The following is a 288,358-nucleotide window of genomic DNA, read 5'->3' as shown; positions in this document are numbered from 1 at the left end:
AATAGGTACCGCTCTGGCGGGAAGGTAAACGGCGTTTCCGTGTGCTGCTCTGGTTCACCAGAAGCAGCTTAGTCATGCTGGCCACATGACCCGGAAGCTGTACGCTGACTCCCTCAGCCAATAAAGCGAGATGGGCGCTGCAACCCCAGCGTCAGTCATGACTGGACCTAATGGTCAGGGGTCCCTTTATCTTTATCTTTACCACTGTAATACCTACACAACACTCCCACCTGTCCCTAGAGATGCTGGGAATTGAAGCTGGGGCCATGCAAAAGAGATGCTCTACCACTGAACTACACCCCCTCGCCGCTCCCTCTGTTCAGTATGAAAGGATATCCTTTGGACAGGGTCTTTGACAGCCCATGTGCCAATAGATCAGTTCTCATGCGTTCTACAGAGTTGCGTGGACAAAGAGAAACAACAGAGCATGTGCTTCTCCAGTGCCTATAGTATAGAGACATTCGTATTAGCCCCATCTCCCCACTACTCCATAAGTATCCAGGGCCCACAGGACAATTCTTTACCTCCCTGCTGCTTTCAGATACCAACCCTGCTACAACTTACAATGTCGCCAGGTTCTGCAGAGCAGTGTTCAAGATTCATCGGATGATGACCTGTGCCACAAACTAGATTGAATAAACACTCGTATCAGAGTGCTTTTGTAAATTTCTGATAGTCAAAGCCTTTATATGCTAACCTTTTACATCCTTTCATATCCATTTAATGGGACGCGGGTGGTGCTGTGGGTTAAACCACTGAGCCTAGGACTTGCCGATCAGAAGGTCGGTGGTTCGAATCCCCACGACGGGGTGAGCGCCCGTTGCTTGGTCCCTGCTCCTGCCAACCTAGCAGTTCGAAAGCACATCAAAGTGCAAGTAGATAAATAGGTATCGATAAATAGGGAAGGTAAACGGCATTTCTGTGCGCTGCTCTGGTTCTCCAGAAGCGGCTTAGTCATGCTGGCCACATTACCCGGAAGCTGTACGCTGGCTCCCTTGGCCAATAAAGCGAGATGAGCGCCGCAACCCCAGAGTTGGCCATGACTAGACCTAATGGTCAGGGGTCCTTTTACCTTTATCTTATATCCATTTAATGCTCCTAACCCTTCTTTTAGATTCTTTTAATTCTTATAGTCTTTTACATACACCTTCAGTTTTAACAACTTCAGATTTCCAAAATGTTCTATAGATTTTAAATGATTGTACCCCACCCTACTTATGCTGGTGTATGACCATAATAAAGATCTGGTTGATTGAGAGTTGTGTCAGAGACATCGCCCACGGTCTTTATGGTGCCAACCAGAATGCTTGCTGGAACGTTGAATGGCGCCCAGGGAGAGCTTCACTTTCCCCAAACCGCGCAACTGGTTCCATCCTCCCAGCCTGAATTTCACAGAGGGGGGTCTGAAACTGGAGCACACAACATGCTTCGACAGTCCAACGTTTGCCGACGAAGGCCAGGGCTGGCAACGACGAGAATGCAAAGCCTAGCATAGCATTCTCCAGGGTTACCGCAAACTGCCTATTTGAAAACAGCAGTGTCCTCTGAGCAGTTATGCTCTCTTGTCATTTTTCATTTCCTCAGGCGCCTGTCAGATATCTGTCAGCCGCAGTGTGTGCTTGGAGAGAGACCCCGCTTCCCAGTCTTCCAGCGCTCGCCTTCACTCTTGACTAAACATCCTGAGGTTGCCTCTGCCGGAATGAGAGGAAGTTAGCACTGCATGAGCAGTTCCACAGCAGCCAACTGAGCAAACACGGAGCGCGGAATCAGTGACTTGGAAGAGAAGTGGAGCATCTATCCCAGATCCGTAAGCTGGATGGATTCCCTGGATCAAAATGAAAGCCTAGAGATGATGGCATCCTTCTTTTTTTAAAAATCCTGGAATGCCATGATTAGGACTAACCTCCCTTCACCAGCATGCGTCGACAACTTGTACCGTTCCCAAATGTTCACTGCTTGCTTGTAAACAATAATTAAATCAGCATTTGCGTCTCCCCACATCTGTAATTCAAATGTATATATATATAAAAAATGACATTGGCTGATATACCCATAGGATTTGCACTCATGACCTAATTACTCATTCCCAATGTCATCTGCTTGGCCACTGTGAGAACAGGAGGTCAGACTAGTTAGGGCAGGCATGTCCAAAGTCCATTTTGGGGGGTCTAATCCAGCCCGCTGGTCGGTTTAATCCGGCCCCCACACACAGGGGTAGTTCTTTACCACGGTTCTAAAAAAAAGGTAATCAACTTTGGGGTAAAATCCTTTAAAAAGCTCAACAACATTGGTCAGCCCTCACACATGTTCAGATCTGGCCCTCTTTGAAAAAAGTTTGGGCACCCCTGAGTTAGGCCTTTGGTGTGACCCAGCAATGCCCTTATTTTGCCCCGGATATGTCCTAATTTATTTATTCATACAGTGGTACCTCAGGTTAAGTACTTGATTCGTTCCGGAGGTCCGTACTTAACCTGAAACTGTTCTTAACCTGAAGCACCACTTTAGCTAATGGCCGCGCCGCCAGAGCCTGATTTCTGTTCTCATCCTGAAGCAAAGTTCTTAACCTGAAGCACTATTTCTAGGTTAGCGGAGTCTGTAACCTGAAGCGTATGTAACCTGAGGTACCACTGTATATACATTTTTTTTATTCGTATCACACTGTTGTGAAGACCTCAAGGCAGCTAACATATAAAACAACAACATTTAAATTTATATGCCACACATCTGACTGGGTTGACCAAGCCACTCTGGGTGGCTCCCAACAAAATATTTAAAACATCTTGGTGAAAGGGCCTTTTCTGAGCCAAGCTATGGAACTCCCTCTCAAGTCACACTCAACAAGTACCTTCATCATTATCTTTTAAACTCCTAATAAAGTGTGTTGTGCATTCTCTTGAAATTTTCATTGTCTCTGACTTCTTTTGTGGTTTGTCTCCCCACCCGCCACCCCCTGAATTAGTATCTCAGTACTTTACTTTGTATTTTATCTGCTTTTCTTAATACAACTTTAATTCTCTATTCTTTTTATATGTGTTAGATATTATATTTTATTCATGATACCTCCACCTGTATCGTTCAGCCCAGATACTGAGGTCCAGCTCCAAGGGCCTTTTGGTGGTTCCCTCACTTCAAGAAGTGAAGTTACATGGAACCAGGCAGAGGGCCTTCTCGGTAGTGGCTCCCGCCTTGTCGAATGCCCTCCCACTAGATGTCAAACAGATAAATAGATCAGTGACTTTTAGAAGGCATTTGAAGGCAGCCCTGTTTGGGGAATCACAGAATTGTAGAGTTGGATGGGACCACAAGGGTCATCAGGAAGGTAAATGGCGTTTCCGTGTGCTGCTCTGGTTCACCAGAAGCGGCTTAGTCCTGCTGTATGCCGGCTCCCTCGGCCAATAAAGCGAGATGAGTGCCGCAACCCCAGAGTCGGGCACAACTGGACCTAATGGTCAGGAGTCCCTTTACCTTTATCTTTACCTTTACCTTTACCTTTACAAGCATCATCAAGTCCAACCCCCTGCAATTCAAGAACCTTTTGCCCAACATGGGGCTCAAACCCATGACCTTGAGATTAAGAGTTTTATGTTCTACTAGCTGAGCTATCCCTGCCCTGGAAGCTTTTAATGTTTGATGTTTTATTGTGTTTTTAATATTCTGTTGGGAGCTGCCCAGAGTGGCTGGGGCTACCTAGTCAGATGGGCAGAATAATAATAATAATAATAATAATAATAATAATAATAATAATAATAATAATAATAATAGAGTGAGGGCATGTGCCCTCAAGCTCATTGGCATCCCTGAAAATGTCAATGCGCCCAAGCAACTATTTGGGACAGCCCCAGGGGCGAGCTGAGTGGTATAGCAATTTGCAAAAGCCAAACATTTTAAGCCAGCTTGAATTGTTTGTCCAATTCCCCCAGTGACGGCTAAAAGCTCTCTTGCTGCGCTTGCACACAGAGAGCAGCGAGACACGAGCTTCAGCCTCCTTCCGTATCACCCTCTAAAATCTAAATGGATCTGCATCTTGGTGCCAATCAGCACTTATTTCTCTTGGACAGGGTCCTGAGTAATTTTCGCTGGAATATGCAGGAGGCAGGGCAGGGCTCAGCTGCCCATTGCCGATGAAATCCGATCAGCTGTCTGCGCTGAGTCTGTGTAACAGCTGCTCTGCTCCTCCCTGCTCTGAGCTCATACACACACACACCCCGCCTCAGTTCCCAAGCGGGTGCCTAAAGAGTGGGCTCAACTTCATTAACACGTCTATGCCAGGGAAACGTTTCCTGGGATCAAAGCTTAAATGCATGTTAACTGGATCAAAAGCTCTTTAGGAGCACGCCTGAGAGCTGAAGTAATGAATGGGGCATCCATTGGTATTAAACACAAAATCTGGCATAAGCCATTAATGTTCCGGGTAATTCTGTTAACTCAGTACCCAATTGCTCTCTAATGGGGAGAGCACCACATTCCTCCTGTACAAATGGCCAGCATTCTTGCTCATCAGCCATGGAAGGTTTTATAAATAGATATCCATCATTCGCTCTGTCTCTCTGCCTATTTTCTGTCTTGGTTCCATTGCATACTTATCTTGATTTTCTCTGCCTGCTAGAAAAACCTAGGAACCATAGCTAGAAGGAAAGATGGTCTAATCCAGGGGTAGGCAACCTAAGGCCCATGGGCTGGATGCGGCCCAATTGGCTTCTCAATCCAGCCCACAGACGGTCTGGGAATCAGTGTGTTTTTACATGAGTAGAATGTGTCCTTTTATTTAAAATGCATCTCTGGGTTATTTGTGGGGCCTGCCTGGTGTTTTTACATGAATAAAATGTGTGCTTTTACAGTGGTACCTCGGGTTACATAGGAATTCGTTCATCCCCCCCCCCCTATATATATATATATATATATATATATATATATATATATATAGTCTGGCCCTCCACATGGTCTGAAAAGTTTGCTGACCCCTGGACTCTAATCTGACCTGTGGAGGAAATCTGCTCAATGTACCAGTCCCTTGCAGATAGGGACATAAGGAGGTACACTTTCTCATTCCAGCCTGTTTTTATCACACGCCCCATTGCTTCCATTCTGCTGCAGTTCGCCTTTCACCAAAATCTACATCAGTCGGCTCACTGTCTACCATGGCAAAATTATGTAACATACATCATTTACTTAATTAATTTACATCATCATCCCACTATTGTGCACCATTTATTTCAATGCAAAGGAAACATAATGCAAACAAGAGAAAACTTAATCAATTACGTCTCGTTCGTGGACTGGAAGCGAGAAGAATAGCTAATACCAATTGGCTTCATAGGATCGATTTCCAGATATGGAATGAATAAGGGAACGTGTTTGTCTTTATAAAAAAAAGTTTAAAAAATTATAAGCTTTTACAATATACAAAATAAAAATAAATTTAATTCACAGACAATCATTTTCTTATTTTGACTCCCCTCCTCCTCTTTCTGTGGTTCCATGTTTATATTTTAATTTACTGCATATCCAAATTATACCAATTTGTTATTTACCCTCAATGTTACTTATATGTTGTTGTTGTTTTTCTTACTGCACGTTGTTAACATTAACTCTGCCAACGTCTTAACTTGCTTACAAAAACTTTGCAAATATACTATAAATGAGTTACATTCTTTCTTAAAAACTTGATCTTCTTGATTTCTTATTCTTCTGGTGAATTTTGCTATTTCTGCATAGTCCATGAAGTTTCTGTAACCATTCTTCTTTTGTTGGGACATTTTCTTCTTTCCATCTTTGGCCATATAACATTCTAGCAGCAGTAGTCACATACATAAATACATTTTTATATTACTTAGGTAACTCTAATCCCATTAATCCCAAACGGAAAGCCTCTGGTTTCTTAATAAAGGTTAACGTAAACATTTTTTTCAGTTCATCATATATCATTTCCCAGTAGGCTTTTGTCTTATTACAAGTCCACCACATATGGAAAAGGGTATCTTCTTTTTCTTTGCATTTCCAACATGTGCCTGATTCAGATTTGTACATCTTTGCTAGCCTGTTAGGTGCTAAGTACCATTTATACATCATTTCCATATAATTTTAAGGGAACATGTTTATCATGCAAACTTATGAACTATGAATAAAGGAACATTGGCAATTTCTGCTCCCATTTCCATTTTTATTGGAATTTTCCAAGATCCCTACTTGCAGATCAGCCTCTGTTATTTGGATCCTGATTTGCCTCAAGCAAGGGAGGAGACACACAGGGAAAAGGTGCCAAGGCACAACAGTGCAACGTGTGCTTTGCAAGAAAGCCAAGCTACACGCATCAGAGGATGGAAACATTCACATACAGGCAGATCAGATCAACTGGAATCGATCACAGATCCCTCAATTCAAATGGCAGTAATGGCAGTTCCTTCTCTAAAAAAGAGCTTGCCCACCTCCAGTGATATTCTGCTGGAGAGAACAGCTGCTTGCGGCAGTGTTGAGCATGTCCTAGGCAGTGCTATTTTTCTAGGAAAAGAGGTGCTGGAACACTTCCCTTGTTCTCCTTTAGTGGCAATGGCATCCACCAGAGAGGTGCCAGAACTGAGCTCCAATGGGGTGGGAGGAAGCCCTGATTCTAGGTCATACTTGTCGGCATGCAGAGGGCCGGGAGGCCAGCTGGCTATCTCCGGCTGGGCCGTCTCCTTCCAGCCATCCTGCCGCGATGACCATCACTCTTCTGCTCCAACGTAAATCAGCGACCCAGGCTTTCTCAGCCAAGGCACGCTATCAGCAGATCGAACTGCACACACAGAATAGGCGTGAGGCTTGTGGAAGCATACTACAACTACAGATTTATTAATCATAAATCAGGACAAAGAAACATGTCGTCTCTCTCTCATGTCATCTCAGAGAGAACAGCTAAAAGCAAAAGCTATACACACAGCGGAGGTTCCCACTATACTGTGCTGGAATGTAAACAGACATGTGACACGTAACAATCCCATGCCTGTTCCTTAAGGTGGAATGGAAATGTCAACACCACTGTCATTTCAAAGGAGGCAAGACAGAGGGCTGGTCCAAAATTTCATGGTTTCAATGGCCTCTCCCAATTTCATGGTTCCAGTCTCCAGCTGTGAAGTTTGGAAGATTTCAGCACCATCTTGGGAAAGGCAGTTTTCAGAGAGAAACTCACTGGAACTCCAAGCAGCTCATGACCACTGTTTTCCCCTCCACCTCAAATGCTTTGCTCCAAGGAGCATTAAGGGCGGGGAATTGGTGACACCACAAAAATGGTGGCTGGGATGAGGCACCACTTTCAGTGGCAGCTGCTGTTTTCACCCACAGAATAATCCTTGGAATGGTGAACTCCGACTAGCCAGGCCGTCAAACAGAGGACTGTCTTCTCCTCTGTAATGTAGGGCAGATGGTAGCCCTACGCAAACAATGACTCCCATGTCTGCAGTCTCAAGCAGGCTGATGTGGCCAGAGCTTTGTTTAATTAAGCATATACTTGTATCTCTCCCAGTGAAATCAACAGGAATTAAAAGGGCTTAACTCTGTCTGAATCATGCCAAAGGTCCTCATTACCTTCTCCCTCCAGCCACAGCTTAAAAAACGCTGTAGATACATGTGTTACAGACTGCAGAGAGAACAATCAATCTTTCCTTTGGCCACGGATGATTCCATGACAGTTTATGAAAGAATAGGATTACACAGTTACAAATGCCAGGTCTGGTAATTACATTCTGTCTCCCGAAATTCTCCCCAGAAGGCTCCATTAAGCCAGGGCCCAAGGTGTTCAGGGTCTGGCCTGGAACTGTTGCATAATGCTGCCCCACACTGTTTTAGCAGCTGTTTTGTTGCCCTGACAGTGGGGTGTGAATTGACCCCAATTCATTCTCTGGCTCCATAGCCCAGCTGAGCAGCTTTCTGAGGAAAGGCAAGTAATCTTCAATTTTTGCAGCCGGGCAAAAGAAGCCTTGTCACTGCACTGCACTGCCTATCACTGTTTGCATTTGTGCTTTGCAGAAAAATTTTAAAAGGATCTAATACTTTTTCAGAAGAGGCTTTGATGAGCAAATTCGTTCCTTGAAAAGTAAAACCCAGCTTTTTGCCAAACAATGATGTGCTGAAGGAGGGGAGAGCAATCAACATAACAGGCATTCTAGGGATGGGCAAATCTTTCCATTTCAGCTTCTCTTGTTTTTCCTTTCCCCCCGATTTTAACTGCAGTTCACATCTCCGAATCATTTGCCATTTTCCTTAGGGAGATTCGTTGCACTTTTGATATGCACATTTTTGCAAGCCATTGTCCATTAGGTAGTCCATCCCAAAACCCTCAACAATTTTTTTTTGTTTTTTCAAAAAAAAATTCATTTTATAACACAAATAAAAAACACAAACAGAAAAGACAAACAATACAAACAAATTCTTGTCATATCCTTTTTTTTTTCTAAACATTGTTAAGTGGGCTTCCCCAAGTCCCACCTATCTGGTTTTCATTTTACTTCATCTTTAGCAGTTTACATATATCATAATTTCTAACCATCTTTTTTAAAAATCACACTTAAAATAACTTCACATTTTATGTCTTACAAATAATACTATTTTAAAATATCCTATCTTCTACTTCTAACCCTACAGCCTATATCAACTTCCAAAGCTATTCTAAGATTTAAATATTAGCATATTTTTCCAAATATTCCTTAAACTTCTTCCAGTCTTCTTCCACTGTCTCTTCTCTCTGATCTCGGAGTCTCCCAGTCAATTCAGCAAGTTCCATATAGTCCATCATCTTCATCTGCCATTGTTCAGTAGTTGGTAAATCTTGTTTCTTCCAATTCTTCGCTAACAATATTCTCGCAGCTGTTGTGGCATACAGAAAAAAGTAACATCCTTTTTGGGGATTTCACACACACCCCCAACTATACCAAGTAAAAAGGCTTCTGGTTTCTTAATAAATGTGTTTTTCAACACTTTTTTCAATTCATTATAAATCCTTTCCCAGAAGTCTTTTACCTTGGGGCAAACCCTCAACAATTTTGAAAAGTGTTATATTCTAAGCTTGGATCCTAGAACAATAGGCAGGTAGGATCCTAGAATGCAACAACAGATTGGCTTGCAGGAGAAGACCAATCAGGCTTCAGGAGGAAGTTAATCAGCCTATTAAGCTGGTAGGATCGTAGAATGTAACAACTGATTGGCTTGCAGGAGAAGACCAGTCAGGCTCCAGGAGGGAAGCAGAATCAGCCAGTCAGACGGGACTCATTGTGTATATAAAGGCCTGAGGTTTTGGGGGAAATTGAATCACTGTTTTACAGGCTGCAATAAAGAGTATGAAATCACTGCAGGACTCTGAGTATATTTCAAAAAGATTCATGGGCCAAAAAATAAAAATGTTTTGGGAACCACTGGCGTATAGGATCCAGCTTTTCTTGGCGCAGAAATTTGGGCTACGAAGGTTCTCAATGTTGATGGTTTTCTTTTTAAAGACAACCAGGACACAGGACATTATCATGAAAGAAATGAATGGTTGTGCCTGTCTGGTAGCACCCTGTCATGGTGGAGGAAAGGGGGGCAGGTCACCCCAGGTGTCACCACTGAGGGGGGTGACAAAATGGCGGACAGCACTCGCCATGGGGCCTGCAGCGTGTCCGGCTACGCATCTTTCCTGGGAGTGACGCAGTGGCTTGGGTGCCCGCAGGCTCAACGCTGCCCCAAACAGTCTGCCCATCGCCTCCCCCTCAAGATGGCTGAGTAAGAGGAGGCAGGCAGACTCCTCAGAGGTCCCACGGAGCGCCCTGCCCCTGTTGGCCCCGCCCCTGCAGGCGGCTGGCCCCACCCCTGAGCGCAGGGCATGCACACCACCCCAGGCCATAGCTGTCAACTTACAGATTTGAAAATAAGGGACCAGGAGCCTCGTAAATAAGGGATCGGCAGCCAAAATAAGGGATTTTAGTCAACCAGCAGCCAAATGAAGCCTCAAGCGGTGGTTCCCACAGCGCAGCAACCCGGCAAAGGGGATGCAGTAAGGAAAATCACCGTCACCTCTCCGCTGGGAAGCGCTGAGCAAAGGCGAGTCCCCAGGCAATGCGACCAATTTGATCGGCACAAGGCATGCAAGCTCCAGCCCCCAGTCGTTCTTAGACTCCTTATTGGGTGAGCAACACAGCCAAGCAACACAGTTGGAGCCTCCCTCCTCCCTGGCCAGCAGGGAGGGAGGGAAAGGAGCTGCTTCCTTTGAAACCCAGGAAATTTAAGGGACATCATCAATAAGGGACAGCAGTGGGATATGGCGCTGGGATAAGGGACTGTCCTGCCAAATAAGGGACGCTTGACAGCTATGCCCCAGGCACCCGATCGGCTTGCTCTGATGCTGAGCCCCATAGGCATATTTTGTTGTTCATCTGAGACCAGGCAAGTTTCTTACTCTCTCCTTCCCCCTCCCTCTTTATCTCACTTTCAGCACTCATCGCTTCCTTCTCACCAAGTGATGCACCTTTGATCTTTCCCCCGAACAATGTTTATAGTGAAAGGCAGATAAGCACCAGAGACTCAGTTCCTTCTTCTGTCAATGAACTAAGTCAAAGACTTGGCAGGGGCAATAGCCAGATGAAAAGGACAAATCTGCCTCTTCAAGGAGGCAGAGAAGTGATTGTCTTCACTCCTTCTATATATAGAATACTACAGCAGAGATGCTGATTTAGAACATGGACACATCACTTACTCTGGCTTCTAGCCATCTTTCCATGTGATTGTCTGTATAAACACATGATACATTTGTTCATCGACTGACTCTCGTGCATTGAATGCTTAACCATGAAAATAACTTTCCTGCGCACAGAGGACTTAGCATGATACAGAGGTGGCTGTGCTGGAGCTGTTCTTGATGCTATTTTTTTTCCTGTGTGCCAGGAGGTTGTTTCTCCCCCCCCCCCGCCCCGCCACCAATCAATTTGTCAAGAGGAGGGCCCAATCATGCAGTCCTCCAAATGCAACTTGGAGTGGTTCAACCCAGGGGGGAAAACAACTCAATTTCATCATAATGACAAGAAAGCTTCTTGGGCAGCCCAGCTCTCAGAGTAATAGTCACCAGTTCCATTTACTTAAGCACTTATCACCAATCCCAGTCTTCTTTTTTACGCTTTTATGAGAACATATTCGTACTTGATTCTTACAGAATAATCCGCCACGAGAGAAGGTACATTTGAAACTGCCATACACTGTCTACCTTCACTGATGGAGCCAGTACAGGTGGCAACCTTTATTTTATTTTATTTTATTTTATTTATTTTCCATTTTAGAATACTAAACATCCTTAAAATATCAATGACTTAAAATATCAATCCTTAAAAGTCCTTTGGCCTGACTGAGCTGGACATTTCTTAGGTTCTTAGGCCGAGTCAGACCTGTCACCCAACTACATTCCTTGTCGTCTATCCACCTCCAGCTCTTCCGAGTCTGAGGTCTTACCTGGCTTGCCCCCCGTTCCACGACGTCTGTGTGATATAACCCCAACAACTTACACCCCCTTTAGGGTTTATATCCTGGGACGCACCTGGATTTCAGAATGTTCAGAGTGTCACTAACAGGAACTCGGACTCAACATAATGCCTTTGAGGCTTGTGAAGTTAATAAGGAAATGGGCAAAAAGGCAGATAGGTTGCCATGACACATCTGTTGCCAGCAGCTCCCCTCCAGGGCTTTTCCAAGATGCCCGATACAAAGTAGGTTCATGCAGTATCCTGAGAGATAAGTCTATAGCCACAGCCACTTTGGGGGAATGGCCTACATACCGCGCTTCAGTCTTTAACTGAAAATTCCCCAAGGTTGCAGTGTTTCCTTGCATGCATGAGGTCTGTTTTCAGAGCGGCTACATGTCACATGAATCTTGTTGCCTCTGTTATTAACTTGGCTGAGAATGCTCAAATCCCTCTGCGTGAAACAATATATACACCAGAGGAAGGAGCTGGGATATGCAAATCTTTGCTTAGGGAATCACACCCCCCCTCATTTTAAGAATCTATCCAAGCAATTTCGTTGCAGGCAATCTGCAAAAAAATAATTTAAAAAATAGAGTTGATTAATAATCTACTGTCTATTTTTCTTCCTCTTAAGAGAGAGAATGGAAGAGTAAGAATACTGGATGAATTCAAAGTGTGTGTGATGGATCCTTGAAGATTTAAAAGGTGCTACATGAGAAATACAGGAAGAGTGAAGTTGTTTGCTCGTGTGTGTGTGTGTGTGTGTGTGTGTGTGTGGTTTGGGGGAAAGTGGATTTGTGGCAGCACATCCTGCTCCTTACCCATGCATGGAAGTTCCTGTGTCCGTGCAAGTGATGTTCATAGGCTTTATGCGCAGGATCAGGAATTCTGAGAAAAGCACCGTGCCTGGCATGGACAAGCCTGTGTGTGCAACTTCTGATGCTCTCCAGATGCTATAAGGCTACAGCTTCCATAATCCCTGACCATGCAGACTGGGGCTGATGGGAGCTGAAGGTTGACAACATCTGGAGGAAACACTGTCTACCCTTTAGCCTTGTGGCGCTGTGGTCTAAACCACTGAGCCTCTTGGGCATGCAGATCAGAAGGTCAGCGGTTGGAATCCCCACGATAGGGTGAGCTCCTGTTGTTCAGTCCCAGCTCCTGTCAACCTAGCAGTTTGAACGGACACCAGCGCAAGTAGATAAATAGGTACGGTGAGAAGGTAAACGGCTTTTCTGTGTGCTCTGACTTCCGTCACGGTGTCTCGTTGCACCAGAAGCAGTTTAGTCCTGCTGGCCACATGACCTGGAAAAGCTGTCCGTGGACAAACGGCGGCTCCCTCGGCCTGAAAGCGAGGTGAGAACTGCAACCCCATAGTCACCTTTGACTGGACTTAACCATCCAGGGGTCCTTTATCTTTTACATTATAAGGAGAGGGTTAGGGCAGTGTCATAACTAGGGGACAGGGCTAGCTGTTGTTGTTTTTTGCCCTGAGTGAAGTCTCCAGAGGGGCACTGCCAAGGCTCCCAGCCTGTGTGTGTATGTGTACACAAATGCACATGGTGTTAAGTTGTGGGTGAACATATCAGACAACACAGTGATTCTTCAAACAGCTCTTATTTATTCACAGGCCAGAACAGAACTGAGCTGAAGGGTTCAGCCAGCCTGCTTATATAGAGCTCCACTACAACGCAACAGTAGCCACTTTCTGTAACTATCCAATCACTGAACGTCACTTTCAATCCCTTATTTGCATATGTGGACCTGAGTGAAAACTATCTACAGCATCCCCCTGCTGGCCCAGGGTGAGAACTTCAGTACACAACACATGGGTTGGTTTGTTTGTTTGTTTGTTTGTTTGTTTGTTTGTTTGTTTGTTTTGTCAAACTGGGTCTTTGACACAGGTGAAATAAAGCCTAGTTTCACCCCTGGGTTCAAGTTCCTGATCATGGAAGGGAGAACCCTCAGAGCACACAGTTGTCTTGACAAAGACTCCTTCCGATTTCCTACTGAACACATCGATGCACAGCTCTTACTGCCCCACTTCAGGCATTCATATTTCTGAAATGAAACACAGCTGTAGGTTGTAGGCTAGGCAGGAAGCCACTTCTGCTGAAATTCTGCTTTCCTCTACCTTTTTGATTCCCGCAGATTTGTCGGGTCGCTTCAAAAATGAGTAGAGTGGGGCTGGATTAAATGTCAGGCTAAGGAAACTGTAGAGCAAAGATCTAGGAAAGCTGTGCCTCCAACTGGTATTCATTTATGGAGTAGGAGCTCTCAGGTATGGCACGCATTTTGTGTTCTGCGATCCTTTAAAATCCCCAGCTGTTTTGATACCTTTGGCTTCTAACCTGGTTAGATTTTTATTTTATTTTCCATCTTACCTGACCATTGACCACACTGACTGGGGCTGATGGGAAGTTGGAGTCCATCTAGTGAAGGAATGGGTTTGGAATGTTGCAGGGAGAGAGAAGAAACAAGAAAGCCCAATAACTGGACTGCACACACCGTAGCTTTTGCAATGCCTTGCTTTTCCTGAATGCTCAACTGCACAACCCGAACACTCTTTTAACCTACTTTCTCTGTAGCAAAGAGCAGTGGGAACGGAACCTCTTCTTGCATGGGAAAACCAAACGCTCCTGATCAGACTGTGCATTCCTCTTTCATGCATCCCCAAAGGGGCTGTGCATCTAGCAGAAACCATGGTTATGACCTGTGCACCTTTAAACCTGCCTTTCAATAAAACAAACCTGATGGCGTTAGTGGAACCACAGAGGCTCCATTCTTTCCCCCCACTTCCTAGTTGGTTCCCTGCCCCCCCCCTCATGCTTTTTATAGACTCCGCAACAAGGGAATACAGTTATATAAGTACAGACTGTATAAGGAGTGGAAATATATCCTCTCCCTACCTGCAGTCCCCTTTCAATGGACCTGGAGCCACAGGTCTGCTTCCTTCCCTCTGGTTGGCCCTGCATCATACCAAACGTTGAAAAACATTTCTTTTTCCCCAACAAGCTAGAACGTGTGCAGAGGAGGGCAAACAAGACCCTAACCCTAACCCCCCCAAAAAAAAACCCCAGGGTATTTACAATTGATTGATTGATTGATTGATTGATTGATTGTTGTTGTTGTTTAGTTGTTTAGTCGTGTCCGACTCTTCGTGACCCCATGGACCAGAGCACGCCAGGAACTCCTGTCTTCCACTGCCTCCCGCAGTTTGGTCAAACTCATGCTGGTAGCTTTGAGAACACTGTCCAACCATCTCGTCCTCTGTCGTCCCCTTTTCCTTATGCCCTCAATCTTTTCCAGCATCAGGGTCTTTTCCAGGGAGTCTTCTCTTCTCATGAGGTGGCCAAAGTATTGGAGCCTCAGCTTCAGGATCTGTCCTTCCAGTGAGCACTCAGGGCTGATTTCCTTCAGAATGGATACGTTTGATCTTCTTGCAGTCCATGGGACTCTCAAGAGTCTCCTTCAGACCATAATTCAAAAGCATCAATTCTTCGGCGATCAGCCTTCTTTATGGTCCAGCTTTCACTTCCATACATCACTACTGGCACAACTGGTTGATAGCTATCACAAAACATTGGTTTCAGGTAGAGCTTCTTTAAGATTGGCAGTACAGTCATACGTCGTGTTGACTTTGCTTCATGTTGAGCACATTCGAGTTGCGCTCCGCAGCAACCCAGAAGTAATGGAGCGCGTTACTTCTGGGTTTCACTTCTTGTGCATGCACAGACTCTCAAAATGATGTCATGCGCATTCGCGGAAGCGGCGAAAAGCAACGTGCGCATGCGCAGATGTGCCGTCGCTAGTTACATTTGCTTCTGGATACGAACGGGGCTTCGCAAAGCATTTGTGGGAGCAGCACAAGCAGCAGCAGCACCACCAATGTGCCCACCTGCAGAGGGGGGGCGGGCCGAGGAGGGTAGGAAGGAAAGATGGTTGGTGGGATGCAGCTGGTGGCGAGCAGGGAAAGGGGAGGCTGCCAGCAAAGCCATGCAGCTCCCCCACTCGCTGGGGCGCCCCTGAGAGGCAGCGCCCTGGTGCAATGAGCCACTAAGCCGTATGGGAAAGACAGCTCTCCTTGTACACCATTAATAGCTGTATGGAAGAGACATTTTCATCAGATGTCACCTTTTGAAGTCTCCTGTTATGCATAGCTATTAAAGGTGCACGAGCGCTGCCTCTTTTTGCATTTAGCCACCCCATAACCTGATCTGGTCTGAAGGGAGTGGACCAATGGTATGGTTTCCTATGTTCCATTTAAAATGCTTAAAAGGGGTGGTGTATTCCATCCTGGACACACTTCTGGATACACTGCAAGCGCTCAATGATGGATACCTGTGCCCTTCCCAAATGATGCAGCCTGTTTGTGTTTTGCACTTGAGTAACTGCACTTCCAGTGCAAGAAACTGCCTTGTTCTGTAGGCTGAAGGTTGGAATCGCCAACCCGTGGCTCACAGCTCCTGAAGCAGGCAGGTTCACCCAGTGGCATAGCGTTGGTGGCCAGTGCCCAGGGCGGCACAGAGGGAGGGAGGGGGTGGAGTACGCATTTGATAATCCACTGCCTAATGGCATCTGCATCACCCCGGAAATCACAGCCACAGAGATTAAAAAAGAAGAGTTTTTCTGTTGTCTGGAGAGGTCACTTCCTGGTTCGTTTTAAACGGAGCGCACAGCTGTATTGAAGCAGCACTGGGTGTTGAAATTTGTGCTCTTAACAATTTTGCACCTGGGGCAACCACCCCTGTGGCCCCTCCATGCTACACCACTGGGTTCACCTTTAAAAGAGAACCGAGTTGAATTTCTCCTCCATTCCTACTCAGTCATGCCTCCCAAACTAGCCACTGTCTCCATCCCCTCGCTGTAATTTAAGGTGAGGACACACATGAATGCGGGTGGCACTGTGGGTTAGACCACAGGGCCTAGGACTTGCCGATCAGAAGGTTGGTGGTTCGAATCCCCAGGATGGGTTGAACTCCCATTGCTCGGTCCCTGCACCTGCCAACCTAGCAGTTCGAAAGCACATCAAAGAGCAAGTAGATAAATAGGTACTGGCGGGAAGGTAAACGGCATTTCCATGCACTCCTCTGGTTCGCCAGAAGTGGCTTAGTCATGCTGGCCACATGACTCAGAAGCCGTACGCTGGCTCCCTCAGCCAATAAAGCGAGATGAGCGCCGCAACCCCAGAGCCGGCCACGACTGGACCTAATGGTCAGGGGTCCCTTTACCTTACACATGAATACCTGGCACTAGATACTCATTTGTAAAACACTTGGGAGTGTTCAATGTTAAATCATCATAGCAGTAAAAACAAGATGTGCAAGCAGGGGAAGGGTATGCAAACAGAGAAGTGTAACTGAGCAAAGCCAAGTCATACAGTAATAAAGATACACAGACTGCCTGCTTATAGGTCTTTACAAGGATCAATTGTTGCCTCTCTGGGCAGTCTCTAAAGAACACTGCTAAATTAAGGCACAGGGGAAGAGTCTAAGGTCTCTCTCTCCTTTGTCCTGCCAGAGACATCTGCTCTTTCCCCGTCGTCTACATTTCTGCCTAACAGTTGCCCTGTTTGCCAACATATTTCTCATTATTTTTAACTAATGCCGTAAGCATGAGTGCTTTTGCCTGAGGAAACGCAATGCGAACCGCTCACCCATGGTTCAACTCTGCAGAAACATTTTGATGACTATTTATATTATCTAGCACAATGAGCGTCGGGTGCGGCGCTCGGAGTGCAGAGGTTTCCTCGCACGGGGACCCTTCTGAACTCAGCCAGGTGTGAGCTGACTGTTTTAAAGAAGAGGTGAAGAAGCTGGCAGAAGTTCTTGATGCAGCCCCTCTGGCTCTGGGGTGCAAGCTGTGCTGCGTTGCATGCTGAAATCTGCCAGATCTTTTGGTACAATTGTCTTCTCTTCAGCTGTTTTTGGCCCCTCATTGTTGTGTATACAGTAGGAAGAGGGCCCACTGAAGATCTCAACAGGTGAAGAGTTTCATGGTTGGGGGGAGAGAGAGTCCTCTTGAAATCCAAACTTCTTCACCAAGCTCTCCCAAATTCTACACCAGGCATCCCCAAACTCGGCCCTCCAGATGTTTTAGAACTACAACTCCCATCATCCCTAACAGAACCGGTGGTCAGGGATGATGGGAATTGTAGTCCCAAAACTTCTGGAGGGCCAAGTTTGGAGATGCCTGTTCTACACCAAGAAAAGTCAACTTCTGTGACCAACTTCACAGACATTTGCTTCACAGACATTTGTCAACTTCAGTGACATTTGCTCGTTAGGGGTAATTTACTTTCTTCCTAACATCCATGAGAAATTGTAAGCGAGGAGAACCTTGCTCAATCTCCCCTTGGCTTTGGAGAGTTGTTCACAAGGCCTTATCCACATATTCCCTCTTCTGAAAGTGAGATTTTGCAGGATAATCAGTTCTGCAGTAGCTATTGCTTTCTGCTGTTCACACAGGACCATATTAGCATAGAGGCAAGCACACCAGTCTCATGCAGGCTGTCTCCTCTATTTGTTGGGCACCTGGAAACATTTTGAGACTCATGCTTTTACTGAACCTCCACCAAGGAAATCTGGGTTCACACTGGGCAAACTGCTGACGCCTGTGCAATGAGTGAAATGCCGACCTTTCATGCATGTTGATAAATGTATCATTGATTCCATACCAGAAGAACCTCGATCATTCTCTGTTTACTTTTCTTTTTGGAGAGGTACAGCGGTACCTCGGGTTAAGAACTTAATTCATTCTGGAGGTCCGTTCTTAACCTGTGTTAGCAGAGAATTGTGCCTGATCCCCTCTCTCTCCCCCCTCACTTTCACAGGAGAACCAAGAGTCCCTGAGCACGGTCGCCAAACTGTTAACGGAGAAATCCAAGGGCTCCCTTGGACAAAAACAAAGACACCAACCAGGATAACCTGGAGCAAAACACCAGCCTGTAGGCTTGGCCTTTATTGAATACTGTCGCAACAGGACCCCCACCTGCAACAAGATGAAGCAAAATGGAAGCCCAGAACAAAAGAAGACCCCAACTTTTATTAGTTACTAATCCCCCAAACTACACCCCTAAGACTACATCACAACTACATCACAAAAAGGAGCGGCTGAGGGAGGAGTTGTGGTGGTAACCTGAGTGTCCTGTCACCTGGCTGGTTCCTCCTTTTCCCCCTCTCCATGAGTACTTTCCAGGTGACAAAGGGGAGCTTGCAGTTTCCTGCCCGCTGAGGGAAGAGCTGATCATTGTCCTTTGTTCCAGTCCGTGCTGAATCCACTCCCATATGCAAGTTCTTTGTGATCTTGATGGTCTTCTGTCTAGGACCATCAGGGTTGGCATAGCAACTGGGCAGGGCCTCCTGTGTATGTGCTGGTATGCTCAAGCGATTATGGCTGGCCTGTATCGAACCTTCCCCATTTGTAGTCCTTCCTTCATGGAGTAAAATAAAAGTGGAACAGTGCAGATCCAATGTATGGTTGATTTTCTATGAATTTATAACAGAAGAGTAGCATATGTAGTGTGTGTGTGTGTGTGTGTGTGTGTGTGTGTGTGTGTGTGAAGTTTGTACAGGGGGTTCCTGCGACAGTTGAAACTGTTCTTAACCTGAAGCACCGCTTTAGCTTATGGGGCCTCCCGCTGCCGCCACGCAATTTCTGTTCTCATCCTGAAGCTAAGTTCTTAACCCGAGGTACTATTGTTGGGTTAGTGGAGTCTGTAACCTGAAGCATCTGTAACCTGAAGTGTCTGTAACCCGAGGTACCACTGTATATGTTATTATCAACTTTATCTCAATACTCTGGATTTCCTTCATTGGGATATCATGTCACTGTTTTCTAAATGATACAGGGAAATATTTTGCCTGTGCTTTTCCATAGGGATAAAGTTAGCTAGGTAAGTCTGTCGATAGTACAACCACTGAGGTCACCCAGAATGAGCCTTTAGGGACACGCTCCAAGCATGCCTATTTTCCAGGGACAGTCCTGGATTTACAGAAGTTATCCCGGTTTCTGATTTGATCCTGGAGAGTCCCACTTTTTGTTAGGATGTCCCTATTTTCATCAGAGAAATGTTGGGAGTATGGTAAGCTATTCCTATTGTCATCAGAGAAATGTTGGAGGAGACGTCCCCAGGGCTTTTTTCAGCTGGAACTCACCAGAACTCAGATCCAGCACCTCTCATGTCAGCGCCATTGCCGTTCTAAGAGAATGAGGGAGGTGTTCATGGTGCGTTTCGGCACCTCATTTTCTAGAAAAATAGCACTGGACATCCCTATTTTCATCGAATAAATGTTGAAGGTTACATGAGCGTAAAGTGCCCTCTTGTCCTTTGAGAACCTCATGCTATCTCTTCTTTGAAGAATGGCAGCCGTTGTTTGTGGCCTTGAAGATTAGTTCTGTATTGAAAGAGTAATCAGTATAAGGGACAGTGAATATAGACTGTGTGTAAATGGCTTTATTATCCTCACAGAAGGTCACACAAAAAATGGAGTCACTTATTTTAGGAAGCTCAGCCTGGCACCCGTACTTAATCCCTCAGGCATACGACTCTGCCTCTGATTTTGTTATGTGAACCATAACTCTTCTGTGCAGTGCTTTTCAAATCAAAATGGATCTCTCTCTCTCTCTCTCTCTCTCTCTCTCTCTCCCTCTCCCTCTCCCTCTCCCTCTCTCTTTGTGGAAGGGCTTAATTTTGTTAACGGAGAAATCTGAGGGCTCCCTTGGACAAAAACAAGGACACCAGCCAGGAATACCAGAGCAAAACAGCAGCCAATAGGCTTGGTCTTTATTGAAGACTGTCGTGACAGGACTCCCACCTGCCACAAGGTGGAACAAAATGGAAGCCCCATACAAAAGAGAACTCAAACTTTTATTAGCTGATAATCCGCATGTTACACCCCCCCCAAAAAAAAACAACACCTACCGTACATAACTCATACATCATGGTTACATCATGAAAGGTGAGTTCTGGTGGCAGTAATCTGAGCATCCAGGACCCTGCCCCTGGTTCTCCTTGCTCTCCACCAAACACCCATCAAGTGTAACAAAAAAGATATTTATATTTCCCTGTTTCCCAGCCAAGTTAATCACACCCTTTTGTCTTCATCTGGGTTTGTTATTTCTGGAATGGCTACCTGTCTGGCACTCAGGTATCAGGATGCCAGGGATTAGCACTCAGGCAGACGGGCAGCTGAGTAGCTGAGCTCACATGTCTATATGAATTTCTGAAGTTTTCCAGTGAGCCAGTACATAGATACATTTATCAGTGAATTCTTACATTTGGTATCGTGCAGCAAAGGCCCTTTGAATAGATAGGAAGAAACTGTGATGAAGTGTTTTGTGGTGTTACAGCAAAAATCTGGGTGCGAGGCTGCTCTGCCACCCAGCTCATCGGACTAAGTCCGTGGGTCCCTGCGGAGGAAAATGAGCTCAGCCGGAGACAGGAGCAAACTGCAGAAGATCCAAGTTTATTGCGCAACAGGTTCAAGGCGAGATTGAACAGTGAGAAAGGGGTGACATGAGTTTTTGAAACTCCCTCCATGTCCCAGAATACAGTGCAAAACACGTCATGAATACATCACAGAAAGGTGGGGTTACACAGATCAGCACTTCAGGAAGGTGGGGGGTTACACAGATCAGCACTTCAGGAAGGTGGGGGGTTACACAGATCAGCACTTCAGGAAGGTGGGGGGTTACACAGATCAGCACTTCAGGAAGGTGGGGGGTTACACAGATCAGCACTTCAGGAAGGTGGGGGGGTTACACAGATTAACATATGGAGGAGGGAGGGGGGAATATGCAGAGCTGGAGATATGCACAGATAAACACTTCCTGGGGATGAGAAAACAATGGTCCCAAATATGCATAGTCTGCCACCTGACATTGTCTGGAGGAAAGGCTGATCAGAGCAATTTGAAAGGATTAGGGTCTTGACACCTTGCTTGAGGGATTATGCTGGACAGGGGAGGTGTGATGGAGTCCTAGAGTAATTGAGCAAACTGGCACGCTGATTTTCTATGAATTTTATAGATTTTAGTCCCTTTTGACATTGACAATTGGAAATAAATTGATATATTGTAGTGAAGAAGAAGGTGAAGAAGACATGCCCCCCCTTCCGTAACAGTCCCCCATTCGGAGATAGATTTGCATTAAAGTTCTGTAAGAACTTGTAAATCTTTTCTCCGCACCCTAAATCTCGGTGAAGGTAGGGGTGCCGTGTGAGTGGGAATAGGCCCTAATGGAAAAGGAGGTGGGTTGAGCAGGGCAACAAAGGAGGGAGCAACACGGACCAATACAATGTATGTTTATGTTATATAGATATGCACTAAATAATAACTTTGTATCTATCGTACTAGATGTGTGGGTTTGTGCAAACCTGAAGGGGACTTGCAAATCATGCCTCTTAAGGCCATTTGCAAGTATAGTAGTGCAGATAGCTGGATATAGGATATCGCATAAAAGGACACCTGTTGTATTTTGTTCAATAGTGGTCTATGCTTTACATTTAGCAGGAAGGTCCACTACTGACTGAAAAAAAAATGCAGTTTGCTTTGTCCCCCGCCATTTTTGTGTTCTCAGGTGTCAAGGTAGCTTTTCTGTGGTCTCACAGTAGTGGCAATCCCTGGTGAATCCACTTAGGGCTTTCATATTAACCATGTTGCCTGGCACTCACCACAGCTGCCACAGGTTTGGACACGTCCTGAGGGAAATGTCCTTGCCTTGGCTTCCTATGGGGTTTTATTATTGGTCTTGCAGTCATGGGAAGTTGCTCACTTGCACTTTAAGGACCAAAAGCTAATTGCAGCCTGGATACACTTGCCCAATTCAAACTGAGTCCAATTTGAATTTATCTTTCCCCATGGTTCTCAACTCTTCAAACCAATTCTGTTAAAAGAAAACTATTCTTAAAAGGGCACTTGTCGAAATAAGTCAATTTAACTGTATAAGGGATCATTCCTGCTAAACCAAAGCATATCCACCTTCATGTATCTTAGAAGCTTCTCCTTGGTAAAGTGGGTTTTAGCACATTTTTAAAAATGGGTAGGGAAGTTGGCAGAGTGCCAGGTGAAACAACGAAATATGGTTATAAATTTATCTAAGTCTAAACATTGGACTACATAATAGCCTGATCTGTTAAAAGGTATAAAATGTATGAGGATCCTCCACTGGGGTGTAAGGAATAAGACATTAGACATAAAACACTTACACACAAAAATAGCCACAAAATAGCCCCCCCATTTGTGGAAATGACACTGTCAGACACATTTCAACATTCCTACGTAATAACACATAATACAAAACAAACTAATTAAATATTAGTTACACACAAAAATAGCCACAAAATAGCCCGCCCATTTGTGGAAATGACACACTGTCAGACACATTTCAACATTCCTATGTAATAACACATAATACAAAACAAACTAATTAAATATCAGTTGCATATCTTAAGACAATTGGGATATTTTATATATGTATCTTGAGGTTCAAAAGTCAGAAAATGTCCTTGTAATTCAACTCCACCCCCCTTTGTCAGCCCCACTCCCCCGGCAGTCTATATCCTTTGAAAGAGATAGCTGTGGCCACTTTGAAAACTTTGGTGTCTTCTGTTGTGGTGGCGAAGCTTTTCATTGGATCTGTAGTAACACACTTGTAGAAGTGATATCCTGTAAGGGCAGGGTGGACTTAAAAGACACAGTTAAATAATAATAAAACACGCACACGCACACGCACACGCACACACACACAATGACCTATGAGGAACCAAAATAAATAAATGCTAAGACACAGAATTTTAAGAAATCTGAAGTAACAATGAAAATAAAAGAATGTTTCTTGATGTGACCATATCGGCTAGAATGTTAATAGCAAAATACTGGGAAATGACTTAATACCAAGAAAATGAATGGCAATTTAAAGTTGTGCAAGTACCTTGAACTAGCCAAAATGACAGAATTAATAAGAAATGCTCAGGCAAAAGGTAAACAAATACCATTCCACAAACAATGTTTGGTTGTGCTTCGATTAACTTCATAGACATCATGGAAAAACGGATTAAATAAATGAAAACAGATTATTTGTAACTTAAAAAGTGTCAAAGAAGCCTGTCAGGAAATGCTGTTCCTAAAATGCACACAAACAAAGTCTGTGATTTTAAAAAAAAAAAATCCCATGGGGGGGGGAGGACTATTCAAGAGTGGAACTCACAGTGGGAGCGCTTTGATATTTACCTGTGAAAAGAATTTGGCATGTTAAGATTTCAAACTTGGGACACATTAAGGGTGATTTCTCTCAATGGTTCCAAGTTTTACATAAACCTCCTCCCCCCCCCAGTTCCCCCTCCTTCCTCTCTCTCTCTCTCTCTTTTCTTTTCCTATCCTTTTTTTTCTCTCTTTTTTTCTGATCTAGTCTCTGTGCATGTGTGGAGTTCATGTCTCAGCAAACCTTTTATACTATTGAAATGTTGCATCTTTTGGCAAAATTAGAATTTGAATAAGGGAAGGGTAAGGAGTAGATTTTAAAAGAGGGTTAGATTTAAAACAAAAAAGAGAAACTCAGCAATTGAAGTATTCACCAACAAAAGCTAGTAATTTCAGCCCAAGCAAAGCGACTGCTTCCTTTATGTACAGGAAAGGGCTAATATCCCTCTGGCCATTCGCGGAACAATGCCACGCCCTTATATATGGGAAAAAAATGGCCAGAGAGTCAGAACTCATAGGATTATATATATATATATATATATATTTGCTTTCGTAGATTTCCAGACCCAAACCCAGACCCTCTCCACAGATGAATTACTGACACCATCCAGTAGCCAATCCATGGTGGCACCTCCGGATGCTGCACCCCCCTGCAATCCCTACACAGATCTGGCTGACACAAGCCACAAAACCACAGCTCGCCCCTATACACGAAGCCAAGCCAAAGCACAACTAAGTGCAATACAGCCATCTTCTCAGGAAAACTCTTCACAAAGTTCAAGAGGTCAAGACACAAAGACTTTAGCAACTAATCCACACCTAATGACCCACCTAAGTGGTACTCAGGATATCACTCAAGAAATCACTCAAGGTATCTCTCAAGTAATTAAGGAACAAAAGAAGAAAAGGCACACTAGCCTGGGAACTTCCTCTCTGCCCAGAACATTGGAGGCTAGACACCACACCCCCTCTACAGTATTTATAGGAACTCAAACATTGAGATCCCGCTCTGTTCCAGTAACAAGAAGCCGAAAGCACCAGCCTGAAGATGACGAGTGAGACCTCGTCGAAACGTCGCCTAGACACCCCAACTTTTACACGGGAAGACACCCGAGGACACCAAAACATATATATATATATATATATATATATATGCTTTCGTAGATTTTCACGGGTACAGGAATGCAGGTTTTGGTGTCCTCGGGTGTCTTCCCGTGTAAAAGTTGGGGTGTCTAGGCGACGTTTCGACGAGGTCTCTTATATATATATAACATTCTAAGTTTTCGGCCTCCACACAGCCACAAATTGGGAGAGCTAAAAGGGACCTTGGGTCATCTAGTCCAACCCTAAATACAGTGTTCATAGCAAGATTTCAAAGCAAGATTTGCACTACCAAAAGGACATATACATTTAAGTACAGATTTTCAACTGGGAAAGGAAACATCTATGCTCCTATCATGTACTAAGGAAGAGGAAAAGAAAAGTAGCCAACTTTACACAGAACCGTTTTAGCAGATCTTGAGATAGTTTGAGTGAGTTTGCTTCCTTCAAGTTCCTAGAGAAATTATCTTTAAAGGAAGATTGAAGTGAACATTTTTCCTAAGAGGGAGAGGATCTCTTATAAAGCATAGTTAAAACAGCCATAGATTTGATTTAAAAGGAATACAAAAGTGACAGTTTTTCCTGAATTTGCAGAGGAATAGTAAGCCTAATCTATGCCCCCCCGTAGTTTCCTTTAAAGGAAGCTTACTTGGGAGTAAATTTACCTGGCACAGAAGTAAGAAGGAGAAGGGAAAAAAAACCTGAAAGAGGCAGAATGAAACAAGGGGGCATTTTCTAAGAAAAGAGGCCAGGAAGTCTTATAGAGACTGGTATCAGGACTGGACTCTATAGATAGACTATCAAAGCTGTTGTCTACCAAAGCTTCTACCTTTTATGTGCTTCATGAAATAAATACACTGCATTTTAGCTTGAGAGCAGTTGTGCTCAACTACGCTTTTGCAGCAGAAACATCTAGTTCACATTAGAAACATTCACATTCCAAAATAGACTGTAGACTCACAATCTGAAAAGTTGCGGCAAAGCAAGAGGTGGGGTAAACATTTGCACCCTTCATTCTCATTTGGTCTTATTTAAGACTGATAAGGTCCAGCATGGCTTCCTTAGATTTAAAATTTTGAAGCAAGCTTGCAGTTTAAACTATGCGCGCTTAAGAAAGGCAGTCTGTCAGAGACAGAAGGAACAGACAACACACATAACAGACAACATGTAAACACACATATTCTCATCCTTTAGTTGGTTATTGCAAGGAGTTGGGCTGCTTCCTTTAGCTTCATTAAGTGAAATTAGTAGGAAGGTCCCACATGGTTTTAAGAGCCTCCTTGCCTCTTCAAACACCACCAGTTAACCAGCCGGCCAACGCAATTCGGGCTTGGCAGAGGCGGTGCTGGCGGGCCAGATTTCAGAACAGAGGTTCTCTAATTTTGCTTCGATAATAATTTGTGGCCAGGAATCGTCTTCCAATACGTGATGACAAATTGGAGAGGAGAGTCAGGGTCCTTCTGGGACTGAGATGGCTTTCTAGAAGCCTTCTTCCCAGAGTGAGCCCGCTCGCGTTTGGAAGCCTGGGTACCCATTTTATGTTTTACGCGTGTCTAGACAGAAAGAGGGAAGAGAAAGGGCGGTAAGGATTGGTATATCTAGGAGATTGATGTACTTAATACGGGATTTATAGTAAAGAGGGGTCTTTAGTCGCTTGGCAACTTCCTTAGAGGGTTTTTAAAGAGCTCTAGCTATCCGGTATTTCCTTCCTATTTCCTTAGTCAATAACCTGGGGTCCTTTTCCACTCTGCCGATCCCGCCCAATTCCTCATGGGCTATCCCTCCTGGCAACCTCCTACCTATCGTCAATCTCAGGAAAAGGGGCCCTACTGAACGCCCGCGCCGTGCGGTGCCAGATCGGGTGATCCCTGGATAGAGTTTCGAACCGAAAATCCCCCTTGCTTTTGGAAGCGGGCTCACGCACGATACACGTGTTACGTGGCACCGACCAGTGCGGCTGGGATTGGATAGAAAGCCAGACCCCTTCCTGCCCCCTCGGTGAAGACGCTCGGGAAGTTCGGAAGAAGAACTCCAACCCCTTGCTTTCAACTGTGACGTTCGTTGCGGAGAGTCGGCTGTTTTTCAAGTCGGGTCTCTCCGTCTTACTTTCGGACTCTCAGTTGGTGCGGCTGACTGGAGGGTTTGAGAGGAGAAAGAGATAGAGCTCAGAACCCCCCTTTTGGGTCGAGCAGCAGTCCACGGTCTCTCTCACCAATTGGACCAAGAGACAGGCGAGAAGGAGCGATAGAGAGGAGGGCAGAGAATTCAGTTGCCAGGAGATTTCCACCCCTTTCCCACCAGTGCACTGGATTTTTCCTTTTCCTTATACTCACGCGTCTTCTATGATGATCCCGGGATTGATGAATAAGCCGGCTGGATCCCTCTTTGCTCCCTGGCTGAACTCCTGGGGCTTTCGATTACCGCCCGGAAGATGGCCGGGGGTCCAAAGGATCTTCCCAGGCAAAATGGCCTGGTGCCGGCTGAAGATTTTGGGGGCCCCGGTCAGCAACGCGGGAGAACCGCATGCCCCACGTTCGGGCGCCAACTGTTACAGCAAAAATCTGGGTGTGAGGCTGTTCTGCCACCCAGCTCATCGGACTAAGTCCGTGGGTCCCTGCGGAGGAAAATGAGCTCAGCTGGAGACAGGAGCAAACTGCAGAAGATCCAAGTTTATTGCGCAACAGGTTCAAGGCGAGATTGAACAGTGAGAAAGGGGTGACATGAGTTTTTGAAACTCCCTCCATGTCCCAGAATACAGTGCAAAACACGTCATGAATACATCACAGAAAGGTGGGGTTACACAGATCAGCACTTCAGGAAGGTGGGGGGTTACACAGATCAGCACTTCAGGAAGGTGGGGGGTTACACAGATCAGCACTTCAGGAAGGTGGGGGGTTACACAGATCAGCACTTCAGGAAGGTGGGGGGGTTACACAGATTAACATATGGAGGAGGGAGGGGGGAATATGCAGAGCTGGAGATATGCACAGATAAACACTTCCTGGGGATGAGAAAACAATGGTCCCAAATATGCATAGTCTGCCACCTGACATTGTCTGGAGGAAAGGCTGATCAGAGCAATTTGAAAGGATTAGGGTCTTGACACCTTGCTTGAGGGATTATGCTGGACAGGGGAGGTGTGATGGAGTCCTAGAGTAATTGAGCAAACTGGCACGCTGATTTTCTATGAATTTTATAGATTTTAGTCCCTTTTGACATTGACAATTGGAAATAAATTGATATATTGTAGCGAAGAAGAAGGTGAAGAAGACATGCCCCCCCCCCCTTCCGTAACAGTGGGGACAAATCACAAAGTCACAAAAGTGATTGTGCTGGTTTTGGTAGTGGGCTGCATGTGCATGATATCTGCTGGAGGGGCAACACCCCCCCCCCGACCTATACATAAATTCCTGCAACAGTTTCCATGTGATTTTCTGTGACTGCTAATTCAGTGAAGATCTGTCTCAGTTGACGACATGGCTCAGAGTTGTGAAATGTGTGGGGCACTTTTTAATACTGATACAAACACTAAAACTAGCAAACTGATATTAAATAGTTGAAACATTCTAAAGATCACATAAAAACAAACAAAATACATTGCTGAACTGTGCATCTTTATTACACACTATGTCAATAAATGCCAAACATATAGGATCAATTTTCAACAGCAGACTTGCGAAGTTAACAGCGGCCTTATTGAAGACAGTGACATGATATCTAAATGAAGAAAATCCAGAGTGTTGTGAGAATTTAAGGCTTCAAATATATAATTTAAATGTTCATAAATTTACAAGGCAAACACATACATAAGTATATAAACCATGTATCTGAAATAGTACAGGAGAACAATCTCTCAGTGACCTCAAATATAACTCTGCAGTAGGGAGGAAAATTGGGAAAACCTCCCCATTGTCTTTTGCTTACAAATCCTGTCTTAAGGGTGTATTTATGTATGAATAGAGTGAGCCTGTGACCTGGATTCAGGAACTAAAAGTATTAACCATCACAAAATAATGGCCAGGCTGCCCAGGTAAAGCAGTCAGTGACCATTATCAGGTATCCTGGCAAACAGGATTTCTGCTGTAGACCGCCTCCTTCTGTGATGTATGTATGATGTTTGGGGGTGGTGGTATTGGGCTACAGGGTGGGCAATTTCAAAAGTCTTTATATGAACTTGTGCATCTTGTTCTGGGTTCTCTCCTCCCTCCTGCGTGTGGTGAGCAGGAGACCCTGTTGCAACAGTTTTCATAAAGATCAGGCTTACTAGCCACTTTACTTCTCAATATACTCTTGTTGGCCTCTGTTATTTTATCCTGCCAATGGGGAAACCACTTAAGGACTCTATACGGGCTCTTGGATACCCCGTAAGGGAAGAGGAGCAGCTTTTTCTTATAACACAGAGTATTGAGATAAAGTTGATAATAACATATACATCTCCAAAAAGTAAAGAAAAGTGAAAGTGATCTAGGTTCTTCTGGTAAGGAATAAATGAAAGAAATGAAGGGAGACCAGTCATCAAAAAATTTTCCTCAGGTAATGTCACCTCTGACTACTTGGCAATGTTGTGTTAGTTTGTCTACTGGCGCAACCTTCCAAACTCAATCAAACCAGCTTTGCACAGTTGACAAACAGTCGTGTGTGGCGTACTTTCTGGTCTTTGGTTGGGTTTCGTTTGCTTTGGTTTAGTGATTTCTCCATTTTTCTTCCCCAACTGACACCAAATGTATGTGGTTTCTGAATGCATTTGTTTACTCACTAGGCTGTTTGGGAGTTCCCCCTGATTGGTGTATAAAAGTTGAGTTGTAAGCCTCAAGGTTTCTCCAAGCATGCTGATGTCAAACATATAAACAGCTATATGACAGCATCTTAAAGAGCAGAGACATCACCTTGCCAACAAAGGTCCGTAGAGTTCAAGCTATGCTTTTCCCAGTAATGATGTATGGAAGTGAGAGCTGGACCATAAAGAAGGCTGATCACTGAAGAATTGATGCTTTTGAATTATTGTGCTGGAGGAGACTCTTGAGAGTCCCATGGACTGCAAGAAGATCAAACATATCCATTTTTAAGGAAATCAGCCCTGAGTGCTCACTGGAAGGACAGATCCTGAAGCTGAGGCTCCTTTGGCCACCTCATGAGAAGAGAAGACTCCCTGGAAAAGACCCTGATGTTGGGAAAGATGGAGGGCACAAGGAGAAGGGGATGACAGAGGACAAGATGGTTGGACAGTGTTCTCGAAGCTACCAGCATGAGTTTGACCAAACTGTGAGAGGCAGTGGAAGACAGGAGTGCTTGGCGTGCTCTGGTCCATGGGGTCTCGAAGAGTCGGACACGACTAAACAACTAAACAACAACAACAATATGACTTTCAGAAGATGTCTGAAGACAGTCCTCTACAGGGAAGGTTTTTAATGTTTGCAGTTTTATTGCATTTTAGATATTTTGTTGGGAGCCGCCCAGACTGGCTGGGGCAACCCAGTCAGATGGGCAACATAAAAATAATAAAATTATTATTATTAAGAACATAAGAATAACACGGCTGGATCATGACCATGGCCCATCGAGTTCAGCATCCTTTTCTCACAGTGAACAACCAGGTGTCTGTGGGCAACCTGTACATATCAGTGGGAACTCAGCTTCCTATCCCTGTTTTCTTCTCTAGTTTCCATAACTAATCTAAGAGGTATCTGAAGAAGTGTGCATGTACACGAAAGCTTATACCAAGAACAAACTTAGTTGGTCTCTCAGGTGCTACTGGACAATTTTCATTTCTTTTTAATATATATTTCTAGGACAATAATGTTGCTAATTAAGGCTGTGGTCCTCTTGATAGAACAAGAGGTGGCTATTACATACGTTTCAGCATTTTTCTGCTGAAAATAGGGGCATCAGTAATAGTAATCGTAATAATAATAATAATAATAATAATAATAATAATAATAATAATAATTTTATTCCTTATATCCAGCTCATCTGACTGGGTTGCCCCAGCCACTCTGGGTAACTTCCAACATATATAAAACATTAAACATTAAAACGAACTTCCCTATACAAGGCCGCCTTCAGATGTCTTCTAAAGACTGTACAGTTATTTATCTCCTTGGCTAGGGGGTTTGCATAACTACATACCCTCCACCTCCTCTGATGAAAATAGGAATGTCCTACCATATGCTACAACATTTACCCGATGAAAACAGTGACGTCCTAAGGAAATGAGGGACGTTCCAAGATCCAATGAGAAACCAGGATGGCTTTTGTAAATCTGAGACTGTCCCTGAAAAATAGGGACTCTTTGAGGTTCTGCTATTACATTTTGTGCTGCCTGCTGTGCATTACCAAGCAATGACAGCTTTAGGGTTATGCTTTCAAATTCCAGAATTTGGACCCATTGCCAGGGGGGCAGTGGCCCTGGGCACAAAATTCTGAGGGGGTGGCAGTCTCCCTGCTGAGCTCCTGCCATCTTCTGGAGCTGCAGGAAGGCAGGCCATGCCTGGCCTGGGTCTTCGCCCTTTGGGGCTGGGGAGGTGCTTCTCCTTGGACGAAGGTGCCACTACCGAGAAGGCCCTGTCTGGTTCCCTGTAGCGACGGAACCGCCAGAAGGCCCTCACAACTGGACCTCAGTGTCCAGGCTGAATGATGGGGGTGGAGATGCTCCTTTGGGTATACAGGGCCGGGACTGTTTAGGGCTTTAAAGGTTAGCACCAAGCAGGAGGTTATACTAAAGTAGCATAGAAAATAAATTATTAAAAATGGGTCCTATGTTCTGAGCTGTAAACGTGGGTCGTGGTTCTGGAAAGCTTGAAGGCTACTGAACTAGCCTTCCAGGCAGAAAGGAAACATAAAGAGTGAATGAAAAGGAATGCAGGAAAAATATGAAGCCAGTTCTCCTCAAAGCTAACCCAAGCTTGGTTCAGGATTTTATTTTTGCATACAGGTCTAGTTGTGTCCTTAACCGGGTGACGTCCCTTCACTCACATCAGTGCAGGAGGCAAAACAGGATGTGGCAATGAATAACCAAGCATGTACTGGGATGGCCCTATTTGGAATGAATCTGGCCTACTAAAATCCAATTATGTTTGTAACTGTAATTTGGCCAGGCATGCACGCTGCATGCCCTGTTCCTGCAGGAGATCATCAAACTGCCTTCAGCAACCTGGAAGTTAAATAGCGAGGGTATTATTCATTTCAGGGTCTTTAATTTTCCATTAATCCCTTCATAAACAATTGAGGAGGGAAATTACTCCGTGGCGAAGGATTATCAAGCGGATACAGTATTTGCACTCCATGTAATTGAATACTTTCTTGCACTTCCAATATTGTCTTAGCGGCAAAACCCAAACTACAGAGCCAGGGTGAGATTTGAAGTCACCCACAATGCAGAATGGAAAGTTAATGGATGCTGATATATCACCGGTAAGATTGACATCAGTTTACCCCCAAATCTTTGGAAGAAAATTGAGTTTGCATAGTTCGAGGAACAGAAGAAGCTAGGATTCTCAGGGACTGGGCAGAGGGTGAATGATGGAGACCTTTTCAGATGGAGGAAGAGGAAGACAGTATAGATTTACAACAGGGGTTTGAGGGTGGTCGCAGCTCAGAGGCAGATGAGGGGAAAAGTTGGGAAATCATGGGACAGAAAGAGCAACAGCTGGCTGACACGTTGTCATTATAGAAAGCATTCCAGACCCTCCATCTCCCAGGACCCGGCGTGCCTTGAAAGTAGGAGAGCAAAGAGCTCAAAGACAGAAGGCACATAGCAGCGCCCATAGAAGTCACAAATACAGTGGTACCTCAGGTTACATATGCTTCAGGTTACATACGCTTCAGGTTACAGACTCCGCTAACCCAGAAATAGTGCTTCAGGTTAAGTACTTTGCTTCAGGATGAGAACAGAAACCGTGCTCCGGCGGCGTGGCAGCAGGAGGAGGCCCCATTAGCTAAAGTGGTGCTTCAGGTTAAGAACAGTTTCAGGTTAAGTACGGACCTCCGGAACAAATTAAGTACTTAACCCGAGGTACCACTGTAAGGTAATGGGAGAGACAGGGTGTGGAATTTCACTTGGGACAACGACATTATGCAAGAGGCTGGGTTCTATAGCCTTCTCTGTGAAGACTGAAATCAAAAAGGACAGTATGAAACCTTTCCTTGTCTTTATAATTTCCTGGGCAACCAGCCGGAAGAGGCTGACAGCATCCTGACAGGGATGGAATGTAGTTCAACAGTCTGCACCAAAGCCATGACTCCAAGCATATTAGGCTGAATGAGGCAGTAGAAGCAGAGAAGTCTACTCACCCTCTTAGGTGGGTGCCGTTGTAGGCTGGCGCTCCTCCCCGCCGTGATCCGGTGAAAGAGGCCCTGCCTCTAGGCTACTTCCTGGGTGGCAAAGGACATCCCTGGACTGGTATTGCAGCCTGCTTGCAGAATTGGCCAGTTTCAAGTGGGCATGGGACAGGCCACTCAGTGGCAAAGGGTTATCAACTGATACAGTATTTGCACTCTGTGTCATTGAGCAGACCTAACTGAGCCTGATGGCTTCACTTGGGTCCATGCCCTAGGTCTTTAAAGAGGCCCATGGCTGACCTTAGCAGTCCCTTCGTTGCTGGATCACCCACCCCAAAAGCTTCCACCCATCTTCCCTCCCTATTAGTCTTATGTCTGCTGCTTTGATCAACTTTGCTATAGACATGGTTGGTCGCCATATTTGGGGCCAGGTTGGAATTAACCATCTGGCAAATTGGCTCTGCCACCTGATCGTCACCATCCTCATAGCAATCGCCACAACTTTGGAGGTTTAGGCATTGGGTACGCTTAGTCTTTGGCAGAAGGGAGGTTGCAGCCTCTCCCTGCCCCTCCAGAAAATGGGGTATTGTCAGGGTACTGCTGGCAGCTACTGGCTGCCTGCCCAGTAAAGCAGAGAGACAGAGAAAAAGCTAGCTTTTCGGTGCTTTTATAATTACAATTGCCGGGGCAAAATTCCATCTGCACCGTTCATTCTCCAGCATTGCCTCGAGTGAAGCTCCACTCCTTCTGTTACTTCCCTGTTCATTAGACTCCTCCTTTTTGCTAGGCGGCTGCTAAGTGCCCTCTGCCTTTGAGCTTGCTGTTCTGCTATTCTCAATGAGCACCTGGTTTTGGGGAAGGGAATGGGTTCTGGGATATTCTCCAGCAACAGCGTGTCCGTCAGCTGCTACTCAGGCTCTGCCAGTTCAATGCTACCTGGTTCCTGCTCCTCACCTCCCATTATTTCTCAACTTCTTCTTCTTCTCCTCCTCCTCCTCCTCCTTCTCCTTCTTCTTCTTCTTCTCCTCCTCCTCCTCCTCCTCCTCCTCCTCATTCTTACTCTACTTCTCCTTCTCCTCCTCCTCCTCCTCCTTCTCATTCTCCTCCTCCTCCGTCGCTGCCTTCTCCTTCTTCTTCTCCTTCTTCTTCCTCCTCCTCTTCCTCCTTCTTCCTCTTCCTCTTCCTGGTTGTGACCTGTGCCAAACCACTCCTGTAGATCTATACTATCTGCCTCTTCTTCCTCTCTGGAAGGCTCCTGGGGAGGCGGCCTCTAACATTCATCTGCTCAGTCCCTGACAGGTATCCTATTAAAGGGATTCAGGGAAGATACGGTATTCCTGTCTGGATGCTTGGGCGGCGGCTAGGACCACAGCACACCCCAAGTGCAATCGGGGGGGGGGGGGAGCTACTCTTTGATGTAGGTCAAGAGCTCCCTCTCTCCCAGTTGACCCCAAATTAAGTACTTCAGGCAGGTATGGTCTTCCCAATGCCCAGGCCAAGTCCAGCTTTGTGTTCTTCAATGTTACCAGGTAAATACCAACAGGAACCCCATAGCTATTTCCTTCCAAATGCTCGTAAAGTAGCTGCAAATGGGTTGCCAGGCAGCAAGGCAGGTGTATGTGCTTAATCCTGCACCGCCCACTGATTCTGCAGGTGCCCTGCAGATCATTGTTCCATCACCAGCCTGCCCCAGCTGCCCGAGCTGGGCTGTGAAACCGGAGATAAACCCAGGAAAGGCAGAGGCCGGTATGGTGTTGGTGAATGTCATCTGAAGGTGAGGCAAGAGTGGTGCTGTGGTCTAAACCACTGAGCCTCTAGGACCTGCCGATCAGAAGGTCGGCGGTTCGAATCGCCACGACAGGGTGAGCTCCTGTTGCTCTGTCCCAGCTCCTGCCAACCTAGCAGCTCGAAAGCACGTCAAAGTGCAAGTAGATAAATAGGTTCCGCTCTGGCGGGAATGTAAACGGCATTTCCATGCACTCTGGCTTCTGTCACGGTCCTCCATGAGCCAGTAGCGGTTTAGTCATGCTGGCCACATGACCCGGAAAACTGCCTGTGGACAAACGCTGGCTCCTTCGGCCTGAAAGCGAGCTAAGCGCCACAACCCCATCGTCACCTTTGACTGGACTTAACCGTCCAGGCGTCCTTTACCTTTACCCCTTTTTTTTGGTAAATGTCACCTGAAGGTAAGAAGTGGCGGAAGGGGTTTAGCACCCTCTCTTCCTCTTGCTTCCCAGGCCTCCCTCACAGTTGTCCCTCCCTGCTTATTCCTCTATCCTGTATTCAGCCGTTCTTCCTGCATTCGCGCTGTTTCCTGTTGGAGTTGTGCTTCTGAGCGATGTTGTCTAGATGCCCTGTTACAACTGCTCAGTGCATGAGGAGAACTGACTGAACGTAGATCTGCAATGCTCAGCGACTATCCTACCCTCCCAGCCACCCCCTACCATCAGCAGCTTGCTTGCTTTATTTCAAGGTCACTAATGGAACCAGATGTCTAACTCTGCGCCGCTCCTGGGGTGACTCACTTGAAGACGGGAGCCAACAACACCGAGAACAGGGCCTCTGAATTATTGACAGCCCCTAACATGCATTATACACAATGTCAAAATGCTCCTCTCCCTTCAGAAAGAAGAGAGGAAAGGAGTCGACATACATGTCAAAAGCCTGAGGTATTTTTCCCCCACCTCTCTTTTTAAAACAAAGGATAGGCAAAGGGTTGGTCTCAGATCCTGACGAATCTGTACAAGGTGAGTGGGATGGGAAAGCACAATTGGGGGTGGGGCAGGGAACACGTGCATAACCAGGGGGCAGCTGCCCCCCTGAGTCAAGTACATAAATAAAAATATTTAACTAAGCATAGAAAGAATCAAAATATTTGAAACTGAAATGCTCATGGGGGTCACTTGGATGTTGTTGTGACTCTACTCTGTGGGATGTAATCCATTGGTGCAGTCAAATGCAACATTCCTTATTTCCCTAGAGTGGATACAGGCAGGGGGACATCCAGTCAATGTAATTTCCCATTCCACTGGTCTGGAGCATCCTCCCCCTGCATGTGACCGGGGAGATGGACTTGGCCCTGGCTGACTCCATAAAAGAGCTGAGTCATGCAGCCATTTTGTCGTTTTTAGAGTTGGAAAACAAGAAAAAAAATATTCTGAATCCAATGTTGTTGAAGAGGCTTCGCGTGACTATCCCTGAAGCCAGAACAGCAAGAGGGATTGCTGCGCAGCAATCCCTCTTGCTGTTCTGGCTTCAGGGATAGCTGTGCAGCCTGCATTCGCTCCATAAGACGCACACACATTTCCCCTTACTTTTTAGGAGGGGAAAAGTGTGTCTTATAGAGCAAAAAATACGGTAATTGCCTTTACACCATGTTTTGCCTTGACTTACGCTTGACTCCAGCTCCTGACATCTGCAAAATTCGCTCTTCCTGAAGAGATTGTATCCACGTTCTCCTTGGGTCATGGAAAAGGTGCAAAATGGCTTGTTGTTGTGCAGATTAGGAGCGCAACTCACATTATATATAATTTAAGCACATTCAGGAGCCCAACTCTATTACTTTTTACACATCTCCCTCAAACCACAACAGCCCCACTAGTCTCAACACTGCTGTAATGAAGCCAAAGCACATTTAACTGAAATAATTGTGTGTTCTTCCCTTATTCATCACTGCCTTCTCTTCCTCCATTGCCTCCCTGGTGTTTATTTCTATCTTGTAAGTCCATTGGGGCAGGGACTGGCCACTCATTCTTTGTAAAGCATTGTGCACATGTATGACCAGCGATCTATGTATCTAGAGAGAGAGAGACTTGTCATCACATATACAAGGAAGTTCATCTTAATATTATGCATGCTGTTCTGGAGGTTATGTGATTGGCAGTGAGGCACCTAATCATAAGCCTGCATTTTTATCAAAGCTTATATATTGCAATCAAGGCTTGTATTTAAAAATGAGCTTAAAAAAGGATTTTCAAATGTTTCATGCCAGGCAGAAAGAACCTTGGCAAGAGGTTTTTCTCCTAAGACAAGGGGGCCCCATTGATTTATAGTAGAAAAACAATTCTCAAAGTCATAAAAAGGGAGAATTACATATGCTGCCCTTGCAGACTGAGAAAACACAATTAAAGGCAAGGGTAAATAGTAAAATAATACCAATGTGCCTCCCAGTAAAATGAGCCAGATCTTCTTTCTAAGGTTGAAAGGCCAAGAGCAGTGAAAAAGGCAACTGGCTTGGCTAGAAGAAAAGAGAGCATTTTTGGGAAATCTTTTAAAGCTGTTTTTTACTGAGTTCCTTTTTACTTTACAAAGGCTTTATTCTTTTAAAAGGCTACCTATGATAAGTGAATGAAATATATTAGCTTAAATATATTGGCTTAAATGTAATTATGCAAAGGATTTAAGGAATGCTAGATTCTTATTTCATATGGTTGTAAGAGTTGTATTTATCCTGAAATTAAGTCAGCCACCAGTCTAGCCCCCCTGCTAGACAGAAGACGCCATCCAAGCACTCTTGATATATAGTTGTCAGGCATTTGTTTAGAAACCTTAAATGAAGGAAATCTTTCAATGTTGATGTGAACTCAAGATCCTTGACATCTGTTGAACATAAAAATGTAAGATTAAACATTTGTTTTAGAAGGCAATAGGGCAAGGAGGGCAAGAGGTGAGCTGGTAATTAAGATTCCATGTAAGATATATTATTACTTATTTGTCACATATATAGCTCTTTGTCTCCCTTATAAGGACAAGAGGATATGGGTGTATCTTTTGTGATTGGTTCTAGCAAACAGCCAATAGGAATATTCAACCAGGCTGATTGGACAGAGGCAGCCACAGGAGGAGCAAAGGGGGCTGGATTAAGGGAATATAAGTGCTGGCCAGGATGGCAAGAGGCCAGGCCAGAGCTTGGTAACCATATACCACTGAGCCTCTCATTTATTTGTCTGACAAATAAATTATTATTTTAATTTCTCTATTGCTGCGTTGAATATTTCATTCCAGCTAAGCGTTAACCACAAGCAGGGTGCTACAGCAGCTTGCACATTAGTGTAATGATGCTGCAATATTGCCATGGAAACTCATGACTGACACATTGCCTGCTATTGTAATGGCTTGTAATGGTGATGCTGGGAGATTGTGCTCATTTTCAGCTGAAAGTGGTGATCAACTCCATAATCATGAATGCTTCTCTTTTTCTCCTGATTGTTTCGCTCGATTGCTGCTTCATCCAATGCATTACTATAACCGCGTACAAATTGCCATTTACCACAGCCCCAGTGCACTCCCCCCACTGGTGTTTGAAGCTGAGTTCACATGATGTTGGCCACAATCCGTAGAACTCCTGTAGTTCATTGAGAAATGCTGCTGCTCTGTTCATTTTCTGTCAGAATAGCTTTCAACCAATTTGAAAATGTAAGTCGTAGTTAAGATGAGGTGTGTACATTTGAGATAGCCATTGCACATGTGCAGATGACAGCTTGACATAACAACAACAACAACAACAACAACAACAACAACAACAACAACAACAACAATATATTTATACCCCACCCATCTGGCTGGGTTTCCCCAGCCATTCTGGGTGGCTCCCAACCGAATAGTAAAAACACAGTACAGCATTAAACATTAAAAACTTCCCTAAACAGGGCTGCCTTCAGGTGGCTTTTAAAAGTAAGATAGTTGCTTATTGACTTGACATCTGATGGGAGGATGTTCCACAGGGCAGGTGCCACTACCAAGAAGGCCCTCTTCCTGGTCCCCTGTAACCTCACTTCTTGCAATGAGGGAACCGCCAGAAGGGCCTCGGCGCTGGACCTCAGTGTCTGGGTTGAACGATGGGGGTGGAGATGCTCCTTCAGGTATACAGGACCGAGGTTGTTTAGGGCTTTAAAGGTCAGCACCAGCACTGTGAATTGTGCTCGGAAATGTACCAGGAGCCAATACAGATCTCTTAGGACCGGTGTTATATGGTCTCGGCAGCCACTCCCAGTCACCATTCTAGCTGCCGCATTCTGGATTAATTGCAGTTTCCGAGTCACCTTCAAAGGTAGCCCCATATAGAGCACATTGCAATAGTTCAAGCGGGAGATAACTAGAGCATGCACCACTCTGGCAAGACATTCTATGGGCAGGTAGGGTCTCAGCCTGCATGCCAGATGGACCAGGATTTTGGCACAGGGGACGTGCATCAGGTGATGACATCCCCACACCCACACCAGGTAAACCAGTCTGAGGGTCCTTTGCGACCAAAAAACGCAGGATGAGAAATGCTACCAACCAACCAATCAATAAAAAGATAATGTGGATCTTAGGCCCTCCTCTGTTTTCTTTCCTTGCTGACAGTTTGCCAAGAAACCCCTGTGTTTTGCTGAGGATTCAGGAAACTGTTCTAGAGTTCACACTTGATTCGTTCAGGATGCTGAACATTCCTTTGGGACAACAATTCCTTGAAGCTGCACATGCTGGAGAAGCTTGGCAACGAAAGAGAAGTAGTCTTTCAAGGAAGGTTGACCACCATTATTGATTTTCTCCCTGAGCATCCTCTCAGATTGCCCCAGAACACCTTTTGAAAACTATTGTATTATATAAATGCTACTCAGTGATGCCATGGGGGAAATAAGTTCAGGGACTCATCCACAAGCTGTCTTAAGTGTCGGATCGCAACTATGCCTGGATGTGGAGGAGTAGGGTGATCTGCTAGCAGAACATACCGGCAAAGTGGAATGATAAGGACTCGCCCGATGTCTAGAAGATGTTGGAGAAAGGATAGTCACATGGTACCCACTGGCTGCCCTCTCTCTCTAGCATCAGACAGCAAAGAGAAAAAGAAAAAAGGACAATAGTCCCACTTCATGGAACACAGTAACACAAACATCCTGTTTCTGTCACTTCCCACCCTGTGGAGTCAAAACATACATCATCATGTGATAGACGACAATCCCATGACTGCAATCATGGAGCAGGAATTCTAACAGACATCTGCCAGAGCCCCGTGAAGATGACTTGCTTGAAACAGGCTGCTGCCAGCAGCCTGAAAAAATAACCTGCCCCTACCAGAGTGTCTGGGATGGATTGGATGGGGCTGGCAGAACCTGTAAGCCTCTGCAGCAGCCGAGGGGAATGAGGAGGCTAGCAAAGATGGCGCTCACCACAAAGATGGCAACCACTGCTCACCAGGAAGGACGGTAAGGGGCCATTGTTAGCCAGTTTAAGCCCAGAAGCTATACACAGCCTTAAAAGACTCCCAACATGGTGCTGAAAGAGTTCCTCCATTACCTAGCCCTTTCCCCCTTGGGCACCCAAGTACAACAGACTCATGCCTCAAGCCAGTTTTGAGTGATATATGTACACATCAAATCCAATGCTTTTCTCAGCAAAATGCATCTCGACATAATGCATGAGCGTTGAGATCAAGGAAAGTCCTTGCCACTGCAATGTGTGATTATTCCTCAGGGGTACCGGGCTCTGATTAACTCATAGGGTTTTTTTGCATACCAAGTCACTATGTCAAATGCACACAACTCCCTTGCTCAAAAAGGGGGGGATGGCTGCCCTGTCATAGATGGGAAGCTTCTGGTAAGTAGAGACCTGTATTTCTTGCTTATAAAAAGTCTATTATACACCATGCACACTATAAATAATAAAGGATGTTTGCAGTGATGATGATGATGAAAACACACACAAATAATACCCCAAAGGTTTAAATTGTCCAGGTTTAAATTGCTTGGGCTTTACATTCCGAATGACTTCAATTCAAGCAGATGGCCCTGTTTCAATCCCTTCTTTCTGCTTTAAGCCTGATCCCTGGTGAATTGTACATCTCGAGTCGGCCTACACAGCAATCTGGCAGTGCACCCAAACTGAGTCACTTTGTATTTCTGCAATTGTTCAGTCAATACGATTTCTTTTTTAGAAAAATATTCCGAATGAATGCCTTTTATTGTTGATCGTATATTGTGACAGAACGTTTTGAGTCACATATGTGCGCCTCTCCCACTTTCCTGTATCTCTTGCTTCTTTGGGAATCCGCTTGTTTGGATAATTCAGTCCTACAGTGAATTTACAACAGGAGTCACAAGCGATATACGGTCAGAATAACACATTCTTCTTTGCTTGGATACGGCAAGCTGGAATCATTCTGACTTTCTAGTTTTGTAAAGCAGAAAGCTAGGCGAAGCATTTGACATCATTAGTTCCCAAATGCCACTGAACACAAAACAACCTTTGGATCTTTCTTTCTTTTTAAAAAGTGATTGCTTTCTCCTTCCTTTACTTACAGTTTGTTTGTTTTTTGAGAAGTCATCACACAATTCTTCTATAGTTGATAATAGCCAGCTGAATGTATGAACTGTCTCCACTGAAAAGTCCAGTGTTTGAGTAAGCAGTTTCAAATGGAAATGGACCCTCCTTGGAAGGGTTTAGGGCAGTGTGTCCCAAACTTGGGTTTCCAGCTGTTTCCGGACTACAATTCCCATCATCCCTGACCACTGGTCTTGCTAGCTAGGGATGATGGGAATTGCAGTCCAAAAACAGCTGGAGACCCAAGTTTGGGAAACACTGGTGTAGGACATTCTGGGAAGTACAAGGAGGTTCAGAGAAGAACAGAATCCTAAGGCAAGCCTAACGTTTCTTCTCATCACCTCAGGTTTGTGGATTGGATAAGCCCTGAAAGGGCCATTTCTGTTAATACACTGGCTCTGTAGAGGTGAGTGCACAATCACTGCAATTCAAAAAAAGGGGGGGTTAGAAAGAACAGCTAGGTAAAGGGACCATTAGGTCCAGTCGTGGCCGACTCTGGGGTTGCAGTGCTCATCTCGCTTTATTGGCCGGGGGAGCCAGCGTACAGCTTCCAGGTCATGTGGCCAGCATGACTAAGCTGCTTCTGGCAAACCAGAGCAGCGCACAGAAATCCCGCTTAGCTTCCCGCTGGAGTGGTCCCCATTTATCTACTTGCACTTTGACGTGCTTTCAAACTGCAAGGTTGGCAGGAGCAGGGACCAAGCAAGGGGAGCTCACTCCATCGCGGGGATTTGAACCGCCGACCTTCTGATTGGCAAGTCCTAGGCTCTCTGGTTTAACCCACAGCGCCACTGCCGTCCCGCGGCACACCCACCACCTGTGGTGTATGGTATGTACACAGCGAATAATGCTATGCCTTAGTTTAGACCAATGTTTCCCTAACTTGGTCTTCAACTGTTTTTGGACTACGACGCTCATCATTCCTTGCTAGCAAGACTAGCAGTCAGGGATGATGGGAATTGTAGTCCAGAAACAGCTGGAGACCCAAGTTTGGGAAACACTGGTTGACACCATGATAAGCTGGCAGCATATAATTATACCACAAAGGTTTAGTTATAGTACAAAGCCCTAAACAATTTGGAAACAGTCATTTCCCTCTAAATGTGCACCTACATATATACATTAATATTTGCAAATTTTTGTCCTTTGTGGGGGGTTGCATGACCCCTTTTTATAGCAGTATACAATATATGACAGTGGAGGGAAATTCTTTATTTTTTAACATCTCACTTGCCAGCCCTTGGTCCCAAATTGGTGGGCACTGGGGAGAGATATGAAATGTGAATCTTGAGACTCTTCCACAAACCTAGGGAACATGCAGCTTCGCAGAAATAACATTCAATTAAATAGTACCGAAGAGAACTACAGAATAGCTTCCAGCAATTCCATACCTGAAAAATGTCTAGAGGGACATGGAATTGCTTAATAAGCAATGGCAATGAAACCCCATAATGCTATTTTAACAGTCACTTTGAACATTAGAACCACACTTTAATATCTGGAAAAGGGGAGGGAAATGGACAGGGAGATATTTATTATTTATTATCCACTTTGCTAATGAATCCAGCTTAAAGACAGAGATGAGCTGGCTAACCACAAATTGGCTGGGTTCCACATGTGGTTTTGAGGTTTTCCCTCCCTTGTGAATAGGCCCGAATATCGAGTTTGGGGAATATATTGATATGGAGTGGCCTATTTGCACGTTTGTATATGAGCTACTTAAGAGACTAGGGCTGTGGGATGTCAATAATCATAAAGATCTCTTGCTTTTCAGGTGCGATGGGAATATCCTTTAGGGAAGGTAGGGCTGTGGAGGCAAAGGCACGGTAGTTTGTTAAGGGTTGCTAAGAATCGTAATTCAGTGAGGGGTAAACCAGACCTTCCCAGTGTCCCTATTTTCCAGGGACATCCCTGGATTTACAGAAGCCATCCCAGTTCCTGATTTGATCCCAGAATGTCCCGTTTTTCCTTAGGACATCCCAATTTTCATCGGAGAAATATTGGAGGGGATGGAGTTATGCAACTCCCCTAGCCTCGTCACTGCTGGCCTCTTCGTGATGCACTGGAACTGGCTTCCTAGCAAGACGCGGGCTGCTGGACTTGCGGATCTCCTGGGCGGAGCGTTCAGCAGCTTCCAAGGCCATGGCCTCCTCAAAGGCTTTCTGCAGCGTGAGGTCTGGCTTGGCGAGGAGATGCCGTTGCAGACGGATGTCCCGGACTCCGCAGACGATTTGATCCATCAGGGCATCATCTAAGCCTCAGAACTCACAGTGCATTGCAGCTTGTCGGAGGGTGGCAGTGCAGTTGTTAATTGACTCCCCTTCTGCTTGGTTCCGGTGGTAGAACGCATGGTGGGCAGCAATCTTGGATGGCTTTGGCGCATAATTGTTGTGGAGCTTCTCTTGAATTGTGTCCCACGGTGCTGCCTGGACTGCTAGAAGCGCAACCAATGCTCAGGCCATCTCAAACACCTTGGGCCCACAGAGGCTGAGGAATAGGCCCGCTTACTCTCCTCTGACACTTCTGTCAGCTCATTGGCTTGGAGGTAGTGAGGCATCTGATCAAAGCCTGTATTTTAAAATGAGCTTAAAGATTTGCAAATGTTTCATGCCAGGCAGAAAACCAGCTGGCTAAGTACTTTTTTTCAGTTGTTTATCTTTCTGCTCTCCTGGACAAGGGCCCCCCTGATTTATAGCAGTAGCAGGAGACAGGTTTCTCAAAGTTGTAAAAGGGAAATACAGGCTGGGAGCAAAGGTTACACTGACCCTACATATTACAGAATACAATCAAGCTGCAAAAACACTAATTAAGAGTTGGTAAATAGTAAGATTTATTGTTTAACAGAAAATAATACCATGAGCCATCTGTTTTAGCCATTTGTTTTGGAATGTAGGGGCAACAGGGGCAAAAGGTGATCTGGTAATTAAGGTGCCTTGTCGAGGCAAATGTAAGATATATGGCTACTTGTCTGCCATTTATGGATAGAAGGAAATATAGCTCTTTGTCTCCCATAAAAGGTAATAGGAAATGGGTGTATCTTTTATTATTGGTTCTAGCAAACAGCCAATAGGAATTTCAACCAGGCTGATTGGACAGAGGCAGCCAAAGGAGGAGCAAGGCGGCTGGGTTGAGGAAATATAAGTGCAGGCCATCAGGGCTGGAGGGCAGGCAGAGCTTTGGTAACCATATACCACTGTGCCTATCATTTATTTGTCTGACAAATAAATTATTATTTTAATTTCTCTATTGCTGCGTTAACCACAAGCAGGGTGCTACAGTAGCAGGTCCTTAGGACAGCCCAATTTTCATCGGAGAAATGTTGGAGGGGATGGAGTTATGCAACCCCCCTAGCCAAGGAGATAACTTCTGGATAAGGAAGTTTTTTTATGTTTAATTTGTTTTATCATGTTTTTATGTGTGTTGGAATCCGCCCAAAGTGACTGGGGAAACCGAGTCAGGTGGGTGGGGTATAAATAATAAAATGATGATGATGAAATAGGATGTCCCTATTTTCATTGGAGAAATGTTGGAGCGTATGGGTAAACTACAGTGCCCAGAATTCTTTGAGGGGGTGTGTGTGCTCTGAATGCTTTTTAAAAGGTATTGTGTGATTATGCAGCCAGAGATTCCAACATGGAGATTATCTCCATGTAGGAAAGAAATGATATATGAAATAGCCCTGGAACTTAACAAACAGAAGGGTGAAATGATTGCAGGACAGTAAGGCACAGAAGATGTGAGGTCATACCCTCCAACATTTCTCTGATGAAAATAGGGATGTCCCATCCCATAATGATAATTTTACTATTTATACCCCACGCATCTGACCGGGTTGCCCCAGCCTCTCTGGGCAGCTTCCAACATATATAAAAACATAATAAACTTTAAACTTTAATAAAACTTCCCTATACAGGATTGCCTTCAGATGGCTTTAGGGTTGGAAAACTCCATACCCTCCAACATTTCACCAGTGAAAATAGGGAGATCCTAAGGAAAAGTGAGACATTCTGGGTTCAAATCATCAGCATGCTTGTGGAGGGTGGCGGTAGGAACACCTTGAGAACTGCAGATACAAAAAACAACAACAACACACCTTTAAAAAACAACAACAAGGGAGCACTCTCCTGCAATTATAGCACTAGCATCTCCAGCTAGTAGTTTCTGTGGCAAGCAGTCATCTGTACTCTTTAGCAATGCAAATAAATACAGTTGCACGTCACCCACAATCTCTGAGTGGTGCAAGGTTCCAGGCGGTTCCAGGCACTTACCCAAGGGCCCTGCTTCCTTTTAGAAAATGAGGCACAGAAGAGACTGTGGTGTCTCTGCGATACGTGGTTTATTTACACACATATAAAACCTGAGCCTGCGGTGGAGGGGTTCACAGCACAGGGTCTTGCTTTTCCCATAGCTGCAGCCCTTTGTAGTCTTAATGGCTCCCCCCACCCCTCCAGACTATCATCTCACAAAGGCTTCATTAGCCAGGCTCAATTAACCTTGTTGATTGCAAAGGATTAGAAGTGTCTAGCACACAGCTCAATACACAACGGCCTTGCTTAATACAAACTGGCGTAATACACACAGATCTGGCAATTTCCCAGAATTAGAAGTCTTTGGTTAAATTCTAACACTTGCTGATTCAAGGAAAAATCATAAAATCATAACAAAACGAAGCAAACCTCGCTAGAGCCTTTAACAAAGAGACCGGCTTCGCTTTCTATAGAATCCCATTTTACAGACGTATAAAACCACAGACTTGTAGGGGACCTAAAGGTGGCATCTAGACCAACCAATCCCTTGCCCCACATCCTATAAGCCTACATTTATTATAGCAAACTGTTCCACGTGCCAAGGTCCAAAGAAAGCAGCATCTCACTTGCTTAGACTTTTTAGAATAAGCTTTATAAATAAAGCCCTTGGAAATCAGATTTGGGTGGGCAAGAGTTGAAACAGAATAGGATTGCTGGAGAGAGGAGGAACATTTCTTGGCTTCAGAATGATTTTCTGTCTTAGGTAACAACAAGGATTCCAGAAAAATCCTGGAAGGCAAAAGTGAATTCATCTGTCTGTCAGATTATTTTTACTAGTGTCCATGCAGCATTTTGTTTTGGTTGTACTGCCACGCCTCAGAGATGTTATAAGAATTTAAGGTCTCAAATATGTAAATTAAATGTTCGTAAATTTACAAGGCAAACACACACACAAGTATATAAACCATGTGTCAATAACAGCAGCAGCAGCAGCAACAACAACAACAACAATTTATTATTTATACCCTGCCCATCTGGTTGGGTTTCCCCTGCCACTCTGGGCAGCTTCCAACAAAATATTAAAATACAGCAGTCCATCAAACATCAAAAGCTTCCCTTAACAGGGCTGCCTTCAGATGTCTTCTAAAAGTCTGGAAGTTGTTTTCCTCTTTGACATCTGGTGGGAGGGGGTTCCACAGGGCGGGTGCCACTACGAGAAGGCCCTCTGCCTGGTTCCCTGTAACTTGGCTTCTCGCAGTGAGGGAACCGCCAGAAGGCCCTTGGTGCTGGACCTCAGTGTCCGGGTAGAATGATGGGGGTGGAGATGCTCCTTCAGGTATACTGGGCCGAGGCCATTTAGGGCTTTAAAGGTCAACACCAACATTTTGTACAGGAGAGCAATGGACCTCAAAATGGGGAAAGCCTCCCCATTGTCTCTTTGCTTACAAATCCTGTCTTAAGGGTGTATTTGTGTATGAATAGGGCAAGCCTGCAATCTGGATTCAGGAACTAAAGTATTTATCATCACAAAAGAATGGCCAGGCTGCCCAGGTAAAGCAATCAGTGACCATTATCATGTTTTCTGCCAGACAGAATTTCTGCTGTAGTTCGCCTCCTGTGATGTATTTCTGCTGTAGACCGCCTCCTTCTGTGGTGTATGTATGATGTTTAGGGGGGTGGTCTTGGGCTACAGGGTGGGCAATTTCAAAAGTCTATATAAGGGCTTGCACTACACCATTGTTCTGGGTTCTCTCCTTTCTCCTGCATGTGGTGAGTGGAGACCCTGTTGAAACAGTTTTAATAAAGATCGGGCTTACTAGCTGCTTTGCTTCTCCATATACTCTGGTTGGCCTCTGTTATTTTCTCCTACCGATAGGGAACCCACTTAAGGACTCTATACGGGCTCTTGGATACCCCATAAAGGAAAAGCAGCAGTTTTTTTCTTATAACAGAGAGGAGGAGCTGCATTATAGATAACACTTTACCATTTCCAGTATTTGCATTTCAATAGTAGATCCTGATTTCAGGCGAACACAAAAAGTTCCCATTAACTTCAGAAGCCCGTTCAATTTTCCTGAAGAATAAAAGACTGGGTAGAGAAAAATTGTCAAGGACAAATTGGTTAGTCCAAAGGCTTGAGGGAGGTTGTATAAATCTTTTAACAGTTTTCCCACAGAACGTTTAAAAATAGAAATATGTTTTAGGTTGGACTGTTTGGGTTTTCTTTGCGGGGGAGGGGGAAGTTGCAGTTGGCACGGGAGTTTTCTTTCAAACGAAGGTTACTGCTTCTCTTGGATAAAATTCTTGCCTTTGGGGTTGTAAATTAGCAAGAACTAGGAGGTGAGTTTTAGATCCATTAATTTTATTCCGAGCTCAAGTCGAAAAGAGGATTTTTTTTTTATCATAGCAACAATTATATTTATAGACAGAACCACACACATTTACAATGAGAGCTGAAAAGCCACTCCACAGGGAAAACCTGCAGGGAACCAGCTTCCCCCTGTTATAAGAATTCTTAGGTCTCAAATATAAATTAAATTTTCATAAATGTACACGGCAAACACATACATAGGTATACAGTGGTACCTCAGGTTACATACATTTCAGGTTACATACGCTTCAGGTTACACACTCCGCTAACCCAGAAATAGTGCTTCAGGTTAAGAAATTTGCTTCAGGATAAGAACAGGAATCGGGCTCCGGCGGCGCGGCGGCAGCAGGAGGCCCCATTAGCTAAAGTGGTGCTTCAGGTTAAGAACAGTTTCAGGTTAAGAACAGACCTCCAGAACGAATTAAATGCTTCACCTGAGGTACCACTGTATAAACCATGTGTCTAAAACAGTACAGGAGAGCAATCCTGAAGTCATTTTGACTCTCCCAAATTGACTTCAAATATTTCTCTGCAAGGAGAAGGGAAATGAGAAAGCCTCCCCGTTGTCTTTTGCTTACAAATCCTGTCTTAGGGGCGTATTTGTGTATGAATAGGGTAAGCCTGTGACCTGGACTCAGGTACCAAAAGTATCGACCATCACAAAAGAATGGCCAGGCTGCCCAGGTAAAGCAATCAGTGACCATTATCAGGTATCCTGGCAGACAGGATTTCTGCTGTAGACGGCCTACTTCTGTGATGTTTGTATGATGTTTCAGAGGGTGGTCTTGAGCTACTGGTTGGGAAACTTCAAAAGTCTCTATAAAGGCTTGTACACCTTTGTTCCGGGTTCTCTCCACCCTCCTGAGTGTGGTGAGTGGTGAGCCTGTTGCAACAGTTAATAAAGATCAGGCTTATTAGCTGCTTTGCTTCTCAATATACTGTATTTTCTGGCGTATAAGACGACTGGGTGCATAAGACGACCCTCCAATTTTTCCAGTTAAAATATAGAGTTTGGGATATACTCGCCGTATAAGACTACCCCTCTTCCAATGCACACCAAATAAAAATTTAAAAAACCAGTCTCCTGTCCAGCTTGGAAATCCGCCCCACTTCCCCATGGCCGGGGACTTCTGGGGCCAATTTTCAAGCGTATTTCTGCTTCATCTAGAGAGCTTGTTGTCCTCTGATTTAATTTGCTGTCGTTTTATCCTTTGGTGGGGTGTTGCTGCAGGAGCTGCTGCTATAGCCGGCATATAAGACAACGCCCGTCTTTTGAGAAGATTTTCCTGGGTTAAAAAGTAGTCTTATACGCCAGAAAATACAGTACTCTGGTTGGCCTCTGTTATTTTCTCCTGCCAATAGGGAACCCATTTAAAGACTCTATACAGGCTCTTGGATCATAGCTGTCAACTTTTCCCTTTTCTTGCGAGGAATCCTAATTGGAATAAGGGAATTTCCCTTTAAAAAAGAGAAACGTTGACAGCTATGTCTTGGATACCCCATAAGGCAAAGGGAGCAGTTTTTTCCTATAACACCCCCATCCATGGATTTAGCTCTTGCAACCTTCCTCCTATGGGGTTAATTTTTCTAAACCCTCAGACTGGCTTGGAAAACCTTTTCTGATTTCTTACCTGTTTTGTTTTGGAGGATCTTGTCTTGAATAATATCCAAGTTAATCTTAAAGGAAGCTTGCCCACCTCTAGTTCTTTCCCCAGGATCCCCAAACCTTAGATCTATGAGCCGGGAATGGACACCTCTTATAAATGCATGGCATTCTATATGCATGTTTCCTTGAAAGTACGCACCATGATATTCAGCGGGGCTTAGCAAGTGTGCTTTGGACAGTAGCCTTGGGCCTCACACAATGCCTAGTCTGTCACCTCTGCTGAAATCAGCAACAGAGGGCTTCACGGCAGGTCACTTTCAGAAAGGTCTCTGCCTCCAGAAATTGCTGATACGGCAAGAGTATTTCTTGAGATCTCTTTTCCCGCCACAGAGAGAGCTTTCACTGAAATGCTGGAGATATATGGCAAAGGCTATTCTTCTGGTCGGTCGTCATTTCTGCTGACTTTCCTGTTACTCTTCTAATTAGATATATAAAAGATAATCGAGATTTCCCCCCCCCCCCTATTGAGCAGCATATTAATGGCAAAGCAGCCCAATGCATTTTGCTACCTAAGGAGGAAAGTCCAAACATTAAGCACTACCTCCTCTCCCGACTCCCATACACACATCTCACTGTAGGTAAAGGTAAAAGGTAAAGGTCTCCTGGACAGTTAAGTCCAGTCAAAGGCGACTATGGGGTTGAGGCGATCATGTCACTTTCAGGCTGAGGGAGCTGGCGTTTGTACACAGACAGCTTTCTGGGTCATGTGGCCAGCAGGAAATAATAATAATAATAATAATAATAATAATAATAATAATTTATACCCTGCCCATCTGGCTGGGTTTCCCCAGCCACTCTTGGCGGCTCCCAACAAAATATTAAAATACAATGGTCTGTTAAACATTAAAAGCTTCCCTAAACAGAGCTGCCTTCAGATGTCTTCTAAAAGTCTGGTAGTTATTCTCTTTGACATCTGGTGGGAGGGCATTCCACAGGGTGGGTGCCACTACCGAGAAGGCCCTCTGCCTGGTTCCCTGTAACTTGGGTTCTCGCAGCGAGGGAACCACCAGAAAGCCCTCGGATCTGTACCTCAGTGTCCGGGCAGAACGATGGGGGTGGAGACGCTCCTTCAGGTATACTGGACCGAGGCCGTTTAGGGCTTTAAAGGTCAGCACCAACACTTTGAATTGTGCTCGGAAACATACTGGGAACCAATGTAGATCTTTCAAGACTGGTGTTATGTGGTCTCAGCGGCCGCTCCCAGTCCCCAGTCTAGCTGCCGCATTCTGGATTAGTTGTAGTTTCTGGGTCGCCTTCAAAGGTAGCCCCACATAGAGCATGTTTCAGTGGTCCAAGTGGGAGATAACCAGAGCATGCACCACTCTGGCAAGACAGTCCGCGGGCAGGTGGGGTCTCAGCCTGCGTACCAGATGGAGTTGGTAGACAGCTGCCCTGGACACAGAATTGACCTGTGCCTCCATGGACAGCTGTGAGTCCAAAATGACTCCCAGGCTGTGCACCTGGTCCTTCAGGGGCACAGTTATCGTAGCCTAAAAATACTATTCACCAGTTTCTGATCACCTGTCCTGTGGGAACGGTTTTGCTGAAATCCAGCCCATCTGGCAAGATGATCAATTACTTCAATTACTTGCCATTAGAAAAAGGGTTTGGCTTTTCCTGCATATCCACTTGCCCTACCGTGTAGATTTCTAGAGTAGGACAAATGTGTGCTTTGGTAGATACAAATCAACACATACATACGAAGAAATCCTGGCTCGTTTTTTCTACAGTTTTAAAACACAGCTCTTGAATGTTTTGACTCGTTATAAGGCAGCTTCCGCTGTTCCTACGCCTCAGAAGTTCTGGTTAAACTAGGAATGTTCCTGGAGTTAATACTGGAATTTGAGCATGCACAGATTGCTAAAGCTTTCACTTCCTTCCATTCGCCTGTGTATTTCCCCCTCTATGTTGTTGATATACATGCGTGACATGATAATCCCCACCCCAAAAAAGGAAATATCCATGCGTATGATTGCATTGAGGTTCTTTTTGCACAGTTTCTATTAATAGTCTTTCACCAAATATAGATTTGCAAGAGTCATGTGCATCAGGTAATGGACTATCTGCGCTGTGATCACTTGGGGCTCATCTACACCAAGTGGTTTCCCCTTTGTCCCCTTCCTTCCCAAGCAAAAACCCACTCTTTAGTGATAGATCAGAACAAATGGCTATCCAATGGGAACCTGGATTGCCATTTGCTCCTATTGAGCTCTAAGGAGCAGTTTTCCCCAGAGGAGAGCAGCAGGACAACAGGATGCATGGATAAGCCCTTGGTCTGCCGCTAACAAATGTATGTTCTATCTATATATGCCCTCCCTGATCCTAGAGGGCAGATTTGCTAAACTCTCCTTCAAGGATAAGTGCTGTCCTTGCAATCTTTTAGAGCTCGAAACAGTCTCTTGTGTGTTTTGCAACTGTGGATTTTACCAAGGGGCTAGAGAACACATAATTTATCCCCTTACAAGGCAATTTCCTAGTAAATCCTTAGAGACCCTGTTAAGTATCTTCCTTAAGGGGTCTAATAAATCTGCTACTGAACATGTGGCAATATATCTGAACATTGAAATATCTTTCTATGGTGGTTAATTCCTAGCTGCTACCTTTGTTCTTCCGAGGCTGTGATTTTGTTTTGTTTTTTACAAAAGCTATTCTGTGCTTCCTTCAATAGCTGACCTTAATAAATATTTGCTTTGTTAATCTTTTATCGATGCCCACCATTCCATGCACATTCATAAAAGAGAAAGGATTCACGAAGCAATCAAATCTTCAGATCCCAGCAAGATTTCTTTCTGAAATGATTCATCAGTGTGCAAATGCAAGAACTAGAAGACATAAATTAGTAAGTGAAGGAACGGCAAGTTGTGGCAAACTGAGACTATGCAGACCTCTGTCCACACTTTTAGAATGGAACAACTAAACAAAAGACAGGCCAAACAACAGTGGATCTCTAATGCATCTGGTCCACGTGAGAAACGAGAACAGGCAATTTGGAACTCTAAAACCCAGGGGTACCTTTACTGTTCATGGTTTAATTGACACTGAAATGAGAATGCCTACAGATGTATTGGTGAAAAGGTTTAACACGGGGAATTTCCATGAGAATATACGTATTGAAAGCAAGAAGAACTCTCTCTGAGCTGTACCTGGTTAATGATTACCTGTTGATTGTTTCTCTACTCTGTGCTTAGAGAGAACCTTTGATCATGTGATGAAGATATTGAGTTGCAAATTCGCCATCTTGAAAGGTATGGTGTTTTCAGTCTCTCTGAACACTACAGGGAGAACAATGCATGCAACAGGCTCTGAAAGATCTGCCTAGCCTAAGGACAATGGAGGCTGGAATGGGAATGGGGGAGAGAAACAGTTTGGATTTTGGGAATCTGTTATTTCTAAGAAGATGCTGAGCCTGTGCTGCTGTCAGGCTTCAGGGACTTGGCTTCGTCTTCCCCTTTGGGAGTAAATAAGCAGAACAAAGGAAAAGGAGTCTTCTTACCAGTTAGAAACTTTAATGATCACAGCGAGAGAACAAAGTATCTCTTTCCTAAGAATGGCGGTGCTCCCAATTAAGGGTTCCACCCACTTCCTCCCTAGTCACTCACGTCACTACCGCATCTTGTAACCCGGTCCCATAACCACTGTGCTTTCTGTGCTGCCACCTTGTCAGCTCTTCTTGACCTTGGGCTGAGTGGATGAATGCTTTCCAGAGACAGTGAATATGTTAACTCTCTCCCAGTGCATCTTCTCCTAGCTGTCCCCCATCCATTATTTCCCAGCTTCTGCCTTCTGAACTATGCCCCTTTGCAAACCACCGTTCCAAATCTATACTGTCCTGCTGCTCCTGGGAAGATTCAGGATCCTGATCAGGATCAGGGGGAGGGGGTGGCTCCCACAAATCCTCCTCAGTGCAGCCTTCCTCAGCACGATCCCTGACATCTGGGCAGCACAAGACATTATACTGATATTTTGGTTGTATCTTCGATGCTTTTGAAGAGCGCTGTCAGTGAAACTTCGAATAATATTTTTATGGACCTGGACAATGATTTCTTCCAAAACGAGTCAGTTCTTAGGCTTCCAGTCATTTCAAACTGTGCAATATTAATACCTGCAACATTTACAAGTTCAGAAGCAGTGCTGGTCAGCTCCTGGTTTCGTGGTGCAAAGGAATCCCTCCTCTGTCAGTGTCAGGAGTGTGTGCAGGAGCCAGGCCCTGTGACCAATAGGACTTTGCAGGACTGGGGCCTTCCTAAGTTTGTTCTGAAGAGGCAAGGTGCAGCCACACAGGTGAGGCCGATTGGTAACTCACAGCACCTGGTGGCAAGAGCCGGGAAGGGGTATAAGGTCAGCATTTCCCTTTGGCTCTTTGGCACAGCAACATATTTCCTGTTTTGCTGCGTTTGGCTCCTTGGTTCCTGATCCTTGGACCCTTGACTTCGTGACTCCTTGCTTCCTGACCCTCGGACCCTTGGCTTCTTGACTCCTGGCTCTCTGACCTTTGGACCCTTGGCTTCTTGACTCCCAGCTCTCTGACCCTCAGACTCTTGGCTTCCTGACTCCTGCCATCTTGCCCCCGGACCCAACATCCTCAGCTGGGACTTCTACCACCCATGAACTGGACCGTGACAGTCAGTGAGCTGGGAGGGATTTCCTGGTTGCGGTGGCCATGCCCCGAACACCACTTGGTGCCTGAGTCAAGCCACCTTTTAAATTCCCCACAGTGCCCCAGAAGGACACTAGAATCAGGGCATCATGGAAAATTAAAGGAGTGGCACTAGATCTAGCTGCCTGGCACTGTTTGAGTGTTTGGGTCAGGTACTTTTTCTTTAACGGGCACCTTGGGCAGGCAACAGCAGTGGTTTGTGCCAGGACTGTGGGACCTGGGCATGTGCTGTCCAATGATATCAAGTGCTGAACCTGACCCAGCTCAGAATTTTAGAAGTATTCCTACTTGTGAACTAGAGCATGTAAATTCCTCCAGTAATACTATCAATCCCATAAGATAACTTCCTTGCATTTCTTCTTCTCTACTATAATGCAACTGCAGCGAACTCTGACAGATCACTGTCAGGTCCCAGAACCGGCTTCCTCCAGATCCTTTAATCAGGGCTTGCTGTGTGTAATTCTTTCAATAAGGATTTTCCTACCCTTTTCTCCTTGCTTAGGCGAGCATCCCTGCTTTGTTCTTGCTAGCACCTATCAAAGCAAACATGGTCAAATTGTTTCACTAACGAGCATGAAGTAGCAAAGCCCAGTATGCTGGTTATTCTCAAAATAAATAAATTCAACATCTGCCAGAGTCTTGCGTTATCACACGAGGCAGACTCACAGCCTTCTCTGAAAGGCTCTAGCTGCGGAAAATACCTTTATTATTTATTTAAGAAAAGGAACCCAAAAATGGAACGGGCAGAAGGGGTAATTTCAGGATGTGCCTGTTCAGCTCAAAGCATTTTGATGGCTCTGAACCAATTAGCAAGCAAGAAAAGCCTATCAGAAAGGGGGAGGGAATTAATACAGAGACTCATAAAATCTGCCAAACTATTGCATAGCAAAACCATAGAGCATCCGAAGAGCAGAGAAAAACTGGGTGAGATGACTCAGACATGCTTTTAAAGAATTAGGATGGGAGATCCTAATATAACTTGGGGTTTCTTGGGGTTACTTCCTGAGCTTCGCCATTATGTTTCCATGCTGCTTCAACAACTGTGACTAGGGATGGACAGTGTACACATCGTCACTTATTTTGGCTCCAGTGCACTGGTTTTCAAAGCCATTTACCCATGGTATTAGCCACAATCTATATCTGGTGTTGTTGTTTAGTCGTTTAATCATGTCCGACTCTTTGTGACCCCATGGACCAGAGCACTCCAGGCACTCCTGTCTTCCACTGCCTCCCGCAGTTTGGTCAGAATCATGTTGGTAGCTTCAAGAACACTGTCCAACCATCTCATCCTCTGTCATCCCCTTCTCCTTGTACCCTCCATCTTTCCCAGCATCAGGGTCTTTTCCAGGGAGTCTTCTCTTCTCATGAGGTGGCCAAAGTATTGGAGCCTCAGCTTCAGGATCTGTCCTTCTAGTGAGCACTCAGGGCTGATTTCCTTCAGAATGGATAGGTTTGATCTTCTTGCTGTCCATGGGACTCTCAAGAGTCTCCTCCAGCACCATAATTCAAAAGCATCAATTCTTCAGTGATCAGCCTTCTTTATGGTCCAGCTCTCACTTCCATACATCACTACTGGGAAAACCATAGCTTTAACTATACAGACCTTTGTGGGCAAGGTCATGTCTCTGCTTCTTAAGATGCTGTCTAGGTTTGTTATCACTTTTCACAGGAGGTACCACAGGAATTAATGATGGGTACAGTGGTGCCCGTGAGCACCACGTTGGCATTCTCTGGTACAGGCTATGCAGAGCTAGAAAGGCCAACCGTCTCACGCAGTAGAAGACCAGGTTTTTGACCGGATCTCTTGCAATTAAGGAAATAGTTAAGGAGCTAGTAAGCATCTTTCTTTTGCGCATTCTGGCTGGAACAAAAAGCAAGACGGCAGAACCCCGCATGCTGTGTTTGGGGAGGAATTCCACTGTGATTCATCCTTCCCCATCCTCTGGCAAGCAATTTGTACCCAGCTGTCACAAGGATTCCCCCAAGGTATGCGATGTTACCTACCGTCTGTGCTAACGGTCCCCGGGCGCAGAAGATTAGGCCTGATTAAGCAAAGGTGAGCTTTCGGGGCAGTGCACTACAATTCACTTATGCAAGCCTCATTGGCGTCCGTGGGAAATACAGGGCCGTGTCTTTGCTCCTCAAAAATGCAGCCATCGGGACCCAATAGCCAAATCGTGAGGCATGCTGGAGTCAGCAGAAGCAACCAGTCACCAGAAATAATGCAAGGATTAAGATAAACGAGCTGAATTCAGTAAATGTGAAGAAAGAGCTCAGCTAACTAAGAGGGGTGATCCCTGTCATTAAAAAAAACCAAATGCACTCAAATCTATTTTTTGAATTAATTATAATGAGAATATTGTTATTCTTGGTCTCTTCTCACCCAGTTGCTTTCCTTTCATTAGACACATTCACCTCCTGATTAACCCCTTTCGAGCCAGGCTTAGTCCTCTCCAATATTGCCTGTAATATATAAAAAGCCAGTTATGAAGTCGCCATTTTTGATATACAGTGGTACCTCAGCTTAAGTACTTAATTCGTTCTGGAGGTCTGTTCTTAACCTGAAACTGTTCTTAACCTGAAGCACCACTTTAGCTAATGGGGCCTCCTGCTGCCGCTGCACCGCTGGAGCCCGATTTCTGTTCTCATCCTGAAGCAAAGTTCTTAACCTGAAGCACTATTTCTGTGTTAGCGGAGTCTGTAACCTGAAGCATATGTATTGGTGAAAAGGATTCGCTGGAGAGGCTCGTGGAATCCCTCTGACCGCTGTCACTGCCTCCACCCCCCTCGGATTCCTCCTCCTCGCTCTCCATCTCCGCCCACTCCTGTGCCTCTGCTCCTGAACCCCTGACAATATGTAACCTGAAGCTTATGTAACCCGAGGTACCACTGTGTGGTGTAGTGGTTAAGAGCGGTAGTCTCATAATCTGGGGAACCGGGTTCGCGTCTCCACTCCTCCACATGCAGCTGCTGGGTGACCTTGGGCTAGTCACACTTCTTTGAAGTCTCTCAGCCCCACTCACCTCACAGAGTGTTTGTTGTGGGGGGGGGGAGGGAAAGGAGAATGTTAGCCACTTTGAGACTCCTGGAGGGGAGTGAAAGGCGGGATATCAAATCCAAACTCTTCTTCTTCCTCTTCTGTATATAATACATTTCTATATTGGACTGATTGGAGAACTACAGTGTGCTCTATTGTAGGGCTTTCCTCAGGGACCAATCTGGAAGTCGCAGCAGGTGCAGAATGCTACCACGAGGTCCTTGAGCAGAGCAACTGAGTGCACACATATTACATATGGGATTGTAGTTATTTTTTAAAAAAAAAACTTGGATTTTCTGCAGTAGTAAAAAACAGGCTTCCTCAACCTTGGCCCTCCAGCTGTTTTGAGACTACAATTCCCATCATCCCTGACCATTGGTCCTGCTAGCTAGGGAATCATGGGAGTTGTAGGCCAAAAACATCTGGTGGGCCGAGGTTGAGGGAGCCTGGTAAAAAAGAACAAAGAATCATTTATACCTACGGGACCGCCTCTCCTGGTATGTCCTACGGAGGACCTTACAGTCTCCAAATAAAAACATCTTGGAGATCCTGGGCCAAAGGGAGGTTAGGCTGGCCTCTACCAGAGCCAGGGCTTTTTCGGCCGTGGCCCCGATCTGGTGGAACGCTCTGTCACAAGAGACTAGGGCCCTGCGGGACTTGACATCTTTCCGCAGGGCCTGCAAGACAGAGCTGTTCCGCCTGGCCTTTGGCCAAGGCACAGTCTGACCCCCCTCTCTCCTTCTGTAATCCTCAAAGAACTCTAGCCCAATGGTTGCCATTAATTTGATTCAGAATTGATTTTAGAATGCATTTTAATTAATTGACTGTGTGATTTTATGTAAACTGTGTTACTTTTATTGTTGTTAGCTGCTCTGAGCCCGGCTTCAGCTGGGGACGGCAGGATATAAATAAATTATTATTATTATTATTATTATTATTATTATTATTATTATTAGCAAACCACAAGATGATTGTGAATGGATGCCACACATCGCCACTGCCACCCTGATTAAAATGTATGTGAACAAAGCATGGCAATTGCACCCTAAGCACCTAGCATGGAAGCAGCCTTGCTGCAAATAATATGTTTCGGCAGGGAGAAAGTATAACATCAGTATAACAGATTGCCTGTTTGATTTAATATGGGGTGGTGTATACTGTAAGGAGTTCTTCTTCAAGCTGTGCCTTCTGCATTTGAATTACCACAGGTAAATCGTTGAACAAACCTAAAGTTTGTTTTCCTAGATGAGAACCACAGACTCACAGAATTCTAGAGTTGGAAGGGACCCCAAGGGTCATCCAATCCAACCCCCTAGAAAGCCAGAATCTCAGCAATGGCCATACATTTCCTGCTTAGAAACATCCAAGGAAGGAGAGTCCACCACTTTCCGAGGGAGACCGTTCCACCGTCAAACGGCTCTAACTGACTGGTGTTTAGTCAGAATCTCCTTTCTTGTAACTTGAAGCCATGGGTTCCAAAATATAGTCCGGCCCACCACATGGTCTGAGGCAGGGGTCAGCAAACTTTTTCAGCAGGGGGCCGGTCCACTGTTCCTCAGACCTTGGGGGGGGGGCAGACTATATTTTGAAGAAAAAAAATCTGAACGAATTACTATGCCCCACAAATAACCCAGAGGTGCATCTTAAATCAAAGCACACATTCTACTCATGTAAAAACCCGCTGATTCCTGGACAGTCCGTGGGCCAGATTTAGAAGGCGATTGGGCCAGATCCAGCCCCCGGGCCTTAGTTTGCCTACCAATGGTCTGAGGGATGTTGGACCAGCCCACAGCTGAAAAAGATTGCTGACCCCTGATCTAAACTATCTTCCTCTTCCCCTTCCCTGGAAGGGTCAGGCTGGGAGAGTCGTCTCCACCATTCCTCCTCTGCCCAGTCCCTGGCAGAGGCGTATTTGGAAATCTGAGAAGCTTCCATCGGTGCCACAAAACATCCCACTTTGCAGAAGAAAAACTATTGATGCACAGAATCACACATTACCAAACACACTGTAATAAATGAAAATCTGCCCTTATTCCCTTATGGGGGACACAAGAGCCCTTTCAGAGTCCTTTGCAGGTTATCCATCAGTCGGAGAAAATAACAGAGGCCAACCAGAGAATATTGAGAAGCAAAGCAGCTAGTAAGCCTGATCTTTATTGATCTGTTGCAACAGGGTGCTCCCTTCACACGAAGGAGAAGGAGGAGGACTCTGAACCAAGGTGTGCCCACCCTTATATAGACATTTTAAATTGCCCGCCTTGGAGTCCAAGACCACCCCCAGAAACATCATACCTACATCACAGAAAGGGGTGTAGCTCAAGAGAAATCTGAGTACGTTGTTTACCTCCTGACTGGCAGGTGACCTGTTAATGCTTACTTGTTGGGTACCCTGGGGAACCTGGCCAGTCTTTTGTAATGATAAATACTTAGTTCCTGAGCCAGGTCACAGGCTCACCCTATTCATACACAGATATACCCTTAAGACAGGTTTTGTGAATGAAAAGACAATGGGGAGGCTTTTTCATTTTCCTTTGACCTTGCAGAGAAAACATTTGGTCAGTCTGGGAGCCAAAATGGTTCCAAGGCTGTTTTCCTGTGCTGCTTCAGACATGTGGTTTATATATTTATGTACGTGTTTGCTTGGTACATTTATGAACATTTATTATACATATAAGACCTTAATTTTTTTTTATTTCAACACAAAACAGGCAAAATGCATACACCACCCCAAAATAAATCAAACACAAACACACAAAGCAGCCCCGAAGGCGAGCAGCCCTTCATCAACGCCATCGAAAGAAAATAAAAATAAAAACTCAATTTAAAAAAAAAAATGCAGGGGGAGGGGGAATGACTGAGGGTGCCCACAAGCATCACCCTGGGGACCCACACAGGTCTAGCTTATGTGCATTGGTAGAATTTGTAGTTACTAAAAATACACTGAATCTTTAAATTAATGTATATGAAGGTACATCTACAAGAGCACACTCTTCTGCTTTGAATTTGTTAATCCCAATAACTCCATGGTTTAATCCTATACCCAGAAGCACGATGTGGATTGACAGTTCAACGAGGAAGATACCACCCCATATAATGGGACTGCAGATGGTTTTCACAATCCCAGGGGTGTCTGAAGGCCAAACAACATCAAAACAGAATGCAGGCCGAAGGGGTGTTCTGCCACCTTGTGGACGATTGTACGGAGAAAACATTTTGAGTGCCTTTTCTCACAGTAGCCAAACAGTCAGTTTCACAAAGTGACAGCTGCTCACTGTTTGTATCTGAAATTGTGTGCAGGTTTCGCCAGGAATTCCTTTCTTTTTAATTGCCTTTAGGATCTATGGCCTTGCTTTCGCAGAAAAGGTGCTCCATATTTGAATTGCTAGTCCAAAAGGCTCTAAATTCTGGTTTGGATGCCTCTCCCAGAAATGAATAAGCCCATTTCACACAAGGTGAGTTTATGATTTGCACATGTCCTTTGGACATGATCTGACCAAATGTGCCCATTTTAATCATGTGCAATGTGTATGAACCTGTTCTTCCTAATCCAACCCAATCTGTCCTGGTTTTTCCTAGGACAGTTGAGGAGTATGTCTTTGTCACAAACCACCATGGCTTCGTGGCTTGGCCAGGATTTTAACCTGAGTGACATACATGGCCAAAAGCACATTTGGTGAATAGAAATTACCTAGGTCAAGGAGTCTGGATAAGTGTGGGGTGTTGTGTGTGTGAATGTATCTCTCTGTATGTGAATGTGTGTCTCTGTGCGTGAGAGAAACAGAGACAGGGTATATGACAGATAATTTTTCAGTTCCAGCTTCAAGGACCCATACAGATAGAAACTGCACATGGCAATAAGTGACTTCTAACCAGCTGTGCTCCTTTATGTCCTGGTATTACACTTGCCCTATTTTTGGGGTTTCAAAGTGATTCCCAGCCTCCGCACTGTGTCCTTTTGCTTCAACTTAACCCTTGGTTTCTTGCTGTTCGCTGGCCTTTCCCCGTTCCCGTCACTGAAGTCTCTACGGTTCATCTTTTCTCTCAGATCTACGGAGCTTGTTATTCTTCTTGGCAAGCCTGTACACGCAGAGAGAGCATTTCAGCTGTTTTACCTTAAGCGTTCCCTCAAGAGATTTCTCCCTTGCCTAGAAAGAGAACACTTTCTACATGCAGCATTAGAAGTGCTAAATAGCACCAGGAGATGCAATTAAGCATCTTCGGCAGCAAAACTTTAAAAGATGAGTTTTAGATGTAGCATGGGCCCAGGGGAATTAAAAATCAAGTTTACCTTTCTCTGTCTTGTATTGCTTTCAAGCTTCCTTTTCTTGACTTCAGAGACTGAAGTCTGAGACTGCCTCCTGCAATTTGGTCAAACTCATGCTGGTAGCTTCAAGAACATTGTCCAACCATCTTGTCCTCCATCATTCCCTTCTCCTTGTGCCCTCCATCTTTCCCAACATCAGGGTGTTTTCCAGGGAGTCTTCTCTTCTCATGAGGTGGCCAAAGTACTGGAGCCTCAGCTTCAGGATCTCTCCTTCCAGTGAGCACTCAGGGCTCATTTCCTTCAGAATGGAGAGGTTTGATCTTCGTGCAGTCCATGGGTCTCTCAAGAGTCTCCTCCAGCACCATAATTCAAAAGCATCAATTCTTCAGTGATCAGCCTTCAGGTTTGTCATTGCTCATGTTGCCCTTAATAAGTGAAAATTCAGCACCCTTTAAGGCAGGGAAAGTGAATTGTACATTTGGCTAATTTATGAATAGAAAGTCACCTATGCCCTTTCAAAATGTGTGGGTTTTTTGAGGGGGGGTTATTAGGAGGTTTTTTTTTATTATGATTCTATATTTTGTGGTTTTTTATTTTTATTTTGTTCTGTGAACCACCCTGAGACCTCTGGGTATAGGCCGGTATATAAATTCAAATAATCGTAATCATTCACCTCAAGGCATCAAAATGTCTTATGCTGGCCATCTTAAGATGCATACTAAAGCGGCTTAAGGAATATTGCACCTGACTCTAGTTCATGTTTGAATTTTCACACACATGCGTTTTTCCTTAATTGGGGACACACACACCTGCAACTTCCTTTATCGGCACTTTCAGACATCTCAGGATATCAATTTCAAGGTACATGTGTGAAAAACATTGTCGAGAAAGTATCCCTGTATGGGCAATTCTGTCCGTCCTGCAGCGATGTTGCTTCTTTTGCCTTTAAAAACCCAGTTTAACACATCCCATATCCAAGCCGCGTCCTCAGTGTTGCTATGGGTCTTGCCTCTTCCCAAATCCCTGCTCCACCTCTCCCCGTTTCAGAATTCGAACTGGCAACCCCAGAACTAGTTGTTTGAGTAACAAGGAGAGAAATAGCAGTGGCGGCAAAGACACACTCTACAACCCTTTAAATGTCAGTTACACAGCTCTTACAACTGAGGCTTGCTAATATATGCAGATAAAATTCATAATCAATGAGAGAATACAAAGAGGTGCTTTTTTAATTAAAAAAAGCAAACAAACAAACCGTCACTTCCATCCTTCACCCATCTCATTAGTTTTATTTTGAAAATTAAATGGAAGCCTGTGTACCCTTCAAAGCAACTTTGCGGAGAACAAAGAATAAAAGGAATAAGCATCAAGAAAACAAAATTGGATTTGGGCAATTAAAAAACATGAGCCTGCTGCATTCATAACCTTTTGGTAAAGACAGGACAGATGCCAATTCAGGCAGTCAGTTATTTCCATCGTTTCCATTAGTGGTTTTCTATTGATTAGGCTAGCCTATCATTGGGCAGAAATATAACTAAATTTATTCATTTTTAATTGCTTGTACCTTTTTCTATAAACATAGTTAATGGGGGTTTTTTAGTGCTAAAGATCAGCCATTGTTAAGATAATACGAGTATTTATAAGACATATTCATATTTCAGTGTTGAAATGCATTTCATATTTATAAAATAATGTTGAACTCCTCACTTCTAGCCATTAGATGACACGTGTGTGTGTGTGTGTGTGTGTGTGTGTGTAAAAGTGTGTCCCAAAATCGATCCAGAGTCAATGCAAAGGAAATGGGAATTTGTTCATGACTACCGTATTTACTCGGATGTAATGCACACCTTTTTTTGTGTCACAGAAATTAGGGAAACCATCCTTCTCTAGCATTTACATTTTGTGATCAAGATGTAAACGATTACTGACCTCTAGTGGAAATAGGAGGCCTTTCAACTAATTTTTGTTTCACTCTGAGCATGGGAAGACCTTTTGAAAAACAATGTACTGTTAACTTTCTTTTATTTAGCAGAACGCCTATACAGTGGTACCTCGGGTTACGGATGCTTCAGGTTACAGACTCCGCTAACCCAGAAATAGTACCTAGGGTTAAGAACTTTGTTTCAGGATGAGAACAGAAATTGTGCGGCGGTGGCAGTGGGAGGTCCCATTAGCTAAAGTGGTACCTCAGGTTAAGAACATTTTCAGGTTAAGAACGGACCTCCAGAACGAATTAACTTCTTAACCCGAGGTACCACTGTACTGTTTGGTTGTAGGAAAACCTCTAAGTAGCTTACAAATGTATATAATGAAACATTGAATTTCTCAGTTGGAAACAATTAAGAAAACATTCCAAAGAGGATTAACAGTAGCTGAAAAGAGAGAAAACACATGTAACGTCTACATGTCTAGATAGGCTTGGACAAACGAAAAATCTCTCAAAAATAATGCAACAAAGGCACCTACTTAATGTCAGCAGGCAAGGAGCTTGAAAGTGCAGGTGCTGCCTCAATAGTATGGAATGAGTATTATGGGACACCTATAACCAGTGCTTTTTTTCCTGGGGGTACGCAGGGGTACACATACCCCTAAACATTTTGTGAATCTTTGTACTTTTGTCCATTTACTGTATTTATTTTCCCTCATTTGAACTATAAAATTGTGGTTTCCTTGAGTCAAAATAAGAGTACCCCTAAACATTTTTTAAAGAAAAAAAGCACTGCCTATAAGTGAATATATATATTTGAGGATATTTGCATTAACAATTTTTTAAGGTGACTGCAGTATCGCTTACAACTAACTTAGGATCTAAGTTGTCAAGAGGAGTATGATGGATTACCCCATAGTGAGATTCATGTGAAACCATGCTTTTAAGAGAGCTAAACAACAACAACAACAACAACAACAATAACAATTTATTTATACCCCACCCATCCAGCTGGATTGTTCAAGCCACTCTGGGCAGCTTCCAAACACAAATTAAAACTCAATAAATCATCAAACATTAAAAACCTCCCAAGATGTCTTCTAAAAGTTGTGTAGTTGTTTATCTCCTTGAGATCTGATGGGGGGGGGGCGTTCCACAGTGTAGGCAGCAGTACCAAGAAGGCCTTTTGCCTGGATTCCTTCTAACAAAAGTTCTACACCTCAAGTTATCCATCCCTAAGGGATCCAGGAGCCGTTATTTATGGATCTCACCCAGTCAATCTAATCCTAACTCATCCGCCATTATGATGTCACGAAGCCATCTCACCGCAGAGTTCCTATTATGACATCACCTACTGGACGCCTGGCAGATAATCTCCACATACTTCAGAAGTGCATTGGAAAGACAGAATGGGTGCCACTTTGATGATGACTTATTAAAAGAGGTCCTCCCTTTGGTCGTGTGTGCAGTTTTGGCGGGTGTCGGTTTTCGGTGTCCATGATACAGTCGGAAGAATCCAACAGATTTGTCTCGGAATACATCCAGTCGTCCCTTCTCAAGAATGAACGGGAAGCGGTCTGTGCGGAGAAGTTTGGAGCAACCAACACAAGGCTTTCAGGATAACCCAAATATTTCCAGTGGGCCAACGGGATCTGGTGGAACGCAGTCAAACAGGTAGAGCAATATTGTGTGTATTTGTATCCTGGTAAAGTATCAGGATAAAAAACATGGGGGGAAAGGACATAAGAGAACGCTTAGGTTTATAACTTTAATACTGCCAGAGGGTACCTTCAGACATGGGTGTAGCTGTGGTCTAAACTACAGAGCCTCTTGAGCTTGCCGATTGGAAGGTCGGCGGTTTGAATCCCCATGACAGGGTGAGCTCCTGTTGCTCTGTCCCAGCTCCTGCCAAACTAGCAGTTCGAAAGCACACCAGTGCAAGTAGATAAATAGGTACCACTGCGTCGGAAAGGTAAATAGCATTTCCGGGCTTTCTGGTTTCCTTCACAGTGTCCCATTGCACTAGAAGCAGTTTAGTCATGCTGGCCACATGACCCATAAAGTTGTCTGTGGACAAATGCTGGCTCCCTCGGCCTGAAAGCAGAGATGAGTGCCGCAACCCCATAGTCGCCTTTGACTGGACTTAACTGTCCAGGAGTCCTTTACCTCATTTACCTTTACCTTTTACCTCAGACTGTCAATATTTTCCAGGTGAGGTTAAAGTGCATACCATGGCATTTCAGTTTGTGCAATTCAAGTAAATTAAAGTGCCCTGTTACTGTACCTCAACAAATTCCCTTGTGTGAGGCATGCCACATATTTAACACTTTGAGCTCATGTGAGACATTTCATGTTCCTGCCCATAATATGCATAATTTCTTTTTTTGTTTGGAGTCACAGTGATTTCTCTAAGGCTCCAATTAGGGTGTCTGGATGTAAAAGTAGACAGAGCTCCTACACCTATAATGAACTAATTAATGAATTACATTTCTATCCCACCTTTCCCCCCAAAGAGCTCAAAGTGGCCCCTGTGGTTTCTGTTGACCGCTTTCTCCTCACGACAATCCTGTGAAGTAAAGTTATGTTTCCTTTTCCGCAAGGGAAGCTCCACAAAGCATTTCCCAAATGGGAAGTTAACGTTTTGCAAGTTATTACAGATATCAAACTAGACTGCGAATTTCTTCATGAAGGATGCCGATGTGGCCTTCCCATCCATTATACCTTTATTTACACGCACTATGGGCATTGCAGGCGGGATTCAACTAAGTTGTTGCGTGTGTGCTATGAGCTCCATTCACGCAATGGGACTTGCCCCTGCAACCCTTCAGTCTGTTCTGACTGCAGCAACCCAGTCAGATGGACAGGGTACAAATAATAAAATAATAATAATTGAAGGAAACCTCCAAACAGGTTTAGGGGACACACAAAGGGGGGAGTTTTATTGCACAAATGGAGCTTGTTCCTCACTTTGTGCTTTGCTGTTGAAATATACTCGGAGTCAAGTGTGGATTTCATGCTCTTTATTCAGTTCATAGTAGTGAGGAGGAATGGAAGTACCCCCAAAATGTCTGTTTTATATACATTCTTTACACAGTGGGCCCCACGTGATTGGCTAATTCCGGGATTCTCCTGTAGGCCAATCAGGTTGCAGATTCACTTCCACCTGGAGTTGGATTGGGTGGCTCCTGCAGACCAATCAGACTGCTGCATTCTGGATCCTATTGTTCTAGGACCAATCAGACTGCTGCATTCTGAATCTTATTCTTCTAGGAGCAATCAGACTGCAGCAATTTGGATCCTATTCAACTCAGTACATAACAGCTGTCTTCTACTTCTGGTATGCAGCACTGACTACTGCAGAGAGAAGACGAGATCCATATCTGGGGAGTTTATCTAATATGGCATCTGTCAAACTTTTCAGCGGCTGTACAGTTGCCAAGACCTGGCTTTTGTTTTGTTTTGTTTTGTTTTTTGTTTTTTTCTAGTCTATGAATTAGGGATGCGGGTAGCGCTGTGGGTTAAACCACAGAGCCTAGGACTTGCCGATCAGAAGGTTGGCGGTTCGAATCCCCGCGATGGGGTGAGCTCCTGCCAACCTAGCACTTCGAAAGCACGTCAAAGTGCAAGTAGATAAATAGGTACTGCTCTGGTGGGAAGGTAAACAGCATTTCCGTGTGCTGTTCTTGTTTGCCAGAAGCGGCTTAGTCATGCTGGCCACATGACCCGGAAGCTGTACGCCGGTTCCCTCGGCCAATAAAGCGAGATGAGTGCCATAACCCCAGAGTCGGCCACGACTGGACCTAATGGTCAGGGGTCCCTTTACCTTTCCTAGTCTATTAATTAGAATAAGAGCATGGGTTACATACACATGGCATTCTCTGTATCTTGCAGAATCTTCTTAAGAGAAACCTTCCCCACACCACTTCTGTTGCAATGTGCAATGTCAGTTTCCAGGCGATTTGTTTTGACTCCCATGTGACCTGTTCCTGGCTACAGTTAAATCATCATCATAATTTTGTTATTTATACCTCGCCCACCTGGCTGGGTTGCCCCAGCCACAATGGGCCACTTCCAACACATATAAAAAACATCAACAAAACATCAACAAACTGTTTAACATTTGATGTGAGGGCACCACTGCTGAGAAGGCCCTCTGCCTGGTTCCCTGTAACTTCACCTTGCAATGAGGGAACTCCCAGAAGGTCCTCAGAGCTGGACCTCAGAGTCCGGGCTGAATGATGGGGGTGGAGATGCTCCTTCGGGTATACTGGGCCAAGGCTATTTGAAGGTCAGCACCAACACTTTGAATGATGCTCGGAAATGTACTGGGAGCCAGTGTAGATCCTTTAGGACCAGCATGACAGCTATCTATATGGATGAAATCCATCTGTTTTTGGAGACAATGGAGGAGGACATCTTTGGGGGTGAAGTCAAACATCTGGAAGGTTACAGTGGCTGCTGTAGTTGTAGAAATACTGGAGAGACATGTTTTGTTGCAGCTGGAGCAGATGAAGGCATCTGGTTGTGCTGTTGCAGATGCACAACAGGTTTTCTTCTCTCTGAGCTCCTTCCCAGCATTCATTTCTCCTCTGGCCACACACAAGATTCCTGGTGTCTACAAACAGTGTGCCACACAACAACCAAAGAATTTTTGGGACATCTTTCCTTTTTTTTCCTGACAGAAGCATGTCCATGAAGGAATCTTAAACACAAATGGTTTTGAAGAACGCTCAGATAATTTACAGCATTTCTTCTTTCAGCTGGTACTTGCGCAATTCCACAGGGAAATGCCCCAGAAACTCTACTACCTCAAGTGGTCAAACAACTTCAACAGCCGATGAGGGAGTAGAAACAGGGGGTAAGTTCCAAAAGGCGTGCATTTATATGTTTTTATTTGGGGAAAATTGCATACCATCAACATTAAGAAATAACACCACAATGCAGCATAAAATCAACAAGAAAACTGCATTTCTAAGACAAATGTATAACATATCAGTACAGTGGTACCTCAGGTTAAGTACTTAATTTGTTCTGGAGGTCCGTTCTTAACCTGAAACTGTTCTTAACCTGAAGCAACACTTTAGCTAATGGGGCCTCCTGCTGCTGCCGCACCACCGGAGCCCGATTTCTGTTCTTATCCTGAAGCAAAGTTCTTAACTTGAAGCACTATTTCTGGGTTAGCAGAGTGTGTAACCTGAAGCGTATGTAACTTGAAGAGTATGTGACCCGAGGTACCACTGTATATCTTATTAATACATCAGCATAGCTGGATCTCCCCTTCGGGAAAGTCTAGGTAAACAGAGGCGTTTTAAGCAAGTACCTAAATGCCAGTACTGTAGGTGCCTGCCTGGTGTTCACAGGGAGAACATCCCAAGGGGCAGGTGCCACCACACTAAAGGCCCTGCCTTTAATGGACATAAGACAAACCTCAGGAGTCCACAGCATGGCTAAGAGTGTCATTCCTGAGGATCCAAGTGCACAGGCAGAAGTATGCAAGATAATGTGGTCCTGGAGATAAACTCGTCTGATTTTGGGCTTTATATAACAGCAGAGTTATTGCAATACCTTCAATGTGGCATGGTAATAATAATAATAATAATAATAATAATAATAATATTTATACCCCGCCCATCTGGCGGTGTTTCCCCAGCCACTCTGGGTGGCTTCCAACAAAGATTAAAAATACATTAAATTGTCACACATTAAAAACTTCCCTAAACAGGGCTGCCTTCAGATGTCTTCTGAATGTCAGGTAGTTGTTTATCTCTTTGACATCTGATGGGAGGGCGTTCCACAGGGCAAGCACCACTACCGAGAAGGCCCTGGTTCCCCATAGCTTTGCTTCTCGCAGTGAGGGAACCGCCAAAAGGCCCTTGGCACTGGACCTCAGCGTCTGGGCAGAACGATGGGGGTGGAGACGCTCCTTCAGGTATAGTGGGCCAAGGCCATTTAGGGCTTTAAAGGTCAACACCAACACTTTGAATTGTGCTCGGAAACGTACTGGGAGCCAATGTAGGTCTTTCAAGACGGGTGTTATGTGGTCTTGGCATATGGGCAGCCAGTTAAACTCTTTCCATACAGTTAATATGGGCTGTTGATAGGCCACTCCATTCAATACCCTTTTTGCCACTTCCTGCTCAAGCTGCAGCTTCTGGAACAACTGTCAGGGAAGCCCCACCCAGAATGCATTGCAGTAAACCAATTGGAAGGTCACCAATCCCTGGAGTACCATAGCTAAGCTATCTTGATCCATTCCGCTTGTCTTCTTCTTCCATCATCTGTCAGAGTGAACAAGGCCATTCAGTCTTGAAACCAGGTCTGAACCCAGACTGGAATGGGTCTGAATAATCAGTATATTTCTGGAATGTCTGCAGTTGCTCCACTGCCACTGTCTCCATCACTCCCCCCACCACAAAAAAACCCCAGGGTATTTGCTGGTTGATAGCTATCACAAAGCATTGGTTTTCGGTAGAGCTTCTTTAAGATTGGCAGTACTGTCTTCACTGTAAGGTTAATCACTTGTGTTGTGAGCGGTGGCTGGAAATAAAATGTTGTCTGAGACCCTCTACGGAACTTGATTAAATCCACTCTTCAAAGATTTATGGGACATGTTGAGCTGAGCTTGCACATTGAACCATTCTTAAGTCTAGCTCAAAATGCGCAAATCACCAGAAAGACTTAACTTCAGTTAATTTCAGTACACACTCAGTCGGTTAGACACTGAGTTATATTACCTACCCAACAACAGTTGTTTTAAGCAATCACAGAAAGAGCACATCAAACAGCAAGATTCTAGGCTGCATCAATAGAAGTCCAGTGTCCAGATCAACACCTTGGTCAGACCACACCTGGAATACTGTGTCCAGTTATGGGCACTGCAATTTAAGAAGGTTGTTGACAAGCTGGAAGGTGTGCAAAGGAGGGCAACCAAGATGATCAAGGGTCTAGAAACCAAGCACTATGATGAACAGTTGAAGGGTATGTTTAGTCTAGAAAAGAGGAGACTGAGAGGAGATATGACAGTCATGTTCAAATACAGTGGTACCTCGGGTTACATACGCTTCAGGTTACATACTCCGCTAACCCAGAAATAGTACCTCGGGTTAAGAACTTTGCTTCAGGATGAGAACAGAAATTGTGCTGCAGCAGCGCGGTGGCAGCAGGAGGCCCCATTAGCTAAAGAACAGTTTCAGGTTAAGAACGGACCTCCGGAACGAATTAAGTACTTAACCCGAGGTACCACTGTATCTCAAGGGCTGTCACATGGAAGGGAGAAAAGGCTTGTTTTCTCCTGCTCTGGAGGGTAGGACTAGAACCAATAACTTCAAGTTACCAGAAAGGAGATTCTCACTAAACATCAGGAAAACCAACTGACAGTAAGAGCTGTTTGACAGTAGAACGGTTTCCCTTGGGAGGTCCTTGGAGGTCCTTTTTAAGCAGAGGTTGGATGGTCATCTGTTATGGATGCTTTAGCTGAGATTCCTACACCCTTGAGGTCCCTTCCAACTCTACAATTCTATGATTCTAAGCTTCCAAGAAACCAATGGGAGCAGAAGAAGCAACTGGTCCATTTTCCAGATGATGCACGTTTCAATTTTAGATGGGAACATGGAATCCTAGGTGTCACTGATGTCTGGCTAATGAGATGGTGTTCTTTTGGCAGGAGAGTCATCCAACAGAGGACAGATGAGGTTCACCAGAGAAGTTATTGGGAGAGAAAATAGCTGTGGCACCTTATCATCTGACTCGTCTTGCGTATCTCAGAAGAGTCTGCTAAGTATGTCTCCAGTTGCATTTGCTTGACACTAAATGTGGGACTTCCCGTACTTGTGTAACAAACCTCTTCCAGACTTTTGCTTCTGTACTGTCAAGAGAGATGTTTTCGTTGTACGCTATTTGTTACTTGTGTCGAAAATGGCAATGAAATATTCGGAAATAATGTTAACTTCCTTTACAGGTTATTGTAAGACTTACAGCTGGGATGAATGCATGTGTAAGGGTATCAGGGGGTTGCTCGAGAGCAATCAGGTAAATGCCTCCCTGGTCGGCTGTAAAGCCTTGTTATCGGTGCCAAAAAAACCTTCGCCATGCAGAGTGCCACTATTCCGTGGCTCGCTCATTCACTGGCAGAATCTGAGAGTGGGCGGTCCTTAAACCTTCCCCAGCAGAGTAGTTTCTTGACGCCCAGTCTGCACCTCCCCTCTCTGCGCGGAAGCCTACTGCACAAGGAGGGCGTGGGTAACGGAGGACCTCTTTCCTCCCCGCTTTGCTCAGGCAAGGTGTCCTGGCACCGCCTTGCATCCTCCGAGCCCTGCATCTCCTCCCCACTAGAGGCGTGGTTTCTTTCCTCCGCTGAGGAGGTGCTGCTTCCCACGATCTTTGGGGGCTCTCTGTAATCCATCCAGCTTTTCCCCTCTCGCCTCTGAGCCGATGGCAGTTCCCTGACAGCATGTGAAGAGCTTTGCATACTAGAAAGTACTATACCAATGTTTAATACTCTCTGCATTACAGTGGTACCTCAGGTTAAGTACCGTATTTTTTGCTCTATAAGACTCATTTTTTCTCTCCTAAAAAGTAAGGGGAAATGTGTGTGCGTCTTATGGAGTGAATGCAGGCTGCACAGCTATCCCAGAAGCCAGAACAGCAAGAGGGATTGCTGCTTTCACTGCGCAGCGATCCCTCTTGCTGTTCTGGCTTCTGAGATTCAAAATATTTTTTTTCTTGTTTTCCTCCTCCAAAAACTAGGTGCGTCTTGTGGTCTGGTGCGTCTTATAGAGCGGAAAATACGGTACTTAATTCGTTCCGGAGGTCCGTACTTAACCTGAAACTGTTCTTAACCTGAAGCACCACTTTAGCTAATGGGGCCTCCTGCTGCTGCTGCGCCGCTGGAGCATGATTTCTGTTCTCATCCTGAAGCAAAGTACTTAACCCGAGGTAATATTTCTGGGTTAGCAGAGTATGTAACCTGAAGCGTATGTAACCTGAGGTACCACTGTATTATGGTTACTGCAAACTGGCCAAAAGTTGCATTTTCAAATGGGAGAATGAGCCCATATTCTCCCCACTGTTCATAGGTAATCAGATAACCAAAGAAAATCAATTCCTTAAATGCTTTGTGATTTTCCCCTCTACCCTGCAGGAGCGATATGTAGCATTCCCAGCAGCATAATAGTTACTGTTATCTGCCTCCCAGAATTCCTCTGTAAAGCCTTTATCTGTTTAAGGTAAGCAGCAGTGCGCCGCTTTTCTTTTCCCCTTTTTAAAATAAAATTTTATTAAAAACCTTTTCATAATACAGTAAGTTATGCAGCGGCCTGAATCATGCTTAAGAACATTTTGGAAGTCTGGTCTGGAACAAGAAATGGTTCTGGCATAAATTCACTCAGTCAATGTTGTTGTTGTTTCATAATCTTCCGCAAGTCTCAAGGTTGTGGACAAGATAAAATAAGCTTAGAAGCAATCAAAAACACAGGAAGGAACAGCAACCAAATATTAAAACATTATAAAGTAGACACCCATGGCAGAGACAGCAGGTAAAGCTGGTCAGAACAAAAACAAAAACAAATGGATTCCTTTTCCCCAAGAAGAGTGCAGAGAACAGCTGCCTGTTGCTAATACCGAGTGAGATTCTTCATTGTTGTAGCTCTAAAGCAGGGGTCAGCAAACTTTTTCAGCAGGGGGCCAGTCCACTGTCCCTCAGACCTTGTGGGGGGCCAGATTATATTTTGAAAAAATAATAATGAATGAATTCCTATGCCCCACAAATAACCCAGAGATGCACTTTAAATAAAAGCACATTCTACTCATGTAAAAACACGCTGATTCCCGGACCGTCCGCGGGTCGGATTTAGAAGGCGATTAGGCCGGATCCGGCCCCCGGGCCTTAGGTTGCCTACCCATGCTCTAAAGTAAGGTTGCCATAAATCTGGAACTTCCTGGACATGTTCGGGATTTAACTGTTGAAAATAAGAACCAGAGGCCTTTCTCCTGGGTATGGTCGGCCAATTGGTGCCAAAGAAGGATAGAAAATTCTTTAGGTATGCTACAACAGCAGCAAGAATACTCATCGCAAAGTATTGGAAGACACAAGATCTACCCACCTTGGAAGAATGGCAGATGAAGGTGATAGACTATATGGGACTGGCAGAAATGACTGGCAGAATCCGAGACCAGGGAAGAGAGACGGCGGAAGAAGATTGGAAGAAATTTAAGGATTATTTTAGGAAACATTGCAAAATTAATGAATGTTAGAATGACGTTGGTTTAGAAATTAAGTGGTTTTCAGCTGTAATGATTAAGTAAAAAGAAAAGAAAGGCTAAAAATCAAATGAAAAATAAGGGAGAGGATTTGCTGAATTAATAATTAGAAACTGGAATACAGAAAGGGGAGGTATGAGGAGGTCGGGGAAGTAAGTTATAAGAAAATAAGGGATTGAAATTATACTTGTTTTTGTTTGTGTTTTGTTTTTATTATTGTTTTGTTTTTATATAATTTTTGAAACTTCAATAAATATCTTTTTAAAAAGAAAAAAGAAAATAAGAGTCCAGGGGGAATTTTGGAAAATTGGCAAAATGTCCAGGATTTTGAGGTTGATTGCCTAAAGAAAGCTCAACAACTTTTGTCTCCCAAATTTTACTTCTGGTGATCCTATCTAAAAGTTGTATCCAATGCTAGCCCTGCTCAGAGGAGACTCATTGAAATGAATAAAGGTAAAGGTAAAGGACCCCTGACCATTAGGTACAGTCGTGGCCAACTCTGGGGTTGCGGCGCTCATCTCGCTTTATTGGTCGAGGGAGCCGGCGTAAAGGTTATATTTCTTAAATATAATAAAGGTACCCCTGACCATTAGGTCCAGTCACGGACGACTCTGGGGTTACGTGCTCATCTCATTCTATAGGCTGAGGGAGCTGGTGTTTGTCCGCAGACAGCTTCCGGGTCATGTGGCCAGCATGACTAAGCCGCTTCTGGCGAACCAGAGCAGTGCACAGAAACACCGTTTACCTTCCTGCTGGAGCGGTACCTATTTATCTGCTTGCACTTTGACGTGCTTTCGAACTGCTAGGTTGGCAGGAGCAGGGACGGAGCAACGGGAGCTCACCCCGTGGCGGGGATTCAAACTGCAGACCTTCTGATCAGCAGGTCCTAGGCTCTGTGGTTTAACCCACAGCGCCACCCGTGCCCCATTCTTTCAATAAGTCTCATCTAAAAACTAAGTCGGATACAAGCAAGAATCTCTTCGTTCCTCCTTCTGTGGAAGATCTTCTTGTACATAACACAACAGGATGTGACATCATTGCACTGTGCACTTCCTTCATCTTACCTACCTGGCAGTGGGGGGGGGGGACACAAGGTGTGGTGATGTCACATCAAGCATTGTCTTTTACTAGACATTATTAGGAAGAGAAACATGAAGTAGCAGCAGCTCCTGCAATGCCTATCAAATGATCAGAGGTGAATTCTCCCTGGTGAGTCCAGCAGCCATTCCTTTAAAGAGGGAGCCAGCAGTGTCACAGGATCCCCATTCCATTTCTGTAGACTTTGCTGGATCTCAAGAGTTGTGTCATCATGACTATCAGCCTTTTGACAACACAGCCTTATTTCCTCTCCAGAGACCAATGCACTATGGCAAACTTCGCGAAGTCTCTGAAGTTCTTGTCTATAACAGTCCCAACCATTTGTGGTGAGTATTTGTAGGGTTCCGTTCTTAATTTTAGGCGAGACAAACCAAGGTTCACTCACCTGCTATTAGAGCTGGGCAATATATCAAATCTATCTCATCCAAAACTGGTTGGAAGTCTGTATCATGATATCTGTTTCAAAGTTTTTGACCTAGCGATATATCACGAATCATGGTGTGTGTTTTATGCAAAAATCACAATGTGTAGAAAACCGTGAAACCAGCCAATGCCTCCATCCTTTTTTCAAACATTGTGATATATCAGTACAGTGCTTATTTTCTTAAAAAAATGTTTAGGGGGTACTCTCATTTTGACTCAAGAAAACCACCATTTTATAGTTCAAATTGGGGAAAATATGTGAATACAGCAAATGGACAAAAGTACAAAGATTCACAAAATGTTTAGGGGTATGCATCCCCCTGTATCCCCCCAGGAAAAAAGCGCTGTATCTGTATACAGTTTTGCTGACGATATATAAGGAAGTTGAAAATCAGATATCATCCATCTCGATAATTTTGAAATTTTTATAATTCCAATGCAGATTGGTTTCCCTTTTGTGAATATATCCAATGTGAATATACACAACCCCTCCTGCCTCTCGTTCTTTGTTATGGCAGGAATATTTAAATACTGGTTTGCTGTTATTTTATTCTGCAACTCTGCGTTACTTTTTTGGTTGCTGTGTGTTTGTATATATTAAAAAATTCATAAATAATAATAAAATAATAATAATAAATTGAAACCCAGCCAGATGGACGGGGTATAACTAATAAATTATTATGATTATGATTATTATCAATAAGTGTTTCTTGCTTATTTCTCTAGCCGCCATTTACTGCTCGTGTCTCTGCATGAGGCTTTCAGATGGCCTGTCATCAAAGGTGAGCATCTTTCTGGGCAGGAACATAAACTGAAGTCAGTCAAAGCGAGAAGCAGCTACTGTAGGTGCTTTCCTGGCAAAGGTATAAAGCTGGCAGGTTATGCATAGGATTGAGACAGGCAGCTTCTAGAGTATCTAGCAATTGGCACAAGGAAAAGTATGTTGAGTGGGTAGGAGGCCTAAACAAGATTTTGTTTAAACTATCGGCATGACTCAAAGTTCATAACATTTTTGAACACCTCTGAGAATGTGCAGAGTTTCTTCTCCCTCCCCCCCCCCCACAAAGGGGAGGATTTAGGTAGGTCGCACTCATCCCATGAAATAATAAGAATAGTTTGTCCTGAAGTAGGGTTGCCATATTTTGAACATCAAAAAAGAGGACGCTATGACAACTCTCATTTTAAATACTCCTACTTAGCCTGTAGAAGCTCTGCTATATTTCTGAGGTGGGCAGGAGAAGAGGAAAGCAATTCTTCAACCACCAGTTATGTCTATGTCTCATCCAGAAAGTACAGCCAGGGACATTGTGGCAAATTTTTAAAAATCCACCTGGACAGAAGTTTTAACTCTGAAAAAGAGGGCGTGTCCTGGGAAAAGAGGACACATGGCAACCCTACAAAGGCTCAAAGATATAATTAAGGTTGAGGTATATCTGTTTGTTTGTTTTCCTTCTTTTTATAGGAGCTTACGCAACTGTATGAAACTGAGCTGAAATCGTTGTGGTAAGAGGGCTTTTCAGATAAGAATCCTCCTTAAATGCACATGTTGCTAAATGGTCATTACTCCTTGTTGGAGCCTTGTGGGTGAATCTCTAGGCAGCTCTGAGGGAACACAGGATAAAATTCTCTCTGTAGGTATTTCTGATTAAAAACAAAAATGGTTGAAATTCTATACCTGCGTGCACCTTGGTGAGCCTAATTTCAGAGCAGCCATAAAAAGGATTGCATACCCTCCAAGCGTCCTGATTTTCCTGGGTCCAGAATTACGAATCCTGTTTCCATGTAAAATAAACCCCCTGCACCCAATGAAGGAAACAGTCAATCCATTTCGAATTCTTTCACTGCGATGCTTCAGCACCCAGCCACTTCTTAGGACAAGCATAGGCAAACTCAGCCCTCCAGATGTTTTGGGACTACAACTCCCATCATCCCCTGACCACTGGTCCTGTTAGCTGGGGATGATGGGAGTTGTAGTCCCAAAACATCTGGAGGGCTGAGTTTGCCTATGCCTGTCTTAGGAAATGTGGGGAGTGTTGACTCCTTTAAATGGAGCCTGACACTTGTCTACTCTGAAGAAAGTCCCACTGTATTCCCTGGAGCTTACTCTCAGGTAACTGGGTCAAGACTGGGCAGCCTTATGCTGAAATCCGAAGCGTTTTTACTCAGAACTAATTCCTACTGAGTTCAATAGGATTTACTCTCTGGCAAGTTCCTGATCATGTTCACAGTTTCTTCTTCTTTATTATTATTATTATTATTATTATTATTATTATTATTATTATTATTACAGTGGTACCTCGGGTTAAGTATTTAATTCGTTCTGGAGGTCCATTCTTAACCTGAAACTGTTCTTAACCTGAAGCACCATTTTAGCTAATGCCGCCAGAGCACGATTTCTGTTCTCATCCTGAAGCAAAGTTCTTAACCTAAAGCACTATTTCTGGGTTAGCGGAGTCTGTAACCTGAAGCGTATGTAACCTGAAGCATATGTAACCTGAGGTACCACTGTATTATTATTCCCCACCTTTTTCACTGACAGGGACTCAAGGCAGCTTACCACTAAAATTTTATTTCATTCCCTTTATCTGTTGAAGGTGTTGCTCACAATCCCTCCCCTCACACTTCCCCCCCCCCTTTACGACAACCCTGCGAGGTAGGTGAGGCGGAGAGGTTGCATTGGCTGAAGGCGACCAATGTCAATGTGTATATGGCGTATATCTATGCAGGAGATCAAACACAATAGAAGCTTCCTGGTGTCCTATTTTCATCAGAGAAATGTTGGAGGGGTTGGAATAGGATATCCCAATCTGAACCTGAGTTGGAATAGGATATCCCAATCTGAACCTGAGAAATGCTGGAGGGGAGGGAATTGCGTTGCAAGACATGCTTAGCAGGAAACTTGGCACCACATGACTTACCTGTATGTTAATTAGCCTTTGACCGATCATCCAGAAAAAGCCCTAATCTGCAGGTACCTGTTGATGGTTTCAATTACTATTGCATCGCAGCCGGTTGGAGAACCTGGTTCCTCCTGCTGGACAAGCAAATGATTCCTGATGTTTACATTGCTCCTATTTTTCATCTCAAGGAAGTCCCAGAATTTGCTCGAGGAACAAATCCATGAAATCCAGGGCCTTAAAAAGGAGACAGATCGCCTGCGTGCCGAAATCAACAGCATCAATGAAGGCATCCTGAAATCTGTGAAGGAAATCCTGGAGGAGAGCGATATCCCGGGAGAGAACAAAGATGTAGGATGCTGGAAAAGGGACCTCTCTGCTTTGCACTTCATCCCCTCATTACAGGCTTGTCTTGCTGTTGTCATAACCTGGCAGCTTTGAAAACAAAACAAAGAGGAAGAGTTAGCCTTATTCCCTATCAAAAGTATATACTGTATTTTTTGTTCTATAAGACTCACTTTTTCCCTTCTAAAAAGTAAGGGGAAATGTGTGTGCGTCTTATGGAGCGAATGCAGGCTGCGCAGCTATCCCAAAAGCCAGAACAGCAAGAGGGATTGCTGCTTTTGCTGCACAGTGATCCCTCTTGCTGTTCTGGCTTCTGGGATTCAGAATTTTTTTTTTCTTGCTTTCCTCCTCCAAAAACTAGGTGTGTCTTATGGTCTGGTGTGTCTTATAGAGTGAAAAATACAGTAACTTTCACACACATACTGCGGTGCTTGGCTGTGTATACATTGTCGCTGTTTGTATGAATGTTAATTTGTTAACGGATTAAGAAATACCAGAAGATGTCTGGATTTTACCTTCAAGGTCTTAAGGTGTGGAAGATTCTTAACCACCCCTGCCCACCCCAGCCAGTTAAAACGCACGCCCCCTCCTGCCAATTCTCACCGGCCAGCGTCATCCCTATGTTCACATTCCCTGCCATTCCAGCAAATCTTAACTTCGGAGTTAGGGCCATGTGTTTGCCAAGATAATATTTTAGGATTGCCATACATCCGGACATAGCCGGAAAACTGCAGTCGGAAACAGTGTCTGGGTGAAAATTGCTTAAATGTCCGTGAAAAACCAGGCAAGTTTGCCCAGAACAAAGCTAAAGAACATTTGTGTCTGGGTTTTCACTTTTTGAAATATGGCAACCCTATCATATCTTGCTTTGTCATATAAGCGCATGATGTGCATTTGTCCATATTAATGCAACTGCTGCACATAGAGCCTGAAGCTGCATTGTTCAAACTCCTTGGATAATTCATGTGTTGCAATGCATGCCTTTGATATCTGCAGTGACTTTGCCCTGAGGTCTCCCTGATCAGTCTTTCCCTCTTTCACAGCAAGTGCTCACAACGATCAACTTGGCTTTTAAGAAGATTTATGAAGATCATGTGCAAATGGCTGACTGGGCTCAGAAAACAATAGGTAACAATAGACTATGCTCTTTTCTTATTACCTGAATAACGAAGCTACTTCCCACTACCTTTTAGGGCTGAGCAAATGAAACCCATTAAGACTGTTGCCCAAAGTACTTAGGTAAAGGGACCCCTGACCATTAGGTCCAGTCGCGGATGACTCTGGGATAGCAGGGCTCATCTCACTTTATTGGCCAAGGGAGCCGGCGTACAGCTTCCGGGTCATGTGGCCAGCATGACTAAGCCGCTTCTGGCGAACCAGAGCAGCGCACGGAAACGCCGTTTACCTTCCCGCTGAAGTGGTACCTATTCATCTACTTGCACTTTGACATGCTTTCGAACTGCTAGGTTGGCAGGAGCAGGGACCGAGCAACTGGAGCTCACCCCGTTGCGGGGATTCAAACTGCCGACCTTCTGATCGGCAAGTCCTAGGCTCTGTGATTTAACCCACAGCGCCACCCGTGTCCCTATTCTGGGGGAGGTTTCCCCAAAAAATCTCAACAAATTGGGTTTGCAGGTGTCAGGAATTTTACTTTTTGATCCACCCAGACTCTCCTTATGTGGCAAAGAGAAACTGTGCTATGGTCAGTGAAGCACAGATCGGATGGAAATTTAGGTCTTGTTGGTCAGTAGAGCTTGCTCTCTCTCTGTTAATTCCAATCTTCTTCTTTTTTTATCTCTATAGGAGCCACAATTGATAAAGAGAGGACATCTAAGAGTTATGTACCTGAGAGTATGCAGAACTGCTGGTTTCAATGGCTTTTTGTGTCTTCAACAAATCCTCCTGATACTGTTCTGCAGGTACAGTAGACTACCTGTATTCTATCACTGGTAGTACAGGTTTGGAGCAGTATTAGGATTCTTCAGTCATCCATTCTCCAAACTCTCATCTTCCTGCCTATCCTCCAGGTGTCCATTTTCCAGGGACAGTCCTGGAATTACAGAAGCCGTCCTGGTTTCTGATTTGATCCCGGCACGTTCCAGTTTTCCTTATTCCTCTACTCGAAGTCTCGGAGACTTATTTGAAACTAATCCCAGATAAATACAGACAACTGTTTTTTGTTTTTGTTTTTTATTAACAATTTCAACATAACAAAATATCAGAACATATCTTCATTATTTCCCCCCTTCCCCCCACCTCCCCAACAAACCCTCCCCCCCAAAAAAAAACTTCCCTCAGCTCATCTCTCTGATTTCCCAACACATTGTTCTCTGCATACTGTAAAATTGTATAAATCCTTATATTATCTATCTACTATATTAACCATCAATAGATTTGTGTATGTTTATGCAAAACTTGCCAAGGAGTCCAGTTCATTTTGTTGTCTTTTTAGATAATTTGTAAAAAGTTCCCATTCTTCTTTGAAGTCACAGTTGTCCTTATCTCGCAGTTTGTATGTCCATTTAGCCAGTTCTGCATAGTCCATCAATTTCTCTTGCCACTGTTCTTTTGTCGGGGTTTCCTCATTCTTCCATCCTTGTGCTTTCAAGACTCTAATACAGACAACTGTGTATCAAGTCGTCATCGTTTCTGTGTAGCTGCCCCATTCTTAAACCAGCCATTCACCTCCTTGCCAAAACTTCCCTGTATCAGGAAGTTTTTAATATTTGACATTATGTTTTTATAGGTGATGATAGCCACCCAAACTGCAACTATGCCTGGGATGGTGGGAGTATCATGTTTTAGTCACTTGAGTTGCTTCCTGTCTCTAGCCAGATGTTTATCCTGGAAACTGCTGGGCTTTCCGGGGTTCTGAGGGCCAAGTAGTAATTAAACTACCGGAGAAAATCCAACCAACGGCCGTTACAGTTCAGCACATCTCTAAAGCCATCTCTCCCTCGGGAGGAGTCAACAGTGCCTTGAAGGACTTCTGGGTTTTTGTGAGTATTAATGTTCAACACAGCATTGCACTCCTCTCAGCCGCAGAGGTGTACTTTCGGGCAACGGGAGGGCTACTCAGCAAGCCCAGGTGCGTGGGCTGCTTCTCACGGACAGGGCATGGGTTACAGAGAACCAACACACATCACCATATCAAGCTCAACCAGGACTGGGGAACACCCTAGGAGGCTGCCTTATGTTGAATGAGAACACCACGTAGCTCAGTAATGTCTACAGACTCCAGTAATGTCTACACACGAGTGGTGGCAGCTCTCCTGTGTTTGAAGGCCAGTTGGTGTAGAATGGGGAGGCCAGGGGACCATGGTCCTGGGTGCAAATTTCTGACAGGGCACAACCAGGCGCCCCCACATCATGCTCCCTCATTGAGGCCTGAGCCACGGGGAGTCAAGCTGCACCCAGGCAAGGCTCGCTGCAAGGACAGGAGGGCGAGGTGACACAGCAGCACTCCTGGCTTTGCGTTTCTCTGTCTTATCTCTGCTCCCAGGTTGGGGCTAGTTGGCAAGGAGAGACTCCCTTGATTAAATGCTGGCCGGCATTGTAGGGGCTGACTACTGTCCAGTCCACCACAGGGTATAACACTTGCCCTGCCCCGGGCAGCAGCAACCCACGCTACGTCCACTTGAGGCAAGAGCCAGGCTCTGGTCTTGTCTGTATGGTTGCCTACGTTCTGTCCATGTGTTTTTGCACGTCTGTCCTCTTAGCCTGCCAGGTTACTGGCCTCTTTATCATCTTGCCCTCCAGTTTGCCTGAATCCTTCCTCCAGCTCCTTTTTGATAGGGCGCCTTCAGCTAGATCAGGCGTGGGGGTTTTTGTAGAGCAAGCGCCACATTCTATCACAGGCCACCCGAGGGCCACATGCCAGAGCAAAAGTAGGCAGAGCAGCAGGTGTGACTCTTAAGCTTTGTCCAGTAAAAGTTGGACGTTTCTACATATTCATATTCTTCCTTGATATACCACTTCAAATTTCAACAGACATCTCTAAGCGGTTTATGTGCCACGCGTTTCATCTTCCCATCCTCCCATCCAGACACGGGAAAGGCACTGTCACAGTTCAATGTCACAAGTCATCCAGGCAAAAGCACCCAAGGAGGCTGCAGTGCGGGGACATTGAGGGGTGGGGCCTGGGGATAGGGGGTGGGACCTGGGAAGAATCCCAGGGACCAGATAAAGAAGGCTAGAGAGACACATGTAACCATCATCCCTGGGCTTGACCCATGGACGTAATTAACTCTGCCTCTGGAGCAGCCTCCTAGGGTGCCACCTTAATAAAGAATTGTTTTCAAGACCGCCCTTTCTGCCACTAATTTCAGCTCCCCATTACTTCTGGCTTTCCATTTTAGGGGCTAGAGGATGAAACACGAGAAGAAACTCTACTGGGGAAATTCATGTATGATATTGAGAAAGAAGCCATTCAGACATTCCAACTGAAGGTACCCTAAATAATAATAATAATAATAATAATAATAATAATAATAATAATAATTTATTTGTACCCTGCCCATCTGACTGGGTCGCCCCAGCCACTCTAGGTGGCTTCCAGCATATATAAAAAACATAGCAAAAGATTAAACCTTAAAAAGCTTCCTGATACAGTCATACCTTGGAAGTCGAACGGAATCCATTCCAGAAGTCCATGCAACTTCCAAAACATTCGGAAACTAAAGACTTCTGACTGGCTGTAGGAGCAATCAGAAGCCACAGAAGCCCCGTCGGACGTTTGGCTTCCAAAAATAGCTCGCAAACTGGAACAGTCACTTCTGGGTTTGTGGTGTTTGGGAGCCAAAATGTTCGAGAACTAAGCTGTTCGAAAACCAAGGTACGACTGTACAGGGCTGCCTTCAGATGTTTCCTAAAAGTTATATAATTACTTATCTCCTTAACATCTGAAGGGTGTTCCACAGGGTGGTTGCCACTACCGAGAAGACCTTCTGCCTGGTTCCCCTGTGACCTCACTTCTCGCAGGGAGGGAACCGCCAGAAGACCCTCGGAGCTGGGCCTCAGTGTCCGGGCTGAACGATGGGGGTGGAGAAGCTCCTTCAGGTATACTAGGTAAAAGGTAAAGGTAAAGGTACCCCTGCCCGTACGGGCCAGTCTTGACAGACTCTGGGGTTGTGCGCCCATCTCACTTAAGAGGCCAGGGGCCAGCGCTGTCCGGAGACACTTCCGGGTCACGTGGCCAGCGTGACATCGCTGCTCTGGCGAGCCAGAGCCGCACACGGAAACGCCGTTTACCTTCCCGCTGATAAGCGGTCCCTATTTATCTACTTGCACCCGGAGGTGCTTTTGAACTGCTAGGTTGGCAGGCGCTGGGACCGAGCAGCAGGAGCGCACCCCGCCGCAGGGATTCGAACCGCCGACCTTTCGATCGGCAAGTCCTAGGCGCTGAGGCTTTAACCCACAGCGCCACCTGCGTCCCCTCAGGTATACTAAGCTGAGGCCATTTAGGGCTTTAAAGGTCAGCACCAACACCTTGAATTATACTTGGAAACATACAGGAAGCCAATGTAGATCTTTCAGGACTAAGCATGAGATCAATGGGGTATCAAAATGGAAGAAGCCCACCTGCAATGGGCTGCCCCAAAAGCAGTGTTACGAGACAGCTCCTTGCGTACAGGACAGTTGCTCCACTGCAGTTATGTACTGAGTTGAATAGGATCCAAAATGCAGCAGTCAGATTGGTCCTAGAACAATAGGTTCCAGAATGCAGCAGTCTAATTGGTCCACAGGAGCCACCCAATCCAGCTCCAGGTGGAAGTGAATCCACAACCTGATTGGCCTACAGGAGAATCCCAGAATTAGCCAATCACATGGGGCCCATTGTGTAAATAATGTATATGAAGCAGACATTCTGGGGGAACTTCCATTCCTCCTCACCACTATGAGCTGAATAAGGAGCATGAAATCCACTCTCGGCTCCAAGTATATTTCAACTGCCTTCTTCTAGGGATTGGGTCTCTGATCTTCACAGCTCTCTACCTGAATGCCCTGTTGGTACTTCATCAGCATGAAAGAACTGACAAATTAGACGGCAGGGACCAAAACAAAAGGCAACTCCTATTAGCATCAATGGGAAGACCAGAGTTGCTTCTCATATACAGATTAATATATGTGTGGGTGCATTACTCCAGTCTAATTTGAATAGAGGGGGAAGTGGATTAGCAGCTAAATAATGCTCAGATGTGGACAAGACTTTGCCTCCCAGTCATCTTACATAAATGGGGTGTGTGGATGGCCGGTACGGCAAAGTACAGTAGAAGGAGAGACTTTGTCTGTGTGGGCAACCTTGCGTAGAGGACCTGTACCACTATTTATTGCAATGCACGCTATATAGAGAACCAAGAGACCGATTTATAAAACCCCTGCTTACGAATGGAACACACTCAAACAAGGTGCAAAGGGTGAAATGGCTGCTGAGTGATACTGATGACTTCGTAACTTATAAAGTAGCACTATATATGCGTTGGCAGCTAAGAAGATCAGGAGAAAAGAACTACATAAAATAGTGGTCAATTGCAAAGGTGATTCAGACATTTATTTATTTTTTTGTCCTGCTGCTCAATAAGGGATCTGCAAATCTCAACTTTCTTTTTTTTAAAAAAAAAATATAGATTTTCCAAAAAATTTAGAGAAACAAACAAACATATATCTTAACTATACTTAATCCAATCTCAGTAACATTGTTAAGTGACTTCCTCAAATCACCCTGGCTGAGTTTCAGTGTATATCATTGTAACAGTTTTCCAAAACCTATTTTCTCATAAAATTAACTTATTCACTTAACATTGTTCTTTCTTTCCATTTTAACTTTAAACATATTATTCTCTAACATTACATATTTAAATCCTAAGCCTATCTGATATTTGCAAGTTTTTCCAATTAAGTTATCTTAACATATTTGACTACATAGTCTTTAAATTTCTTCCATTCCTCCTGGTACTCCTCCTCCTTCTGGTCACGGACTCTTCCAGTCAGGTCGGCTAGCTCTGAAAAGTCCATCATCTTCATCTAGGTGATTTGGACATTTAAGATGGCACATTCTATCTGAGAACCCCCTGCTATTCTCTTTTTGTTTCCTTTGTGAATGATGCCATGGCCTTTGGCTAGTGCAATAAAGTTGATGGTGATGATGATGATGATGATGATGATGAATGGGGTGTGTGTCCTGAACTCTCCCCCTGTGAAGTTGGGCTCTCCTTGGGAGATTAAAAAAATAAATAAATCTGCTAGAACAATTTGAGATGATGACAAAAGTACTGGTGAAGCACAGCAGCGTTTTACACATTTGATTCCGTTTGTTCTTTCTCTTCTCATCCTCTACATTTCAGAACGAGCATTTAAAACAGTTTCTGCATATAAAATTCAAGGTGCTGAGCAACTGGGGCAACTCAGAGTTCACCTGTATTTATCGACTCCGGGTGCATGGGAAGATGGTCCGTTCCTCGCCCGTCGGATGAAGGCAGGGGGTGAAAAATCTTACAAGATGAATAAAAGGAAAGAAAACAGGAGTACCAACGCCCATCGTACTGAGCAAACTGTAAAGAGCACTCATAGCTCACTCTGACTTTTCCTAAGGGAGGGTGGAGAGGGAAGTTAGGAGGGGGAGGAAAGAAAGAATCCTAATTATGCCAAGATATTTAAAGTCTGACAGGTGTTCATGACGGAAAGACCCAATCTGTGGTCTGCCCAAGAAACCAAGACAAGAATGGCAGGGGAAATTTTCAGATGATCAATGCAAAGTCGTGGCACTGGCAAATTGATCTTAAGTCACATGAATATTTTTGATCCTGTCCAGTTTTCTGTGGAAAGGGGGGGGGGGATAGTTACGAAAGTAGGCAATCTCCCAATAAAGATTTCTGTCTAGACTGAAGTGTGTAGAGGCAAGTGAGCTGTTCGTGGAAAGGGTGCCTTTGATTTATGCGATATATTGCTTTGAGTTAAGCTGTTCTAAGAGCTGCTTCCATGGACTGTGTTGTGGCTGTGTTCTAGAATGTTCTTCCTTCTTTTAGGTGGCTTTCTAGAGACTAGGGAATTTGCTTCATGTCAAATACATCCCGAGTCCGATCTGCAAAATGCATGTCACTTACTGTGAAATCCTATACATGTCTACTCAGTACAGTGGTACCTCAGGTTACATATGCTTCAGGTTACATACGCTTCAGGTTACAGACTCCGCTAACCCAGAAATATTACCTCAGAACTTTGCTTCAGGACGAGAACAGAAATCATGCTCTGGTGGCGCAGCGGCAGCAGGAGGCTCCATTAGCTAAGCTGGTGCTTCAGGTTAAGAACAGTTACAGGTTAAGAACAGACCTCCAGAACGAATTAAATACTTAACCTGAGGCACCACTGTAGTAGTAAGTCTCCAACTGGACTTACTGCATGTGCAGAGGAGGGTGAGCAAGATTCTAAAAGATTTGAAAACCAAGCCTTATGAGAAACGGTCAAGGGAGCTTGGTATGTTTAGCATGGATAGGAGGAGACTGAGAGGAGATATGATAAAGGTAAAAGGTAAAGGGACCCCTGACCATTAGGTCCAGTCGCAGACGACTCTAGGGTTGCGGCGCTCATCTTGCTTTACTGGCCAAGGGAGCTGACGTACAGCTTCTGGGTCATGTGGCCAGCATGACTAAGCCGCTTCTGGTGAACCAGAGCAGCACACAGAAATGCCATTTATCTTCCCGCCGGAGCGGTACCTATTTATCTACTTGCACTTTGACGTGCTTTTGAACTGCTAGGTTGGCAGGAGCAGGGACCGAGCAATGGGAGCTCACCCCATTGTGTGGATTCAAACCGCCGACCTTCTGATCCGCAAGTCCTAGGCTCTGTGGTTTAACCCATCCTCAAATATCTCAAGGGCTGTCACATGGAAGATGGAGCAAGCTTGTTTTCTCCTGCTCTGGAAGGGAGGACCAGAACCGATGGCTTCAAAGTACAAGAAGGAGATTCTGATCAAACGTTGGGAAGAACTTTCTGACGGGAGGAGCTGTTCAACAGTGGGATGGACTCCCATAGAAGGTGGTGGACTCATTAGAAGTTTTTGAGCAGAGGTTGGATAGCCATCTGCCAGGGATTCTTTAGCTGTGATTCCTGCATCACAGAGGGTTGGAATGGATGACTCTTGGGTTCCCTTCCAGCTCTACAGTTTTGTTATCCTATACAGCCGCTTGCCGACCTCTGCATCACTGCTGCCGCTGCTACCTTCTGTTAAGCTATGAAACACCTTCCAGGGGCATACTTCCAGTTAACGGTGCATAGGATTGCTGCTTAAGGATGCTGCCTTAATCACCTGCCTTCTAGGGGTGTGACAGGTATACTCTCTGACTATAGAACATTCCCATGAACTCTGGGAGTCCCCCAAAACTCTGCCTTCCCCAATAAATGATACGCCAGGATCTCGTGTACAGTCCAGGAAGCATACTGTGTAGATTCTGGGTAGGCAAAAACCTATACAATTGTAAAAAAAAAAGTAGTTAGGGAAGATGTTGTTTTAAAGTCTTCTTAGGAGGGAAAGCAAGCAGTAGCGATGAGGTGGACCTTGGGTACAGTCTGCTGCTCAACTAGCTGCCCTGCTCTAATCTGAGAGGTGCTCCCAGACATCCCTTGTAATGTTAAAGGACCACAAGGACAGTGTTCCTATTGTGCAGTCCAAAGAGTTGCCCTTCTGCCTTGCCAGCCTCCTCCGTGGCACTGCAATATACCGTTGCACTTCCTGAATGGCGAAACGTTCCAAGCAGCCGCCTGAAGTCCATCGCTTCCACATCAGGTCTCCAAAGAAACACTACAAAATGCCATTCGCTACCAGAGCTCAAATGTGGCTCTCTCTCTTTTCCAAGTTTCTGTCTCTGCTTCTGCACCGAACAGCAGTTTCTATGGATTCACACACACACAAATACACATGCATATGTACATCTATAAATACACATGCACACAGATTACAGTATCTCTAGCCAGTAGAATCTGGGAGCAGGGCAAGTCCTTTTGCCCAAATGGAGCCGTGTTCAGCTGTTTCCTCTTCACTGTGGACTCCCCCACCCCACCCCCAAGAAAATGATTACAGTGGTACCTTGGGTTAAGTACTTAATTCGTTCCGGAGGTCCGTTCCTAACCTGAAACTGTTCTTAACCTGAAGCACCACTTTAGCTAATGGGGCCTCCTGCTGCCGCTGCACCGCCGGAGCACGATTTCTGTTCTCATCCTGAAGCAAAGTTATTAACCTGAAGCACTATTTCTGGGTTAGCAGAGTCTGTAACCTGAAGCATATGTAACCTGAGGTACCACTGTACTTATTTGACTTTCTCCATAGATCAAATAACTAAAGATGTTGACTCGCTCTCTAGTAGAACAATGACTTTCAAACTTTCTGCCTTTAGGGAACTCTTTCCATGTTTATTGGATTGCAAAGGATTCTGATGCATGTTCCAGGACACACACACACGGTAAAGTTTAGTGTGCACTCTAGCCAGACAAATTTAATACCTCTTGACATTGCTATACATTGCAAGCAGGGGAGTGTTCACAGTGGTGGGCAAGCTGTGGTTTAGAAAACCTGCTCCCTGATTTTTCTATTTTATTTTTTTAATACACTTTTATTGGTTTTTTTAAACATATCATTTCCAACAGTCATACAACATAACTTCTTATCTTATACAATGTTTTAGACTTCCGTCAACACCTCTGATGGTTTTTTGTTTATCACTTATTCTGCATTTCTTAATTTCTCTATTACTCTTAATTATCATTAACTAATAGTTCTCCTCATAGTCTTTCTTGCAATATTTCAAATAGTCCTCCTTACAAAACTTCTTGCAGTCCTACTAGCGTAATCTGTTCATTACAATTACTTTTCAGATAGTTCGTATATTTACTCCAATCTTCTAAGAATCTCTGCTCCCGCAGGTTTCGAATCCTTCCTGTTAATTTATCTAATTCTCCCTAGTCCGTTAATTGCATCCGGATTACTGATTTTTCTAAGTGGGGATCCTCTGATAAGCTTCCAAGGAACACCGTCTGGAAAACGCACAGGAGAAACAGATCAAGGAATGTTTTCTACCACAGACACCTTGGTTCCATCAGGATCTGGCATGTTTTGACCCAGATGGAAGAGGAGCAAGGAGCAGGAGCAGGGGGCGTCTGGCAGGCTGGGACCCAGGGATGGTGGTCCTCCCCTTGGGATTCTAGATATTGGGGAGGGGGAATCAGATCTGCCAACTTGCTCCACTGGCCCTCCTGCAGAGCACAATACTGTGGTCAAGAACCAGGCATCACCTCCATCGGTGGGATCAGAAGCATCTGCCTAGATGCATGTGCAGCAGTCCTATAGGGTGAGAGAGTCTCATGACTGAGCCCCATGTCTGTAAAACTTTGTGTCAACTGTTGGGACAGCTTTGTAGCTTCCGTTTGGATCAGAACCTCTTGCATTGTCATGTAACTTGGAATCATGACATCGTTTGCTTCTCACAGAGCCTGTGAAGCCTGTATAAAGATATATATCTTACTCTCAAGTAAGAGCTGCTGTCATCGTGTTTTGCAATCCTAAACATCTGGAGAGCGCCAGGTTGGGAACAGAGAGAGAAATTAACCGATGTGTTTTTAAAAAACTCATCTTTTAAAGCAAAACATGGCCCCTTTACTGGCTTCCCCCAATTAGAAACCATCATGAAAATACTGGTTGCAATTCAACGATATAACAATGTACATAATACAGTCATACCTCGGGTTACAGACGCTGCAGGATGCGCGTTTTCAGGTTGCGCGCCGCGCCGAACCAGGAATTACTTCCGGGTATTACCCGGGTTACTTCCGGGTTTCAGCGCTCATGCATGCACAGAAGCACTAAATCATGCTTTGCGCATGCGCAGAAGAGCTGCATCAAGACTCGCGCAGACGCGGCGCTGCAGGTTGCGAACTTGCCTCTCACACGGATCACATTCGCAACCCGAGCATCCACTGTACAGTGGTACCTCGGGTTAAGAACTTAATTCGTTCAGGAGGTCTGTTCTTAACCTGAAACTCTTCTTAACCTGAGGTACCACTTTAGCTAATGTGGGCCTCCCGCTGCCGCCGCACGATTTCTCTTCTCATTCTGAAGCAAAGTTCTTAACCCGAGGTACTATTTCTGGGTTAGCGGACCGAGGCACCACTGTATGCAAAACTTGATGATCGCAGGTATAGGAGCAAGAAGTGGAATCCTGACTTTACATTGGCTCAGTTAGGGTGCTATTTGCCTGCTGCTTTCTGCAACAACAAAAAACCCCTCATTTCAAGAAGAAAAAAAGAGCCCTGTCCCACTGCATCTTTTAATAACATATCCTTACAGAGGGAAATAGTCTATAGCATTCTGAAGGGTCGCTACAACCTTCGGTTCTAATCGCCAATGTTTTATGGATTCCTTCCCTTTTTTATTTTATTTCTTTCCCTTTTATGATGTTATTGTCTAAATAATGCCAATAAAAGGATGGATGAATGTTCTGATCCATTTATCAACACATCCCGATAGTTCAGCAAATCCAGCTCATTCCCACAGTCTTAACAGCTCAAGCTCAACCATGCCTACTCGGAAGAAAGCCCTACTGAACACCCATCAGTGAGGCTTGGTGATTTGATGCTAAACAGCTAAACCAAAGCAAGTCTGGCTGCGGGTGATGCCATGAATTTGAATGTGGTCAGGGCTCCTTGAAGAAGAAAGGTGGGGTGAAAATAAAATATAAATATAAAATAATAAAATAAAATAAATATAAAATATAAAATAATAATATAAAATAATAAAATAAAAATATAAAATAATAAAATAAAATAATAAAATAATAAAATAATAAAATAAAATAAAAATATAAAATAATAAAATAAAAAGGTGGGACGTAAATAAAATAGAAATTAATATACAATACAGTACGGGAGGAGACCTCAGACATTCAAGTGAGGCTCTTTTAGGTGATAAACGGGAAAGCTCGGCTCTCTGCTCTGTTTGATCCGTTTCTGCCGAATTCAAGATGCGGGCGCCGCGCCCCAGAGCCAGAAAAAGTGTAGAGCCATGCATAGCAGCGGAGCAGCCGCAGATTCCGGGGCAAAATGCGAACTTCCTACGCAAAGCAGGGAGCCGCTCTCCGTCCTGAAAAACCGGATAGAAAGACGTTACCGGGGTTTTCTTTTCACGCTTACTGCGTTCTGCTTGCGGATTCTCCACAAAATCACTTTTTTTAAGAAGCCCCCATTGAAAAGTACTGGGAGGGGGAAAGGTGCCTACGAAGAACCCCACCCGCATCGCCGAAAGTATGAAACCGTGTGTCACTTTACCCTTTTTTCCTTCTTCCTATCTCTATGGGGTCCTGCGGCGGCGGCGGCGGCGCGCGAGGGTGACGCCACTTCCTGTCCCTCGGTCGCCGTGCTGCTGCTGCTGCTGCTGCTGCCCGCTGCCGGGCAAGGTCGCGCAGCGGGGCCGGGAGCGCAAGGCGTGTGGAGATGGCTCCTCCGGGCTCGGAGCTGGGCCGAGGCGGGATCGTCCCTCAGGGGACGACGATGGGCTACACGGCCGACGAGAAGCTTCGCCTGGAGCAGCTGAGGGCGCTGCGGCGCCGCTGGCTGAAGGACCAGGAGCTGAGCCCCAGGGAGCCCGTCCTGCCCCCGAGGAAGCCCGGCCTGGTGGAAGGCTTCTGGGAGGGGTTCCTCAAGCCCGGCGGGCTCTGGAGGCAGCAGGTGAGGCGGGGAGGGAGGGAGGCCCAAGGGAGACTCTCTTTCCTCGCGGGTTTAGGTCAGGCATAGGCAAACTCGGCCTCCAGAAAGGAACTAGGGCAAGTTCAAGATGTCCCAAAAAGGAACTAATTCCCAGTTCACTGTGGAATGGACCACTTCGATTCACCTTCAGTTCACGGTTCAATTGAAGTTCATCCAAATCAGGCATAGGCAAACTCGGCCCTCCAGATGTTTTGGGACTACAACTCCCATCATCCCTAGCTTGTTACATTGATAGACCACCCTGGGGTGTTTTTGTTTCGATTATGTATCTTTGTGTTTTTATATTGTGATTTTATCCTATGATCCGCCCTGAGATGGGGAGCCACCGCAGAGAAGGCTCCGTTCTCGTGTTGCCACCCTCTGGACCTCTTGAGGAGGCGGCACAGGGTCTGGGTAGGTTCATATGGGAAGAGGGGGCCTTTGAGGTATTGTGGTCCTGAGCAGTTTAAGGCTTCATAGGTCAAAACAAGCACTTTGAATTGAGCCCGGAAACTAGCTGGTAGTCATTGCATTCAGAACCAGGATCGGTGTAATGTGCTCAAACTGCCACTGAATTCTGCACTAGCTAAAGTTTCCAAACTCTCTTCAGAGGCAGTCCTACATATAACGCCTTGCAGTAATCTAACCTTGAGGTTACCAGAACATATGTCCAGCCACTTCTGATTGATGGGGTCTGTGTGGAGAGGGTAACAACGTTCAGATTTTTGGGTATTGAATTACAAGAGGATCTGTCCTGGAGTGTCAACACAAGGGGGCTTGTGAAGAAGGCGCAGCAGAGACTGTACTTTTTAAGAATCCTGAGGAAAAACCATCTTCCGCAGAAACTGCTGCTTGCCTTCTATCACTGTGCCATTGAGAGCGTGCTCACTTATGGCTTATGTGTGTGGTACGGAAGCTGTACTACCCAGGACAGGATGGTGTTGTGCAGAGTTGTTAAGGCAGCAGAGAGCATTGTTGGCTGCCCACTCTCCACTTTAGAGCAGATTTATGCCACAAGGTGCCATAGGAAGGCACTGGACATAGTAAAAGATCCATCGCATCCTGGTCACTGTCTCTTCGAGCTCCTGCCGTCGGGACGGAGATACAGGACGATGATGACAAGAACGAGCCGTCTCAAGAACAGCTTATTCTCCAGAGCGATCTCGGCCCTGAATGGGAAACCTGGACTTTGAAAGTCATCGAATCTTCCTTGCTGTATTATATTATATTGTTTTAATTAGTGTTTTTATAGTTGTTCTGATTTTAAGTGGAGTGCCCTATCTGGGTGGATGGAGCAGCCAAGTAATTTCGTTGTCCCTGAGAGGGGGCAATGACAATAAAGATATTATTATTATTATTATTATTATTATTATTATTATTATTATAGACAACAGTAGTTAGGCTATCCCTGTCCAGATAGGGGTGTAGCTGGGCCACCAGCCAGTGAGGCCACCTGAGCCTCCAGCAACAACAAAGGATCCAGGAGGACCCCTAAGCTACGAACCTGCTCCTTCAGAGGAAGTGTAACCCCAGCAAGAGCAGTCGATCTCCCACCCATCCGGTCTAGTGAACGAGCCACTAACAGTGCCTCTGTCTTATCTGGATTGAATTTCGGTTTGTTGGCTCTCATCCAGTCCATTACTGAGACAAGACACTGGTCCAGCACTTCCACTGCCTCAGCTGCAGAAGTAAAGGAGAAATAAAGCTGAGTGTCATTAGTATACTGCTGACAACCCCACCCAGCAGTTTCATGTAGTTACCTATTTGTTTGCTACATTTATAAACCCCTTTGGGTGGTTTTTGTTTTGATTATTTCTCTGTTTTTATATTGTGATTATATTCTGTGAACCACCCTGAGACCAGCGGGTATGGGCTGGTGTACAAATTTAATAAATAATAATAATTTATCTTCCAAGGAGCTCAAGGCAGTTCATATGGGTTTCATCTTCACAACAACCCTGTTTATGTATTCATTTATTTTACTTGCTTATTTGCCAATTCGCTTAGTGTGCAGTTGTTTGTTTATTACATTTATAAGCCGCTTTTACCTTCCAAGGAACTTCTTGCAGCTGTGCTGGACAAGAAGGTGTGAGGTTGCAACCCCAAGCCTTGCTGGAGTTTGTTCCTCTTATGACTAACCATGGTATATTGTGGCACTCGAAGTAGCCCAAAGTCCTGTGTGAATTAATCATAAACTATTTGTTTTAATTTTTATGAATGGAAAAAATATTGTTTATATCAAAGTTCTTAAGATGTCAGGAACTAATAAGAAAAAACTGCTTATTTTTAGGTATTCAAAACCTACAAAGCTTCAAAGTTTCTTGTAGTTCGGCTCCTTATTCCTTTTTGGCTTGCCCACTATTACACCAAGTATCACCTAGCGGTATGTATTTTGTAGCATTTTGGTAATACAGCTTTGGGACCCAGCCATGAGCATAGATTTATGGATATACAATATATATAAGCACCTTTTCTGTGGTGCTTTTCTCCACATCCCCAACCTGCCTTTTGCTGAAAATCATAGGTTGCTGTTTAGAAACAGACGGCCAACTTCTTAAGCCCAGGAGGCTGGACTCCCTGTCTGTGTGACATCATTTTCCTCCAGCAACATCTTGGCTGTAAAGTTTAACTCCGGCCCCCCAGGTTTAAGAAGTTGAAAGGTGCCCTTCCCTTTTGGGGAACAGGAGTTAGAACAACAGAACACTTTGTATCCAGTAGCCAAGGCCAAGTTGCTGCCTGAAACCTTCAAAATTTTTAGCATGATGAGCTTTGACATTTCTAGTTACTGGTTGGCAGATGAAGCGCCATACAGCCTCTTCGCTTTTCTCTTCTGCTCTCCTCCCACCCAGCTTAACAAGATTGTCAAAGCTGACTGCACTAACAGTACATTGAGTAGGTTCTTAGGCACACAGTACAAGGGGGGATTGGTGTATTGGAAAAATATATAGTTAAACTTTTTTGATTCTTTTGCCATTAAAAAAAATACCTTTGACTGGCTAAAATTCCTCATACATACTGTTGCTTTTGAATTAGGCACTGTAGATATACTTGCTATACTTTTAAGCTGCTTTCTGAAGGTGTTTTGCTTACAAAAGTGCAGTGTAAATAGCTAAACAAGTACATGTAATTTTGTGCTAATGCCAAAGATCAGATTGCATCTTCCTGTTCATGGGAGTGAAGCGTTCTATTGGGATGTGTTTTTCTCAGCTGTGGAGGACTTTGGCTCACTTAAGAGGGCACAATGAGGTTCGGCATAGCAAATAGTTGCAAGCTACAAGGGACTGAAAAGCTATTTAGATGGGACAGGGTATAACAAATGCCCAAAGAGCTTCCAGAATGGCGACTTCCCTTGGAATCCTTAAGATTGCTATTTTCATTCACAGCGTCGGCCATACGGAATAGTCGAGACGAAGCCCAAGATATACCCAGTGAGTAAAATTTGCTTTTATTCCTTTGGCAGTCTGCTGTATAAAGAATTAATAAAGCAACTACGTAGAGCAGGAGTGGAGAACCTCAGACAATGGGTCTCCATCCAGTCCTATGATTTATGGCCTCTCAGGCCATCTACATCACTGTTCCTGCTCTGCGGTTTCAAGTGCTTATGCCAGGCTGAAATATGTTCATGAACTGTGATGATCCCTTTTGCTTGCTTTGGCGAAGGATCAGGAGAGGTGTGTGTGTGTATAGAGAAACTTCTGGCTTTTGTGTGACTGAAAGGTATCCTACTGGACAAAGGCAAGTTGCTCTGCCCATTTTTTTACTGGCCAGATCTGATTTTGCCTCTGGCTACCCAACCTCCCACCCCGTCCTGCAGTTTCTGGAGGGCTGCCCATGAGAGATTGGGACCATTGAGCTGAAAATGGTTACCTGCCCTTTGTATGCAGGGTAAGGGAAAGCACAAAACCAGTAGCACATATTAAAACTTTTACCTATGGCTCATAGAATTGTAGAGCTTGAAGAACCATGAATGAGGGTATTCTCATCCATCCCCCTACAACCTTTTGGCCCACGTGTATAGGGCCCCTGAAAGCAGTGTGTTTGTTGTTTCTGTGGGGCTGGTGTAAATACACAAGAGTCCTTCTCTGTTCCTGGTATGAGAAATACAGTTCCAGAGTGAACATTTTCACTCACAGATAACAGGTTTGGAGTATACTCATTTCTCTGCTATAGGAAGACTTTTTTTTATGGTACAGGTAAATTGCAACTTAACGCGCATTTAACTTGTGCACATCCAGCTTTATGCACTTGGCAATTTAAAAAAATTAATAAAGGGAGCAGGTACCCAAGAAAAAAGATTTTGGCAATCCCACCCGCCCTTGAACCCAATGGGTTTTGTCAATGCACAATTTTGGGTTTAGGAGCTATCCCCGGGACACAACCCCATGTAAGTCAAGAGTTGCCTGTACAGTGCTGCCCCGCAAGACGAACGCCTCGCAAGACGGAAAACCCGCTAGACAAAAGGGTTTTCCGTTTTGGAGGCGCTTCACAAAACGAATTTCCCTATGGGCTTGCTTCGCAAGACGAAATGTCTTGCGAGTTCCTGCAGGGTTTTTCCCCTCCCCCCCCCTTCCTAAGCCGCTTATCAGCTGATCCGCTAAAAGCCGCTAATAGCGCTAATCCGCTAAGATGTCAATGGGCTTGCTTCGCAAGACGAAAAAACCGCTATACGAAGAGCCTCACGGAACGGATTAATTTCGTCTTTCGAGGCACCACTGTATAGCAAAGTATACGTGGTTTTGAAAGAGTGAGTTTAGTAAATCAGTTATATAGTTGGAATTTCTGATTTGCAAGAAAATATTTCCAAAATGTACAGAAATAGGAACAAAAGTGGTACTGAAGAAGGATGTGTGCTTCATTCAGTGTCTAAAACAACAGTGTTACAACAAGAATTATGATTTCTTTTAACTTCTTAGGGTGACATAATTATGGAGACGGGGGAAGTAGTTCCCCCATTGGAAATACCCAGCAGCCATCATTAAGAGACTCAAGAACTTGGAAAACTACAGATGCGTGTCTGTCTTCAGGATGTATCAAATTTAACAATAAAGATGACTTCCAGACTACTAGTACGGCTTTTCATTTTTGAAATAAACATATTATTTATCTGACTTGCTGTTCAGAACAGTAATGGAATATCCCTGCACGGCACACAGCAGTGAACAATCTTACGAATTAATAGCATTTTCTGATAGCGTGGACTGCCTACTCCAAAGAAAGGGATGGCATGTGATAATGTGCTCAGGGTCTCTCAGTGCAATTCTTGTAGGTGTTGCTACTGAATTCACTCATTATAATTCTGGATGCAGGCCAAGGAGAGATTGCATCTTGGCTTGTATTGGGGGGTAGAGGGGGGGGTGGAGAGAGCGCAGGCTTCAACCATCAGTTAAAACTATTTCAGGTCATGAAGTGTAATACACAACAGTTTAACCAGCATTTAAAAACATGGCCGAATGAACCCATTTGATACCTGAACAAAGCCAAACAGAAAAGAAACTAAATCTATACTTTATATTTACATGTAAATTATGCTGCCATAAAAAATCAATAACCCTTTAAAATGACCTTATAAAGTATAGGATCTTTTATTACAAGGATTTGATAAGCATATACTTCTGCTTAATTGAGGACAATGTAAACTATTGGGATGGGGAGGAGTAAGAATGTTTCTTCAAAATCATGTACTGTCATTTGAGATTAGTCATTGGAAAATAGAGCTTTGGCTGGAATGCGGGATGTGCTGTTCAGATGTAGAGCGGCCCTTCATTTTGTTACTACTCACCTTTAATCTCTTAATAGATTATTAATATTGCATCGTAAATATTAATGATTATATTGCTTCCAGATATTCCAACACTTCTGTGTCTGGGCTGTTAAAACAACTTCTGTGTATGATCACTGTCTTATTGAAATAAATCCAGCGAAAAAGTTTACAGCTTCATTGTTACCAATTTATTGCTTCAACAGTAGAATTCTATAATCTGTTTTGAACATGGAATTAAGGAGTGACCTCTCCACCTTAAAATAATGAGTTTGTCATTCAACCTACAATCCCTATATACATAAAGTTCGAGGAGTATTCTTAGGTGTGGCAAGTCTCTCTTTGTGCTTGGCTATCAGGCCTATTGCCACACTGACCCAAGTGGAAAGGAGAGATACAATGGTGATCTTGAGGCTATGCACACTCTTCTTACAGAAATTTCTCACAACAGTCAGCAAGACCATGCTGAATGCTATCACTGTCGAACAGAGATTAGTAAACAGTGATCAACTCTAAACTTCAGGTTGAAGATCAGACTGGTTGTGACGGAAAAGGAAGATCAGCTCAGTTTTGGGAGAAGAAGAACTTCTCAAAGGAGGGAGAAAAGATGCGAACTGATTTGGAATTTTATTTATTCTTGCATTTCTTCCAAGTAGCTCAAGGTGGGAGACCGTTCACCTCTTTATTTCATCCTTACAACAGCTCCGGGATATTATTTGTTCCTTTCATTATTCGCACATAAACCATCTTCAAGTGACTTAGAAAATTTATAAGCATAAAGGATGGCATAAAATACGAAAGAAGAGCAATGCATACAAATAAACCTATAAAAGAAATGCAGCAAAACTTCAGCCAACATGTTAGGCTGAGAGGATGGCTAAGTTACACCTTGTGTGCTTCATGACTGGGATTTGAACCTTTGTCTCCCAGATGGTAGTTTGACACTAAGCACTGCACATACTGTTTCTCTTTTTAGATTTCAGAAAGAGTAAAAGACATTAGGAAGCCTGGAAAAAACTACTGGATTTCATTCATTTTCACTATACATGTGATAAATCAGGTTTGCTGATAAAATCTGTTCAAAAGTGATCCAGATATTTAAAACAGGCTCTTTTTGGACGCCGTATCCAAATTGTGAAATGGAAGGGATCTGAACTCTAAAAGTTGTCTTAGTTGATGTTAGCAGAGACAGGCATGTGGAAAGAGAACATTCTTTTTCATTGACTGAGAACAAAAATCCCTTCCAGGTGTTTTCTTGCTCTAATCCTTATTTGAGAAGTTTCAGTATTTTTTTATTATTATTTTTTCTGTAAATCTTGCTAACTTTGAATTCAGATTCTTTTCACAACTCATTCCAGCCGCAATAAAACAACTGTGGATATCTTCACATTGCTGCATGGCCTGTGGGAATGTTTTGCTGCTGAATGTCTCACAGATTCTGTGTTTCTGCGGGGTAGTCTTCCTTCAGCTGCCATTTGGCTGCTATTCGTGTTGCATAAATGACATATCCCCATGAAAGCAATACAATGGTGAGAAGAATCTGTTAAAGGCAGAATAAAATGGTGTTTATAGACATTTACATTTGACATGGGACGCTTGTTTCCAAGCAGAATAAAATGGCTTTTCTTAAGCAGCCCTGTGCCATACATTTAAAGCAGTAAATGCATTAAACCACTTTAAATAGCCATGGCTTCTGCCAAAGGATGCTGGGAACTGTAGTTTGCTAAGGGTGCCAGGAGTCGTTAGACAAAACCCCTATACAGCGCATAGTGCTGCAATTCCCAGAGTTCCCTGGGAAGGGAGACTGTGAAACCACCACATTGTATTTTTGCAAGGGGAACAGGACTCCCCTAAAAACTCTCTGCACCCTTGCACTACAATTCTCAGGATTCACTGGCTGCAGACAAAAAGTGCAGTGCAGCTGGGGCGAGTGCTCCAAATGAAAAACCTACATTATAATTAGAGCCTGGTGCTGATAACGCTATGGTTGCAAGGTTGGATCCCCATATGGGACAGCTGTATATTCATTAATTCCAGTATTTCAGTGGGGTTGGACTAAATGATCCTCGGGGTCCTTTCCAACTCTTCAATTCTGTGAACTGCAGCATATGCGCCCTTGGCCTGCGTACCCAGGAAACGTGCATAGGATTGCAGCCCAGTAATGCAGGATCCTGCGCCTGTCTGCACAGCAAGCGGCCTCATTGAGTTCAGCGGTGGTGGGCACGGGACAGGATCGCAGCCCAAACCGCCGCCTACCAAACTTCCCGTTGCCATGAAGGGCGTCAGGAGCATGACTCCCTGCTTGCTACGGAAGAGGCCAAAAAGAAACAGGGGCGCAACGGGCGCCTTACCAGCGAGTATATCCACTCCAGCGTCCTCCGGCTGACTTGCGCCATTCTCGCGCTCCCTCCGACTCGCAACCCGCAGCGGAGTCTCGGGAAGTTGCGTGAACAGGAAAGGGAACCAGCGGCTGCGTCCCGGGGAGCCATTTTCCTTAAGGGAGCAAAGCTCTCAACCCGTCCTGTTGCTCGAGGGCAACCCTTTCCTCGGACCCCACGCGCGATCGGGACTCTCTCGCGCGCAGGAGAGGCGCCAACGGCTGCAAACCCGCCGAGAGTACCAGTCCCGGGGCTCAGCTCCTACCGAGCACGCCTGGCTCTGGGTTCGAGTTCTCCCTTCCCTGAAGAAGCATTCAGCATGCATATTGCTTTCAGGTCCCGCGCGGCGCTCCTTCCCGGGCTAAACTGTGCATAGGATCGCAGCTTTAAAACGCTTGCGATCCAATTATTTGGGAGCAAGCTTCGTGGAGCTCCGGGGCTTGCTTCCAAGGAGAGATGCTCCCGGATGCTACGGTTCCTGCGCCAAAAGGGAGCCTCGCTTCCCCGCTCGCTTGTGGTACCCGGACCCACGGCGGGCGCCTTTGGGGAAACGGTTTCTATATAGGAAGGCTTTGATTCCCCACTCATCCTTTTTTTAAAAAAAAAATAGTGCCAGGAAGGCTCGCTGATCTATCTAATTCAATATCTGCATGGCTTTAAAACCTGGGTCTCCCGCGGTGATTGAACTACAACTCCCATCATCCCTATGTAACAGACCAGTAGCAAAGGATGATGGGAATTGTAGTCCAAAAAGAGGCGATGTTTGGGAGACACTGGCTTATAAACGATTATTACACGAAAGCTTATATTTAGTTGATCTTTAAGGATTTATTTAAAAATATTTTTCCTCTTTCATCTTGTTATTTATTATGGCTGACAGACAGACAGACAGACAGTAGATAGATAGATAGATAGATAGATAGATAGATAGATAGATATTAGAAGAGAGAGATCTGCAAGGATGGGCTGGGAGTTGGACGGGAAAAAACAAAACTGGCCAGAAACCGACATTATAAGGCTGGGGGAGGGGGGTTTCATTTGATTGACAGCAAACGGCCACGACTGTGGCGTCACTGGGGGGAAAGGGGTCTGGGGGAGGGGGTCTGTGGGTGTGTGAGAGAGTTGAGTGATATAAACCAACGCAGGGGTAATTTTAATAAGTTTTCCTGTTAACCCGGAAAGGGAAGAGGTTGCGTATCCGGGTCGGCCAGGGCCAGAGCCGTCCTGAGGAGCCGCCGCCGCTGTCGCCCAACGGCCGCCTTCGACGCCGATGGGTGACCCGCGGGAGCTTCGCAGCCGAGCCTCCGGGGCCAACGGCCCCCGGCGCCAGAGATCGAAAGCTCAGGTGAGCGTTGGCCTGGGGGGGGGGGGAGAGAGAGAAGGTCGGGTCATCCGGGCACTCCGCTTCCGTTGCCCCCCCCCACACCTCCCTCCGCTGTTAACGGCACACGGCCAGTCAGTCGTCCCGGCGCTCGCTCGCTTTTCTCGTCTCGCGCCTGCGCCTGGATGCTCCTTGGCTCCCCTGGGTCGCCGGTGTCAGTCTAAGGTTCCCCCCCCCCCGCCCTCCCCCTGGGAGTGTGGTAGGTGGTGGGGAGAAAGTGGGGTTTTGGTTAAAATTACTGTATTTTAATGTTTTGGTGGAAGCCGCCCAGCCTGGCTGGAGAAACCCAACCAGTTGGGTGGGGTATAAATAATAAATTGTTGTTATTGTCATTATTATTGCTCGACTCAACACTACTCTCGTTATTATGTACAGGAAATACAATGTACATGCCGCAAGGAAACCAGAAATATATATTACCAATAATATATATAACCAATCACATAATATTATATTAAAGGGGGGGGGGGAGGTTGCTCCAGCCACTCTGGGTGCCTTCCTGAATATATATCAGTACATAATAAAACACTAAACCTTGAAATGCTTCCCTATACAGGGCTGCTTTCTAAACATTATATAGTTACTCACCTGTCATCAATGTCACTATCAACATTATGTACAAGAAACACAATGTGCATACCGCTTGGTTGTAAGGAAACCAATGATATATATAACCAATATATAACCAGTCATATAATATATATTAGAGCGGGGGGGGGGGGGAGTCGCCCCAGCCACTCTGGTTGGCTTTCAACAAATTAAGCACAGTAAAACCGAACATTAGAAGCCTTTCAGATGTCAGTTAGTTGTTTATTTCCTTGACATCTGATGGGAGGGCGTTCCAAAAAAATTAAACAAAATATTAATATTCTCAGCCAAAACCAGCAGCTTAAAAAGTAGCTGAACCTCATAGAGCTTCCATGCATTTGAATTGGTGTTTTAAGGAGGCTCCAGAAGTAGTGCAGGGAAGGCAAAGGCACTGACTAGGCTTTGGGGAAGAAAGTGGGCAAATTGTAGGACCCTGTCAGAGCCCTCAAGCCTCTTTCCCAAAGTCAGGCACATCGTTTACACAGCTTTGGGGAGGCAGCATGATGCCGAGAACTGACTGCCCAAAATGCCTTGAGGGCTGCATGTGTCCCTTAGGCTGTGCGTTGGACCACCTTGTGCTAAGGGCTTTCGTGTTGACCAAAGCACCAAACTTCGAAATGACAGCTGTCAAGGGCCGCTCCTTTAACAGACACATTATTTAGATAATATTGATGCAGTGTTGTAACCTGTGTTGTGATTAGACCCAGCTTCACTGCTGCCTCTCTCTTCTTTGCGCTTTTTCTCCCTCTGTGCTTTGCCATCCTGGTTATGGAGACATGGAATATGTTTCTTCTGCAGTCGGTATAGAAACTGTTTGGACTGGTAAAGCAGGGAGGGCGTTCTCTGCTTCATCAGCCAAAAATAGCTTTCTGCAACTGTGGACTTAACAGAACAGGTATGAGAGAATGGTGCATGGCCTAGGGATAATGATAGGGGACTGTTTCCAGGGCTGCAGGCCAGATTAAGCTCATGGACCAGAGGTTCCCCTTCTCTGTGGTTGGAGGTTCAGTTGGCTGACACTGTGTAATTTCACTTCCAGCTAACTCAACACTGATTTGAATCATTGATTTGGATCACAGATTGCTGAGTGCACGTGGATCATTGCCTTTCTTTTTTCTTATTTGCAGAATGTGGCATCGGTGACAGAAGACTTCACGGTGGATCGCTGTTCACCCAAAGTTGGCACCAATAAGCTGCATCAGACAATGTCTTCAGATTCCTCACCAGACTCCAAGTGTCCGATCTGCCTGGACCAGTTTGAAAATGTGGCCTACTTGGACCATTGTTGGCATAAGTTCTGCTTTCGTTGCGTGCAGGAGTGGTCCAAAAACAAGGCCGAATGCCCGCTCTGCAAACAGCCTTTCCACTCCATTGTGCACAGCATGAGATCGGAAGATGACTTTAAGGTTTATACAGTCCGACCTTCAGACACGGACTATTTCGCTAATCCTGATGGGAGGCGATTCCGTTACCGGACAACTTTAACAAGGGAGCGCCATACGTCAGCTTATCCCCGGAGAAGTTCCTCTTCTCGAACAACAGTGTCCCCTCCAGACAATGGGATTTTGTTTGAAGGGTTATCCAGCCAGACGACGAGGCAGAGAAATGCAGAAATGCAGCAAATGATCAGGCGTCTAGCTTCGAGGCGACAAGCCTGTTTAGAAGGCAGGTCCATGCGTCAGATTCAAGAACAGGAGATAATCAACTTCCGAAGAGCTCTGTACCGCTCTGGCACACGTGTCAGGAGCATTGAGGACGGAGGGCGCTATAGAGACATATCGGCTGAATTTTTCCGCAGGAATCCTGCCTGCCTCCATAGGCTCGTTCCATGGCTAAAGCGTGAGCTCACAGTCCTGTTCGGCGCTCATGGGTCTCTGGTCAACATTGTGCAGCATATCATCATGAGTAATGTGACCAGATACGATCTGGAGAGCCAGGCATTTGCTGATGACTTAAAGCCTTTCTTACTTCATCGCACGGTGCACTTTCTGCACGAATTCATCAGCTTTGCCAGATGCCCCTTTAACATAGAGGCATATGATCAGCATGCAAATTATGATTGCCCTGCTCCATCCTACGAAGAAGGGAGCCGGTCTGATTCCTCCATTATTACAATCTCTCCAGATGAGGCAGATGCTCAAGAACCAGACCATAGTTCCTTTGCAGCTGGTATTGGTCAGGCACCATGGGATGATGAGACGCCTGGTCCATCATACTCCACTTCAGAGCAGGTTCGTGCCACTGTATCTACTGCTTTGGACACTTCGGAAAGCTCTGATGGAGAGCCCTCTGCTAACCCAGTTGAGTTGCAGGCTCAGTTACCAGCTATCGTGGAGATGAATGGTGACAGCTGCGATTCCTCCGACAACTGTGTTATTGTTGGCTACGTGAAGCCGTTAGCAGAGAGAACGCCCGAACTAGTGGAGCTGTCTTCCGACTCTGAGGAATCTGCTGGCGAGAAAAGCGAAGATGTGAAGGCAGTGCAGCCCATCCAGTATCACAGTTTTAGTGACACCGATGCCAGTGGGTCCGCATCACCATTCTCCATTGGGTCTGGAAATGGGAGCACCAGTTATAAAGACAGCGTATCCCTACCCAATAAAAGGAAATCCAAAAGGAGTGAAAAGGAGAGCAGTAGTACAACCAGAGAACCAGCTACCCAATCTTGGCTACAAAGCTCCCCTACAAAAAAAGATGGTGACGATGACTACAGTTTATCCAAAAGGAGGAAATGTGAATCACATTCACGTAGCAGAGAGCATCGTGGCCTGAAAAGCAAGAGGAAGCATCGCAGTATGGAGAAACGGAAAAGGAAAAGAGACAGTAGCAGACATAAGCATAGGAAGGACAAGAAGCGGTCAAGAACCCAAGACAAGAGTCTGTCTCGGAAAAGCCAAGCTCTTTCTGTGAGTAGTGAGAGCATTGAATCTAGAGATCTAAGCCGTTCTAGATCACACAGCAACGACAACAGCAAAAGCAGATCAAAGAGCAAAGACAGTGATTACTACGTAAGAGACAGTTACGTAAGAGACGCCAAGTACAAATGGGAGTGCACCATTTACAGCAGAAATTCAGCCCGAGATGGGTATGAATCATCTTACAGGAGAAGGATTCAGGCCAGAGCTCGGTATTCAAGGCAGTCTGCCAGCCCTGACTACAGAATGCAGTCCTTTTCTGAACGGATGAATACTCGAAACCCAAGAGGTGACAGAGAAAGCAGGTATTACTATTATGAGAGGCGCAGATCAAGAAGTCGCTCCAGCAGCAGGTCGAGGACTCCTCCCAGAGGGCCCGAGAGAGTGCGATCTGAGAAGCCCAGCGGGAAAAGGAAATATAAAACCCGTCACCTGGAGAGTGCCCACGCGGGAAGTGCGGAAGCCTCTTCGGCAAAAGATGCAAGCGCCCTTGAAAAATACAAGGGCTTTGACAAAAAGAAAGAGAGCTTTTCGGACAGACAGCCTGAGGCCGAGAGTCGGCCCAAGAGAAGGATGCAAATATCAAGGAGCCCAAGCGTGGAGATTATTTATGAAGGGAAAGCCACTGAAATGGCAAGGCATCATAAAAAGAAGAGGAAAAGAGAGAGGAAGCCGCGCAAAAACCACATTGACCCTTCCCCGTTTTCTTCTCCAGTGGTAATAACAATTGACAGTGACAGTGATAAGGACACTGAGATCCAGGAGAACACAGAGTATGAAAGTAGCATTTCCTGGAGTCCTACAATCCCACAAAATGAGAGAGAGGCAGAGTCTCCTTCGTCGCTCTTGGAAGCCAGAGACTGTAATTATGACAGAGTTGATGAACTGGAAAGTGTGGACAAGGACAGCATTGTTACTTCAACTACTAGGACGGTGGTAGAAGATGTGACTTCAAATGGGGATGTACAGCCGCAAGGAGCAGCCAACGGACACACCCCTACTTTGACAGACTGTGGTACTTCATCTAGCATAGGAAATCAGCCTAGCAGTGTAGAAGCTGAATCTGCCAGCCTGTTGCCAACCACCAGAGCACCTTTGCTGTTGAGGATCTCAAGGAAACTTATTATTGAACATTCATGTCAATTGGACTTGTCAGAGCAGAACGTATAACTCCTAAGACAGAACTGTTTTTGAACGAGGATGTTTCCCACCCCCCTACCCCCAATCAGACTTTTCTTGAAAGTGACAAACCTTCTTATGGTTTCTCTGCTAAGAATTATGAAATCACTTATGCATAAAGAAGGTCTTGTCCTCCCATTTTTATACATAAGCCCAAGAAAGCAGAACATCACTAATCTCCAACCCCCTTCCCCATTAGATTTTATGTTTCCTGTGTCACAAAATCATACTGTTCCTCTCCCTGCCCCCCCCCCCCCCCGCCGGCCACCCCTGTAATATAAACCCTCTGGTATCTCATAGCTTTTTAATATGTAATGTTAGGAAATAAATTCAGGTTTAATTTTGCCATGTCCTTGATCTGCTTAGATTGACTTTGCTTTGTGCCATTGATTCTCCACTTTAATGGATCACTTGCAGACCATATTTTTTTGCTGCTACTGCCCTCCCCTTCCCAGCTCCTCTCTTCCTGTGCTGCTTCATGCACTCTGGGTGGTACCCAACAAAGTCACACTCAAGAGTAGACCCATTGAAATCAATTAACATTTCAGTAGCTCTATTCTGAATATGATTAACATTGGCTACCACCCTTTTGAAAGCAGTGGGCTGCTGGATCCAGACCTGAGGTACCCTACCCCACCAATAAAGATCCATGGTTGTTAAATAATCTTGATTCAGGCTGCCCTTTGAGCAAATATTTCATAGGAGTTCCAATAAAGACGTTCCTGAAATCTATTATGTTTACCGTCTACACGCTTGTTTGCTTTCCAGTTTGCGAAAGCTGACCACACATTGAATATTGCTAGATATTGGTTATCTTAAAAACAAAACTGCAGAATTTGTAGATCATCTAGCAGTGTCATTCCTCAATGATGGGAGACGAAGAAATAGTGATTTCCTATTATTTAAGTTGACTGCCATCCAAGGATGTAAGGGGAGAAGGCATGGGAAGGTGAGAGCTCTGGTTTGGAACCAGTGAAAGGTCCTAAAAGGTTTCGTTGGCTATTCCCCATGAGCAGATCTTGCAAAGTGATGTTTGTGTCGGCTGCTGATGCTGCACAACAAAAAGCTGTTTAGAATGAATAGTTAACTTCAGATGTGGGAAAATTGGGTTGGTCTATAAAAGAGAAATGAAATAGATATAAAATAGTATAAGATATAAAATAGTATAAAAATACAGAAGAGTGATGTCTTCTTAATTTGCCAGGTTTTTGGGTTTTTTTGACTGCTGAGCATCGCTGCTCATAGAGGTTTTAAGCTTACATCTTCCTATAGACATAAAAATGTACAGTATTTTTCGCTCTATAGGACGCACTTTTTCCCCTCCAAAAATTGAGGGGAAATGTGTGTGAATCCTATGGAGCGAATGCAGGCTCCTTGGCTTCAGCGATAGCAATGCTAAGCCTCCGAAGCGCAGAGGTGGCACTCCCTCCGTGCTCCAAAGGCTTCGCGTTGGTTTCGCTGAAGCCTGGAGAGAGAGAGGCGTCGGTGCGCACCGACCCCTCTCACTCTCCAGGCTTCAGGGATAGCCCCGCGCAGCCCCTCCGGCTGGGAGAGGCTGCATGTGGCTATGGCTTCTTTAGCCCCGTGCAGCCTCTCCCGGCAGGGAGAGATTGCGCGGGGCTAAAGAGGAAGCCAAAACAGCCAGCGGGATCCATCCCACTGGCTGCCTTGGCTTGTGCCATAGCCGCGCACAACCCCTCTGGCAGGGAGAGGCTGCACGGGGCTATGGCTTCTTTAGCCTTTACACTGCTCTTTGGGGCTGGGGGGGAAATAAGATTTTTTTTTCTTGATTTCCCCCCCTAAAAACTAGGTGCGCCCTATGGTGCAGTGCACCATATGGAGTGAAAAATACGGCAAGTCTCATCGTGCAGCTCCCACTGAAGGATTTGTAGTGCCACACCGCAGTCCTGGATTTGCACAAAGTCAAAGCGGAGCCCCGTCAGAGGATTTCAGGCGTTTCATCTTAATCCTGGATTTGCATGAAGTCAGGGTGGCACTAAGACAAGCCACACAACAGTTGAGAATAAGATGGGAGAAACAGTGAGGGGGAAAGTGGTGATTTTAAACAATGGCAGAAGTTTGTGTAGAGTGAGCAGGGGGAGACATGGGGAAGAATGCCAGTTTAAAACAAGGTTTGAGTTCAATTAAGGAGTTTGGAAAGGCTCTCTTGCATTAGCTTTCTGATGTTGGATTCTGTGTAGTACCCATGTCTGCTAATTCTCTTTGTTAATTTTTTTTTTTAAGGAACAACCCCTCATTGTCCCCCCCCATCCTTTCTTTACTCAAACCTCTGTGGTTATTTAAAACCACAGTCCTCCATCTCAGTCCCTTTGCTTGAAAGTAACCCTCTAGGTACAGCAAGGAGGGAGATATGCTGAAAGGGTGGGAAATGGCCTTTAAAAACTCACCTGCCTCTCATGAGACTCAAAAAGGATGAGGAGTCCTTAAGTATTCCATAGTACCTTCTCACATACGTATTTCACTCCTGGTGTTCTGTGTTGCCTTCAGCACGAAGTTCCAGATTCAATGTACTAATTTAGAAGGTTTTTAAAAACACACCAAAAAAAGATGCAAACACTTATATATTGTAGGTACAACATCCTGCAGATGAACTTCACCTTTGCTAACTGAGCAAGTTAACTTACAGGATTCTATTTATCTTAAAGATAAATCAGCAAGGGGCCTGTACACAAAGGGGGCTTCACAATAAAGGCACGGAAATTGCAGTGGGGTTGGGAAGGTGAAAAGCAAGTTTAGTAGTTGCATGGGGTAGGAATAGGAAGTTATTGGGGGGGGGCAGGGGATGGGAGAGTGGAGCAGGCAGGAGCACCACCCCATTTCTTAAATAATGCTTGAAGCTTTCAAGACTGAATATTAAAATGCTCTGAAATTGCAGAAGAAATAGGAGAGCAGTCGTTCAGACCTGCTGTTTATATGGCCTAGTGATTTCATTTCCCACCTCCCCAGGTTCCTTCTGTCTTGCAGATGGTAAAACATTAGGAAGGCCAGTGATTGTTTAGTCCATACAAATGAATACTTTTTGATTTTGGACAAAAAACTATAAAGAGAGAGAGAAAGAGATGAAATTTGGCAGCTTTTCCTATGATGAATGAATGGAATTAAGAGCCAGATTATACTTTGTGCAATAAAATTGTCTAATTTCATCGCTTGCCTATAGGCTTCAAAGACCATGAATCTCTTGCATTTTGGAAATTTTGCAGAGCAGTGTTTTATCATGCCTATCCATACGTGTCTAGGAGACTTCTATTTTTTGCTTGGCACACAGTATTTAGGAGCTGCATTTTTATTTACGGTATTTTTTGTTCCCTTTGGGTAATGTGCAAAGCTAAAAACCTTCCTGTTTAAAACAAATCAGTGAATTCATAGTGGTGTGTCTGCTGCTATTGCAGTTTCTGCATCAGATATTATAACAACACTTGGCTCGGAAAGCTGGAAATGTATGCAGTTTCTGTTTCCATTTCTCAAGATGCAGGGAAGGGAGTGAATTACTGAAGTGGGAACCTGCCTGCTCCTTAAATTTTGTAATAGGGCTGCTTGTTGCGAATTCTTCACGGCGCTTTTAGCAGAGTGCTCAGAGTCCCAGGTTCTTTAGTGCAGTATTATTTATTGTGAGCAAAATATATATACAAATATCTACAGAAGCAGTTCGTATAATCAGACAGAGTACCTGGCTGCACCTTGAGGCAAAAGGAAACTCCACAATCATCTACACCACTCCACCACCACCACTATTGGACAGGCTTTACCTTTAAACCGGTGACAGCCAATCACAGCACTGCTGAGTCATTCCACAGAGAGTATTGCATCAGCGTGTTGCAAACGGAAGCCTGCAGACTTGCTTATTCATCCTGTGAATCCCAACTTGCTGTGTGAGAAATGCAAATCTAAAGCCCCCTTTGGTGGATATGGGTCTTAGCCATAGCTTGGAAATTTTTGGGACACCACAGTAGTGTGCAGATCATGGTACATGGCACATGTTGACGATGTGCTAGATTTTCATAACATTTCCTTTTCGGAGACATTCCTCCTTCCCTCGGTTCTGGCTAAATTTGTGGCTCCAGGTATCTGCTGCTTCTCCAAGGTTGTGGTTGTGGCAATGTCATCTTGGGGGGAGGTGTTGTGCAGGGAAAGACAAGGAGGTAGCAGTAGGGGATTCAAGTGGTGGTGAGACCAGAAGACACAGAGGACTCCTCAGCCCTGCACCCATCCTAATAAACCAGGTTCCTGCAATTATTCAGTTAGTGGGAGGATTCTGCAGTATTGGAATGGTTTAATACAGGGCTGCTACAAAAGATAGGAAGCTTTCTTGTACCAAGGCCAATCCTTAGGAACATGAGAAGGAGAAAGTCCAGCATCCTATTCTGTCTCAAGCTACAGGGAACCAGGCAGAGGGCCTTCTCGGTAATGGCACCCGCCCTGTGGAACCGCCCTCCCATCAGATGTCAAGGAGATAAACAACTATCTGACTTTTAGAAGACCTCTGAAGGCAGCCCAGTTTAGGGAAGTTTTCAATGTTTGATGTTTTATCAATATTATTAATATTCTACTGGGAGCCTCCCAGAGTGGCTGGGTTATAAATAATTATTATTATTATTATTATTATTATTATTATTATTATTATCAAGGGCCAGCCAGATGCCTAAGGGAAGTCTACAAGCAGGACCTGAGGGCAACGATTTTCTTCTCACTAGTGATTTCCAGCAGCTGCTATTCAGAGGTGCATCGCTGGAGGTACAAGATACGATTATTGATCCGTCAAGCTCACTTTTATTTCTACTGCAGGTGTGTGTTCAGTCCTACCTGTCTGTTCGCAACGGGCTGAATACTTCCAGCAGGTAGCTATGAAGGGAACAAGCTTGTTTTCTCCTGCTCCTGAGGCTAGGGCTCAAACCAACGTCTTCAAGTGACAAGCAAGGAGATTCTGACAGTTGTTCAACAGTGCAGACGTTTCCCCCAAATGCTCAAAAATTATTGGAAAGCATTTAAAATACAGTGGTACCTCGGGTTACATACGCTTCAGGTTACAGACTCCACTAACTCAGAAATAGTACCTCGGGTTAAGAACTTTGCTTCAGGATGAGAACAGAAATCGTGCTCCGGCGGCGCAGCGGCAGCAGGAGGCCCCATTAGCTAAAGTGGTGCTTCAGGTTAAGAACAGTTTCAGGTTAAGAACGGACCTCCGGAACGAATTAAGTACTTAACCCGGGGTACCACTGTATTCAATTAACTGAGATTCTGCCCCCCTCTCAACAGCAGCAGTAGCCTGTCTCCCCCCCCCCCCCATGTCCTCTTTGTGTCCCCATGATCACCCCAAAAAATCTCAACAACCTTTTGGGCCGATTTCTCCAAATGTTGCTCACAACAACTTTGGGGATGCCCCCCTAACAAAAATCCTGGATACGCACATGTCCCGCCAGCCCGCCCCCCCAAAAAAAAAATTTGCTGCGGATGAAACTGCTCTTAAAAAGGACATTTGCCAGGTGTGATTGCAATTTGGGGAGGGAAGAACCCCTTTTCGAAACGCAGGGTGCGCCCCCTTCTTGGCTGCCACCTTCCCTGCCCCCGCCGCCGCCGCCCACACGGAGCAACCGCATCCCAACTTTCGGTTTCCAGTTCGTCACTTTCGATTCGTGCTTTTTGCCGGCGGGGCTTCCCTGTTCTTCCTCGGCCCGTCAGCTGACTTCGAGGAAATGCAGGCACGCCCCCCTCTATAAAGCGCGGGGTCGCGGGACTGTGCGCGAGCCAGTGGTGGAAGAAGGGCTCGCGTTCTGCCGCTGGCTCCGGAACTTGCAACCTTACGCAGCCTTTTTTATTTTGCAATATTTAATTTGCGCTAGTCGCGCTGGTGGAGGAGGAAACGCGCTTGCAAAAAGGGCTGGAGAGAGATCGGCATGAGCGAAGAGGAGAAACGGAGCCTGCTCTGCTATCGGCATTATATCGTGGAGACGCTGAAGCCTGCCTATGTCGTGAGCTACATGAAGGATTGGCTCAGCGATGGTGAGTCACTTGCAAGATGCCTTCTTTGCCTGCCTTTCCCGATGCACTTACTGGAGAGCAGGAAGCTGCGATGGTATTATTATTATTATTATTATTATTATTATTATTATTATTATTATTATTATTTTATTATTTATATCCCGCCCATCTGGCTGGGTTTACCCAGCCGCTCTGGGTAGCTTCCAACAAAATTAAAATACAATAGCCTATTAAATATTAAAAGCATGGATGCTGGTCTGTTGGACTTGGGCCAGGAAGATAAGGCATCTTCAAATTAAGTGTGTATTATTATTATTATTATTATTATTATTATTATTATTTTCTCCTGATTTTAAAACCTCTAAGAAGGTTTTAAAAAAGTATCAAGGGAGCACACTAATTGGTTGCTAGAGGAACTCACTGCTGCAGGATTTGTTGGGGGCCACTAGCTAGCTTTTATTTCTTTATTTATTTTAATTAGAGTTTATAAAGATAAATACAAAAATTATTGTCACATATCTTTTTTTCCTTCTTTTTTTTGGTCCAAACTGAAACATTAATCCAGAGGCAGAAAAGGGAAATAAAAGGGAGGGAGAGAGATAAGGAATAATAATAATAAAAAAGAATTAAAAGAGAGAAAGAGAAAAAAGATGATGATAATTTTATTTGTACCCTGCCCATCTGACTTTGTTGTCCCAGCCACTCTGGGCAGCTTCCAACATATTTAAAAACATTACATATTAAAAAGCTTGCCTATAGAGGGCTGCCTTCAAATGTCTTCTATCAATCAATCAAAATCAAAATGTGTATTCGGCTTTACGCCCATCATGAAACACAACACAACAAAACAAATCAATAAAACAGCGGACTCGTACAAACCACAAATAGAATAACACAATTCACAACTCACAAGGACAGATATTAGCCATTCATAAGAAAAGTTTAAGATTAAGATTAAAAATTTTAGGCATTACACTAAAATCAATATCTGATGACAACCCGAATGTCTTCTAAAAGTCAGATACTTATTTATTTCCTTGATATCTGGTGGGAGGGCGATCCACAGGGCGGATGCCACCACCAAGAAGGCCCTCTGGCTGGTTCCCTGTGGCTTCACTTCTCATAGTGAGGGAACCACCAGAAGGCCCTCAGAACTGGATCTTAGCTCACAACCCTCAGATTAAGAGCCTTATCCTCTACCAACTGACCTACCCCTGATTTCATTCTTCCGCTTGCTTTTAGAGATGTGGTAACTCTTCTTCAATCCTTGAGAAGCTTCTGAAATGAAGTAACACTGCCTTTCCTTTCCTTTTCTTCTTCTTCTTCTTGAGATAAGATATTTACTGCAAGAGTCACTGACGCCTGTCTTCTGACTTCATTCCAGAGACTGTGGAGAGAATCCAAAGTCATAAGGAGAAGCCCACCACTGCTGCGGGTTTATTTCTTGACTCGATTGTAAATCTCACGGAAGAGGGATGGTTCCGTGGATTCTTGAACGCGTTGAATACAGCAGGTTTGAGTGTGTTGTAAAAATTTCAAGTTGCTTGATTGTGTGAGCTGCGTCTGTTAAAATTATTAGGTGCTTCCTGCACCCAACATTGGTTTAGCAAAGTGGTAGTTTGTTTCTTTTTTTATATAATAATTCTTATTAGTTTTCAATAGCAACAATCCAATAATAGCCTCGTTATAACAATACCAAACTCTGATAATGAGCTGAAAGGACCCTCTCCTCATGGGATCCTGCCAGTGCCGGATTTATATATAAGCTAAACAAGTTATAGCGTAGGTCCTCACGCTCATGAGGGCCCCCCCCAAAAAAATTTTTAAACGTGATGTACATTTCCAAAATATAAGATAAAAAACAAATAAAATCTACATACAGCAGTGCTTTGTGTTGTGTAGGCTCCTATGATGCAAGCAATGGGCCCCGCCTGCTAGCCTGTTCCCTAAAATATCACTGGTTTGTTCCTTTCTATATATAGGGTGCCTAGTATGCATTTTATGATAAAATGCATATTTTGTTCTGTGCAAATGGCTTTAGGTACCTATTAGGTCCATAAAGTACCATATAGCATATATTCAACACAAAAAACAGCGACAATTTGTTGTTGACAAAGGACAGCTGGACATATAAAGGGCCCCATTACCTTCACTAGCTGAGGGCCTCATCAAACCTAAATCCGGCCCTGGGTCCTGCCTGTGTCTATCTACTATTTTCAAAGAACTTGCTTGCAGCTGCCAAGGGTGATTTCTGCATGAGAGCAGGACAGGCTATCTTCTCCTGGTCAATTGGGCTCCCCTGTGAAATCCCCACTTCTAGCTGACGTTAGCTTCAGTGTACAGTGGTACCTCGGGTTAAGTACTTAATTCGTTCCGGAGGTCCGTTCTTAACCTGAAACTGTTCTTAACCAGAAGCACCACTTGAGCTAATGGGGCCTTCTGCTGCTGCCACGCCACCGGAGCACGATTTCTATTCTCATCCTGAAGCAAAGTTCTTAACCTGAAGCACTATTTCTGGGTTAGCAGAGTCTGTAACCTGAAGCGTATGTAACCTGAGGTACCACTGTAGATGCAGGACTTGGCGGTCAAGCGGTGGCTGCAGTGTGCTTTTGGAGATGGCCTATTTTACAAGCACACGGGCAACATTGTCTCTCCCCTTTTCTTTTCCTTGTTTTGCGGTACATGTGGTAAAATAAAAGGGATCTCTCAAAAGAGAATCTAGCCGTTGCCCAGTGGTTGCGAGCCAGCATGGAACCAAGGCTGAAGCCAGACATATATTTGAAAAACACTGTGAAAATGTTTTTTTTAAAAAAAATTTTAAAATATATATTGAATTTGCCGCTAGCTCACCATCGCCATCTAGTGTCACATTTGTATAATGCACTTAAAACGCACTTAAAATGTTATATTTGCAGCTCAGTCCCAAGTGTCTTGAATGCTTTATTCCTGACAAAGGAAAGAAGTTGTTGCTTCGTCGAACCACACCTTTTCTTGGACGTTTTATCCAAAGCTATACATTTCCTCCCCCTCTTGTTTCTAAAGGTTATACCGGCCTCCGTGAAGCCATTGAAAATTGGGATTTTGAGAAGATTGATAAGCTGGAAGTTCACAGGAAGTTGCTGAATCGAATTCTGCCCTCTTTGAGGGAAATTGATCCGGCTCAGATACTACTCCACCTGAATGATTGCCTCCTACATGAGGAGTTTGAAGAAATTCGACAGGTATTACAGTGGTACCTCTCCTTACACGCACATCTGGTTATGTTTCCTTCAGGATACGCATGCGGCAAACCCGGAAGTATTTTTCCGGGGTTTGCAGCATGCGCAGAATAGTCACCTCTGGTTGTGAAAACCTCAGGATCCAACCAGAGCTCCGGAACAGATCTCGTCTGCAACCGGAGGTATCACTGTATTTCAGAACAGAAAATATTTGGTAGGCAGAATTTATGGACCCCAATAAGCATGCCTTTATGTATAGCAGAATTGTGTCCCTCCAAGAAACACTTAAGGACCCGAGTGGCGCAGTGGGTTAAACCACAGAGCCTAGAACTTGCCGATCAGAAGGTTGGCGGTTCGAATCCCCATGACGGGGTGAGCTCCCGTTGCTCGGTCCCAGCTCCTGCCCACCTAGCAGTTCAAAAGCATGTCAAAGTGCAAATAGATAAATAGGTACCGCTCCGGCGGGAAGGTAAACGGAGTTTCTGTGCACTGCTCTGGTTCGCCAGAAGCGGCTTAGTCATGCTGGCCACATGACCCGGAAGCTGTACGCCGGCTCCCTCGGCCAGTAAAGCGAGATGAGCGCCGCAACCCCAGAGTCGGCCACGACTGGACCTTACAGTCAGGGGTCCCTTTACCCTATACCTTTAAGAAACACTTATTCAGCCTTGAACTGATTTGTTTTTTTTACAAATGAACCAGGGAATTGGGTCCAAGCTTCCAAGAAGGAGGAGTGGCTTTGAGCCACAGAACCTCCCATTTTTGAGCTGCATTGCCACGTGTTTTTTTCCAGGAGCAACCCCGCAGAACATAGTAAGACTTATTTCTGAGTAGGCATGCTTAGGGTCATGCTAGAAATGTTTGAAGTTGCACCTTGAAGTTGTTTGAAAATGCACCTGTGTTGACAAACCCCCACTCCTGAAAACAACCCAGGCTTGTATCTCAGATGAAGCTTTCGTTTTTTGAATAATAAATGTTCAGAGTGGTTTTTACAGTTATATCAAAAATTACCTATTTGGTTATCCTAATTAGGGACGCGGGTGGCGCTGTAGGTAAAACCTCAGCGCCTAGGACTTGCCGATTGCATGGTCGGCGGTTCAAATCCCCACGGCGGGGTGCGCTCCCGTCGTTTGGTCCCAGCGCCTGCCAACCTAGCAGTTCGAAAGCACCCCCGGGTGCAAGTAGATAAATAGGGACCGCTTACCAGCGGGAAGGTAAACGGCGTTCCGTGTGCTGCGCTGGCTCGCCAGATGCAGCTTCGTCACGCTGGCCACGTGACCCGGAAGTGTCTCCAGACAGCGCTGGCCCCTGGCCTATAGAGTGAGATGAGCGCACAACCCTAGAGTCTGTCAAGACTGGCCCATACCGACAGGGGTACCTTTACCTTTATTAGAAATACATAGACAGATAATTATGAAATTATTGTAAGGTTTAATAAGTTAACTGATTATATTTGGACAGCTTTTCTGCTGTACTTTACTGGAAGAAGAAAAATAATCATTTCCTTAGTAACAATTTAAACCATTTATTTAACAAAAACAGTAACATTATAGCATATGTATCCATGTTTGTTAACTGATGTGGTTAAACATGGGGGGGGGGACTTAGACTGAGTTTTAGCACACATGCCAAACTTAAAATAAATCCTTATTTCCTATAGTCTTTGGACTATCATGTAACTTAAATAGAAAACTATCTTTAGGAAGATTTTCCTCCAAAAGCATTTTATTTTAAAAATCCAATTTAAATTTTTAAAAAAATCTGATTTTTAAAAAATTATTTTTTAAATCATTGATTTTTATCCACCCTGTTTAATTGCTACTTGGCCAGTGTAGAGTTATGAAGCAGACCTGAAAAACATTAAAATTGTTGCCGAGCAAGTACACATTCCAGCTAGTTGGAAGCATTCAAAGAAGTTGTGGAACAGAGTCGCCAAGGGGTGTGACCCATTGAGAGTTGCAGGGGCTGGATAGAGAGGTCTAAAGACCTGCCTTTGATACCCCCACCCTTCCCCAGGCCTGATGATCCCACCAATGCTATAGAGGATGTACCGTATTTTTCGCTCTATGGCGAACTTTTTCCCTGCTAAAAAGTAAGGGAAAATGTGTGTGCGCCTTATGGAGCGAATGCAGGCTGCGCATCTATCCCAGAAGCCAGAACAGCAAGAGGGATCGCTGTGCAGCGATCCCTCTTGCTGTTCTGACTCCGCTTTGTTGGAGAAGAAGAAGAAGAGTTTGGATTTGATATCCTGCTTTATCACTACCTGAAGGAGTCTCAATGCGGCTAACAATCTCCTTTCCCTTCCTCCCCCACAACAAACACTCTGTGAGGTGAGTGGGGCTGAGAGACTTCAAAGAAGTGTGACTGGCCCAATGTCACCCAGCAGCTGCATGTGGAGGAGTGGAGACGCGAACCCGGTTCCCCAGATTACGAGTCTACTGCTCTTAACCACTACACCACACTGGCTCTCAGTGCTGGAGAGGCGCTGTGCAGAGAGGGAGAGCTGTGCAGTGCCCCTTCAGCGAAGCAGGAGGAGAAACGGAGCCCCTTCCGTTTCTCCTCTTTGCTGGAGCGGCGCTGCGCAGAGAGGAAGAGAATGTGTTTTTTTTTCTTGTTCTCCTCTAAAACTAGGTGCATCTTATGGTCGGGTGCATCCTATAGAGCAAAAATGTGGTATATTTGTTCTCTTTCTCTCTCATGCTAATAATTTGTCTTGCAGGTTAAAAGGAATGAAGGGAATGCAGCGGGTATGAGGAAGCTTGTGGAATGCCTCTGTAGGTCGGATAAGGAAAACTGGCCCAAGACCTTCCAACTGGCGTTGGAGCAGGCCGAATTTTACGACCAAAGCGAACTGTGGAATTTGAATGAAGGTAACCGGGCAAGTGGTCGTTGGGCCATCTTTAGCCCTTTTCCAGGCCTTCTCAAAATGGGGAGTTGACCCACATGCATGTTGAGGTGAGGATGTCTATGCCAGCTCACCCCACCCCACCCCAGTTCAAGACCAAAACAACCATTGTGTGAATGTTCAATACCTTTTCTTTTACCCCCTGTTCAGGTAGTGTCGACAACACCTGTGTGGAAATGAGAGACGAAGACGAGGGAGCTTGTGCTGTTGATATCAATATACAGTTTTCTGAAGAAGCCGAATCGGACAATATGAGCTCGAGTCCGGGTTCCTCGTCGTTGGGTAAGACCACCAGAAACCGTGTTAGCATCCGTATAAGAATCTGCATCCTATATTTAAATAAATGTAGAAAGGTAAAAACATTCTCATTAAAAGTCTTCGGATAACCCTACTAGTGTTGTTGTTAATCGCTTACCAAAATTTTTTAAATATTGTGTAAATTTACTCCAGTCTTTTGGAAGACTTGATCGTTCTGGTTTCAGATTTTTCCCATCAGCTTTGCCAGTTCCGCAAAGTCCATCATTTTCATCTGCCACTCTTCTTTCGTTGGTACTTCTTTTGATTCCGTTTTTGGGCTAGAAGGGTTCTTGCCGCTGTTACTGCATACATGAACAGTCTTTTATCGTTTTTTGGTCTCTCTTCACCTACTGTACCCAGTAAAAAGGCTTCTGTTTTTTTAACAAAAGTGTTTTTAGACATTTTCTTTAACTCATTATATATCATCTCCCTGTAAGCTTTTACCTCTTTACAAGTCCACCACATATGGTAAAGGATACCTTACTTTTCTTTACATTTCCAACACTTCTTAAATCTTGTCCTATACATTTTAGCAAGTTTGATGGTGTTAAATACCATCTAGACATCATTTTCACCACATTTTCTGCATGCAGTAAAATTAATACCTTCATTCCACAGCCTTTCCCAAGATTCTAACTGAATATTATATCCAAAATCTTTAATCCATTGTATCATCACCCCTATTATTACAGCCTTTAAACAGCTATATATAAACGATTGTATATAAACGTCATATAGACTAAAAAAGTAGAGGCGCAGGCCTGAAAATAATATTGGGATGGAGGGCCATGGCTGAGGGTTGCTTTAGCACTTGTAAGTGCAAGGTTTGTATCGTTACATAAATAGATAACATGTCAGTTTTAAGAAGTGCTTCTCCCTTGCTTCTGTTCCTAGGTCCTCGGCCCCGATCTGTTTATGTTCCAAAGGAGGCCAGGAGTTACCAGACTGAACTTGCCCGACCTGCTCTCAGTGGCAAGCATACCATCATCTGTGCCCCTACTGGTAAGTTTATTAAATGGTAATAGCCAGCATTTGGATTGCAACGCTTTTCACATGTTCAGATTGCTTCACAAATGTCACAGTTGTTGCCAACACACCAGGAAGAAGAGTTGAGACAACCAAATGCAGACGAGTAGGTTATATTTCTTAAATATAATAAAGGTACCCCTGACCATTAGGTCCAGTCACGGACGACTCTGGGGTTACGCGCTCATCTCATTCTATAGGCTGAGGGAGCTCGTGTTTGTCCGCAGACAGCTTCCGAGTCATGTGGCCAGCATGACTAAGCCACTTCTGGCGAACCAGAGCAGTGCACAGAAACACCGTTTACCCTCCCGCCGGAGCAGTACCTATTTATCTACTTGCACTTTGACGTGCTTTTGAACTCGTAGGTGGGCAGGAGCTGGGACCAAACAACGGGAGCTCACCCCTGTTGCGGGGATTCGAACTGCTGACCTTCTGATTGGCAAACCCTAGGCTCTGTGGTTTAGACCACAGCGCCACCTACATCCCATTAAATATAATAATTTGAACCGATAAACTAGTCAGAGTGAATCTGTGTAACTGGATCAACTAAAGTCTGGGCAAGTGTTCATTAATAGATGGGGGTAATTTCACCTGGGGCATAGAAACTCTGGGTGACTAAGGGATGCACACGACCCAATGCTGCCTCAGGTAAGTGTTCCATTATTTCTGATATCTTCTCACCTTCCTGGACCACATGCCCACTAGCCAAATTGAAGGAGCAGCACTCCAACAAACATCACCCTGCAGTATGGAATAGGCGGGGGGAAAGAAGACCCCGGTCCATTAGGGTCTCCCCTTGGAAAACAGATGACTAGCCTGTAGGCCCACACCGCAAAAGGGTGGGGGGAGATGCCAAATAAAGAAGAGGGGAGAGTGTGGGGCAGAGCAAGCTTAAATAACTTGTCACCACCTTTCCCCATTGAGCGAAATCGCCCATTGGGCCATAACATTTCCCCCTGGGGAGATACCACCTCTCCTCTTCTTCCTGGGGAGGAGGGGTGTGGCAAATTTATCCCACCCACCCAAAAATGGTGGAAACAGCACTATTACAATAGCCTTAAAAGGCGTAAACTATCCCCATGTTCCAGCTGGGGAACTGAAGTTGTAAGTTCATGACTGTATTGCTATTTATTTATTTAATGGAGGGAATTTGAGCAGTATACAATCATTAAGATGTGTAAGCACCTTATAGAAAATACCGGTTGGCTGGCATCTGTCTCGGGAGATGATGGATGACTGCACCGTGGGGCCAAAGCCATTTAGAGCTTCAGAGGTCAGCGCCAACACTTTGAATTGTGCTCGGAAATGTACTGGAAATGTACATATCTGGATATGTCTGGGGTAGGAGCTGAAATTAAGAGACTTGCCCTCTCCTAGTCCAAACTCTGAGCCAGGGGATCAGGTCCTCTATTGGTACATACAATACAGTCATCTCCTAGGCAGGTGGTATGGAAGTTGCAGAAAGGTATAAGGCCATTTTGGTTCATTCCAGGAGCAGTGAGATGCTTTTGCTTTGCAAATCTATCCAACTGGCCCTGTCTTCTGCATTCTGTCTTCATAGGTTCTGGGAAGACTTTTGTGTCTATTATGATATGTGACCATCACCTCCGCAACATGCCTCCTGGACGGAAGGGGAAAGTGGTCTTCCTCACGACTAAAGTCCCAGTATATGAACAACAGAAGAAAGTCTTTGAGGAATATTTCAAGGGAAAGTACGACCTTAAGTCCACCTATGTAGTCGTTGAGCCTTCTTGAACCCAAACGATTAAGAAAGAAAAGGTTTTTGTATATAGATGCTATACATAAAGATGCTTCCTAATTTTCTTTCCATTGAAATGGGTGCCCTGTCTCCTCCAACCCCAGATGTCTTCCTACCTTCATTGCAAGGAAGAGATTTATCTCTGTGTCAGATCTGCAATGCCTGGCCATGCAAGGGGGAACCAATCCACAATTTAACTGGGCTCTGCTACCTAGGGTTGACATCGTCATTCAGCTGCTTGGTCCAGCTTCTGTCAAAACATCATATGAAGCCAGGAATCCTCCTCTATAGCAAGGGCTGAAGGCTACTGGTCCCCAAGCCCTGCGGCTGAGAGAGGGGCACAGAGCTTCTTGTTCGGACCATCTGCTGTCACTGCAGATGACCGAGAAGGAGCACAGGCAGTCACCAGCGGCGGAAGCCACCACATAGAACTGCCTGTGATTCCCAGCTTCCTTGCTGGCCCTTCCATGTGGCCTGTCTGTCTGCTCTGTAAAGCTCCTGTGAAGGATCAGGTCCATTTAAATGGTAGGTGTCGAAAGGACAGAATGCACTGGTTTCGGTAAAACACGTGAGAGAAAATCCAGCAAGTGTTTTAATATACGGAGTATCGGACCAAACCAAAAGCTGTTGTTGTTCAGGTGGATTGAATGCTTAAAAAAAATATTTGACCAAAGCCCTTCAGAGCAGTCAAATGCTCAAACTCAAGAGTGGCTTGGGAGTGGTATGTGCTTGGCCTCTTGGCAGTGGCATTGCCACCACTTCCTGGCGCTCTCACTGGCACCAGTGGCATAGCCTCAGTTGCCAGTGCCCGGGGCAAGGCACAAAAGGGACAGGCCACCAAGGCTCATGGGCCCACTTCCTCATTTGACAGCATGCCACCATGCTTGCAGCTACCTGCTCCCATGCAAGGGGCTCTGTGGCAGCCCCAGGGCAGCAGTGACCCAGCACACACCACAGCGGTGCCAGCTGTGGTGCGAGAAGCGTGTGGCGCCAAAGGGGGCGGGCGGTGAGAGGGGGCTCTGCCCCAGCAGGGAAGGGACAGGCCAACTGCTCGCTTTCCACTTGCAGCCCACCCGAGTGCTCAGGAGACATGTGTTGCCACGGGTTGCCGGGCCGGAAAAGGGAGCCACCTCCAGTCTAGAGGCCCAGTTGCTCCCTTCAGAATTTGCACTCGGGGCGGCGATCCCTGATGCCTCCCCCCTCACTCCTGGTGAGCAGCAGCAGTGCCACTGTGAAGAGGCCAAATGTTTACTGCCAGCCCTCCTCACCAGCTGCTCCTGCTCAAGCCTTCGTTCTTCTAGTATTTGCCAATTGTGAATTGTGGCCTGGTGCAGCCGTTCTTTGACCAGAAAGAGTCTCCTTGTGTTGGATGAGCAGGCGCAGACAGTATATATTTACTACTAATACTACTACTAACAACAACAACAATAAAATTTTATTATACCCCACCCTTCCCGGTTCAAAAACCAGGCTCAGGGCGGCTAACAACAAATTTAAAACACTTTAGACTACTTAATTATAAAAGCAGCATAAAGTACAGTATAAAAACATGAATAACAATAAAAGTCAAAAATCAATTAGATAATCCCCAGGGCTAGCTAGCTGAATTGGTCCTACTTGGACCAGTGAGGAGGCCAGGGGAGAATTAGCTGTGGGGTCTCAAAGCGGGTGATCTTCATAAAAGGGGAGGGGGAGGGAAGAGAAGCGAAATAAAAGCTCAGGCTGAATTCAAATTAAAGGCCAGGCGGAATAGCTCTGTCTTACAGGCCCAACGGAAGGAGATTAAATCCTGAAGGGCCCTAGTCATTAATTAATTATTAATTAAACACCTGCCACCTTTTGATTTTCCATACATCTTCCCCCTTGCAAATTTCTCCTGGGGGTGCCAAATTATGAAACGATAAAGCAAAAGGTGGAGTGGGGACTTGGGCACATAGATCTTTCACACGGTGGTATTTTGAACACCTTCTCACGTGCCTTCAGACCTGCTGAGTGCCCAAGGTGAGCTCCTAGTGTTATCAACGGCGTCTGTCTCCCCCTCTCGCTTCCAGATTCAGTGTGGCAGGCCTGTGTGGGGAAAGCGCAGTGGGTGCCCCTTCGGATATGGTTATCGAGGCGAACGATATCACCATCATGACGCCTCAGATTCTCGTGAATTGCCTCAACCACGGAGAGCAAGCTTCCCTCTCGTCATTCACGCTGATGATTTTTGACGAGTGCCACAACACGACTGGGAATCACCCCTACAGCGTGTTGATGTCCAAGTACTTGGACCTTAAATTTGAGCAAGCCGCAACACCGCTACCTCAGGTGAGACGTGGTTTGGTCCTGGAGAAGGTTTGGGAACGCAGGCCAAAACAACCAAAAAAACCTTAGAGCTTTTTCCTGGGTCAACTATTAGAAGCTCAGAAGCATTGCATCCGTCTGCCAGGGAAAGTCAGGATGGGCGAAGTCAAGACTAGGGCTGCATGACAGATAGATGTTTTCAACATCGCGATATATCACCAGCTAAACATTGCGGATATGCTGCTATGTCACGGGGTCTGAAATAAGGATGGAACTATGTCGAGACATTAAGGGACACGGGTGGCGTTGTGGGTTAAATCACAGAGCCTAGGACTTGCCGATCAGAAGGTTGGCAGTTCGAATCCCCGCCACGGGGTGAGCTCCCATTGCTCAGTTCCTGCTCCTGCCCACCTAGCAGTTTGAAAGCACGTCAAAGTGCCGCAACCCCAGAGTTGGCCACCAATGGAACTAATGGTCAGGGGTCCCTTTACCTTTACCTATGTTGAGGTATTACCTAGCTTCACAGTTTTTCCCACATTGTGATGGTTTTAGTGTAGCGCGCGCACACACACACACACACACACACCATGATTTGCAATATATTGCCAGGTCAAAATTCATGAAACCCATATCACGCCAAACTGGTTTTGGACAATATATCACATACAGTATATCACGCAGTAGTCACAACTGCTTTTATAGATCAGGCCCGGGGTCAAACGCTGCCCTTCAGCTTCTCTGTCTGGTCACAGAGACTCTTCTCAGACCATACCTTTCCATAGAATTACCTCACACCTTCCTTGAGTGTTTCTGCTTCCTTGAAATGTCACCTTGAGCTTTGACAATGCCTCTCGCTTGCCTAGATGAAAGGATGGGTGGGTGGGTGTAGAAGCTAGCCTAGTGTGCAAAGGTCAAATCTGCATTAACCACCTCGCCCAGTTTTGTCTCAGATACATAAGCTAGGCGCCAAATGGCTCCTTTAACCAAGGTTGCATGTATGCATAAAGACGTGCAGTTTATAGGGACTAAACTTGCCACAGTTTCCACAGTTGCAGGTGTGCAAATAAATCAATTGCAACGTGTGCTCAGATTGTAGGACTGACGGCCTCCCTTGGAGTTGGCAGTGCCAAGAGCCTGGGTGAGACGGTGGAATACATTTGCAAGATCTGTGCCATGCTGAATGCCGAAGTTATATCGACAGTCAGAGAAAACATAAAGGACCTGGAGGAAGTTGTCTACAAGCCCCAAAAATGTTAGTAGACATCTTAGCTGTTGTCTTTTTGAAGGAATGTAGCTTCCATCCATGCTCATTAGAAGAAGACACCCAGGGAGATCTACTTACACGGTAAAGGAGATTTGACCTGAGCAAGGCTGGAGGGGTTTTTCAAGTTGCGGTATAGACCCTTGCCATCCCACTGCTCTTTTACATTAATGGCACTGGTAGAGGCTCAGTGTTGTGGGCAACACTGTGGAACACAAGGAACAGTGGGATTATGGATCACAGCCTGCAGATCATGCATGGTGCCATCCTAAATGGTACTGCTCTCTTCATACCTTCAGCCAAAGTTGCAATCCTAACCCCACTTACCTGGGAACCCCACTGAATTCAATAGGACCTACTTTGGAGTAGACCTGGGACTCAGCTACAAGAGTTTTTTAAAAAGCGTTTTAAATGCGTTATAACGCTGTGACACCAGATGACGCAGTAGAGGTAGATCCTTCAGCAACATGATTTCCCATTGTGAACTCTCCTGAATTATTATTTTTTTAATGTGTCTAGATCCTGGTTAGGATTGCACTATTATTATTACCCCACCCATTTGTCTGGGTTGCTCCAGCCGCTGTGGCGAGCTTCAAACACACATGAAAACATAATAAAATACCAAACATTAAAAGCTTCCTGATATAGGTCTGCTTTCAGGTGTATTCTAAAAGTTGTGTAGTTCTTTATCTCCTTGACATCTGGTGGGAGGGGGTTCCACAGGGTGGGCACCACTGCTGAGAAGGCCCTCTGCCTGGTTCCCTGTAGTGCCATTGATTTTTTTTGTCAATTTCCCTTAAAAAAGGGGGAAACATATTTTTGGGGGGAGACACAACTTTGCCCCTCCTCCCCAAAAAAAGCTCAATGGAAACTTTTTGAAATATGGCAACTCTAAGCTAAGGCCATTTTTACTTGTGATAACAGGATTGTGGTCTAATCTACCATGTCATCATTGATGCACTTGTGTTGTACTTTCTCCAGTCTGCCAGTTGGACATGGGAAAGTACCTGTGAATTATGGCTTCCCTACATGCATTGCAGGGGCTGGGCCATGCTTTCTAGCAGCAAAGGGAAATTGACATTGCATGTTGGTGTAAGAGAAAGTCCTCCCCGTTTTTGAAAGAACACATTTTCTGTTGGGGTGAGGACCCAAGTAATCATGAACGGATGATCTCAGGTTCCAGGTAATAACATATTGCTAATGTTGGTTCTTCTTTACTGCAGTGACTTGCCTTGTGAAGAAACGTCCCCAAAACCGCTTTGTCACCATTATTGCAAACATGATGTCTGCAACTGAGAGCCTAGCAAGAAAAATCTATGCTATAGGTAAGGGCCTGGAGCAGGATTAGGGATGCCATTCCTCTGCTACATCTATATGTCTTTGGGACACTTACGTAATGTCTTTGAAGTAGTCACTGTTTTCCCAGCTTTATTATAATGATTATGTCACTTCTTGTTGTTGTGTTACCATCACCAAGCAATTCACACATGATGATGATTTTTATTTTTATTTAAATTTTAAATAATTTTTATTAAGTACAAATTAGAAAACATACATATTTACAACGAAAGAAAATACAAAAGAAAAAGAAAATACATATAACCAAGGAAAAAAAATGGAGAATACTTTGTCTCTTTTCATATTTACAGTTATTTATACCTCTATAAAATGCTATTCACAATAAAGGAGTGAAATGAAAGATAAGATATCAGAAAAAAGAACAAAGAACAAAGAAAAAATAAAGAAGTAAAAGAAAAAGATCATAGGTGAAAATTTTAAAAAGTAGATAAGTATTCATTATACATAGCCGTTTCCCATCTATATTTATATTCAATTGTATAATTTCATCTTGTCCTTATCTACCTTAAATAAAGTGGGGTTTTTTAAAAGACTTCCACCATTGATGATGATTATTATTATATTTACATCCTGCCTTTTCCCAAGACCAGGAATTAAGGCAGCATACAAATAACATAGAAAAAGTTAAACTCTTAAAACAGTTAAATACATACATACACACACAGCTATCTATTTGTGCCTCTGGGGTGAAATCACACCGCAATGCTAGAGTGCACCCCCTCAATCTATATCTATATATTATTTATATCTATATATCTTATCTAAAGATTCACACACCGCAAGAGCACTGAGACTTAATGGATTAATTTCACTTTATAAACTATAAATAGTTCCTGTTTAGAAAGTGAATTCCATATCTAGGGTTACAAACACACAACATGCATTTAAAAGCAAATGCGTTCACCCAAAAATCCTGGGAACTGGAGTTTACCACCCACAGAGCCACAATTTCAATCGCCCTTAACAAACTACAGTTCCCAGGATTCTATGGGGAATTCATGCTTTAAAGGTACTGTGTGTATGCTCCCCGTGCCTCATTTACGTGGGTATCTTTTTACTGAGTTTGGCAACTGCATACCTGTTTTTCCCTCCCCTCCCCCCATCAGATGCTTTGTCTCACATTAAAAGTCAGTGTTTTGGAACCCAGAAATATGAGCAATGGATCGTTGATGTGCAGAAGAAATGCAGAGTGTTGCAGCTGCCAGACAAGGAGGAAGAAAGCCGTGTTTGCAAGGCTCTTTTTATTTACACAGAACACCTTCGGGTAAGTAGCCACTCTTTCCTCAGAAAGCCAGCCATTTTCCCTCTGCTCTGCGTCCAGGAATGAACAGAGGGATTTGTGTTTAGCCTGTCTCATTTGGGTTGATGTTACGATAGTCATTGATGGACTTCCACACTTGGTGGTCTTGAACCAAGATCACATATTCGTCTCCTTGAAAGCCATTTTGTCGTTCTGTGGAAGCTCTTTCCACTCAGTGAGCTATTACTCTTCACTGTCTTACCACACATACAGTTCAGGCAGTGTTTTCTGTTTGAAGAAAATTACCAAGTTCATGTGGTGAGTTTGCATCCACAAGCTACTTTAGGTGAGAGAGGTTTAAAGCAGGCCTGGCTTGGCCGCCATTTTGTGTCTTGCCAACCCGAAGAAACCTTACTAGGGGCTTCTGCTTTGTGGTTGAAGGACACAACTAAAATGTTCTTGACTAGCCCAGATGATACATGTTGAAGATTTCTTTTAGCATCCTTGAACTCTAATGAATGTGTCTTGCTTCTCTGGACAGAGGATAGAGAGAGATGTCAAAGTGCGTGTAAAAATGGCTGCTCACCCTTTCCCAGGTGGGCGACAGTTGTGACTCCCCTCGCTCCTAGCCACCATCCCAGGGCGTTCAGAGCTCACGTTGCCGCTTGGGTATCTGGGTTGGTCTACTAGGCAGGATTGCCCACCAATCAGAGACCCACCAGTCAGTGCCTCGCTGGTTGGCCGGACGTTGTCTTTCATGTCCAACTGGGCAGTGATGCATTTAAGCCAGCTGTGCTGGAGACCTCGGTGCAGGACAGATTGGTCAGTGGCGGCCTTGGGATGGTCACCCCTGTAGATCATCATCTCGGGTGGGCCAAAATCCACAAAATGACCCTGAAATGGTTTCTGCCCTCTGGCAGGAGACTGAAACAGACATACACCCAATGCCTGAGCCAAAGTTCCACCTACATCTGTAGTCAATAAAGTTGTGACCATTTTCAACCCAGATTGTTGTTTGCCTGAGTCCATTTTACCACTCCTTATTTTAACTACAGCCTGCGGGTCTGGCACCAAAACTAGCCTAGCAGGCAAAGGCTCCCAGTACATTTCCGAGCACAATTCAAAGTGTTGGTGCTGACCTTCCTTTAAAGCCCTAAACGGCCTTGGCCCAGTATACCTGAAGGAGCGTCTCCACCCCCCCATCGCTCAGCCTCTTCCGAGGGTCTTCTGCTGGTTCCCTCACTGCGAGAAGCAAAGTTACAGGGAACCAGGCAGAGGGCCTTCTCGGTAGTGGCACCCACCCTGTGGAACGCTCTCCCACCAGATGTCAAAGAGAAAAACAACTACCAGACCTTTAGAAGACATCTGAAGGCAGCCCTCTTTAGGGAAGCTTTTAATGTTTAATAGGTTATTGTATTTTAATATTCTGTTGGAAGCCGCCCAGAGCGTCTGGGGAAACCCAGCCAGATGGGCGGGGTATAAATAAATTATTATTATTATTATTATTATTATTATTATTATTATTATTATTATTTACTTTCGTTGCCCTCTGCACCACTGAAAGTTGTGTCGTTGAAGATTGTCCAGAAGGGACCTTGCTGCCCTCAGTCTGAAAAAGCTCCCCCTGCCTCTGTTTTAGCCCCTAAGTTGAATTATTGATTTCAAAAGCATTTGAAATTTCCTTTGCATCCAGAAATACAACGATGCCCTCATTATCAATGAAGATGCACGTACTCAAGATGCACTCGCTTACCTGAAGGAGTTCTTTAAGAATATCCGAAGTGGAGGATTTGATGAAATAGAGGAGAAGCTGACATTGGATTTTGAAGGTACTTCAAAGGAATACCCAGGGCTTTTATTTCATCCAGCACCTCTCTGTTGGGTGCCATTGCCAGTCTAAGAGAACGAGGCAGGCGTTCGTGAGGTGAGTACCGGCACCTCTTTTTCTAGAAAAATGGCGCTGGCAATACCTCCTTTCCTGGTGGAGATGTAGTAGCCAATTGTGTAAGCAAGGAAAGGTAAGGTAAAGGTAAAGGACCCCTGGACAGTTAAGTCCATTTAAAGGTGACTATGGGGTGCAGCGCTCATCTCGCTTCAGGCCGAGGGAGCCGGCGTTTGTCCACGGACAGCTTTCCGGGTCATGTGGCCAGCAGGACTAAACTGCTTCTGGTGCAACGGAATACCATGATGGAAACCAGAGCGCACGGAAACACCATTTACCTTCCCACTGCAGTGGTACCTATTTATCTACTTGCACTGGTGTGCTTTCGAACTGCTAGGTTGGCAGGAGCTAGGACAGAGCAATGGCTGCTCACCACCACAGATTTGAACCGCTGACCTTCTGATCAGCAAGCCCAAGAGGCTCAGTGGTTGAGACCACAGCACCACGAGGAGTGAAAAAGAAGCAGGGAGTAGCCAAGCTGCCTTAATCCTTTGCTGATGAAACTCTTAGAAGGTTGCTGAGATAATAAAACAAGATCACCTCATGGGTCCTGCCTGAAGTTTTTGGGTGAAATACAGAAAAAAATATTTGTAAGTTGCTTCAGCTCAGGGCAGGATTTAGGTTTGATGAGGCCCTAAGCTACTGAAGGTAATGGGGCCCTTTATATGTCCAGCTGCCCTTTGTCAACAACAAATTGTCCCTGTTTTTTTGTGTTGAATATATGCTATATGGTAATTTATGAACCTAATAGGTATCTAAAGCCATTTGCACATAACAAAATATGTATTTTATCAAAGTATATCCAGTTTTTTCCCCTTTCAATTTTTTGGGGGCCCCCAAGAGAGTGGGGCCCTAAGCTATAGCTTGTTTAGCTTATACATAAATCTGGCACTGCTTCAGCTAGTCTGGTTTTTTTTTTTTAAAGAGAAGTAACTAAGCAAGTATTATAGAGAAGTAAAAGAAACTAGCAATGGTCTTGTGTACTAGATTCTGCCTTTTTCTTCAGGGGCGGGGGGTATGATCTCTCATATATCACACACATGGAGATAAAACTTTTTTCTCTGCAGCTAAATTGCCAGAGCTGTGTAAAGATGCTCAGGATGAATCCAATGAAAATCCCAAATTGGAAAGGGTCACTTTTATTCTGGAAGAAGAATACCGCCTCAACCCACAGACACGGACTATTCTCTTTGTGAAGACAAGGGCACTAGTAGCTGTAAGAGAACCTGTCTTAATAGCCCTAACGGGGCAATTGAAAATATCTTGTCTATTTATTCTGTTGTGCTTGGGCTTAAATATGAAACAATACCTTTGGCTTCATAGCCAGTAAGTTGTTTTTATGCAGCTTACAAAAATAAATTAGCTATGTAGTAAAATAATCGCGACATGTCAACATAAAACACACCATCCAAAAATAATTTTGTTCTGCTGTCTCTTTTCATCAAGAGTAAAATGGCGAGGTTAGGAGTGAAGTATTAGCTTCTCTCTGTTTGAAAGGATGGATGAGTGCCAATTCAATGTGACATGAATGAGCAGGACTAGAAGCTCTGCCCTTCCTGTGTGTCTGGGAGGAGCAGTTTGGAAACTTGGAAGTTTAGATTACCAATAGCTTTCTATGCTGCCTGTAGGGCTGGTTAAACAACCCATCTTAAGAAATTATGGTTTGTAGGTGGGTTATTTGAAACAAACAACAGCTGACATGTTTGTTTGTTTGGATGGCATAGCAAACCATGGTTAGCAAACCATGGTTTGCTGTGTCATCCACACAAACAAACCATGGTGAGCAAACCACGGTTAGCCAAAAGTTGAAACAGAAGCTTCTGGACTCCTGCCTGTGCCACAGGAGGGGAGAGGGAAGAATATGACCTTAGCTAGGCTCTATCCCGTTTGTGAACATCACACTGAATTGTGGTTCAGCATGATGTGGCCTGAGTGTGTCAGTGACACTGGGCTTTCATGCAGTGTCACCGAAAAAGGACCTGTTGGAGAGGACCTTCTCAAACTGCCCGGAAGGTATATGCTTCATTTCAATCCTAGGACAGTTTTTCCTGCCCTACGTATTCAGTGCTCTGAATTATTTTAAGATAGTGACTGGTTAGTGAGTTGAAAAGAACGCTGTGGATTCCTTACAGAATATCTGCCCCAAAATGTTGAGCATCTGTTTGTGTAGATATATGTGGGAGTGTGGCCTAAAGCTCAGTTGAATCAAAGATTGGGTGGAAAGAAATTCTGAGACCAATAAATTTTACAGGCATTGAAGAACTGGATAGAAGAGAACCCCCAACTTCAACACCTAAAGCCAGATGTATTGATGGGCCGTGGAAAAAGAAATCAGCAAACAGGTAAGGGAACTTTGCCTTTTACTAACTTTGTTGAGGCAATGCCAATTCAGAACACCACACTATTTAGAACGGTGAATAGCAATGCCCTTGTTAAGGGCAGTGCCTGTGTTAATAGCTTTCATTCTGTGGATAATTTTTATTTTTCTTGGTCAACTTTTTTTTTTAAAGGTATGACACTCCCAAATCAAAAAGGTGTCTTGGACTCCTTCAAAACTGATGGGGACAGCAAGATGCTCATAGCTACATCTGTTGCCGATGAAGGGATAGATATTGCTCAGTGCAACCTTGTTCTTCTGTATGAATACACGGGCAACGTCATCAAAATGATACAAGTCCGAGGTAGGTGGTGTAATTATTCCATGGCCCATAAGGCGGGATGGTGTCCCAACCGAGGGAGAGCTTATATTGCCAATTGTGCGGCTGCACAATACGTAGCAGGTTGTGCAAGCCTGGAAAGCAGGTGTTTCAAGAGTCTGTTTGTAGACATTGCCTCCGTCATGGAACAAAAAATGAGCTTATTGATCCTGGTATTGGTTTTGTTTCTGGTTTGCTTAATAGTTATTACGTTCTTAAAGTGTTTAGAGCAGAGGTAGTCAATGCAGGGGACGTGGGTGGCACTGTGGTCTAAACCACTGAGCCTAGGGATTGCCAATTGGAAGGTCGGCAGTTCGAATCCCCGCAACGGGGTGAGCTCCTGTTGTTCGGTCTCAGCTCCTGCCCACCTAGCAGTTCAAAAGCACACCAGTGCAAGTAGATAAATAGGTGCCGCTCTGGCAGGAAGGTAAACGGAGTTTCCGTGCGATGCTCTGGTTCGCCAGAAGCAGCTTAGTCATGCTGGCCACACGACCCGGAAGCTGTCTGTGGACAAATGCCGGCTCCCTCGGCCTATAGAGCGAGATGAACACCGCAACCCCAGAGTTGTCCACAACTGGACCTAATGGTCAGGGGTACCTTTATCTTTACCTTTTAGTCAACGCGGTGCCCTCTGGAAAGTGCTGGACCCCAACTCCCAGGAATCACCAACATCTGGTACTACAGAATTCCAGCAGAATTAAGTCTCTGCTTGGGCTGGGTTTCAATATCTGGTTTTCAGCATCATTATATATCACCAGCTAAACATCACAATATACCGATATATCATGGTGTCTGCAATAAGGATGGAGCTATGTGAAGCTTCAGGTTTTTCCCCACATCGTGATTTGTGCCTTCATAGCATAGCAGACACACACACACACACATCATAATTTGTGATATATTGCCAGGTCAAAAATAATGAAACATATCACGATATGGACATCAAACTAGTTGTGGACGATATATTGCCCAGCCCTAGTCTCTGCCAAATTAGATTACAGTCTTAATAGGCATGATGCTAAGGAAGAGGTGGGAAGAAAGAGAAGCAAGTTCAGAGTACAATGTGATCATTTGTAGATACAAGTATCTGGTAATCTAGCAAGTTAAACATTTTGGGCCCATAAAATGTTTGGGAATGTTTGTTGGAGGCAACCTGGAGGGTGGGGGATAGTGGGGCACTTGGAGAGATCAGAGCTCACCCTGCTCTACCAACTGAGCTGTCCCAGGGCATGTCATGTTCACTCTCATGCCTGGGCTTTCCTGCCCTTCTTCCCCCTCAAAGTGAGACTGGCAGCTGGTGTCCCTCCACCTTTCCTCGCTCTGTGCTTTCTAAACCTGTTTGTTCTGTGCCGCCTTCAGGACGCGGAAGAGCCAAAGACAGCAAGTGCATCCTTGTGACGAGCAAAAAAGAACAGGAGGAGAATGAGAAATATAACATCTTAAAGGAAGAGATGATGAACCAAGCCATCGAGAAAGTGCAGAAGTGGAATGAGGAGACATTTGCACAGAAGGTGCCTCCATTTTCATACTTTGCTTTCAAACAACAAGAAATAACCCTCCTATTGTTGGCCCCGTGAGGGAGTTCTGGAGCTCAGAGGCAGAGTACCTGAGAGAAGGGCAATAGCTGTCAACGTTTTCCTTTTTTTAAGGAAAATTCCCTTATTCTGAATAGGATTCCTTGCAATAGAATGGAAAAGTTGACAGCTATGGAGGCTCGGCGCAAAGGCTCAGCAGTGGAGCAAGCCATTCGGGCGCCTGGGGCGGAGCGTATGCCCTGTGCCCAGGGGCAGGGCCAGCCCCAGCCGCCCATGGGGAGGGGTGAGCCGGGGCAGGACGCTCCGTGGGGCCTCCAAGGAGTCTGCCTGCCTCCTCCCACTCAGCCGCCCTACAGCTTGTGGGGAGGCGGTGAGCAGACTGTTTGGGCAGTATGAAGCTTACGCGCGCCCAAGCCACTGTGTTTCTCCCAGGAGAGACGCGTGGCTCGGGCACACTGCAGGCCCCGCAGTGAGTGCCGCCTGGCGTTTTGTCACCCCCCTGAGTGGTGACACCTGGGGTGGCCCACCCCCACCACACACCCCTTCCTCTGCCACTGCAAAGGCCTGCCTAAATTTTGAATGTCTTTAAAAAGCTTCCATATGCCGAGTCAGAGCCATTGGCCCATTTAGCACAGATCTGGCCACACTGACGGGCAGTGTCTCTCCAGTAGGCATAGGCGATAATCTGGTTTTCAACATCCCAATATATCACACGAGATTGGGCGACTATATTGATATATTACCCAGCCCTACTCTCCTAGGTTTTAGGCAGGAGACATTTCCAACTCAGCCTGGAGATCCACCCTGGGAGATTCAGGATGTACCTTACTTTTCTATGTGTAAGATGAGGTTTTCGTATGTTAAAAGAATGTATAAAAACTGGGGTTGTCTTATACATGGATTGTGCATAGGGGGAACGGGGATTGGTTGCTGCCATGAGCAGGAGATTGTAAGCGGCTACCCGCTATCCATGGCTGCGTCAAGGGCTTTTGTTGATTGGCTGCTGCTGCAGCAATTGGGCGGGCTGCTGGAGGCAGGCAGTCAGACGATTGGTGGCTTCTGTGTCACGTGTGATAGGAAACATTGTTCAGTCGTGTGAGTGATTTTTGGCAATCCTCCCCACAAAAAAGCTCAACAACAAAGCCATTTCCGAGATCAGGAGGAGAGGGGGTTGCGGGCAGAACCCCCTCCCAGCCTCGCGGGGGCTGGCCCCTTGCCCCCGCGAGACCCAGGGAATTCCCGGGGCGGGCCTTCAAATCGGCCCGCCAATCTGCGGGCCGAGGAGGTGTGGCCAATTCATACTTAAGGCCGGGCACGCCCCGGGATCTCCCTCTTTGCCCCTCCTTCACCAACTGAGAAGTTTTCCCGTCCCACCCACCCTTAGGCTTAGTTAGGCATGGCCTTGCTATGGACTCCGGTTGGTCGCCGCATGGGGCCTGGTAGGAATTTTTCCAAGTTGGCACACTTGCAGCCTTTTGGTTTTTTCGCCTACCTCGTAGCAATCGTCACAACTTCCTGGTATTGGCGGTTAGGCATTGGCAGGGGTTAATTGTTATCCAAATGGACGGGAGGGGAAGGAACTGCCATCACCTTCCCCCAATGGAAGGGGTAGTCCGTTAGAGGACTCTGGGGGGCGTGGCCTTGTCCGCAACCTGGAAGGTAGGGCCTCGGGCACGCCCCCGAGCGGTGACACCCGTGGGATCCTAGTTGGCGTACTTCAACAGGACCCCCACGGCTTGTGTGCAACCCTTCCCGGTCACCATGCCGGGTAGTCAATAGGAGCCAATGCCTAAGGCCAATACCTTCAATTCTTTAATCAATAAAGTTGTGGCCTTTTACGCCCATTAACCTTAATTAAAGTGTCCGTGTCTTTATTTCACTTGGGGGGAGGGGACTTGCCACGCAATGGGCAATTCTCCCCCAAAAAAGCTCAACAACTATTTTCTTAATTCCAGGTCCCCAAAATTAGGGGGCGTCTTATACACAGAAAAATAGGGTAAATTGTGCTCTGCCCCATGGCCCTTTGTTGCATCATTCCCTACATTGAAGTGTTCTGCCCTCCGCAATAATCAGCAGTCTCCAGGAGTATTCCGGCTCCCCAGAGAAGTGGTTATCTCTCGCCCTCTGTTCTAACCACTCCTTTCCCCTTAGATAAGCGACTTGCAGAAGATACAGAAGAAAATTCAAGATTCCAAGAAGAAAGAGCCTCAGCCCAAGCTGGAGACGGGCAAGCGGAAATTGTTGTGCGGGAAGTGTAAAGCACATGCCTGTGATGTGGAAGACATCCGGGTGCTTGAGGTAAACTTACAGTGGGAATTCTTATGCATTATGCCTCACGGAGTGGGTTGTGTGTTGTTGTTGTTTTAACTAATTTTGTCATTTACAGATGAGGGCATGGGTGGTTAATTTTGCGTCACTTGTGCTTCTTCGTCTCAAACTGTGCAGAATGCACAAAAAAGCACACATTTCCTACAAAAAAGACAGAAAATGTTTGATTCCCGAATATGCTAAAGCTATCCAATATTAGAAGCACCTTCAGCGACCTGCTGCCCTCCTACATTTTGGACTCCCAGGTCCCCATCAGCCTTGGCCAATAGGCAGGGATGTTGGGAGTTGTAGCCTAGCCTTGGTTGGGTAGCACCCATTTTGGCTTCCGGTTGTAGAGGGATGCAAGTGAAATTCTGTGCACCAAATAAATGATACAGTCTTTGTGTGTTTTTGCCCGGGTCCCTTGCTGTGAAAAGCAGGCTCTATCTCATGTGCCCAAATGCTTTGAGGGGAGAACAAAAGGGATCCTATGCCTTTGTAAAAATGGATGACCATTTTAGTCAAATGACAAATGTAACCACAGCGGCTCTGTGGCTCATCTATATTGCTAAATTGCGAGTGAGGTGTTGCTTCTGCATATTTGTGATCAGATGGAGACATGGAGTAAGATTCTCAAGCAGGGCAAACGTGGTGAATAGAATACACTGAGGTCCAGTGCCGAGGGCCTTCTGGCGGTTCCCTCTCTGCGAGAAGTCAAGTTACAGGGAACCAGGCAGAGGGCCTACTTGGTAGTGGCACCCATCCTGTGGAACGCCCTCCCACCAGATGTCAAAGAGAAAAATAGCTACCAAATAAAAATTATTATTATTATTATTATTATTTATTTATTTATACATACCCCTCCCATCTGACTGGATTTCCCCAGCCACTCTGGGTGGCTTCCAACAAAACACTAAAATACACTAACCTATTAAACATTAAAAGCTTCCCTAAACAGGGCTGCCTTTAGATGTCCTCTAAAAGTTTGGTAGTTATTTTTCTCTTTGACATCTGTTGGGAGGGCGTTCCACAGGGCGGGCGCTACTACCGAGAAGGCCCTCAGAAGTGGCCTTGGCAGCCTGCTTGGGAGAACAGAGTGGTGTGTTTGTATGTGCACACACACATACACACAAGCCTATTGTGCAAAGGTACTATTGGTTGCTGTGCCCACTTTTGTCTCTAGCCTTGCCAACCTAAGCAGCCTGGCCTGTGGACCTCAAGGTGTTGCCCAGAAGGGAATGTGGCTCTTTGGGTGAAAACATTTCCCCACCTTTGTGCAAAGGCAAACCCCGTAAAAATATGGTTGCCATGTTTCAAGAAGTAAAATTCAGTTGGTGAGCTTCTTTTCCCCCCTCTCTTTTTTGGGGGGACATTACGAAAACGTTTTTGCTGCTTTTCACTCAAGGTGCAGACTATGCCTGTGTAGAACTAGTCCTAAATCTGGGCCGAATGTTGATGTAACTTGTATGATTTTCTTCTAGGTAGCTCACCACACTGTCATAGATAAGAACTTTAGGAACCGGTATACAACAAGGCCTCACAGCAAACCCGTCCACTGGGGTCACTTTGAGAAAAAAAGCAAGATATACTGCAGTGATGCCAAATGCCAGCATGACTGGGGCATCGCAGTGAAGTACAAGGCATTTGAGGACATACCCATAATAAAAATCGAGAGCTTTTCGGTACACGACGTGGTCAAGGGGAAGCAGGATTATTTCCGGAAATGGAAAGACGTTAATTTTGCGCTGAAAGAATTTGATATTGAAGAAATGTCCGATTAAAATGCAGAACGGGCCAAGCTACTTGTGGAACCTTTGTTCTGAACGAACAAACAGGCACCTTGCATTTTTACAGCTTTTAAAGGGGAAGGCTAACACTGAGTGCATCTGCTGTTAATAGCATTAAACTCTGCATTTTATCATTGCAATTACTGTAGAAGCTTCCTTTGACGTATTTTGTACTTTAGCGCTCTTAGGTGTTAGTCAGCATTGCTTGATCAAATGCCATTCTGTAAAACCTTTTTTAAAAAAAGGAAAGAAAAGGAAAGAAAGAAAGAAAGAAAGAAAGAAAGAAAGAAAGAAAACAAACAAAAGTTTGGTGGGTTGATTAGAATCTTAACAGTATTTACCACATGCACATTGAAGTTCTTAAGTAGATTAAACCTCTCTCCCAATCACATCTGCCGTGTGTTGCACTCTCTGTGATGGGTTGACAACTTCATGCACGTCTGGGAAACTGTAGCTGTTGCCTTACAAAGTTCACACAGAAGCATAATATTGCTTACTTTAATTCGCCTGTGGAAACAACTCGGAGGCTATTAAGAAGAAAAAGGATAACAAGAAGATTGAAAGATGGGACTGGTGAACACTAAAAGCAGCAGAAATATGAGATGATTGGACCCTACTGAACTCGAAGCATGGGAACTCCCAACAAAAAATTATAATTTGGCAAAATATTTGGACTTTATTATATGTATTGGTATAATTTGGAATAATTAATGTGATATGATTGGATTGTTAAATGGAAAACTTAATAAAACATTATTATTTAAAAAAAGGAAACTGTAGCTGCTGCAGCTGTTAGGAAGATAATGTTGTAATTATATCTGCATTTTCTTCTTCCAATAAGGGCAAGGAGGCATAAATGATGGTACAGCCTTTGTTTGTAACTAGTCCATAATAAGGTAGGTTGGATTCCTACGCAGCGAACAACCTTGGGCAAAAAACATTAACTCATGCATGCAAAAACGGGTTTCGAGTTCTCTACACTCCTTGTTCCAAATGCCGTCCTCGAGCTATTGTCAAGTCTTTCAAATAAAAGGAATTCTTAAAAATTAGTTAATTAAAGCCACTTTAAACCCATTCAGTCTGCGGCATGATTATTGCTCTAGGAATGTTAAGCTCTTTGCAGGTAAATGTGCTATCTAGGAAGGATCAGATTAGTTTTAGTCATTGGTAGGCAAACTAAGGCCCGGTGGCCAGATCTGGCCCAATTGCCTTCTCAATCTGGCCCGCAGACAGTCCAGGAATCAGCATGTTTTTACATGAATAGAATGTGTCCTTTTATTTAAAATGCATCTCTGGGTTATTTGTGGGGCCTGCCTGGTGTTTTTACATGAGTAGAATGTGTGCTTTTATTTAAAATGCATTTCTGGGTTATTTGTGGGGCATAGGAATTTTTTTTTTTTTCCTTTTCAAAATATAGTCCGGCCTCCCACATGGTCTGAGGGACAGTGGACCGGCCTCCTGCTGAAAACATTTGCTGGCCCCTGGTAGCATTTGGCCATTTTGACTTAATGGATCATTCAGAATGCTACTCCTAACCAAAACATGATTCACTGTACCTTAGGGTCTTCTATTTCAACCAAATACAAATATACGTTATGACAGGAAGTCTCAAATCCGAAGTAAAACTATTTTCTGTCAGGAAATGAATACAGATTTGAGTTGCATTTTGCAATGGAATTTAGCTTTTGTTAATTGCTCCCACGTCTCCAACTTTTATTCACCTTTGACGTGTCTCAGCTGATGTTGACTGTATCAACATCCAACATGAATGCATTGCTCATCGTATCAAGAAGTTGTCCATGCTCCGGTGACCTTCTGTCTGTGCCATAGTGAGGCCGCCCTTAAAAATGGTTGGAGATAAGCAGTGTCCAGTGCACAGCGGAATGATGAAAAGTACGTGCCAACATGCTCTATATTAACTTTATTTACACTTCAAAGCTGGTAATTTACAGAAAAACATCTTCCTTCTGCCGGAGCAGAGAAAGGCATCCTCTCTCCTCTAAAGCACGGAGAGAAACACACTGAACTGCAAAGAACAGTGAAAAACAGGAAACCAGTGTACGTCACATCCAGTCTCCTTTCCCGTGAGAAAACCCAACAGCACTTGACTGTGGAATGTAAACATTGTCTTGTGACAAGCACTTCGCTGCTCAGTGAAGGAAGCAGAAACCAACATCCTCCCCCTTTCTGTGAACATCACTGGGCAGCGTGTTCGTACAATATCAGCACAAACCCAACTTCTGCACATAGGTACAGTGTTGATCCCTTGATACAATCTTGGACAATACATCAGCAGGAATTTCATTACCTGGCATATAGGACACCGTTACGAGTCCCTTTTGAATACGTTCCCTAGCATGTTGCAACTTTAATTGCAAGTGCTTCGTGCTTTGCTTACAACCTTCAGAATTCAGCAAAGCCAAACATGCTTTGTTGTCCTGGTAAACCTGGATTGGACATTTGACAGGAATTTTCATGTCTTTGCACAATTGTAACAACCATTCACAATCCTTTAGTGAATAAGACAGTGCATTCAGTTCAGCTTCACAAGTACTTAAGCTAACTGTTGTTTGCTTCTTGCATGACCAATCAAATAGACCCTGATTGTACTTATAGCAAACTCCAGACGTACTTTTCCTGTCTGTAGTGTCACTTCCAAAACTTGCATCTGCAAATATCTCAAGACCACCAGACTTTTGATTGTTAAATCTCAGTCTGTAATGCATAGTGCCTTTCAAATACCGCGCTATGCGTTTCAGAGCTTTCCAATCCTTAACAATAGGATTGTTGACTTGTCTGCTTAGCAAATTACAGCTAACAGCAATGTCAGGTCTTGAACATCTGGCAATGAAGTTTAGCTTGCCTAGCACACTTCTGTACAGTGTAGTATCAGAAAATGCTTCTCCAGTGTCATCTACCTGATAACCTGTTGTCATCGGTGTGTCTACAGGGTTAGCATCCATCAGGTTTAGTTTGCTTAACACATCAGCAATTTTACGTGACTGGTGTACTAGAATGTTACCATCTTGATCTCTCTCTATTTCCAGAGATAGGTAGTTGTTTACCTCACCAAGATCTTTCATGTCAAAGTGCTCTTTCAGTTGAGCTAGGGCGTTATTGTACATTGTGACATCTTCCCAAAAGAATAAAAGATCATCAACATAAAACAAACAATACAGTTTCTTTTGCCCCTCCTCTTTGACAAATACACATGGATCAGCTTTCCCTTGCTTAAAACCTAGAGAAAACAATACTTCAGTGAGTTTTGTGTGCCAACACCGTGCACTTTGTTTGAGACCATAAAGGGACTTCTTCAGAGCACAAACAAATCCCTGTTTTACCTGTACGCCATCAGGTGGAAGCATATAAAGTGATTCATCTAGAGATCCGTACAGAAAAGCTGTATTCACATCATGGTGACTAATGTGTAGATTCTCTTCTGCAGCTAGCTTGAGCATAAGCCTAATGCTCTCATACCTCACGGTGGGTGAGTAGGTCTCGTGATAGTCTTCACCTGGTACCTGTGCAAAACCTCTGGCTACCAATCTGGCTTTGTGTCTGACTATCTTGCCATTTTGATCTGTCTTCGCTTTGAAGACCCATTTGCTTCCAAGCAGTTTCATTCCTGGAACTACTGGAACAAGGTCCCATGTTTTGTTCCTTTCCAAGGAATCAAGCTCAGCCTTCATGGCATTTAACCATGGCTCAGCTTCCTTTGAATCCAAATCCTGGATTTCTTGGAAACTTGAAGGTTCAAACACCTTCTTGGAGCTTTTAACAGCTGTTACTGCTATCTTAGCAAACTCATCAGCAAATCTCTTTGGAGGTCTGCCTTTTGTGGCTCTCTGTGACCTGCGAATTAGCCTTAAGTCTTCAACACTCTCCTCTTCCTTCTTAGGAGAAAAGTGACCTATTGTGAACAATGGTTCCTCCAATTCTTGATCAGAGCTTTCAGAGGGTCGCATAGAGGCTTTCGCACTCTTGAAATCCTCTGAATCACCCGATTCAGTTTCAGACTCAGAATCAGAACCTTCATCAGTGGGTGTGGGTTGTTGCGGTTGCTTTTGACTATCCTCAGTCTCATCACTGTCATCAGGATAACATTGGAAAATTCCCACATTCTCCCCCCACTTGGCATTGTACTCAACACTTCTTGTGAGCTTAATTTCCTTAGAGTCAGTCATCATTATTCTGTAAGACCCTTTCTGATAACCTAGAAAGATACCATGCAATCCACGCTTGTCTAACTTGGAGTTTTGTGGTGAGTGAACCCACATGTCAGAACCAAAAATTTTCATGTGTTTGATGTATGGCTTCTTGCCAAACATCTTCTCATAGGGGGTACAACCAATCGCTGAAGATAACCTGCGATTATAACTGTAAGTGAAACATGAGAGAGCTTCGGCCCAATAACTCTCTGGAAGATTGGCATCATGCAGCAAGGTTTTTAACCCTTGAAGCAATGTCTGATTTGCTCGTTCCGCAAGTCCATTCTGCCATGGCGAGCGAGGACTAGACAAATCGTGTTGAATTCCTTTCTCAGTCAGAAAAGCTTCAAACTGCTGAGAAGTGAATTCTCCCCCGCGATCACTGAAAAGAGTCTTTATCTTCTTACCATGCACATTTTCCAACCAAGCACAGAATTCCTTGAACCTTGGAAAAGCCTCTGATTTCTGCTTGAGATTGTACACATAAATATACCTGGAAAATGCATCAATGAGAACCATGAAGTACCTGTTTCCACCCAAAGAGGGCGCTAGTGGTCCAACCAAATCAGCATGAACAACCTGGTATGGTTCTGTAGCTTGCCTACTAGACACCTTACCTTTCGCAGCCATTTTTACCTTGTTTGCTGCGCATGCCTTGCACTTCATGTGGTACCTGCAGGGTTTAATAGTCATACCTTCAACCAAGGCAGGCATTTTAGATACTGCCTCAAAATGCAAATGACCAAATTTTCGATGAAAATCGTGAATACATTCTGCATGCAAACTTTTGTTAGAACCTGCAATGCAACAAGTGTCATCCTGCACAACATCATCAAAATACAAAACATACAAACGATCAACATATTCAGCATGCAATACATAATCATTTTTCTTTGTGATGATGCACCTTTTGTTCTTAAAGGAAACGTCAATTTTCCGCTCATTCAGCTGTCCAACGCTGAGCAGATTATGCTTAGCATCTGGCACATAAAGCACATCCTGTATCGATAAGTCCAAACTGTGAAGAACAACAGTTCCGTAGCCTTTACTGGGAATTGTGTGGTCATCCGCCTGGTGAATCGCACCTTCCTGCGGTGTAAAAGACACGAACAGTCGCTTATCGTTGCACATGTGGTGCGTTGCAGCCGAATCAACAACGAAGAAAGATCTAGACGTCTTCTGGACCTCTGCAACCTTTGGAGTGAAGCGTGAGACCATTGCCTTGTGCTGCGTTGTCCTGGACACCGGACCTTTGCCTTTGCCTCGGCCTTTTCCACGCGATGAGCTTTCGCTGCGCTGCTCTGTCTTGGCCCTGGGATATCTGCATTCCCTCTTCATATGGCCTAGACGTCCACACGTGTAGCATTTCACTGCCTTCAAAGCTTTGGCGCCATCTGGTGGTTCCACTGCACTATGGGATGACGTCTGTGAAGACTCCCCCTTGCCCATGCAGCTATCACCCTGGCGGTCTGCTTCATTCTGAATCATGGCAGTATCACAGGCTACTCTGAGCTGAGCATTTGGCTGATTGGCATCAAATTCCCCACTTGCCTCATCCAGCCTTCTGCAGCTAGCCATCATGACTTTGGCATTAGCCTTCTGCGTCATCTCTGCTGCTTTAAATCAGGCTGCTTCATACAAGCTGTGTCTGTTTACAGCTGCTTCAATCCAAAAGCAAATTCAAAAACAGCCTCTGCTTTGTGAACCTGTGCCTTTCTGCTTAACTGCTTTGCTTATCTGCAGCTGCTTCAAACCGCATTCCAAAGGCAAGTTCAAAAGTGAAAGTTCTCTCTGCTGTCTTAAATTCATGCTGCGACACTGCTGCAGCTGCTTTACTTTCGATTTCCCCCAGCATAGGAAAAATTTATCCTTCTAGCCTTTTGCCTGTGCCACGGCAAAACCGGCTATAAAAGTTCAAAAGTCCAGCCATAAAGCCATTAATTAGAAGCTGGCAGGCTGCCCGGAGCTGTAGCACATACCTCATCAAATCATCTTGACGCGCAGAGATATCGTCCGATCCGGCCCTCTGCATTCCGATCCTTTGCCGGCACTCCAATTCTTTGCTCCTTTGTTCCTTTGCCAGGAGCCCGACTTCTGGAGTCCATTCTCAAAACACTGCGTTTTTCTGGGCCCGGAACCAAAAGTTGGAGATAAGCAGTGTCCAGTGCACAGCGGAATGATGAAAAGTACGTGCCAACATGCTCTATATTAACTTTATTTACACTTCAAAGCTGGTAATTTACAGAAAAACATCTTCCTTCTGCCGGAGCAGAGAAAGGCATCCTCTCTCCTCTAAAGCACGGAGAGAAACACACTGAACTGCAAAGAACAGTGAAAAACAGGAAACCAGTGTACGTCACATCCAGTCTCCTTTCCCGTGAGAAAACCCAACAGCACTTGACTGTGGAATGTAAACATTGTCTTGTGACAAGCACTTCGCTGCTCAGTGAAGGAAGCAGAAACCAACAATTTGTGGGGCCTGCCTGGTGTTTTTACATGAGTAGAATGTGTGCTTTTATTTAAAATGCATTTCTGGGTTATTTGTGGGGCATAGGAATTTTTTTTTTTTCCTTTTCAAAATATAGTCCGGCCCCCCACATGGTCTGAGGGACAGTGGACCGGCCTCCTGCTGAAAACATTTGCTGGCCCCTGGTAGCATTTGGCCATTTTGACTTAATGGATCATTCAGAATGCTACTCCTAACCAAAACATGATTCACTGTACCTTAGGGTCTTCTATTTCAACCAAATACAAATATACGTTATGACAGGAAGTCTCAAATCCGAAGTAAAACTATTTTCTGTCAGGAAATGAATACAGATTTGAGTTGCATTTTGCAATGGAATTTAGCTTTTGTTAATTGCTCCCACGTCTCCAACTTTTATTCACCTTTGACGTGTCTCAGCTGATGTTGACTGTATCAACATCCAACATGAATGCATTGCTCATCGTATCAAGAAGTTGTCCATGCTCCGGTGACCTTCTGTCTGTGCCATAGTGAGGCCGCCCTTAAAAATGGTCTGGAGGCTGTGGCTAGTGCAGAATTGGGCCTGCTCCACTTACCAACCCATCAGCCAAAGAAGACTGCGGGGGGTTAGACTAGATGACTCGTGGGTTCCCTCCCAACTCTACAATTCTACGATTCTACGACTGTGTGTCACTGATTTACATCACTACATTGGTTGCCAGTGAGCTATTGGGTCCAATTTCAGGAATAATAATAATAATAATAATAATAATAATAATAATAATAATAATTTATTTATTATTTGTACCCCGCCCATCTGGGTTTCCCCAGCCACTCAGGGCAGCTTCCAACAAAGATTAAAAATACATCAAAATGTCACACATTAAAAACTTCCCTGAACAGGGCTGCCTTCAGATGTCTTCTAAATGTCAGGTAGTTGTTTATCTCTTTGACATCTAATGGGAGGGCATTCCACAGGGTGGGTGCCACTACCGAGAAGGCCCTCTGCCTGGTTCCCTGGAACTTGGCTTCTCACAGTGAGGGAACCACCAGAAGGCCCTCGGAGCTGGACCTCAGTGTCCGGGCAGAACGATGGGGGTGGAGACGCTCCTTCAGGTATACTGGACTGAGGCTGTTTAGGACTTTAAAGGTCAACACCAACACTTTGAATTGTGCTCGGAAACGTACTGGGAGCCAATGTAGGTCTTTCAATGTAGGTCTTTCACCAGTCTAGCTGCCACATATCAGTACTAGGGTACCAAGCTTAGGACCAAAGTACTTAAAAGATTAACTTCCGCTGTATCAACCACCTCGGGCCCCATGATTAGCACAGGCCCTGTTTGTGCTGCTGCCAGGGCCTTTTGGGTGGTTTCCCCACCCAGTTTGTGGAATGCCGTTTCTAATGAAGTACCATCAGCAAGTTTTAGGAGGAATTTAAAAACATTCCGGTCTACCCAGGCATTTGATGGTTGAAAGTCCTGTCCTTGGCACCCCTGAAATTACTAATTTTAAGAGGAGGTGAATGTTTTTGGAAGGTTTAATAGCATTGCTTTAGTATCAACATGGTTGCTGCATTAGATTCCTTTGGAGGAAGTTGTGAGATAGATATTTAATAACTATTGCAGCTGCAACATGGATATAAATCCAATTTTCATTGGCACAAAATTGGAAGGTTTTTTTTGTGTGTGTGTGGAAACACTACTCATTCAGTATCATGCCACTGAAAAACTCTGTTTATATTTTGAACCGGCCTATACACACTGCTTAGTAAACTTAAGCTCAGAAACCAAAATCCACAATATATAAAAACAGGCTTTTAAAAAAGAGAGAGGTGAAAACAGGTTTTTTTTTAAATAGATTAAATTTTATTATAAATGGTCTTTCATTCTCCCTGCACCTCACACATGATCACAGAAGGAGAGAGCACACACCCTCTCAGATATAAGAGCTAAGCCATTTAATAATTTTAGCAGTATTAGATTTTCAAGGGAAATGATTAACTCTTTCAACAGATATGAGACCATCATACTTGATAATTTCATCTCTCAGGCACATGGAACAAAAAACAACTGTCTGTTACTATGTGAAATATTGAAGAAGCTAAGGGTAAGCCCTGTGTTAATCAGAATTTCTTCTTCTACTCACCCACACAAAATAAGGTACTGGAGGCAGGATGAGGTCAATGGTGGTCGGGTGGTCAAGGCATCTAGGCTCCCATTCTAATGTTTGTAAAAATACCACCTTGAAACACAACCAACACAGGTTTTAGACAATATTTGTGTAGCTTCCCCACAATTACTGTAAATTTCTCATCACGAAAAGGCAGATTTCATGATAACTGGACAGTGGCACGGTTGCATTTTGAGACTAGGCGGCCATTTTGCGAATCATATAGTTCAAGATGCCGCCATTACGGAAATAGGTGAGCTCCACATCCGTGTCAAACCTCATGGTGGCTTGGAAGATTTTCCCTGTGTCCAGCTGTTGAAAGGAGAGAGAGAGACATATAAAGCATCAGCAAACAGTGCTCAATATCTGCCTCTCAAAAGAAAAAAAGGTACGTGGGCCACACCACAATTTCAAAGCCTTGCCTCTTGCAGCCCAGTTGAGATGTAGCAATCCTAGTTCAGACTGGGAGCAAGTCTTGGTTGAGGGCAAAGCAATCCTTTTTCCTTAAGCCTGTTTCCATGTTCCAGCTGATTAAAGCTCTCCCCAACCCAGACCCTCCAGTCTCAACCATGATGCCCAACGATGAAGCAGCTGCCCAACACATGTGATCTAGCTCAGTCGGTAGAGCATGAGACTCTTAATTCCAAGGTCATGGGTTTGAGTCCCACGTTAGACAAAAAGATTCCCCCCGGGGTCCCTTCCAACTCTACAATTCCATGATTCTACCCATTCGTACTAGGTAAAGGTAAAGGGACCCCTGACCGTTAGCTCCAGTCATGGACGACTCTGGGGTTGTGGCCCTCATCTCGCTTTACTGGCCGAGGGAGCCGGTGTACAGCTTCCGGGTCATGTGGCCAGCATGACTAAGCCACTTCTGGCGAACCAGAGCAGCGCACAGAAATGCTGTTTATCTTCCCACCACAGTGGTACCTATTTATCTACTTGCACTTTGACAAGCTTTCGAACTGCTAGGTTGGCAGGAGCAGGGACCAAGCAATGGGAGCTCACCCCATTCGGGGATTCAAGCCGCCAACCTTCTGATTGGCAAGTCCTAGGCTCTGTGGTTTAACCCACAGCGCCACCCGCATACTACACCTCCCCATAATAAATAGTAACAATTTTAAGGCTCCGATTCCATCTTTCCGCTCTAGCCTCCATGGTATGAAGAAGCTGTGACTTTTCTGATCAAATAAGGTTAAAGGTAAAGGACTCTTGGACTGTTAAGTCCAGTCAAAGGCGACTATGGGGTTGCAGTGCTCATCTCACTTTCAAGTGGAGGTAGCCAGCCTTTGTCTGCAGGCAGCTTTCCGGGTCATGTGGCCAGCATGACTAAACCGCTTCTGGCGCAATGGGACACCATGACGGAAAACAGAGCACATGGAAACGCTGTTTACCATCTCACCATAGTGGTACCTATTTATCTACTTGGACTGGTGTGTTTTTGAACTGTTAGGTTGGCAGGAACTGAGACAGAGCAATGGGAGCTCACCCCATCTTGCAGATTCGAACCGCCAACCTTCCGATCGGCAAGCCCAAGAGGCTCAGTGGTTTAGACCACAGTGCCACCCGCATCCCTTGATCAAATAAACACAGCACTGTTCATGTGTGATGCAGAAGTGGCAATCAAACTTGTGGGACTTGGGACCCCACTTGGTATACTTTAAGGCGACACGATATCAATGGGCTTGTTGCTTATTGCCTACACCACATCGTCGCCCATGGAATCTCTTACTTTGATCTGGACGTTCATTCTGGGCACTATTGACTCGGGAATGATGATTGTGTAGCGTTCCCGCCCCGTCAGCCCAAGACTATCGGCATCTTCGCCAGGCAAATACTGCAGAGGAATCACTCCCATTCCCACGAGATTACTGCGGTGGATCCGCTCGTAGCTCTCTGCGAGGACAGCTTTGATGCCCTGAAAAACACAGAGAGAGAGAGAGAAAGCACATGGGTAACAACCACTTATGTGTTAGATGACTGGCGGATGTAGCCGCTGGGTCTGACGGTGGCCTCTGATAGCTGAGACACTAGTTGGGGACTGGCCCTGAATCCATCAGATAATAATAATAATAATAATAATAATAATAATAATAATAATAATAATAATAATAATTTATTATTTATACCCCGCCCATCTGGCTGGGTCAACAAAACACCAAAATACAATAACCTATTAAACATCTTTGAATTGTGCTCGGAAACGTACTGGGAGCCAGTGTAGGTCTTTCAGGACTGGTTTTATATGGTCTCAGCGGCCACTCCCAGTCCCCAGTTTAGCTGCCGCATTTTGGATTAGTTGTAGTTTCTGGGTCACCTTCAAAGGTAGCCCCAGATAGAGCGCATTGCAGTAGTCCAAGCGAGAGGTAACCAGAGCATGCACTACTCTGGCGAGACAGAACCCAGGCTGATTCAGCTCTGTCCTCTCCCTGCCCTTGGAACACCCCATTTTGAAGTCTGCTGCATGTTTGAAGGAAGAAGAGAGATTGGTTGCACCCAGCAGGTGCTTAGCTGGCAGGAGACTCACTCAGTGCCACCACCACCCCAAAACTTGCATAAGGGTTTTCATCTTTGTCTTGCTTGGTTAACCTAAAGCAGGCATGTCCAACTCCCAAGAGACTGCAATCTACTCCCACTATAAAAAAACTGGCAGTCATCTACCCACTGAATTGACCTTTGGGGCGGGGGAAGGTTTTACCAAAGTTGTTGAACTTCACCCAGGGGCAGGGTGTCCTAAAGCATGACTGACCTAAAGCATTTGCAAATATATCTTTTATTTCCAGTTTGTTCATTGTGGCTGACTGCAAAGTTCTCTTGGGTAAAGTTCTCAACAGGCATTTATTACCAGTTTCCAAAATGCCACTAACTGCCGTTATATATTCATTTAACACACACACACACACACACACACACACAGAGAGAGAATTTAAGATCAAATTTAAATCCAGCCTTGCATTTGCAGAGTTCAAAAAGTTAGTAATTGTGTGGAGAAATGCAACTCTCTTTGGATACTGCAGTTCAAACACAACTTTTTGTTCCTTATCTTCTCTTTGGCAGCAAGCATTTCAGAACCACGGATAGCAATGAGGTACAGTGGACGCTCGTGTTGCGAACGTGATCTGTGCGGGAGGCAGATTCGCAACCTGCAGCTTTCACAACCCACAGTGCAGAGTCTGCGCACGCGTAGGTTGTGATTCAGCACTTCTGCGCATGTGGAAGGCGCGATTTAGTGCTTCTGCGCATGTGTGACCGCCAAAACCTGGAAGTAACCCGTTCCGGTACTTCCGGGTTTCGGCGGGTCCGCAACCCCAAAAAAACACAACCTGAAGCGTCTTTAACCTGAGGTATGACTGTACTGTTATGTGAAGGTTTCAAGGCTGCCATTTTTCAAAATGCCAAGATCGGATATGGCCAAACTTTGGTGTCATATTTAGCTGTGGGGCATTGCTTGCAGCAGACAGCTGAACACAGGATACCCCCCTTCGCCATCCCAAACGCAGACCACTCACCAGCAGAAAAGGCCCTTTCGCAGCCCAGTCTCGGGAGCTCCCGGAGCCATACTCCTTGCCAGCCAGCACGATAAGTGGGAGGCCTGCTTGCTGATACCTCTCGGAAGCATCAAACACGTCGAGCTGTAAGCACAGAGGGCAATTGATGTGCATGGGAAGAGCAATGAAACACTGCCCAACACTTTCACGCCTAGAGCAAACTGAGCCTCAAAAATCACCCAATGATTTGGAGGTAAAAAATAACACTGTTCACTGCAGAATTAAGTTAAAAACAAACAGCAGGGTTAAGTCGCATCACGAAAATCCAAGAAAGCAAAAGTTATTTGAGATGCTTAGTTGGCTGCGTGGAACCCTGAACACATAGGCTTTCCCTTCAAAGAAGAGGCATACCGTATTTTTTGCTCCATAAGACACACTTTTCCCCTCCTAAAAAGTAAGGGGAAATGTGTGTGTGTCTTATGGAGCGAATGCAGGGGGGAGGCAGGCAGGAAAAGCCCCCAAGAGCCGCACACAAGCTCTGTGCGGCTCTTGCGGGCTTTTCCCCAGGAGGGAGAAGGGACTGACGCGGCTAGTCAGTCCCTTCTCCCTCCTCGTAGAAAAGCCCGCAGGAGCTGCGAGCTCCTTAAAGGATGTGCGGCTCCTGTGGGCTTTTGTGGGAGGTGGGGGAATTGCCATAGCCGCGTGCAGCCTCTCCGGCTGGAGAGGTTGCGCGCGGCTAAAGAAGCCAAGACAGAGAGCGGGATCCATCCATCCGGCCGGAGAGGCTGCGCACAGTGATGGCACAAGTCAAGACAACCAGCGGGATGGATCCCACTTGCTGTCTTGGCTTCTTTGCTCTTTGGGGCTGGGGGGGGGGGACCTGGGCTTCCCCCGGCAGCCCTGAGAAGCTCTGGGAGAAGCGGACAGGTTTTTCCCCCTTAATTTCCCCCTCTAAAAACTAGGTGCACCTTATGGTCCAGTGTGCCTTATGGAGTGAAAAATATGGTGATTCGAGTCTCCCTTCAATTACCATTCCTGTACTTGGAGGGCTAAAAGTGAGAAAGCTTTAAAGCACTGGTGAGCAACCATGAAGCCCCCCCCCCTTTCAAAGCTGTTGCATTCTTCGATCGCATCATTTCCTATACATTCCTTCCCCTGCCTTGACCCTCTTGATTGTGTGTTTAGAATAGCAACACACTAAAGCCAGAAAGGAATCGCTCTCACTTGATTTCCATAACATTAGCTATACTGATCAGCTGTAGTACCCGCCCCCCAAGAAAACACACACCTCTGTATACTTATTTGAATGCAACTCCATCAAACCCAGTGGGGATTATTTCTGAGTTAGCCCGTACAGGATTGGGAACATTAATGTGATGCAGCTAAAGTGAAAATTAAAGCACAGTGGCCTTTAATCCACACTGGTTAATCCAGAACACATTTTGCATCTGGCTCCACCTACTCCTGTCCTCCCCACAACAGATTACTCCCCAGGGGAAGTGGCATCCAAGAGATAAAAAGCTTGCCCACGCCCAGCGCTTTTTTTCACCTCTCAGGTGGCAGTCCTTGCCATTTTAAGAGAACGAGACAAGTTTGCGGTGAGTTCCAGCACCCCTTTTTCTAGAAAAATAGCACTGGCTGCCCCTGTGTTTCAAATGGGGGGTCATCCTGTTTCAGACAGCCCCGAGGTGGATGCAGACAAGAATACTCACCGTTTCATCAGACGGGAAGTGGATAGTTTGCGGGGCCTGCTTGTTGAGAAATTTGTTCAGCAGGCGTATGTTTGCAAACGTTCCCCTAGCCATGACGGCATCGTTGCCCCGGCGTGAACCGTACGAGTTGAACTCTCTGGGAGTTAGGCTAGCAAGACAAAAAGAAGGCAATCCTCAGATGTATGAACTGGAAGGCTGCACAGTTAACTAAAAGGAACCTGAAACGTTCACTTCTGCAACTTGTGGCCAGGGTGACTCAGTTTTTTTATTTCTGGCTTTCAAAAATACCTCCCCCAGCAGCCTGTGCAGACAGTTCAAGCCAAAATAAAATAAAATAAAATAAAATAAAATAAAATAAAATAAAATAAAATAAAAAAATAAAATAAAATAAAATAAAATAAAATAAAATAAAATAAAATAAAATAAAATAAAATAAAATAAAATAAAATAAAATAAAATAAAATAAAATAAAATAAAATAAAATAAAATATTATTATTAATTGTTTACACCCCGCCCATCTGACTGGGTTTCCCCAGCCACTCTGGGCGGCTTCCAACAAAGTATTAAAATACAGTAGTATGTTAAACGTTAAAAGCTTCCCTAAAGAGGGCTGCTTTCAGATGTGGATCAGGGTGCCCCCCCCCCGGATTTTTGAACCCCGATTTGAACCCGGATCAGCCGATGGCCAGTGTGAAGGGAGGATGGGAGCTGAAGTCCAAAAAAACCTGGAGTGTCGCAGGTTATTATGGAACAGAGAAGTCAGTTAAGTGGAATGGGAGGGAAGTGAGGGGGGAATCATCGAACTGTCAAGTTGTAAAGGCCACGGGGAAGTCATCTAATCCAAACCCTTGTAATGCAGGAATCTTTTGCCCAAAGTGGGACTTGAACCCACAACCCTGCGATCAAGAGCCTCATGCTCTACCAACTAAGCTAGGAAAATAATAACACTAGGCCTTTGAACCTCCTGGTGTTGAAATACAACTCCTATCATCCTTGCCCATTGGCCATTCTTGCTGGAGCAGATGGATGTTGATTTAAGGACATCTGATCTAAGGACACACAGAGAGAAAAGCTTTTATGCTTGACTCACCCTCTGCTGGTTAAATAACGAGCAGCTGGGCTGTTTCTTGCTATGTTCCCAGCAGGAGAGATATGATCCGTGGTCACAGAGTCACCAAGGTTGAGCAGGACGTAGGCGTCAACTATGGATTTCAGTGGCGGGAGCTCCAAAGTCTGAGAACACCACACAAAAGTAGTTATTTAAAAACAAACACATGGGTGTGTTTTTTAAGCATCAGCTGTACAAATTTGCAACTGCTAAATTCATCCAAACTATAAAAAAAAAACCCTTGATAGGCTTGATCAAATCTGGAAAACCAAACTAGGTGTGACGACTCACTTTTCTGCTCAAGGTATTTTTCAGAATTTTATTTGTGCAGAAAGTGGACAGATGCACTGCCTCTGTTTCAGATGATTAGGGTGCAAGTGCCATTGCTTATGTAGCCTTTATGGCATTGTTCATAGACAACAGGAAGGTATCAGCAGGAACCACAAGGTTTGCAGAAAAACAAACATCTCTTAATTAGGGTGCGGAGGGCAGAATGCTATGGGTGGCTCAATGCGGACTGAGCATGTTGAAAATGCTGACTTGACTGTTGGGGGTTAACAACAGAACATAGTGTCTGGAATCTAGAGCAGTAAGGTAAAGGTAAAGGGACCCCTGACTGTTAGGTCCAGTCGTGACCGACTCTGGGGTTGTGGCGCTCATCTCGCTTTACTGGCCGAGGGAGCTTCCGGGTCATGTGGCCAGCATGACTAAGCCACTTCTGGAGAACCAGAGCAGCACACGGAAACACTGTTTTACCTTCCTGCCGGAGTGGTACCTATTTATCTATTTGCACTTTGACGTGCTTTTGAACTGCTAGGTGGGCAGGAGCAGGGACCAAGCAATGGGAGCTCACCCCGTCGTGGGGATTCGAACTGCCAACCTTCTGATTGGCAAGTCCTAGGCTCTATGGTTTAACCCACTGCGTCACCCGGGTCCTTAAGTGTTTCTTGGAGGGACACAATTCTGCTATACATAAAGGCATGCTTATTGCGGTCCATAAGTTCTGCCTACCAAGTATTTTCTGTTCTGAAATACACTGCATCCCAGAATCTGGAATCTAGAGCAGTAGGACCCCACAAAACAACATTTTGTTGCAGCACTCACTGGAAAGACTGCATTTTTATATTGTTGTAACCTGCCCTGTGAGCTTATGAAGGGCAGGGAAGAAGTAAAATGAAATGTGCGACCTCAGAATGGGGCTACTCAACACAGCCTGACTCATGTGCTGTTCTTAAGCATGAGCATAACTACAGAATAGGGCTCTCTTGAGGCATGAGATTTGTTCTTAAAAGTGCATTTCAAGGTGCATTTCAGAGCATTCTTGGAGAAAGACAGTCTGCAAGGCTTCTATCATTGTTAAAACTAGCCGACAGGGGGGAAAGGTCCTTCTCAATCTGGCCAGTAAAATCTACCCAAATAAACAAGGGGAAGTGAGACACACTTACCAGATTTTCAAAAAATGGAGGTGATTTAATATATGTGGATTTGGGGTCCCAAGCATATAGCTTGTCTGCTGGAACATCTAATGCATTCCAAGCTTTGTTTACTGTCTGCAAGAAAGGAGGGAAAAAAGAATAGAAAACAAACCTTTATAGGGTGCAACATTTTAAATATATACCTTCCAGTATGTAAAAAGTGGGATAAAGAGGCTATCTAATACAGGTTGGGAAACCTGAACCACAGTTGCCTGGAAATCTGCTTGATAACCCTCAGCAAATATAGCAGAGAGCTAAAATCTTAGGATCACCAAAGCCATTTTGCCATGAGCTCTGCTTCTGAGGAGCAACTGCCTCTTTTTTCATGTGAATTGCAACAGTACAAACTAAGTTCCTTGGATTCACAGACTGTCACTATTTTTTTCTGGAGGGACTGGAGTGCATACTGAAAACTGAGCTTTGCACAATTGAAGGAGTGCAAAGCGCTCTGTCGCCCCAGTGCAACAAATCCATTTTATGAAAGGCGAAACACTACCAGCCTTTTTGCAGGTAGGAAAGTGATGGGGAAATCCACTGAAAAGTGTGGGGTGAACAAATGATTAATGGGAAGATGCATGCACAACACTCAAGCAAATCAGGATGAATGTTCATTGTTGTAAAACTGTGCCGTAAGCAAATCAGAACAGATACTTAATAAAGATTGGACATAGGTCTATTCTTTGCATAAGCTTTGTGCAAGCAAATCAGAGTGAATGCTCAATGAACAGATTGTCTGGAGAAGCCTAAAATCCTTTCTCCTATTCAGAATCAGCCCAGCCGTTTCTCCCCAGAGATGCCCTCGCCCAAGTAATTAGCAGTAAAAAACGCCATCTGGCTGTGTTGGGCTTCCAGAGGGCAAGGATGGTGTTAACAGTTTGCAAGGATGGGCAAAAAATGCCCTACTCAGCAGGAAAACATTAGCTCAATATTGCTCCATGTTTTTCGTTTTTGTTCCTTGAGGCAACCTTGAAGTAAATTAGGGCTGGGGATACTCCCTACTAATAAAGTAAAATAAAAGGAACTGGAAAATCCAAATCCCTCACCATGAACAATTTATTCCTGCGGCTTGCAGAAATCACACACTTTTAGACAATTCTGCCATTTTAACTATTTGGGAACATTTATTCTGGGGTTGCTAATGATAGGGAGGAAGAAGGAAACCCTGTAATACTATAATATTAATGAAAGTCAAAGGAATTTGAAGCTGGAACCCAATCTTGCATTCTGCACCAGCCTAATATTTGTTAACAATACTTTATTGTAGTCCTGGGCAGACATTAACCCGAGGAACCACTCTTCCTACAATTAAAAATTGGGATTACATTAAACATCTATACAAAACATTTATGCAAAGCATGTATTTATAACGTATTTAGAACATCTGCTGAGATCGAAAGCCGTAAATAATGCAAATGCTCTATGTATTAACACCACATGTTACCTCTATTTTCTGGTAAACCTCTTTAAACATCCCTGGAATGACATACTGGCGCTCAACAGCTTGGATCTCATCCCTCATGGGCCAAATGTCTCTTAAAAAGATCTTCTTCCCTTGTGCGTTTACACCTGTAAGAAAGTAAAGTACGCAGGCGATAAACTAGGGAGAAAGCATTCCAAAAATGCTGTGTGTACACAGCACACGGCCACTTCAATAAACACCTACATTTCTTGGAAGGTTGATATGGATTTGGCATATGGAAGGTAAACAAGACCCATTAAAACACAGGCACTCTTATGGATCCTGACCTTTAAAGTAAATTACATAAAAAGTGCTTCACAGACTGGAGCCAGAGGACTTGACATATCATCTCTTCCTCTATGTACTTGCCTGTGCCCTGAGATAATAAACAGAGACCTTTCTCTGGGTGCCCCACCAGCTGGGAAACCACAGGTAGTGATGAAGAAAGGGTCTCCTCGGCACTTGGTACCTGGGTTTTGCTCTCTGATAATATTATTTTGCTGCCTGTTTTTACATTTCTTTACGTAATTGTTCTGAGTGCTGTTTTTGTATTGTATTTATTGATTTTGTGGTTTCGACTTTTGCTATTTCTTTGCATAGCACCCGGAGAACAGCAGCCACTGAGCAACTAATCAAAGCTGGTTGTTGTTGTTTAGTCATTTAGTCTTGTCCAACTCTTCGAGGCCCCATGGATCAGAGCACGCCAGGCACTCCTGTCTTCCACTGCCTCCTGCAGTTTGGTCAAACTCATGCTGGTAGCTTCGAGAACACTGTCTAACCATCTCGTCCTCTGTCGTCCCCTTCTCCTTGTGCCCTCCATCTTTCCCAGCATCAGGGTCTTTTCCAGGGAGTCTTCTCTTCTCATGAGGTGGCCAAAGTATTGGAGTCTCAGCTTCAGGATCCGTCCTGCCAGTAAGCACTGAGGGCTGATTTCCTTAAGAATGGAGAGGTTTGATCTTCTTGCAGTCCATGGGACTCTCAAGAGTCTCCTCCAGCACCAGAATTCAAAAGCATCAATTTTTTGGCGATCAGCCTTCTTACTTCCATACTTCACTACTGGGAAAGCCATAGCTTTAACTATACGGACCTTTGTTGGCAAAGGTCCCTGCTTTTTAAAATGCTGTCTAGGTTTGTAATTGCTTTTCTCTCAAGAAGCAGGCGTCTTTTAATTTGGTGGCTGTTGTCACCATCTGCAATGATCACAGAGCCCAAGAAAGTAAAATCTCTCACTGCCTCCATTTCTTCCCCTTCTATTTGCCAGGAGGTGATGGGACCAGTGGCCATGATCTTCATTTTTTTGATGTTGAGCTTCAGACCCTATTTTGCACTCTCCTCTTTCACCCTCATTAAAAGGTTCTTTAATTCCTCCTCACTTTCTGCCATCAAGGTTGTGTCATCTGCATATCTGAGGTTGTTGATATTTCTTCCGACAATCTTAATTCTGGCTAGGGATTCATCCAGCCCAGCCTTTCACATGATCAAAGCTGGTAGATACACAAAATTAAAAGGGTTCATTATTCCCCAAGCGATGCCTTACCTAGAGGTTCCTTCTCAAAGTCAATCCTTATGGTTCCTGCAATGGCATATGCTATTACCAATGGTGGGGAGGCCAGGTAGTTGGCACGAGTATTGGGGTGGACACGGCCCTCAAAGTTTCTGTTTCCAGAGAGGACGCCCACAGCTACAAGGTCTCCCTGTGCAGAGGGGAAGAAGGGTACAGGATAACACATTTACAAATGCTACAGCTTCCACTTTCTCACATCTAGAAGACCTGGGAATGGGGAGAGAGAGAGGATATCACGGAGCTGTGCACACAGTTCTAGGAAATACCCAACAAGGGCTTTCAGGAGCTCTGGATCTGAAGCCAAGTTAGTGGGGTCACAAATACTCAACTTCCATCAGAGTGAGATTGAAAAATTCCTAAACTAATTGGTCTAAAAGTCGGATAAATGTAAAATGTAGTAAAACAGACGCTTTCTGAGAACACACACAATGTCCACTGCAAAAACCTTCTATTCTGTTTGCTGCAAGCCACCAGCAATGCATTTTTTTTAAAAAAAATACAAGTTCCACTGCTATTTCACTTGCACCTAAATCCTACAGACACAAAACCTGGACGTGTGTCAATTAATTTTTATTTCGGTGAAAAGACCGGACAACAAAAATAACAACAACAATTTGCTTGCTTGTAGCCAAGCAGGTGGTGTGGTGGTGTAAATCACAGAGCCTAGGGCTTGCCAATCAGAAGGTTAGCGGTTCGAATCCCTGTGACGGGGTGAGCTCCCGTTGTTCAGTCCCTGCTCCTGCCAACCTAGCAGTTCGAAAGCACGTCAAAGTGCACGTAGATAAATAGGTACCGCTCCGGCAGGAAGGTAAACAGAGTTTCATGCACTGCTCTGGTTCGCCAGAAGTGGCTTAGTCATGCTGGCCACATGACCCGGAAGCTGTACGCCGGCTCCCTCGGCTAGTAAAGCGAGATGAGCGCCACAACCCCAGAGTCGTCCGTGACTGGACTTAGCCGTCCCTTTACCTTTTAGCCATTTGTAACCAAAATGAAAGTCTGTATGTGACATCTCTAACAGCAGGATATGGGGCACGAGACTTGGCTTACCTGAGTAATGGCTTCGACAACTGGTTCTGGCAGAGGCCCACTGTTGCCAATGCATGTCATACACCCATAACCTACCACATCAAACCTGCAGACAGCATGAAACAGGTTCTGTATTTGATGGATATATACACATCTGCATATTAACTATAAAGCATACTGTTTGTCCCCCCACACACACACACAAAAAAGAAGAGCACAGTAGGATATGCTTGAGCAAGCAGAACACCTGCAATAGTGCAATGTTGAATTCCACCCTCTGTGGTCAATGTTTCTGCTGGAAAAATCATAACCACTCTATGTATCCATCTCAGGCCTAGTTTGCATGAATGGAAAATCAGATGGGTCACCATGGGGGGGAAAAATCTCGCCTAGACTCCCTTCACATTGTAGGTGGGAGTCGAACGTTCAAGGAGTTTGCTAGCCTGCTCTCCTCTTTGATATGCACAAGAAAGAGAAGGAGGGTTTCATGTTGTTTGTTTGTTTAATGAATATTAATCATGAGACACTTCACCAGATTCGCCACCTCACCTGCCATTTTTATTTTTTTTTTTAATAAATTTTTATTAGGGGTTTTTACAAAATAAAGTACAAAGATAAACAACCTTTCTTTTATCTCAACAGAGTTTCATGACTTCTTTGGACTTCCTCACATCTCCCGCTGCCATTTTCATCATCATAAATTTTTCCCAGCAATTTATCATCTAATTTGCAAATTTTATAACCACTTATTTAAATATAATCCTCTGTAAATTAATTTCTCTTAATCTCACTTTACATCCCATTTCGATCCGATTTTGTGGTGGCCAATTATTTATGATCAAACATCCTACTTAACTTTCCACCAAATCACAATATTTTTGTAAATAAGTCTTAAATTTCCTCCAATCTTCTTCAACCCTCTCTTCTCCCAGGTCTCGAATTCTGCCAGTCATCTCAGCCAGTTGCATATAGTCCATCAGCTGCATCTGCCATTCTTCCAGAGTGGGTAGATCTTGAGTTTTCCACTTCTTGGCGATAAGTATCCTTGCTGCTGCTGTTGCGTACAAAAAGAATGTTCGGTCCTTCTTTGGCACCATCTGGCCGACAATGCCCAGGAGGAAGGCCTCTGGTTTCTTAAGGAAGGTATACTTAAATACCTTTTTCAGCTCATTATATATCATTTCCCAGAAGACCTTCACCCTGGGACAAGTCCACCAGAGGTGAAAGAATGTTCCTTCATTTTCCTTACATTTCCAACATTTGTTGTCTGGCACATGGCATATTTTGGCTAGTTTAACTGGGGTCATGTACCACCTATATATCATTTTCATTACATTTTCCTTCAGAGCATTACATGCCGTGAAGTTCATCCCCGTGGTCCACAACCTTTCCCAATCCTCAAACATAATATTATGCCCAATATCCTGTGCCCACTTTATCATGGCCGACTTAACCATTTCATCTTGTGTATTCCATTTCAACAGCAAGTTATACATTCTTGAGAGTACTTTAGTCTTAGGTTCTAACAATTCTGTTTCCAACTTCGATTTCTCCACCTGGAATCCTAACTTTTTATCCTTTTTAAAAATTTCTTGAATCTGAGCGTAATGTAACCAGTCTCGCACTTTGTCTTTCATTTTTTCCAAACTCTGCAATTTCCAATTGTTGCCCTCTTTCTCTATTATTTCCCAATATTTCGGCCATTTGGCCTCCATATTGGGTCTTTTTCGGGCCTTAGCCTCCAGAGGTGATAGCCATCTTGGAGTTTTATTTTCCAATAGGTCTTTGTATTTTGTCCAGACATTAAACACTGCTTTCCTGACAATATGGTTCTTAAAGGCCTTATTGATCTTAACTTTGTCATACCATAAGTATGCATGCCAGCCAAATGCATTGTTAAAACCTTCTAAATCTAACACATCAGTGTCCTCTAGAAGTAGCCAGTCTTTTAGCCAGCAGAAAGCTGCGGCTTCGTAGTACAACCTTAAGTCTGGCAGGGCAAAGCCCCCTCTTTCTTTCGCATCAGTTAATATCTTAAACTTAATTCTGGGCTTTTTGCCCTGCCAGACAAATTTAGAAATATCTCTCTGCCACTTCCTGAAGCACTCCGTCTTATCCACAATTTGCAATGTTTGAAACAAAAACAACATCTTAGGCAATACATTCATCTTAATAGCAGCAATTCGGCCTAACAGAGAAAGCTTCAATTTTGACCAACTGTCCAAGTCTCTCTTAATTTCAGACCAACATTTTTCATAATTATCCTTAAATAGACTCAGATTTTTTGCTGTTATGTTTACCCCTAGGTACTTTACTTTTTTAACCACAGTTAGTTCTGTTTCTCTCTGAAACCGTTCTGACTCTGCATCTGTCAAGTTTTTTCCCAACACCTTAGTTTTCTGTTTGTTTAGTTTAAAGCCCGCTACCCGACCAAAGTCCTGAATCAATTGTAACACTCTTTTTGTACTAGATTCTGGCTCTTGCAATGTCAAAACAAGGTCATCTGCAAAAGCTTTAAGTTTATATTGTTTCACTCCGATCTGAATCCCTTGCACCAACCGGTCCCCTCTAATCAAGTTCAAGAGCACCTCCAGGACAGAAATAAACAGCAAGGGGGAAATCGGGCAGCCTTGTCGTGTCCCTTTTTCAATCTTAAACTCTTCTGTAACCACATTGTTGACTATCAGTTTTGCCTTTTGTTCTGAATAAATCGCGTCAATCCCATTTTCAAAACCCCGCCCCACTCCCATTTCTTTTAAATTCCCCTTCATAAATTTCCAAGAAATATTATCGAAGGCCTTCTCCGCGTCTATAAAAATTAGAACTGCTTTAGTGTTAATATTTGTTTGCAAAAGTTCCAAAATGTCAATAATGTGCCTTGTATTAGCAAATAAATGTCTTCCTGGGAGAAAGCCTGCCTGGTCTTTATGAATTATCTCATTTAAAACTCTTTTGAGTCTTCCTGCCAAAACATCAGCAAATATTTTGTAATCCACATTTAAAAGGGAAATGGGACGGTAGTTCTTAAGTTGTGTCTTTTCAGTTTCTGATTTTGGTATCAATGTGATGAAAGCTTCCTTCCACGATTCAGGCGCCTTCTTTCCCTCCATAATTTCATTGCTGACCTCCATCAGTGGTTGAATCAAATAGTCACTTAATGTCTTATAGTACTTGGAGGTCAAGCCATCTGGCCCTGGAGACTTGCCCAACTTCATATTCTGAATGGCCTGTTCTATCTCTAGTCGTGTTATTTTACTATTCAGGAGTAATCTATTTTCTTGTGATAGTTTTTTAAGTCCATTTTTCTCCAAAAATTTTGCAATCTCTTCCTCCTTTTGTGGCCCTTGAGTGTATAATTTCTTAAAATATTTCTGGAAACATTTTCTAATTTCCACCGGGTTCTGAATATTCCTTCCTTCTATTTCCAAATTTGTTACTATGTTCAGCTTTTGTCTCTTCTTCAACTGCCAAGCCAGCAGTTTCCCACATTTATTAGCCGATTCAAATGTTTTTTGTTTCATTGATTTAATCTTCCATTCTATTTCCTGATTTATCAGTTTGGAATATTGTGCCTGATGAAGTTTAATTTCTCTCAAAATCGGCTGTGACTTCGGGTTTACTCTTAGTTTCTTCTCTAACTCTTTAATTTTCCCCAAAATCTTGTCCTTTTTCTCATTTTGTAGTCTTTTCTTTATGGCGTTCTGTTGTATCAAGAACCCTCTCATCACAGCTTTGCTTGCGTCCCAGATTGTTCTTTTTTCCACAGCAGTGTTCAAATTTATCTCAAAATAGTCCTTTATTGTTTTTTTGGCCTTCTTGATAATCTCCTGATCTCTAAACAAGTTGTCATTCATCTTCCATCTAAAGGAGCCGGTTGGTAATAATGTCATGTCCATTTTCAACGCGTTATGATCGGAGCAGGTCTTTGGGCAGATTTCCACTTTCTTCACCTTAGGAGCCAGACCTCTAGAAATCCATATTTGGTCAATTCTTGTCCAAGTCAGTTGGGCTTCAGAGAAAAATGTTCCTTCTTTCCCTAAGGGGTTCTTTGTCCTCCATATATCAATCCAGTCCATGTTGTCTGTCATTTCAAAAAAGGTCTTTGGTAGTCTGCCTTCTTTAGTAACCTTTTGGCTTTGTGACCTATCCATGTTCGTAGAAACGATCCCATTCATATCTCCCATCATAATGATGTTATCATAGTCCAGATAATCCAGCATAATCTCATGCAACTTCTTGTAGAATTCTGATTTCCCTTCATTTGGAGCGTAAATTCCTAATATCAAAATTTTCTCTCCTTGGTGCTGTATTTCAATTGCCAAAATTCTTCCATGTTCATCTTTAAATAGAAATTTTGGTGAGAGGCTCTCCTTTGCATATATCACCACTCCTCTCTTCTTAACTAAGTCCGAAGATATAAATTCTTGGCCTAACCTTTTATTTACCAATATTTTTCTGTGGAGCCTAGTCACATGTGTTTCTTGTAAACAAGTAATGTCTAGTTGCTCCTTTTTTAATATATGAAAGATTTTCTTCCTTTTTTCCGGACTGTTGCAGCCATTTATATTCCAACTTAAAAGTTGCAGAGACATCCTGGATAGATCTGTTTAGTTTCCTTGGGATGGTATTTTGTTCTGTGAGTCTTCAGGGTTCTGAGGTACAGGCACCTGTGGTGGTTCAGGCCCTGAGGGTAGTTCAAGTCCTTTATGAAGGTCCTCTCCGTAGGCAGTCAAAAACTTATCCCTATCTTCCAAAGTTCTAATTTTAATCTTCTTCCCTCTAAAGGTAAAAGATAGTCCTTGGGGAAAGTCCCACCTAAAGATGATTGAGTTGCTTCTCAGCAGTTTTACTAAGTCCAAATATTCAGATCTAAGATCCAACAGCTGTTTAGGAATGTCCTTAAAAATCTCAATTCTTTTGTCCGAAATGTTCAAAGAGCTTCCGTAGTGCAGGCCCAAAATCTTGTCCCTTTCCTCCTTTGATCTCAACGTAATCAAACAGTCTCTGGGCCTTTCTCTCTTTGTGAGTCTTCCAAGTCTGAAGGCTGACACAATTTTAAAGTCTTCCTCCTCTAGACCCCAGAACTTGGAGAATTCTTTGGTCAGAAACTCAGCTAGATTACCTTCTTCCACTTCTGGTATCGATCTTATCCTTAAATTAATCTCCCTGTTCCGAAGTTCCAACATGGAGAGATAGGTCTGGTGTTCCCCAACCTGCTTACTGAGCGGCCTTACTTCTTTTTCCAACTCTCCCACTCTTTGGCTGGTCTCTTCGGCCAGTTTCTGATTTTCACCTGCAGCCTCCTTCAGTTGTCCGATTGCTTGTGCATTCTGTGCAACTTGCCCAGATAATTTGTTTAAAGTTTCTGTATTAAGGTCAATTTTCGCAGTTTGTTGGTCAACTTTCCTCTCCAAAGACTCCAATTTCTCAAGAATTCTCTCTAATACAGAACCAGATCCTCCTGAGGCCATCTCTTCTAGTTGTAAATCCTCAGTTTCTTCCTCCCCTGCCTGTGACAGGGAGGTAGCTTTTTCCTCCGAGGGCAAAGTGGGCACAGATGATCTGCGTGCTTGTGAGGCTGCAGTTACAGTTGTCAGAGTTGTTTGTCTGGTTCTTAATCCCTTTCTTTTTGCGCCACTCATTCCAAAGTTATCTAGCAGTCAAGGTCAAGCTGAGTTGTTCCCATGGGAAAGCTACGGCCCAGGTGGTAGCAATCAAACAGAGGGCCGGGAAATAGAAAGTAAAACAATGTTTTTGTTGTAAATCCTCAATCCTCTAGGGGGAGCATAAAATGTCCTAGGAAGAAGAGTCCATTCCACATACGAAATCTGAACCAATACTTAGGGATCTTCACAAAAGTAGTTTTAGCAGAGTTGGTTTTAGGTTTGCCACAATATTTCAAGTTGTGCTTACTGGAGTTCCAAAATGCAAGAACGTAACCATTCTGAACTCCCTCAGACTGTCTCAAAGTTTAAATAGAATGTATCCAAATTTGCAGTCTGACAGTTCTACTGCTCAGGCAGTTCTGACACCTGGGCTTCTTAAACAGAATTGTAATCCACAAAGAAGGGAGTATATAAGTCCTAATAAAAGTCCAAAAATCAATTGCTTACAGTCATTAAAGGGAAAAGTAATTTCTGCGGGTGCTCAATCTGAGCTGTCAAAAGTTCTCTCTATGCCTCCACTCCTCCTGCTCTTTGCTTTAAAAGTCAATGGCTGCGGAGGACGGACTTCCTTTTCCTCGTCTCTCCGCTTTCAGCTTATTTTCAATATTTTTAGTCCCGAAATTTAGTAAAGTCCTCAATTACTCACGGGTTGTTGCGTTTTAGAATCTTGTGTTGAAGGAAGAAAGGTCGGCGCTCACCGGCAACGGCAGCGCGGCTTCGCTCCGCTGAATGCGCATAGACCCACAGCGCCGCTACCCCCTCTGCGATCCGGAGCCCCTTACGGGGTTCCCTCAACGTTTCGGGGGTAGCTCCTGGCGCCCGCCGGGTCCCGAGACCGCAGGCTTCCGCTGCCTGCGGTTTTCCAGAATGGGTCTCCGCTTCGCCGTAGCGGACGACCCTTTTCCAGCGTAGCATCCCTCTCCCGGTTAGGAAAGGGCAGCCATTACCGTTCGCGCCGCCTCCGGAAGTCCTCACCTGCCATTTTTATATGGTAGGGCTTAACTATGAATACATCTCAACTACAGTGAAGATGGTATATATATTGGAAAATGAGCGGCCTTGTCTTTCTTCCCTTTTTAAAACTAATTTCTAAGGAACCAAAACAATAACAAATCTTCAGCTGGTGCAGAATTTGGCGGCCAGGTTGCTCACTTGGGCAAGATGGTTTGTGCACATGACTCCACTTCTGGCCTGACTGCACTGGCTGCTAATTCATTTCTGGGCCTGATTCAAAGTGCTGGTTTTGACCTTTAAAACCTTAACTTGCCCAGGACTGCAATACTTCAAGGACTGCCTCTTGCCATAGGAACCGATCCAGACTCTGCATTCATCATCTGAAGCCCTTCTTCATGTGCCTCTTCTGCAAAAGGTCCTGAGGGTGGCAATACAAACCTTTGGGGGGGTTTTGTTTTGGTTTGTTGTTATGGTCATAGCTGTCAACTTTTCCCTTTTCTTGTGAGGAATCCTATTCGGCATAAGGGAATTTCCCTTTAAAAAAGGGAAACGTTGACAGCTATGGTTATGTGGTTTTGTGTTTTTATGCTGCAAACCACCCTGTGAGCTTCAGATGAAGGGAAGTATATAAATTTAATAATTAATAATAATAATATTACAGTGGTACCTCGGTTGACAGACTTAATCCGTTCCGCAAGTCCATTCTTAAACCGAAACCATTCTTAAACTGAGGTGGGCTTTCCCTAATGAGGCCTCCTGCCGCCAGTACCCTTCCACCGTTCGGATCCCATTCTTAGACTGAGGTAAAGTTCTCAAACCGGTACCACTGTACTTTCAACTCTCATGCAGACCTCAACCTGAATGTTGGCAACTGAATGACCCTTGAACATTCCAACAACCTTTGTAAGCAGGAAAGGAGAACCTGTGGCTTTTCCAGGTGATTGAACTACACCTCCCATCATCCCCAACCACTGTCCAATTCTGATTGGGGCTGATGGGATTTGGAGTTCAACAACATGTGGTTTCCCCCATGTATTCCAGGCTGCTTTGCTTTTCGCAACCCAGTGTTTTTAGCTGCGATTTTGTTTATTTTCTAGTCACAGCCAACAGTTAAAGTGAATACTTAACACAAGCTTTTTCACCCGAGGAGCAAGTATCCAACATTAATTATGAGAGCCTCGACTGAGCTCTCCAACAAAAAAGTGAATATAATCTAACCTCTTACCCTAGTTGAACAAGGTAAGGCAAGACTCCACTCTCTCTCAGATAGTAGGTAACAACCCCACTTCCAGGAGACAGGCTAGTTTTAATGTATGGCTTCACAGTCAGCCCGGCTTCTACAGCTTTCTTTGCAAGCAATCCTGAAAAAATATCCAAAGTCAATGGATGCCTCAGACCACTTGTTCCAGCTGAGTATTATGGGGTGGGGAATCCCCTCTAGACACTGATGGGCTCCAACTCCCATCAGCACTAACTTGCGTGGCCAATGGCTGGGAATGATGGGAGTGGTGGACATTTATTTATACATACCATCTATGTAATACAGTTGTACCTTGGAAGTCAAATGGAATCCGTTCTGAAAGTCCATTCAACTTCCAAAACATTTGGAAACCAAGTCCAGGTTATGATTGGCTGCAGGAAGCTTCTGCAGCCAATCGGAAGCCCCATCGGACGATCGGCTTCCAAAAATAGTTCGCAAACCAGAACAGTCACTTCTGGGTTTGCGGTGTTTGGGAGCCAAAACGTTCGAGAACTAAGCTGTTTGAAAAGCAAGGTACGACTGTATGTTGCCTTACAAAATTGTATAGGCACAGGCACGTCTGGCTCAGTGCTGCATTTAAACCAAAGTATATTATTTAATCCTGCCAACCTAGCAGTTTGAAAGCACGTCAAAGTGCAAGTAGATAAATAGGTACCGCTCTGGCGGGAAGGTAAATGGCGTTTCCGTGCGCTGCTCTGGTTCACCAGAAGTGGCTTAGTCATGCTGGTCACATGACCCGGAAGCTGTACGTCGGCTCCCTCGGCCAGTAAAGCAAGATGAGTGCCGCAACCCCAGAGTCGGCCACGACTGGACCTAATGGTCAGGGGTCCCTTTACCTTTACCTTTACCTTTATATTATTTAAAGCTATCACTAGAAGAGGATGGTGTTGATTAAATTTGGTACCAGCCTGGCCCAACCCACAGGGTTGTAACAACTTGAAATTCAGAATTCAGAACATTTACAGTTTCAGTAATAAGGTGGGCTCTGAAAACACACATCTCAGGTGTCAAATCCCTTGGTAACAATTTGCATCTGCCTAAAGTGCTATAGTAAAATCTAGGAACAAGCTCCCCTGGAGTCATCGCACTGGACTTCAACCATATTTAAGCTTGCTTTTATAATTGCACTTTCCTATACCTAGTTTCATAGAATCATAGAATTGTAGTGTTGGAAGGGACCACAAGGGTCATCTAGTCCAAGCCCCTGCAATGCAGGATTTATTTATTTTTTGCCCAGTGTGGGGCTAGAACCCACAGCCTTGAGGCTAAGAGTCTTATGCTCTACCGACTGAGCTATTTTGTAGGGTGCTGTTATACCCTCACTCTCTCAACAGGAGACAATGTGGGGAAAGGCTCATACACAATTGAAGTGTGGCTGTGCCTATCTGCTTGGACACAATTGCTATTTACACCAAGGTAGCCAAATAATTGACAAATTCCGCCACGAACCTCCCTCTAGCTCCAGAGGCCTAAATGAAAACAGAGACAAGACAGTGTTGCTAATCAGTTATGCCAGCTTATGTAAGAAGGCTTTGAGGGTCCCTTCCCTCTTGAAAAGCACATAAATGCATGTGTAATTTAATGACACACAAAAGGATGAGACACACTTACCAGCTCCTAGCATAACCGAAGGATTACTTGTGTTGGTGCAGCTAGTAATGGCGGCAATCACCACCGAGCCATGTGTAAGTTCGAACTCCTTATCATTGTAAACAAATTTCACTTGGCTGTTATGCTGGTCAGGGGCAATTTGGAAACCTTTAAACCCTTGCTACAAGGAAGAAGGGACAAGGAAAGAGAAGTATTATTTTGAATCACGGTAGCAAAGGAAAGGCCCAAGGAGAGCAAAAGAGACAGTTCTACAGCAGCCATTTTGGTCAGGGGAAAGATGCCCAAGGCAGATTTGCCTTTTCAAAGTTTAGAAAGAAAACAAGTGAGACCTGCCACAAAGCAGTGGAATGCTGGTGTGATTAGCATTCCATCAAACATCCATGCCTTCTTCCAGGGTATTCCATTCTATTCCCTGTCAGTTTTCCATCCCACAGCCAAGAGACAAGTCTGCATCCTGTGCCCATTTACCGTATTTGTCGCTCTATAGGACGCAATTTTTCCCCTCCCAAAATTAAGGGGAAATGTGTGTGCGTCCTATAGAGCGAATGCAGGCTCCTTGGCTTCAGCAATAGCAACGCAAAGCCTCCGAAGCGCAGAGGGAGCGCTCCCTCCGCGCTCCAGAGGCTACGCGTTGCTTTCGCTGAAGCCTGGAGAGCAAGAGGGGTCAGTGCGCAAGACTCTCCTGGCTTCAGCAGAGAGGGAGAGCTGCGCAGCGCCCCTTCAGCGAAGCAGGAGGAGAAATGGAAGGGGCTCCATTTCTCCTGCCGCTTCGCTGAAGGGGCACTGAGCAGAGAGGGGCAGATTTTTTTTGTTCTTGTTCTCCCCCTCTAAAACAAGGTGCGTCCTATGGTCAGGTGCATCCTATAGAGCGAAAAATACGGTAAGTTCTACAAACCTCAAGATTCCCCCCAAGCCCATTGATCCCTCCTTCTTGTTCGTTGATGGCTGGTGATGCTATTTTGTGTACGGAAGGAGGGGCGACTCATTATTGGAACATATGATGCTTTGAATGGCAGAAAAACCACATGCATTCACTGCAGCACGTGTATCAAAACACTCTGCATGTTAACTTGAAAAGGGAACTGTGCCGTTGAAATCCATTTGTCCAGCTGTACAGTAGGGTTACTCTATTAGGGTGCTGCTAGACAATATTTCACCAAGCATTCAGGAAAGTTTCTTTGCATTCTGACTATAGTGAAGCACTCTGCTGACTTCAGAATGGTTCAGGCTTTGGCAGATGAAAAGATGCTGCAATTAATCAGCTGGTAAAGCCAGGTGTATTTCCTTAGACAGAAAAAAAGTCTAGTATTTCGCGCAAATGCTGATGAATTGTCCCTCTGAAATTTCTGCCTATCTCCTATATAGTCAGAAACAAAATAATTCTAACCAAAATTCTATGTGGGGTTGGAGAGAAAAAGGAATGAGTTTCTCATTATCAGCAGCCAATTCCAAAAAGTTTGTGCACAAAAGAAAAATTGGGAAGGCCTAGACTAGGCAAAGGAAGGTCTTTGTGACCACAAATGAACAGCGGAAGCAGCACTTGAATGAAATCTGTTTCACTGGCACGAGAGGGGCCAAACTCTTTACTTATTTGCATATTCATAAAAAAGCAGACAACCTAACTACAATGGACAAAATAGGCATGTTGTCCAAAAACAAACAACAACTAGGGGACTCATTGGGCAGGTTCTGCAAGTGGAATTGGTAAGGGGCTGCTAGGCCAAAGAGTATAGAAATTCTGAGCTCTAAAACCAAGTCTAAAGTACCATAATTAAAGTTTCTGAATGAAAGAGGAAGAAAGAAAATGAATCTCAGCTGGAGAAGGGGGGGAAAGCCATTACTTTAGCTCCCAGGCAGTTCTCAAAATCCTTCTTCATTTCAGAGACCACGACCTTGTCCTGTGGTCTTTTAGGGCCACTGCAACATGGAGCAACTGTTTGCAGATCCAACTCCACAATCTATTTAAGAAGAGAGAGAGAGAGAGAGAGAGAGAGAGAGAGAGAGAGAGAGAGATTAGGTAAACAAGATGAAATGTTCCAAACTGCCTGTGAGTTCCCCCCACATAGGACTGAATTGCAGCCATTAACTTATATGAGAAAGAGTAAAATGGTGGTCTCCCAGGGAACGCTGCAACATTGCTGGCATTATTCTCTGCTCTGGATTACCCCAGTCATTCAGAATCAAGCCAGGGGTCTAGTTCCTGGTCATCCTAAAATCGTAAATTTGCAGTCTCATATACAGGTATAGATATAGATATGTCATTAACCATGTCAATATCAGTTCTTAACATGATAAAAACTTTAAAGAGTTCCATTCAGGTGGTCTGTGGAGGGGCTGAGGAATATTCAAGAATATCTTTGCTTTGTCCTGCACTGGATTTATTTATTTTTTCTGACAGGAGAGATCAAGGCCATTTTGAAAAGGGCCAGATTACCCAAAAGGCTAACAGTGACCTAGTCTAGGGAATATGACATTCCTAATAGAGAGCTGGGGCTTGTCAGGAGTTCATCCTACTCTTGAGTAGGACCCTGGCAGAGACACATGCCCGACTGGCATGTTCTCTCTATCCTGGTCTTTCATTCGGGAGCTTCAAAAGCTTTCTTCTGCCCGAAAATCACAGCGACCAATGCAAAAAGAGATCGGCACACTTAGGGATCCACAGAGTTTGCGCAGTTGCGTAACAGACCTCAGCAGCTCAGCATTTTGGCTAATCTACTTTATTTAAATATAAACACACATGGAGCACTGCAACATGGCTCCCTCATTCTCTAGCATCAGACAGCAAAGAGAAAGAACAAAGGACAATAGTCCCACTTCATGGAACACAGTAACACAAACATCCTGTCTTCGTCACTTCCCACTCTGTGAAGTCAAAACATACACCATCATGTGAAAGACAACAATCCCATGACTGCAATCATGGAGCAGGAATTCTAACAGGGCTTTGTATTAATTTTCCCCTAAATATTTGCTAGTTAAAGGGGTCCTTATCAGCAGTCTGACTTAGGGTCTGGTGGCTTTCACCACCACAGAATACAGTGATTTGGGGTGGGAGGACAGGAGAGATCTATTTCTGGTTGGGGGCAATGCAGATTTTCCAGATGCTGCCGACAGGCTTCTAGAGGCACCAGGTTGCCTGCATGGGTATCTCCATACAGCAAAGGATAGTTCTTACAGAGACAGGATCTGCAATTCTGAATCCCCTGGAGGCTTCAGACAAGGTTTGGGGAAGCCTGTGGCCCTCCTAGACTACAACTCCCATCATCCCTGATCATTAGTCATGCTAGCTGTGGCTGATGGGAACTGGAGTGCGCCACAGCTTCTCAATGCCTGCTTTAGACAGGAAGTCACGATACACCTATGAAGCAAAAGGAAGCCAGGCTGCATTTCACAGGAACTGACTGTTTGTAACAAGCAGGAGAAGCCCTGCAGGCTTAACAGCACAATGCCAAGGATTTATTCCGGTGCAGGCCTGCCCCAACCTGAACTCGGCCCACCAGCCTCGCTTTGGGGTTTGTCAGGTGCTCAACAACCCTCCCTCTGTTTGAGGTCCTCGGTAGGCAACACAAACAGGAGGTTTAATCTAACCCTTGGTGGTCTGCCATGCATGCCCGGTGGGCTACACAGTTGGCTTGGAGGAACTCCCAGTTCAGCTAGCCTGTGCCAACATGCTCCAAAGTCTTCAGAGGGAAGAGAAGGAATGAAAAAGCCACTTCCGAGCTAGGGAGGAGGTGGGGTTGCGGACTTCACGCCCCTCCCCACACTCACGGGGGGCTGGCTGATAGCCCCCGTGATACTAGGGGAATCCTCGGACGCGTCACCCCCCTGGCCAGCCAATCTGCTGGCCCAGGAGGCATGGCCGGCCCTATTTAGGGCCGGCGTGGCTGAGGATCTCCCTCTTTCCACGCCTCAGCTCTTCAGGTTTTCCCTCCCCTCCCACCCGTTAGGCTAGTCTCTCCAACTTTGCTATGGACTCTGGTTGGTCACCGTCGAGGGGCCTGGTAGGAATTTTTCCAATTGGCAGATTGGCACCAGCCACTTGGTTTTCGCCTACCTCGTAGCAAACCGTCACAGCTCCTCGGTATTGGCGGTTATTATTATGCAGATGAAGGGGGGGAGGAAGCGCCATCACCTTCCCCCAAATCAAAGCGTAGTCCGGTAAAGGATTCCAGGGGGTGTGGCCTTGTCTTATGGAGCTTATGGAGGTGTGGGCCCACGGCACGCCCCTGAACGGTGGCCCCAGGGGAGCTCCTAGTTGATGTGCATCAGCGGGAATCCCCCTACTGGTGGTTAACCCAGCAAGCAGGCTGAAGCCGGTTAGATGATAGGACCAATATCTAAGCCAATACTGCTCAATTCCTGTAATCAATAAAGTTGTGGCCTAATTTGACCCATTAACTCTAATTCTTGTGTCTCGTGTCTTTATTTCCGAGGGGGGAGGCGGGAACTCGCCATGCAACACAGAAGGTCTTCTGCATATTATCAAGAGTTTGGGACTCTTGAAAGAGATGTTTCTCCTAGACCAGGGGTGAGGAACCACCTCCAGATGTGGCTGAACTACAACTCTCATCCGCACCAGGAAGTATGGCCAATAGCCAGGGGTGATGTGGGTTGCAGTTCGGCAACATCTACGGGTTTAAAATTTCCCCACCCCCGCTCTACAAAAGGATCTCCACTCGTACCAGGAATGGAGAGTCTGTGGTCCTTGAGATGTTGTTGGATTCCAGCTTCCACCAATACCAGCTGTTGAGGGCAAACACTCCTGGGGGGGACGGCAGACTCCCAGTACCTCCGAGCATCTCCCAGTAGGCACATCTCTGGAATGGCATGTCCCTTCACTCCAGAGTGTCGCCCCTCTGCGACACTTCTCATATGAAAAGTGCACACAAGTCTTCTGGCATCACACAGCAAGAAGATAGAGACATCCGTAAATCTAAACTACGTTTTATTCACAATATACACAGAGAATCCATAATCACGTCTGTGTTCTCCAAACTCTGGCAGAAACAGAAAGCATACAGCAAAAGCGAAAGTACAGTCCAATAACACTCTCAGACAGGAGAGATAAGACAGTCTTCTGTTCCCACACTCTTCTCAGACATCTCATGTGATTTATACTAATCACACTAGCCAGCATCAGCTTACATAAAATCCTAACATCCTAACATGACCAATGGTCAGGGATGATTGAGTGGATGGTTCCCTAGTCCAAATGGCTGAGAGGTTGCCTGCTCTTGATGGAGTTACACTTCCTCTGACGGAGCGGGTATACAGCTTAGGGGTATTCCCGGATCCTGTGCTGTCACTTGACACTCAGGTGGCCTTGATGGCATGTAGTAGTGCTCAGCAATATCTAGTTTTCAACATCATGACATATCACCAAGGGAGGGGGGCTATTGGGTTGTTGTTTTTATGAACTTCCTGCAGCCAATCAGAAGCCACACTCTGAAAGTCAAACGGACTTCCAGAACGGATTCTGTTTGACTTCTGAGGTACGACCATATATAAATTCAATAAATAAATAATAAAAAACATCACGATATACTGGTTGATCATGATGACTGAAATAAGGATGGAGCTATGTAGAACTATGTAGAAGGGATGTGGGTGGCACTGTAGGCTAAACCACAGAGCCTAGGACTTGCCGATCAGAAGGTCAGTGGTTCGAATCCCTGCAATGGGGTGAGCTCCCATTTCTCGGTCCCTGCTCCTGCCAACCTAGCAGTTCGAAATCATGTCAAAGTGCAAGTAGATAAAAAGGCAGGAAGATAAATGGCATTTCTGTGTGCTGCTCTGGTTCGCCAGAAACGGCTTAGTCATGCTGGCCACATGACCCGGAAGCTGTACACCAGCTCCCTCGGCCAGTAAAGCGAGATGAGCGCCGCAACCCCAGAGTCAGTCACGACTGGACCTAATGGTCAGGGGTCCCTTTACCTTTTATGTAGAGGCATTTGCTGGCTTCAACGGGTTCCCCACATCATGATCTTTGCATAACAAGCAAACTCATACACATCATGATTCATGATATATTGCCAGGTCAAAAATTATGAAAACGATATCACGATATGGACTTCAAACCGGTTTTGGATGATATATTGATATATCATCGCCCAGCCCTAGTACAGAGTGCCTTCCATCAGCTTTGGCTGGTGTCCCAGCTGCGCCCCTGTCTGGACAGGGAGAGCCTAACTTCTGTTGTCTGTGCTTTGGTAACCTCTAGGTTAGATTACTGCAACACATTGTATGCCTCTGAAGACAGTTTGGAAACTTCAGCCGGTGCAGAATTCAGAGGACAGGTTGCTCTTTGGGGCAAGACAGTTTGAGCATATAACGCCAATCCTGGCTCAACTTCACTGCCTACCTAATAGTTTCTGGGCTAAATTCAAAGTGCCTTTGTGAGGTCTCACAAGTGGTAGGTAGGACCTTATTAAGACTAAGAGGCAAAAGGCCTGAATGCTCATTTGAGGAAGGTGTCAAGTCAAGCAAACCCACCTGTGTAAAATCGGGATCCTGCGATGAGTTACTGAAATCTCTAAACATTCCTGCAGCCTCAAGGTATTTTCTTATGTGCCTAATCTTATCTTCATCACGGCCTAAAGCAGATGGAAAGAGCCAATCAAGTTGCAGCATTTCAAACAAGCACAAAGACAACAACTTAGAATTCCACAATCGAATGTTTAGGTCGCCATGTAGGATTTGAATAGAAGATTATTAATATTGTTACTTATTAAATTTGTATGCTCCCCGTCATCTGAGGATTGCAGGGTGGTTCACAAAAAGATGTCCGCTTCTGAGCCGAGTTCATAATGCCAGGGAACGCACAGTATTGGGAATTATAAATAAAACATTTCATTGTCTATATCAGCATTTCATTTTGTATGCAAAATTCTTGCCATGACTAAAAATGGAAGTGGATGGTTGTGACGGAGGATCTTGCCTGTTGTTTACTCTGCTCTTTATATGCAGAGATGTCCTTAATATTCCCAAATCTATGATTTAATAGGATTATTGATGCCGGCTCCCTTGACCAATAAAGCGACTGGACCTAAAGGAGTCCCTTTAACTTTACCTTTATTGATGCCTCAGTGTCACATATTAGGGCTATGGATTCTTTAGAGGCTCTTATTTAAATAACACATATGTTTATTTTTTTAAGGTGACTTCAAAATAGATCAATCAGGGTTAGGTTACAAGACAGGTTATATTATTTGCCTCATCAAACAAAGAAATCCCTTTTTTAAAAATAGTGGAAACGGTATGATCTGAACACATATCCCTATTTTGTTTTTTTGATGACATAATTTTATGCTGTGAACCACCCTGAGATCTACAGATGAAGGGCGGTGTACAAATTATAATTATAATAATAATAATGATGGTGATAATACAGTTGTATCTTGGATCCTGAATGCCTTGGTACTCTGAAGTTTTGGCTCCCGAACCCGAAAGTGAGTGTTCCGGTTTGCGAACGTTCTTTGGAACCCGAATGTCTGACAGGGCTTCCGCCACTTCTGATTGGCTGCAGGAACTTCCTGCAGCCAATCAGAAGCAGCACTTTGGTTTCCAAACGTTTTGGAAGTCGAACGGACTTCTGGAACAGATTCTGTTCAACTTCCAAGGTACGACTGTAACTGCATTTCGTATTTCTCTGAATGTGTGTAAATTTGAGGTTTCAAAGTGATGAATTAAACCACTTTCAATCACCTAATCAGATCATAAACAATACTAAAGGACAAACCCCTCCATTATTTCATTTTCTTCTAAGGCACAAAAAGCAGTAAATATTGACCCAGTTCAGATGTATCAACAAGCCATAGTTTTTCTGTTACTGGAAGAAGGAAGTATCATATACTGTCTGCTCCCCTTCTTTGTGCATGAAGAGGAAACAAGATATTTTTTCAATTAGCTTTTCTAACAAACCTCATTTGAAAGATGGCAAACTGTAGCTTGTGCAATCTATAGTTTGTTCACGAATCAGGATAACCAACAAACTATGGCCACAGTTTGCCTTATACGGGTGCCAACAGGAAACTGCAGTTTTATTGCAAACCTCAGCTGGAGGTTTTTCATCTCACTTCCTCCTGTAATATGCAAGGGGGGGAAGCATCGTTGCCTGCTCCTTCTCAAAATGGCAAACAATGGCTTGTCATTATATGCAGAATGGGCCACACAGATATTGACACTAGTTTATATATGCTGGGGTTAAAAGCACTCAGTCCAACTTATCGTAAACCCAGCAGATCCATTTTCTCTATTTCAAGCGTCCAAGTGTCCCCCTGAATTTTGTCACCTGTTTGACACTCACCTGTTTGAAGCAGGTACTTGATGCTAACTTCATCAACTGGGAAGAAGGCAGCAGTTGCTCCATATTCTGGGCACATGTTGGCAATGGTGGCTCGATCAGCGATGGACAACTGAGTCACCCCAGGCCCAAAGAACTCAACAAATTTACCCACAACCCCAACCTGGCGAAGGTGCTGTAACAGATTAAAAACTGCACTTAGAACCGTCTGATATAAATTGTATTCTAATAAAAGAGGACAAACTCAAAAGCTGCCAGCATCCCAATCCTAGCCAGCTTTCCACTGGCTACAGCTTAAAAATTTTCAAGCGATCGTTATGTTAGTTTATCTCAGTAATCCCTACAACGGCTCCATAATGTAGATCAATTATCATCAACTCAGTACTGCAGACTGAGGGTTGGAAGAGGCTGAGTCACGAATTTGTGAATAAGGGGAGATACGAAGGGAGAGTTTCTAGGCTCATAGCTCATGCTCTTAGGTCAGTTTGTCCATCTGATGAAGGACAGCGGTACATAGACATCAGGCTTGCAGGATCTATTTTGATTTTTAGTAGGAAACATGAGATCTATCAACCAGACCCTGATGTGAAAGACTTAAAATCAAATCATTCTCAGCCCAGAAATTAGCTCTGAGCATCAGAACTTAATATAGCTCATAACCCTTCCACACAAATATTCACTCCTGGTTATCTCAGTATAATTGAGGGAAGCGTAATTTTCATGCTGCCATTGTTAAACACAAATGGGGGTCAGAAATCAGCCAGAGATCTAATGGTAGATCCAGATCTATTTTCTGCCCACTACGGAAGTAATGGCACCCTCTCTGCTCCCCTGCCCCGCATCTATGATAGACATGTTTCTGGAATTAAGGGAAGATCAAATCCCTAGAAAATGGACAACAGTGATTTTGGCCATCGTGGTGTCGCACCATGTGATTACCTTGGTAACGGTGAGCACAATGTCAGTGGATGTGACAAGTGGTTGAGGGCTACCTATCAATTTGTAGCCGATCACCTCAGGAAGCACCATGCTGATTGGCTGGCCCAGCATCACCGCTTCTGCTTCAATTCCCCCCACGCCTGCCAACGAGGACAAAGACAGCATTAAACACAACTGTCTCACTGCCTGATGACAAACAAGAAGGATATACCGTATTTTTCACTCTATAAGACGCACCAGACCACAAGACTAGATTTTGGAGGAGGAAAACAAGAAAAAAAATATTCTGAATCTTAGAAGCCAGAACAGCAAGAGGGATTGCTATGCAGTGAAAGCAGCAATCCCTCTTGCTGTTCTGGCTTCTGGGATAGCTGCGCAGCCTGCATTCGCTCCATAAGACGCACACACATTTCCCCTTACTTTTTAGGAGGGAAAAAGTGAGTCTTATAGAGCAAAAAATACGGTAAAGCTTCAAGGCAGAGAGAAAGAAAATTCCAATGGAACAGAGAAGATAGGGCTGTCTAGGATTGCTGCCAACATTGCCATACGAGCAGGATGGATGAAGTGCTTGTGGATATACTTATTATATTCCACAGCAAACAGCTCCCGCTTTGCACTGAATTTATCTAAAGCAAAACTGCAAAGTCTTAAAAAGGTTTATCCCATTGCATCGTCTGCATGTAGACAATTTATTAGCTGATCAGGCAATCCTTTCACACCTTCAGGGGAAACACAACACCGCAAACCCCCATCTGGAACTGGAAAGAGAGTCAAACCTTTGGCCAGCACCAAGTCTGAACATTCCTCAGAAACATTAACTTCACTGTTTGGGTTCTCCTTAAATGGTAGGGATTAGACTGGCATTAGGTGGGTTTTCAATTGGATTTTAATCTTCCGTGGATTTAATCTTTGGGGAGGTCTCTGCCGCTAATGTTGTGCATAGATTTGTACGGAGGGAACATGTAATTGCTTTAAATGTAGTTAAGAGAAATGCGGTTCGGTGTTTTTAAATGCAAAGGTTGGTCCAAATGTCCCCATCTCCACCTGGGCATTTTTGCAGCAGTCCTTTTCAAACGTTTTTAAAACAAGAGCACCACGTTTTCAACTAGTTCTAATGATTATCTATTTGGGGCAGGGAGGAGAGAGAGAAACAGAACTTTGTTTACCTGCAACTCAACATAAACCCAAACCACTGAATAGGTCAATCAAGTTCAAGGGCACTTACCCCAGCCAAGGACGCCTAAGCCATTAATCATCGTGGTATGTGAATCGGTGCCCACCACGCTGTCTGGATAATAGTATCCACTCTGATCAAAGACAACTCTTGCCAAATACTCCAGATTCACTTGATGGACAATCCCAGAGCCCGGGGGAATAATCCTCATGTTCTGGAAGGCTTGGGAGCCCCACTGGAAACACAAAACGGAAGAGCCACTCTCTCTTAGACATAGTCAAAGAATGCTCTTGGCAGCATTGTGTGTGTCCGAGCATAAAAAAACCTGTTATCTGGTACTGGGGGTGGGGGGTTTGGAAGATCACTAAGCAGAAGATTCTGTCCCAGGCCCCACCTCACAAGCTGCTAGGGCCCCACCCACTATTTTTGAAAGCAGCATGTGAAAACTGTAAAATCAAGGCAGCAAAATCAAAGCTACCCAAGTCAGCCTTGTTGTGGATGGATGGTGGACTCAAAAGCCAGCCCCAGAAACTGCAAAGTCAAAAATCTGATCCCTTGGTGTTATGTACTGAAGTTCTCATCCTGGGCCAGCAGGGGGACACTGTAGATAGTTATGCAAATGAAGGATCGAAAGTGATTGGATAGTTTTAGAAAGTTGTTACAGTAACGTGGTACTGAGCTCTATATAAGCAGGCTGACTGAGCCCTTCAGTTCAGTTCTGTTCTGGCCTGTGAATAAACAAGAGCTGTTTGAAGAATTGCCTGATATGTTCATCCACAACTTAACACTTGTGTTTCCACACATGTTTAGAAGATAAACTTGACAACATCGGTCAAGGCAAAAACAACAACAACAACAACAACAACTCTAAATTGGTGGTCAAGGAACACTTGCTCGTTTCTCCCCCAACCCCAGTTGTCAGTTCCCTTCTTCTATGGGGCCAAGGTCTTTACAGGACTTAGGCTTCTTCCCTGGCCAGTTGCATCTTCCAAGACAGAAGTGTAGCCATTTTCACTTCCTAAACTGCACAGACTGTCAGCAGTCAGCCCAGCCTGTGACATGCTCTTTTCCCTGGTGACTACTAAGGAAGGGGAAGGGAACCTGTGACTCTCAAGAAGTTGCTGGACTTCAACTCCCACCACCCTGACCACTGGCCATGCTGGCTGAGGCTAATGGGAGTTGGAGTCTAGCAGGATGTGGAGACCACAGGGCTCCCCAATCCCTGTACCAGAGCCAACCTCTGCTTTGCCCCATCCATGCACAAATGGGGGATCTTTTGCTGTACCTTCAAGAACTCAAATCTTTCTTTGTTCCTTTCAAACTCCAGATCTTGATTCTTCTGCAAACTGTCTGGCCTGCAAACAAAATATGTGGGTTATCAGAGTGGTACACCTTTAAGAGGATGCTTCGCAAGGTCCAACGTGTGTGGGCAAAAAACTGTGAGGGAGAGCAAGAAACAAAGGAAGGTTTGTTATTTATCGAGCTCAGCTGTTTTATGCTCTTTAATTACCTTGCACCAGGGAGCTAGAAACAAGCGGTGACGAGAGCTTAAATAGCTTTTGCAGTAATTCCTACTGTCTGGCTCAAGTGCTAATTCCATGCTGAATGTAGGCACATTTGGCAGGGTCTAGCTTGAATGTAAGAGGGGTGGGAAGTGTTCTAAAAAATTAATTATATCAGCAGCAGGGGACGCAGGGATGGGGATAACATATCTTCTTCTTATGTTGAGCTGTCAAAATTGGTTCAGTGCTTTGAAAATGTCCTGTGCCTAACTCTCTGTTGGGTTTCTGCATCTGTTTCTTGTTTTCCCCACCCCCTACCCCTTTTTTTAAAAAAAAAATCCTGCTGGACATAAACTCCATTGCCACACCTTACCTTTTATTAAAGTCAACCTGGATGGAATGATCAATTACTAAATCAGCAGGGCAGATGGGGTTGATTTTTTCCGGGTCTCCATCCAGAGCCTTCACAGCATCACGCATAGCAGCAAAATCCACCACTGCTGGGACACCGCTGCAATGGAAGAATGAAGGGAAAGGAAGAAAGTGTATATAAATTAGCAGCCCAGGTGCTGTGCTGTTTTGCAAATGAGACCTTAAAGCCAAGCACACAAAAAGAAAGAAAGAATATTAAAAGGCAACAACATACAGAGGTCCAGAGCTGGAAAACAACAACAGCAACAGCAGCAACAACAACTGGGATTTCTGAGCTGAGATTCCTAAATGACCTTTAGGGGGTCCCTTCCAATCCTACAGTTCTCTGATTCTATGAAAAAGACACTTGAATTAAACTGGAGATTCAGCTATAAAGCTGCAAATATAATGTTTTAGGTGCATTATACAAATGTGACATTAGATGGTGCTGGTGAGCTAATGGTAAATTCCATATATATTTTTAAACGTGTTGGTTTTTTTAAGGATTTTCACAGTGCTTTTTATATAAGTGTGGATTCAGCCTGACTCACTATGGATAATTTACCAAACAAATAAGCTATGTGCTCACATTCTCTCTCCTTCCTCCTCCCTTTCAGTTTCACTTTCAGTTCGAAGGTTACTGCTAAGCAAAATTTACTGTGATACCTAAATTGGCAAACTATGGTTGGCACCAGACCTCTGAACTCTGCTCTAAAATGCACATACTGATTATATGTGGTTTCCTAATGGTTGGGGCAAGGCAACTTATCTGCTCAAGAATGCAGGTTTAAATGTATAACTTGGGCGGGGGGGGGGGTGCTGTTCAGCAGATTCATTGCCAGCACTCAACATGGTAGCACTGTAACCACCACCTAAAATTACTGGTGGTGGTTGCAGTAAACATCACTTTCTGGGGGAATTGGAAACAAGAAACTGGTACAGCGCCCTGATCTCGAATGGGAGGAGGTTCTGGATCAGGTCCCCAATGTTGTTGTTGCTTTTCTTCAAAACGAAGGACACATGTTTAAAAATGTGACCCGAAATTTCAGCCTGTGGCCTTAACAATGTATTTTCCATGTTACATAAAAATGCAAGCGCGCCATCACGCTGTTGTCAGGGCTTCAGGAAATCCTATCCCTCCCACGGTGGGATGCCAAAAAGCAGAAAACCAAGAAGAGTTCTTACCAAGTAGTTTATTCAATATCCACACACAGAGAGACGAAGGAATGCATTCTCTCTTAGATAATGGTGTTGCTCCAAGTCCCACCCTCTCAGTCCCTCCTATTCTATGTTACCCCTGCGCCGGCTGATCTGTGCTTTCTGCCTCTGAGTTTTCTGTTCTGCTACTCTCAAGGCATGCCTGGATCTGGAAGAGGGGGGCCAGGGATGCTAAGAAGAAGAAGAAGAAGAAGAAGAAGAAGAAGAAGAAGAAGAAGAAGAAGAAGAAGAGGAGGAGTTTGGATTTGATATCCTGCTTTATCACTCAAGGAGTCTCAAAGTGGCTAACATTCTCCTTTCCCTTCCTCCCCCACAACAAACACTCTGTGAGGTGAGTGGGGCTGAGAGACTTCAGAGAAGTGTGACTGGCCCGAGGTCACCCAGCAGCTGCATGTGGAGGAGTTGGGAAGCAAACCCGGTTCACCAGATTACAAGTCTACCACTCTTAACCACTACAGCACACGGGCTCTCTTTCAAGAGACACCGAGTCTGTTACCTGTCTCTCCCCAAGTGCTTCTTCTTCCTGCTGCTCTCCCCTCCCCCCCCAGCTTCTTGCCTCTGAACTATGCCCTTCTGCAAACCGCTGTTCTAAATCTATACTGTCCTCCTCTTCTTGAGAAGCTACAAAGAGAGGAGAGGCTGTTCCCACCATTCCTCCTCAGTCCAGCCCCTAACAGCTGTGCTGGGCCACAAAGAGGTGGCACTTCAAACTACTGAGCAACAAGAGGTGATGGATAGGCAGTCCAGTCAAGCAGTGGAGGACAGAAAGCTCCCTGTCTCTGTAATCTAGATCCCCAGGTTGGCTGACACTGTCACCAATCATCTTCCTCCTACCCAACCAGCTTGGGAATCCATTGCTTATGCCTTGTTGGTACTAAAGGGTTAAGAGGTAACAAGTCGCTCTAATCACTGAGCAGCTGGAAGTCATTAAGCATCCAGGAATGTGAGTAAGTTTGTATAAAGAGTCAGTTCACCCGTGTTTCTCCCCTCTCTTCCCCCTCTTGACCTGACTCGCAGACTCAGTTTGTGGCCATGGGCGTGTTTGCTGATATGAGTTAAGTTTAGAGTAAAGTTCTCTTTATGCCGGAGATAAAAGCATGTGTGCTTTATCGCCAGGGTTTTTGCTTTTGTAAATAAAGCTTTTTCCTGAGTTCCAAAGTGCTTACTCCAGGATTCTTCATTGAAAGGTACTGACTCTCCTGCCTCCTTCAGCCGCTGCACGAAATTCTCTGCTGAGATAAGACTTATGGCGTTGGAAGCGCACTGGACGTTTACTTAACATTAAACTAATCAAAGTTTAATGGACATGCCTCCGCTGCTTATGCCCCAAAATGCTCTGCCAATTAGGATGAAGAGTCAGTCTGGTAGGAGGAGGAGAACAGGAATGAGGAAGCTGGTCAGAAGAGGCAACCAGAGAGCCTCAAGATCCATTTCTATAGCTGCCACTGATTCCCAAGCTGGCTCCACGCAAGCTCCTGGCCACTTTCTTCATTCCCATACTCTCCCTCATGCCAGACCGAGTCTTCATCCCAATCAACCAGGCAGTAGTACAAAAAGATCTAAGCCCTTTTGTGATTCTTCTGAAGGATACTTCGTTTTGGACTTTGCATCTCTTAGCAGGCTTGTGGTGGTGAAATTCTGGAGACGCAGATCACAAAACGAGTCCATGGTAAAAAGGTGAAACTAGGGTGAAGAAAAGTTCTAGTCTGGTATGGAAAATATTTCCCCCCCCCCAATAATATTTATTGAGTTTCATAGAAAGACATAACTATAACATAATAAAAAAAGAAAGAACAGTAGTAAAAAAGAAGAAAAAGAAAAAAGGAAGCAGAAATTAAAAAAGTAAAATGTTACAAACCCCACATAGATCTCCACATAGATAAAAAAGACTTAATTAGTTAGTTAAACTCCAGTTTCATTAACATATTACTTGACTTCCTCAAACCTCTTCCAACTGAATTTCCTTGTAATAGAATGTAGCAGTTTCCAATATCATTATTTCATATAACAATATTCCAGTTATAATCAAATTCCCTGACTTTTCTTAGTCTGGTATTGAAAATAAACCAGATAGTACCAGAGATCTATTTCCTCAGGAAGCTGTTTTATGACAGCGTATCAGAAAGTCACTCCAACAGATCACAGGTTTTGAGTTCTACCACGGCCAGTTATGCACATGCACCCTTTCCTTGAGTAAAGTTAGGAGAGAGTATTATATACTCACCCAAACCCCACAAAAACAGTTTCTGCCATTTATTTTAGAAGATCACAGTGCCATTATTACAGCTTCTAAAAGAAGCTGCTAACAATTCCGTTGTTTGATGAGTTAATCCTACATTCGTTGTTAGAGGGGTACAAGCAACAATTAAGCAAAACCTTGTGCATGGGATGTTCGGCATGTCTACCAAACATCTATTTCGGATTAGATAAAGCAGCCCTGGAATCATTTCAAAAAGCTCATTATGAGTTTCCTTGAGACCACACAACAAGCTAAGTCAGACTTGGAACACAAACCAGTAGTTCTGCTAGTCTACTCTACCTATATTCTAGCAATGCAATACATTCCCCAACCCAACCCACCCTTTTTTTTTACCCAGGACAGACCTACTCAGAAGGTCTTTGGTGGAAAACAAACAGGGACCACTGTTTTGGGAAGCCTTCATCATGGCGAACCATGCTTGGGAATGTGTGTGGTTCCAGGGGGCTCAGTAGGCTGCAGCTCTATTTGAGCCATTTTTACATGGTTAAGATCATGTGAGCAGGACATGGGAGTCTGCATGTGTAGCACAAATATCTGAAAGGAAGGAATTTCTATGCATACTGCGTCACACGTATTCTGGAACTCCATATGGAAATAATGCACAATCTACAATAACACAAACTCACCGTTGTAGGTATACATGCAAACTGCAGCATATATATATGAAAATGCAAAACAAAGAAACCTCCAGCCCTGATTTTAAGCATTGCTTTGGAAATACAGGTTGAATCTGAAATGGACGCCTTGACCACAGTGACACTGGCAACCTTCCCTGCAATCTTTGAACCTCTGGTTCCAAGAACAAACACACTCTCAATTCAGATGACGTATCTGTACGTCTGTTTATCTTTCTAACTCAATACAGTCTGTTGCAAACCCAGTTTGGGAGAGAACAGATTGCCATACCGAGGAATAGATTGGCTAACTTCAGGTTTGAATTTATATATATAATATCTCTCTCTCTGTGTGTATACAAAATAATTTTTTATGAAATTTTCAGTTTTACAATTTCAAATAAACATTTTACAAACTTTAAAATATCCAATGACTTCCCTTCTTCTCTTTCCATGGTTCATTTTAAATATCATACATCTCTGCATATTTTAGTGTAACCATTCAAATCAGTTTCCCACTCTTACATCCACACAAAAAAAATATTCTGTTGAATTTATCTTATCTTAATGCTGCCAGCACTTTCAGCTGTACGTATACAGTTATTTTCCATATACAACAAACAGATTCTGCACAAAATGTAATCTCTCTCTGTCTTTTCCTTCTCTCTCTTCATAATCCCAGTCTGCAGTATGTATCTCAATACAAAGGTCACTAAGGAATACAACGAATGTTAATCATTGAAAGAGACCTGAAACACAGGTGGGAAAGGAAAGATGTGTGTCTAAAGGAAAGTTTGCTGAAATTCAGCGGTCTGTAATTTTCGACTAGGCTTGGTCACCATGCCAAAACTTGCAGCTGTCAGGACTTTGAACTTCCTCTTATCTCTGCCTTCCACATTGTGCCTCTGCACAAGGTCAGAGACAATTCCCTTCCCAGCCACAATTTTGATGCACAAAAGGATGGCAGGAGGCTCGCTGGAGACTCTTGCACAGTCATGGTGCTGGTGGAACAACACCTTAGTCTGAGATCAGGATTAAGCTTGGATTCCAACTCCCCACTTAAGAGAACACTGCTCTACAAGTAAGGAGAAATGTAGCACTTTTCCCTGGTTGCTTCTTTTGAAAAAAGCTTTCCTAGGGCCAGGTCAGATGACAGCCATCAGTGAACAGCTGCTGCCTGAACAACATTCAAGTCCATTTGCACAGAGCTCCTGCTCTGACAGGCATAAGCGGTGCCTTGCTAGGAGGCCACATGGCTGTTGTCAGCCTTGATATGTGCATTGATATGTGCACTGGTCGACACAACTTTTCTTATTACAGTGGTACCTCTAGATACGAACGGGATCCGTTCCGGAGCCCCGTTTGCATCTAGAGGTAAACGTAACTAGCAACGGCACGTCTGCGCACACACGCGTCACTTTTCGCCGCTTCTGCGCATGCACGTGATGTCATTTTTGGCATCTGCACAAGTGGCGAAACCCGGAAGTAACGCGCTCCGTTACTTCCAGGTTGCCGCGGAGCGCAACTCAAACGTGCTCAACTTGAAGGGTATTCAACCCGAGGTATGTCTGTACATCCGTTTGGCACAGCTTGCTGAAAATCAAATCTGCGCACACCAATAGCAGTTGCACAACATTCTCGTTATGTGCTGCTGGAGTACCGCTCATGTGCTGAGCAGAACATTGTTCCAGGGACAGCCTAGGGTTGCATCCAATGAAGTTGTCCTGTTAGCACAAGGCTTCTGCCTAGACAACAGGGCTTCCTCTCCCTCTCCTCACATGCCCCAAATCCGCTCCAGAAGGATGGGGGGGAACCCCTAGAACAGATCTGGGGGGGGCAGGGAGAAGAATTCCTATTGCACAGGTAGACCTCCTTCTGCTAATGGGACAATTTCATTGGCTATACCCCCTAATGCTAAGAGGATTAGAGAACTGGGCCAAAACAAACAAGATGAATTTTAACAGGGAGAAATGTAAAGTATTGCACTTGGGCAAAAAAAATGAGAGGCACAAGTACAAGATGGGTGACACCTGGCTTGAGAGCAGTACATGTGAAAAGGATCTAGGAGTCTTGGTTGACCACAAACTTGACATGAGCCAACAGTAAAAAAGCCAATGCAATTCGGGGCTGCATCAATGGGAGTATAGCATCTAGAGCAAGGGAAGTAATAGTGCCACTGTATTCTGCTCTGGCCAGACCTCACCTGGAGTACTGTGTCCAGTTCTAGGCACCACAGTTCAAGACGGACAATGACAAACTGGAACGTGTCCAGAGGAGGGCAACCAAAATGGTCAAAGGCCTGGAAACGATGCCTTATGAGGAACCCCTAAGGGAGCTGGGCATGTTTAGCCTGGAGAAGAGGAGGTTAAGGGGTGATATGATAGCCATGTTCAAATATATAAAAGGATGTCACATAGAGGAGGGAGAAAGGTTGTTTTCTGCTGCTCCAGAGAAATGGACACGGAGCAATGGATCCAAACTACAAGAAAGAAGATTCCACCTAAACATTAGGAAGAACTTCCTGACAGTAAGAGCTGTTCGACAGTGGAATTTGCTACCAAGGACTGTGGTGGAGTCTCCTTCTTTGGAGGTCTTTAAGCAGAGGCTTGACAACCATATGTCAGGAGTGCTCTGATGGTGTTTCCTGCTTGGCAGGGGGTTGGACTCGATGGCCCTTGTGGTCTCTTCCAACTCTATGATTCTATGATTCTAGGGTTGCGAAACTCACTCTAATTTGCTGTACTAAAATTCTCTCAGATGTACTTCTCCAAAATGACCCTTGTCTCTCTAGAAAATGACTCTGCTCCTAAACTGTGACAACACCTTAGATTAAAACAAAAATGGGGGCGGGGGGAACACAATACAACTCACGTGAAGTCTTGTAGAATAACTCGGGCGGGCTTAAATGGCACTTCAATGTTCTTGTGTTGCATCACGTTCCAGTTTAGGATGTTTTCAACATCTCCCTTCTTTACTAGGAACTCGTCACAGTTGCGGACTGAGGCCTCCAGCAACACTCTGATAGAGAACGGCAAACGTTCTGGGAAGGAAAGCATGTGGAGACTAAAGCTATATGGTACAAACGTAAGGAGATTAAATTGTAATATAGTGAAAAGAAGATTCCATTCCATTGGTGGGGAGAAGTTGTAGCTCGAAACTTCTAAGTCACAACTAACCCCAGTTCCTTGGTGCATGGTAGCTACACATTCAGAGACACATTTTCCCTTTAATACTACATAGATCACCATTATGGAGATTCTTTCTTTCTTTCTTTCTTTCTTTCTTTCTTTCTTTCTTTCTTTCTTTCTTCATAAGCCACTTTGAGATTCTGGATGAAAAGCTATGTAGAATTATTTTTAACTATAAATACAAACAAATGCACATTTACAGTCATAACTTGGAAGCCGAATGCCTTGGGAGTCGAACATTTTGGCTCCCGAACACCACAAACCCGGAAGTGAATGTTCCTGTTTGTGAACGTTCTTTGGAAGCCGAACGTCTGACGTGGTTTCTGCGGCTTCCAATTGCATGCAGGAAGCTCCTGCAGCCAATCGGAAGCCATGCCTTCATTGTCGAACATTTTTGGAAGTTGAACGGACTTCCGGAACGGATTCCGTTCGACAGTGAAGGTACGACTGTACTTTAAAAAAAAATACCCATGCAGCCACATTATATGCAACTTCTGCACACATGTGAAGAACATAGGAAGCTACTTTGCGCTAAGTTAGACCACTGGATCCACCTAACCCAATCAGATTAGCAGCGCTCCAGGATTTCAGACAGGGGTCTCTCCCAGTCCTACGTGGAGATGCCTGGGATTGAATCTGGAACCTTCTCCATGCAAAGCAGGTGCTCCACAACCGAGCTAGAGGGTGGCAGCTCTCCAAGCCTAGTCCCCAGAGCCGTCTTTCCCATAGGGCTTAGTGGTGCATCGCGCCATGGCGCTGGCCTCTTAGGGTACCCCAGCAAGTGGGGGAGCTGGACGGCTTTGCCGGCAGCCTCCCCTTCCTCTGCATGCCCGCCAGCTGCGCCCCACCAACCATATGGCTGGCAGACACACAGCTTCCCTTCCAAGCCTCTGCAGGGATTGCTCTCCCGCAGCGGCATGGAGGAGAGTTGCGCCCCCCCTCAACACTATTCGTGGTAATTTGGGGGTGCTAGGTGGATATTTGCACCCCGGCGCCTCAGCTGCTAAAGACGGCCCTGTCAAGCTGTAATGTTTTAAGAGAATGTGGAAAAAAAAGGTTTAGAAGCAGGTTAAAACTTATTATAAGGATTTGCTGAATTAACAATTTGAATTGGAATACAAAAAAGGGAGGTATGAGGAGGTCTGGGAAATAAGTTGATGGAAAATAAGTTATGGAAACTTTGTGTGTTTTTAATTATTTTTATTTTTGTATTTTTGTTCTTTTTTCTTTTTGATTTTTTTATTGTATTAATATTGAAAACTTTAATAAATATCTTTAAAAAATAAATAAATAAAGACGGCCCTGCCAGTCCCACTACCAGACAGCCTCCTAACCAGAGATACCAGGGACTGGAACCAGAAACCTTTTGTTTGCAAAGCACATGATATGTCTCGTCCAAAGCATAAGTGCAAGCAATCAAGTGATGTTTGTGCATATGTGAACTGCCTCAAAAGCTGCAGGGAGCAACTCCCTCTGAATGTAACCAACGTACCATATCTTGGGTCTCCGAGTCGGTTCAAATTGAAGAATTTTTTTGTCGCTTGGCTTGGGTCCAGCGGTTCTCCGAGATGCGCAAAAGGGTTGCTCATGGCTGAAATATCTTGGAAGTCACTGCAAATACAAGATGGGGCCACGCCAAGTTAAAAATTGGAGCAAGTTTAACTTTTAGTGTTATTTATTCGATGTATTAGTCCCTTCACCATCAGGTCCTGTGTAAGTTTAAATTTCAGTATTAAAAACATTTTAAAACAAATTACAGTCACAGGAATAGGACGGGTCCTAAAAACATGCATCTCAGGTGCCAAAGACCAAGGCCTTATTTGTACAAATCTGGAATAACCTGCATATAGTCAGATTACACATTCACTATGTTTTCTAAAAATTACAGTTCTTACATAAATTGTAAACCAGTTCATCAGTTTTAAAAGACAGTTCTCTCAAAAATCCCTTTGGAAATATAAAAACGGAAGTATAGAAACAGCAGGGCATCTTTCCACACACACACCTCCAAACATTTCCAGTACACCTTAGAAGGTGTTCCCGCTCTTTATTCCCTGCCTTATTTCTTGCCTACCACTGAGCCTTGGGCTTGCCAATCAGAAGGTCAGCGGTTCAAATCCGAAAGCACGTCAAAGTGCAAGTAGATAAATAGGTACCACTCTGGCGGGAAGGTAAACGGCGTTTCCGTGTGCTGCTCTGGTTCGCCAGAAGCGGCTTAGTCATGCTGGCCACATGTCCCAGAAGCTGTACACTCAGTGGCGTAGGGTGGGTTGTCAGCACCCAGGGCAAGGCAAGTAATTTGCGCCCCCTAACCCATGGATTTGCACCCCTAACCCCATATGTTGCGCCCGGTGCGGCCGGGCCCCCCCTGTACCCCCCACGCCACGCCACTGTGTACACCAGCTCCCTCAGCCAATAAAACGAGATGAGCATCGCAACCCCAGAGTCAGCCACGACTCGACCTAACGGTCAGGGGTACCTTTACCTTTTTTTTTAACTTGCAAAGTGCCTCTGCAGTCTTTACGTAAGACAATCTTCAAAACTGTTTCAGTGTCAGCCTGAACACCTCTGCCAAGCGCAATTATACATTTACTTAAATCTCCAAATTAGAAGGTTCCATTAGGAACACAGGGAAGCTATAATAATAATAAAAACTAGAGTAGCATAGCAAGAGAATTATGAGTTTGGTGCATCTTGGTGGGGGGCATATTTTGGAAAGGAAACCCTCACGGGGGGGGGCTGGTTAAGCATGAGTTTTTCTCAGGATTCCAGACCACTGCAAACTAACAGAGGAAACATCCCAGACCCTCCAAGAATGTCCTGTTTTTACTTAAAGGTAAAGGGACCCCTGACCATTAGGTCCAGTCGTGACCGACTCTGGGGTTTCGGTACTCATCTCGCTTTATTGGCCGAGAGAGCTGGCATACAGTCACCATGTGGCCAGCATGACTAAGCCACTTCTGGCAAACCAGAGCAGTGCACGGAAACGCCGTTTACCTTCCCGCCGGAGCAGTACCTATTTATCTACTTGCACTTTGACATGCTTTCGAACTGCTAGGTTGGCAGGAGCAGGGACTGAACAACGGGAGCTCACCCCGTCGCGGGGATTCAAACCTCCAACCTTCTGATCGGCAAGCCCTAGGCTCTGTGGTTTAACCCGCGTCCCTGTTTTTACTTCGGATGTCACTATTTTCATTGGAGAAATGTTGGAGGGTGTGGAGTTATTCAACTCCCGAAACAATCCTGTATAGGGAAGGGTTTTTTTAATGTTTAATATTTTATTATGTTTTTATATCTATGTTGGACCCTGCCCAGAGTGGCTGGGGCAACCCAGTAAGATGTGTGGGGTATAAATAGTAATATTATCATACTATGCAGAACTGGCGAAACTGACATACAAATTGCGAGACAAGGACAACTGTGACTTCAAAGAAAAATGGGAACTTTTTTACAAACTACTTAAGAAGGCAACAAAATGAGTTTGGACTGCTTGGCAGGTTTTGAATAAACATACACAAATTTATTGATTGTTAACATAATAGACACATAATTTTAGGATTTATATAATTTTACAATATGCAGAGAATAACATATATTGAGAAATCAGAGAGAGGAACTGAGGGAAGTCTCAGGGGGGGAGGAGGGTTTTTGGGGAGGGGCGGAGGGAGGAAAAAAGGGGAGAAAAATAACGGAGATGATTTGTTTTGATAATTTGTTATGTTGAAACTCTTAATAAAACCTAATAAAAACTTTTTAAAAAGCAATATTATCATTATGGAATGGGATGTCCCTGTTTTCATTGGAGAATTGTTGGAATATGTATGATATTCCTGATTTTCACTAAAAGACTGGAGAAGGGCATGGTCCCATAAATGCACAGATTCTGCTAGTTCATTTAACTTAATGGTTATCTGCTGTCATTCATGTTGCTGCTTCTCCAAACAGGAGCTGGCAGAAACCAAGTCATCCATCAGGAAAGAAGAGAGAAACTAAGCGGTTGTGCAAGCTCCCACAAATCTGTGCTGACTTGAGGCTGCCAGCAGCCAGTCACAGAAACCAAGTTGCATTAGAATAAACAAGAACTCCACCTACATACACTTGCAAAATTCGGTGGGAAGGGGAGAGAATTAAACGCAGCAGACATGTCACTTCATGTCAGATCATTTATACTGCTGCTGAACTACAACTCCCATCATGCCCTGGCCATTGGATATGCTGGGCTGGGGCTGATAGGAGTTGGAGTCTAGCGACATTGGGAGGGTCACGGGTTTTGCAACCCTGATTTAAGCCAGCAGCCAGGTGGGGTGGGGTGGGTGTCTATTTACAACCAGGTTATAGATTGCTAAATATCCCTTGAAAAGTAGAACCCAGGATAAACCTGAGCTCTGCTGGTAAATTGTGGATTATTTTGCTTGGCTTTACACATGGAATTAACCGCCACTTTAATAAGAACTTCCTGAAATAACATTATAACGTGGTTATGCTGTGAGCGTGAGAGGAGATTTAAGTTACGTCCCCGTTCCAAGGTATTATTTGCATAACAAGAGACAAGTTATATTCCGCAAAGTATAAACACCAGGGCACCAGGATAAAGGTATGTGGAGCAAAGTTCATTTGTTGCAAAAACTGTTTCACAAGTTCCCTTGTATTTTACAGTGGCTGCAAATCCAGCTCTAGAGAGACAAGTTGGGATTCTGCCCCCAGCCTCAAAAAGCAGCACAAGACCTACGCAGTTTGTCTTGACATCTGGATCTGAAACAGAAATGAATTCTATACATTTCCCAATTTTCAACCGCAGAGGAGCAACGGCACCATTATAGCCCAGGCAGAATGATGCCTTTGATTACTTGTTCTTCTGATTATACAGTCCCAGTGCTGAAACAAGCAGACCATTTACACGGCAGACACCATGCTACTTACAAACTTGCTCTGCTGTGAATAGATGCCATTCAGTGCAGAAGCTTCTTCCAAAGCCAAGCCAACAGCCAGAGAAATAGAAGCTTTAAGGGTGTTTATGATCTAATGAAGAAACAGGAGGAAGCGTCTGGGATATTTGGGCAAATGGTTAAACCTCTTGCCTAGTAAAAATACAGTGGTACCTCGGGTTACATATGCTTCAGGTTACATACGCTTCAGGTTACAGACTCCGCTAACCCAGAAATAGTACCTCGGGTTAAAAACTTTGCTTCAGGATGAGAACAAGCTACAAACATGAGTTTGACCAAACTGTGGGAGGCAGTGGAAGACAGGAGTGCCTGGCGTGCTCTGGTCCATGGGGTCACGAAGAGTCGGACACAACTAAACAACAACGGTGTCAAAGTGCTATTATTCTACATATGAGGGAGGCCTCGGGGTCTTGACACGCAACAAGAGGATCTAGCCAAATCTTCCCCAACCTGATGCCCTCCAGATATTTTAGTGAGTGTTAGAAACTCAGATATATAAGCTAGGTGCCAAAAGGCTCCTTAAAAAACAAGGTTGCCATCGCCTAAACAGAATGTCTCGTTGCCATTTGGGGGCAAGATGGCTCTACATATGGCACTATGCTCAAATTCCCTCTTGGCATTTTAGCAAAGAGCTAGTTTAATACGCATATGATTTCCAAAGGTTGCATCCTGCTACCTGATCATTCCTTTAAGGATATTTGGCAAGGAGGGCAAACCTAATGTAGTACAAGGGGTTTGCGCAACATTGGGTGAGATTTTGCAAGCCTACTAATTCGAGAAATTTCAACAGCCAAGAGGAGCTGAAGTAATTCACAAACTGATTTAATCTACACAGCAAAGTCTTTAATCTTGATTACCACTGTATTTAAATCACTTTATCTCCATTAGAGACACTACCCTTAATTGGCATATATCTGCAGTTGCTTCATGATAATGGGAACCTAACGTTTAAAAATGAGATCTTAATAAAGTAAGGTTTAAACCTTAATTCCATGCCCCATGTCTGTTTATTCACTTTGTACTCCCCACCTCCTGTCCTGCTACTTGCAGTGAAGTCAGGGATACATTTTGCAGTTCCTTCCCCATTTTTTTCTCTATGAGTAGGAATGGGCAGCCTGTGCTCCTAATGAACACAGAATCTCCCCAGCCCAGTTGTTCATTTCTGTTAACAGCAATGGGAACTAGGACTGGATAAGGTTCTTTCCCAGTCTCATCACAGGGCGAGTAAAATCCTGCAGTACAGTGGTACCTCAGGTTAAGTACTTAATTCGTTCCGGAGGTCTGTTCTTAACCTGAAACTGTTCTTAACCTGAAGCACCACTTTAGCTAATGGGGCCTCCTGCTGCCCAATTTCTGTTCTTATCCTGAAGCAAAGTTCTTAACCTGAAGCACTATTTCTGGGTTAGCGGAGTCTGTAACCTGAAGCGTATGTAACCTGAAGTGTATGTAACCTGAAGCGTATGTAACCTGCATGTACACTGTACAAGTAACCAACAGACAGGCACTTACTTGAAATAATATGAAATATTCATTCTATTTCCAACATTCAGGACAGACCGCCGTTACTTGTAGGGCCATGATGGCACCACGCATGCACAAGAAGTAGACACCAGCAGACCTGGGGGGTGAGGGGGTAGGTTTGCAGAAAAATATATGTAGGGGGGGAATCCTTAAGAGGAGTGGGGAACCCTCAAAGCAGCCCAGCGGAGATTAAGTGTGCTTAGAGGCAATGGGATGCTGGTGTGAGGGAGAATGGAATGGAGTACAGTGGTACCTTGGGTTACAGACGCTTCAGGCTACAGACACTTCAGGTTACAGACTCCGCTAACCCAGAAATAGTATCTCGGGTTAAGAACTTTGCTTCAGGATGAGAACAGAAATTGTGCGGCGGCGGCAGCAGGAGGCCCCATTAGCTAAAGTGGTACCTCAGGTTAAGAACAGTTTCAGGTTAAGAATGGACCTCCAGAATGAATTAAGTTCTTAACCCGAGGTATCATGAAGAGGACATGGCTGGGGCAGGCACAGTGAACACGTTTGTTACAAATTTCACTCTTCAGAAATATGATCCCTTGAAATAAAAGGAAGTCCTCCCCTCCTGTACATGGCTATGATGGGATACCAGATGAACCACGACTGAACTTCTAAATTGCACTGCCTGTATGTTTCCTCCAAAGCCTTGACAACCAGGCAGAAACTGAAGAAAGAAAAACGAAAAACCCCACCCTTATGTAACTTTGTAAATTTCAGCATGTAAATGTTTCTCAGTTTCCAGGGGAAAGCATTCACAAAGAGATTAGAGATTTGACTGCAGCCAATTTATGCATTTAATCCAGATCACAGTAGCTCTGAACGTTGCCCTAAATACAGCCTTTTCTGATGTCACAAAGCACAGATGTGTTGCTTTTCGACTGAAAAACCGAGGTACCCGTGTGCTCTTTTTCCGCCTTCACGTCCACCCCTGAACTTGTCACATCCGAACCATGTGTTTAAAGCACAACGATTCCCCCCAAAGAATTGTGGGAGCTGCAGTTTGCCTCTCACAGAGCTACAATTCCCGCAGTTCCAAGGATTCTTTGCAGGGTGGGGAAAGCTTTAAATGTATGGTGGAGATGTACTGAAGAAGGTTCTTACAAGGCTTTTTTGTTGGCCACAAGGCAAAAGGGTAGTGCTCACACTTCTCTTTGGCAACAGCACCTGAGAAATACCAAGCGACAGTTGGTGAATGGAAGCTAACATTCACAAAAAAATTACATCGTTCCAGATGTCATTTTATTTGCCTACCAGACCTTCGTTCTGGGAACACCTGAGGAACAGATTTGTTCCAGATTGTTTTCCCAGCTGCAACCTGGTACTCAACAGATGTTTTTGACTGCAGCTTTCATCAGCCTCAGCTACCCAAAAGTCAGGAATGATGAGCGTTGGAATCCTAAATATTTGGCTGTCGCTAAGTTAGGGATGGCTGTTTTAGGAGATGGGATAGCTTCTTTCTAGGTAAGCCATAATAGTGTTTATTTATGGACAAAGGGAACTCCCCCCCCAAAAAAACACACTTTGGTTTTCATAGCAAATGTCCTCTCCAACCCCACTTTAAGTTTCAGAGGATCATAGCCAGTTTCCAGGATTACCGTATTTTTCGCTCTATAAGACGCACTTTCCCCTCCTAAAAAGTAAGGGGAAATATGTGTGCATCTTATGGAGAGAATGCAGGCGGGAGGCTCTGCTCAGCGCTCCCTTTAAAAAGCTGTGTGGAGCGTGTGTGTGGCTCTTGGGGGCTTTTCCCTGAGGAGGGAGAAGCGCTGCCCTTCTCCCCCTTCGGAGAAAAGCCCCCAAGAGCCTCACACACACACCATGTGGCTCTTTAAATGGAGCACGTCTCTTGGGGGAGCCTTCATCCAGCTTCGCACGGCTATCCCAGAAGCCAGAAAAGCAAGAGGCTATCCCAGAAGCCAGATCCCTCTTGCTGTTCTGGCTTCTGGGATTCAGAATATTTTTTTTCTTGTTTTCCTCCTCCAAAAACTAGGTGCGTCTTATGGTCTGGTGCGTCTTATAGAGCAAAAAATACGGTATGCACCTTAACTAAGAGGGAAGGTGTCCAGAATCACACTTCTGAAAAAAATGGGGGGGGGCATGTGAAAGGTGGAAGGGAGCAGAACATTTTAACATTCCAGAAACATAATGCTGGTATAAGCAACAACTCCGGGGATACCACTAAATATGGTATTTATAGAAGGGGCCTGTAGTCAGAGCTTAGGGTGAATAGCTGAACTTGTTTGCATGAAGACAGCAGTGTTTAAATACTGAATTCAAAACTGCAACTCTGTTTTTGGTAGATCAGCATATCTCAATCTTCCGAGAGTTTAGGCACACTTCCTTTTCTTAATAAAAACTGGAGGTGCTTTGAACACACACACACATACACCCAGTGTCAGAAAAGCTAGGAGCCAAATGGCTCCTAAGACCTGGGTTGTGGGCGGCAAAACAGAATATCTAGTCGCCATAGTGGGGGGGGGGGGCGACAACACTTGTTATTTATTATTTTGATAAGCGTAAATTAATACACAATTCACATAAGTGACAAATTGTTAATATCACATTTTTAGCAGAAATTATTAATACATGTTTAATTTGGTGTTGGGACGCAGGAGGCGCTGTGGGTTAAACCACAGAGCCTAGGGCTTGCTGATCAGAAGGTCAGTGGTTCGAATCCCTGTGTCGGGGTGAGCTCCCATTGCTCGGTCCCAGCTCCTGCCCACCTAGCAGTTCAAAGTGCAAGTAGATAAATAGGTACCACTCTGGCGGGAAGGTAAACGGCGTTTCCGTGCACTGCTCTGGTTCACCAGAAGCAGCTTAGTCATGCTGGCCACATGACCCGGAAGCTGTACGCCAGCTCCCTCGGCCAATAAAGCGAGATGAGTGTCACAACGCCAGAGTCAGCCACGACTGGACCTAATGGTCAGGGGTCCCTTTACCTTTACCTTTAATTTGGTGTTGACAATGAAAATATTGGTACCATACTTCAGTTTTCAAAACACTCTACTCTTTATTGTTAAACCCCTTAACATATACTTTGAGGCTTCAAAGCACATACATTTCAGTCATCCTGGAGGGTCAGCCAGGTGCAAAAAAATGGCACCCAGACTTTTTGAGGTGCTCGCAAATGGAGAATCTTTTGGCGCAAAATGCATCTGGCACCCTGCTAATTTCAAACCCCGCTTGAGGGGTTACCTATGCTCATTCTTGCCGAATCCTCATGCATCTGCATGCATCACTGTTCTGGGCATACATCTTGAATGGAGGAATGACAGTCCAGAGCAGTGGTTCATATAGGTAAACATGGCAGCTTCTTCAAGGCGAATGGGCCTAACACAACCATTGCAAACACATGGTAGAATTACCTGCCCTCAGAAGAGGCTTGTTGGGAAAAGACGCGGCCAGAGCAGTGAATCACACAGAGACACAGTAGGCAGACTCCTCTGTGGATGGGCACTCTGGCCTCACAGGAGTCATTTTATAACTCAGGACACACCAGCGTGATCTGGTACACTGGGAAAATACAAGGGTAGCCTTGCACATGAGAGTTTTGATCTGAGTACATTATTACCGTATTTTTTGCACCATAACACTCACTTTTTTCCTCCTAGAAAGTAAGGGGAAATGTCTGTGCGTGTTATGGAGGGAATGCCTATGGGTGACATGCCTACGGATTTTCCTCCTCTAAAAACTACATGCGTGTTATGGTCGGGTGCGTGTTATAGAGCGAAAAATACGGTAATCTTTTATTATCAAATCTTGCAGATAAGCCAGGTTGCAACAACAAGCTGGCTGCAAGACCCTGGCACCACATTGTACGGAGTTTGATGGATTGTATCACCACGTTGCAAAAGCTTGAATTATGTTGCACTCCTCAAACACTGCAAACATTATTCCAGGTTATTGACAATGGCCAGCAGCAGCAGCGGGAGGGTGGGTGGGGAGCAAATTGTTACAGCTCTCCTCACCTAAAAGGAAGAGGCAAAACGAATGTGTGATTATGTGTAATCTGGGAAGGTACTGTGTCTGCTGCTAGATTACAAGAAACCTAGTATTTCTAGCAAAATTCTAGAATAAGGGTAAAAGTGCTCCCCTGTCACTGCCAGGACTGTTAACTTCTTTTGTATGGTTTTTTTTAATGCAATAAATAAATAACATTTCCTGCAGTATCTACTGTGCAGGTGCAGTATCCCTGACAGATAACCAGCCAACCTCTCTTTAAATGCTTCCAGTTGGGCACAGCCCGCCACCTCCTGAAGCAATCTGCTTCACTTTCGAACAAAATGGCAATGGCGCTCAGAAAGTTGCTGGATCTGAGTTCTGGTGACCTCCAGCTGGAAAAACAATTCCCGATGCTACTGCATATACAACAGGGGTAAGGAACCTTTGGCCCTTCAGATGCTACAACTCCCATCAGCCCGGACCAGTATGGCCAACGGCCAGGGATGATGGGAGTTCCGTGTCTGAAATTAGCCAGGCGCCAGGGTCCAGACTGACCTGGGTCCAATTGCGGCCATGTGGAGATCTCTGGATGCCAGGTGTGTGACTGGGGACAGCAGACTGGTTTGGACTCAGTCTGACCCTCATGTTTCCCTCCCCTTATGGTTTTGACTTTTAAAATGAGGCTGCATTTTAAACTGTATTTTAAATTGTTTTCTTTTTCTTTTACTTTTTTCATATTATGTTTTTACTGAAATTTTATTGGTGTTAGCCGCCCTGAGCCCGGCTCTGGCTGGGGAGGGCAGGGTATAAATAAAATTTATTATTATTATTATTATTATTATTATTATTATTATTATTATTATTATTAAAATGCCCTTTGCAATAGGATCTGAAATATTTCCCTTGAAATCTGAATTTGTTTCATGTTGTAAATCGCGTTGAGACATTCTATTGTGGCGACTGTAACATAGCTTTAAGGTGCCATTCGGCGATTAGCTTACACATCGGAGTTTCTGACACTGTGAGTTCTAGTTCCGCAACATCTGGAGGGCCAAAAGATACTCAAGCACAACACAGGCTGGAATCAGTTCAACATTACCTGTGATGCTCTACCTGTCTTTTAAATCAGAACCAGTGAAGGCAGTGAAGGTCCTGTTTGAGTGTCTGGAGGCAGTTGGAGGATGGATGGAGGCTAACAGATTGAGATTGAATCCTGACAAGACAGAAGTATTGTTTTTGGGGGACAGGAGGCGGGCTAGTGTGGAGGATTCCCTGGTCCTGAATGGGGTAACTGTGCCCCTGAAGGACCAGGTGTGCAGCCTGGGACTCACAGCTGTCCATGGAGGCGCAGGTCAATTCTGTGTCCAGGACAGCTGTATATCAGCTCCATCTGATATCCAGGCTGAGACCCTACCTGCCCGCAGACTGCCTTGCCAGAGTGGTGCATGCTCTGGTTATCTCCCGCTTGGACTACTGCAATGCACTCTACGTGGGGCTACCTTTGAAGGTGACCTGGAAACTACAACTAATCCAGAACACGGCCGCTAGACTGGTCACTGGGAGCGGCCACCGAGACCACATAACACCGGTCTTGAAAGACCTACATTGGCTCCCAGTACGTTTCTGAGCAAAATTCAAAGTGTTGGTGCTGACCTTTAAAGCTCTAAACAGCCTCAGTCCAGCACAGAGGCCCTTCTGGCAGTTCCCTCACTGCGAGAAGCCAAGTTACAGGGAACCAGGCAGAGGGCCTTCTCGGTAGTGGCACCCGCCCCGTGGAACACGCTCCCACCAGATGCCAAAGAGAAAAACAACTACCAGACTTTTAGAAGACATCTGAAGGCAGCCCTGTTTAGGAAAGCTTTTAATGTTTGATGTATTACAGTATTTTAATGATTTTTTGGAAGCCGCCCAGAGTGGCTGGGGAAGCCCAGCCAGATAGGCGGAGTATAAATAAATTATTATTATTATTATTATTATTATTATTATTATTATTATTATGCTACCTGCTCTCTCCTCCTCACCAAGCCCCTGCATACTGGCCCTCCCAGGACAACACACTTCTCACCCCATACTGTGTTGTTAGGAGAAAATGGTCTGCAAGGTCCTAGAAACTTAAAATGCTCAGCAAGGCTGAATCTGTAAGCACCTTGATCTCCCTTTCAATACGCACAGAAGCCCACCAGAGAGAGGACCTCCAAACCAAAAATGGTCCTCTGCAGTTGTGAAATAAGCCTCTGTCTTTGGAAAACCAACCCTGAACTTTGCCCCTGCTTGACAAGCAGGCCAAGCAGAGGAGGGGAGGGAAAGAAAGGCAGACGATCTGAACAGAGAAGACAGGAGAAGACAACAGGCAGAGAAACGTGTTGTTTTTTAAAGACCGCCAAGAATAAATTGAAAGTGCAATCCGACACACTGTCTACTCAGAAGTCAGTCCCACGGAGTCCAGCAGTGACTACTTGCTAGGTAAGGACTGCAGCCTTTGAAATAAATCTTTAAGCAAATCAAGTGCCATTAAGCTCAATGCTGGTCTTTTTATTTTTATTTTAATCGCCAGCAAACTTGCAATCTCAAACTGAAGTGTTGCCACATCCATGGATGAGTAAGCATGCAATCCTAAGCAAAAATTCACCAGAAGTCAAGGCGGTTTCCTTCTTTTGAAACGTGGCGAGGAAGGGAACTGCGAGGCCCTTTTTACGAGGGACACATCCCAGCACCCTTTCCTTATTATTTATAAAAAGAGAGAGAGAGAGAAATTAAAAGTTGGGCGGGAATCCTTTCCCCCAAACCTGACCCTTTCACGAGCTCCAAAAGTGACCTGGCCCGCACCTGCCAGCCCGCTTTGAAGCAAGAAACAGGGAGAGAGAGAGAGAGAGAGAGAGAGAGAGAGAGAGAGAGAGAGAGAGAGAGACGTCGCTTAGGATCGCGCGCAGCTAGAAGCCAAGGCCCCGGGCAGTAACAGCAGGGCGACCCTCGCCATATTTTACTCGTCCTGACTGCAGCGGGGGCTTCTACTCCCAGGAAAGCGAGGTTAGGCCCGCCGCCGCCCGGGGCTTCTGGCCAGACAGCATGGGCTGCGCGCCCAGGATCGGGCTGCGCGCCTCACAGGATCGGGCTGCGCGCCCAGGCAGCCTCGACCTTCGGCCCGCTCCGCCCGCCTTGCAGAAGAAAGCCCTCCCTGCTTCCTCCCGAGCAAGCGCGGCCTCCTGGCCGGGCTTCCTCTCGAGTAAGGAAGCGGCGTCTGCGGCTCCTCGCGCGGGGAAAGGCGGAGAGAATCCGCGGACGCGGCGCTTACCTGCGCGGCAGGAGGGTCGCGAAGCGGGGAAGGGCGCGCGCAGGTTAGGCGCCCCGAGACCGGCGCCTGCGAAGCACCAGCAGCAGCAGCAGCAGCAGCAGCGGGGGCCGCGCCACTCTCGCTCCGCCCACCGCCCAGCTGGCCGTTCCCACGGCCCACCCACCTCGGGTCGCAGCAGGAGGCGGACGCGTCCCTTCCTCCCGCCCTCCCGCCGCCTCGGGGGAGACTTGCCTCCGCCTCCGCGGCTCGGCTTCTCCCGCGCCCTCTGCTGGGCTGCTGCGGAGAAGCGGGGGAAGCAGAGAGCAAGCCGGGGGGGGGGAGCGGGGTCGTCTAATCTAAAGGGGGCCCACTTGAATGAAATACTGATTTTATTGAACAATTAAATCAATAAATCAATAAAGATCAATGGCAATACATAGCAATCTGAGGTTCTGACCCCGCCCTAACAAAAATCCTGGCTACGCCCATTCCCCTCCCAAGGGTCATCTAGTCCAAGGGAGCCCACTTGAATGAAATATTGATTTTTATCGATCAATAAATCAATAAAGGTCAATAGCAATACATAGCGATCTGAGGTTCTGACCCCGTCCTAACAAAAATCCTGGCTACACCCATGCCCCCCAGGGTCATCTAGTTCGGGGCGGGGGGGCACTTGAATGAAATACTGATTTTATAGATCAATAAATCAATAAAGATCAATGGCAATACATAGCAATCCGAGGTTCTGCCCCCGCCCGAACAAAAATCCTGCCTCGCCCATGACCTCCCCAGGGTCATCTAGTCCAAGGAGGCCCACTTGAATGAAATACTGATTTTATTGATCAATAAAATCAATAAAAATCAATGGCAATACATAGCAATCTGTGGTTCTACCCCTGCCCTGACAAAAATCCTGCCTATGGTGCCCATGCACCCCCCCGCCCCAGGAGTCCAATGGGGCCCATTTGAATGAAATATTGATTTTATCGATCATTAAAATCAATTGAAATTAATATTATTGCTTCCCCAAGGGGGTCCTAGCCTCGGAAGGAGGACCGGACCCTCGGAAGGAGCACGGTTGTGGGAATGCCAGAGATCACACCAGGATCAGCGAAAAAGCAAAGTCTGATCTTTATTTTCAATGAACAGAAGAAGTTGGACGGAGTGAGAACCTTGAACAATGGAACCACCTCTACTTAAATACCTTTTCATTTCCATACTGATCAATGATACAGAAAAAATGACAGAAACGGCACGAAGAGAAGGATTAACATAAGGTAAGTGGGATCTTGGGTGGTGTTAGTGAAGATATTGTCCGCTTTGAGGTTGGGAACAAAAGGTGTTGAGTGTTTTTTCCTTTTCAGCAGGTCTTGACTAACAGTTCTGTTTTTTGCTTCGTTTTCAGAAGGAATCCCGGAGGTTTTGGGGTGATCGGTATGCAGATTAAATGGCTGGATATTTGGGAAACGGTTATCAGTGTTGGTGTGAAGTTCCGCTCTGCATACTTTTATTAATTAAACTGATTTTATGTTGCATTTTGTGTGTACTGTATTCACGATGTCATTTATAGACCCAGTAGGTGGCGCTGTGGTGCTTGAAGGTATTTTGACAGTTCGTGAACGGCAGAATATTGACAGATCAAGTATACAGCAATGGAAAGTCACATAGAATATAAAATCTTTGGCTACATTCTTCCAGTTACATTTTTCTATTCAAGCTACATTTTCTAGTGTAATAAAACACTTTTGTAAGATACAGAAAGGCGATACATTTGATAAGAAAAACACTTTTTAGAAAGATACAAAAGGCGATACATTTGATAGAGTCAACAGTTGCATTCCTCAGCTACATTCTTTAGTGGTATTACAGCGATACAGCAGGAAAAGACACAAGTAAAAAGATACATTCTTTCGTTAGCATAGAAATACGTAACACTGAGAGGTTCATTTATTAACTCCCTCTCTGATCATGGCTTCTCTTATGACACAATAAATCAATAAAGATGAATAGCAATACATAGCAATCTGAGGTTCTTCTCCCCCCCCCCCCGCCCTAACAAAAATCCTCGCTACGTCCATGCCGCCCCCCCCCCCCGTCATCTAGTCCAGGGGGCCCACTTGAATGAAATATTATCGATCAATAAAATCAATAAATCAATAAAGATCAATGGCAATACATAGCAATCTGAGGTTCTCCCCCCCACAACAAAAAACCTGGCTACGCCCATGCCCCCCCCAGGTTTCATCTAGTCCAAGGGGGCCCACTTGAATGAAATATTGATTTTATCGATCAATAAAATCAATAAATCAATAAAGATCAATAGCAATACATAGCAATATGAGGTTCTTCCGCCCCAACAAAAATCCTGGCTACGCTCATGCCCCCCACCTCCAGGGTCATCTAGTCCAAGGGGGCTCACTTGAATGAAATATTGATTTTATCAATCAATAAAATCAATAAATCAATAAAGATCAATGTCAATACATAGCAATCTGTTCTGCTCCCATCCTAACAAAAATCCTGGCTACGCCCATGCCCCCCCCCATTTTTGATATACCACCCCAAAAACTCCAACACCCAAAAGGAGGAGAGGGTTACAGTGGGCTTTAAGGGACTTAGAGATGTGGCAAATTGAGGGCTGAAAAAGAAGTCATGGCTTCAGACTCAACACAGCCACTTGTCACACAGGTCTGTCTGCCTGGCTGAGGAGACGAGGAAAAGGGCACCCTTGGAGCCAGGAGGACGGAAACCAAGGCAGCAAGCTGAGGACAGTGAGGCCAGCAGCTGTCAGGGCGGCATGGGGAGCAAAATTTGCCCCACAAGAAACTGGGCCCGGGGCCACAGCTATCCCTCACCTCACCCACACAATACCACTGAAGGAACTACGGCATAAATCTCTAAATATAGTGGTACCTCAGGTTGTAGAGGCTTCAGGTTACAGACGCTTCCGGTTACAGACTCCGCTAACCCAGAAATAGTACCTCGGGTTAAGAACTTTGCTTCAGGATGAGAACAGAAATCGTGCGCAGCAGCAGCAAGAGGCCTCATTAGGTAAAGTGGTGCTTCAGGTTAAGAACGGACCTCCAGAACGAATTACCGTATTTTTCACTCTATAAGACGCACCAGACCACAAGACACACCTAGTTTTTGGAGGAGGAAAACAAGGGGGAAAAAATATTCTGAATCTCAGAAGCCAAAACAGCAAGAGGGATCGCTGTGCAGTGAAAGCAGCAATCCCTCTTGCTGTTCTGGCTTCTGGGATAACTGCGCAGCCTGCATTTGCTCCATAAGACACACACACATTTCCCCTTACTTTTTAGGAGGGGGAAAATGAGTCTTATAGAGAAAAAAATATGGTAAGCTCTTAACCCGAGGTACCACTGTAATAGAAATGCAGAGTTGGAAAGGAATATGCCGCTGTCCCAAATGGGGATCAAATCTGCAACCTTGGCATTATTAGCACCATGTTCTAACCAATAATTCAGATATACAGTGGTACCTCTGGTTGCGAACGGGATCTGTTCCGGAGGCCTGTTTGCAACTTGAGCAGAACGCAACCCGCATCTGCGCATGTGCGGGTCATGATTAGCCACTTCTGCGCATGCGCATGACATCATTTTGCACGTCTCCTCATGTATGAGCGGCGAAACCCAAAAGTAACCCTTTCTGGTACTTCCAGGTCACTGTGGGACGCAACCTGAAAACGCTTATGACTGTATCTTCTCAGAGCAGTTAGGCTAACCTGCCACAAGGTGTCACCAGACACAATAAAAGGGAACTGAAGTAGCTAGAAACAATTCCTTAAAAGCAAATTATAGACGTTGTGCTGCCCCGATAGTGTCCTCTACTAGTGAACTTTTTCACCATGCAAGTCAAGGGCAAACATTTACACAGTCTTAGTTGTAAATTGATAGTGTTGTTATCTGTTTGATGGTTGTTGTTGTTTAAAAATATTCCTACAAATATAAAAGCTTCAGTGATTAACCTGGAAAACCATTAAATCATCAAGTAAATGTTTTATTTATTGAAATACTGCCACCTCACCAACTACCAGTGGCCAAGTATCTTGTCTTTTTAAAGCCAGGCAAGCAACTTTTTGCTTATCCTCTCATACTTAAATATTTTGAAACCCTTCCAATTACAGTGGTACCTCTGGTTGCAAACGGGATCCATTCCGGAGGCCCGTTGGCAACATGAAAAGAATGCAACCCGCAGCAGCGCATCTGCGCACACACAGGTTGCGATTCGCCGCTTCTGGGCATGCGCTTGACATCATTTTGCACTTCTGCGCATGCACAAGCGGTGAAACCCGGAAGTAATCCTTTCCGGTACTTCCGGTTCACCACAGGACGTAACCTGAAAGAACGTAACATGAAGCAGACGTAACATGAGGTATGACTGTAAAGGCCAAAAGTGGAGATGCTGAGCTTGGTGCCTAAAAATAGATTAAAACGGTGCCAGGTGAACCTTCCTGGGAGGAGTCACAACTGAAAAGGCCCGTTCTCATCTTTCCACCCTCTGGACCTCCTATGGAGGCCACTCTTGGAGAAGGACGTGGCATGATGACCGCAGAATCTGGGTTGGTTTGTGTGGGAAGAAGTGTCCCAGGAGATATTGGGGTCCTGCGCCATGTAAATTTGTGTAGATCAAAATTAGCACTTCAAACTGAGCCTGGAAACCAATTGACCACTAGTGCAGTTGTGCCAGAATTGGTGTTATACTTTTGGACCATCCTGTCCTAGTCAACAATCTGGCTGTCAAGTGTCCTAATAATAATACAGTGGACGCTTGGGTTGCGAACGTGATCCGTGCGGGAGGCGCATTCGCCACCCGCAGCGTCCGCAGTCTGCAGCGCCGCATCTTAACCTGATTTGGCGCTTCTGCCCATGCGCAAAGTGTGATTTAGTGCTTCTGCGCATGCGCAAGTGCCGAAACCTGGAAGTAACCTGTTCCAGTACTTCTGGGTTTTGGCACGTCTGTAACCCGAAAATGCACAACCTGAAGTGTCTGTAACCCAAGGTATGACTGTAATAATAACAATAATACATTTATTTATACCCCACCCATCTGGGCGGCTCCCAACAGAATATTAAAAACACAATAAAACATCGAACCTTAAAAACTTCCCTAAACAGAGTTGCCTTTAGGTGTCTTCTAAAAGTCAGGTGGTTGTTTATTTCCTTGGCATCTGATGGGAGGGCATTCCACAGGGCGGGCGCCATTACCAAGAAGGCCCTCTTCCTGGTTCCCTGTAACCTTACTTCTCACCCTGAGGGAACCGCCAGAAGGCCCTCGGCGCTGGACCTCAGTGTCCGGGCAGAACGATGGGGGTGGAGATGCTCCATTTGCAAAGGGAGCCTCATGTATAACTCATTGCACTTATCCAGCCTAGAAGTTAGGCTGTCCAGCTGATTCACCCATCAAAACTGATGGGAGGCACTCCATGTCACCAAGGCTACTGGAGCCTCAAGGGTCAGTAATGATCTCCAAGCTACAAACCTGTTCCTTCAGAGAACGTTTAACCCCATCCAAAGCAAGCCACAACCCACCCATTCAGTCTAGAGAATCACCCACAAGCAGTACCTCAGTCTTGTCTGGATTAAGCCGAAGTGCATTGGTTCTCATCCAACCCTTGACTGAGACAAGGCATCAGTCTAGCACATCCCAAAACTGCAATAACTGCAGGTATAGAGGAGAAGCAGAACTCTGTGTCACCAGACAACATGCTCCAAAACTTCAATTGACCCCACTCTGTGGTTTCACACAGATAATTAAACAGCTCGGGGATTACAGGTCTGTATCTCCTTTGGCTTGTTGGTGAAACTGCATGAATATGAAACACGTAAAGAAAAAAAGAGCCTCTTATCTCATCCTCTGGTTCCATTCCAGCACAGAATTAGTCATACTTTAACTTGCCGACAAAGGTCCATATAGTTAAAGCTATGGTTTTCCCAGTAGTGACGTATGGAGGTGAGAGCTGGGCCATAAAGATGGATGATCGCCGAAGAATTGATGCTTTTGAATTATGGTGCTGGAGGAGACTCTTGAGAGTCCCATGGACTGCAAGAAGATCAAACCTCTCCATTCTGAAGGAAATCAGCCCTGAGTGCTCACTGGAAGGACAGATCCTGAAGCTGAGGCTCTAGTACTTTGGCCACCTCATGAGAAGAGAAGACTCCCTGGAAAAGACCCTGATGTTGGGAAAGATGGAGGGCACAAGGAGAAGGGGACGACAGAGGATGAGATGGTTGGACAGTGTTCTTGAAGCTACGAACATGAGTTTGGCCAAACTGCGGGAGGCAGTGGAAGACAGGAGTGCCTGGCGTGCTCTGGTCCATGGGGTCACAAAGAGTCAGACACAACTAAACAACAACAAAGTCCATTATTTAACTCTCCATTAGATGGGGGCTGTTCGCTATTGTGGTAAAATGTCATTTCCAGAAGTGCAGTCTGGGGTCAGCTGAAAAAAACACCAAGGGGGAAATTACAAAAATATTCAATTACCTTAGCCCCACCCCCCCACCCCCCAGAGTACAATGTGCTTTTTCAGAAACTTCTAAGCAGCTGTATTTCTCTTAAGGATTAGCTATGGGGCAGTCTCCAAAGTACTTAACTCATCAAAAGTTGAGTAAATTGTAAATGTTACAATTTAAACGCAGAAGGAGAAACAGCACCTTCTGGGCAATTATAAATGAAGCTTGTTAATGTGTCGTGGTGACAGCAAGAAAGGTATCCAACTGTGAAAACTGTTTGTTTTGACACAGGTTGTAAAAGTCACACATTTTAGGAAACCGTGGCAATGCAGTTATCAAGAAGGAGCGTTTTGCACGCTTTGAACATAAATCTCCAAGGTTTCTAATTAACAAATGTGCCATCTTTTTTCCCCTAACCTCCCAGTTCTTCTATTCTAGCATTTTCAAATGCCCTCCTGTCCCAATTCAGGTTTAAGGTGCTGGTTTTAACCTTCAAAGCCCTATATGGCCTAGGACCCTCGTACCTACGGGACCGCCTCTCCTGGTATGTCCCACAGAGGAACTTACAGTCTTCAAATAAAAACATCTTGAAGGTCCCAGGCCACAAAGCGATTAGGATGGCCTCAACCAGAGCCAGGGCTTTTTTGGTTGTAGCTCCAATCTGGTCAAACGCTCTGTCACAAGAGACTAGGGCCCTGCGGGATTTGACATCTTTCCGCAGGGCCTGTAAGACAGAGCTGTCCCACCAGGCCTTTGGCCAGGGCACAGCTTGACTCCCTCTTTTGGCAATCCTCACAGAACTTCTATCCCAATGGATGCCATTAATTTGATTGGAATTAATTTTAGAATGAAATGATTTTAGAATGTTTTATCGTTTTACTGTTGTTAGCCGCTCTGGCTAACTTCCCGGCTTGACTGCTCTTGATGGGGCTGCCCTTGAGGAGAAGCTGAAAGTTCAGCTGGTGCCAAATGCTATTGCACATTTTCTGTTAGACAACTGGAAACCAAGAACATGTACAGCCAATAATTATATCCTGCATATTTATGTTGTGAACTGCCCTGAGATCTTCAGATGAAGGGCTATATAAAATTATTATTATTATTATTATTATTATTATTATTATTATTATTATTATTATTATTATTTTCTGACTGAGGGTAGTTCTTTTAGGGTGGTTCAAAGTGCTTTAAAGCCTGAGATCATCTTCGGAGGCCCCCTTTGTGTGCTGTCTCCTCGAGAGGTCTGGTGGGTGGCAACACAAGAACAGGGCCTTCTCTGCTGTGGCTCCCTGTCTGTGGAATGCTCTCCCCAGGGAAGTTCACCTGGCGCCTTTATTATACACCTTTAGGTGCCAGGGAAACGTTCCTTTTTAACCAGGCCTTTGGTTGATCTGATGGACATTCTGTGCCCTTTTAAAATGTGTATTTGGCGGGGGGGGAGAGCTATTGGCTTGTTGTTTTTATTATGTGGTTTTATATCTTGATTTTATTCTGTGAACCACCCTGAGAATCTGGATATAGGGCAGTGTATAAATTGAATAAATAAATAAAGCCCCTCATAGCCTGGGCTCCACATATCTGGCTGGGAGATTACTTGCCCTCAATGGGGTCATATTCCCCTTAAAGGAATAATAATAATTTTTATTGAGTTTTCCACATTTATCATAATCACATTCTATTACACAATTCTATAACCTAAAACATTGCTCAAACTCAGCATCGACCTCCTTCCCTCCCTCTTTCTGACTTCCAAACATCTTTACTAAATTCTTAGCATTTCTATAGCCACTTTTTTTACCTCCTATCTTCTTTTTATATTTCACCTCATTCTGTGTAAATCAGTTCCTTATATTCACATTACAAAACATTTCAACTCAAGCCTACAAATGCTTTCAGGTGTTTAAAATGTTCTTCCATAGAAAATACAAATTTGCTCCAGTAGTTTTGAAACAGTTTATCACGTTGATTACAGATCTTCCCTGTCAACTTTGCCAACTATACGTATTCCACCACCTTGCTCTGCCATTCTTCCAATGTTGGAAGAAGAAGAAGAAGAGTTTGGATTGGATATTCCGCTTTATCACTACCCGAAGGAGTCTCAAAGCTGCTAACATTTTCCTCTCCCTTCCTCCCCCACAACAAACACTCTGTGAGGTGAGTGAGGCTGAGAGACTTCAGAGAAGTGTGACTGGCCCAAGGTCACCCAGCAGCTGAATGTGGAGGAGCGGAGACGCGAACCCGGTTCACCAGATTACGAGTCCACTGCTCTTAACCACTACACCACACAGAAAGTTCCTGTTGCTTCCATTTCTGAGCCAGAACTATCCTTGCAGCCGTTGGGGTACTCCTGGGCCCTTTGCTGACACTTGAGGCTCAGGTGGCCTCAGTGGCATGGAGCTCCTTCCATCAGCTTGGACCAGTGGCCCACCTGCGCCCCAATCTGGACAGGGATAGCCTAACTTCCATTAGATTGCTGCAATACAAACTGTAGCTCTGGGAAGAGGTCCCCAGAATTATTGTGGGGAGAGGTGTTTTAAAGGTATCCTTCCCATGCAGCCACAAAGTGATGTTTCACCGCACTTTCCTGAGCTGGTTCCTGGTTGCTTGTCGCAGAGATCATGGGGAAACGTGTTATTTTCAAGATGTTGCTGCTCTCATCCAATTTTGCCAGAGGAAGAGGGGCATTGTGTTGTGTCAATCATGCTTTCAAAGGTCAACCTGACGTGACCTCGGGGGTCCAAAGTCCACTTATCTCTTGAAATTAGCCGCAATCACAGCAGGGATGGCACAGCGCCTCCTGTTAGCTCTTTATCCTGCTGCGCTCTAATGAAAGGCCACTTATCGATGGTCTCTGTGGCAGCAGGGAACAGTGACAGTGCGGCTGCGCATTGCCAGGTGAGAGGGATTCCCAGCAGCTTTCAAAACGAGCATTAGCAAAACATGTTATGGTGATGCTTGTTGGTTTCGAATGCAGGCGCAGGGGAGAGAAAGCCATGGCAATTAGGAGTCTACCCTGAACGTTCCCAATCTGAGCAGGAGAGATGCTTTGAAATTAGAGAAAATGGAGGCAGAACACAACCCACCAGTGAAATTCTAAAGATTTCTCATCTCTTTTCAGGGCAAAGGGGCACATCCCTGAGTAGCCTTTAAAAATGGGCCAAACCACAGTGCTGAATGTGTGCTACCCAGTGCTTTTTTTTCTTTAAAAGAAAATGTTTAGGGGTACAGTGGTACCTCGGGTTAAGAATTTAATTCGTTCCGGAGGTCCGTTCTTAACCTGAAACTGTTCTTAACCTGAGGTACCACTTTAGCTAATGGGGCCTCCAGCTGCTGCCACCACCGCACGATTTCTGTTCTCATCCTGAAACAAAGTTCTTAACCCGAGGTACTATTTCTAGGTTAGCAGAGTCTGTAACTTGAAGCATCTGTAACCTGAAGCGTCTGTAACCCGAGGTACCACTGTACTCTCATTTTGACTCAAGAAAATCACCATTTTATAGTTCAAACCGGGGGAAATAAATTCAGTAAATGGACAAAAGTACAAAGATTCACAGCATGTTTAGGGGTATGTGTACCCCTGCGTATCCCCAGAAAAAAGCACTGGTGCTACCCAAGATCTAACTTCTAATTTGGTTATTTACAGTGTTATCCTATGCATGTTTACTGAGAAGTAATCCACATGTATTTCAATGGGCCCTATAGCTCTAGGTCCCATTTTAATCTACATCAACAGGAAAAACAGCAGCCATATATACAGTATGTTGGAAGCTGACCAGAGTGGCTGGGGCAACCCAATCAGATGGGCAGGATATGATGACAATGATGATGAGGAGGAGGATGATGATGATGATGGAACAGAACGTCGCTATTTTCATCAGAGAAATGTTGGAGGGCATGGGAAAAAAGCACTCTGAGGGACAGGGAAGAACTTGGGGGGGGGGGAAGCATTGAACAATGGAAGGAGAAGGGAAAGGTTCCCAGAATGCAATGGGTCCAGGAGCCAGACAAGAACAGTCCACTCCCTTTGCTGGCAGACTGTAAGGTGGGGAGAGGGAAAGGGAGAGCAGGTGTGGCAGAAATTGAGAAAGGGTGTGGCCTTGACTGCCACAGGCACATAGCCCCCAAGGGAATGCAGAATAGAAAAATCCTGTCCCCAAGTTTAAAATATTTCTCAAAGCAAACATAACTAAGCAAAGTGACCAACGGCAACAGAACACAGAAAAGACAAAGGTCCTATAAAAACAGCTGAGCATCTTCCAGTAACAGAGACAATTCAACACAGCAAACTAAAAATTTGATCAGTACAAGAGGTATGATGATGCAAGGTTTTAGCCATCTGGTGGAAAGTTGTAAAGGAATCCTTTGGACAGGCATTTCAGAGTCTGGGTACAAACATCTACTGAAAAGAGATCACATTTCTTAACGGGTTCTAGCATAAAGCCCATGGCAAGCTTTTGTACACAGTAACCACACCACTTCAGAAAATATTCACCGGTTCCGCCCCAGTTTTCCAGTTCTTGGATAAGGGGGGGGGGAGAGAACTGAAATCATTTGTCATGCTTTTGAGCAGGTCACAGTCAAGATGAAGGAGGATTTGATGGCTGTGCAGCTGATCTCTGCGTTCCCTGCACTAATCCATCAAATGTGATCCACTGACTTGGGCATAATAAACAAGGGGAAAGAAGCTGTGGAGGAACAATTTGAACTGAGCTGAAATATACTCGGAGTCGCAAAGTGATTTCATGCTCTTTATTCAGCTCATAGTGGTGAGGAGGAATGAAAAGAAAGTCCCCTCAAAGTATCTGCCTTATATACATTATTTACACAATGGGCTGCACATGATTGGCTAATTCCGGAATTGTACTGTAAACCAATCAGGTTGTGGATTCACTTCAATCTGGAGCATGATTGGGTGGTTCCTGCCAACCAATCATACTGCTGCATTGTTCTAGGACCAATCAGACTGCTGCATTCTGAATCCTATTGTTCTAGGACCAATCAGACTGCTGCAGTTTGGATCCTATTCGACTCAGTACATAACATGAGCCATAGCAGATATGCATATAGTCATTGGCACGGACACAAGTTTAATCAACAGAAGCACTTTGAAGGCTCATCCAATGGCAAGTGTTATTTCATTGTTGGGTTTCCAAAGAGCGGATTACCATACGGCAAAGAAACAACTGCAGGCTTCCCCTGGCCCACCCCACCCCCCATCCCCTGCCTTCCTTACATGAGATTAAACTTTACTCTTAAGGTTCAACTTTCTGGCTCTTAGTTAATAACACACTTCAGGTGATTATGGAATTTTCCAACGCTTGAAGACAGATTTAGGAGTGACAGTAGCTGGTAGCGTTCAAGACCAATGGTTTTGAAACAGTGTTCCAGGCAACCGCGAAAACCAAGGACAGGTTCCTGGTATGAATATGAAAGAAAAAACATCACAAGAACCAAGTACAGAATCATGGAATATGCGCAGCTTGCAGACTTAACATATAGAATGAGAGAACAAGAAGAACATACGTTTAGAGAAGATTGGAAAACGTTTATTGAATACGGGGGGCGGGAATTGTGTACACTTGAAAACGTTGGCAGCATTAAGATAAACTCAATGGTGTAAATAAGTTTTGATGGATGTAATAATGGAATACTGATTAGTTTGGGTTTTGTAAAATATGCAGGGATTTATGATATGCAAAATGAACCATGGAAAGAGAAGAAGGGAAGTCATTGATATTTTAAGGATGCTTCAATAAGTATTCTAAATCGTAAAGCAGAAAATTTAATAATAATAAAAATTATACACAGAATCATAGAATTGTTGAGTTGGGAGGGTCGGTTAGTACAAACCCCTCCAAGCACTATATTATCTGAATAAAAAAATTAAGAAAACAACAACAACTTATTATATCATGGACACTAGATAATAACAAACAGGTTTATCATGTATGAAACACCCAAAACATGCAAACAGTACACCACAAAGAATCTTTAGGAGATGATATATATGAATAGTGCCTAAAGACCCCTCATTGTCTAAATTTTCTGATGCTTTAATGGTCTATTGTTCCAGGGCGCCATGTCTGCTGTTCCTTAAAAGCATTACTTATGAAAGGGAAGAGATATTGAGTGTGTCCTAAGAGATGGGCTCAGCGGAGGCATAATGGGGGGGGGGGACATGGCCCCGGGAGCACATTTCTGAGGGGTCTCAACTAGGTGCCCCCATGACAGGCTCCCTCCTCAAGGAGGTGTATCTGAAGAAGTGTGCATGCACACGAAAGCTCATACCAAGAACACACTTAGTTGGTCTTTAAGGTGCTACTGGAAGGAATTTTTTTTGTTTTCCCTCCTCAAGGTCAGAGCTGAGGGGAGGCAAGACAAGCCATGCTCAGGCCTGGCCTTCAGGGCTGGGGTAACTCCCCCTTCTCCTCATGGCCTGCAAAGGGACACCTACATGAACACCCTACTCCTGAGCTGGCCGAGAGGGGGAGGGCTGGGCGCTGCTGCTGAAGCCCACCAAGAAGAGGTGAGAGGCTCCATCAGGACAGGGAGGGGGAGAGGCAGGCCAGAGAAGGGCAGCCGCGTTCTCCAGGGCTGTGGCTCCAGCATAGAGCAGCGGCAGGTGGGTTGGTCTAGTGGGCAGGTGGATGGAGGCCAAGGGCGAAACGTCTGTTGGAGGGTGGGCTCCATTCAGCCTCCACACAGGTGACCCTCTCAAACTAATTAGTCTTTGGATGAAATGAAGAAGCACATGGATATGAAGTCTGCTTAAAGCAGAGAGAAAATGAGTAGGGAAAATAGAAGGCATTTCTTTTAAAAGGTACCTAGAGAAGTCATTTCATGAAGAGAAAGTTGGGTTTTTTTGTTGCTGAAGCTACAAATGTGCATGTGGGGAGGAAAGAAAGAAGACAAGAAGAGGACAAAACCATTCCTTCTAATTTCATGTTGGCTCAGGTTGCCTTGGAAGGAGAGAAAAACCAGTAAGTTAAAAACTTTCTGAAAAGGCGAATAAAACATTTTGAGGATGAACCTGCTGATGGCGACTGGAGAGTGACTGCTCAGGGACAGGGTAAGTCCAGGATCCTGTAGGAAACTGCTTTCTCTGAGGGAAGTCCCTGAGAGAGTGGAGTGGCTGGAGTGGTGGATTAGGAACTGGGAGACTAAGACTAGAGTTCAAATCCTCACTCTGCCATGAAACACTCTATCTCTCAGCCTAACCTACCTCACAGGGTTGTTGTGAGGATCAAATGAGGAAGCAGACTAGAACATCAACTCCACTAAGCCTTTCCAGCAGAACCTGCAAGATTACGAAAAGACATGGGAAATGAAGCTCAAAAGGTAATTATGGAACAGGCCAGGTAAAACTACGCCTGATGCGTAACGTGGCTCTCTGGGGGTAATAACCAAGGTTTTTGGATTCTATTTTATTTTTGATAAGCATCTTCTAGGAACAGCTATTTAGCACATAGCTCAGACAACACAAAGCGTTGACTTTATACAAAAAAAAGCATACAAATTTCTCACTTTGAAGCGACCATAGCAGCTGAAGGAAGGTAACTATCAAATACTCTTGTATTTTCAAAGGCAATGGCAGGCTCAGATACCTCACAAGTAAACCCTAAACGCTACATCACAATGATAGCAGCAATATAGTTGTATACATTATGCCTGAAGGACATCTAGAAGAAGAAGAGTTTGGATTTGATATCCCGCCTTTCACTCCCCTTCAGGAGTCTCAAAGCGGCTAACATTCTCCTTTCCCTTCCTCCCCCACAACAAACACTCTGTGAGGTGAGTGGGGCTGAGAGACTTCAGAGAAGTGTGACTGGCCCAAGGTCACCCAGCAGCTGCATGTGGAGGAGCGGAGACGCGAACTTGGTTCCCCAGATTACATGACTACTGCTCTTAACCACTACACCACACTGGCTCTAGGTGAGTATCCCTTGCTTGCCTGGGAAGGAAATCTATACTGTGTTCCGTCTGCAACTATTTGTGCTAAGACTCTTTCAGATCGCGGTGACTGAGTTGTCAGAAGAGGCCCTATTCTGTGTCACCAAAATGAGGCTCACCTGCAGGTAGGAGAAGACTTCTTCTTTTGTTCCAGCTCTTTTTCCCTTCAGGCTTCCCAGAGTTCACTGCACCTGAGGTGAGAGACACCTGCATTTGGACTGTGCTGCTTTAAGTAAGTTCACATTTCACCACCCAGTGGTCTTTTTTTTCCAAGACAATATTTTTTGTATTGGTATCTCCTTTTTCCCATTTTCTTTTCTGGTGGTCTTTGCACAGGTCTCTCCAAAGAACTCCCAACCCTCAAATGAAGCCAGCTTTTCCAGCAGAGTCCCAGAAGTCATAGTAGTAAGAAAAGCTGTTTGGTTTTTTTGTTATTTTTAAAAAAATCATTTCCTGTACAATTGGTGGAAGGTGGCTGGGGACAAACTAGTGACTCTAGATCGCAAATCCAAAAATTGAACCACAAGACACACTGTCACCCTCAGATAGACAAACACAAGGGTGAACAATCTTCCTTCTTTGCACACCAAGCTTAATGGCAGAGGTTTAAGTCTGAATCTCATCTCTCTGTTGTGCCCCTGTAGATCAATGGCTTCGGTGACTGAGTTGTCAGAAGAGGCCCTATTCTGCGTCACCACAATGAGGCTCACCTGCAAGTAGGAGAAGACTTCTTCTTTTGTTCCAGCTCTTCTTTCCTTCAGTCTTCCTAGAGTTCACTGCACCTGAGGTGAGAGGCACCTACATTTGGACTGTGATAGATTGATAATTTATTACGGTCAAAGACCAGCTTGCATAACACAATAAAAACAGTGTTCATAAAGATAAAATACACAATTAGAGCAGATTGCAGCAATAGCTCATGAGTTAAAATTGAGATATATACATACACCCATACAACTGAGATTTGGGCTACCATAAAAATTGACCCTGAGGCTCCCCAAAGGGTGACTTCAGCTTTTCCCTAGTAAGCTATTTTATTCTAGAGGATGATCTGTGCCTACAAATCTAGGCACAGAATCTGGCTATCAGCCAGGTCCTCTTATGATCTTTGCCTAAGAGGAGAGAATTAAGTTTAGACTTGTCTGGAAGATCAGCGAGCCTCTTCAGCAAAGGATCAGTAGAGTCTCTACGAATCTCTGCATAAAAAGGACATCTAAAAATATATGTTTGGGGCTTCCTATTTCCTCTAGTGGGCAGGTGCAAAGTCTCTGTGCATACGGGACTCTTCTATAGGAGCCTTCCAGATCTAGTGAGGGCCAGGCTGAGCTTCTAGCAAGAGTGAAAGCCCTTCTTGCATTTCTGGATGTGAGGAAATAGAGATATGTTGCTGGAGCGGCTACATATCTCCCATTTTCTATGATTTTATAATTGGGGACCCTTGTACAGTCCTGTTGTCTCTCTATGTCCATGATCCTTTGCCTAACCATGGATCTAGCGTGGCCCAGGCCCAAAGTTATGAGGGTTTGGGGAGCAAGGCCCAGTTTCTGAAGTGTTTAAGATTGCTGTCTGCCAGCCAGACTGAAACTGGTTGCTCAGAATCAATGGGGCTATTCCTCAGGGGAGCAGTTTCAGAGTTGGCCACTTATATATTGATGTTAGACTAATATGAGCTTTGACTTTCATCATCCCTGTTTCTAGTCTGACCCATGCATTTGAAACGCATCTAGGAACTTGTAGAAGGGCTCTGAGGAGTTTGGATTGCACTCTTTCAAGGGGAATGAACGAGGAGGGAGGCGGGCCCAGAAAGGATCCATAAAGGAGCTGTGCTAACATTTTGGCTTTATATAATTTTAGTTCTCCCAACCCTCAAATGAAGCCAGCTCTTCCAGCAGAGCCCCAGTAGTCATGGTGGTAAGAAAAGCTATCTCTCCACAGAGAGTGTTTTCCCTCCCTTAGAGAACATTCACAGGTTTTGCTTTTCACCTTGTTGCATTGCTCAAAAGAAACGCCAAAGGCACTAGTGGCTGGCACTCCTGGTTCCCAGGATGGGGTTCAAGTCCCTGTGGTGCCCTTACTAACTTCCAATGCAACCATCATGCTCCTCTATTTACCCCTATATCCCTCACTTCCCAAAGTATTAACATGGGTAGTGATTTCAGTGGATAAGCTTGGTTCTGAGCTCTGCTGTGCTGCTTTTGGTTTCACTGATAGAAGCCTCCTCAGTAGGAACATCTTCACTGATAGATGGATGACAGCATTCGTGAACTCTGTTGGTTTTTTTGCAATAGATATTCTTTCTAATTAACCATGCTTGTTTGTTTCCAAGACTCCCTGACAAATAAAATTGAACACATAATTCTCAAACAAAATTTAGATGTAATTTGTCTTCAAGAAGCACATATAGCAAGCAAACATAATGGGCCGGTTCTAATCTGCCTTCATTACATATCTCTAGGTGCCAGGCAAAAACATTCCTCTCCTCCCAGGCCTTTGGCTCATTAAATAATCTATGGCCTTTTAAGATGAGGAGGTTACTGCTACTCTGGTATTCATTTTTGTGTTTGTATATTGTCAACCTCACTGTGATCTTCGAATGAAGGGAAGAAGAAGAAGAAGAAGAAGAAGAAGAAGAAGAAGAAGAAGAAGAAGAAGAAGAAGAAGAATGATGCTCTGGTTTGGATTCACTCTCATTTTAGACAATGGTTGTCAGGGTTGGGAAGTATGTGAGCAGACATTGGGATGGGTCCCAAAGACTTGCAATGAATAGTGTTGCCCTCACGCCAAATACCAGTGGAGGAAGTAGGAAGATTATTTTCAATTATTCCTCCTTCCCCATGTATCCCCTGATGTTGTGACAGGGCTGTCTTTACCTGGGAGTGCTAGGGATGCATTGCACCCAGGCGCCAAATTCTGGGCAGCCAGGAGCCAGTGTGGTGTAGTGGTTAAGAGTGGTAGACTCATAATCTGGTGAACTGGGTTTGCATCTCCGCTCCTCCACATGCAGCTGCTGGGTGACCTTGGGCTAGTCACACTTCTCTGAAGTCTCTCAGCCCCACTCACCTCACAGAGTGTTTGTTGTGGGGGAGGAAGGGAAAGGAGAATGTTAGCTGCTTTGAGACTCCTTAGGGTAGTGATAAAGCGGGATATCAAATTCAAACTCCTCCTCCTCCTCCTCCTCCTCCTCCTCCTCCTCTTCTTCTTCTTCTTCTTCTTCTTCTTCTTCTTCTTCTGTGGGGCGCCCACTGCTGAAGCCGCCTAAGCTGTTAACCATGACCCCAGGTGATTGCGTTTGATGGGTCATTTCTGTTCTCTATTGCGAAATAGCTGCAAAATCAATGTATCTGTCACCGTCGTTCATTTCAGCATGATCGCAAAAATGGAAAGACGGAGGTATCGCAGCTGCTTTTTACTTTTTCATGTTAGCAGGTTTTGCTGTCCCCCTCCTTAAAAGCTCAAGAACTCTGAGCTGCCACCCCCCAAAAAATTGGGGGCGCTGGGCAAATTTGTGCACCCCGGTGCCGCAGACAATAATGCCCCTTGGTCCTGATGCTTTTCTGCATAGATTTTATATTACCTCATACGCTCTAGCTTACATTAATTAGGTCAGAAGATTCAAGAAAAACAACGGCTTGAACTGTTAAATAAAAAACCCTTATCTTCTTTTCCCTAATAGCAGTGCTTCGATACTTCCCTTTCCCCAGCACGCATTGATATTTCCTATTATTGCTAATGCAGAATTGATGCAAAAAGATCCCTTGCTATATATACTCTCATTAAAAGTGTAACAAGGAAACTTGTCGAGCGTCAGTGATTTACATTTGCGCACAAAAGGAATTGCAGAGCAATGGAAGGTTTTCATTAGACAGCTTAATCGCAAAGCTGAGCAACAAAAAGATACCATCTGCAATTAATATTCACTCTGCTACTAATGGTTGTGTTAAAAATTCTGGCACACAACATTCCTAGACTTTTACACCAATGCACCACGTTCTTCCTTGACTATTAAAGGGGGAAAGTGAGGAAATTTATTATGTGAAATTAACATTTCTACTTTCTTAATGGCACTGCTTTCATTCACAGTCTGCACACAATAAAAACGAGGCAAGGATGTGCATAAATTAAAACAATGGCCCAAATTTCAACGGAGTGAAAATATAAATCTGGAAACAAAAGGCTTGCTCGTCCCAGATGGAATAATATGTCTGAAGTGCTTCTGCTAAGTGGATTGTCCACAGTTTAATGTTGTCATATATTTTGCTCTGCTTTGTTTTGCTTTGCCAAGTAATAGGGGAAAGCACATCATAGGCATGTGTGTGTTTTCGCCTCCTTTAACTCTTCAGTTTTGTTTCCCAAATCTGCAACCCCATATTCCTCATGAAAAGATATAGCCTCTCTACAGCATTTGATCCAAGTCAATAAAGTTACAGGGAACCAGGCATAGGGCCTTCTCGGTAGTGGTGCCCTCCCTGTGGAGCTCCCTCCCACCAGGTGTCAAAGAGAACAACAACTACCAGACTTTTAGAAGACATCTGAAGGCAGCCCTGTTTAGGGAAGCTTTTAATGTTTGATGTATCACAGTATTTTAATATTTTTTTGGAAGCCTCCCAGAGTGGCTGGGGAAGCCCAGCCAGGTGGGCGGGGTATAAATAAATTATTATTATTATTATTATTATTATTATTATTATTATTATTATTCCTATTCCATTTTTCTTTTGGTAACCTGTCAGGGAAACAAATTAATATGATTGGCATTTGTACAGCTGTTGGCTTGCTGTTGTCTCTTGTTGCTGGTACAAAGCGACCACTCCTCTCCAAAGAGAATAATGGGGTGCTGCTATTTGCTGGATTCTTATAGGCAAGGCATCATCAGAAAGAAGGTCAACAATAAATAATTGTAGAATTGTAGAGACTGAAGGGTCCTTGAGAGTCATCTAGTCCAATGCCCTGTTAACTCCCACTGAGTCTTGCGGAGTGGCTTTTACCATTTGAAGGAAAGATTCAGCGGTTTTATTCCGAAGGAGAAATGCAACCTTGTATAGGGCGATTTCAGGGACATATGACAAGCCTTGCTCCTGTTAACTGAAGGCAGGCCAGGCAATCTATGGCCAGCAATGTATGGTGAGAGCTCTGAGCACATCTCTCTTTGGGCCAGAGTTGAATCATGAATCCCTCCCTGACACCTTTATGTCTTCCAGTTCAAGACAGGAAAATCCTGGAAAGTCTGTACTGACCGAACAGATATCAGAAAGCAAATTTGTCTTCTGATTGTCAGGCTTTGTTTGGATTTGCTGTTTTCTGAAACAATAAAAATATAAAAATATACCGTATTTTTCCATCTATAAGACGCCCATATTTTGGGGGACTCAAGATTTAAGAAAATGAGGGAGATGGCCCCATGTACAAGACACCCCCTAATTTTTGACATTATTTTTAAGGGGGGAAACATAGTCTTATACACGGAAAAATATGGTATGTTTAGGATATCAATAACATTGAGTGGTGGCAACCAGGCATTTCAATATCCATTGCTACATGACTGCTTTCTCTTTTCTAAGGGAGATTCTGCCTTCTTGTCAAAATCAAGAGAGAAATGCATATAGAATCACAGATATATAAGCAGCTGTCTTTACACGTCTACAGTTACTTCGAGACAGTTGGCATTTGCCTTTGTGGATGGCATCAAGGGTGCTCAAAATTCACTCGTGCTGCCAGAGCTGATTCACACAATCACTCACGGTTGATGTTTTCATTTTAATGCAACTTATGGATTTCTTAGAATTAATAGCATTCATTCATTATTTAGTTAGTTAGACAAATGTATAAACTGTAACTTACGATTTTTCCAAAAAAAAAAGTCAAAATATGCAAAATGCCTTATACCAGTGATTCTCAACCTGTGGGTCCCCAGATGTTGTTGGACTACAACTCCCATCATCCCTGACCACTTGTCATGCTGGCTAGGAATGATGGGAGTTGTAGTCCAACAACATCTGGGGACCCACAGGTTGAGAACCACTGCCTTATACAAAGACCTAATAATCCACATAGCAGCAGCAGCAAGCCTGCAGTTAGCTCCCCCACTGGTGGTATCATTCCCATTTTACTCTAAAGCAGTCAACCTGGTCCCTCCCACCCACGCGCGGGTGTTTCAGGGTTCTAGACGGGCGGTAGGGGGTTCTACGGCACAAGCTGAATCCTCCTTCCATCAAGCACTTCTTTACCATCAAGAAAGATGCATTAGTGGGTGGTGGGTATAAAAAGGTTGCCTACCCCTGCTCTAAAGGGATGGTGGAATAAGTGATGGCACTTGGTGGTGGTAGAAAAAGACATAGAGCCTAACAGAGAACTTAGAGAGGTTAAATGCAAAATATCATTCTCTCATTCTCAGTTACTTGGTTTCCGTTTATTTATTATTATTACTATTATTATTATTATTATTATTATTATTATTATTATTATTATTAACAGCAAGGAATGGCCCTTCTCCCAGATCTTCATTGTCTGTTATGGACTGGAATTATACTTCAACACTTTTGGTGCTTTAAAATTTATAGCTTGCCTCTTTTGATTTTCCAGATTGCTGTTTCAACATCTTACCTATTTTTTAGTCCTCTGGTTGCTCCATTTTCTGGTCCCAGCCCCATGCATCAAGAAGTAGTACCGGGACTAAGTTCACAGTCAAGTTTTTATGTATGTTTTGTTTGCTATTATGCATTTAGTATTTGTCTGAAAAAAATTCAAAATCTATCATCTATCTATCTATCTATATCTATCTATCTATCTATCTGTCATCTATCTATCTATCTATCATCTATCTATATCTATCTATCTATCTATCTATCATCTATCTATCTATATCTATATCTATCTATCTATCTATCTATCTATCTATCTATCTATCTATCTATCTATATCATCTATTCCAAGAGGTATATAAATTGAATTTTGGATAAAACATTGCTGAAATCCACAAACCAATTAAATTTGGATGAAAGTCTCACCATGGGCACAGATCACAGCCAGGTGCACCTTCCTTGTAGCTAATGTAGGAAGTTTTACAGCGAAGCACCCATAAGCTGTTCCCATGCTGGAGTTTGCAATGACCTGTACATAATAATCATCAGTCTGCAGTCCAAGGCGAAGAACTCTTCTCTCAACAGCCATTTTGTGACTCTGATCTTAAATATTGAGTATAAAAGCTTAGCAAATGACATTTTCCCAGAGCCCTTATCACTCACGAACAAAGAGCTTTTCTAAATGATTTGTTATTCTGTCAGAAGCAAATGTTTCATGCCATTCTTTCAAACGGTTGTACAATAATCTTGGTCCAAACACAAGTTCCACATAAGGCGATTTTTTTTTCTGCCTTTCCTACCTGTGAACTGGATGCTCCTCTTCATAAACAGAGGTCATTGTTGTACAACCTCATTAGAGCATGCCGCTCATATTGGGAACATTGTGTCCTGCTCTTTTAACAATGCTAGGAGGTTTAGCCAACAGAGCACCTTATCTAAATCTACTGCAAGCTAAAATTTATGTCATACATAGGAAGGATAAGGTGAAATAGTGAAACCAGTAGAGTTGAAATAAACCTCATAATGTGAAATACAAAGAAAATTTCTGGATAAAGAAAACAATAAAAAGTAAAATGTACAAGGTGACTAATGTAACCAATGGTAGTTGTAAATGAATATAGACAGACAATAAGAATTGTATATACAGGAGGATTTATTTGACTATAGACACTCTATGGACAAATATGAAAGAAGAACAATAATATACAAAACAGAGGAAGACAATGTGAAAAAGTTAGATGTGATAAAAAGAGGGAAGGAGGGAAGTCGACTCTTGGGAACAGGTGTAAATGTGAAATGTAATACAATATGTGTATGTGGAGTGCACAAATGAAAATCAATAAAGAATATCATGGGGGGGGGAATCTACTGCAAGCTTTCTATCTTCAAAACTTCAATTTCAGACCTTCAACACTGTGTCTCTCACACAGTGAAGCCCGAGGCATTAGTCCTGGTAAGACTGCCTTCCTATGTCTCCATCCATCTCCTTTTGCTGTTGCTCAGGGCTTTTTTTTAAGCCGGAACTCACCTGAGCTCTGTTCCGGCACCTCTCCAGTGAGTGCCATTGGCATTATAAGAGAATAAGGGCTCCTGTTGCTGAATACCTTTGTAACTTGGTTGTCCTCAAGGTGGTCTTTGCGGCGGTGTCAAATACTGCTAACAAATAGACAGTGGTACCTCGGGTTAAGTACTGAATACGTTCCGGAGGTCTGTTCTTAACCTGAAACTGTTCTTAACCTGAAGCACCACTTTAGCTAATGGGGCCTCCTGCTTATCCTGAAGCAAAGTTCTTAACCTGAAGCACTATTTGTGGGTTAGTGGAGTCTGTAACCTAAAGCGTATGTAACCTGAAGCGTATGTAACCCGAGGTACCACTGTATCTTATTTTTATGGTCCAATGCAAAAGCCGCAACATAACTGCAGCTCAGGCATAGTTCAGCATTGAGAGAGGACCCCATCCCATACAACTCTGGCATGGAATAACGTCCATGGAAGTGGGGGGTGGGTAGACTGGGAATTTGGGAGATCCACCAGGATCCCTCATTCCTTGCAATGGCTCCTCATGTTGCCAGTGTGTAGGAATGATCGCTGGGTGTGGAGCACACTTCCGCCAGCGGGCAGCCAGTCTGCCCACGTGACCTTGGGGTGCGGAGCACACTCCCCCCCACAGATAAAGCCACAGCTGTCTGAACATCTTACCTCCTATCTAACCTTTGCTCTCTTAGTGGTCTGCCGTGGTCTCTCTTAGTGGTCTGTGGCCTTTGTCTCCATCATACATTGTGCAAGGGGGAAATGAGGTGGTGGAAACAGGTGCCAAAATAACTTTGTACCACCCCACAATTTCGGGACTGGAAGGTGTGTAAAGGTCACTGCCCAAAATGTATCTGCCTGGGTTTGCATATTGTGTCAATAAAAGGAGCCTCCACGGAGCTAGCTGGCAGCTTGCCTGTGCACAGCTCACCTGCATTACCAACTCCTGCCTCATGTCCTTCACTTCACCAGTGCACACACCACACATTGATAAGGGGAGCAGGGAGTGGAGAAAGCAGGCTTCTGGGGATCTTCTGCATATTGGCAGTGTGACTTTACTGGGACTATATTTGTTAGGTAAGTACAGTGGTACCTTGGTTCTCAAACTTAATCCATTCTGGACTTCCGTTCCAAAACCAAAACATTCCAAAACCAAGGCACACTTTCCCATAGAAAATAATGCAAAGCGGATTAATGTTCCAGACTTTTAAAAACAACCCCTAAAACAGCCATTTAACATGAATTTTAATATCTAACGAGACCATTGATGCATAAAATGAAAGTAATAAACAATTTACTGCACTATAAAATAAGTAAGACAGTTTTGTAGATGATAAAAATGCTCCCCCCCCTTACCTGCACTGATGATAGTCATTGTTTGGATGGGGGGCTTTTATCCATTTCCATTTCCACAATCACAAGCAATCAATCTGTAGCTGAACTGCGTTCCACACAGTTACAAAAACAAATTAACCGAAAAAGCCTCAAAAACAAGAACGCAAAATAAATAGCAAAAACAAAAGCACCAAACCTAATCCATTCTGGGAGTCCGTTTGACTCCCAAAATGTTCGAAAACCAAGGTGCAGCTTCTGAGTGTGCAGGCACCCCAGAAATAATAGCCGACAGCCGCATCAGATGTTTGGCTTCCGAAAAACGGAACACTTACTTCCGGGTTTTCGGCGTTTGGGAACCAAAGCGTTTGATAACCAAGGTATCACTGTAATACCACCTGAGAGGTGTGAAATTGGTTGGGTAGTTGCATCTCACACTAGTTCACAAACATGTTCTAGCTGCAGTCAAGGGACAAGGGAACTAAAAAGCAAACTCTCACTTTTGCACATACAGCGGTACCTCTGGTTACGAACGCTTCTGGTTACAAATGCTTCAGGTTACTAACTCCGCTAACCCGGAAGTAGCTGCTCCTGGTTGCGAACTTTGCCCCAGGATGCGAACGGAAATCACGCGTCAGAGGCGCGCACGCAGTGGGAAGCCCCATTAGCGAAAGCACACCTCAGAATAAGAATGGTTTCAGCTTAAGAACGGACCTCCAGAACCAATTAAGTTCATAACCAGAGGTACCACTGTACAGGATTACAGACATCCCTGGAAACACTTCAGCCCATGGAGCTGCCTAGAACAGAGACTCTGTCCCATATTCTGCTAGGGATGAACGAATCTGTCAGTTTCAATTGCTCTCAGTTTCTCGTTTTTCCAGGCTTGAGTTCGTTCTCCACATTTCTACATCAGCCTGCAATTTTTATTATTAAAAAGAAAAAGGTCCTCTTGAAAATTCACCAATATTTTAATGAAAATTTATCCTAATATACATATTTTTTGTATTGCAATTTTGACTAATTTTTTCAAAGCAATTTCCCTTTTGTGTGCTATTTTAACCAATATATGCATTGCCATGCACAGTTGGCCTTAGAGATGTGGGACATAATATAGAACTGTGTTCATGGGAAACATTGTGGAAGGGTAATTAAGATTTACTGCTTGTTATACTTTAAAAGAAAATTATATGAAGATGATTTATAGATGGTATTTAACTCCAAACAAGCTAGTATAAAACTAAGTCAAGTACAGTGGTACCTCAGGTACAGTGGTACCTCAGACGCTTCAGGTTACAGACTCCACTAACCCAGAAATAGTACCTCAGGTTAAGAACTTTGCTTCAGGATGAGAACAGAAATTGCATGGTGGCGGTGCAACGGCAGCGGGAGGCCCCATTAGCTAAAGTGGTACCTTTCAGGTTTCAGGTTAAGAATGGACCTCCAGAACAAATTAAGTTCTTAACCTGAGGTAGCACTGTATGTGTTGAAAGGATAGAAGGAACATGTTTTCATATGTGGTGGACTTGCAAAAAAGATAAGTGCTATTGGGAAACGATATATAATGAAATTTAAAAGATGTTCAAGTTGATGATTCCCAAGAAACCTGAAGCTCTTTTTATAGGAATTATAGACAATGAGCTGGTTAACTTATTTATGTATGTAATGACAGCAGCACGAATATTGTATGCCCAAAGGTGGAAGAAAGGAGATGTTCCAATGATGGGGTATGCAGAACTGGCAAGATTAACAGCAAAGATTGGTGACCGTCATGAAAAATTCCTTGAGGACTAGAGACCTTTTATTGAGTATTTAAAGAATTACACAAGCAGGACTTTAGATATGAGCAACACCATGAATTATTAAGATAAATAGGTTAAACGGAATGTATTGAATAGTATAGGCAACATATTTTATGTTTGTTGATGGTATTGTTTTCTGGAATAGAGTTTGGATTTGATATTCCGCCTTTCACTCCCCTTCAGGAGTCTCAAAGCGGCTAACATTCTCCTTTCCCTTCCTCCCCCACAACAAACACTCTGTGAGGTGAGTGGGGCTGAGAGACTTCACAGAAGTGTGACTGGCCCAAGGTCACCCAGCAGCTGCATGTGGAGGAGCGGAGACATGAACCCGGTTCCCCAGATTACGAGACTACCGCTCTTAACCATTACACCACACTGGAATGAGGCCATCATCCAGACTTGCCACACAGCCAAGGCTGGATGAAAGTTACAATTCAAGGAGATGGGACAGTGTTATGGACTAAGCTTGGATCCTAGAACAATAGGCAAGTAGGATCCTAGAATGCAACAACTGATTGGCTTGCAGGAAAAGACCAATCAGGCTCCAGGAGGAAGTTAATCAGCCTATTAGTCTGGTAGGATCATAGAATGCAACAACTGATTGGCCTGCAGGAAAAGACCAATCAGGCTCCAGGAGGGAATCAGAATTAGCCAATCAGATGGGACTCATTGTGTAAATAATGTATAAAAGCCTGAGGTTTGGAGGGCAATTCATTCACTGTTTTACAAGCTGCAATAAAGAGCATGAAATCACTACAGGGCTCCGAGTATATTTCAGACAAAGTAGAGCTGATCACTACTGCTGCTATGACAATGGTGTTTCAGCTTCACCCAACACTGCGGGGCATCAGAGGGGCACTGGCCTCGATGCTAAGGGGTGGAAATGCCTTCTCTGGTCTTGCAACATATGACATCTTCAAAGGGTTTGGGGAGTTAAAAGGAAATGGATGAGCTCAGGATGAAGTAGGAAGTGAGTATTAGCTTGGACACTGCGTTTAAGGGCTAGAGGTGCAACCAGACAAAGGAGAATTCCTCCAGAGTTTGCCAGGATGCCTAGGAGCTGCTTCAAGAAAGATTAGAAGGAACATCTTGCACTATTTAACCCCCTTCCCTCAGACACTGAAGCCTGGAGTACCAAGAAGCCTTTCCACACTCTACTGTAGTAACACTGAAATTGAAAAGAGGAATTATGTCTTGAGAGGAGAATTGCTGTTTCCTTAGATCTCCCCTCAATACATCATTCCTCTCTTATCAAATATGTAGGGCACAGTGCCCTGAATAAATGTTCTGCAAGAAACAACAGAGGCAAAGAATGGCAGGTTTTCCTTTAAAACTGGAACAAACACAGATGTGGGAGGTTGAAATACAGGGCAAGGCCCTTTATTGCACCGCGGAGGAAAGGAATTGTGATGGATGTCCATTTCAGCTTCTTTCAGTTTCCCATATTATGATGACGATGACTTGTTAGTTGCTTGTCACCCAAAGGTCTCCAAGAGACTTGCAACACATTTACCGGTAAAAGCGTAAATATAAATGCATTGTACCACTAAAACAAAGCTACCCTCATAACAGCCACATGATATTTTTTGGCACTAACAACACTGTGTCAGCTTATCAAAAGGCCTGAGGGGAGAAGGTAACAGAAACAGCAGATAAACACTGGTTTCCACTAAAACCTGCTTAAGCCTGACCAATAAGAAATCTGGTGGAACAGCAACAACTTTGCAAGGGTAGTCAAAGGTATTTAACGGCACTGTTTTGGCCGATGAACTAGCCCTATTTCTAATTTTGACCCTTTGGAAACTTATTTAATAAAACCTCTGTTCAGCTCAAACAAATGAATCTCCACATCACACTTTTTTATATATTAATATTTTATTAGAAGAATTTCATTTATAAAAAGATAGCGTTACAAAAAAGAAAGGGGGGGAGGGAAAGTGTGTGAGAATTAAAAAGAGAGAAATAGTTACTTTCCCATACATGCATATAGATGTGTATAATTTTATTCTCTTAATACACATAAAGTTATCAATAACATAATACAGTGGTACCTCAAGTTAAGTACTTAATTTGTTCCAGAGGTCCATACTTAACCTGAAACTGTTCTTAACCTGAAGCACCACTTTAGCTAATGGGGCCTCCTACTGCTGCCGTGCCGCCGGAGCCCGATTTCTGTACTTATCCTGAAGCAAAGTTCTTAACCTGAAGCACTATTTCTGGATTAGCGGAGTCTGTAACCTGAAGCGTATGTAACCCGAGGTACCACTGTATGTTATGTGGAAACACATTCCAAAAATCATTGTATTTATCTAAAGAAAGTCTGTGTCTATAAGCACTCTATTCATATGTTGCCAGTATGCTCATGTTGTCAAGCATTAAGAGGAATCATGTATCTATTCTTCCAGTTCATCAGTATCAGTCTCTTGGCCACCATTAAGGCTTGCAGAATCCGTTTTCACTGTCCCAGTGTCAATTTCCATACAATGGGTATATGGTCCACCTCTGAAAATCTTAGGTTCTTCCATAGCATCTTATGTATTTAGTCCAGCACTCTCTCCCCTAACTTATCTGGTATCTGAAGAATATTTGGTATCTGAAGAGGTGTGCATGCACACAAAAGCTTATACCCAGAACAAACTTAGTTGGTCTCTAAGGTGCTACTGGACAATTTTTAAAAAAATTATTTTGACTGCGTCAGACCAACACGGCTACCTACCTGAATCCCAAAACTTAGTAAGTGTGGGACACGGTGAAAATATATTGTCCATATTACATCTCCAGCAAAAAACTACTCTGGATAGACCTTTCTTATACCAGCATAAGAGAGTTCAACAGATTCTAAATAACATTTTCTGTTGTATAAGTCTTAGTTTAAGATCCATCAACATGTTTGATACTGAAGCTTAGACACTTTTCCACTGTCTAGAGAACACCGAAACTTCCAATTCTTTATTCCAATCCTTTCTTAAAACCTGCATATCAAACTTATTTATGGATAGTAAATATCTAGAAAAATAAATTGCTGGTTTTTACTGTGCTCTAGTTTAAAGGTTTCAAGGCTATATAGTCAAAACTGCTTCTCTTTTGCTTTACGTACATTATATATGCTTCATCAAACAACTGTTTTTTCCCTTATTTTTCATCCCTGAGGATTATATAATCAGAGCCAGGAGTCATGAGTAAATAATCTTGTTATACCAAATCTTGTTTGCAAGGAATCCCATCTGTATGGCCAGCTTTTTTAATGGTCTTCTCTAAGAGGATTTGTAAATTCATCTGTTCCTGACTGGGTCTTAATTAAGTGCTAAATATTATATACTGTACATAGTACTACTTCCTCAGGATATAGGTCACAGAAATGTCATTTTTAAAAAGCATATGCTATTTACAACAAAATGTTACGAACACAAACCTGTTCACTCCATTATTAATTTGCTTGCAGGTGGTCAAGAGGAGATTTAGTATATACAGTGCTGGATTTATGTATAGGCTAAACAAGCTATAGCTTAGGGCCCCACTCTCTTGGGGAGCCCCCCCCCAAAAAAAAAATAAAGGAAAAAACTGGATGTGCATTTCCAAAATATAAGATAAAAGACACATTTCGTTATGTGCAAATGGCTTTAGATACCTATTAGGTCCATAAATTACCATATAGCATATATTCGACACAAAAAAACAGGGACAATTTGGTGTTGACAAAGGACAGCTGGACATATAAAGGGCCCCATTACCTTCAGTAGCTTAGGGCCTCATCAAACCTAAATCCAGCCCTGAGTGTGTGTGTGTGTGTGTGTGTGTGTGTGTGTGTGTGTTTGCATAGAAATGAAAACTAAAAATAAGACAGTTTTCTTCTAACCCATTATATTGTATGACACATTACAAGAGAATACTATAATCGCACATGTTTCTGGGAGATCTACAAAGGTCTGGACATTTTGGAGCAATCATCTTGCTTCACAATTTAACATATTTTCTCTGAAGAGTTCAGAAATTATACTTCCAGACATATTCAGGGCAATCCACCAACAGCAGGGGCTGGTCTTGAGTTTAGACAAACACTTAATCTCAAACACAATCCAGAGCTATAATCTTACTTGAAAACCAGCATTTTCCAATGAAGAGCCTTTGAGGGTATTCGCACACAAACACACTGCAACTGCTTTTAAGTAAAGAATAAATTGTGGGGAGATTTGATAATAGATTTCCCATGACATGTCCAGTACAACCATCTATAAAAACACTGTTAGATATAGGAGTTCTAAGACACTCCCTCTCTTAAACACAAACATTATATAATAACTTGAGCTCTGTCTACTATATCTTGTTACCAAAAATAAAAAATAATAAAATCCAGGCAAGAAACCAGTCTTGAGGTTCCTCCTAAGCTTTTCTCAAGTGATATGAACACAGCTTAGGCTTTCAACGTCTCTGTAGATTCCTCAAGGCGGAAGTTTTCTTTCTTTCTAATCTTACTTGGCTAGCTCTGTGAAGTTAACTTCATTGCAGAGGTAATCCTTGTCAAATGTACAGAATTACATTGCACAATACTGAGAAGGGGGTATTACATGGTTCATATGAAGCGCCGCTTCCAAGTTGTATCTTGACATTCTCTACCTATGAATCATAATCTTCTTGGGCACATTCTGCCTCTGTTGTCCAAAGTCCTATTTGGCAGGTATTGTCTGTAGCTAATTGCATGACCACTGGACCACTCCTTTCCAAAATGCTTTGGCTTCTGGCAGTTGCGAGAGAGGCATTTAAAAAATGTGTCCTTCTGGAAATGCACCAGGAAAAATCTGTGCAATGGATTAAAAGGTAGTTCGGTATATATTGTAAGGAAACGCAGCCCTGCTCCAAATGAACATGACCTCACTGTATTTTGTTCTTCCTTTCATTCCTCTCCACACCCTCCATCACCACGTATCGTGAATTTACATTCTTTTTCACTCCACCATTACTCAGCAGTTGTTACCTGGACTTTCAGCTTTACACAATTAATACCATGAATTTTCAGCCAGTTGGTGCAACCATTTCCTTCTGCCGAAGGCTGTGCTCATCTGCATTGGGGCTGGTGCTTTTTCACATGTTCATAAATGACCTGAGTTTGCTGAGGACAGCACATTTTCTTAGGGTGGTTGAAACAAAAAGGGATAGTGAAGAGCTCTGAAAGCACCACTCCAAACTGAAGGAATAGGCATTGAAATGGCAAATGCAGTTCATTATGAGCTTCATGACTGAGTGTCAATTTGAATGCAGATCTCCCAGATCCTAGTCCAATACTCTAACCACAACACCACACTGGCTTCTTAGAGTTCTTCTTCTGTGGGGCAACACTATAAACCAAGTAATAATAATAATAATTTATTATTTGTACCCCGCCCATCTGGCTGGGTTTCCCCAGCCACTCTGGGCGGCTTCCAGCAAAGATTTAAAATACATTAAAATGTCACACATTAGAAACTCCCTGAACAGGACTGCCTTCAAATGTATTCTAAATGTTAGGTAGTTGTTTATCTCTTTGACATCTGATGGGAGGGCGTTCCACAGGGCGGTCACCACTACCGAGAAGGCACTCTGCCTGGTTCCCAGTGGATTTGCTTCTCGCATTGAGGGAACCGCCAGAAGACCCTCTGCGCTGGACCTCAGCATCCGGGCAGAAGGATGGGGGTGGAGACGCTCCTTCAGGTATACTGGGCCAAGGCCGTTTAGGGCTTTAAAGGTCAACACCAACACTTTGAATTGTGCTCGGAAATGTACTTACGTAGTTACCGGTACTTATCTCCTTGGCTTGAGGGTCCCATAACTCCATACCCTCCAACATTTCTCCAATGAAAATAGGGATGTCCTAAGGAAAACCAAGACATTCTGGGATCCGATCAGAAACCGGGACAGCTCCTGTAAATCTGGGATTGTCCTGGATAATAGGGGCACGTGGAGGGTCTTCATACAACCTAGCTCCCCTCAGGTATTTTTTACTTCTAAGAATGTCTGTGGGGTGTGTTGCTTATTTCAGATATTAAGGTACAATAGAAAACAGAAGGGAAATCAAAATGTATATTTAAGCAAATGTATATTCAATACACTGTAGGTTCCTCATGTTCCTGCTTTTGTCACAGGACGTGCTAAAACTGATGTAGGCATCAGCATGTGACAATGTCCTCAGGCTTAGTCAGGGCAGAGGGGAAATCATTTTAACACTCATCTTACCTGGAGAGCTGGGCCGTTAACCAGAGGATGGCAAAACCATACGTTTTGGAAAACACTGCAGATTCCTTTGCCATATTATAGGCTGGTCAACGCTTGTACCGTCTGAAGTCCAAGCCAGGCCTAGAGATAGCAGGTGCCATGCCACAGATGAGGTTAGATCTGGACAAGGAAACAGTGCTGGCCTTCAGTGTGGAAATTCCACGACCAGACCAAGCTTTCAGTGTGACTTGCAAAGAACTCTGAAGAAACATGGGTGTGAAGCAATCTCAGCAAGTGGGAGTACATAACAGGATGGATAAGAAACACACCTAGTTAAGCAACTACCAGAAAAACCAGAGTCGGTTGCAATGATGCCAACAGATGAAACATCACAGGCAGGGGTGAGGAGTGTTCTGTGGGTTTTCTGGGTGGCATCGCAAAGCAATAAAGAAGTGTCTCCAGAGGTTCATTACTCACATTCCTAAATAACATTGCCAGTAACTGACCTACAAGATCTGCACTGAAAACATATTGGGATGGAGGAAACAAGGTATCTGAGTTAACACCACACCTTGGTATCATGTGTGCTGAGCTAGCCTGTCCCTAGTAGTGACTTTGTGCTGTCCTAATCTTTTGACCCCCTTCATGGATCACTGCCTTGTCATGGCGAAGGGGCTTCAATAACCCCAAGAAGCCGTGAGCTATGCCGTGCAGGGCCACCCAAGACGGACAGGTCATAGTGGAGAGTTTAGACTAAATGTGATCCACCTGGAGAAGGAATTGGCAAACCACTCCTGTATTTTGCCAAGAAAACTCCATGGACATAAAAAAGGAGAAGCTTTGAGAAGAAAGTGAGAGTTTCCAAGGCATGCTCTGGTTCATGGGGTCACGGAGAGTTGAACACGACTAAGACGACGAAACAACAACAACAAATCTTTTGACACATCAAGTCCAGCATTGAATCTCTTTCACTTTAGTTGTACTTACATGAGCAGGTGTTGTTGTTGTTGTTTAGTCGTTTAGTCATGTCCAACTCTTCGTGACCCCATGGACCAAAGCACGCCAGGCACGCCTGTCTTCCACTGCCTCCCGCAGTTTAGTCAAACTCATGTTGGTAGCTTCGAGAACACTATCCAACCATCTCGTCCTCTGTCGTCCCCTTCTCCTTGTGCCCTCCATCTTTCCCAACATCAGGGTCTTTTCCAGGGAGTCTTCTCTTCTCATGAGGTGGCCAAAGTATTGGAGCCTCAGCTTCAGGATCTGTCCTTCCAGTGAGCACTCAGGGCTGATTTCCTTCAGAATGGAGAGGTTTGATCTTCTTGCAGTCCATGGTACTCTCAAGAGTCTCCTCCAGCACCATAATTCAAAAGCATCAATTCTTCGGTGATCAGCCTTCTTTATGGCCCAGCTCTCACTTCCATACATGAGCAGGTAGGCAAATGCAAAAGTGCCACTGAGAGCCTTTGAATGGATACACCACAGTCTGCTCTACCTCATTCTGAAGGAAACATGAACCCCGGGGTAAGAGCCAGGAACCCCTGGAATCTCGCAGCACTCAGAGATTGTGGGGTTTGTGTAACTATACTTTTGCCTGCCACTTGAGGTTCCATGTCTAGCCAAACAGTGGTGGAGAAGCCGATTGGGCACCTGGGATGGCGTGCCCAGTGGCGGGGCAAACCGCCCATAGGGGCAGGGTGATGGCAAGGTGAGCCGCCCATAGGGGCAGGGCACACCACGGGGCCTCCGAAGACTGCCTGCCTCCTCGCACTCAGACACCCTACAGCTGGGGGGAGGCAGTGGACAGACCATCTGGGCAGCGCGGAGCCTGCGTGTGCCCAAGCCACTGTGTTTCTCCCAGAAGAGACGTGTGGCTCGGGTGTGCTGCAGGCCTTGTGGTGAGTTCCACCCAGCATTTTGTCACCCCCCTCGGTGGTGACACCCGGGGTGAACCGCCCCCTTCCTCCGCCCCTGTATCCAAATCTCTGGTGTGAAACAGAATATCACTCTTTCCCCTAACTGGGTTCTTATGATTCATCTGGCCCAGTGACTGTAATTTTCTAGGACTTGTTTCACAATCCAGTATTTCCCCATTTTCTCCTGAGCATCTTGAGTGCATGGGGGAATGTTTTCTGAAATTTGCTCAAGGTGCAAATGTCCATCAAAATCATTGTCAGTTTCCTGGTGATTCCAGGAAATGTTATCTTTTCAAATTCCATTTATTGCTTTATCTTTTACAGGAAAAGTTTAAAGCTTCAATTATACAGCCTTTATTATTGTGCTTCAAGTATACAGCCCTTCTTAAACCTTATGAATGAACAAAGTTATTCATCACAGTACTACTTGCAAAGAGAAGCTAAGAGCCCATTGCCTACAGGAGTCATTAATTGTATAAATATTCACATAACTACATGTAGGACCCACAATATTATTTTATTATTTTGTTATTTATAATAGTACAGAAGTACAGAAAGGCAATAGACAATTAGTGTCCAATTATGATATGTGAATACACATAGCATAATTTAAAAGAAGTAAAGACAAACTCTTGCCAACTTGCCATTATTATTATTATTATTATTATTATTATTATTATTAATGCCACCCATCTGACTAGGTTGCCCCAGCCACTATGGGCAGCTTCCAGCAAATTAAAACATCAAACATTCCCTGTACAAGGCTGCCTTCAGATGTCCTCTAAAAGTCAGATAGATGTTTATTTCATTGATATCAGATGGGAGGAGTGTTCGACTATTGAGGCACGACTATTGAGAAGACCCTCTTCCTGGTTCCCTGTAACCTGACTTCTCGCAATGAGGGAACCACCAGAAGACCCTGGGAGCTGGACCTCAGTGTCTGGGCTGAATGATGGGGTTGGAGACGCTTCTTCAGATATACAGGTATACAACTTCATACTGCCTACTGAATGTATTCCCTCCTCACTAAACAATGAAGGTTTAACTCACATTTATGGAAACGGTTCCATGAGATTATAACCAAATGTTCTTGTTCCTAAAGCTCATACATCAACGTTGATGTGAATGTATGAAATACTACCATGATCTTTAAGAGCTTTGCAAGTATTTACAAGAATCTGAGAATACCCGTCCAGGTGGATCTTACAGCAAGGTCAACTGTCATTGTAATTATATTTGTAGAACAAATTAAGAAAGTGTGTCTTGTTCCAATTACTTCAAGACAGATTGGAGGGTGCTGGTTACACCTACAATGAGCGCCAGTTTTACCTTCGCACTCTGAATTATTGGCATGTAGCCTCTCAGATACCCTTGGTATCTGATTATTGGTCTTTCTGAAGAACTCAGATTTTCATAACAACCATGTAGAACCTCCTTCCTATCCTGCTTGATAAGACGATGCATCATCTGAGTCCATCTGTTTACCATTGCCACTCTACCTTTCCTTCTGCTAAACTCTCTTTCTGTCCTCAGATGCTGAAGCAGATGGATTGGGGATTAAGTAGCTGGCAAGCAGCAGAAAGGCGGTGGCAATTCTACATACTGTCTCCCATATGGTGCTGCTTTAGGCATCTGTCCTAGTGATAAGGCTAGCTCTGATTGGTTGGTTATAGCTGAATATAGGCAGAATGGATGGAGAGTTGGTTAAGGTTCTGCAATCCAGCATCGGAGGCCATTTTACACATGGCGGAATGGTCTTGAGTTCAAGACCTATGGTGCTCTGCTGTTTTTACATGTGATACATACCCTCCAACATTTATTTGAGTAAAATAGGGATGTCCCACTCCATAATGATCATGTTACTAGTTATACCGCACACTTGGTTGCCCCAGACACTCTGGGCAGCTTCCAACACATATAAAACATAATAAAACATTAAACATTTTTTAAAAACAACAACTTCCCTATACAGGATTGCCTTCAAATGGCTGGGGGGGGGGGTCGGATAACTTCATACCTCCAATGTTTTTCCAGTAAAAATAGGGACATCCTAAGGGAAAGTATGGAAGTAAGAGCTGGACCATAAAGAAGGCTGATCGCCGAAGAATTTATGCTTTTGAATTATGGTGCTAGAAGAGACTCTTGAGAGTCCCATGAACTGCAAGAAGATCAAACCTATCCATTCTTAAGGAAATCAGCCCTGAGTGCTCACTAGAAGGACAGATCCAGCAACTGAGGCTCCAAGACTTTGACCACCTCATGAGAAGAGAAGACTCCCTGGAAAAGCCCCTGATGTTGGGAAGATGGAGGGCACAAGGAGAAGGGGACGACAGAGGATGAGATGGTTGGACAGTGTTCTCGAAGCTACGAACATGAGTTTGACCAAGCTGCAGGAGGCAGTGGAAGACAGGAGTGGCTGGCGTGCTCTGGTCCATGGGGTCACCAAGAGTCGGACACGACTAAACAACTAAACAACAACAAATGTAGGATATAATTGTAACACTAAAGTAAACAAACTGGCTTCAAAAGGAATTTATCTGCTTGCAATATTTATACTGATTTAATTTCTTCAAGAAAAATCGCACTGCTGTTTGTCTTTTTATGACACCATGACTTACTTGTGGAATACTGAGGGCTATAATTCAGGTTGTGGGAAACCAGTATTTAGAGAAATGGAGAGAGAAGAGGCATGTTTGTCTCTAGTATTAATTTGCCCACATCGTTATGAAATACACTGAACGGATGGCATTTAACAAATATTAATATTGCATGAGAATGATGCTGGTTGGATAAGCGTGATTTACATGGTCCATGGGGTCACGAAGAGTCGGACACGACTAAACAACAACAAGGAAAAGTGGGACATTCCGGGATCAAGTCAGAAACCCGGATGGCTTCTCTAAATCAGGGACGTCCCTGGAAAATAGGGACACTTGGAGGGTCTGCGTGAGCTCTACACCTGACTGAATAGGGACAGTGCAAGGCATGCACTGAAAGCAGAAAGCAATCAGGGATAGAAAGCAACTCACAGTTAGGGATGAGGAGGAAATTTGGTTCAGAATACATTGTAATGCAAACATACCAGTTTCCGAAAACAATATGTGCAATGCAATTGTCCAAAAAGGGGTGGTGGGGTTCAGAAATGCATGTCTTAGGAATGTGTGCCTAATAATGCAGATATTAGGGGAAACAGCATAGACATGTATTGGGCAAATTTCATACAAATTGTATATAATAGGAGAAATGTGTACTAAAATGCTGATTAATTTTGATTAGTTTTTAAAAAGTAAACAGATGTGGCAAAATGCCAAACTGAACTTAAGATGCGGGAAATGAGAACCTGAGAGAAAATGAAATCAACATTATTGTATCTGCCTCATTTATTTCCTCTGCTCATTGCTCATTGCTAATCACAGTCTTATTCCTAGCAGTTTCCAGCCAGCACATAGTGTTCTCTTCCAGTTCATAGCATCTTCAAGATGTTCCCAGGACAAGAACTCGGAGAACAACGCATAGCAGGCCTGTTTTCACTTTCTCACTTATAAATATCACATTTCCAAAACTCAAGGTGTACTTTGTAGTTACCTTGTAATACATTTCCCCTTAAATGTTTGCACCCAGCAAGTCTTGGCCATGTCACATTGAACTAAGAAATTTAAAATGTCTGCAAAATTATCACGACTGGAAATTCTTTCAATTGCGTGGACAGGCGGAGTCCCCAGATCCCGCGTGGTCCCCCCATCATGTGGAATAACGACTCAAGAGAACGTGCTATGGGATTAAATTGGCCACAACTTTATTAAATTTCACATGTGGGTAGACCTTGGCTCAGGCATTGGGCGTTCTCCCTCCCCAGTCCCCAGCCGGGGACCTGGGGAGCATCAGGGTTATCCAGTGTGGGGGGGGATGGGCCGGCTCTGGAGAACATATGTTCAAGCAGAGATAGCCGCCCCCGTAACGCCGCTGCCGCAGGGGAGAGCAATGACGATCTTTCGGCGTACGGTCAAAGCCTCCCTTCAGAAAACCCCTTTAACGGGGAACCCTGGTATCGCCGCCGCAAAGAGGAAGATGGACAAAAGGATTCCACCCAAGGCCTGATACCGCCAAAGTTGTGACGTTTTGCTACGGGAAAGGTGAAACCTGCCAATGCAGGGAAATTCCTTTCCGGCCCTTTAACAGCGACCTTAACGTAGCAGCGCCCGCATACCTGTGAAGAAAAGTTAACCTGCAAAACCTGTGAGGAAAAATTAACCTGCAAAATAAGACATTGACTGAGGGTGGGTAGGGTGGGAGAAGCTCTGGAGCCAAGTGAGAATTCCCAGGTAAGATCCTCCCTCCTTTGTGTGGGCAGGTAATCCCTCCCCTACCTGGCCTGGTCTCCTTGGCAACTCTTCCCCCAGGTGGGATTGGACAACTGACTGAGGTAGGCAGAGACCTCCAGGTATCCCACCTGACGGAAGGCAAAGCCAAGCCTATGCTGTTGGAGCCGCTCCAGATCTAGGGGCTGCACGCGTCCACGCAAAGGGCACCCCCCGTTTTAAGCGGGGAGCGGTCATTATTATACAGCTGGAGACCCTTAGGAACATTGGTAGTTTTCTTATACCAAGTCAGACCATCAGTTTCTCTAGCTCATTACTGTCTATACGGAATGGAAGCAGCTGTCTCAGAAGGGACTCTTTCTCAATCCAAGCAGGAGATGCCACAGGCTTAAAGTGGAACCTTCTGCATGCAATGTATTATTGATTGTTCCAGGTAGATTTTTTTAAATTTTTCAGATATGGGTTCTGGAAATTCTGCTGCCAGGGCATGACAATTTATAATTCCAAGGCTGCAGGTTCAATCCCTGTAAGGGACAGCTGCGTATCCTTACATTGCGTGGAATTGAACTAGATGTTCCTCGGGGTCCCTTCCAACTCTACAATTCTATGATTCTATTAAGAATGGCCAGAATCAGACCTTTCCCTCCCAAGGATTAAGGCTTTCTGGGAGATGATCTATAATGAAATGAAAAAGGTATTTAAATATACCTTCCTGAAGAAACCAGAGGCCTTTCTCCTGGGCATGGTCGGCCAATTGGTGTCAAAGAAGGATAGAACTTTCTTTATGTATGCAACAACAGCAGCAAGAATACTCATTGCAAAGTATTGGAAGACACAAGATCTACCCACCCTGGAAGAATGACAGATGAAGGTGATGGACTATATGGAACTGGCGGAAATGACTGGCAGAATCTGAGACCAGGGAGAAGAGTCGGTGGAAGAAGATTGGAAAAAAATTAAAGACTATTTACAGAAATATTGCAAAATTAATGAATGTTAGAATGATGTTGGAATGAAGCTAAGTGGTTTTAGCAGTAATGTTACAAAGGAGTATGTAAAAAATGGATTGCTAACAGGTGAAAATGTAAAGTTATAATATATTAAGATAAAGGATTAAGATAAAAACAAAGAGGGAAAGGATTTGCTGAATTAACTAATTGAACTGGAATACAAAAAAGGGAGGTGTGAGGAGGTCAGGGAAACAAGTAAATGAAAGATAAGACATGGAAAAATTGATTTGTTTTTAATTGTTTTTATTTTTCTGTATTTTGTATCTTTTGTTTCTTTTTTCTCTCTTTTTCTTATTTTTGTAATCTTTTTTGAAACTTTAATAAATATAATTTTAAAAAAACAAAAAACAGAATCAGACCTTTCCCTGTTTACCTTCCGCTACAAAGAAAAGTTTGTTTTACTAATCCTCTGTTGCACTTTTGTAATTAAAATGTTATGTTTTGAAATCTTTACTATTGGATAATTCCTGCAATCCTATCAGATTTTCCATATCCTATCTTAGATTCTATAATACAAAAACAATGGCACCAGAGGCCTCCTGGACAACAAGTTCAAACTTATCCTAGATGAAGTGTGGGAACCCATCAGATATCAAGCAACGCCAGATTTAGGGCACTGCAGCCAGTTGCCCTGCACACCAAGCCAAAGGGACACAAAACAACAACAACTTCTGTTTTTGCAATAATGTGATGTTTCAGTGAGTCTATTGAGAAGATCCATAAAAAAGCAACAGTACAAAAATGAATTATGTGGAACTAAGAAACATTTAGAGGAGGGTGCCATTTAGAGGGTGGTATAGCTCAGTTGGCAGTGCCAAGGTTGGGGGGGAGAGAGAAAGGTCACAGGTCAAGCACTACATCTCAGGTTATCAAGTGATCTTATCATTTTGATATTCTTGAGAGCAGAATACTATTCTTCCTGTGGCTCAGAGAATTTTCCCCCCTGACAGTGGTAATTCCAATGTAATGCTTTTTCTTTTCATGTGTATTCCTTTGGGGATTAATTGGTTGGAAGTGAACTCTTGCAGAATAAGTACAAAGATCAAAAAGGGATTTAAAGGAAAAAAGCACCAAATAATAAAATATTGCTTTTTGTTTGCTGACCAAGTAGGTTCATTACGGACATGATATAGATAGTTGCAAACCTTTCCAAAATAGAATCTCTTACCATAATTTTCCATTATTGTGTTCATCTTTTAAATAACTTCAGCAGTTCTAGGAGTGATCCATCAGCCTAGGGTACCTTTAATTCTTTTTCATTTTATTGAGACATTTTTATTACAGATTTGTGTTTGGTTACCCGTACAAAACCTACCAAACTGAATCTTCATCCAGGATGGGAGCCAATATCTGTCAACCTTTCATAATAATAATAATAAAATCAGTGTAACGTCATTCAAATTAAACCATAAGAGCTGATAACTGACCAAAAACGTTTATATTTTGCATTGCATTGTTTTTATTTCTTGTGTTTTGCCCGTTTCTAATATAGCTATTTGTTAATTTCATTTTTTAAAGTTATTACTACTTCCAAAGAGGCCAAGGTAGTGTCCATGAGGTTATCCCATTTTATCATCATAACAGCCTAATAATAATAATAATAATAATAATAATAATAATAATAATAAACTAATAATAATAATAAACTAATAATAATAATAATAATAATAAACTACTGAGAAGTGACTTCACAGCTAAACATTAACTTGAACCCAGCCCACTACCCTCTGCAACACACTCTCTTTCTAAGATTTCCTTTCTCAGTCCCACCTGCAATATATATTTAGAATAGTATCATATCCCTTAAAACAAAGTCTAGAATTTCCAGCATGTTTTAAGAATCAATCAGTCCTCCCTGGGAACTCTGGGAACCGTAGGTCTGTGTGGACAATAGAGGGTCTTCTCACAATTCTCAGCACCCATAACAAACTACAGTTCCCAGGGTGCTTTGGGAGAAACCATGCCTGATGGAATTGATATGACAACTTGTGGACCTGGTGCCAATTGAAAGTTTGATTAGAAAAGAAATGAAATCATTAGTCTCCAATTACACAAACATAATGTTTATCCATCTGCGTCTTCGTTCACCGCCAAATTGTTTGCTTCACAAGTTGGAAAGGTGTATGCTGTTATTTTTCTTCATTTGTTTTTGTTTTCTTCCTTGTTTCTGCAGCGAGGGGGATGTGATACGAAGCAGGTAAACATTTTGTACACTGCTGCAAGAGCTTGGCTCATTCGCCTTTTTAAAATTGAAATTTGTAAATCATAACAAGAGAGGGAATTTTTGCATAGAAACAAAAGTAACAAAAAGAACCGAATCATATATAACATAAAATCCAGCAAGAGAAGACAAACAATATTTTCAATGCAAGTAGGCACTTCCTTAATCTTAGGAATTCTCATACAGATTTGCAAAATGAAAAAATAAAAAATAAAAAATGAAGGAAGGAATGAAGACTTAACAACATCGTTTCCCTTGCTCCAAAATTACTAGTAATTCAGCAGAAATATAAAGAACATAGGTCTGCCTAAACAAAAAAATTCCTTCCAGTAGCACCTTAAAGACCAACTAAGTCAGTTCTTGGTATGAGCTTTCGTGTGCATGCACACTTCTTCAGGTCTGCCTAAACATAGACTCAGAATCCTTGAATTGTAGAGGTGAAAGGGACCCAAGAGTCATCCGCAATGTAGGGTTATCGACACCAGTCCCCATCCAATTTTAAACCACACCAGACCCTCCTTAGCTTTGAAAATAAGTTAGCAGTTGTACACTTTCACAAAATCCAGAACTTGTAATAAACAAGAGGGACCATATGGCCAGGGCTTCATCATTTGTAAATAACATAGAATCATGCCACTTTGCGAAAAAAACAATCTCTTGCAGTATGCCCCCTGGCTACAGTAGTACCTCGGGTTAAGTACTTAATTCGTTCCGGAGGTCCGTACTTAACCTGAAACTGTTCTTAACCTGAAGCACCATTTTAGCTAATGGGGCCTCCAGCTGCTGCCACGCGATTTCTGTTCTCATCCTGAAGCAAAGTTCTTAACCGGAGGTAATATTTCTCGGTTAGCGGAGTGTGTAACCTGAAGCATAGGTAACCTGAAGCGTCTGTAACCCGAGGTACCACTGTACTTTCAACTTGTTGGAAACATTTTCCAGAAGAGCAATTCTAGAAGGGCCAGACTTTTTGAATACCAGTAATTTGCCTAAATATAAACGTCCTTCAGAATCTTGCCACAGTTTGCTCTCGCCGCTGTTAATTGGTGTGAAATGAGTTATTTGAGTTTTTTTAGATCTACTGTATATCCACATCTCTATCTTCGAAGCGCGCTTAGCGCAGAGCAGCAGCCGCGCCTTTCCGCGCCCCAGGCGGGTGGTCCGAGCGTCTCACGAAAGGGCGCCGAAGCCCCCACACCCCACCCCACCCCCGAGTCCCCGGCTCTTGAGCCACAGCCCTGTGGGCAGGAGGATCTGCTTGGCCCCGCCACCCTGTACCCGGCGCCCCTTTCATGGAGCATTTTTGTGGGTGCTGCTCGGGCACCCCGGGGAGCGCAGGAAGCTGGCACCTGTGGGCACGAGGAGGAAGCGCAAGCGCCGCTCGCTGAGGGAGGGCACCCTAAGGTGCCCCCTCCTCCGGTTATGCAAAGTGACTCAGAGAGAGAGAGAGAGGGCTCCGTGCGCGCAGCGTCTTGTGCCAAGTGTTTTGGATGCGCCTGACAGAGACAGAGCGCGCCCTGCTCTCCAGCCAGACACGCGCAGAGGCACCGCCACCACCACACCTCTCCTCCTCCTCCTCCTTCTCCTCCTCCTCTCCGCCTGGCTATCTCGGAGCCGCAGAGCCAGGCAGACTCCGCCAGTAGCAGCACCAGCAGCGGCGGCGAGAGGAGGAGGAGGAGGAGACGCGAGAGACCCCGCAGCGTGACGAAGGCGCACGGTCCCCGTCCTCTCTCTATCCATACGCGCGCGCGTTCCAGCCAAACCAGCAGCCGGCCGAACGCGAGCGAGCGAGAGCCGTTCTGCCGTTGAGGGAGAGACCTGCCGGCTCCTCTCTCTGCCTCCGTCTCTTGCGCGCGTGTCTCTTGTCTCTCGCGGCGCGGCGCGCATCCCTCCCGACCTCCATCTCCTTCCCGTGCCTCTTTTCTCCCACCACCATCACCACGAGCCACCATGGCGAAGGAGCTCGCCCGGAAAAGGGGCTTCAACTGCAGGCGCTTCCTGAAGAACAACTGGCTCCTCCTGGCCACCATCCTCGCCGTGGTGCTGGGTGAGTTGGTGGGCTGGGGAAGAAGAGGGGGAAGGAAGGAGGGAGGGAGGGAGGCAGGCGAAGGAAGCTGGAGCGTCGCGGGGGCGCGTGGAAACCTCTTTCATCATTGGGGGGGGGAGGCAACCCTTCCCTTTGGAGGGAATCCTTGGCGGCTGCTCTGGGTCGTCTGCCTCCTTGTCTTCCTTAAGGTGGGGTTGTAAGCAGGAAAATAGAAAATATGACAAGAAATAGTTCCACTTGCTTAACATTGAAGATGTATATGCGAATACAGAGAGACGTATATATATGTGAACAAAGAAAATTAGATGATAGATAGATAGATGATAGATAGATAGATAGATAGATAGAGATAAATAGATAGACACACACACACACACACACACACACCAGGGGCGAAACAAGGCTTTATATCACCCTGGTCAAAGACCCAGCTTGGCACACACACACACCCATGCGCATTTGCGTACACACAGGTTGGGAGCATCAATGGTTTCCCCCTGGAGGCTTCACACAGGGCAAAAATAAACCTGGCTACCCCCTCCCCATAGTTACGGCTCTACATACACACATGCAGAGAGAGAAAGAGACACATGCTAAACAAATGTTCAGCCACCATGGGAGAAATGTAGCGTTGTATTATGAGCATCCTAGAAAGGTAACCCAGCTGGGACTGGTTCCGGGACTTATAAAGGACCCCTGCTATCATTTGGGCAGGATTGCAGTCTATCTCTTCTAAGCTCTTTGCCAACCCCCCAGCTGAGCTTAATAATACCTAGTACACACACACACACACACACACACACACACCTCTAATATCACATGATGAAGGTGGATAGGTGTTTTCCTCGAGGAGAGCCCTTTCCAAAAGAATGGATATCTCCCTGGAAGCAGATGCAGATTTGTTCTTTGTGGGGTGGATGGAGGTTTCCTCAGCCCTGTTGCAATAAAGGAAAGAGCTGGCAGTGAGCAAATCTTTGCCACTGTGATGAAATGGTACTAATGTTTAAGAGCTGATCTGGCATTCGTTGAGCCTCTATAGAATGATGATAAAATTAAAACACTGTGGCTCCTGAGTCGAAATACGTTTACTCAGGTGTAAGTCGCACTAAGTTCAACCAGACTTGGCAAGTATTTTAAGAAAAGAGGAAACCTTAAGGAGAGCTGTTTGCCCAGGTCTAGCCCCATTGCAGATCATTAAATCGTTCTTCATCTCAGCAATCATTGACTTGCCCTATGCTATTACCTGGCCCCGCATGATCCTAGTAATCTTGGAAAGGAGGCTCATTTCAGAAATGTTTACTTCCAAGTAAAGCTTATTAGGATCATAACTGAAGTAAGGGAAAGATGACCATTCTGTGAATGCCGCATAGGAGCTGTGTAGCTTGATTTACATTATATTTACTTGCAAATAAACCCTGCTGAGTTCAAAGGAACTTGCTACTTGTCAAGTAGGTTTAGGATTGCAGGAGAGCCTAACCACGTGTACTCAGATGTAGGTGGCTCTGTATTTATTTGTTTGTTTGTTTGATAAAAGTTAAATACTGCTTGGGTGTAGAAAAAAACCCTCAAAGCAGTGTTAAATGGAACTCACTCCCAAATAAATGCGAAAAGCACTGCAGCCTCAGTTTCCCTTCCTTCCAGGAAGAATGATCCCCATTCTCTTTCTTAAATCTCCCAAGACACCTCTAGTATGTGAAGTTATTTCTGTGTATTTTTTAAAAACTAGAAACAGACAAGTATTTTTGTATATATGCTGTACACTCTCACTCCAGCGCGAATTTCCTCGCTGTCAAAAAATATAAAGCACCCTTGGTGATCCAGCCAGGATTTGTTAAATAATTCATTTCAGTAATCTCATTTACTTGCCTGCATTCAGTTATTGGTATTACTCTGGCTGTTAGAAGTTTAAATCATGCTTATCCAACCAGCATCATTCTCATGCAATATTAATATTTGTTAAATGCCATCCGTTCAGTGTATTTCATAATGATGTCGGCAAATTAATACTAGAGACAAACATGCCTCTTCCCTCTCCATTTCTCTCAATACTGGTTTCCCACAACCTAAATTATAGCCCTCAGTATTCCGCAAGTAAGTCATGGTGCCATAAAAAGACAAACAGCAGTGCTATTTTTCTTGAAGAAATTAAATCAATATAAATATTGCGAGCATATAAATTCCTTTTGAAGTAAGTTTGTTTACTTTAGTGTTACAATTATATCCCACATTTCTTGTTGTTTAGTTGTTTAGTTGCATCCGACTCTTTGTAACCCCATGGACCAGAGCACGCCAGGCACTCCTGTCTTCCACTGCCTCCTGCAGTTCAGTCAAACTCATGCTGGTAGCTTCGAGAACACTGTCCAGCCATCTCGTCCTCTGTCGTCCCCTTCTCCTTGTGCCCTCCATCTTTCCCAACATCAGGGTCTTTTCCAGGGAGTCTTCTCTTCTCATGAGGTGGCCAAAGTATTGGAGCCTCAGCTTCACGATCTGTCCTTCCAGTGAGCACTCAGGGCTGATTTCCTTCAGAATGGGTAGATTTGATCTTCTTGCAGTCCATGGGACTCTCAAGAGTCTCCTCCAGCACCATAATTCAAAAGCATCAATTCTTCGGCGATCAGCCTTCTTTATGGTCCAGCTCTCACTTCCATATCCCACATTTATTTCCTCCAAATAATAGTTCAGTGGGTTACATTTCATCCTCACAGCAACCGTGTGTCGTAGGTTAGGCTGAGAGAGGGCAACTGGCCCAAGGTCATTCAGGGAGATTCATGGCTGACTGAGGATTTGAACCCTGGTCTCCTACGTCCTAGTCTGATTGGGGATTTAGGGTCCAACCTTAAACCAAGATCCACCAGTGAGTTCGGCTGCAGTAGATCTCTGGCTCAGTCAGCTGAGGCTGCAGTGGTTTAAGTCCCCCAACCCTAGCTTAGCTGGAGATGCACTGGTGCAAAATGCTCCTCTTGGCTCAGACGGCGCTCAGCCAGCCAACCCAAAGCTGACTGGATCAAGGCTGGTGTTAAGTCCCTAGGAAAGCATGTTGGGGACAGGGACAGGCAGGGAAGAGACTTCATAGGGACCCTAACTCTGTTCATCTCAATCATGTGGCCTAGCAGCCCAGCAGAACCTATGCCAGCAAAAAAAGGGGTGTTGTAAGTCACACTCTTAATTTACGGCTTTTTTAAGGCTATTACAGTGGTACCTCGGGTTAAGTACTTAATTGGTTCTGGAGGTCCGTTCTTAACATGAAACTGTTCGTAACCTGAGGTACCACTTTAACTAATGGGGCCTCCTGCTGCCACCTCATCCCCGGAGCACAATTTCTGTTCTCATCCTGAAGCAAAGTTCTTAACCCGAGGTACTATTTCTGGGTTAGCGGAGTCTGTAACCTGAAGCGTATGTAACCCAAGGTACCACTGTATTTTAAGGCTTCCCTCAAAACAGGGTTGGGCTCTTTCGGTTGGCAGTAGCCTTGCTCCCAAATGGGGTTTGGATCTGGCTTACCTTAAAGGTAAAGGGACCCCTGACCATTAGGTCCAGTTGTGGCCAACTCTGGGGTTGCGGCTTTATTGGCCAAGGGAGCCGGTGTACAGCTTCCGGGTCATGTGGCCAGCATGACTAAGCCACTTCTGGTGAACCAGAGCAGCTCACGGAAACGCCATTAACCTTCCTGCCGGAGCGGTACCTATTTATCTACTTGCACTTTGACGTGCTTTCGAACTGCTAGGTTGGCAGGAGCAGGGACCGAGCAACGGGAGTTTACCCCGTCGTGGGGATTCGAACTGCTGACCTTCTGATCGGCAAGTCCTAGGCTCTGTGGTTTAACCCACAGTGCCACCCACGTCCCTCCTGGCTTACCTTAGGCTGACTTAAATTAAGACAGGGCCATTAAGCTGGCTTCCCATAGTTAGAATTGCTCCTTTAACCATCAGAAATAGCAAAAGATGGGCCTTACAGTTCAGTGTACACTTGCTTAGAAATATGGAACTACTTTTGAATGTGTCTAGGCTCTAGTTTCGCGTATTCTCAGAACTGATCTAGAAAGGCAAAAGAGCATGCATCTGAACTGTGTATACATATTTAAAAGGTAAAGGTAAAGGACCCCTGACAGTTAAGTCCAGTCACGAATGACTCAGGGGTTGCAGCGCTCATCTCGCTTTACTGGCTGAGGGAGCCGGCGTTTGTCAGCAGGCAGTTTTTCCTGGTCATGTGGCCAGCATGACTAAGCTGCTTCTGGCAAACCAGAGCAGTGCACAGAAACGCTGTTTACCTCCCTGCCAGAGTGGTACCTGTTTATCTACTTGCACTTTGACATGCTTTCGAACTGCTACATTGGCAGGAGCAGGGACCGAGCAACAGGAGCTCACCCCGTCGCAGGGATTCGAACTGCCGACCTTCTGATCGGCAAGTCCTAGGCTCTGTGGTTTACACCAAATGTGTTGAATATATGCTATATGGTAATTTATGGACCTAATAGGTATCTAAAGCCATTTGCACGTAACAAAATATGTATTTACTCAAAGTAATTGTTGAACTGAAATACAATTAAGAAGAAGTGATATTTTAGGGAGCAGGCTAGCAGGCGGCGCCCATTATTTACATCATAGGAGCCTACACAACACAAACCACTGTTGCTGTATGTAGATTTTATTTTATTTGTTTTTAATCTTATATTTTGGAAATGTACATCCAGGGTTTTTTTCCTTTAATTTTTTTGGGGGCCCCCAAGAGAGTAGGGCCCTAAACTATAGTTTGTTTAGCTTATACATAAATCCGGCACTGACCTCAGGACACTTGTTGTGGGGAGAATTTGACTGGACTTAATCGTCCAGGGGTCCTTTACTCTTTGGGGGGGGGGAGAGGAGTGTCTCTGGAATAATTTTTATATCATTTGACAAAGCAAGTCATCCATTGGACTCTGCATACATAGCTCTGAGCACGAGGGGTTTGAATACATCCTTTGTAAATTCTTATTCATTTTCCTTTGAACAACTCATCCCTGTGCCATAGGACATACTCCTTCAGAATCTTATCAGGTGACCTTGGAGGTTGCCGTTCTTTGCATGTGGGGGTACACCTTGGGATGTTGGGATGAGTTTCATAATTATTTGGATCTTGGCTACAGTTCAGTTACTTTTCTGAGTTTTGTACATTCAGGATTTGATTCAGAAGGCAAATTCACACATGCAATGCTCATATTTTGATCTCCCCCACTGCTTTCCTGCAGGGAGAAATTTAGAGATTTTGATCCTTCTCCACTGATTTAAAATAATACATACAAACAGAATCTACTGGCAAATTTGTTGTTTCTTCACTGTTTGTTTGCAAGTTACTTTGTTTCTAAAGCAGCTATATATTTCACATGGAAGTCATTTTAGTTTTATGTTTTCCTAAAGAAATCTACTTTAGATAAGTAATGGTTGTGAAAAGATAACATTATTTAAAAAAAACATGTTGGTAAATTTTCCAGAAACTCATAGCATCAAATTTTAATGTATATAAACAATTTTATGTCCATACATTTGAATTCTAATAGATTTTTTTGAAGAAAGCAAGAAGATCTATTAGAATTGAAATGTATGGACATCATAAGATTGTCTCAATTTAGCAAAGAATTGGGCAATTAAAGGCCAAAATTGTGGGTATGGGTTAATGAAGAATAGTCTGGGTATGAAAATAGCTTTTCCATATAGCATTATATTAAGTTCAGTATGTACTGCTATACTTCAGTACTTCAGAACATTGTTAAGGATAACTGCTATGCTTAGTGTATTTTTGGTATTTGGGATGATAAAGCGTGTCATACTTCAAAGAAACCAGTTAAATTGCTTTTTTGGTACAAGGACATGCCCTTGTGTGCAATTTTAATTTTTTTTGGGGGGATGGGGGGAAATAGATGACAACATTTCAATTAGAAATCTTTTCATAGCTGAAAGTGTAATCACACTTTTTTCAAGGTAAATTACAAAATACAGTTCCATCCTTCCTTAGTTCAATCAAACGCTATTTGATGTTTGGGCACTTAATTTGCTTGAGGTTATTTTTAAGAATTAAATTATTAAGTAAAAAAGAAAAAGAAAAGAGTGCTTCTGTGGAAGCTTTCAAAACTTTTGCAACCAAGCTTTGAGTAAGCAGTAGTGGAGTAGCTGAACTGTATACAACTAATATACCGGTACGTCATCTACTGCAGGCTTCCTCAGCCTCGGCCCTCCAGGTGTTTTTGGCCTACAACTCTCATGATCCCTAGCTAGCAGGACCAGTGGTCAGGGATGATGGGAACTGTGGTCTCAAAACATCTGGAGGGCCAAGGTTGAGGAAGCCTGAACTACTGTGAACTGTATAACTATAATTCAGCTTCTTCTTTGACTTGACAGAATGTTTCCCCATTAAGAGTCAGGGGCAAAGCTTAACTTTTGTCTACACCAAGCTAGCAGTGTTGGTCAGTGGAATGGAAGAAAGGAAGTAAACATCTGCTCTGGGAAATCCAAACTTCCATTAGTCTTGACTCAGCCCTGCAGATGGTTTGGGACTACAATTCCTATCACCCTGACCACTGGTCCTATTGGCTAGGGATGATGGGAGTTGTAGTCCCAAAACATCTGGGAGGCCGAGTTTGCCTATGCCTAGTCTTGACATTAAGTACTGTGTCAATGTGAAGATTTCACATTGGTTGAAACCAAGAAATTGCAACTCCATTGCAAATTCTATTTCCATGTGAGCCCTCTCTTTGCAGACTGAGCAATTGCATTATGTTCATGACTTGGTGCAGGTGTTGTAAGAACTACCACACTCATCGGTGGTAGAGTCATAAGTAGAGGTAGGGAAGGAATTCAATTCAGTTTGCAATTAAAGTTGAACCTACCTAACTTGGATTTAGGTTGGCAGTTCGAATCCCCATGACGGGGTGAGCTCCTGTTGTTCAGTCCCTTCTCCTGCCCACCTAGCAGTTCAAAAACACGTCAAAGTGCAAGTAGATAAATAGGTACCACTCCAGCGGGAAGGTAAACGGCATTTTAGTGCGCTGCTCTGGTTCACCAGAAGCAGCGTAGTCATGCTGGCAACATGACCTGGAAGCTGTCTGCGGACAAACACCAGCTCCCTTGGCCAGTAAAGTGAGATGAGCGCCGCAACCCCAGAGTCATCCGCGACTGGACTTAACTGCCAGGGGTCCCTGTACCTTTAAGCTACTGAAGGTAATGGGACCCTTTATATGTCCAGACGTCCTTTGTCTACAGCAAATTGTCACTGTTTTTTGTGTTGAATATATGCTATATGGTAAATTATGGGCCTAATGTATCTAAAGCCATTTGCACATAACAAAATATGTACTTTATCAAAGTAATTGTTGAAAAGTCCATGCAGAATGCAAAGTCCACGCAGAATGTAGGCACGCTATCTATAGAAAAGAGCAAACCGGTGATATTTTAGGGAGCGGGCTAGCAGGTAGGGCCCATTGCTTACGTCATAGGAGCCTACACAACACAAAACACTTTTGCTGTATGTAGGTTTTATTTTATTTGTTTTTTATCTTATATTTTGGAAATGTACATCCAGGGTTTTTTCCTTTAAGTTTTTTGGGGGGCCCAAGAGAGTGGAGGCCTAAGTTATAGCTTGTTTAGCTTATACATAAATCCAGCACTGCCCTTACACATTTGTGGAGGCATGTATGAACCTTTCAACAGGCATTATCCAGTGAGTTTCTATATCATTTGAGCAACCACACTCCACAGAGTATTCTGAATAGCAACAGCCCTACAGTGGTACTTGGAAGATGCAACATCCCTGAAACTCCAGTGCTTCTTTGCAAGATGTCTTGACAGCTGTGCATTAGTTTTGCTATGAACTGCTAATATAGAAAAAGCCCCCCCCCCCATGGCTGCAATGGCATTTGAAAACGGATCAGTAAATAGTGGTGCAAGTGCAGGGTTTATTTATTTTTTGAAAAGAATCTGGTATAGAAAGGTTTTAGATTAAAAAAAACAAATTCTCATCCGGAATTGTGGGGTGGGGATTTAATTCACAAACAAACTGAGCTCTAATTTTATTTGTGCATCTATGGGTAATATATATTCATTACTGGCCAAGGGCAGTAATTTGCCAGAACAGGAAGCCCTTAACGCCAGAATTCCCAGATGGGCTCCCTCCATACATTTATAAATCTGATGGTCGCCATAAGAACCATTTTGACAGAGAAAACACACCACAGGGAAGCCGCCTCCAGCTCAAGAATCACAGGCACATGGTGTCAGTGTGCTGAAAAACAGAGATGACTGGGGTGTAAAGCACAGAAGGACTGCTTTGCTTTAGAGACAAATTTACAGATACAGGGACAGAAATCATGGGATTCCATAGTAAAGTCCTAATCATTTCATATGCTGTGCAATGCCCAGAACATTTTAAATGGTTGATGATATTAATAGTGGGTAATATCATCAACCATTACCATCAACCATCAAAAGAGAGTCACTTTTGACTATAGTATGCTGCAGGCAGTGATGATGATGATAAATTTGAATAATAAAACAAAGCGGGGGGGATCTCTCCAATGTAAGTTTCATTCACCAGCCTTCCAACCTACCACAAGGAGCCAGGAAATTCCAAAGCAGCAATAAATCTTGCAAGCGGCTTGCCATGACTGCCAGCAATTAGCGCTCGCTGAACTCAGAGCCACATACCTCATCAGTCAATGAGGCAGTCCTCCGATATGCACACAGCCATCTCTGGATCTCTGGGCCCATAACCATTGTCGGAACACATGGGGGGGGCATCACACAGCCCCTCACTGAGACAGACCTCTCTGGGCATCTTCCTCTGGAGCGCAACCCATGACGCTCATAACTCTGCAGTCCTAGTGCGCAGCAGCGACACGTATCCAAAGATATATGCACACTCAAACAGCAGAGTAAAGCTGGAAGCTCAGGCTATGAGGTGTGACATCTAAGTAATTTATTAAGCAATATATACAGAACAAAGCAGGGACGCGAGTGGCGCTGTGGGTTAAACTACAGAGCCTAGGACTTGCCGATCAGAAGGTTGGTGGTTCAAATCCCCGTGACGGGGTGAGTTCCCGTTGCTCAGTCCCTGCTCCTGCCAACCTAGCAGTTCGAAAGCACGTTAAAGTGCAAGTAGATAAATAGGTACCACTCCGGCGGAAAGGTAAACGGCATTTCTGTGTGCTGCTCTGGTTCGCCAGAAGCGGCTTAGTCATGCTGGCCACATGACCCAAAAGCTGTATGCAGGCTCCCTCGGCCAATAAAGCGAGATGAGCGCCGCAACCCTAGTGTCGGTCACAACTGGACCTAATGGTCAGGGGTCCCTTTACCTTTACAAGACAAAGCAACCATGGTGTCCTCTCACATCTTCTCCAAGAGAGAGAGAAAAAGTACAAAAATACAATCCAGCGGAAGAGATAGAACTGGCTTCCATTTCCCTCACTTTCCAAGCACGGAATGTAAACACAGACATGTGATGTAATAATCACACGTCCAGTAACGGGAGAGAATGAAAATGCTGACAGTTATTGCGACTTCTGGGCTAACGGGTCAGTTGTTTACCGGCAGCTGTATTCCCTGGGGTCAGCGGTGGAGGAAGCCGCTTGGGCTCCTGGGGCGGTGCACCCAGGTGCTGGGCGAGCCTCCCATAGGGGCGGGGTGCACTGCGGGGCCTCTGGAGTCTGCCTGCCTCCTCCCACTCAGCCGCCCTACAGCTGGGAGGGAGGCAGCGGGCGGACCATTTGGGCAGCATGGAGCCTGCGCCGCCCAAGTTACTGTGTCACTCCCAGAAGAGACGTGTGGCTCGGGCGCATTGCAGGCCCCGCAGTGAGTGCCGCCCGGCATTTTGTCACCCCCCCCTCAGTGGTGACACCCAGGGTGGCCCGCACCCACCACCCACCCCTTCCTCCACCCCTGCCTGGGGTGTCTTCACTACAGATTTAAAGGAGCTTAAATATCCCCTCTCCAGTGTGGTGTAGTGGTTAAGAACGGTAGACTTGTAATCTGGTGAACCGGGTTCGCTTCCCTGCTCCTCCAGATGCAGCTGCTGGGTGACCTTGGGCTAGTCACACTTCTCTGATGTCTCTCAGCCCCACTCACCTCACAGAGTGTTTGTTGTGGAGGAGGAAGGGAAAGGAGAATGTTAGCCACTTTGACTCCTTCGGGTAGTGATAAAGCAGGATATCAAATCCAAACTCTTCTTCTTCTTCTTCTTCTTCTTCTTCTTCTTCTTCTTCTTCTTCTTCTTCTTCTCCTTCTCCTCCTCCTCCTCCTTCTCCTCCTCCTCCTCCTCCAGCTACAGGAGAGCTTTGCATTTGCTGCACATCACATTCTCCATTTAAACAAAGCTTATACTCCCAAGAGATTAGGTCTATACTCCACAAAACCTAATATAATAAAAAGTTCTAAGAAGTTTACATAACAACCATTAAAAAACAATGATTTTCAGTTTTTAAAAATTCTAAAGACTAGAACAAACTGTGTACCACAAATGAAACTGAGCAATGTAAATAATTTGGTTAAAAGTGTTTTCAACAAGGTAGCATGTTTGAAAACTACCATGCTATGCCATTTGTGAGATAATGTGCCTATAACTATGCTAAGAGCAGTAATCAGAAAACAAAATCCACTCTAGAATAATAAGAGAAACTCCTTGTGTGAAAGTTATTTTCACTCAACATATCATTAAGTGTTTTCAGTTATATTTTTGACATTGCTTTCCTTTCCCTGGACTGACTGCAAGTGCTTATAAAATAGGGTGACTCAACTTTAGGAATGAATTTGTACGTAGAAAACCTGGTGACATATGGCCAGCTATTCCAAAAGGTTTATTATGAAACTACCATACAACATGTATTCATATACATTTGTTTCCTTTAGCTATATATACAAATACAATAATAATAATTTGAAATTTACTATGTGCAGACCAGACATTCTGAGTAAAGTATGATAGTCTGGGAATGTAAGGAGAGGATTCAGTTTATTCCTGCTGTGATACTGAGCAAGATAAATCACACAGAATGTCACAGCATGCTAGACCACTTCCTTAAACCACTGAGATGCTTTGTGTTGCTTCCTTTTCATCATGTAGCACAACGTACTTCATTAAAACAAAATAAATTTAGCATGTCAATGAGGAAAGAGCACTGAAAGAAAGAATGTGTCTTTCTTTATCCAAGGCAGATGACAGATGGCTTCATCTGAAAGCTTCACATTTGGGCTGAAACATTCTTGAGAAAATGTCTCTCCAGAACAAAAGCACAGAGAATTGAAGCCCAACTCATTTCCTTTTCTTTATATTTTTGTGTATATAAGCAGACCGCTCAGTTTCAAAACTTTATGTTGCATAGACACAAGCAGAAAACGTATTTGATGGGTTGGAATAATGGGGCAGTTTCAGGAGACGCTGGTTGTTTCAAACCATGTGATTGGTGACTAGGTGTAACTTTTGAGCATGCTCCAAGGTGAGGCATGAGCCAGTGAGAACAACAACAGGAAGAATGCTTCCATCGTTGAGTTGCCTCACAGGTCCGTACACCTGAAGGAACCTTCTGACATCTTTGAATAACATACAGTGGTACCTTGGGTTATGTACTTAATTCGTTCCGGAGGTCCATTCTTAACCCAAAACCATTCTTAATCTGAGGTACCACTTTAGTTAATGGGCCTCCTGCTGCCGCTGCGCCGCCACCACACGATTTCCGGTCTCATCCTGGGGCAAAGTTCTTAACCTGAGGTATTATTTCTGGGTTAGTGGAGTTAGTAACCCAAAGCATTTGTAACCCGAAGCGTTTATAACCCAAGGTACCACTGTACTTTTGAAGAACAAACATTTCCAGCACTGTCATAATTTGCTTTATGTTGATTAAAATTATATTCAAACATGATTTCATTCCTCCCCCCGCCTCCCAAATACTAAATCTGGTTTTATATTTCACTGTTACTTCTTAGGCATTGGATTAGGTGTCGCTGTTAGGGAATATGGAAATCTCTCCAATCTGGATAAATTTTACTTCGCCTTTCCAGGAGAAGTTCTGATGAGGATGCTGAAGCTAATCATATTGCCATTAATTATATCAAGTATGATAACAGGTAAGACCAAATATATATATATATATTCTTATTTCTGTAAATAAAATCTGTTTGCTTAAGAAATAGCATTAAGCATTTAAAACTTTACTTCCACGACTTTCAAATGTAACATTTCTCAAGTCTTACACTGATGCTATTTTAAGAATATAATGTAATAATTATTTATTATTTATTATTTATCCCTCGCCCATCTGGCTGGGTTTCCCCAACCACCCTGGGCGGCTCCCAACAGAATATTAAAAACACAATAAAACATCAAACATTAAAAACTTCCCTAAACAGGGTTGCCTTCAGATGTCTTCTAAAAGTCAGATAGTTGTTTATCTCCTTGACATCTGATAGGAGGCCGTTCCACAAGGTGGGTGCCACCACCGAGAAGGCCCTCTGCCTGGTTCCCTGTAATATCAAAGCATTTCCTTCACCTCCTATTTCTAGATTATTGTTCCATAACAGGTTTTGGGAAGCTCAAACTTTGAAATTTACGCAACTGTAGAGCAGGTTCTCAGCTCAGGGTTTCTCCTGAGGGCTCTTGTCTTTTGCCAGTTACATGCAGCTGCTTCACCAACTGCAACGAGTTCTCAACAGGAATAGCCTAACCATGCTCTAATAACCTCCCAAATTGAGTTGCCAGGGGTGAGGGGAGGAGTCCCTAATCCCCTATCAATTTGCCCATCCTCTAAAATCATCTTATGAGATCCTCCTTGACGTAAACTCCCTGCCGGAGGTTGGGTGGTCAGAGAGAGGACCTTGTCAGACATGGGTCCCCAGTTATAAAATACCCTCCAAAGAAGACACACCTGGCCACCAGTGCTGTTACCTTGTATGTACCAAGCAAAACTCTGGTTTTGCTTCTGGAAGGAAGAGCTGGGAGTGTTGTTCCTTCGAAGTGGAAATCAGATGTCTTGTGCTGTTTCAGAGTAACAACAAACCTTTGAGAAGTGAATACATTTTAGAGCTCCGGGATGCAGGTGGCGCTGTGGGTTAAACCACAGAGCCTAGGACTTGCCAATCAGAAGGTCGGCGGCTTAAATCCCCATGACGGGGTGGGCTCCCGTTGCTCGGTTGCTGCTCCTGCCAACCTAGCAGTACGAAAGGAAGTCAAAGTGCAAGTACCTTCCAGCGGGAAGGTAAACGGCATTTCTGTGCGCTGCTCTGGTTCGCCAGAAGCAGCTTCGTCATGCTGGCCACATGACCCGGAAGCTGTACGCCAGCTCCCTCAGCCAATAAAGTGAGATGAGCGCCACAACCCCAGAGTCGGTCACGACAGGACCTAATGGTCAGGGGTCCCTTTACCTTTAGTCAGAAGGCATAAATTGAAAATAAATCATCCAGTAAGCTTAAAGAACCATCCTGTTAAGGCACAAGACAGCATATCCTAAATGCTAGCGCCTTGTGATGACAAGCACACACCCCAAACTGTACCCTAGCATGTCCCCTTTTTGTCCCTAATGACGCTGAAGTTCTGCATTAGGCCTGCATTAGATTAGAGGAAACCTAATACAGTCATACCTTGGTTTTTGAACAGCTTAGTTCTCAAATGTTTTGGCTCCCAAACGCTGCAAACCTGGAAGTGACAAAACCCGGTTTGCGAACTATTTTTGGAAACTGAACATCCGACAGGGCTTCCACGGCTTCCGATTGGCTGCAGGAGCTTCCTGCAGCCAATCAGAAGCCGCGCTTTGGTTTCCGAACGTTTTGGAAGTTGAATGGACTTCCGGAACGGATTCCATTCGATTTCCAAGGTATGACTGTACTGGATCTCACTCTCTGAAGCTGGAAGGGGATATCCAATATATCCTATGGGCCCAACACTCCTTCCCAGGGACCATCGAATTACATGCTCAGAAAGCAAAAACAAAAATGTATGCCATATTAATTATACATGAAGTGAACATCCAAAAGTCTTTAAACTTTTTTTTTATGGAGGAGGTACCTAATAAAGGTGCACTTAACATGATTTAAATGTTTTATTCACAGAAATCCCAAGTTATGCTTCATTTTTTAAAAAAACAAAAAATGGATACTTTTAAATATTTTTAAATGTGACACCTCAGTAATGTACACTTCTGGTTTACTATTTAGGCTTCAGGTGGGGAAATTAAGAAGCTGGAAATTGCCGACATGTTAATTTTTGCTTATCTGGAGAGCTGTATACATGAATAAGTGCGCTTCTTACAGATAGTCATCTGATAATGTTACTTACAAATTTGATGTTCGAACCGACTAGTATTGTATCCATTTCCAGTTGTCCAGTCCGGCAACATCTGCAGGGCACCCTGCTAGATACCTCTGCAAGAAAGTAGCTGTGGCTTTGCAGTGTGATATATTTGAGACGTCTTAGTAGGGATGTGTAAATAGGCAGAAGTTTGCATATTCTGAATTATTAAAAATGTCACAAGGAAAGGAAGAAAAGTGTTCTGAGCATTGGCGTGAAGTGGAAGGAAATGACTGTGATGAAGGGCATTGTTTGCCAAGCAGGACAAAGACTGGAGCTAAATGGAGTACTCATCTTTTCAAGCTAATTAGGACAGCTGAAAGGTAAAAGGACCCCTGGACGGTTAAGTCCAATCAAAGGTGACTGTGAGGTTGCGGCGCTCATCTCGCTTTCAGGCTGAGGGAGCCGCCGTTTGTCCGCAGACAGCATTCTGGGTCATGTGGCCAGCATGACTAAACCGCTACTGGTGCACGGAGGACTGTGACGAGTGCCAGAGCGCACGGAAACACCATTTACCTTCCTGCCACAGCTGTACCTATTTATCTACTTGCACTGGCATGCTTTCGAACTGCTAGGTTGGCAGGAGCTGGGACAGAGCAACAGGAGCTCATCCCGTCGCGCAGATTCGAACCGCCGACCTTCTGATCAGCAAGCCCAAGAGGCTCAGTGGTTTAGACCACAGCACCACCTGCGTCCCTCAAATTCAGAACTTAACAATCATAGAATCATAGAGTTGGGTGAAGTGAAGGGCATGAGGCAGGAGTTGGTAATGCAGGTGCAAAGTTATTTTGGCACCTGTTTCTACCGCTTCATTTTCCCCTTGAACAATGTATAATGAAGGAGACAAAGGTCACAGACAGAGCACGGCAGACCACTGAGAAAGCCAAAGGTTAGATAGAGGGCATGATGTTCAGACAGCTGTGGCTTGTCTGCGGATGGAAGTGTGCTCCACATCCGGCGGTCATTCCTTCAGTTTTTTAGTTTTGGTGGCCCTTGATCTGGACACTAGACTTCTCTTGATGCAGTCTAGAATTGCATTAGCTTTTCTTTTCTTTTGTTGTTGTTGTTGTTGCTGCATCACACTGTTTACTCATGTTAAGCTTGTGGTCCACTAAGACCTCTAGATCCTTTCATATGCACTACTATCAAGCCAGGTGCCCTCACAAATCCTTCAGTAAGTCAAGATTCCGTCTTGTTCTGATAGTCATCAGATGAAAGTTAAAGGAGGAAATGGGTCGTGATTCATAGAAGACATTTGTAAATCCTCACAATCTTCTGGGAAGACAATGATTGTCTTAGTCTGAAATTTGCAAGGTTGTTGTGATGCAGTTTTCAAAGAGATGGTAATGTGATTGTAGGTAAACTAGAATTTCCCCCTCATATTAGGTTATGTGAGTTGATCAGTTACACATCACGTGCAACCTAGTTTGTGTGCAGGTTGCTTTTGAATTCCAGATCATCCACATCATTCTGCTGAAACGTTCACAAAGCACAACCACATTATACATAGCAACCTGCTTTGCCGAACTGTACACCAAAGTGGTTGTGTGAATCAGTTCTTAATGCACGTGCTCTTTGAGCAGAGCTCATTTTAATGTTTGATTGCACTTGGTTAAGTAGTAACCACACTCTTCAATAGTGTGGCATGTGTGCTTGAGGTCATGTATTTTGTCTCCGCAGTCTATATCTCGTGCAAGCACAACAAGCACCTATTGTCTGCCTCGGGAACTGGCCAAGTATGCAGTATGAAATCAATCTCTGTAGAGAGAGGATTTATGGTTTGATCATCAAATAGAGCAGTGTTGGCACAGGCAGTTAAAACAGGCCAGGCTTTTTTGCTGATCCTCTTTAATGACCAATTTATTGTGTGGGCTAAATGGAATGGAGGAAGAAATAGATTCTGTCAGTTTCCCTCTAATAGCTAGGTGACTTGTTCGAGCCTAGCTAGAAGCTCTGAGAAAGGGAGGAGGAGTACTGCTGATTCACACTCAGTGATGACTTTCAGATTTCATCAGTGGCTAATTTCTGAAAGAGAGTTGCTTTGAGTTCAAGCCTGCCTGAAAGGCACATCCTTTGATCTTCTTCCTAATATCAGGTGTTTTGAGGGACTAACGCTGGTCACTCTGAGCAGAGAATGAACTCTGCACATGTGCAGCGGCACACATATCTTATTATCTCACAACATCATTCAGAATGGAACCCTTGCTCAATTGAAATCTGGTTCTGGGTCTCCATCTTAGTAATTTAGTGGAACCTTTAAAACACTGAAGGGAAGTGGGTGGCGCTTTGGGTTAAACCACAGAGCCTAGGGCTTGCCAATCAGAAGGTAGCGGTTCAAATCCCCATGACAGGGTGAGCTCCCATTGCTCGGTCCCTGCTCCTGCCAACCTAGCAGTTCGAAAGCACGTCAAAGTGCAAGTAGATAAATAGGTACTGCTCCGGCGGGAAGGTAAACGGCGTTTCTGTGCACTACTCTGGTTCGCCAGAAGCGGCTCAGTCATGCTGGCCACATGATCCGGAAGCTGTACGCCAGCTCCCTCGGCCAATAAAGCGAGATGAGCGCCGCAACCCCAGAGTTGGCCACCACTGGACCTAATGGTCAGGGGTCCCTTTACCTTTAAAACACTGAAATGCTGACACATGGCAGTAGAAGTCAATGTGCCGAGGCACCACCCCATAAAGAACATAGAACAGAGCTCTATAGCTTTGTACTGGGACATAATCACAATTCTGGCAACAGTACAGGATAAGCCATTAACACACTATACTGGCAGCTGCCACATGGCTGCACCAGGGCAATTATGTTGATCTCGGGGTGCAAGGAAATGACAGAATTCTCTCCACAGCGGCGGAGCAAGCACATGCCCTGCGCTATGGGGTGGGGCCACCCGCCCACGAGGTGGGGCAGGATGCTCCATGGGGCCTCTGGAGTCTCCCTGCCTCCTCCCCCTCAGCTGCTCCTCCCCTTCAGCTGCCCTATGGGTGGGCGGTTTAGGGTAGCATGGAGCCTGTGGGCACTCAAGCCACCGTGTCACTCCCAGGAGAGATACATGGCTCGGGCTCTGCAGGCCCCACGGTGAGTGCCGCCTGGCATTTTGTCACCCCCCCCTTCAGTGATGACACCCGGGGCAACCCACCCCCACCGCACTCCCCTTCCTCCACCACTGCCTCTCCAATCCCCTTGTGTAATACTTGGGTCCCTTTGTCCCTTAAAGGAACTATTGAGAGTGATACAGGGACTGGAAGGTGTTTAAAGGATACTTGCAAAACCATATTGAAAAATCAGACCTCCTATTAGAATAAACAAGTTCCGTTTTAAATACTGAAATACTAAATAGGATGGATAACAATGTGTAATAGAAAAAGAAGCATAAAATTAGGTTAAAGGTGTGTGAAAGAGAGTAATACAAGTGGAAAGAAATTGCAATGGAGTAGACTGGAAATCTAACACAAAGGTCGGGTGAGGGGTGGTGGATGGTGATGGGAAAAGGAATTATCTGTGGGATTGAGTGTAGGTATGTCTGAACATTTTTAAGAATTGTATGAAATGTACGTTTGTACGCTTGTATATTCACAAAATGAGTGTGTATTAATGCTGAATTATTTTAATAATAAAAACTTTTTAATTTATTTATTTTTTTAAAAAAAGAGAGTGATACAAATTTATACTGGTTATAGCTAAGGGGATGTAGGGCCAAACCAGCCAGGACACTGAAGAAAGGAGGTAGAGGAGCTCCTACCATAACTGCATATTTGTCCTTTTGCATAGAAGAAGGGCTGTGAGGAAAGCACTGGCCCAGCAATTCAAACACAGCTTCTCTGCCAGAGTGCCTAGCATTAACATGATCAAGTGATAAGATCTCCTTGCAATGGAGCTAGGAAAGAGATTGATCCTCTGTCCTTCAGTTATTTGTCCATAGGAATAGGTCTTCAGAGTCTTACCTCTCTGAAAACCACTGAAATGCTGGGAAATTTTTTAGCAAAAGATCTTAACTATGTGATTGGTATGTAATGCAGACCTTGCTTATTAAATTGAGCTTGTTGCAGCTTTTCCCTAACTGGAAAACCTTGTGAAATTTGAACACTGTCCCAAGGTTTTGTTGATTGTGGGTTTTTTTAAAGAAGTTTTATCTGTGTTGCTGAGCAATGAAATTTCTTAGCATTGACAAATAGACAGAAATACTTCCTTCTTGACTTCTGTTCCAGGAACATTTCTTAACAGAATTATTATTAAGTGGACGAGGGAGGCTGCGGGAGGTAGTGGAAGACAGAAGTGCCTGGCGTGCTCTGGTCCATGGGGTCACAAAGAGTCGGACACGACTAAACGACTAAACAACAACAATGCAAGTTAAAAGGGTGGCATGTACAACATGGAATAAAATGGCACAAACAGATACATTATCAGGATAGGATGCTGACTATGAGCCACAATGACCCAATGAGACCTGTATGTTCAGGGTAATACCATATATACTTGAATCTAATGCTCACCTTTTTTAGCCAAATTATGTTGCAAAAATTAAGGTGTGCATTAGATTTGATGGCACATTTACATCTGCCAGCAAATACATTTTTTGGTTTCCAGGTTCTGAAAACTGAGGTGTGCATTAGATTCGATGGCGCATTAGACTCGAGTAAATATGGTATATCTTTGATTAACCAATCTGAAGGTGGGGCAACAGATGAGAACCAACACCTTGATGCCATGCTTGTGAGATTCCAGAGATCTGGTTGATAGCTGTTGCAAACAGAGGGTAATGCTGCCATTCTGGTTGATTGAACAGAAGTGTCTACTAACAAATGGTTTCAACCAATTTCCCCTTCCTTCTGCACCCCCCTGCGCCCCTTCCACACTGTCTTGAAGGTTCCCTTAACTCTACTATGTTAGTAGGCATTTCATATGAACAACACAGGAAGCCATCTTATACCAAATCAAACCATCATTAGTGCATTTAGCTCACTATTGTCTCCATTGGCGGTCAGCATCTCCCCAGGGTTTCAGGCAGGGCACATTCCCAGTCGTACCTTGAGATGCCCGGGATTGGGACCCTCCGCATGTGAAATGATTGTTTTGCCACTGAACTACCCCTTCGTGTGTATCAAAAGCTTTTTCTGCAAGTGAAAAAGCTTAATTGGAAGTTACCCACAATGCAAGGAGAATAGGTAAAGCAAATATCAGAAATGTAGACATGAACTGGCCGTGTGGAGATGGCAGTATTGAGTCGGTGGCTCATGTGCTTCTGGCTTGCACTCCTTATAAAAAGATTTGAGGAGTGATGTTGTCCATGCCAGGTCACTCAACCCTTGCTACTGTGCCCTTTCTTCTAGCAGATCAAGATGATCAGGTGGCAGCAAAAAACTGCAAGGTTTCTAGCAGGGGCAATTAGAATGAGATCCATTATTTTACTATTGATGTAAACCTCCAAAATGTATTTTGTATAGTTAAGTTTTCACCTTTGTCTTCAGCACATTTTATTTTATTTTATTTTGTTGCTATGGCTAGTGACTGATGCAAATAAAGATTCTTCTGATCTGATCTAGACATGAACTGCATTTATTTACCAATGTTTATGAACTAGAATCTCCTTATTTTCCAAATATCCCCAGGTGTTGCTGCTTTGGACTCCGGCATTTCTGGAAAGATTGGCTTGCGGGCAGTTGTTTACTACTTCTTCACTACAGCTTTAGCCGTAATCCTAGGTAATCCTAGAATCTTTATAATCCTTAAATTTATTTGCATTGTACAATGATGTTTTGTGTTTATTTTAAATGCACATCAGAAGTAAACAGTCATTTTTCACCTCACCCAGATTTTTTAGAAGGATAAACGGTTACATCTAGAGTCATTCTCATGGAGTAGGATGTTTTCCTTCATGCCACATTCCCGATATGTGATTTCATAGGCATACAGGATTGTCTTAACAACAATTATAATGCTTAACCATGGGATTACTTGTACCTGTACCGTTACCTGTACTATTTAGGGAAGCTTTTAATATTTGATGAATTCTTGTATTTTAATATTTTGCTGGAAGCTGTCCAGAATTGGCTAGGGAAACCCAGCCAGATGGGCAGGGTATAAATATATTATTATTATTATTATTATTATTATTATTATTATTATTACTGAGCAAACATGGACCAGGCAGGAGCAAAGCAGCTGCAATCTCCTCCTTAGGATCCAGCACATTCACATAAACCATCATTTCGCTTATTGTGAATGTGCAACTTTGGCCCCTGTGTCCATGTGCTGCCTTGGTTCATCAATAGGCTTGGTGGGTTGTGTGTTTATCCTTTCACCTTCTATAAAGCTTACTCTCTGCTGTGTGTGGCACAGAAGCTCAGAAATGAGTCAGCTGTTTCCTCACTAGAGGAATTAACCCATTAAACTGCATTCCTTAACACGATCTTGTGGCGACTTTGTATCCTGTAACAGTGAACTCAGTTTTCCACCAAAGTTGAAAGGAAAAATCACTGATTCTACAGCTGACATAATCCTGGCCTGTCATTTGCTGTGCTCTGGAAACAGCCATTGTACACCTTGTTTTCTTTTTTAAAAAAATGTTGTGTGCAAGATTTCCATCTGTTCAGAATGTTATTTTTCTCCATTACAGGGGTTGTGTTGGTTGTGGCTATCAAACCAGGAGTGTCCCAGAATGCTGCGGAGATTGACAGAATGGGAAGTACACCTGAGGTCTCCACAGTGGATGCTATGTTAGACTTGGTTAGGTGAGCTTTCAAATTCTGTTCTCTTGCTAAATCGATTGCACCATAAATGCCACTGTCTCAAGCTTTAAGCTATCAAACCATATGTATCTGAGAGATGGAAAAGCTTGTACAGTCATACCTCGGGTTACAACCGCTTCAGGTTGTATGTTTTTGGGGTTGCGCACCGCGCCGAACCTGGAAGTACCAGAATGGGTTACTTCCAGGTTTTGGCACTCGCTCATGTGCAGAAGCACTAAATTGCGCTTTGCACATGTCCAGAAGCGCCAAATCGCGACCTGCGTGTGCGCAGACCCGGCGCTGCGGGTTGCGAACGTGCCTCCTGCATGGATCACATTCGTAACCCGTGCTTTCACTGTAGTGTAGAACTTTTAAGCAATAGATTGTATTCAGTGCTGTCTGCAGACCTTGAGCAAGCAGAATAAACCTCTGCTTTTACAACGAGACTTCACATTCCTCTTCTTCCCGCGGAGCCCTCTGCGTGCTTTCAGTCACCTGCCCCAGGTGTTGTGGTTTCTCTGGAGCATATTTTGTGGGGAGAAGCAGAGATGTTGAAGTCCAGATGCCCAAGTGGAAATCTGTTCCTGCAATGCTGGATTCTGACCAATATAAAGGACTTGTTCATAATGATGCAGTTCCTTTTCTTGATAAAGCACAGAGGGTAGCGTATGCAATTCATATTAGCTTTTTTTTTCTTTGCTCAGCTAGTAGGTGTCCCCTGCCCAATGCAGTATTTGGAACCATTTGTCTGACAAAACAAAATGATATAATCACGAAACATAACAAGGAGGAAAGTGTTACAAAGTCTGGGTGGGACATTTTTATCCTACTCTGTCAATCCAGTAAGGTTGTATATCTGTATCCTATCCACTGCATCCCAACTGAATGACAAATATAGCATGAAAGAAAGATCCCAGTCTGCTGTGAACCCATTTGTTAAAACGTTGACTCTTTAAGGCCTTACATAAGTGTTTCACCTTGAACAGATCTTCCTAGAACTTTGAGCCTTGATATAATATATCCTGGGATATGTGGAGAGAGAGAGAAAGAGAAACATTATCACCAGCATTCCCTATTGCTTCTTGAATATACTTTGTATTGTTACATTGCAATATCATTAAAGCATTTTAAAATCCTTCTGCAGGAATATGTTCCCAGAAAACCTTGTGCAGGCCTGTTTCCAACAGGTAAGTTCAATCTTGGTATTTACTAACCCCTATTCTGGTATTTACTAACCCCTTCTCTGGGTGGCACAGTGGGTTAAACCACAGAGCCTAGGACTTGCCGATGAGAAGGTCAGCAGTTCGAATCCCCGCGACAGAGTGAGCTCCTGTTGCTCTGTCCCAGCTCCTGCCAACCTAGCAGTTTGAAAGCACCTCAAAGTGCCAGTAGATAAATAGGTACCGCTCTGGCGGGAAGGTAAACGGCGTTTCCGTGCGCTGCTCTGGTTCGCCAGAAGTGGCTTAGTCATGCTGGCCACACGACCCGGAAGCTGTACACCAGCTCCCTCAGCCAGTAAAGCGAGATGAGCGCCGCAACCCCAGAGTCAGCCACAACTGGACCTAATTGTCAGGGGTCTCTTTACCTTTACCTTTACCTTACTCTGCATTTATTTCTCCACCTCCATAAAACAACATTGTGGTGCTTATACTGTAGGATACTGTGATATTTTGGGTGCAAAAAAACACAACCCTAATGAAAACATCAAGGAAAAATTAGGGTCTCCAAAAATTCACTTTCCTTTCCAATTACTAGCGCTTTAGGCAACAATTTTCAGGACCAAAGCAACATATAAAGCATGCATTCCAGGGCGACATTAAGATACAAAACCAAAGCCCTTCATAGATCAAGTGGTTCCCTTTTTCTAGTGGTGCAGAAATATTTCGTGGCTGCAACTTCCTCAGCACTGGGATTGGCCCGCAAGGCGTCATCTTTCCAGCTCACAAAAAGAAAGCGAGGAATCAGAGGGAATTTTATGGTTCTCTGATTGCTTGCAGTTCTAGGTTCTGAGGAGAAACGTTAGGTAGAAGGAATAAGGAATGTAGAAATAAACCAACACAAGGACATGACCCTGGCTCAGGTGTGGCTGTTCGGAGAGGATGTTGTGTTCTATTAACTGCCCCTCTCCCAACACTCTTAATTCCCTTGGCAAAGTTTTCTGGAACAGTCTCACACTTGTCGTCTTACACAACAGCAGTTGGCAGGGCAGGGCAGGCAGGGCCTCCCAACAGCAAGCATTGAGGTGGATGGGGAGGAGCAACGAGCGAGGAGCTCAGCACAGGAGCATCAGATTGGCTTTGCCGAGCTTCCTGCACCTTGCCCTTCTGCCTCTCTCTCTTGGTAAGCAGCAGGGATACTCAGGGTCGGGGAGCCAGGTGAGCAACACCACCCTGCCAACCAGTGCTCCTTCATCGTTATTTACACAGGCAACTCCCCATTTGCTCGCAGTCAGCATGCTCGCAACCACTGCTGGTTTTTTGGCGTGCGGTGCCTCAGAACACAACCCCTGTGTAAATGGGGAGTTGCCTGTGCTCTGTTTCACACAGGCAGCTAGCCTTGTGAAATACAATGAACCCCAAAAGGGAAACATGAAACCAGAGTTTCCCAAACTTTGGCGTCCAGCTGTTTTAGGACTACAACTCCCATCTTCCCTAGCTGGCAGGACCAGTGGTCAGGGATGATGGGAACTGTAGTCCAAAAAAAAGAGGTGGAGACCCAAGTTCGGAAACCCTGCATTAAACAAATACTTCATCAAACAAAATTATTATTATTATTATTATTATTATTATTATTATTATTATATTTTATTGGGAAAAAATCAGATATAATGCAGTAGATATAAAAAGTAGGAGAAAGGAAAAAGAACAAAACACAGAACTGTGTAAAGGCAGAAAAACTATATGCAGATATACAAAAAATACCCTAACCCATACATGCTTTTATAAATTTGATATTGTTATCCTAATACTAATAGAAATATTAATAGTCTGCTGCATTTTGTATAAATTCATTCCAAATATTGCCGTATTTATCCAAGCAGAGTCTATGTTTATAAGCAGTTCGTTCGCCGGTTGCAAGTGTTATCGTATTATCAATCCACTGGTTAAAGGAGATCATATCTTTATTCTTCCAGTTCATCAATATCAGCCTCTTGGCTACCATTAGAGAGCGTAAAATCCATTTTCGTTGTCCTTTTGCTAACTTCCATACAGTAGGTATAAAGAAAACCAAATCATTTATTCCATACAACGTTGGCTCTTGTTCTAACATAACCCTTCATGATGATTTCCTAATATCATATTAGGTATTTCTATCTATGTACAAATTAAAATGCATCTGCATGTCAGCCGTTGTTGACATGTTGAAACCATAAATCGTATGTATCAGCATTCTAGGCCTCACTAAACACCTTCTACCCTGAAAAGAAGTTTAAAAAATAGTTTCCTTGTCAATCCATGATATCCTAAGAATGTAATGTATGTTTTCTTAACTTTCAGTATAAGACCAAGCGTGTAGAAATAACGATCACAACGGAAGTAGACAAAAATGCTACTATTCCTACACCAGACCCACTCTCGACTGTACTGCCAACAGAGATTTCAAAGGTATGATTACTACTGGTTATTGTATTACTTCAACTATTGAAATTATGAAGAACGGGTGAGGGTAGTGAAATTCTGCTTGTAAATGTGATAATTAATAACAGGAATTGAAAAGGACCTACTGGACCACAATGTTAAAAGACCCAAGCTTGTGGTTGAATCCCAGTGGTCAGGGATGATGGGAATTGTAGTCCAAAACATCCGGAGGGCCGAAGGTTGCCTATGCCTGCTATAACCCAAGGGGGAAAGTAGCAAAGTAATCAATAAATGGGACGCAGGTGGCGCTGTGGGTTAAGCCACAGAGCCTAGGACTTGCAGATCAGAAGGTCGGCAGTTCGAATCCCCGCGACGGGGTGAGCTCCCATTGTTCGGTCCCTGCTCCTGCCAACCTAGCAGTTCAAAAGCATGTCAAAGTGCAAGTAGATAAATAGGCACCACTCCGGAAGGAAGGTAAATGGCATTTCTGTGTGCTGCTCTGGTTCGCCAGAAGCGGCTTAGTCATGCTGGCCACATGACCCAGAGCAGTATCCCAGCTCCCTTAGCCAATAAAGCGAGATGAGCACCACAACCCCAGAGTCAGCCATGACTCTGGTGGTCAGAGTCCCTTTACCTTTACTAACCAATAATACCAAACAGGCTTAGGTTTCTAGAGTTTCCAGAACGAGGAAACTGCTTAAGTTTCACATAAACAAAATGCGTTGTTGGTATTAATATTTTATTGAAAAGATTTCAGTTTAAAGAAATAAAGCGATGCAAAGAAAAAGAGAAATAAAAAGGCCAAAAATATGTAGGGGGGAAACCCACAATATATGAATATATATGAAAAATACCCGAACCCATACATTCTTATATAAATCTGATATTATTATCCTAATACATATGGGAATATTAATAGCTCACTACATTTTGTCTAGACTGATTCCAAATACAGCCGTGCCTTGCAAGTCGAATAGAATCCGTTCCGGAAGTCCGTTCGACTTCCAAAATGTTCGAAAACCAAAGCGCAGCTTCTGATTGGTTGCAGGAAGCTCCTGCAGCCAATTGGAAGCCCTGTCGGACGTTTGGCTTCCAAAAATAGTTCATAAATCAGAACAGTCACTTCCAGGTTTGCGATGTTCAGAGCCAAAACGTTCAAGAACTAGGCTGTTCGACTTCCAAGGTACAACTGTATTGTCATATTCATCCAACCAAAGTCTACATCTGTAAGGTGTCCATCAATTGCAAGTGTTATCATATTGTCGATCCATTTATTAAAGGGAATTGTATCTTTATTCTCCCAGTTCATCAATACCAGCCTCTTGGCATTGTTGCTGATTGGTAACTTTTCTCCTTCACTCTCAATCTGCAGAATATAACCAAGGAATACAAAATAGTGGGTTTGTATTCCGATGGTATTAACGTTCTTGGCCTGATAGTCTTTTGCCTTGTCTTCGGAATTGTTATTGGGAAAATGGGAGAAAAGGGGAAGGTGCTGATGGACTTCTTCAATGCACTGAACGATGCCACAATGTATATAGTTCAGATAATAATGTGGTAAGTAGAATGATATCTTGCCCGTAAGTTTTGTTACTGAATTCAGGATGATAATAAAAAAGTAATTTACGTAAAATTTCTTTCAGAAACTCGACGTGATTAACAGGTTTATTCCTTGAGTTTTAAAATATTATGCATTTGGCTGTGAAAGCTCTTTCTCCCTCCCCACCTCTCTTGCTTTTCCTCTTCCCCCTCCCCCAAAAGAGACTATTTATTCAGCTATCAAAGTTACGGTATCGCTGACTGTTGGGGACGGCATTTTTGGTATTCATATAATTGAACCCTTGTTGCCAAAACTATGACACAGCATGGTTTCTGCTCCTAACTTTCAAAAATATAGCTCTTCAGAGCTTCTAAGGTTACCAGACGCCCCTGTTTCCCGGGGACAGTCCCCAGATTTACAAATCAGTCCCCATACAAAATCCATTGAAGTTGACACATGTCCCCGGATTTATTGAAATAAATCTGGTAACCTTATCATGGTAACCTTACCAATGATGGTTTTTGGATGGGCTATAATAGTAAATAGCTGCTTTACTTATTGCTTACCTGATTTCAGTGTTTACCACTTCTTTCCAATCCTATACTGTAACAACGACACATGTGAAACCTGTAACTGTTTCTTCTGTTATTTTTGTTCTGCATTCTATTGCAATTTGCAAAATTAAAAATTATTATTTTTCAAAAAAGCAATGGAGTACAGTTGAGAAAATGCACTCCCTTAGGAGTGCATCTAGAAGCAGTCTAGAATTAAATTTCTGAAAGAAAGAAAGAAAGAAAGAAAGAAAGAAAGAAAGAAAGAAAGAAAGAAAGAACACTTCTATAAAGGGGCTTTTATTTTGTTTTGCAAAGGTATTCCAACTACACAATGCAGTACTGCCTTTCTTAGCTGTCCAGTGTTGATTGACTCGTGGATAATTTAGCTGAGATTCCTGCAATGCAGAGGGTTGGACTAGATGACCTTTGGGTCCCTTCCAACTCTATGTTTCTATGTCTTCATGTTTTGCATAGAAGCTCAAATTATGAAGGTGTTCATAAAATGTACCAGTCATGCTAATGTCTTTTTTTACAACACTGAAAACTATGTAATGGTTCATAAATACAACTTGAGAAGCAAATAATTTCAGCCACTTGCTTTCTGTTCATTGTCAAATGCATGAAAAAAAAGTTGAACAAATTTGTTGTTTAGCGTGTTTTTATAGCAAGCTCAATGAAATAACAGTGATCATAGAATACTTTTTATGACGTTTTGTGCATTCCAGGTATATGCCGTTGGGTATTATTTTTTTGATTGCTGGAAAGATAATAGAAGTTGAAGACTGGGAGATTTTTCGCAAACTGGGTCTTTACATGGCTACTGTTCTAAGTGGGTATGTTATTCCTTGAACCCTAATAAAAATGTATTTATTTACTTTTCATTTTTAATTTATATACAATAGATCGGTTTCTTATGTAACTGGGTATGAGAGGACATTCGTTTTATAGACATTCTAATTTCACTGTGCTTCAGAACGACATTGAATTAGAAATGCACTATTTTTATTTCAATTGTCAGCTCCCAGGCAATATAATGGGGGGGGGCACATGAGGCGGGGGAGGGGAGGCATAGGGTTCCAAGCTGAGTTATGTGCATATAAATGGAACTCATTTATGTGGTCACCTAAGGAGTATGGTGGCCAGTGTGAGATTTGAATTCTCCCCTCCCCCCATAATTTTTATAAAATTTTCTGTTTTACATTTTTGAATATTCATTTAAACAACCTTAAAATATCAGTGACTTCCATTTTCTCTTTCCTTGGGTTCATTTTGCATAACATAAATCCCTGCATATTTTACATAAATTAAACCATGGATAGGCAAACTAAGGCCCGGGGGCCGGATCCGGCCCAATTGCCCTCTAAATCTGGCCCGTGGATGGTCCCAGAGTCAGCATGTTTTTACATGAGTAGAATGTGTGCTTTTATTTAAAATGCATCTCTGGGTTATTTGTGGGGCATAGGAATTCATCATTCCTCCCCCAAAAAATATAGTCTGGCCCCCCACAAGGTCTGAGGGACAGCAAACTGGCCCCCTGCTGAAAAAGTTTGCTGACCCCTGAACTAAACCATTCAGTATTCCATTATTACACCCATCAAAACTTATTTACACTGTTGAATTTACCTTAATGCTGCCAGCGTTTTCAAGTGTACACAATTTCCCAATATGTCGCACCTTGATGCATATGAGTAGATCATACATCAAATATATAACAATATCAAACAAAGTATACAAGTGTGTCACATATATGAGATATTGTTGGGGCAATTTTCCAAGTCAAAAACTGCAATAGCTAGGCTAGCTTGCTATGCTTCTGGTAGGTTTTGGAACCTGTTGACAGCACTTCCCTAATGCTTTATTGTCAGGTAATATCTGAAAGGTAAAAAAGGGGGGTATCAGGAGGAAGTATGCATGCATGTTAGGAAGCAGCACCTTGGGATCAGGGCCATAGTGGGCGCCGTTTTGCATGCACCTCTGGGTGTGTGTGGAAAGAGAGAGTCACCTGTTGCCTGAACATCTAGAGATCTATTGCCAATATGGACAGAAAAGATTGATGGGCCACAATGAAGGACGATAACTCAGTGGGACTCTCCTCCCGCTGTGCAAGTGGAGGGGCCGTGAGAGCCCGCAACCCCACCTCCTCCTTAAGGCGGAAGTGGCTTTCATATTAATTTGAACAGTTTTAAAAACAGAACTAAATTTCAAAAATGGAGCTGCGATTTCTGCATTGCAAGTGGGCTGGACTAGGTGGGATCCTTCCAACTTTACAGTTCTGTGATTCTGTGATTTCCCCTCCCCCTTTTTTCCCCCCAGGCTTGCAATTCATAGTATTGTGATTCTGCCGCTTATGTACTTAATAATAGTCCGGAAAAACCCGTATAAATTTGCCATGGGGATGGCTCAAGCACTTTTGACAGCACTCATGATTTCCTCAAGGTAAGGATAATTTTGAAGAAGAAAAAAATCTTCTCTTCATATCGAATCCTCTTGGAATTAATAGAAATGAATTTAGAAATGATTAAAGCTGCCCTCTGTTAAAGTCTACATCTTAATTTCCAGTAGCCCCATAAGTTGTTCTCATGCCAGGTTAATAGCCATGCACATTGGCATTTTACTACTATGCTTCTTAAAGTCTTTTCTGTATTTTCTCCCCTCCCCAAATGTGTGTGATGCAGTTCAGCCACTTTACCTGTCACCTTTCGCTGTGCAGAAGAAAAAAACCATGTTGACAAGAGAATTACCCGATTTGTTTTACCGGTAGGCGCTACAATCAACATGGATGGTACCGCCCTTTATGAAGCAGTGGCTGCTGTTTTTATTTCACAACTTAATGACTTAGAACTAGATATTGGCCAAATAGTGACCATTAGGTAAGAATTGTACTCTTGCATGCTTTTCAGTTCTTCTTTCCCAAGCAATGTAACTGCTGACTTCGTTGTGATTTTCAGTTTAGCCCTCCAAGCATGGATTAATTCTAACTTTTAGAACCAAGAATTTAGAGGAGATTTAGAGCACACACACACACCCCAAAAAACCCCACCTCATAGCAGTATAAAATGCACGGTTTTAAAACCATTTAATCTTAATATATCAAACAGCAGACCTTGTTGTGAATGTTGTCCCACCTCCTCCAAGACAGCTAAAATACAGTGGTACCTCGCAAGACGAATGCCTCGCAAGACGAAAAACACGCAAGACGAAAGGGTTTTCCGGTTTTTGAGTCGTTCCGCAAGACGAATTTCCCTATGGGCTTGCGAGTTCTTGCGAGTTTGTTTCCTTTTTCTTAAAGCCGCTAAGCAGTTAATAGCCGCTAAGCCGCTAATAGCCGCTAAGCCACTAATAGTCGTGCTTCGCAAGACGAAAAAACCGCAAGACGAAGAGACTCGCGGAACGGATTTATTTCGTCTTGCGAGGCACCACTGTATCTTCCCTCTTGACACCACTGCTACTAAAACCTAAAATGGCTGCAGTGTTCTATGATGCAAGAAAAGACACAGATCAATTTTTTAAAAAACACCCACCTGGTATATCCCTTAGAAATCCCTTTAGATTATTTCTTCAATTTACAATCATCCAGCAGTTGGAGCTTCCCATAAAGTCAACTTTTTTAGAACGGTAGGGAATATTTTTTTTAATAACAACTCTGGTTTAAAAACTTCAATAAGTGTTTCCATAACTGCACAAGACTGAATGAAGCAGAAACATATCTGATGGCCTTTTCTTTGTTTGGGATGTAGTGTCACAGCAACAGCAGCCAGCATCGGAGCTGCAGGTGTGCCCCAGGCTGGACTAGTTACCATGGTGATTGTCCTGAGTGCCGTCGGACTGCCTGCTGAAGATGTTACCCTCATAATAGCAGTGGACTGGCTTCTGTAAGTGTCTAACCATGAATGTCTCTCGATCCTGTGTCCTCAGTAATGCAGGTACAGTGGGTTTAGAACTTAATTCGTTCTGGAGGTCTGTTCTTAACCTGAAACTGTTCTTAACCGGAAGCACCACTTTAGCTAATGGGGCCTCCTACTGCCGCTGCGCCGTCACCGCGCAATTTCTGTTCTCATCCTGAAGCAAAGTTCTTAATACGAGGTACTATTTCTGGGTTAGCGGAGTCTGTAACATGAAGCGTCTGTAACCTGAGGTACCACTGTATCCATAATAAAACATAGGGTAACCTGACAGCGTAGTATGTGCTAGACCATTAACTTGAGAGCAGATCTGCTGTACATCTTATTATTTGTATCAAAACATGTGACATACAGATCGCAGCCCTGCTGGGGGGGATTACTCATCCGTCCACCCAGTGTGTGGTTTAAAGGTAAAGGTAAAGGTACCCCTGCCCGTACGGGCCAGTCTTGACAGACTCTGGGGTTGTGCGCCCATCTCACTCAAGAGGCCAGGGGCCAGCGCTGTCCGGAGACACTTCCGGGTCACGTGGCCAGCATGACATCGCTGCTCTGGCGAGCCAGAGCTGCACACGGAAACGCCGTTTACCTTCCCGCTGGTAAGCGGTCCCTATTTATCTACTTGCACCCGGAGGTGCTTTCGAACTGCTAGGTTGGCAGGCGCTGGGACCGAGCAGCGGGAGCGCACCCCGCCGCAGGGATTCGAACCGCCGACTTTTCAATCGGCAAGTCCTAGGCACTGAGGCTTTAACCCACAGCACCACCGTTGAACAAATTTGAAAACGTACAGAAAGGGTGAGGAACCTGTGGTGGATCCACAACTTCCACCATCCCTGATCTTGGGCCATGTCAATGATGGCCAAAGTTGGCCCTCCAGCTGCTTTGGGACTACAATTCCCATCATCCCTGACCACTGGTCCTGTTAGCTAGGGATGATGGGAGTTGTCGTCCAAAATCAGCTGGAGGGCCAACTTTGGCCATCACTGGGCTAATTTGACAGGGGCTGATGATGGGAATCAGAGTTCAGCAGTCTCTGGAGTTCAGCAGTCTCTGGTTTCAGGTTTTCCATTCCTGGTCTAGGTATATCACTAATAAATGTGAAAATGAACACATTCTTGACAGTAGGAAGAGAATTCAGCCACTCTTGTGGTTTTTGTATCATATATATGCTGCTAATGATTGAAAACCCACTGCCCCAATTCGGTCCACAAGTAATAGCTTTGAACCTCTTGGCGAATACAGTAGCTTCCCATTGCAGTTTCTGTTTGAAGTTCTTTTATTCAAGTTTGGGTACCATAAGGTCAGTAACAAAGTGTCCCAAGATGATAAGAAGTTTCCCCAGTGGGTATATATATATATATATATATATATATATATATATATGCAGGTTTTGGTGTCCTCGGGTGTCTTCCCGTGTAAAAGTTGGGGTGTCTAGGCGACGTTTCGACGAGGTCTCACTCGTCATCTTCAGGCTGGTGCTTTCGGCTTCTTGTTACTGGAACAGAGCGGGATCTCAATGTTTGAGTTCCTATAAATACTGTAGAGGGGGTGTGGTGTCTAGCCTCCAATGTTCTGGGCAGAGAGGAAGTTCCCAGGCTAGTGTGCCTTTTCTTCTTTTGTTCCTTAATTACTTGAGAGATACCTTGAGTGATTTCTTGAGTGATATCCTGAGTACCACTTAGGTGGGTCATTAGGTGTGGATTAGTTGCTAAAGTCTTTGTGTCTTGACCTCTTGAACTTTGTGAAGAGTTTTCCTGAGAAGATGGCTGTATTGCACTTAGTTGTGCTTTGGCTTGGCTTCGTGTATAGGGGCGAGCCGTGGTTTTGTGGCTTGTGTCAGCCAGATCTGTGTAGGGATTGCAGGGGGGTGCAGCATCCGGAGGTGCCACCATGGATTGGCTACTGGATGGTGTCAGTAATTCATCTGTGGAGAGGGTCTGGGTTTGGGTCTGGTGTGGTTGATTGGTGTTGGCGTTCTGTGTGCCTCTGGATCTGGTGTCAGTTTTTGTGGGGAGGGCTAATTTCCAGATGTCTGGCAAGCGGGATGTGTCGTCACGCTTGTTCATGTTGTGAGGGTGTTTCTCTATCTCGATGGCTTCCATGATTATTCTCTTGTGGTGATGTTCCGTGTTAAAGAGCAATTTGGAATCTGCAAAATTAATTTCGTGTCCTGTTTCTTTCATGTGTTGGAAAAGAGAGGAAGTTTTTTCTTCTTTTTTGACGTCGCCTAGACACCCCAACTTTTACACGGGAAGACACCCGAGGACACCAAAACCTGCATTCCTGTACCCGTGAAAATCTACGAAAGCAAATATATATATATATATATATATATATATATATATATATATATCTGTTTCTGACATCACATATGCATTCATTTAGTATTTGGCATGGAGAATGACCTGTTTTGTTATATGTAGCATGCAAAAGGCCATCGCTGGAAGGTGCTGGCATATATCACATTGAAAGATTAGAAGACGAATAACCCCCTGATGTTGTGGATGGGTCACAAAAAGTTAATTAGGTTCTGCAATAGGGTTGCTGGAGTAGATATGGGCACAGAGTTGGCATCTGGGTCTGCTGCAGGGTGGGGTCCATGTCCATATATGTCATACATCCATACATTTAACACATCTGTTGAAGTGGCCCCTGAAAGCTTTGTTAGTCCTTAAGGTCCAGACAACAGACTAGCATGTTAACCCCTCTGCAAACTATCCTAAAATCAGAACAGCATCTACCCACAGGTATTCTCCACCCAAATCAATATTATTTTCTTAGTTTGACGGTTTGCTACTGAATTCCTGTAGCATTCATTTATTGTTGTTTAGTCGTTTAGTCGAGTCCGACTCTTTGTGACCCCATGGACCAGAGCATTCATTTATATGTCACATTAAAATCTTTACTGAGCCAACTTAGAGTTCATTTCTGATCATTATGAAAATACACAGTTCAGGAACATCGGGAATTTATTTGGAGTATGTCTGTACTACTATTTGATTTGTGAGAGCTTTAGAGTGCGAACTAGAAAATGAGATAGCAAATGGGTCAGTTTCGGGTAAAATATATATTTTCAAGTATTTCTTTATAGTTGAATCATGTTCCCATTTTGTTTCATTGTGTTAATCAGTTTATTTCTGAATGATTGGTCTTTTTGTTGGCACAAGTTTCGATATTTCACAGTCAAGATTTCCTTGACACTCAGTTAACAATATTAACAAGAACCCAGCTAATCATTTGGTTTCAAAGCCCCAAGGCAGCCAATTGTATACCTTTTCTTTGCTACGACAGACACTTACCGTGTACTAGTAAATGAATCAATTGCCATGACAATTGCCTTCTGGCATACACTTGCAATCTTATCTGTTGCATTTATTTTTATAACACCGAATTCTTTTTGCAGGAAGCACATTGCACCAGACTATGTGCCAGGCCACTTAGCACTTCTGCAGATTGGCCCCAGGGTGCCACATTGATTATCAGTCTTTCACTTATTACCTCAGATGTATGATCTTTGTCCTTCCAGGAAGTAACTCATTAGCAGTCATTTAGATTATATGCAAGGTTGTGTGTCCATGGTTGCCAGAGGGAATTTTGCTCCTAACTGCCTAATATGATTTTGGACCCAAAAAAGCACTTTAAAAAAAAAAAGGAACTCCCAATAATGTTCCAGGGCTGAATCCTTGGAGAAGCAAATTAACACTAACAGTACATTTTTGCCTACTCAGAGATTGGTTTTACAGCGTTCAATGGGCTGTTTAACCAGTTGTAGAATGTGGTGTTTGTAAGTAAGTAAATTGTGCACTACCGTTCCAATGTAACCCCTGTCTCAAGTGCCTCAAGGCGATTTTGTCTGTTGTCTTCAGAACCAGGCTATGCTGAAGAAGCAGTCAGAGCATAGACTTGATTCTAAGCCATAGCCAAGCCCATTGGCCCCCTGTTTCTGTCTAAGTGTGGCACACAATCAGTTACATAGCATGGGTTGCTAGCACCTAGAGCTGCGTGGAGTGGGTGGGAGGGAGGGAAACGGCAGAGTACACATGCGCATTCAACTGTGCAACAGTGTCCATGTGACCCAGGAGATTGCAGCCACAGAGATAAGAAAGGAAAAGCCATTCCCTTGTCTGGAGAGGTCACTTCCTGGTTCACATGGAGCCCAGTGACAGAAGTTCGCAGCTGTATGGAGGTAGCACTGGGTGTTGAAATTTTGCACCCCCTAGCAATTTTGCGCCCCTGCCCTGGTGCCCACCCACCCCGCTATGCCACTGCACACAATCTCCCACTGCCTCTGCCATGTATCTCATTTTTGATGCAGGTTGGCAACAGCAGCATTATCTAGTTGATAGAGGGTATATGAAATCAAGACACTCATTAAGCATGCCAGTCTGCAGTCCCCAAAAAGGCTAGTGGAGTTACAGAATTTGCTTAGAGCAGAGATCAAATTTGTATAGAACCCTGGGCAGTATTCAACACTAGGACCTTCAGCTGTGCAACGAAACTTGCCCTCCCTCTCCTTTCCCTATGCATTCCTTGAGCATAGAGGGATTTCCTTCAGAGCAGATTTTGGGGTGTGTGGAATGCAGACAGAGGAAGTTGGAAGTTCCATTGGACAAACAAGTCCTTCTGCTAGCAGAACAAGTGCCCTCTTAATTTGATTTTTAAAAGGGGGGGGGACTTAGTTTCAGGATCCAGTTTGCATCTATACATGAAAGCATAAATACAAGCAAAAATTTCCAATTGCTGGGGTCCACTTGAAAACTCAGTTCACTCTGAATTTAAAGTTCACGTTGAATTTTTGAAACACAAATGTTAAAATTCATTCCATAGAGCTTAAAGTTCATATTTTTTTTTAAACTGAGCTTTCGAATGTGATCTTTCCCACATTTTGTTTGAGTTCTGGTTCTGTGCCATTCATGACAATATCAGCCTTGTGGACTGAAACACTTTGCAGAAGCAGTATAGCTTTTGCCTTTGTAAAAATAGATTGGACCTAGTCAACTTGCCCGGACTGACCCAAAATGTTTATTCCATAGGGATAGATTCAGAACAATGGTGAATGTCCTCGGCGATGCCTTTGGCGCTGGAATTGTGGAGAAGCTCTCGCAAAAGGAGCTGGAACTTATGGACGTTGGTGCTGAAGTCAACATAGTGAACCCTTTTGCCCTGGACAAAGCAACAAAGGATGACAGTGAGGAAACAGAGGCCAAGAAATCTTATGTGAATGGAGCTTTTGCTATTGATAAATCAGACACCATATCATTCACCCAGACATCACAGTTCTGAATGAAATTGACTGACAAGGGAGCCACACTGGATTAAAGGACATGGGAAGGCCCTATGTTGAGCCATATTCTGGGCCCCTCTCACTTCAGACCCCACATGCTGTATTTTTTCTTCTTTGCCTATATTCATACAGGCAAACAGGAAGACACACATCCTGTCTCACAAAACTCCCCTTCTCAGATCTGCCACAACACAGAGAGCACAGTTTTTCTGCTCCTTTTCTTGTGCACGCTATAAAGAGATTTAAATTTGGCCCACAGCTGAGAACGTGGCCATTTCACAACGGGATGGCCAACATGTTGTGTTGATTTCTTCAGGAGCCTCAGTGATAGGTATATTCTCAGCATAGAGATGTTCCCTGACAAATACACAACGTCGGGGAACCCTACACAGCTGAGGCCCTACACTGAAACAGGCCACGGTCTTACCTGTGTCGGCACTCTGAAGAACATCACCATGCATGAAATCATTTAGCAAACCGAAAGGATAAGTGTGTTGCTTTGAAACAGAGGCTCCAGATTTTCCTCAGCTCTTTGTTTTTGAAACATCTGATCATTGTGGGCAGATTGATCCCGGTTGCACAAATACGTATTTTCTTTTAAAGAGCCATCTCTTGAGAATTCTAGGTATCTGCTTGCAACGATCATGCTGATAAGTTGGGATAATAAACCAAAGGATATGGTTTATATCTGAAGCATAGTGCGGCGTTCCCATTCCTCTACTCTGCACATGAAATTCCTTTTTGTTTTTCAAAAAAGGAAGCCTCTTCTTTTAAAAATAACTTTAAAAGGAATTCTTATTTGAAATTCCATTTCTGACATATCTCTGCAAATCAGCACTGTGCCAAATGTACATTCTGGTAGCTAATTAACTGTTAGAGAAAAGAGATGAGACTGGTCCTTCAGTACATGTGAACTTTTAAAAAGTATGTGTATATTTTTTTTAAATAAACTATATAGTATGGAAATTGGAAATTACTACAAAAGAGCTTTCATTTTCAAGTTTTCTTTTACACCATAATTTATAGCAAGAGCATATCTGGACTTCAAATGCTAAGTCAATCATAACAGCTTTGCTGTAATTTGAAACTCTCATAATTTAGCTGTCATCATTTATTAGTCCTCTTTTGGAAATGGCAAGAAGTAACTTCAGAGCTACCAGTATTTATCAGCTCCAGGGAAAACAGATAGAAATAAACCGCATAGCTATTCATGACATAGCTTGTCGACATTTTATGCTTTCAAGAATATACCCACTGTGTAATTGCTAGTGGTTAGCTGAGTATCAGTTTCCTGCTTCTTACTTTCATTTTATAATTTAATCTGAAAGCTTGCAGTGGCCAATATGATAGGCCTCACGACAATAAAAACCCAAACTTTAAAGCAGCCCTTGAATGGTGAAGAACAAATATTAGCATTTTACAAGTGTTCGTAGCATAACGGAGACATATTTTCATATCGGCTACATGGGCGTGGCTTTTTTATCAAACCATTCCATAATGTTAAACATTTTATCTAATACTTATACCAGGTATTTTAATGGTGCACTTTTTCCTGCAATGAAAAATTATTGCAAAGTATAAACTATTTTGAGCACACATCCCTTGTTGGCTACCTGACTTGAAACACAGACTAAAATTAAGAGAGAATACCTTTTCTTTTTTTGTAAATAAGCTTGTGTTAAACCGAAAAATATGCACTTAATTGCTATCAAGAAAAATAAAAATTTCTGTAGCATTAGACAAACTTGGTCTTACACTTTTGTATTCAGTAAATAAGCCAGGATATGTGCCAAAGACAACTGAAACAAACCAACAAAATCACATCTAGCATACATTTTGATAAATTGCACCTTAACTGAGAGGCATAATACTGTATGTATTTAAATATTATAAGCTAAAAATGCAGTGCGCATACAAAGTGAAAGTGTTGATATGTTTATACAAAATGAAGGCGTGTACAGTGTAAATTTGTTCTTTATCTTGTGCACAATTATTTTTTAAAATATATTTGTACAGCTTTGCTACTGCTAGAGACAGAAAAACACCCAGAGCCAGTGGTACTTATTTCTTTGCAGCTTTCTTTTTGTAACGCGTCCTTCCACCTCTGTACATGTTGCCTTTCTTTCATCTGAATAAACAGTCATCCTGCCTACAAACTATCCCTGTATGCAGACTTCTCCCTGGGAACAAATACATCACGTGGGCTTCTGCTCATCTGTTCTAGCTGTTAAACTAGAATGGAAGAAAAACAATGCCTGGTTTTTCTGAAGCTGGTTTTGCCAGAGTAGCCCTAAGAAATATCACACAGCTATTCCAGAGTGAGTTGTGGCTCGGACCCGTGTTTCCTTGCGACCAGTAAACGTGGTTTATTATTAAGTCACCTATATTATAGCAGGTGCTTATAAATCAAAAGAAACAGTGATGTATCAGTCCTCAGGCTCACGACCAAGACCTAAAGATAAGAGCTTTGGAAACTGGAAGCTCAGGACTAGTATCCAAAATGTGCTTTGGCTGTAGCAAACCCAAGCAATCTGACAATAAACAATAGCGTTAGTCACATAATATGCATATTTAAATCAGGTTGACTGTTTTGATTGTACTTACGTTTCTGTGAACTGCTTTGGGGGGTGTTCCTTTGGGGATGAGACGGAAATTAAATAATACTGCTATATCTGTTAATCTTCTAGATTTCTCATGGTTATGCCCATGTGGAATAAATCGTGTGCAGCATCATGAACTATGATCACTGTGTACTTTCATTCTTCCTACTTGTCGAGGTACAGCAAAAGCACATCTAATGGGTTACACATAAGCACATTGGGGCTTTTCTAAAAGATGTATGCAGCAAGATCCATGTGCACAACAGAGCCATTTGCAGTATTTTCCTCAAATTCAAATTCAAATTCAAAATCCTTTATTAGGCATAACACACCACACATAAATAACATAATACAATATAATATAAAATAATAATACAACGCAACATCATCACCTACCATTAACAACCACTAAGTCCCCTTATCATGGCCCATCCTTTCTTCATGGACAGCTCTTAAAAATTCGGCCGCTATTAAAGTAATTTGATCATCGCTGTCCGCCAGCATGTCCTGAACAGTTGGTTGAGTAAAAGTCTGTTTATTGAATTTTAGGGCCTCAGTATTTTCCTCAACAGCAGTTTCCTGTGTGTGTAACGGGCGTGGCTTATCTTGTGAAGCAGAAAGTTCAAGTTGTGAACAGTGGTACCTCTGGTTGCAAACAGGATCCGTTCCGGAGGCCCGTTCACAACATGAAAAGAGCGCAACCTGAAGCCCCGTATCTGTGCAGGTGTGCGGTGCGATTTGGCACTTGTGTGCATGCGCGAAGCACGATTTAGCGCTCGTGCGCATGCGCGAGCGGCGAAACCCGGAAGTAACCCTTTCCGGTACTTCCGGGTCACTGCAGGGCGTAACCTGAAAGAACGTAACATGAAGCAGACGTAACATGAGGTATGACTGTATAAAGCTGATGCACAAAAACACGTTCATGTACAAGTGCGACATTACTTGCTGGAGAAGGACCACTAACTCCCTAGCATCACTGGAAAAACTCTTTCAGTTTGTTGATTATTAATGACTTGGCCAGGAATCAATACATGGCATCGTATCATGAGTCTTGAGAGGAATGTGTGCCTGCTTAGGTGCGCAACTATAATTAATTTTCATTGAAGCCACTGGACATTACCACATGATAACTGAGTATTTTAAGTTGCAATCAAGCAGTCATATGGTATTAACCATTCATGCAGAAAAGTGTGTTGAGGGCAGCCAGCAATTTTTCCACAGGTGGAAGATCACAGTTTTGGTTTAGTTATCCCCTTTATAACCAAAATGTGTCAAGAGTACATTTAAAATATTAAAAAGCTTGTGTCCTTTGTGTACACAGGGCCTGATTTATTCCCAACGTAAGCCAATTTAATTTAAACAGTGTTTGGCACAAACTACTAGGGCAGATTCCAAAACTGCTTGGAATAGTTGAGTATGCATTTGTTTTAGTGCTATATTGACAATTTGTTTTCTAACTTGACAAATTCGATAAAACTACATTGAAGTTTTCGGGATGTCACCCAATGAATTAAACCCAGTGACCATGACTTCTGACGTGTGGTCGTGAAGTTCATAGTCTGACACTCAACACTGTGACCTGGTTCAGATGTAACACTCTCCTCTACAAGAGTTTGAACACATCTGCATGCCAGAGTGGTGCATGCACTAGTTATCTCCCACTTGGACTACTGCAACGTGCTCTACGTGGGGCTACCTTTGAAGGTGACCCGGAAACTGCAATTAATCCAGAATGCAGCGGCTAGACTGGTGATCTGGGAGCGGCCGCCGGGACCACATAACACCGGTTCTGATAGATCTGCACTGGCTCCCAGTATGTTTCTGAGCACAATTCAAAGTGTTGGTGCTAACCTTTAAAGCTCTAAACAGCCTCGGTCCTGTATACCTGAAGGAACATCTCCACCCACATCGTTCAGCCCGGACACTGAGATCCAGTGCCGAGGGCCTTCTGGCGGTTCCCTCATTGCGAGAAGTGAGGTTACAGGGAACCAGGCAGAGGGCCTTCTCGGTAGTGGCGCCCACCCGGTGGAACACCCTCCTGTCAGATGTCAAGGAAATAAACAACTATCTGACTTTTAGAAGACATCTGAAGGCAGCCCTGTTTAGGGAAGTTTTTAATATTTAATGCTGTACTGTTTTTAACACTTTATTGGGAGCCGCCCAGAGTGGCTGGGGAAACTCAGCTAGATGGGCGGGGTATAAATAATAAAATTATTATTATTATTATTATTATTATTATTATTATTATTATTATTATTATCTTGCATTTTCAACTAGGTATTGGCATTTTGTACTTTCATTGAAACCAGGAACGGCCATTAAAACTAACTATGCTTCCAATTTTGTAGTGGCCATTCTGGGAGAGGGGGTGGGGAAAGAAAAAGTACATGAGGCCAAAGTTCATCCACACAGCAGCAAACTATGATCTGGTGTGATCCCCAAACATAGCCAGTACGCTGCTACAAAGGTCTGTCTAAAGTCACTTTTGAAATAGCATTTTGTGCTCATGGATTACCATTGTAAATGTATCGTGTGAGGGGAAATGTTCCATAGGATTTAAAATCCACATATGCTTCACAAAGAAGAATCTATGGAAGGGACCAGACAGAAAACCAGGGATCTGTCTAGAAAGAGTTATCATCCCATATAATACGTCCCATTATCCTTTCAAAATCCCAGTCCATTGGCCCAAAATGTTTCACCAGGAGCTCTGCTATAGACATCATAAGCCAGTGATAAAACTATCCTCCATTAATTTGTCTAATCCATGTGTAGGCAAACTAAGACCTGGCGGCCGGATCTGGCGCAATTGCCTTCTAAATCTGACCCATGGACGATCTGGGAATCAGCGTGTTTTTACATGAGTAAAATGTGCCCTTTTATTTAAAATGCATCTCTGGGTTATTTGTGGGGGCGTAGGAATTTGTTCATTTCCCCCGCCAAAAAATATAGTCTGGCCCCCCACAAGGTCTGAGGGACAGCGGACTGGCCCTCTGCTGAAAAAGTTTGCTGACCCCTGGTCTAATCCCCCTTTTAAAGCTCACTTAGTGGCTATGACTACATTGTAATGGCAGCGAATCACAAACACCTGGTTGGAGCCAGACTGTTGGAGCACTCCACACACATCTTTGCACCGGGCTGGGGGGGTCATGGGTTGTGATGGGCAGAGGTGTTCCCCCCCCCCCAGCATACACAGAGCTTTGCCAACTAAGTCGGCTGGCTGCTGAACTTGTAGGCAGGCAAAAGTGCTGCTGGCACGTAGCCCCACAATGGGGTATTCAAAGGGCAGGGAGAGGGAGGGGCAGAGTTGATCCTACAGCCATCAGGTGATGGGACCTGGATCAGTCCAGGCCCAAACGCTGCATCTCCCACCCCATCCACTGTGCCCCCACCACTCCATTCAGTCTCATTGGGCAATGGCCAAGGTTACGAGTGCACCCCAGTCAGTTGAATTTCAGTCCGATTAAAATAAATGGAACAGGTTAGTAATAATTTAACTAATGTCCTATTGATTGCAGTGGGAACGGACTTCAGCTAAATTAATCGAGATTCAGCCACTAACTGTACCGATTTTGTGAAGAAGTACCTGTTAGTTTCAGTTGTATGTTAATTGCTTAAAAGGAATGGCCTACAAATTTTTAAATTATTTATTATATAACACACGGCCACAGATACACATAAAACTTATTATATTTTGATAAGTTTATAATGTAATTGATTGCATATTTAAACTTCATTGAATTTAAAAAATACAATAATTTATTTTTTAAACGTATGGATTTATTGAAATATAGATTTAACATTATAGCAGTGGAAAGCCTTAAATAACTCTATTTTTGCACTCTCATTTCATATGCTTGATAAAAAGGAACCAAAGATTCTCAAACTGTTACTTTTTCTTTCTTAATTATTTCAGTGAATGTTGATGCTGTTGTAACATACCATCTTATCTTATTAAGCCACTGTTCCGTCAAAACTCAGGACTGTGCCGTTTGACTAATATCACTCTGGGCAGTTGACAACAAAGTATTAAAACACAAAAAAAACTCAAACATTAAAAACCTCCTCGTACAGGGCTGCCTTCAGATGTCTTCTACAAGTTATAGATAGATGTTTATTTCCTATTACAAACTGGCTTCAATAATAAAAGTAGATGTGTGATTGATGGCTTCTATATATTCCTTGACATTGCTGTTTGCAATCGATAAGCTATAAAACCATAATGTTCCATGAAGTGCTTTTTTTTTCTTGGAGGGTACGCATACCCCTAAAGATTTTGTGAATCTAAGTTTGGCCTCATTGAGGTGCAGTATTTCAATATGAGTAGGAAAATGAGAGTACCCATAAACATTTTAAAGAAAAAAAGCACTGGTCCTGTTAAGTTGTGGGCGAACATATCAGACAACACAGCGATTCTTCCAAAGCAGCTCTTTATTTGTAAGCTGGAACAGAACTGAACTGAGGAGCTCAGTCAGCCTGCTTATATAGAGCTCCACTAGAATGCAACAGTAACCATTTTCTGTAACTAGCCAATCACTGCACGTCACTTTCAATCCTTCATTTGCATACAAACTATCCAATCACTGAACGTCACTTTCGATCCTTCATTTGCATAACTATCTACAGTATCCCCCTGCTGGCCCAGGGTGAGAACTTCAGTGCACAACAGGTCCCATGCCACAATGTTCAGAATCATGGGGAGTGAAGACAGCAGCCTGATCAGAAACAACTTTCACTCCACACCACACCTGTTTTCACAAATGATGTTTTATAAAGCAAAGACACAAGCTTCCTTGAAAACCTGTACCTTTCAGGATGGTTTTAAGTTTTAAAAAAAGAACGCTTCCTGTATATTTGATTCAAAGGGGATTCAAAAATAAATAAATCTGAAAGCATCTTGATCTTGATTCTGAGCAGTCATGTGCTAAAAACCCCACTTACCACAGAAGCAACAAGGTAACCAGGGTTTGTTATGGGGATTAGCTGAATCGGGACCAG

The 288,358-nt window shown here is 44.1% G+C and overlaps 6 protein-coding genes and 3 long non-coding RNA genes across 12 annotated transcripts; 7 read left to right on the top strand and 2 right to left on the bottom strand.

Moving 5' to 3' along the window:
• The first annotated feature begins 64,833 nt into the window (after positions 1-64,833).
• Positions 64,834-86,406, top strand: LOC310834885 (SUN domain-containing protein 3-like). The gene is made up of 13 exons (XM_083719373.1): positions 64,834-65,175; positions 68,262-68,359; positions 71,165-71,278; positions 72,641-72,725; positions 75,112-75,182; positions 76,006-76,061; positions 76,742-76,782; positions 78,368-78,527; positions 79,565-79,649; positions 80,325-80,440; positions 81,353-81,520; positions 82,880-82,969; positions 85,865-86,406. The coding sequence occupies exons 1-13, from the start codon at positions 65,063-65,065 to the stop codon at positions 85,991-85,993; spliced, it is 1,326 nt and encodes a 441-aa protein (XP_083575499.1). The 5' UTR covers positions 64,834-65,062; the 3' UTR covers positions 85,994-86,406.
• Positions 77,909-78,201, bottom strand: LOC310835352. Its single transcript, XR_014559588.1, has 2 exons — positions 78,124-78,201; positions 77,909-78,092 (listed from the first exon to the last, which is right to left on the bottom strand). It is a non-coding gene; the product is annotated as an uncharacterized lncRNA (long non-coding RNA).
• A 5,496-nt stretch (positions 86,407-91,902) lies between the features above and the next one.
• NDUFB6 (NADH:ubiquinone oxidoreductase subunit B6) lies at positions 91,903-97,312 on the top strand. The gene is made up of 4 exons (XM_083717970.1): positions 91,903-92,231; positions 94,540-94,632; positions 95,633-95,677; positions 97,163-97,312. Exons 1-4 carry the CDS (start codon positions 91,998-92,000, stop codon positions 97,226-97,228), a joined length of 438 nt encoding a protein of 145 aa, XP_083574096.1. The 5' UTR covers positions 91,903-91,997; the 3' UTR covers positions 97,229-97,312.
• A 3,191-nt stretch (positions 97,313-100,503) lies between these two features.
• Positions 100,504-107,180, top strand: TOPORS (TOP1 binding arginine/serine rich protein, E3 ubiquitin ligase). Of its 2 annotated transcripts, none has more exons than XM_083717968.1 (2): positions 100,504-101,730; positions 103,482-107,180. In XM_083717968.1, the coding sequence occupies exons 1-2, from the start codon at positions 101,656-101,658 to the stop codon at positions 106,437-106,439; spliced, it is 3,033 nt and encodes a 1,010-aa protein (XP_083574094.1). In that variant the 5' UTR covers positions 100,504-101,655; the 3' UTR covers positions 106,440-107,180. The 2 variants fall into 2 exon arrangements, with proteins under 2 accessions (XP_083574094.1, XP_083574095.1); XM_083717969.1 differs by lacking the exon at positions 100,504-101,730 and adding an exon at positions 101,838-101,965.
• A 4,982-nt stretch (positions 107,181-112,162) lies between these two features.
• RIGI (RNA sensor RIG-I) lies at positions 112,163-139,134 on the top strand. The gene is made up of 18 exons (XM_083718652.1): positions 112,163-112,466; positions 113,830-113,958; positions 115,488-115,666; positions 118,380-118,530; positions 118,716-118,847; positions 119,757-119,864; positions 121,450-121,600; positions 123,699-123,957; positions 125,023-125,185; positions 126,418-126,519; positions 127,660-127,817; positions 129,487-129,622; positions 130,803-130,951; positions 131,987-132,077; positions 132,246-132,416; positions 133,791-133,942; positions 136,118-136,264; positions 137,755-139,134. Exons 1-18 carry the CDS (start codon positions 112,361-112,363, stop codon positions 138,052-138,054), a joined length of 2,784 nt encoding a protein of 927 aa, XP_083574778.1. The 5' UTR covers positions 112,163-112,360; the 3' UTR covers positions 138,055-139,134.
• A 7,443-nt stretch (positions 139,135-146,577) lies between these two features.
• Positions 146,578-201,744, bottom strand: ACO1 (aconitase 1). 2 transcript variants are annotated; one of them, XR_014559339.1, is made up of 21 exons: positions 201,548-201,744; positions 189,330-189,448; positions 187,521-187,689; positions 180,520-180,657; positions 179,930-179,999; positions 178,696-178,879; positions 177,471-177,610; positions 176,535-176,706; positions 174,722-174,822; positions 170,071-170,187; positions 168,230-168,389; positions 166,583-166,718; positions 158,759-158,843; positions 157,685-157,841; positions 156,130-156,254; positions 154,659-154,763; positions 153,196-153,338; positions 152,105-152,252; positions 150,414-150,536; positions 147,913-148,822; positions 146,578-147,845 (listed from the first exon to the last, which is right to left on the bottom strand). XR_014559339.1 is itself a non-coding variant. In XM_083718732.1 (21 exons), exons 2-21 carry the CDS (start codon positions 189,424-189,426, stop codon positions 147,103-147,105), a joined length of 2,670 nt encoding a protein of 889 aa, XP_083574858.1. In that variant the 5' UTR covers positions 189,427-189,448; positions 201,548-201,744; the 3' UTR covers positions 146,578-147,102. The 2 variants fall into 2 exon arrangements, 1 of the variants encoding a protein (XP_083574858.1); XM_083718732.1 differs by having other exon boundaries at positions 146,578-147,216; positions 148,637-148,822.
• Positions 168,396-170,053, top strand: LOC310835300. The gene is made up of 2 exons (XR_014559525.1): positions 168,396-168,698; positions 169,115-170,053. It is a non-coding gene; the product is annotated as an uncharacterized lncRNA (long non-coding RNA).
• Positions 201,745-214,985: 13,241 nt separating the features above from the next.
• LOC310835272 lies at positions 214,986-216,370 on the top strand. Its single transcript, XR_014559488.1, has 2 exons — positions 214,986-215,337; positions 216,010-216,370. It is a non-coding gene; the product is annotated as an uncharacterized lncRNA (long non-coding RNA).
• A 27,820-nt stretch (positions 216,371-244,190) lies between these two features.
• Positions 244,191-283,503, top strand: SLC1A1 (solute carrier family 1 member 1). Of its 2 annotated transcripts, none has more exons than XM_083719224.1 (12): positions 244,191-244,881; positions 256,824-256,964; positions 264,787-264,879; positions 265,794-265,908; positions 267,050-267,092; positions 269,403-269,510; positions 270,856-271,040; positions 272,303-272,410; positions 273,891-274,013; positions 274,253-274,447; positions 275,315-275,449; positions 280,510-283,503. In XM_083719224.1, exons 1-12 carry the CDS (start codon positions 244,785-244,787, stop codon positions 280,757-280,759), a joined length of 1,593 nt encoding a protein of 530 aa, XP_083575350.1. In that variant the 5' UTR covers positions 244,191-244,784; the 3' UTR covers positions 280,760-283,503. The 2 variants fall into 2 exon arrangements, with proteins under 2 accessions (XP_083575350.1, XP_083575351.1); XM_083719225.1 differs by lacking the exon at positions 244,191-244,881 and adding an exon at positions 254,375-254,419.
• The last annotated feature ends 4,855 nt before the right edge of the window (positions 283,504-288,358 follow it).

This window comes from Podarcis gaigeae (genome assembly GCF_964106915.1).
Source record: "Podarcis gaigeae genome assembly, chromosome: 17".
NCBI lineage: Eukaryota > Metazoa > Chordata > Lepidosauria > Squamata > Lacertidae > Podarcis > Podarcis gaigeae.
The sequence above is the reverse complement of the archived record's forward strand: the minus strand, read 5'-3'. Positions and strand labels throughout refer to the sequence as shown.

Excerpts from the sequence above, each read along its gene's own strand:
- NDUFB6 (XM_083717970.1), top strand. The coding sequence starts at position 91,998 with ATGGCTCCTCCGGGCTCGGAGCTGGGCCGAGGCGGGATCGTCCCTCAG. Across the intron at positions 92,232-94,539 it reads GCGGGCTCTGGAGGCAGCAG|GTATTCAAAACCTACAAAGC; the intron begins GTGAGGCGGGGA and ends GCTTATTTTTAG. Across the intron at positions 95,678-97,162 it reads CGAAGCCCAAGATATACCCA|GGTGACATAATTATGGAGAC; the intron begins GTGAGTAAAATT and ends TTAACTTCTTAG.
- ACO1 (XM_083718732.1), bottom strand. The coding sequence starts at position 189,426 with ATGAGCAACCCTTTTGCGCATCTCGGAGAACCGCTGGACCCAAGCCAA. Across the intron at positions 180,000-180,519 it reads CAGGTTGACTTTAATAAAAG|GCCAGACAGTTTGCAGAAGA; the intron begins GTAAGGTGTGGC and ends TTTTGTTTGCAG. Across the intron at positions 147,217-148,636 it reads GAATGAACGTCCAGATCAAA|CTGGACACAGGGAAAATCTT; the intron begins GTAAGAGATTCC and ends TCCTTTCAACAG.
- LOC310834885 (XM_083719373.1), top strand. The coding sequence starts at position 65,063 with ATGAACGGGAAGCGGTCTGTGCGGAGAAGTTTGGAGCAACCAACACAA. Across the intron at positions 79,650-80,324 it reads CTGGGCTCAGAAAACAATAG|GAGCCACAATTGATAAAGAG; the intron begins GTAACAATAGAC and ends TTATCTCTATAG. Across the intron at positions 82,970-85,864 it reads TTCAGACATTCCAACTGAAG|AACGAGCATTTAAAACAGTT; the intron begins GTACCCTAAATA and ends TCTACATTTCAG.
- RIGI (XM_083718652.1), top strand. The coding sequence starts at position 112,361 with ATGAGCGAAGAGGAGAAACGGAGCCTGCTCTGCTATCGGCATTATATC. Across the intron at positions 112,467-113,829 it reads GAAGGATTGGCTCAGCGATG|AGACTGTGGAGAGAATCCAA; the intron begins GTGAGTCACTTG and ends ACTTCATTCCAG. Across the intron at positions 113,959-115,487 it reads GAACGCGTTGAATACAGCAG|GTTATACCGGCCTCCGTGAA; the intron begins GTTTGAGTGTGT and ends TTGTTTCTAAAG.
- TOPORS (XM_083717968.1), top strand. The coding sequence starts at position 101,656 with ATGGGTGACCCGCGGGAGCTTCGCAGCCGAGCCTCCGGGGCCAACGGC. Across the intron at positions 101,731-103,481 it reads GCCAGAGATCGAAAGCTCAG|AATGTGGCATCGGTGACAGA; the intron begins GTGAGCGTTGGC and ends TCTTATTTGCAG.
- SLC1A1 (XM_083719224.1), top strand. The coding sequence starts at position 244,785 with ATGGCGAAGGAGCTCGCCCGGAAAAGGGGCTTCAACTGCAGGCGCTTC. Across the intron at positions 265,909-267,049 it reads GCTATGTTAGACTTGGTTAG|GAATATGTTCCCAGAAAACC; the intron begins GTGAGCTTTCAA and ends ATCCTTCTGCAG. Across the intron at positions 274,448-275,314 it reads GGCCAAATAGTGACCATTAG|TGTCACAGCAACAGCAGCCA; the intron begins GTAAGAATTGTA and ends TTTGGGATGTAG.